The 243,635-nt window shown below is 41.4% G+C and overlaps 6 protein-coding genes across 11 annotated transcripts; 3 read left to right on the top strand and 3 right to left on the bottom strand.

Moving 5' to 3' along the window:
• Positions 1–1,314: 1,314 nt before the first annotated feature.
• Positions 1,315–39,916, top strand: UBE4B (ubiquitination factor E4B). Of its 3 annotated transcripts, XM_054394791.1 has the most exons (29): positions 1,315–1,338; positions 8,478–8,658; positions 12,503–12,638; positions 13,401–13,488; positions 14,958–15,102; positions 15,884–16,112; positions 16,569–16,979; positions 17,812–17,922; positions 21,097–21,238; positions 21,720–21,820; positions 23,082–23,196; positions 25,720–25,803; positions 27,375–27,431; positions 27,658–27,781; positions 27,922–28,013; positions 28,501–28,614; positions 29,588–29,786; positions 30,022–30,160; positions 30,582–30,681; positions 31,294–31,421; positions 31,796–31,894; positions 32,689–32,924; positions 33,619–33,745; positions 34,040–34,184; positions 35,265–35,399; positions 35,771–35,962; positions 38,220–38,394; positions 38,863–39,009; positions 39,421–39,916. In XM_054394791.1, exons 1-29 carry the CDS (start codon positions 1,315–1,317, stop codon positions 39,480–39,482), a joined length of 4,038 nt encoding a protein of 1,345 aa, XP_054250766.1. In that variant the 3' UTR covers positions 39,483–39,916. The 3 variants fall into 3 exon arrangements, with proteins under 3 accessions (XP_054250766.1, XP_054250768.1, XP_054250769.1); XM_054394793.1 differs by lacking the exon at positions 17,812–17,922; XM_054394794.1 differs by lacking the exons at positions 16,569–16,979; positions 17,812–17,922.
• A 9,831-nt stretch (positions 39,917–49,747) lies between these two features.
• Positions 49,748–130,415, top strand: KIF1B (kinesin family member 1B). Of its 3 annotated transcripts, XM_054395121.1 has the most exons (48): positions 49,748–49,917; positions 65,055–65,131; positions 66,557–66,736; positions 68,720–68,785; positions 70,212–70,390; positions 71,128–71,239; positions 72,326–72,403; positions 72,650–72,715; positions 73,454–73,471; positions 73,790–73,865; positions 74,153–74,231; positions 74,772–74,914; positions 76,031–76,072; positions 78,453–78,664; positions 79,747–79,826; positions 80,484–80,559; positions 83,522–83,601; positions 84,965–85,071; positions 85,555–85,638; positions 86,575–86,755; positions 87,156–87,228; positions 99,645–99,738; positions 100,485–100,633; positions 101,226–101,404; positions 101,832–101,969; positions 102,686–102,934; positions 108,180–108,298; positions 110,194–110,279; positions 110,399–110,528; positions 110,860–111,019; positions 111,601–111,691; positions 112,260–112,378; positions 113,365–113,420; positions 116,155–116,263; positions 116,882–116,948; positions 118,322–118,406; positions 118,655–118,760; positions 122,877–122,991; positions 123,531–123,664; positions 124,187–124,248; positions 124,942–125,087; positions 125,449–125,688; positions 126,099–126,170; positions 126,833–126,954; positions 127,706–127,855; positions 128,348–128,540; positions 129,217–129,335; positions 130,045–130,415. In XM_054395121.1, the coding sequence occupies exons 1-48, from the start codon at positions 49,812–49,814 to the stop codon at positions 130,085–130,087; spliced, it is 5,448 nt and encodes a 1,815-aa protein (XP_054251096.1). In that variant the 5' UTR covers positions 49,748–49,811; the 3' UTR covers positions 130,088–130,415. The 3 variants fall into 3 exon arrangements, with proteins under 3 accessions (XP_054251096.1, XP_054251097.1, XP_054251098.1); XM_054395122.1 differs by lacking the exons at positions 73,454–73,471; positions 76,031–76,072 and having other exon boundaries at positions 78,531–78,664; XM_054395123.1 differs by lacking the exons at positions 73,454–73,471; positions 76,031–76,072; positions 99,645–99,738; ... (24 more) ...; positions 129,217–129,335; positions 130,045–130,415 and adding an exon at positions 91,333–93,469 and having other exon boundaries at positions 78,531–78,664.
• Positions 130,416–137,068: 6,653 nt separating this feature from the next.
• On the bottom strand, positions 137,069–139,632 carry CENPS (centromere protein S). The gene is made up of 5 exons (XM_054394939.1): positions 139,591–139,632; positions 139,181–139,304; positions 138,829–138,862; positions 138,165–138,231; positions 137,069–137,224 (listed from the first exon to the last, which is right to left on the bottom strand). Exons 1-5 carry the CDS (start codon positions 139,630–139,632, stop codon positions 137,069–137,071), a joined length of 423 nt encoding a protein of 140 aa, XP_054250914.1.
• Positions 139,633–140,830: 1,198 nt separating this feature from the next.
• On the bottom strand, positions 140,831–150,818 carry PGD (phosphogluconate dehydrogenase). Of its 2 annotated transcripts, XM_054394937.1 has the most exons (12): positions 150,744–150,818; positions 150,134–150,313; positions 149,929–149,994; positions 148,756–148,874; positions 147,348–147,417; positions 146,847–146,981; positions 146,314–146,503; positions 143,727–143,857; positions 143,088–143,221; positions 142,656–142,755; positions 141,429–141,551; positions 140,831–141,103 (listed from the first exon to the last, which is right to left on the bottom strand). In XM_054394937.1, exons 1-12 carry the CDS (start codon positions 150,786–150,788, stop codon positions 140,984–140,986), a joined length of 1,413 nt encoding a protein of 470 aa, XP_054250912.1. In that variant the 5' UTR covers positions 150,789–150,818; the 3' UTR covers positions 140,831–140,983. The 2 variants fall into 2 exon arrangements, with proteins under 2 accessions (XP_054250912.1, XP_054250913.1); XM_054394938.1 differs by lacking the exon at positions 149,929–149,994.
• A 2,705-nt stretch (positions 150,819–153,523) lies between these two features.
• On the bottom strand, positions 153,524–156,847 carry DFFA (DNA fragmentation factor subunit alpha). Its single transcript, XM_054395079.1, has 6 exons — positions 156,748–156,847; positions 156,143–156,304; positions 155,908–156,038; positions 155,019–155,208; positions 154,444–154,598; positions 153,524–153,727 (listed from the first exon to the last, which is right to left on the bottom strand). Exons 1-6 carry the CDS (start codon positions 156,845–156,847, stop codon positions 153,524–153,526), a joined length of 942 nt encoding a protein of 313 aa, XP_054251054.1.
• Positions 156,848–157,016: 169 nt separating this feature from the next.
• Positions 157,017–229,292, top strand: PEX14 (peroxisomal biogenesis factor 14). The gene is made up of 11 exons (XM_054394842.1): positions 157,017–157,079; positions 157,456–157,593; positions 157,810–157,923; positions 161,573–161,620; positions 189,912–189,996; positions 211,767–211,889; positions 221,186–221,271; positions 221,883–221,985; positions 223,237–223,334; positions 226,500–226,591; positions 228,770–229,292. The coding sequence occupies exons 1-11, from the start codon at positions 157,017–157,019 to the stop codon at positions 229,233–229,235; spliced, it is 1,416 nt and encodes a 471-aa protein (XP_054250817.1). The 3' UTR covers positions 229,236–229,292.
• The last annotated feature ends 14,343 nt before the right edge of the window (positions 229,293–243,635 follow it).

A 243,635-nucleotide genomic window follows, 5' to 3' on the forward strand; every position in this document is an offset into this window, starting at 1 on the left:
GGAAAATACCTCTAAGATCATTGAGTCAAACTGTCAACACCACCAAGGCCACAAACCCATGTCCTGAAGTGCCATGTCCACACATTCTTGAACACTTCCAAGGACAGTGACTCCACCATCTCCCTGGGCAGCCTGTTCCAATGCCTGACCACATTTTTAGCAGAGAAAATTTACTTAATATCCAACTTAAACCTCCCCTGGAATGCATCCAGGTGGGGTTTGAATGTCTTCACCTCTCTGGGCAGCCTATTCCAGTGCTCTCTACCCTCTTTTTTCCTCCTTATCTTTACGTGGAACCTCCTGTGTTCGTTTGTTTCCATTGCCCCTTGTCCTGTCACTAGACACGGCTGAGAAGAGTCTGGCTCCCTTCTCCTGACACTCACCCTTTAGGTATTGATCAGCATTAACGAGATCCCTCCTCAGTCTTCTCTTCTTCAGGTTAAACAACCTGTGTCTGACTTTTCCCTCGGTATGTTACACAGACTGTAATAATTAGACAACAGCCATGTGCTGCCTCAACGGCTCGTCACTGAGAAGTGGGCTAACACTTCGGAGAAGCAAGGTATGCACGGACCCGTTCAAATGGGAAGGCTTCAACGACCTACTTCAGCTCGGCCCGTATCTGAGGGACTGCTCCCGTCTCCGGGGAAGCGGCGAAGTGCCTGCCACCGAGCACCTCCCCACTTCTCTCACCTCACCTCACCTCCCCTCCCCGTGCCTCGCGCCTCCCGCCTCCCCGCGCCACCTCCCCTCAGCACCGGCCCCGCCCCTGTTGCCATGGCGCGCGCGGACCGTCCCCCTCCCGCCCCGCCACGACGAGGCGCCGGGCCCCGCCCCTCCCGCCAGGCCCCGCTCTCCTCGCCGGGCCCCGCCTCCCGGCGCTGCCATTGGTCTGCGCGACGCGGGGCCCGGCATGCCCGGCTCTGTGCGCGGCGCCGGGCGGGGTCACGTGATCCTGCCCCAAGATGGCCGCTGCCGCCCTCTTGTTTTGATGAATAATCTCTGCGCGGGGCTGGGGCCGCGGTGCGGGTGGGGGCTGAGGCCGAAGGACTCGGGCAAGTTGGGGCAGCCGGGCAGCGGCTCCCTCTTGGCTGCAGCGAGGCTCTGCGGTAGTTGAGGCGCGGGCGAGCTGCGGGTAGGGGGTCGGGGGCGGCGGCGGTGGGGCCAGTTGCCGGCGGGCGAGGCGCGGCGCGGCCGCCCCGGAGATGCCCTTGTGAGGCGCCCCGTGAGGCAGAGGAGAGCGCTTCCTCGGAGCTGGCCCTCAGCGGGGCAGAGGAAAGCGCCCTCTCTCCGTTCACCATTAAGAGGAAGGCGATGGAGGAGCTGAGCACGGATGAGGTGAGTCTGTGGGGCCCGGGGCCCCAGGGGGTGAGTGGGAAGCTCCGTCAGGGGACTCCGGGCCCAGCGGGGAGAGGACACCGGGATGTACCTGGGCCCTTTTCCGGACCCCAAGGTGAAACCCCTGCGTTGGAAGGAGCGTTCTGGAGAGCTCTGCCTTCGCCCGGTGTCTGTACTCGATGTTCTTCGTGTGCCTCCTTTATCCACTCTGCCCCTGACCTGCGACCCCCTGGCAGGTCGATGGGGTTGAATTGTTTCTCTTCTGGTTAAGTGTTTGTTCTCTGTTTCCATCTGTCAGGTAGTCTTTGTCTGGAGGATGTCTTCTTTCAGTGTTCAACGTTAGGCGTGATCAGTAGTGCGTGTTTAAAAAAAACACCTTACTTTTTAACAGTGAAACACTGAAGATTTGACTTCCATGCAAGATGTGTGTGTGGTTTGATATTTAATATAATTTATTCTCGAAACAGTTTGGAACAGGCTCACTCATTTTCTTGATTCTTTGATTTAATTTTCTTTTTATTCAACCTCTTATTCTACAGAGTTAAATGTGTTATGTTGTGGTAGATAAACATCTGTGATGGAAGAATGTGAACAGTTTCTTGTTTTCTTCTCTTGAAAAACGATGTTTTGCTTTTTTTAAAATACAAGCTAAGTTCTTATGTTTTGCTGGTGTATTAGGGGAGTCTGAAATGGATTCTGTCATGGTATTGGTCAAGGTATAGGGAGTTTCCCACTATTCCACTGTAATAGCCAAATTATGTACAGCTCTGTATCTCCCTTCGTACCTTCAAAATAACATTTTCATGTTGTAGTGTGCTGCATATACATGAAGTGTATTGTATTGGACCAGCTGCATTGCTGTACTTCTACTCCAGGGACTCTACTCCCTGTACTTATGCTCTAGGAAGGATCAAGAGAAGTAATTTTTGTTCTGTACTGTATCTTATGATGGGACTGTAGAGCAAGGTCCCTGTTGTCACTCAGGTTTATATCCCAAAATATTAGATGCTTTTGATATTTTGTTGTATATCGTGATTTAGCAATCCCACTATGTTGCAACAGGAACTGCAAGGAGATAGTTCATGCTGTTAACTTGATGACAGTCTGTGGAAGCATTGAGAAAATTATTACAATTCCTGTGTTGAGAAGAATGGGATAGGATGCTGGTGATGTAATTTCTGCTGTGAAAAGGGATCTTTCATTTTATAGGTGTTTTTCATCAGTACTTTGTTTACATACAATTATTCTGATTGTTAAACTGCATCTGCTCATGAGGTGTTTTATGATTAATTTCAGAATTATTTAACCTATGTAAGCTTGTTTGTGTCACTGCTTTAGCAAATTCCTGACATCATCAAAAACACTGCATCATGGAACTGAGGCTGCAGAAAATGAGTTCTCCAGTAGGGACTCATCTACCTTTGCTGGCAAAGTGTTTGTCTCAAGTGACTCAAGTTTTTCCATGCCTTTCTAACATGGTTCAGCTAGGGTCAAAGCTGAATGGTCTTTAGGTGATCGATTGAGACAACCTTATATCAATTTAGGAGAGTCACTCTGTCACCTTTCATTGTTAATGTGCCCCTCGTTGGAAAATCAGAACAAGTCTATTTTAATTTTCCTCCACCGCTCCACTTTTCTCCTATTTGGTGCAGCGGACTCTAGATCAGAGGTGAACCAGCAAAAGATAGCACACAATGAGAATAGAGACTACTTAGAAAAAGAGAATCAAGGCAAATGTGGGATAATGTGGGAAAGAATGACATGAACTTAGCATCTTTAAACATTTACATGATTCCTGAGTAGTTGAGTGGTTTCTGAGCATAGCATGTGACCAGTATCACCAGAAAATGGAGCATTTCTTAATTAAACATGCTCTAATGAATACAAGGAAAATAAAACTATCCATCCAAATTTCCAAATCTGTACAAGAAAAGGTAGTCTTCTACGATTGTGGTAGAATAAAATACTTCCTCTAGAGTCTCACTAAGCAGTTGTCACTAAAGCAGATGTTGATAGAGAATTTCTTTTTAACTGGGAGTGTGTGAGCCTGAGGGACCAGTCTTCCTCCTTATATCTTTATTGGTCTGCTGAAAAATTAAATTATCAATTAACTGTCTCTAATAGGGTGATATTTCTGCTTTGTAGTATGTCCAGCTATCAGCTTTTAAGAAGTCCAGTGAGATGAAAAATGTTTTTCTGAAAGCTACTATTCACATAGTCCAGATGTGTCCAGCAAAACCTGTACTAATTAAAAATCAGTGTGCTATTTCTATTCAAGCAATTAGATTTTTTTTTTTTTAAATCAACCTTTTCAGCTGTATGTTATGGGGTTGGGCTCTGCAGGGAAGATGAGCATTGTTTGTGCCATAACCTGAGTAATGCTTAGTACCAAATAGCTTGTCACTGTTAGGTAATAGAATGATGTGTAACAGCTTTGTCATATGTCACTGCTGCCAATACTTGGTGCTAGAATGAAGGGCTGGGTATTACTGAGGTACCCTAAGCTTTCCTAAGAAAATACCCTGAAGAATCTGGGGGTTTTAGAGTAATTGGGAGAGTCATTCAATGAGAATGGAGAGTCTGCAATGAGAATAGGTCACACTGAACTCCCACAAATCTCAATATATTTGTGTTAGGTGAGGCAAGAGATTGGGGCCTCATTTGTGTCTAGTGCTGTGCAAACCAGCTGCATCTTTTGAGTCCCCATGTTGTGCCGTAAGCACAATGCCTGCCTGCCTTCCCTTGTCTTGATGCTGTTTAGTCTTAAGGCACAAAGGAATTAACTGGGTAGAATGAGAGAACCAGTTTTATTCTGTGTTCTGAAGCTTATATTTCAGCTTCCATCTTTGCCTTTCTGCATAGAATCTTTCTGCCCTCTGTTCCCCTACTCTTACTTAAATCTAATTTTCAAATGAAATTTCAGATTTCTGTGATAATTTAATGTAAACCTAGAGGAAAATCACAACTCAGGTTAGTTAAGAATCAAGTCTACTCCTTGAATTGCTGAACATACCATCAGTTATGAAAGCTGTCTCTTTCAGTGGAAAAAATACTCAGAGCTTATTTATATTTTAATGTTAATTTGTTCAGCAGAAATGAAGATAAGTATAGTTTGCCTATCATTCTTAAACAGGCAGGGAAGAATCTCCTGTTAATGTCCATCTTGTGTAAATCACATTTATCTTATCTAAAAGCAGCTCAGTGTCTGTGCAGATGGATTTGGTCCATGCCCTTTCCAGAATTATTTGCAGAGCAGGTTACCTTCTAGGAGGTTGGTCCATAAGAAAGTTGGATGAAGAGTGACAAATCCAAAAGGCAGAAAGTTTGTCTTGGTGTGCTCCTGTTTCAACAGTGATGATTTCAGATGGTTCTGCTGTAACTTTGGCAGGGATCTAGCCCGGCACTGTACATGAGGAATGCTGAGTGGTACAAATGATCTCATGTATCTGCTTGAAACTGGGAGATGAAGAGAAGTTTTGTGTAAATCATACCTTGTGAGGGCTATGACCTTACTTGACTAACCAACATTTCACTATATATAGGAATAAAATAAATAAATGAAACTCTATATTTTGTGTATATCATAGGTATAATATATATATTATCATCCAGGCTTTTTTCTCCTCAAATATTTCCACCTCAACATCAGATTTGGAGCTAGCTAGCAAGAGTGAATATGTAACAGTTGTGCAACTTTTACACATCACATTGATTTTCCTTCCTTTTCACATAATTAATCTTTGTCCCTCAGCCACTTCTGCATGTATGGGCTGTTTGTGTGCATTTCTGTTTGTTTTTCCCTTCGTTCTTCCCTGTCGTTCCTGGCATTCCCATCTGAAAGCCATGGTTGTAGATTAGTCAAATGGTAAAGGAAACGTCTTTTAAAGCCTTAATTTAAATGCCCAGTTCAAAGCTATTTCAATTCAGCTAGCTTGCTTTACTGATAATGTTTTTGTACAGCTTTGTTAGCTATGAATACTTCACTGGGATTCAGCAATAGGGACCATGGATATGGGGACACAAAGCTGAGATTTGCTCAGGAATGCCTCTGGGGGCTGAGGTAGTTCTCTAGGTTTTTCTTTTCAAACTAACAGCTGGAAAAACTAAGATGTAAGAAAGAAGTGAAAAAAAAAATTACATATTGAACTCAGGCTTTTGAGACCCTATTCTACTTACGGCAAAGCTGAACAATTTATGCAGTAAGCTCCCTGTTTCACTTGGTGAAGAGGAGAGATGAAGACATTATAATCACAGCCTTAGACTTTAGCTAGAATTTATTTTCTAGCTGCCTTCCATGTTCATGTGGTGACACCTGTCATGGAGGGAGATGTAGTTCCAGACACTGTTTTCCCACAGTTTTTGAAGTCTGATTTAATTTGATCTGTTCTTGTTGGAGTAGGTTTCACAGGCCATTAAGGGACTGCAGTAATGTAGGATAGACATTGACTTGACACAAATCTTTTGTTCACTCTTTCACTTGCTTGGCAGTTCTTTAGGATTATGAGCAGAAATGAAAACTCAGATTGTATACAGTGCCTGAGTGTCACAGTACAAAAGAAGGAATAACATGAATTGCTTGTTTTTGCAGGGAATGGACACCCTCAAATGTTGGGTTTTTTGGTGTTTTTTTTTTTTCTGCTGGGCCTGTTTTGAGCTGAAGATGCAAACTTTAGGAACATATCCTCTGAGGCAGCCTGTGATAATAACTATTTTCTTTCCTGTTTTTCATTTATGCTTCAAGTTTCCCTTGAAACCCTTATAAATATTGAGGTTTGTTTTGTCTATTTCTCATGTATAATATTAGTGTTACACAGTCCACTGATTTTACTAAATAGGTTCATAACAGTTTTCTGAAGTCAGATTTTGAAGGCAGATGCTTCTCTGTCTTATTAGTAACTGCAATAACTGTTATTTAAATTCTGTGGGGTGAAATGTCTCTCAGTGATAAGAGGATGTAATTTACTGTCTGTCTTCCAAAGATGCTTCTGCCCAGCAGATGAATTGTGTATTTTTAGTGTGTTTTAGATGAACTTGGTTAACAGTGGTTGCCTTTAATAACATTAAGCACTGGTGTTTTTATTAGTATCATGGTGTGAAATTAAGGCAAAGGTCATGTTTGTATTGTCCCTTTTATCAGATTAATGCAGTTTGTTTCATCAAGTGCCAAAATAAATGGGGAGGAGTGTTGCAGGTTTTGAAATCGCTGAGCAGTAAATGTTAAACGTGTCTTACACAACCCTTGTTGTTCAAGGATCACCTTCTCTGTGTCCAGGAGCAAAGTATACTGACAAAGAGGAAGGCATGCTGGGAGACCTGCCTGGATGAGCAAGAGGCTCCTGGACACACTGTCACAGAAAAAGAAACTCTATGAGGAGTGGAAAAAATGACATCTAGACTGGGGGGGTATATAAGGAAGCTGCCCAAGCAGCAAGAGACCTGGATAGGAAAGCTAAAGCTCTGTTAGAATTAAATCTAGCCAGGGAGATCAAGTGGAACAGCAAAAATTTTTATAGGTATATTCATGATAAAAAGACGACTAGGGAGGGTGTGGGCACCCTCAGAAAGGAAACAGGTGGACTGGTGACAAATGATATGGAGAAGGTTGAGGTTCTCAATGACTTCTTTACCGCAGTTTTCACTGGCAAGGGCTCCAGCCACACTCTTGGAGTCATGGAAGATAATGGCAGGGGCTGGAAGAAGGAACTGCCCATGGTGAGTGAAGATCAGGTTCACGACCATCTGAAAAAACTGAAAGAGTTCAAGTCCATGGGACCCGATTGGATACGCTCATGGGTACTGAGGGAACTGGTGGATGAGGTTGCTAAACAGCCCTCTATTATATTCCAAAAGTCATGGCAGTCTGGGTAAGTCCCCACTGACTGGAAAAGGGGAAACATAACTCCCATTTTCAACAAGAATCAGAGAACTATAGGCCAGTCAGTCTCACCTCTGTGCCTGGTAAGATCGTGGAGCAGATCCTCCTGGAGAGATTACTGAGACAGAAGAATAACAAAGAGGTGATTTGGTACAATTGATGTGGCTTCACCAAGGGCAAATCCTGCCTGACAAACCTGGTGGCCTTCTATGAAAAGGTCACAACATCAATAGATTAGGAATGAGCAACTGACATCATTTACCTGGACCTGAGCAAAGCCTTTGACACTGTCCCGTACCACATCCTGGTCTCCAAGATGGTAATAGGGGTTCAATGGATGGACAACTCAGTGGATAAAGAACTGGCTTGACAGCCACACCCCAAGAGTGGCTGTCAGTGGGCCCATGTCCAAGTGGAGTCCCTCAAGGATCAGTACTGGGACCAACTTTAACATCTTTGTCCGTGACATGGACAGTGGCATTGAGACATCCTCAGCACCAAGCTGTGTGGTGCAGATGATGCTCTGGAGGGGAGGGGTCCGTCCAGAGGGACCATGACAGGCTGGAGAGATGGGCCTAAGCCAACCTCAACAAGACCAAGTGCAAGGTCATGCATCTGGGTCGGGGCAATCCCAAGCATCGATACAGGCTGGGCCGTGACTGGCTTGAGAGCAGCCCTGAAGAAAAGGACCTGGGGATATTGGTGGATGAGAAGCTCAGCATGAGCCACCAATGTGCACTTGCAGCCCAAATACCCAACCAGATCCTGGGCTGCATCAAGAGAAGTGTAGCCAGCAAGTCGAGGGAGGTTGAACAGGTTGCACAGGGAGGTGGTGGAGGCCCCATCCCTGGAGATTATTAAGGCCAGGCTAGATGGGGCTCTGAGCAACCTGATCTAGTGTGAGGTGTTCCTGCCCGTGGCAGGGAGAGTGGAACTGAATGATCTTTGAGGTCCCTTCCAACCCCGACAATTCTGCGATTCAAGGGACAAACACATCATTCTCCTGTGAAAATGGTTTTCCAAGGCAGCAAGTACATAGTTAAAATCTAGAGGTGAGGAGGATTTTGGTTTTTTTTCACATGGAACAGAGAAGTGGCAGCTCCATTGAGCAAGTTACCAACTAAAGCTTCTCTGTTTCCAGTTTCACAGGGGTGAGTGCCCTTGCCCTGTAGGAGGGCCCCAAGGGTGGCCATGAGGGGTGTGTGTGGTTGTTTATGTGCAAACAAACTTCTTCATTTGCTGTTGTTGTGTTCCCTTTGTGCAGATCCGTCGAAGGCGCCTTGCTCGGCTGGCAGGTGGGCCGTCCTCCCAGCCTAGTACTCCTCTGACATCACCGCAGAGAGAGACCCCACCGGGACCGGTGGCACCAGCCCCGGGGCCATCCCATAGCCTAGGCCTAAACGTCCATAGCATGACCCCAGCTACCTCTCCAATTGGTGCATCAGGTAGGTTAGTATGTTAGTGACAAAAACTACCGTGTGCCTGCTGAAAGTTCTGCAAGTCCTCATCCTTAGAACGTGAGCAGCGCTTCAGGTGCTGTTTCTGCTGTTGCTAAAAGTTTTCAGAAAGAAACGTAAAATGGTGAATGAAGGTACTTTTCATTTTCTAGATGGTAAACAGTTGTAGCAATATAATAAGTAACACATATAATTAATTCAGACTAATATAATAAATAATGCACCTCTCATCATTCCTTCATCTACAGTGCCAAAATAGATCCCTGCCAAAATTACAGCCAAATCAGCTGAAATCATCATACATAACATTTAATATAAGAATATATTAAAAAATCTGAAATATATTAATAGTAATACAAATAGTAATGTAAATAACACAATAAACTGGTTTCCAGGTATCAGTAAATTAACAACATTGAAAAGATGAGTTGCTAAACCTTGAAGTTTGTAATACGGTTTAAGGTGACAGAACATCAAAGAAAAGAAAGCAAGTTTGTCGAGGTGACAGGGAAAAACCCCTTTTCAGTCTTGCAGCACAGTTTTTATTGATTGGTTTCTAGGTACATATTAGCAATTGGTCCCAAGTTAATTTTTGATCTTTAATTACTAGCATTTGGCACAATTAAAAATAGTAGGCTGTGGATCGAGCACTGTCAATGTGAAAATGAAGCATTTGCTTTCTCCTTTATTATTTTGCCCATTTCACTATTTACTGGAGTGAATACAAGTAGGATATTTACAAATAGTATTTCTTTCAAAAGATCTATTAAAATCAAAGCGTGGCGAGTTAGAAGGGTTGCTTTGTAGGGAGGTGAAGACAATATTCTTATATATAATACAATTTTGAATTACAACAAACAATTCTAATTTGAAGTTGGATGCCTTGGAAATCAAAACAATTTAGTACATTTTCCAGTACTGTGGTATTTATCTGAAAACTGAAAATGTTTTGCGTGTTGTTTTACTAAGCTAAGAGGTTCACAAAACCAGGCTCAAAATAAGTATCAAGATTGTTTTAAGTAAGTTTTTAATATCACAGAATCATTTAGATTGGAAGAGAGCCTCAAGATTGAGTTCAGCCATTTGATGTTTTTATACTGAGGTGCCCAAAACTGCACGCTGTACTAGAAGCAATTTCTAATAATGTAGAAATATTTTTTGCAGTGCTCTTTGCTAAGCATGCAAAATTCTTTCTCTCTTTACATATTTGTTGTCTGAAATGTCATTCCTTTCCTGTTGTCAAGTACAGTAATTTACAAGCTTAAAGCTGGTAATTTAATGACAGTGTTGTTCTGAGGTACCTAGCAGTGACTCCTTCTTGCTTATTTCATAGCATTGTACCCAAAGCAGGACAGAGAAAAGCTATCAAAAGCACTTCCTGAGAAAAGCTCTTTGCAGATGGAATTCAACACTGTGCATTGTCCTCATGATTATAGACAGCAACCCAGACAGCAAAGGTGACTTGTTTTTTAAGAGCAGTGCAGAGGTCACTTACTATTCACCAGGCCTGTGGTTACATGACTATTTTAACTCATCTTAGGTCTGACTCTTGCTGAAAGAAGTGTTTTTCCCCACCTCTCCCTCTGCTGTCCTTAGCAACCGTGTAGAGAGATGGTTTATGGCCTTAATCCAGGTGAAAACTAATCCAGAAAAAAAAAAGGTCAGTTTTTAAACACACAAGGTCCTGATCCAACTGTTTAAGTGATAATGTCAACAGAGCAGGAGATGTGGAAGCAGGTACCTGAAGATAGAAATGTTTGTGTATTGGCAGATGAGTTTATCATGGTTTGAAATGGTCAGGAAGCTAAGACCTAAGAGACTTATGTTTTAAGAATTTATCTTTTGGTAGCTATTTCTACAGAGTAAATTGACCAGAAACAGCAGTTACCTAGGGCCAGTCCAGCGTTTGCTTCCTACAAGCCATTCATTGCAGCCATTTAGCAATGCATGTTTCTTGCACACCAGGGTAAGGTCTGTGGTTAAACTGGGGAATAGATCAGGAAAAAAACCTTCCCAACTCATTGTCTGCTGTATTTGTTTAGCATAAATGAAGACTCCGCTTCAGTGTGGTTTGCAAGAGCTCCTTTGAGCAGCAGACTAAAATGATTGCAGAGAATTTTAATTCATTTGGACATACAGAGAGCAGCCGCAGCAGAGAGTGTCCTTGTAAGCATACAGTTTTCTGAGAAGTTTTATGTCATGGTGAGGTCAGAGTTGCACATCAATTGAATGGAAACTATGATCATTATTTTATCTGTTTTAAAAATATTTTGGAGAGCCTAAACTCAGCCTATCAGTGACAGTTACCCATAATGAGAGTGTGCTCTTCATAACGCTGTTGTGTTTCCTTTTATGTCACTTACTTATTTTTTATAAAGGAAAACTGGAAGTTTTGTGTGTCAAGTGTATTTTTTATTGTATACCCCATCCAGCAAAGTAGAGAAGGAAGTAAATTCTGGAGGATTTGTTGTGAAAAGGTGAAAGGTAGGACAGTTTGCTTGAGGAGTCCTGGTAGTGAGAGCTGCAGTCTAACTGTTGAAATAGAGCATAACTGCTTCTAAATGAGGTTTTTCTGCCTTCTGCAGTTCTGTACCTGTTGTAAGGAATTGTTTCAATTCTTGAAAAGGTATGGAAAGGGTGCTCATAAACAAACTTCCTGTGTTGAGGAGCATAATACTGATCTGTTTTGCTGCCCCCACTGTTAACTTCAGAATGTGTTGCTACCCCAAACATGGGACAAGCTTGCACTTTCCAATAGCAGCATGAAATACAGCCGGTGCTGTAATTTAAAAATAGGTTGTCAGTCTGGTTTTACACTTTTAAATTGAAACCTAGTACCCTTTGGGGAATGTCTTGTAAACTGCAGGCAAAAGAACCCAGAGTGCAATTCACTGCTGCTTTCTTTTTAAACAGCTGGAGGAATAATGGCTTTTGTCCTACTCCTTCAAGGACTCTCTTTACTGGCATGCAAATACCTGATATTGATACAGCTACACTTACAGCTTACAATTATTGCTACTTTTCAAGTCATGGCTTCAAAAAGTGCCACAAGGGATAGACTACACTTAAGAGCCCTCATGTAGATGTTTGTAGAACTCATTCAGTTGTATTGCTGTTGAATTAAAGGATTTTTCTGGATTATTTGGAATTAGGCATATAACTTTCCTCCTACCATGCTAGTATCCGACACTTTCCTGAAGAAGTCTTTATTGCAAAGTGAAGCTCTCTGTTCATATCCTGCACATTCATATCATACCAGCCATGCTCCAAAGCCATTCTATTGCTCTCCATTTGCTGGTGGTACGCTTAGTGTGTGTTGTATGGACTGCTTGGATGCTTATTTTATTCCTGTGCTGAAGGAAAACTGCTGATCATTCTTCCAGTAAATTGTGGGAGGTTTTGTGGGAATACTAGCAGAACTCAAATGAATCTTGTCCATTGTAATGACCCAGTGTGAAGTCCTGTTCTAGTAGGACAGACTTGAGAATGTCTTTGACATTCTTAAGACAGTATACAGAGTATACTGCTTTATATATCTTACAAGGTGCCAGTTTGCTGGTGGTGTATGTTTGGTTTTTTTTGTGGGAGTGAATCTGAGCACTTCATGGATGCAAATTCAGGTATGCATTCTTGTATGACTGCTGCAAGGGGAGGTAGAAAATGTGATTTTTCTGTGCTCAAATGTGAATATTATTAACATTTATTTCCTAGTGCATTGCTAAGTGCTGAAGAGCAGAATTGGAAAACAGTGTTTCCACTCTTTTTGCATCCAATAACTGTACAGTGCTTTCTCATCTCTGTAGTAGTAATTTTGGGGGTACCTTTTCCTTAGGAGTAGCCCACCGAAGCCAGAGCAGCGAAGGAGTGAGTTCGCTCAGCAGTTCTCCATCTAACAGCCTTGAAACTCAATCTCAGTCTCTCTCTCGGTCTCAGAGCATGGATATTGATAGTGTCTCCTGTGAGAAAAGGTAAAAAATGCAGCTCATGTAAGCTAGCAAATACTGCTCAATGCTAATCATCAAACCCACTTACACAGGCAAATGTCCTGCCATCTCTCACTTCCAGCTGTGTTAATGCAGTAGGGTTTGATGCTTAGAACTGACATGCTGTTCAGACCACTGTAATGCTTTCTCTAGTCTGGCTTTAATGGAGATTACTGACCTAAAGTGATAAAAAGACAAAGCATTATCTTAGACATTGTGATGAATGTCTGGTGGGGATAATTCAGCTACTCTGTTTAAAAAAGAAAGTGATGGGATGTGACAGCTGTGCAGTTTGTATTGCCTGCTGAAGAAATTTAGAATTGTTTCTGGTATTCAAAATAACTGTAATGTGAGAAGAATTTATCAGCTAGTGATTTTAACTGCTCTTTGTACACAGCTAATGGATGTTCCCGTTGCATTTTTTTTTTTCACTACTGCTTCTAATTATGGTGAGACTCCTTCAGTCAGCATCTGGACACTAGGAGGAGAAGTTCTTTGATTTGGGGGTGGTGGAACACTAGAACAGGTTGCCCAGGGAGGAGGTGGAGGCCCCATCCTGAAGACATTCAAGGTCAGGTTTGATGGGGTTCTGAGCAACCTCATCTAGTTGGGGATGTCCCTGCTTACTGCATTAGTTTGGTCTAGATGACCTCTAGAGGTCCCTTCCAACCCAGTGCATTCTATGATCTTACAGAGGACTCTGTGGCTTTCTATAAGTTAATGAGCTTCCCTTATATCCCTTTACAGTATGTCCCAGGTAGATGTCGATTCAGGAATTGAAAATATGGAGGTGGATGAGAATGATCGCAGAGAGAAAAGGAGTCTGACTGATAAGGTTAGTCTGGTTTATGTTGGATCAGGAGTGGTACAGAGCTCTGGCTTTTGAACCAGCCCTCAGATGTCAGCTGTGAACAAGTTCTTCACTGCTTTTCCGCATTAAAATTTGTGGGAAGGGGGGAAAAAAAGTCCCAATATCAAAGCTGCATTTTGATTTGTTTCAAACTGGTTTATTAATAACATTTGAAAACTCTGAAGAAAATGTTTTTGTTGTATATCCTGCAATGAAATGACCTGATAATGCCCAGCTCTTTTTTTAATATGCAGTAGGCCTGAATAAATATTTCTGAAGACACTTCTGAAGATTGTTGCAGCTAATTGATGTAGCATTTAGAGGTCTACTAACAAAGTACTGCTTTAAATGTTATGGTTGCTAAAGTAAAGCTAAGTGATAAGTTTTTCTTGATGATGTTAAAAGAAAGAATAGCTAACAAGGTTTGAGTAGATGATAGAACCTTTTAAAGTGGAACAAAGCAAGCAAGTACAAAAGTTGAATTCACTCCTAAAATTGTCATCTTTGCTATATGATTTTAAGGCCCATGTGAAATAAAGCCATAAAGAAATGGGACATCAGTGTAATGTAGAGAAGTATCTACAAAAACTCTTGCAGTGCTCATGAGGTGTCTTTCTTTGTTCCTGCACTGTCAGTAATAAGGTTGGTTGGTAAAAGCCTGGCTGAAAGCCATGGAGCAATAACCCTGCCGCAGAAGCCTTCCCAGTCAATTCTCATCTGAGAATCAGGCAGCTGGACAGTTTGCATTGTGCTGCTGTGAAATAAGTAGCTTGGAATCAAGGACAACTTGAAGAAGTGGGGTGGGGAGTAGTGAAAGGAAAGCTTTGCAATCTTGGTTCAATTCCTCTTACTCATTTGGAGATACCATTGAGTGAAGTGGATAGGAGACAGCATAGTCCTTATTTATGAGGAAAAAATGATCTTGCTTGGCTATCTGCATTGGAAATGATGTCAATAATAAAGCTTTCTTTGCAGAGATAGGAAAGAAAATAGAAGGATTTGAAAGCAGGAAAGACTTGGGGAAACTCACTCTCTGTGCTTTCATTTTCACAAGAAACTCTTAAAACACTTGTGCACAAAAAAAATGTGAATCCTTAATTAATTTCTTAAAACAGCCATCAGAGGTATCTTGGGTAAATTTCCCTTCCTAGTATATACATTTTGAATGTGTTTTGGGAATTTACTTCCTGCTGGATTTGTAGGGTTTTGCTACATCTTGTCTGCGTCTTTTTTTGTTTCTTCAGGTTTTTTTCCTAAATAAATTTTGACCAATGTATCAATATTGCTTTTGAAGTGTACCAAGTCTGCCACTGAGAGTTAGTCTGAAGCCATTTAAAGATGATCTGCAGCTGATTGTCACTTGATTAATACAACTTTAAAGAAGTTGACTCCTTGCTTGTTGTGTTGTTTTTTTTTGTTTGTTTGTTTTTTTTTTTAAACCCCGTTCAACCAAGGAACCGCTGGCTGGGTCTGAAGTGTCTGAGGAGCAAGCTTTACAGCTGGTCTGTAAGATTTTCAGAGTCTCTTGGAAGGACCGAGATAGAGATGTTATCTTCCTGAATTCACTCTCTGCCCAGTTCAAGCAGAACCCAAAGGAAGGTAAGTACCAGAACTGTTACTGTCAGGGATTGTATCAGCTGAGTGCCGTGTTCCCTACTCAAAATGAAGAGCTTTTTCTCTTTCCTACCATGCCAGAGCCACCTACTTGTGGTCTTTGCTCAATTTCATGTAGCAGGAAATGGAATCCCCAGAAAGGATCATAGGACCAACTGGTCATAGCTGCAGTTTAGTCACTTGCTGTGCTGATGTTGGTTATGTTTTCTGTTGTCGAAGTACTGGGCTGATCTTGCAGTTTTGCTGGAATTACTTTTTCTCAGGAGTCTTTTACTGAATTCATGAGCTGGCTTGAATCACAATAGACATTTAGGAGTTAATTTGGTAAGAATTCCTGATTATTTAATAACAAATTCTATTTTCTATGTCAGCTGTAAGATATGACCAAAATAAAAGTTGTTATTTGATGGGGGGATGTGCATGGTGTATTTCCTTTCTTTATGACACAACTTACACAGCTCAACAGCAGGGTGTGGAAAACGAGAGGGATGAGCAAGAAAACTTTAATATACTAATCAACAACAACATTACATCATCTGTAATCTTTTGTACTTTCCATAAAAATTGTGGTTTGTGTAGCTGTAATTGCAGAGCGTAGTGAAGAGGGCTAGTTATAAATAGAAATGTCAGTCTATTGTTTTTGCCAAAAGAAGCGCTTAAGTCACAGTAGTAACTTCCTGTCCTCTGATAATGTTTACATCTCTGACCAGCGTGTAGATGAAGGCAGCAGGTGAGGATACTAACTCTCTTCTTTTTTTCTGAACAGTGTTTTCAGATTTTAAGGACTTGATCGGGCAGATTTTGATGGAAGTGCTGATGATGTCCACCCAGTCAAGGGATGAAAACCCTTTTGCTAGCCTGACAGCTACATCACAACCCATTGCTGCAGCTGCCCGATCTCCTGACAGAAGCCTGATGTTAAACATGGGCTCTAACCCAGGAAGCAGCCCTATGTTCTGTAATGCGGGCTCCTTTGGCTCCAGTTCATTATCCAGGTGACTTCTGATTATAACTGAGTACTGATTTCACTTGAATATTGACTGGTAGACTAGAAGAGAGAGAGGCATAGAAATGTCCCAAGAACAATGAATAGATTTTCAATTCTTCACTGTTTTTCATGTGACTGTGTCTGCAGTTCACCATTTTTCAGCACATTGTCATGGCTAGAAGTGTATTTGATAGGTCGAAGCCATGTAGCTGTTTCCTTCTGAGAAGTACCCTGAATTTGCATCAGTCAAGGCTATGACTCATAACTTACAAGTGTGCAGATTGTGACATAGTTTTTTTCAACATTAGTAAAAGGAGTAGTGTCTGTAAGCTGCAGAATTATTGCTGAAGAGTCGTCAGAAGGGCAAGGATTTCGCTTGCTCGTTTTATCTTTGTCACCCTGTTTCTGCATATCCTAAATTATTGCTTTGTTTTGTTTTCTTTTTCCCCCATAACTGGTTTAGTCTCTATGGGACTAGTCCAGCTCCTACTACCAATTTCACAAGCTATGTACCAATGACTGGTTCATCTCTTACCCCACCAGCCAGTTCAGTTGCCACTACATCTGTGCCTTCCAATACTGTCAGCTCTCACCTCACAGCAACAAGCCCTTCATGGACACAACCTTCCTCTCCGAGGTACCGGCCATACACTGTTGCCCATTCTGGAGGCTTTTCAGCTTCTTCCATCCCACGTTCCTTGAATATTTTCGTCCCATCTAGTTCACCAAGTCCTCCAGCTGTGGCTGCAAGCCCTCCAGCCACGCCAGTCATCACATCCAGACAGAGACCCACAACAATGGGTCCACCTCTGTTTACTGCTTCACCCAGCGCCTTGCGCAGGCGTCCTTCTTTACTGAACAGGATTCCTTCTAGGTATTGCACAAGTGTTTCATGTGTGCTGTGCAGGGTGTGGCATAATCGTGCAACTTGGAGCAACTTCTGCTTGTGCTGAGCTCACCCTACTTACCCTGAGTTGATTTTTGCATTTTTGGTTTGTGCTAATGTGTTGACTTCCTAACAAGCTGTCTTTGCCAGAGTGTTAAACCTGCTTCTGTGAGCATTTGAAGTACAATGTAATTGCCTTAAAGGTAGCAATATTGTTTTAATTCTCTCCCATCCATTCCAGTGTAACTGTAGCTTTCTGCTCAGTTGCTACTGCTGGATAGTAAACTAAACAGACCTCCTGCTTTGAAATTAGTTTTCTCAGTAAGGATTTAGTTGATGTGTGAAAGTTGTTACTTGCTGTACCCTGTTAGCTTTGATTCCCTAGTGCATGGATTTAAATTACAGATTAGCCTATTCCAGTATGCCAGGCCAAGTACTCTTGCATTTCCTGTGTTGGCTGCTCCTGCAATCTCTAACCCTTTCTGGAGGGAGAAATGAGCACGAAAGGATTTGAGACCATTTCTTTCAAGTTCAGTAGCTTAGAAATGTAATCCTTATTATTTGATTATATCCAAACTTCCCCACTTCAGCTGTAATTTTTATCAGGTCTTAAAGTCTTTTAAAATGTTTGGTTTGTGAAGGTGTGATGTTTTGTGTGAATAACTCATAGAGCATGTTAGTGTAGCTTTGGTTTACTAACATGGAGTTATCTGTTGTCTGCATGTTTAGAGAAGATGATTTTTGGCAGACTTGCAAAGCAAACCTACCATTTACTTTTGGCTTAAACCATCTGATGAGCTTTTTCATTCTGTTGTGGTAGTATATACGACAACCCTTTCTCCCTCCTCCTTGCCGTTTCTGATGTGTCTGAGGACAGTAGTGATGAAGAAAATGAAGATGATGATTTTTCTTGTGTCCAGTTTGGGTCCAGGTATTGGAGAAAGAGAATGTAACCTGCATGTTTGGGTGTTTAGGAACTAACAGTCTCTCTAGTGCCAAGTGTTCTTCAAAGTAATTTGGGAAGTGACTAAAGCCAAGGAGATGACCTGGCTGGGTATTAAGATAGTGTGTAAACAAATGTAATGAGTGCTGGTTAGTCAGCTCTTTTTGGGAGAGATGACTAAGATAAAGTAAATGTTAATTATACTGCCTTTTAGGTTTAATGAGCATGGTTTCTGAAATTATGTTTGAGTGGAACTCCTCTTTGTCTGTATGAGTAGAAGGAATATTATTCACCCATGGTTGTAATTCTTAAACCAGAGGTATAGCATGTGCATGTTTTCATATAAAAAACTGGGAAATGAGGGCAAAGGTTAACATAATAGAAAAAGATACAGTGCCAAGCAGCCCACTGATGCAAGCAACATGACTTTCCTGAAGATTCATTGCTGCTTGACAGGATGGCTCCTCAAGCCTGTAAAGAGAGTAATCCTCAAGGTTTTATCTGCTCCTTTGACATGGTAAATAGTAGAGGCTGATGTAGTTTGAACATCCATGAATGGAGATGGAATAGTAGAGTATTTTACTGTAGAACAGACTCAGGAGTTGTATAGCAAAGTTCTGTTCATTTGTGTGACTTCAAACTATGTGAAAATAAAGTACTGGTTTTAGTGAGTTCTGTTTGGAAGCTAGCCAGATAGCTGTGCAAAAAGTCCTGCAGAGCCCTGGGAAAAAAGCTTTTGGAAAGGTAAACACTGGGTAAGATCTCAAGTTTTACATTCCCTTGCAGAGTGGTGCTACAATGTCTTGGCTGATACAGTATTAACCTAAACTGGAGGCAGGAATAAATATTTTGTATAAGCCTCATACATTTTAGGGAGACTATTCTGAAAAATGCTACATCTGTAGTCTCATTAGTATTCTGAACATTCCCTCTCAGCATTAAGATGCTTGATTTAATTGATAGTAAATCTGAGGTGGTTCATAGCTGGTCATGGAGCCTAACAGGGCCAGATACAATTTGCAGATGTATAAGGGAAGTTTTAAGGACTTTATGAGATTTTTAAAGACTACGTGAATGTTGTGCAACTGGAAGGAAAAGTTTCTCCAAGACTTTCAGTCCTCTTTGAAGTATTTTAGTTATAGCAAAAGTCAGGGGAAATCTAATTGCTTGAAACGAAGCCAGGTCAAGCCTTTAGGAAGTGTCTTGAGGTATCAGGAGTTGCTCAAAAAGATGTGGAATGAGATGAGCATTTTACCTTCAGTAGCTTTTCTATCTGGGATTGTTCCTGTGGTACGTTGGGACACAACTGCTAAAGTCAGATGGTTAACTGGAAGACCTTCCAATGGTATCTCCTCTTCTCCAGTCTAATTTCAGGAGAGTAAACTTGATAACACAAGCTTAGGGGGTTTTGTGTACGTGGAATTTAGGATTATTTTTCCTCAGTGTTTTATTTAATCCAAGTGCTGGATGGAGTAGCAAAGCCTTTGGTAAGGATTTCTGAGGCTGCTATGCTTCTGGAGCTTTAATTTGCCTATCATGTCCTGGCATTCTGCAGACAGCAGTAAGATGTTAGTTAAATTATAAACACAGTGACTGTACAATTATGCAACAACTTGCATTCTGAAAATACCAAGGGATCCAGTATGTGCATGAAGGATGTCTGAGTTTTGCATTAGAGTAATTTCAGTTACTGCTGCCGTGAAATCATTAACAGAATGACTAACTATAGAAGCAGTAGGATCTTTAATATAAATTCATGTTCTTCAAAGGGTACTTTTTAAGCTGAATGTAAGAAGTCAAGAGCTTTAAAAAGAATCCACAGAAAAGAAAATGTGTGTGTGATTTCATGGTTGCTGAGTACTCGTTTAATAGAGCTACATTTTACATGGAGTAGTTTTAACTGAATAACTGAAAACAAATTTTCTTTCTAAAAAGAGATGCCAGATGCTTAGCAGTAATAATCTTTCCCTGCTTTGTTGGTTGGACAATAGATGTGTACAGCTCAATTATTAAAATGTAAATGATTTTACAGTCTAATTTTAAAGATGTCTTTGAAAAGGTGCGTGTAAGGTAACAAATACTCTTATTTTCCAGTTTAAGATCTGAGGCTTATAAAATGGGTCTTTATTTAAATCCACCCTGACCATACACAGTTCTCTTTGAGGAATAGCAGCAGACCATCCACGATTTAATTGCTGGAGTTTTTTTAAAAATCCATTTACATGAAGTGAACACATCTTGTCCTAATTCCCTTCAGTAAGATGAGGATTCTGCTTTTAATTAGTTTTGCCAAGCTGTTATGTAGAGAAGAAATCTGTTGAGATAACAAGTCTGAGATTGAGAGTTGTGGGATCTGCTCTCACTATTTGTATTTCATTTCTCTCTTGTCTCAAGCTTGGTTTTGGTTTTGTGGGTTTAGTTTGTGTATTTACAGTAGCACTGATTTTCTTTTTCCCACCCTGAGGCCGTGCTGGTTAATGAAATGGTATTTTTTACTGTAAGGGAATTGAAATGAACTGAGTTGAAATGAATTGATCTTTAATGTGGAAATTTTAAAAGGAACAATTGCTTTGATGCTGCCTCCTGTTTTGTTTATTCTCCTTCCTTAGAGTATATGAAGTGATTGTCTGTAGCCCTATCTATCAGTTAAGGTCTCTTCCCTGCAGTGGAAGGACCTTGCCTTCCCTGGGCTGCCTGGTGTTCACAGAGTTGGGCACATTCTCTACCATTTTGAATGATTCGTAGAGACTGTGCAAAAGTTCCATCCATGACATGGAAGTGTCTTGACCTTTCAATCATTTTTATGTCTGGTAGAGCTTAAAGACTATTCATTTTCAGTGTTGCCCTGTAAGAACAAGAGTTAGTGATTCCCACCAAAGTCATGCACCTTATTGCTGTTGTTCAGATAACTTTTTCATTTAATAAGGTAATTGATTCTTCATTCATGTCACAGTACAGCTGAACTTCCAGAGTGGGACAAGCTGTTAAGTGGAGAGCTTTTCACAGACCACAGAAATTATCTTAATTATTGATCCATGTGTATGATGGGATGGAGTCTTCAGAAAACTGACAGAGGAAGTCAAGAGCTCATGAATTACTTGATTGTACACAAGTGAAGAACTGTAACTAATGCTTTGTTTTTTCTTTTTGTGTGTTTTGAAGTATGGGAGGCTCTGGCAGCTCAAGTGTTTCTGATTCCTGCAGTGACCACTTCACCATTGAGAACTGTAAGGAGACAGAGATGCTGAACTACCTCATTGAGTGTTTTGACAGAGTTGGAATAGAGGAGAGAAAAGCACCAAAGGTATGTTTCAGATGAGTGAAGTCACAGACAGTCCTCTTACTGTTTAGCGGGGGAGGTTGGTGGAAATTGACAGTACCTTTTTGGTGGCTTTGTTGTAGAAATAGATTTTTAGAATTTATAAGGTCCCTTTTCATCATACTTGAATTGTTTATACATTTTACATCTCTAAAATAAGCACTGTGTTAGAAACTGTCCTTCCCCTTTTGATCTACTGCATTTTATCCAAATTTATTATCTATGTAAAACATTCTTATGTGAGACCAGCTCCCTGTCGGCGTTCTCTGTTCTGCTTTAAGCTTTTGCTTCTGAGATAAAAAACAAACAAAGACTTTTTATATATAGTATGAAAAGAATTTAGCTGGAGTAGCGCTAATCTTAGTTTGCATAGTACATTCATACAGTAAAGATATTTATCATGTTTCCTGTCTATTTTGTCTCTGAATACTTCCAGTTTGCATTAAAATAAAGTTGTCTTTATCAGATGTGTAGCCAGCCAACAGTTAGCCAGTTACTGAGCAACATCCGATCCCAGTGCATTTCACATGCTGCTTTGGTGCTACAGGGATCCTTAACACAACCAAGGTAAATACAGCTAATGGTAACCATCAAAGTTAGACTCTTCTGGGATTTCATTTTTATTTTGTTATTTTTCCTTCTAAGGATTAGATAAGAACTAAGTTATTGGAGCAGGATAGATTTATGTGCCAGAGGAACGGTTCATTGTAGTCCTGTAGTAAGAGGTGTCTGCCCATGGCTGTGGGTTTGGAAGTAGATGACCTTTAAGGTCCCTTCCAGTCCAAACCATTCTAGGATTGCTTTACCTTTGATGACTGTTGCTCCCAAAGATAAGTTGGTGGAGAGCAGTTTAAGAGTTCTCTGATCGTGTTTGGGTAAAATCAACCAGGTTTTGAACATTTTAAGTGAGAGGTCTGACTGAAGCCATTTTTTGCCTTTGCCTTCGTGCATAAACTGTTTTACTTGCAGATTGTTGGGGCACTACTCCTGTGAAAGTCAGTAACCAATAGAGCTGCATCTGAGAAACAATCTTACCAAAATGTGTAGCAAAAACTGTTAAGGTGGCGTAGTACTTGTTTACTTTAGAGAGTTTTACCACAACAGATTTGGTGATGTAAATCTGTGTGTAGATGTTCTACACTCAGTCATGGCTGAGATTTCAAGTGCAGTTGTTTCAACAGCAGTTGCTTCACTAGCAGCCTTTTAGTTGGAATAGTAAAAAAGTTCTTTAAAATAGGAGATGTGACTTTTACTAGAATCTGCCTAATTTTGTATTTGTGTTTCCAAACAATACTTCAGTAATCTTTAGAGCTGCACCAATTACCCTTTGTGCTTTGAGATTAGTTTTGTCTCTACATGAACCAATGCTGACATTAGAATAACTGTCATGTGTAATAAGAAAAAAAAAAAAGGTACTTTTTCAGAAATCCTAAGGAGCAGTTAAAAATCATGACTGTATGAATTCAGAAAAGACTAATGTCTGTTCTTAGTCTGGAGAAACAAACATCAGAAAATGCTTCTTCACTAGTTGAGCTTAAAAAGAATTTTTTTCATTAGAGAGTAGGGAGAAGCAGTTACTACACAGAAGCTGTTACTTTCTTCCAGCCTCATTAAACTAATGTGTGATATTGGCAGCAGCATCTGTTTCAGAATAACAGTTCCACAAGTAACTTGAGAAGACAAGGTTAGTTACTGCTGAGAGGAGTAGGTGTGTCTACATGTTGATAATCTGCTTCCTGGCACATCCTTACATGTGATTACTCTGACACTTTTGCAAATACTACTGCAAATAATCAGTAGTTTTGGCTATTTTTTTATACAAATGAAGGTCACTGCAGCAGCAGTCTTTGCTGGTACCATATATGCTGTGTAGGAATCTCCCATTTGGCTTCATCCAAGAACTGGTGAGAACAACTTATCAGGATGAAGAGGTGTTCAAACAGGTAAGGCATGGGTTAAAAATAAATAAAAACATCACATGAATCTGTTGTTTGCAATATTCAGGAAATTTGCAATATTCTGGATTTCCAGAGGTTTAGTCTGCATCTCACAGTCCTCTATCTGTTCCTTCAGGGGCTAACATGCTGTTGAACAAAGCCAAACTTGCTTATTTTTAACTCAGCATTTTGTGAAAATGACTGACACGTTATTTGTTGGCTCTAATTCTTACCAGAGCCTTATTTTAACATCTGTGTACTGTTGAGGTCCTACATATGGGTCAGATGGATCCCAGGCAAAAATACAGGCTGGGTGCAGAGTGGTCCAAGAATAGCTCTGAAGAAAAAGACTTGGGGGTGCTGATTGAGAAGCTTACCATGAGCTGGCAGTGCCCTCATGCAACCCAGAAGGCAAATCATGTCCTGGGCTGCGTCGAGGGGAGCGTGGCCTGCTGGGCAAGAGAGGGGATTCTGCCCCTTTGCTCTGGTGAGACCCTACCTTGGATACAGCATCCAGTTCTGGTGTCCCAGCATAAGAAGGACACAGAGCTATTGGGATGAGGCCACAAAGGTGATCTAAGGGCTGAAGCACCTCTGCTATGAGGATAGGCTGAGGGAACTAGGATTGTTCAGCCTGGAGAAGACTCCAGGGGACCTTAGAGCTGCCTTCCAACACCTGAAGGGATCACAGAGGAAGGCTGGAGAGGGATTTTTCATAAGGATGACCGGAGGCAGGACAAGGGGGAATGGTTTGAAGCTGAGGGAGAGCAGGCTTAGACTGGATCTTAGGGAGAAGTTCTTCAATACAAGGATGGTGAGGTTCTGGAATAGGTTGTCCAGGGAGGTTGTGGATGCCTCCTCCCTGAGGGTGTTCAATGCCAGGTTGGATGAGGCCTTGAGCAGCTGAGTCTACTTGAGAGGTGTCCCTGCCCATAACAGGAGGTTGGAGTATATCTCTATAAAGTCCCTTCCAATGTAAGCCATTCTATGAGGGGAACTACTCAGAATATGCAGACATGTATTAAAGGATAGATCTTGCATTTCATCTTTTTATTCTTCTGTAGAAAGACGACAATCTTCTGTAATTGTGCTCAGATGTGTTGTGGGGTGTTTTTGTTGTTTGTTTTTCTTTTTCTCCCCCTCTATCTTCAAATCTTAATCCTTGGCAAATTTAATAGTTTGCATCTAAGGTGTTCAGAGCATTTTACAAATCTTAGTCCATTAAGCCTTCGTATTTTACAAAGGAGATGACTGTGAAAAACTTTAGATGCTTTGTGAATGAGAGTAGTTCAATGAGATGATTAAAATCTAGGGACTGGTGGGTCTAGTAATTAAGACACAAAACTATCAAACTGCTTCTGGCCATGTAAAGTTTAAGCAGCTCAGTAAGGCTGTAATTCTCTCTAATTAGTGCTCCTTTAGTATTATGTGATAGCTGCAAAAGAGCCTTCAGGATGGCATTTGATCTTTCCAATTCTGAAAAAATAAAATGACAACAGCTAATTTTTGTGTCTAGTGCCTTTTAATAATTTATATCTGACTGGATACCTTATATTAGAGATTCAAAGCAGTTTTAAGTACGTTCAAAAATGGTTATAGCAAGTATTAATGGTCACCTACCCTGGGGAAGAGAACCATTCTTCCAGCTGAAGCAGCCAAGCACCTCTTCATAGTTCTTTTCTGTAAAATGACTTAGTATTTTTTGTCTCTTCATAGAGGCAACACAATATAGTTTAAATGTACAATTCAGTGGGACCTCTTGGTAGTTATTGCAAAATTACTGTAAGAGTTTATTTTGTGAGGGTGTAGTTCTCAGAGCTGTGTGATTGAGACTTACTAATTTGGTATAATTGCTGTTAATTAATAAGTTCCTGTCTTGTCACTTCCTCTTTCATAATAATCCTTGACTGCTGTTTATTACATTTATTCTTACCTCAGTTAAAACTTACCAGCACAAACCCAATTTGCTTACATGACATGTAAAATTAAAGCTCTATCGTTACCCCAATTGCACAGGCAAATAAATTACTCATTTGGGCAATCAAGTTGTTCTCTACAGTACTTGTGCTCTCATTTGTGTCTGTAATATCCCTGTTTACACACGCACTACAGTGATCCTGTATGAAGTGTGTGTGCTTTCCCACACAGAACTTGATGGAACAGCGCCTGATGTTTGGCATTGTGCTCACATCACTATTTGTCAGCTTCAGCTTTTATCTGTTAGCTTGGGGTCCAAATCTATGTGCACATATCTCAGGTTTTTTTTGGTTTGCAAAGTAAATGTTTGGAAACAAGTTAGAATGTGATCAGGAAAAATATATACAACTTTCAAACCATCACAGTCAAGCAAGTTGGGTTTTAGCTTAGAATAATCTTTTAACCTTAACTGATAGAAATTTAGAGAAAAAGTCTCATTTTTCTATTGTGTAACTTAAAGCATTTGAAGAATGAGCAGGCATTTCATGCTGTCTACAGCCATAGTGTCATTTACTTCCTAGTGAATACAGTAATCTACTTCTGTCTTCACAGATCTTTATTCCCATCTTACAAGGCCTGGCTGTAGCTTCCAAAGAGTGCTCCCTTGATAGTGACAATTTTAAATACCCCCTTATGGTAAGAACTGGTTGTTTCTAGAAGTAATTTCATTATCGTTGTTGATAACTTACACGGATTCTATACAAGACATGCTTTGATATTTTGGGGATTTTTGTGGTTAGTGGGTTACTGTTAAACTGTGTTGGAAGCTTAATGTGGTATGAGATGTGAAAAGGACTATGAAAAATCTAGTGGAGTATGAGACTAAGAATATCTCAAGCTTATTGTACAGTATTTTAGTGGGCTGTTCAAACACTTGTATGTTTTGTTTTGTATAAGATTAACCGAACGTGTGGATTTCCTCAACATGCTGGTTATGATGTTGTAGATGGTTATAAAATCTTGCTAAGCATCTTCTAGTTTAAGTCTGGAAAATAAGACCCAGTATCCATACTGATGTTTGTTGGGCTCACTTTTGTCTGTGAGAAGCTAAAATCTATTGCATTAAACCCATAATTATTTGAATTGGTGACTCTGTACTGGAGCAAAACATCATAATAGTCCCTGGCTGCAAAGCTGGGTTTATTTTTAGACTAAGTGCATACTTCAGTTGTAGACCTGTTTCTCGTACTGCTTTTGTTGATAAAAAAGACTTTAAAAGAAAAACATGCTTGGCCTCAAAATAGCAAGCTGAATTCTTTACTTGTCAGCCAAGAATTAGCATTGTCAGCTAATACCTTCATATTTTATGATCTTCAGCATATGCTCAAAAAGGCTGTTCCATCTCAGGCTGAATTTGTACTTCAGGAAGTTAGCTGGACTGAGGTGCTGCACATTAAAACAAATAAGCAGCTCTGGTGCTTCTGCAAAAACAGCTGTCTTTGCTGGTTCTGTGTTTTCTTGCTCTTCTGTTATTCCACCCCCTCCAATTATAATGTGAGCTGTCGCAGATTTGGCTGTTGGCTACAACTAAGGGCTACTTGAAAATCATACTCCATTCTGATCACCTGTAGCTGGCACACTGTGCAACAAAAGGATGCAGTAGCAGGTACTAGCTATAGTGTAAGTGAAGCATGAGAGCATCCAGTACAGGAGAAGCAGGACATGTGAAAGCCTACAGTGTTTGCAGAATTGTCTGTTATAACTGCTTTCTTTTATCTGTGCTGCAGTTGGAAGTGAGTTAGAGATCTTGGATAGGATTCTTTGTTTCTGTCCTCTGTGTACATCTGACATTTTTCCACTCTGATTCAAAAGACAAAAGCCTTGGTGTACGTATAGAACAATTGCTCTATTTATTATTGTTACTGACTTTTTGTGTGGCAGCTCAGGAGTCCAGCAAAGGAATTGTTATGTTCTGAACAAACAATTTGTACAGCTAAATTTTGAAATAAGTGCAATAATTTATCCTGTGAGGCACATGAGCTTTTCTTGAGACAACTTGGAATAGATGTAAAAGCTAAAATGAGAGCCGGGTGTGCTCTAGCACTTTTTGGACCTCTTCATCCTTGTAGGAATAGGAAGTTTTTCCACTAATTAAGTGAAAAAGATTTGGCTCTTTCAACACTTTATACCATATTAAGGCTGTTATTTGCAGACAGGTTACATAGGAATTGCACACACAAGTAATTTTTCTTGGGATTTATTTATAGGCACTATGTGAACTTTGTGAAATCAAGTTTGGGAAAACACACCCTATGTGCAGTTTGGTAAGTGCACCCAGTTTGAGTCCTTTTCCCTGCAAATTGACAAAAACTAGGACAAACAAGACTTATGTGGATTGCTGAAATGAGGAGATGTATCCATTTAGCGATCAGCATGAGTGCATGTTGGAAATGGAGGACATGTGGCAAGCACTGAAAGGTGACAGTGCAGATAAAGTGGTATGGCTGACGCAGCAGCTTTGATTCACTTGCAACTTCTCCTGTTTTCTAGGTTGTCTCTTTGCCTTTGTGGTTGCCTAAATCTTTAAGCCCAGGGGCAGGAAGAGAGCTGCAAAGACTTTCTTATCTTGGAGCCTTCTTCAGTCTCTCTGTCTTTGCTGAAGATGATGTAAGTGGTACAGAAGGATATTGATAGTTGCATGGCAGGGTTGGTTTGTTTGTGGTTTGTTGTGGTTCTTTTGGGGGTTGTTTTTGTTTTCCTTTGCTCAATCTGTTCAATACATTTGATAATATTCATTCTACTTGCAGAACAAAGTAGTTGAAAAATACTTCTCAGGGCCTGCCATCACTCTTGAGAACACCAGGGTTGTTAGCCAGTCTTTGCAACATTACCTGGAATTAGCAAGGGTAAGTGTGCTAAGATTTAAGAGAAAAAAAAAAAAAAAAGGAACAGGGAGAGGGGGAGCAAAATATTGTGGAGTTGTTTGATCCTGACATAGATGAAGAACATAACCTGAAAAAAATGAACTTCTGTGATAAATAACACATCTGTTAGGATATGGCTGAAAGGCATTAGGAAAGAAAAATTGGAGCGCTAAAAATACCTCTTTAAGGCTGTAAGCCAATGCAGAAAATATCAGCAGAGTTAGTCATGGGTTATAGTTCATGCTCAAGGAAGAGGGAAAACATACATGCTGTTTTAGTAGTGTGTGCAGTGTACTACTTTTCTCCATGTAACTTTCCTGTAACTAATGTATGCATAACAAGTTAACAACGAGAGTATAACAGAAGTTGTAGTGATTTTTGTGGAATTTGTAGAACTTAAAAATATGGGGAAATCTGGAAAATGTTGAGAAGGTGTGCAGCCTGACAGAATGTTTACTTGATATTCCAGCAAGAGCTGTTCAAGATTCTACACAGTATTTTACTGAACGGTGAAACTCGAGAAGCAGCTCTCAATTACATGGCAGCTATTGTCAATGCTAACATGAAGAAGGCACAAATGCAGGTAAATATTGGGGAATGCTCTTCTTGTGGTTCATAGCCCTAGTCAAAGTACAGATAGCACTGGATGGCTCATGCTGTGGTGGCTCTTGAGGACAAAAGAATTTTGTGTGCCCGCTACAACAGGCAAGAAGCTTCATCATCACTCCTAATCTCTTTTTAAATATATTTCCCATTTCTGAAATTATTCTTCTTTCCCCTGTTTGATGGGTTTATGTCATTTCCTCTCTTAGGTCTCACATCACTTCATTAATAGGGATTCTATTTTAGATGTTTGAAGCTTTGTGCTTCTTTCCCACCCCACTTACGGGGGCTTCATTCAGTTGGCTATGATAAAAAGCCTCATCTCCCAGCTGGTGAGATGCTAGGCTTTGTTTGTATCATTTCTGTAGAAGGAGTAATGGAGATCTGAACTGTTGTGGTTCCAGTGAAACAGCAGGGATGTTATTTTGCCATTGTTTAATGAATGCATTGCACTAATTTCCTGTGATAAAAATCTATGCATGATCCTAAACAAATGAAGTCTGCATCAATGCTATCTTCAAGTCTCCTTTTCAAAAGCAGACGTTGGAAACCTTCACTAGGAATATCTCTGTGAAATTATAGCCACAAAGTAATAGAAGCTTCACACTTGAGATTAAACTTAAGAATTGAAGCTCAGCAACTATTGGAGCCTTCTGTGTTGCTGTCTAAACCATTCCTGAGAGAGACCCTTCAAGCCCTTTTAATTTCTTGGGTTATTTTCTATTTCTTCTTATGTTTAAAGTTCTTGAGAATGACTTGAGCCATAGAGGTAGCTCATGTGTTAGTAAGTGGCCTTCCCATTATCACAAAGGTCTCCTTACAGATTCACGTTCTTCATCCTTTCTCTCTTTTCTTGAACTTGCAGAATTCATATATGTTTGATATGGCTAAAGCAGCAGAAAATACCCTTGTACTTCTAAGCTTATGTCTTTATTTACTTTCTTACCCCACAGACAGATGATCGTTTGGTATCTACAGATGGCTTTATGCTCAACTTCTTATGGGTACTACAGCAACTAAGTACAAAGATAAAGCTGGAAACGGTTGATCCCATGTACATATTTCATCCCAGGTGTCGTATTGACCTCCCAACAGATGAGACAAGAGTGAAAGCAACAATGGAGGATGTTGCAGCCTGGATTGCTGAACTTTGTGAGTACTCTTATTGAGGGGTTAGGCATTTGCTGTGCCATCTGGTTTTGATACTGGAGGTACATGAAGCACTTGAATCCAGCAAATCCCTGCCCTATTCCTTAAAAGCTTTTCCTTGGTGCTGTCTGCTCTTACTTGTTTTAAAGAAAGTTAAGTTGAAGGTCTTGCCCCAAGATAAGGCAGTTGAGTGTTTGTTTATTCACCTGTACTGCTTGCTTGCTTGTTTGTTCTCTAGACAGGGACCCGTCTCCGTTTTCTGAGCCGAAATTCCCAACAGAGTGTTTCTTCCTAACCCTGCATGCCCATCACCTCTCCATCCTGCCAAGCTGCCGTCGGTACATACGGAGACTGCGGGCCATCAGGGAGCTCAACAGGTTAGAAGCTGTTAATTACCTCATGCATCTGAGAGCCCTAGCATGCATCGCAGGCACGTCCTTCCCACCATGATGGAAACTTATGTGAACTTAATGGAAATTAGAATGACAATTTGGGTAAAAACTGCTGGGTGCAGGTCATCTTGATCATTTTAACTACTTGGTCATCTGCTGCTTTTGGCCCTTATGGGTTTTTGCTGATATTCATGGACTGTGGCTTGAATTAGGAATTGATACATTAGTGGGCTAGTGGATACTGATTACACAAGGCAGCTCAAATGGGTGAGAAACCCATTCTATTTAAAAGATAATTCATCTCAGTGTTTTCTTGCTATTTAGCAGCTAAGTGGGTTCAACACCTTGTAGATGGCAGTACATATCCACTCTGCCACAATAACCAGTTCTCGCATGTGGCTTTCAGAACTGTTGAAGATTTGAAAAACAATGAAAGTCAATGGAAAGATTCTCCTCTGGCCACCAGGCATCGAGAGATGCTGAAACGTTGCAAGACACAACTTAAGGTTTGTAAGTGATTCAGTTCTCAACTAAACACCTTTGTGAGTCTGTTTGCTTTGTGTCTGGATGTTTAAATGCAACTTCCCACTGATGTTTCTGGAAAATGATGGGTTTAAATTTATAATCATGTGAATACTACACTAGATGGGGTCGTGATACAATATAACATTAATGGTGAATTTAGCATTCAAGGTAACTGCAAGATTGACTTGGGCAGTGTTCCTCAGAAAGAAGAAAATACTATTTCTATGGGAGAGAGAACAAGCAAAGGGACTGTGATTGTTCAGTGGTAGTTGTGTGTGCATAGTGCATGCCCGAGATGGAGATGGAGCTCTTGAGTCTCTTATCTCATGTAGAATTCTTGCAAAGATAAGTGTGCTGGGGTCTTCTCTATTGAAGGTTTGTCCTGCTTAGGTCTTCCTTGACTGTCTCTGCAACTCTGAATTATGTGTTTTGATCTTTGGGACTTAAGTGCCTTGTTTTCTTCAAATGAGAGCATATTTTAAGAGGCCATTGTATAATTGTCATAATTCGGATATATTGATTAGCTTGGACAGGCTTGACTTTCCTTTTATACCATCTTGCCCTGGATCAATTTTTATATGCATATTCTACAGAAACTGGTGAGGTGCAAGGCTTGTGCAGATGCTGGTTTGCTGGATGAAAGCTTTCTCAGGAGATGTTTGAATTTCTATGGCATGGTGATTCAGCTGATGCTTCGCATTCTTGACCCTGCCTATCCCAAGTGAGTGTCAAAATTCTGTGTGAAAGTGGTATCAAAGATATTTCAGATCATGTTAGGTTGTCTACTGAATTTAGCAGTGCTCAAATTTTAATCATGTTTTACAGTGTCTGCATTCTTACATGGCTGTTACTTTGTGTCAGTGACAGATATCCTTGCATGGAATCTGGGTTTTATTTGTAATGTAAGGTTCAGTTATGGAGGGGAGCAACCCTGGGGTGCTTAGTACGCTTGAAGTACTGACAGTGGTTTTTTAAAGTCAGTTTCAGAACTCTTGTAAACTATTCCCACAGGAGGATTCCCTAAGAGAGCTCATGACACTTTCTGCTTAACCCTGCTGTTTTACTGGCCTGTTTGTTGTCTCTCTTATTCTACAGCATAAAATTGCCTTTAACTCCTGAAGTTCCAAAGGTATTTGCAGCATTGCCGGAGTTTTACGTGGAAGATGTTGCTGAATTTTTATTTTTTATTGTACAGTAAGTAAAGTTCTATGTAAAGGAAGTTTGTTGTACTATTTACCACTGCAACAGATGGTGTACACAGAAGTGCAGGGTGTGAAGGTAGTTTCCTAGCTATTTTGTAGTTAATGTTCTGGTTTTAATAACAGCCATAAATTTATGGCACTCATCGACATTGATGCAGATCTAATACTTAGGCGAGTTCCAAAGTCCTTTCTAATCTGATTTTTTTTTTTTCTTGGAAGAAAGTTGTGCTGTTTTTTTCGTTCCTTCCCCCCAAGAATGTTCTTTATGGTTTGGAGTGAGGCCTTTTGATCTCATCATATACTAAATCATCACTAGAATAAATTGATTTTTAAGAAATCAGAGGTTAATAAGCAGAAAATCCTCCCCATTTATAGAGCAGCTGGGACAAAATGCATTTGTGTAGTTACAGCAGTTTAGGTGGGCATAAATAGTGTTCAGATGTAGTCCTGGGATTCTGAAGCTGGTCATTTAGTTCCTGAAAATGTGCCTTCAAATTCAGACTTGCTGTGTTTTGAAATTAGGAGATGGTTTCTTCTGCCTTCCTGAGGTGCTGTTATTGTGGTACTTCACAGCAAATGTGGCAGTATGTGCCACATATTTCATGCTCAAATTCAGCTTCCAGTCATAAGCTAACAAGACCTTTAGGAATCAGAAATCATGATACAATAACTGAATTTTGCTGGTCGCTAGTGAGTCTTCTGAATTTACTTGATGTATGTGATAAATTTGTAGATAACACAGGGCTGGGGGTTGTAAATTTTTTTTCCTTATCTCCCTCTCTTCAGATATGCTCCTCAGGTGCTTTATGAGCCCTGTACTCAGGACATAGTCATGTTCCTTGTTGTGATGCTGTGCAACCAGAACTACATCCGCAATCCTTACTTAGTAGCCAAGCTGGTGGAGGTGATGTTCATGACAAATCCAGCTGTTCAGCCTCGGACACAGAAGTTCTTTGAAATGATTGAGAATCATCCTCTCTCCACTAAATTGTTAGTCCCCTCCTTGATGAAGTTTTACACAGGTAAGTGCTTTGTCTGTAGCTCTCTGAGCATACAGTAAGAAATGAGTTTTACAAGGCAAAAGGCTGTGTTAGTTGTTGTAACCTTTTAAAACCAACACCACCACCCCCCCACCAGGGAGATCTTGGCTCTTGTAAAAATGAAATTTCATCTCTCAGGCATCAGGGGAAATGGCATTAGGTGGAACGTTGAGAATTTTATTCCTTCCACAAGCTGCTGTGCAGTGACAACTCAAGCACTATAGTTTGATGTGACAGTTGGTTTTGTGGTGTTTAGATTCTAAACATGAAGATTTTTGTTTGCTTTCTAAGCGAGTATTGGCATTTTAAAACTTTTTGACATGAGTTTTGTAAGGCCTGTAGATTGGGATGCTTCAGAAGGGGTTTTACACCTATAGAGGCAACCATTTTTGCAGTGTTCCCAGAGTTTAGTTATCAGTGACATTTTAGATGGTGGAACAAAGAGCAGAGTGGGGTTGAATAGAAGAAAGTTTTGTGAGGTTAGATGTAGGTGAGAAAATGGGCAGTGCTGCTGCTTTTAATGGGGATTAAGACAGAGACTTCTGATTGGGAACTGAATTTCATCTCTTAAAGGTTAGTGCTTGAAGCTCATTGTGTTGGAGACAGGAGGGGAGAGATGTAGTGAGCCCCAGTGGGAAAAGGTTTAGATTTCAGTTCTGGGATCTTGCTTTTTCAGATGTTGAACATACTGGAGCCACTAGTGAGTTCTATGACAAGTTTACAATCCGCTACCACATCAGCACCATTTTCAAAAGCCTCTGGCAGAATATAGCTCACCATGGTACATTTATGGAAGAGTTCAAGTGAGTAAGACATGTGGCATGCTGCTTACTGTCACGCAAGCTGTTCAGGCAATGTCCTGAGGAGGTCATTTCCATTGGGAATGGGCAATGCTGCTTTCCATTGTATTTTAAATGGCAACCCCCTCCAGTAGAACTGGAGTGTTCCTAAGCTGAGCCTGCACACCGCAATCAACTTGGCTTGGGGAATGGGATCGTTATTCAAAAACTAGAGTGCAGAAGGAGTGTTGCTGGGGTTGCAGTCTGCTCTGCACACCCACCTGCTCTGCCATGGTAACTGTGTTTCAATGTTTTCAGCTCTGGGAAGCAGTTTGTTCGCTACATCAACATGCTGATAAATGACACAACTTTCTTGCTGGATGAGAGTCTGGAGTCCCTAAAACGTATCCATGAAGTGCAAGAGGAGATGAAGAATAAAGAACAATGGGACCTGCTGCCCAGGGTGAACAGAGCTGTTTTTCAAAGTGCCCTTTACTTATTTTATTTTTTTTTTTAATACAAGACCATTAAAAAACCTTTTTAACAAGGGGCAGCACTGAAGAGCTGCTGCTGCTGAGAAGCAGTTCTTGATGGTTTTTTTTTTTTTTGTGCTGCCAGTATGGCTGTGGTCACTCTGGATGACATTCTGCAAAACCCATCATTCTGCATAGTTATGTTGTGGCTGGCAAAGAGTGGTGCAAAGTGGAAATTGTATAAAGTTGTAAATTGCTGTACACTTAATTCTAAGTGGAGAAACTGAGACTTTAACCTTCTTGAAGGAGGTTCTGGAAGATGCTTGCCAGTTGAATTTATTTCCAGGAATAGAAGCTTTTATTTTGTTGATGCATTGATCCTGGGTAGATTCGATGCAGACAATTAGAGTCGTTTAGCTCAGACTGTAGCCTGATTAAACAATAATTGTGTTGACCCACCAGTGTCAGGTATTTCTATTTTAAGGTTATTGATTATTAAAAAAAAAAAAAAATGAAAAAAGAGTTTGAGAAGCTCTAAGGTCTTGTTTGTTAATACATACTCTGGTTTGCTCTTCCTGTTTGTGCATGCTAGCAAGGTAAAGCCTGTAGTGACATCACTACATCACATCATCCACAGATGGTTCCAGTGGGGAGTGTTTGTTAGTTTTGATGGTGCATAAATCAGAGAACCTCATTTGATTCTCACATCCCAAGCTGGTTTTGAAATATTGGTATTTGGAGGGAAAGGAAGCATAACACAGTTCTGCAGCTGTGAGAAGCAGTTACAGGGTGTAAACAGACTCCACTAACTGTGGAGTCTTCTGATGCCATTTGCGTTCATCTTTAGTGTTGCAGAATTCTGGTAAATGGGTGCAGACTTTAGTACTGGGTAGTAAAATGAGCTGTGCCTTCAACCGTGTATGCCATCTGGATTTGAATTGCTGCCTGCTCTTGTATCTGTCTAGGTCATGTTAGTATTGATGGGTTATTCCAGTTACTGATGGCTGTTATTGAGGTGTGATGATGGAGGAGATCTGTGGACTTGTAACACCTGAATGTTTGTTTTCCAGGACCAGCAACAGGCCCGTCAGTCGCAGCTAGCTCAGGATGAGCGTGTGTCTCGTTCATATCTTGCCCTGGCAACAGAAACTGTTGATATGTTCCATATCCTAACCAAGCAGGTTCAAAAGCCTTTTCTCAGACCGGTAAGTCCTGCTCAGATTTAACTTGGCTTCAAGCTTCTCTAACATACCTGCTGCTGATAATAACCTGGAGATGTTTGGTAGCCCTTAGTCTCCATTCTCCTCTTCTTCCTCAGCTCTTTGAATTCTAATTGCTGTTGAAGTTACTTGATGTTAAGAGCATTATCTGAGCCATGGAGATGGTTTGATCCTTCTAGACAGAAGCTGTTTGCTTTCTATTTTTGTTGATGGAAAGCACACAAAGACACTTCTTGCAAGCCTACACGATAATTTTACTAGTTAATAATTCCTGATCTTGCTGTGTGCAAATTAATGCTAATCTTGCTTTATCGCTGCCCTCGTGCTGTGATCTGTGTTTTACTTTGGTCCTACAGGAACTTGGACCACGACTGGCTGCCATGTTGAACTTTAACTTACAGCAACTGTGTGGCCCCAAGTGCCGTGACCTAAAAGTTGAAAACCCTGAGAAGTATGGGTTCGAACCAAAGAAGCTGTTGGACCAACTCACAGACATTTATCTGCAGCTAGACTGTGCTCGCTTTGCTAAAGCAATTGCTGATGATCAGGTGAGCTCCAGAAAGATGAGGGGCAAGGGCAAAAGCAGTGTGGGCCAATAGGACTTTGCAAAATGTTCAGGAAGAGTTTCATCTTACTTGTCTGCTGCCACTCAGTTTCTGTCATGTATTTGCAATTTGTTTTCCTTCTGTGTTCCTGTTCTGTCTGCTCTCTGTAGGTGGGTGTGTTTTCCAAGTGTTTTGCAAATCTTGAAGACACACAAACACCTATAGCACTTCACACACACAGGACATTTCCTGAGCACCAGTTGCTTATGAGCTACAGGCTTACTGTAAATTATCCAAAGTACTTTGTCCTGATTTTGCAGGTGGGAAAACTGAAGCATGCAAAGAGCATTGACTCTCTGCTTCCTCAACAGCACTACATGAAACAGGCAGAGTTGGGGCTGAGAATAAGAGCCTCATTTAACAGTCCGAAGCTTTTTCTCTCTGGACGACCTCCTTCTAAATTTGTATTCCTTTTTATATCACTTTATTAAATGGCTGTGTAATAAACTGATGAAATGCAGCACACACAAGACCTCTTTGGAGCAGCGCAAGTAGTGAGGTAGCCTTCAGAGCACCATGGCAGTTCTCTGGGTTGATAAGCTATTGCTCACCTCTCTGATTCTGTGAAGTTGTCACACTACTGAATTGCATCTCTCTGCCTGTGTCTTACAAAATAAACTTGTCAAAATCTAGAAGAAAAAAATGTTCTCAGTAGCTTCTTGTAATTCTAGGAGAAGCTGGTTTGCATTACAACGAAGCTGGATTTGCATGTCTAGTGAGGCAGAGATATCAGAGTACCTCATGATCTGTCTTCTGTAGTTTGTCCTGGTAATTACAGACAGTATCAGTACCACTTCTGAAACAGACCTTGTGTGTTTGCAGGTCTATCAGGAGCATGCCGAGCATTGTTTTTATGCTGTTCAGTATATATGGAAGTGAAAATGTTACCCATCATTCATTTATCGATGCTAGCCTCAGCAAAATGCACATCAGCGACATAAGGATTAAAAAGAAAGAAGCCTGCTGGTGTGGAAACTGGAATAAAGCTTAATTAACAAAGTAGCCCTTCATAAAAAGGTGTGGGGGGAGTGACTAATATCTTGGAAACTGTTGGGACAGGAAAGGAACACCAAGGAAATGCCCAGTACGGTAATGGCTGAAAAAAAGCCACAAAACAAACAATAAATTGCTTGATCATGGCAGAGCCTAAAGTGCTCTGATCCATCTCCCGTTTGGAAATCCTAGCACGTATTAGGAGAAATCTAAAAACATTTCTAAAGCCCTGGGCATGCTGCCATAGTTCTGGAAAGGAGTTTGGGTGGGCACTGTGTATCCTGAGTAGTAAGTGGTATTGCTCAGTGCAGTGTAGAGGAAAGAAGTAGGGCTGTGCTGGACACTTTAAACTCCCCAAGGAAAACAGAAATCCGTGAGAGTTTCTGTTTTGCTTTGTCATTTAATTCAACCTTGCACTGCAGAGTAAATAGCAGTTTTTATTAAAAGGCTTATGTTGAAATGTGGCATTGTGAGCTTCAAAGAAAACAGTGTCTTTAGAACATAAGCAGCTTTCCAAAGTCCTTGCCTTTTATTTTTTCAAATGAAAGTAATGCTTGCTTCGGTTGGAAACTATGGGATGTACAGTTGGCCCCTCCAAATGTTGTGCTGTGTTGCTGTGCAGCTCTTCCTGGGCTGGCTGGCATGTATCCAGCAAGTATCAGCTCCCTCTGAGCCTCTGTACTATTTTTGCAACATCACAGGGTGTTTTTTTTGTTTGGTTTTGTTTTGCTTAGGAGAAATAATCACTTCTTTCCCAGTACTGCCTTCCACATAATCAGAAAAGTTAAGAAATTAAATAAAACCAAAACCCAACATTTTATGCTAGATGTTCAGCCGAGGCTTGTGACAAGAGCAGTACAGACAGGAGTGGCAAGACATTTTGTGTGAGGAACAAATGTAATAATTAGAGTCAGCCTCTCAAAGTGTCTTATTAATTTTGATTAGTTGATATTGCCTTAATTTTTATGGTCCTGAACACTTCTACAGTGGTGATGTGCTATGAAAAACCATTAAGTCCACCCCACAGTTGACATTTTGGTGCTAGATGAAATGTGACCTGCAGGGTGCTCTGCTTTCTGATGTAAAGCTGAAGTTTCAGTGATTCCCTCTTCAAGTTTAAAAAATGCATTAAATGATCTTTAGAACTTTGATGGAATGTTAGTGTAGTAAAACTCAGCAAGGTTGCCTTTTTGTGCTCTGCTTGTAGAGGTCGTACAGTAAAGAACTCTTTGAGGAGGTTATCTCAAAGATGAGAAAAGCTGGAATTAAGTCAACCATAGCAATAGAGAAATTCAAACTGCTGGCAGAGAAAGTGGAGGAAATCGTTGCCAAGAATGCCCGAGCAGAAATTGATTACAGCGATGCTCCAGATGAGTTCAGAGGCAAGTTGACTTTTCTTATATACTGACTTGTTAGAAGAGGGTTTTGTTTTGTTACTTGGATTCTAAATGTAAATATATATTAATAGAAACTATGTATTTTTTCTGAAGCCTTGCATCCTGCTGTGTTTCAATTAAATAGTTAAGTAAATGTAGAAAGCTAAGAGTTAATCTTTCTTTGCTTTTCCCTGGGGCTGTACTGTACAGTCCTATGTTTTGCTTACATGTACTAAAAGAGTTAAATAAAACCCCAATTCTGAAAATGGGGTGAAAATAGCTAATGCTTAGTATCAACTCAGAAAGGGGAAAGCAAGATAAAGGCTGAAGTCTGCTGCTCATTTTAACCACTGTCTTATACCTCAGCAGTATACCTGACTGGGGACTCAGAATATCAGTTCCATGCTGTGATTTTGTGAGCAGATAAAATTGGGAGCTGTTGTCTTCAGTTTAGTGAGACACTTGTGCCCTCAGATCCACTTATGGACACTCTGATGACTGATCCTGTGAGGCTGCCATCTGGAACTATTATGGACAGGTCAATCATCCTGAGGCATCTGCTGAACTCTTCCACTGATCCTTTCAATCGTCAGACACTGACAGAAAATATGCTGGAACCAGGTAACCATTTAACAGTTAGCAATGGAGCTGTGGATGAGGGGAAGTAATTTGTGTGCACTTTGCTCTATGTATTTCCAGAAGATAGTGTAGAGGCCTAAGAGGTGACACTTCTTTCATCTCTACTTGCACAAGAAAGTTCATTCCTTCTGCTTTCCCTTTTTCTGGGACAAAAGCCCCACACCCTTGTCTTCTAACTACTGGGCTAATGGATGGTATTGCAGTAGGTAGATGAGTAACTCATTTATTCCAAGCTGTGCAGAAAATACGTTGATGGAGCAGGAAGTACTAGATATTCCTGCTCAAGTTTCTAGAAAAGAAATTGCTGTTGGTCACAAGGAGCTTTCTTATAATGGTATTACTAATTAAACTGCTAAATTAGTAATTTTTTTCTTCTTTTTTCCCCGCTATTAGTGCCGGAACTTAAAGAGCAAATCCAAGCCTGGATGAGAGACAAGCAGAATGCTGACCATTAAAAATTGCCTTGCAGTGCACGCCACCACCAATAGGAAGAACAGGGCGTGGGCTGTTGTGGTAATAGTGGAGCAGATACTCTTTGCAAGCTGTTGATGGGATTAGCACGCCCACTGGCACTGACTTGCTCTAGTGACCAGAAGCATGTGGACGAGGAGAAAAGCGGCTTAATTCTTGTACATATATTTAAGTGATAATGATGGTCAATAACATGGAGGACAAGCTAGGAAGTTGCTTGTGTTACAAAACTGTCCTTCAACATGTCACATTTTGGAGATTTTACAGCTGAATTATTTTAGCAAAGATGAATGGATCAGGGCAGCATCCCTTCAACCTTATTTTTTACACGCAGACATCCGTTAATTTGATTTGTGGTTAGAACCTTGGACATTTTGCTGCTAAAGTAACTTGCTCCTCTTTCCCCCTCCCTTCTTCCTCTTCCACCCATCAAACCTGCACTGCTTTTTTTTTTTTCCCCTTTCTTTTGTATTGCAAAAAAAAAAAAAAAGAAAAAATCCCTGTGAAAATCAAGATCATTCCCCTGCCCTCAAAAGAACATATTCTGTGTGATAACTGTGCCTGCAACAAAGCGTTAACCTTGGAATCGTATTTTTATATTATACATACTTGGGTTTTAATTGGTGTTAGACACAAGGATTATTTCCAAAACAAAGATTTCCCACATGGATTTTAATTTCCATTCTTTGCAGTCTCCCTTTTCTTTATGCTGATTTAGATGCTCTGGCGTTTTTCAAAAAGCCTTGAGACAGAAATATGTTGAAACAGCTCCCAACGAGTGAGATGCTTGGGAATACCAGGATTTCAGTGACTTTTAAAACAATCAAATCCATTTTTTTAATGCTGCAGATACAATATATGTTAACTGACAGTTCTGAGACATTAGAGCTTGTCAGCAGAGAGCAGAGTCTTTTATTCCTGGAGGCTGCAGTTTGGGGCAGGGGTCTCTCTTTTTTTTTTTTTTTTTTTTTTTGGTTTTTTTTTTATGTTGCATACCAATTTGTATCCATGGCTTGGCCTTACCAAAGCAGAAAGGGTGCAGGAAATGTAGAATTACATTTTTTTTAAAAAAAAAGATAAAAAAAATTCACAAACATTTTTGTATTACTGCCCCCTGCATATAATACTTGAATTTCCTTTTTAAAAAGGATTTGAAACCACAGTGTTTTAAAATTGTCTGAAAAAAAAAAGTTGTTTTTCTTTGTTTTTGGCTGTGTCTTCTGTTCAATTCCTGACTCTCTTGAACTACAATAAATGATACACACTCGCACAAAAGGTTTCTGTAATTCCTTTAAGTGTGCCAGTGTAAAAAATACAAAGGACTGGGTGGCTTTGTTCAGGTTTGCTGTAGTGAGTAGGATCTGGAGGTAACTTTAGGAAATTATATGAAAAATGTCACATATCAGTAATACTTCAAGGTAAGGAATGTTCCCAAGGGTGACTCTTGGCCCTATTCATAGCCACAGGACAGTTAGTACCGGGCTTCAGGGGAACTTTGGTTAGTTCGTATATGATCCAGTGCTGACCTTTGGGATGCAACATTGAGAGGAGGAAATACATCTTCTCTCAAAGGTAAATATTTCTGTTAATCAAGACAATGCACTTCACCATCTGAATCTCTATGTATTCTGCCACCGTATCAGATTTTGACCCAACCAATATAAATAGCAAAGTGCATGACTGAACTGTTTTCTAATTATGGCATACACTTATCTGGAAATGTGTCCACACTGTACAAAAGAAACTAAAGGCTAATGTTAAGTGGCTAAACTAATTTTAGCTGGAGAATTGGCATCAAGTGTTTCAAAGGTGTGAATTCAGACACTCTCCCAAACTCAACACTCATGGGCAGAGTACTGAAAGGTATTTTTATGTGAGCAGCTGAAAATGCCTCTCTATTGCTATCCTTCTGGGTACAAAAGTGAATCAATGCCCTGCCTTTGAGTGGACAGCAGTCATGGGAGTAACTGCAGAGGAAAGATGAACTTAATACTCTGTTAAAAATGAATCTACCACAGAAGTGTATCAACTATATAACAATATTTAGTTTAATTCATTTAATAGTACCTGCAGTTTTGTGGGTTTTTTCTTATGTCATTTTCCCTTTGCCAATCTAACTGAAACCTTTATATTAGGGAGCACAGAAATCGATTGATCAAATTACTTCTGACATTTACATGTATCTACAGCTGTGACCTGCTCATCCCAGGATTGGCTTACTTACATAGAAGTTGTAAAATGTGCTTTTCTTGGAAAATGGGAACTTAAAAGATTCTACTGCTGGTGTGTGCTTGCCCTCTAGCTCTGTGACTAGAGAAACTCCAAGGGCAAGTTCAAATGCTATAGCAATACAGTTCAGTACAATTGATTCTATTATATCACAATTTATACTTATGTAATGGCACAATTTGCATCTCTGTCAACTGTTCCCTGTTGGCACCAAGGACAGCCTAATGCTGTTAGTAGCAGGATGACAATGCTGCTTTAGCCAGCAACAGCTTGATTCCAGCAATCTGCAAGAGCACTGCACTGCAATATAGCTGTTTCCCTTCTCACTCAGCTTCATCCTCTACCCTCTGGCCTGTATTTTAGCCCAGTTTTAGGTAGCACATCTCATTGAATGGAGTGACTGACTAAATTTGTACTAATAAAGGCAAGAAAGGCTCTAATTTTTTCTAACATAATGCTTCATTATGATTATTTTACTGAAAATGAATGTTTCAGACACACATACTTGCAGGGAACTGGATCTGTTTCTACTGGTTTGCAGCGTGCTTTGCATTGATAGTGGTTAGAACACCTCAAAAGGGTAGAAATAGTCCCTCTTTTCCATAAGGGAATGAATGCTAATTTTTAAAGCAGGGTTCAAAAGTAGAACATTGCAGTAGCATTCCAGTTCAGTACATCTGAAAAAGTTAATTCTAAATTATCCAAGAAGACCTGACTTTCCAAGATGGTACTGAGATGGCTAGCCTAATTAAATAGGGATAAAAAGCCCAGGTTCAATAATTATAAAGGCATCACCACCATCCAGATGAGAACTGCCTTCATTGCTGACCACCTTTCAACTCCATACTTGGATATTTAAAGAGGAATTTTTTTATCTCCCTTTGTGGTGAGTGATCTCCCACGTGCTGAATAGCATGTCCTATGACCTTCACCATTTTCTTTCTCAGCATGGAACTAGAGTATCTCTGAACATTTCTGGCAGATTTTTGAACACTCTAGAAGCAAGTGTCTGAATTAACATACTGGAGCTATTCTCTGGGAGTACTCTCCAACCCTCGATTTCCGGACAGTGCTGTAGCATCTACTATTCCAAAGAGATACTACACAACCTTTGCTGGAGTAAAATTAATCACATTGTCTAATGCCAGGGAGGATTACAGCCCACACCTAGTATCCTGTCAGGTTGCAGAGGATTCCAAAACAGGACATACAGCCAGTTATTTTTGTTTTGATGGTTCTATAGCAGCACTTCCTTACAAACCACCGCCTAGCTCTATGTTGTTAGGCTGTTGCATTCAGAGGTATGACTGCACAGGATGAGACTGGCGAGGGGGAAACAGAAAATAACAACAGAAAATAACAACTCTTCCCCCAAAACCTGAAACTGATGGGGAACAGAAGACACACACTGAAGAGTAATGTAGTTAACAACCATGGGCCTTGACCAAAATACACCTTCATCTGAAAATAGAAGTGTTGAGTCCCAAGTGTTCTCAACATCTTAAATCCAATTTGTATGGAAAATACATAATGTCTTTTTTTATTTTTTAATGCTTCTGAGCTTAAATATAAGCCTGTTTCTAGCAGTAGAGGAGGAACTTCACTGCGTTATTGCCACATGAACACGTTATACTATTGGAATGTGTGAAAGTATTGACAAGAGCTAATCCAACATCACTGGCTAAATAAAATCACTGACCTAAGAATGACATGCAGAAACAAAAACACCGCAAAAAAATCTTAGGCTTCTTAGATAACGTTTTGAAGGGGGTGAAAGGGAAAATGAATCCCTTTTCTCTGACCTGCCATGTTTAGGCCTCGACATTCTCCTGCAGCCCACTGAGGCTGGCGGGAGTTGGCGGAGTAGCTGCTTCACTCGCCGTTTTTCGGCAGGCAGACGCGCCTACCCGCTCCCGGGCCCCTCGCCTCGGGAGCGCACACCAGCCGCATACGTTAAAAGGCTTTTTTTAGCCACAAGCGCTCACTTTTAGCTCACGTCTGTGGTAACGACGCCCGCCGCTGTCGAACGCGCAGACAAGGCCACGCTGGTTGCCGCCTCACGGGGGCGCGCACGCACACAGCGCGGCGGAGCAGTGGTGCGTCAGGCATGTCCCGTCCCGAGCTCTGATTGGCTGGGGATGGAGAAGAACTGATTCCCCGTGGCGCCGGGGCTTGGCGGAGGGATTGACTCCGAGGGAGAAGAAGCAATTGTCATTGCAGCCGGGCATTCCCGAGCTGTGATTGGTGCGCGGCTGTGTCAGCCTGCGATTGGCACGGCGAGAGACGTGCCCACCGCCTATTCTGCGCCTGGGGGTTGGTGGGCTGCAGGGAGGAGGGAGCAATGACGCTCAGCTATTGGCTGGACGGGTGTTCCTCGCCGTGCGAAGGCGGGCTCGGGCACGGAGCCCCGCGATCCTGTCAGTGTGGGAGCGGCGCTGTGGGGAGCGCGTTGCTGCGCTGCTTCTTCCCGGAGCGGCCTTTCTGTTTCCTCCCTCCCCCTTTCTCTCCTCCCTCCTTCCCTCTTTCGTCCTTCCCGCTTCCTTCCTGCTCGCTTCCTGGCGGCGGGGTGTGGGGGGTGTCTCCCACCCTCGGTGGAGGCGGCGAAGCGTGATGGGGATGGCCGGGCTCCTCTTTCTCCTCCGCCCCGCGCTGCGCTGTCTCACCGGCCCCGCCGCCTTCCCTAGCTGCTGACAGCACCGGCGGCCCCGCTCTGCCCGCGTCCTGCGGATCCCCCTGTCCCCCAGGTGAGGGCCGGCTTTGCTAACCCGACAGCCGCCGGCGGCGGTTGGTAGGGGAGCGGCGGGAGGCGAGCCGGGGAACGGCTCGGAGCGGGGGTGGGGTGGATGCCGTAATGCGGAGGGGGAGGCGGGGGTGCTGGTTACGCAGCTGTTCGGTGGGGAGGGGAGCGTGGCGGGGGCGCCGCGGGTGGGATGGCGCCTAGGCACTGGAGCGGGGGGAATGGGGAGTGTTGGCAGGACGCGGTTGCCCGGAGCTGTCAGGACAGCGGCATTAAGGGCTTGGCCTTTCCTCGCCCGCATCTACCCGATGCATATACTTGTCCCTTGGGACGCTTCCTTCCCCTTTCGCCCAGGCTCTCCAAGCCATGGCGGTGAGGCCGCTTCCCCGTTTTTTTGCTCGTCTGTATCCCCCCCGCTGTGTGGGTCGCATATATCGCCGCGTTTCGCCGTCCTTTTTCTCCTTTCTAGCTCAGATGAGGTGGAGGGAATAATGGCTTGTTGAGGAGGGAGGAGGCGCAGTCCCGCAACCAGCTGGAAGATGCAAGAATGTAAAAGGATTGTGGTTTCCAGGGTGTTTTTTGTGGACCTGGAGGGAGTGGATCCGTCCCTGGATTCAGTACAGCACAATTACTGAGGCAGCCATATTGGGATGATGATCTGACAATCCTCGGTGAGCTAAGTCAGGAGGCAGGCGTCAGAAGGCAGGATGACAGGCCTGGTAGTTTTGGGGTCATTGGCAAAATATGGGCATTACGCTAAGATTGAGGAACTGGAATTTGCCAGAAGCCAAAAGTGAATTTGTTTCTGTTCTTTCTGTAAAATACGTTCATACCAAACTTCAAGGTATATTTCTATTCCCTTCCAGCTTCTTCTTAGCTCAGTTCTTTTTGTTATTGCACAATCCAGTGCACTGGTGTGCTGATAAACACCCATATGTTTATATGCTGAGATTTTGGGTGTGCTGCCAAGTTCTGCACTGCTGTTTTATCTGGCATCTTCACTTAGTGCAAAGATAGCAGTTGGTAGTGACTGAGCTCAGCTGATATGTCAGACTGTCATCACTACCTGATCCTTACTGCAGGACCTAAAATTGGATTCACCCTGGCCCTCGTGTTCACAAACCCCTGCTGCTTTGAACAGCTGTTTTGCTAACTTTCCATATACTAATCTCTATCCCTGTTCATTTTCTTTCTTTAGAGCTGTTGTGCTGATTAAGTTACCAGCAGTTTTTCTGTTTAAAAGCACATTTGCTGGTAGATGGACCTGTGCAAATATGACACAATAGCTGGCTGTGGTAATAGAAGTGATGATTCTTCATTTGTGATGTGTGGTAGGGTTTTATGTTTGACTGTAGAGATAAAGGTTTCTGACTATTGTTCATGTAACCAGTGTGAACTTGTTGCAGTCTTATCTGTATATATAAATTATATATATATATTTGACTCTAAATCCCTATTCTGTTTATTGTAACTTTATTAAAAATCCCCACCAAACCAAAACAGTCTTTTCTGTGTTTCATCATGACATGAAAATTGATTTGCCAGAACCTTCAAGTACATCCAAGGATCCACAGTCCAAATCTAGATTGGAGTGCTTTGAGACCACAAAGGGTGATTGTCCAACATCAGTATGTTTGTCATCTTGAATAACAGAAACCAGACAGATATTTTAGATGATTTTTTAAATGACACACAGTATTGAAACCTCACCGTGTGAATCAGTGGGTGGTTGGTGGATATGTTTTAATAATAGTTGAAAATAGGTGTGAAATTAATATGTAGGATTTGCGTCTGTACTGATGGAGCTCACTAAACAACTCAAATACCACCTGTTTTGGAGTCAGTGGTATATCATGTCAAAGACTTGAGCATGCAGTTCGCTTCTTTATGTGGCTCCTGCTTGCCTTCAGACAGGTGGAACATTAAAAGATACACAACTAGCAGAGTTTTTTCCAAGGCATTAAGGGAATGAGTCATTCTAGCATGGATGGCAGTTGTATAAGCCTATAAAGAACACTAAACAAACAAACAAAAAAGCAAGCTGTCTTTATTATAAAGGCTGTTCTTCTAAATCTTCACCACAGACTGTATCACATCTGTTTTGCTCTGTTGCAAGTTACACTTGCTATTACTTACCACTCTGTGGACAGAGTTTTGTACTAGTAAGTGATAGAACTGGGAAATGTGAACCCTGAAGAAACAGTTGTGGTGCTGTGCAACTTGGTCTCGTTGTGCTTCATTTTGTCATTCTGTATGATGAGGGCAATAGTGCCTTTATAAAATGTATAGCCAGTTGCTGATAAATGGGAAAATGTCTCAAACCCCCAACGACTTAAATATATTTTTCCAAGTTTCCCAGAAATTTGTTTTGGTCAATTTTCTTATTAATGAAAATTAAGTCTTGCTTACCAAGATGGTTTTCAGAACTTCTAAAATCTCTGTGCAACTGCAAGTAGGTATTTGGTTACTTCAGATATGAAAAACAGCAGAGCTGAGAATGAATGATGTTTAAAATTACACGACATTTAACTTTCTATGAGCCTACAAGTTAGGGTTGGGGAAAGTTGGTAATTGCAGAAGTTTAGAAGATAAAATTTTATGCTGTTGCAGGTGATTTTGTGACCTGTTCTGTAGGAGTTTTTTCACAGCTGTATTTCAAACAAGGCTCATTTAGTTAGTGCACAGTCTCTGGTGGTGTGCTTTCCTACTGTGAATATGATGTTCAGAGGTACTTGTGTTACTTTTTTCTTAAAGTAGAAGATTCTTTCACTCCATCTTGTGTTTGCCAATTTGCTAGATACACTAGTTATCTGCAGAAATTAATGCAGGATCCTGAGAAATTCTGTTTGTCAGAAATTACTTTAATGAGTATTCTATGGAAACATCAGAAAAAGAATCTTTGTAACTGGGACTCCTGTAAGAGGGGGAAATAAGCTCTCCACATTTCATAAATAATATTATAAGAACACATTGGTTAAGCTTTTGTTTTCTTAAGAAAATGAGAAATCCTCTCTGTGAGTGGTCTAGTGTTTATTCATTGGTCCTTGTGGGAAGCTGAAAAAAAATACGGTTTTCACATTAATATGGATAGATGGGAGGGGAAAGAAAGATGAGAACCACAAATCATTGTCAGGTGGAGTTTCTGTGGTGTGCCACACCCTTTAAAAATTCCAACTCATCTTTTTGTGCATCTGACAGAGTAAACTATGTCACTATGAACCTGATGATGATAGAGATTTTGCACTTGATAGATTTTTTTTAATTGGAGTTCAGAAACAGACATAGCATGTACGTCATCACTCCTCTTTTCTAGCAGCAATATTCAGGGTCAGTTGAATAATACTACTGGGATGCACCAAGATTAGTCTTGTCACTCAACCTTTCGTATGGGGGCACAGGTACTTATGCAAGGGTCATGTTAAGAAGGGAGACCAAAAATTCTACAGAGCAGATCCTCAGGAAGAGGGTTTATAATGAAGCTTCATGTTTGATCCTTTGTTGTACGCAAAAGTAAGCTCCTCTGAGCAAGAGTGAATAAAGCAGATCTCTAAAATAACCCAGAATCTCCATTAAACTGCAAAGACCATGTGAATACACTCCCATTACTTACTTACTCTAAGTTTTGGGTGAAAATTCTTAAAATTCTCAATAACTTGAAGCTGATTGTGTGGCTGTCTCCTGAATCATTATTCAACCAGTTTGCTATACCACTGACATTGAAATTCAGTTGGCTTGTTCCTAAAGACATTCCTATTCTTCTTGTCTGGTGAGATACCTCAGCTACTAGCTAAAATAAGGAATGCTTTAAATTACTTTTTCTGCCCTGTGGAGTAATTTAATTTCTGCCTTCGCCATGTGATGGCATTAATGAAGTAAGGCAGTTTTATTAAAAACTTCTTAACCTGTGTGAAGATGTGTTCTAACTTGAATTAAGCGTCTATAAGTATTTTTACCAACTCTGGAACTTACTTTAGAGGTGAAATCCATCTGCTTTACAACTGCTAGTAGGTCTTCTATATTTCTGGCCTGTGATTGCAATCCTGAAATGAGCGGTATGTGGTGTATAGATAACCAGAAAAGATGATACCAGGATTTCTGGACCATGCATGATGATCTGTGCAGGGTAGAGCTGTGTCCATGTTAACTCAGGTTCAAGGTAGAAATGATTGCATTGAGTCAGACTGAAGGTTCACCTAGCCCTGAATCCTGATTTCACAGCAGTGGCTGTAGCAGGTTTAGAATGTAAGGATTCATGCATGTATTCATGTTTTTTCACTATAGTCTTCCTGGTTCTGAGCGTCTGTGCTGCAGAGGCTTTCCTAGCCAGGGGGTGGTAGCTTTTTACTAGCCCTTGATAACTTTTTCTTTGATTCTTGTCAGGTCTGCTTTTCAAGTCTGCTTAACTTCAATACTGACAGTATCCTGTGGCCATGAGTTAAACTGCCCAATTGTCTCAGAGACACCTTGAAGTTTGGGTAGTGGGTATCAGGAGTAGTTTCCTGCCAACTAAGTGCTCCATCATTTGATTGCAGTAAGATTTGAACAAGTATTTTGATAAGGTGATTTTACTGGTGAACATTTGCTGGAGATAGATAGTGATATCTACCCTAAAGGCTACAATTTTTGATTCCTCTTTTTCCTTAGTGTGCCCTTTAATCAGTAGACAGGTAGTTACTAAGTTTTTATTTTCTTTGAGAAGAGGACTTTCCCAGGACTGCAAAATGTTCTTGAAGTTGTTGGGTGGACCCTTTTCTCTGGAATGGAGTGTAGCGAAAGTCGATGTGATATGGCCCATCACACCACACACAGTTTTAATGTTACTGTGAATGTGTTGTGGCAGCAAGGGTTGACATCCAGAGAGCCCAGCTCTGTAGTATGTGGTAGCTAGCTCTTGCTGAAATCTAAGTAGCTGTATCGTTACTGCTAAAATTATCTTTGCTAGGTTAAGCCTAACACATGTTGCAACCAGATCTTCATTTTGGTATTGGCATTCCTTCTTTCTGGGAAGAAAACCAAGGAATGAAAACAAATATGTTTGTACACTTCAAAGAACTGCTTCAGGTGACAGAAGCTTTTGACTAGCGAGACAGGGTACAGGTGCTGTTAAGTATATGACAGCTTTCACAGAAGGAGGGCAATTGCAGAGCAGAAATTGAAGTTATGAAATAGCTTTGAACTCCCTTAATTTTATCAGTCTTGAACACAATGGCTGTGAATAACAAAGTGTAAAGCATTAGTAAATAACTAAATTCTATGTTTCTGTCTAGAAAACCCCAACAAGAGGATAACTTGAAGCGTTCTTGGCCCTTTAACTTTCGATTTGTTGACTGCACTACAAGCAAGCAGAATGTCGGGGGCTTCAGTGAAGGTGGCTGTGCGGGTCCGGCCCTTCAATTCCCGAGAAACTAGCAAAGAATCCAAATGTATCATCCAGATGCAAGGCAACTCTACCAGTAAGTTTATTTTGATCTCCTGAGGGAGTCTTTATTGCTTCTCTCCCTTCCTGCTTAATTCTCAGTTTTTTTTTTTTCTTCAGTTGGTCTAAACTGAGTGCTGTGTACATTACATCATCTAGAATTCCCTTTTTTGGGGATATTCTGAGGCTGTCATTACAAACTAGGTTATCTCTGAATTTGACTGGAAAGTCTAAATCACAGGCATTTTGATTTCAATGCAGTTGTTTATGGTGTTTGCTTGTGGTGAGAAAGATTGGAATGCCAAAGTGAAATCCCTTTTGTTAACTTCAGTGTGTGGTAGTATCACCTGACTGACAGATATGGGGATGGGTTGCAGACCACCACATGTGAATTATGGTGTAACTCCTTCCTGGGTCTGCTGCTGTAGTTCTTAGTGTTCTTATTTTGTAGTCTGTGCCTTTGCTCAGGAGCATTATTTGCTATTCCCCTCAGAGAAAGGGGAAAATAATCTCAAGTTTTATTCTTTCCATATTAGATATCCAAACAATGGCAAAATAGCAGACTGCATGAAATCATTTTGTCTGCTTACTAATTTGGAGAAGACTCTTAGGTTTCATTTGGAGGAGGAGACTTTTCTATGGGAAACTAGATAGGGATGTACCATTTCTTGGTTGGTTTTTATGTGCTTTTTAAGGCTAAGGTGGTATTGGTACCATTTGCTTCAGTGTCCTTGGTCATGTGTGGATTAATAGCTATACTTTTCTTATGGTAGCTTTTCATTGTTGGGTAATCAAGCAGAGTCATCTTGTTTGTAGCTGTAGGAGGTAACACTCAGAGTACTGAGTTACTTTGGTGGCTGATTAGTTGAGTATTTACTCAGTGTTGTTAATACAAAGGAAACTCCTCCCCTTTTTTTTTAGCCAAGGTTGTTGAGTCTGTTGCAATGGAATTTAATGCTTTTGTTCACTTAAAATCTATTCATTTTTTTTTGTTTTATTGGAAGTGTCATGCAGAAGAGAGCTTACTTTTCAGTGTAATAAATTCTTGTCTTCAGATGTTTTTGGAGTTGGATTTCAAATTTTCCATTTAAAATAGTGGGAGTGGGATTGTTTAGCAATCATCTCATGTAGAAACAGGTGCTTGTATCTAACGTTGTCTGCCAACTTTCAAGACCAAACCAGTATAGAATGGAAGAAGTCTAGACTCCCTTAGGTGGTATTTGTTACAGAGGTGCCACCAAGCTCTGAACTACAGCAGCATTGCTGTAGTAGGTTTTCTTGCTGCTGCCATTATATGGCATCAATAATTTCAGACGTTTAAGATTTTTGAACACCAGGATTCTGTAAAAACATCTTTTTTTGTGGTGCAACAACAAGGCCATTCAATCTCTGGCAATCTGTCTGAGATCTGTAGACAAAAGACACTGGTTCCATTTCTGAATGATGGAGCTGCACTATAAAGATGCTTAATGTTTTCAAGAAACTGCATTGGCTTTCAAAAGGAAAAAAGTATCTCCTGATTGATGCAGTTGGGAATTTCTTTACAGCTTTTGCTATATTTTGTGTTCTGGAAGTGTTGTAATCTGTAGTTTTCTGTTGGAGTCCTATGGCTCTGATAGAAGATGGGTGATATGACAGATGGTCAGGTTTAAGTCATCATGGGCCATTACAGACTGTGGGAAAGGAATCATAGTTGCAGTAGTTAACACATTCTTACAATCTGTGGGTTATTTTTTTCTTAATAATTCCCCCTTAGAACAGAAATAGAGAAAAAACCAATAGACAGAGAAGTAATTTTACTCTTTGAACAGAAGGGGATCACAAAACACATCCTATCAATAAGGCATTGTTTGTTGGGGAAAAAACCTGATCAGAAGTCTTTTCTCCGAAGAATCTTCCTAACAAAGTTGTCTGACATAAAACTTCAAGCTGAAATTCTTCTGGTATACTTTTAGTCTACATGTTAGGCTTGAGGGCATAACTACTGTTACTGTTTCTGCCAAGAAGTCTTATTTTTTATGATCCCTCAGTCTTTGCAGTCTCACAGTTGCATTGTTGGACTAGTTATTAATATCTGAACTTGTTGGCTAAAAGCTGACTACAGAAAGTGACATCAATGTGTCTGACTCTCATATCTGATGCAGCAATTTCAAAATAAAGGGACTTGAGTGGTAATTCTAGCCTTTGGAGTTCTTGCTTCATACTTTCAAATGTGCTGGTGAAATGATCAAGGCTTAGCTATCATATCTCTGAGAAGGTTATTTTTTTCATTTGTGCACCAATCAAGTTGATGGGAGGCAAATCTGAGAAGCTGGTGATATGTAGGGTAGTAACTATTTTAAGGCTCTGAGACAGTTGAAGTTCTCTTATCTTGGAATTAAAGCCTAATGAACTATTGTGATGAAGAGGATTGCTGAGGCAGTTTGAAGTCTGAAAGCTAAGAAGGGATTTTGACTGTTCCTTGAACTTTAATTCTTCATGTATTGATTTGCCAAGCTATTCTACAAATTCTTTGTGGGTCCTGAGTTTAAACTTTGTCCAAGTCTGAGTTTTCCAAGTGTATTGGCTGATCTAGGGAGAGACTACGTTATAGTGAAACTGAGGCAAAGTTTGCCTGGGATTATTTTAAGGAAAACGCTATAGAGATACAGATAATAAAGTGTGTAACAAGTGTACTCCCTGTAATTTTTTTTTAATGAATATATCAAAAAAGGAGGTTTTTTTGACATCCATAATAAACATATTCTTGAGGTCAGAATGCCACCAGAGTTGTTGCCTGACACAACATTTTTGTTTATCTTTTTTTTTTTTTGTGAATTTGACTATTCATAGCTTTTGAGATTGCTGGTCATTCACAGTGGGTTTGCCAGAAAAATAAAACATCCTTCTGGATTAGAAAGCTTATTCCCAATTTTGTTACTCAGTTTAACTTTACCTTAGAAGCAAAACAAGTGTAATTTTGTTGTGGTCTTGAGGTCTCATGTAGAATGAACTTGTTATCCTATCTGGTTTTTATGTAATTTCCTCATAGAAAATCAAGGCTTTTAATTACAAGACACAGAAGATCTTAATAATTCCTCCATGTTTAAAAAACTGACAGTGTAGTTGAATACAGTTCTATGTATGTTTTAATCTCAGAGTTCTTATGAAGGTGTTTAACTCACATTGTTAAGAGAAGTGTCTGTGAATGATGTGGACTTCTTTATCCTTCCAAGAGAAGAACAGAATTGTCAGTCTTTATGCTTTCAAAATATATCTTGCAAAATTGAAGTTCTGCAGTCCAGCCGAAGTCCCATTTACTGGCTGCACTAAGGGGCTGGTATCTTGGCAGGCAGCCTGTGCTGCTCAGATTGTGTCTAATTGCAGATGGTGTCCATTGGAATGATACTGCTAAAAGTTCTTCAGTGGAAATGGGAGAAGTAGGGAGAAAGGCAATAGAGGAATTTTTAAAGACAGGAGAGGTTGAAAGCTGCAAAATCCTTCTACTTAGGTTATTTTGGAAATGCAAAACACTTTCCCAAAGTAATGGCACCATGTAATTACTAATTCAAAAACCCCTGCTGAAGCAGTAACTGAGTGGGGTTAATGTAAGAAAAGACCATTGTTGGGTTTTATTATTATTACTTAGGATATTAAGAAATATAAGATTTATTTTCAAAAGTACCTGCTGTACAAGTGGATTTAATTTACCTTTGATTTCTTTTGGAGTTGTGCTCTGAACAATCTGTAGTGTCCATCGTACGGAAGTCAGTAGGAGATTGGAACCTTTACCTCTAAGTCTCACGCACGATGTGCTCACTCAGGGCTAGGCACAGTGTAGCTGTGTGTGCAGCATTGCCCTTAGGGTAGTCACCTATATTGGGATTCCAGGGGATAGGAGAGCAAAGTTAGTGGGCTAGGAGGGCTTAATGTTGTTGATTAATTCCTTGAAAAGACCCCTGTCTTAGCAGTCCTTACTATCAGTTAACTTGACACTTCCTAATGCATTATTTGTTTAATATTCTGCTTATTACAGAATGTTTTAAAGTGAAATTTGGCAGCAGTAGACTTTGGAGCTGCTTCTTGTGGTGGTGGTTTATTGATAAAATCCCACCTAATACTGAAACAGATTGAAATTTCTGAAATATCTCTTTTTTTGAATGATTTACACCAATGCATCTCACCCACAATGTGTTAATTGCTTATTGCCTGTCTGCTTCATTAGTTAATGTTTCTGTGGTGAGTGGGGAAAAAACTTCTGCTGTGTAGTACATAGGATGAAAGGTGAGCTATAGATCCAAGAGCGTTTTGTGTGTCAGTAGTTCTTGTCCTCATTCTTGTATGGGGTTATGAAACGTAACAAATATAAACAAGGTTGGCAGTTGCTGCCTTGGATTATTGAAATGAGAAACTAAACTGTTCTGTGCCTGAGGACTTCCCTGCTGTTGTGTGTTTTCTGCATTTTTTCTTTTTAGTTAGTTTTTGCATGGTAGTGATTTAGTAATCCTGTCTGTATACATAAATAAAACCAAATGAAGCAGAGATTCACAAGACATATAGAATTCATCACTAGCAAAGAGTCTAGCCAGCTTGGTTTTTTAAGAGCCAAATATATATGTAGAAAACTAAACTAATGAAGCAGGGGAACAAGGAAGTAACCTACTTGGAATATGTCTTCTGCAATTAATGACACATTAATTGTGCAATAGATGAATGACAATATGTTTTAGCCTCTTGTGGGTGGCAGGTACAGAGTGAAACAAAGTTCTCCAACTGGTTCATCTAAGATTATTGTATGTTCTGGTTTGCCATAAACCACAGTGATGTAGAAAATCCACCTGCATGGTCTAGATTATCTTGAAAGATAAAAACACAGCTGGATCCTCAGGACTGAAAATTACCTGTTTGGATTTTATCTTGATAGCAGCCTCTATGGCTCAATAATATGGAAGGTTCTTTTGTGGACTGCCTAAGGTATGGGATGTTTCATGGCAATAGGCAGAGTGGAGTGATCCCATCTGCCAGTAACAATAGTCACAGCTGCTGCTGTACACATATGGCAGTTAGGGTCTCAAGCAGGCATCCTTGGCATCAGAAAAACTTCGTCAGGCATTCCTGGAGTTTGTGGAGCTTGAGGAAAAAATGTTTTTCTTCAAATGTTTGTTTGCTTGCTTGTTTTCTCTCTAAAGGTTTCTGAACCTCTAGTCTAGACCAGAATAAGTAAATTTTAAAAAGTTAATAGAGAAGCATCTAATTTGAGTTCTTTTCCTATCTGGATTTTTTCTTTAATTTCTTTTTTGTTTCTCTTTTAAGATGTGTCCTGCTTTATGCATTTGTTCTGAAGCAAAATAAAAATGGGTGGGAAAGCAGGACTTCACTGGAAAGGCTTCTAATTGATGGCATGTGTCTACAGCAGTGATACTTGAACTATACTAAAATTGCTGATACTTGAAAAACCTCTTTCAAAGAAGCTTAATCCTAGAGGGGAAAAAAAGTTTGACTTGCTGACCATTTTCTTTCTAATCTAATTTTTAACTGTTTACTTAATGAAAAGACACACTGAAGGGAAAAGTAAGCCTATTGTGAGTGTATGCCTTCAGGAGAAGGGTTTTTTGCTGCAGTAGGATTCTGTAAGCGTACTTTGGATAGTTTCACAAAGGAATTTGCATAATGGAAGTAATATTTGGTCTAAATTACTGATGGGAAAAGTCTCTATGAGAAACTGTCGTTATTTAATGTAGCACATAGCATGCATGTAGGTAGTAATGGGAATTACGCAGTGTATGCTACATAGGTGAAAAAGGCAAACCAAACAGTTCATTATAGCTTTTACCAAATAACTACTTTTTTGTTTTGTTTTGAAATTCTATTTAAAGAGTTATTTGAGAAGTGGAATTTGGGGAGTAATTCTTTAGGTTTTATTGGTGGTACTGAGTCAATCTAAGAACAGGAGCCATAAAATGGTAATAGGCAATGCTGAATGCAGACAACAAGCAGACTTCACTTATGAACATTAGAGCTCTTCGTGTATTGCAGGAAGAAGGATTTCTGTTTTTTATCTGTAAGCCTGTCTCACTGTCTGAGTGCCCTACAATACTGCCAGTTCATATGTTTTTTTACAACTCTTGAATATTTTTTTCTGAGAAGAAAAAACCCTGTAATTTTTTAGATGCTTGGTTTTCCTTTTAAAGCCTTTCTCGTGATTGCATAAAAGTTGAGAAGTGTTAATTTGCACACTGTTGAAAAAAGTTATCCGTTTTGGAAGATGACTTCGGGGAGGTGGGAGAAGATGAAAGCTTAATGATTTCTGAATACCAGAGGTATAAATAATGGGCCTGGAGCTAGACTGTGGGATGATTAGGATGTTCCCAAACTACATTTAAAAAGCTTATGGAGTCAGTATAGAACTATAATAGAGAAGCATCATATTACAAATGAACCCAGAAAGTTTTCTGTCCATGGTGAGTAAATTGTATGAAATCTCTCAGAATTAGTGCCCAGTGGCACTGCTGTCAAATGCTTAAGTAATGAACTGCCTTTCCATGTGCCAGTAAAAGTAAAGAAATTGCTTGATGGGAAACTAGTCAATGGGAGCTACTCTAAGAGTTGGATATTTTCACTACACGAATCCTTTAAGATACCAAGATTGGCAGAATTGATTCCTTAGGATTCCAGTGCTATGTGATGTCCTCTTAATGCAGTGCTGGCATGTGTCTGAAGGTCACAGTGGCCTTTGGAGAAGGCCATAGGCTCTTGGACATGTAGTCAAGTGAAAACTGGGGGTGAAAGGAGATACTGTTTTACCTGCTTTGAAGCAGAAAATGTGAGGAAAGAATTGAGCTTGATTCCAAGTGCTTAGCTGACTGTATACATAGACCTGATACACATCCTCTGCAATAGGACGTTTTCAGGTGATCAGCTGACAGTGGAAGTTTTGGAATGGCTTTGGCTCAGCATTTCGGATAGGTAGAACAGTATGGTTTGACTAGCTCCTGCTTGGTGCAAAGCCTGCTGGCATGCTGTTCTCCAAGAACACCAGCTGTAGAGATGGTATTTATAGCACTTGGATCTGAAAGAGCAGCTGAGGATGAGAGCAGCTTTCTAGCAGCTTCTGAGAGCAAGGCTGGTGCTATTGAGCCGAACTCCCTCCCCCATCCAACCTTTCTCCCAGTACAGGGCTGAAATTCCTCAGTGGGGAGAGAATCCGGTTGAATTCCAAATGAGCTGTTCTTAGCTTCTACTTGGTTTCCTTCCCTTTTAATGATTTGAAAAATGCAAACAATGCTTTGAAAAGCAAGCACTGCTTCACAAGCTGGAAGTGTCCATTTCCCTTCATTTATCTCTTATAATAACAACCCTGAAAGTCAGTCTTATAAAAACAGTGTAGCCATAGATGTGATGGCAGTTTATGCCTCGGAAAGAAGCCCATGTTAAACGTGGCTTTGGGAACGCGTTTCACGTTCCTGCAAAGAAAGAATGCCTGCTCCACCCTGCTCTGGGTAACGAACATGTTCTCATTGTTGTCATTCCAGTCTACAGATGGTGCAGATATATTTTCCAGACCCCTGTGTTTTAAAAGACTGTATTTAATATTAATTTGGGTTTGGGGAGTCAATTCTGAAAGGCCCAGATCTTCTGTGACAGTTAAATTGATGATTCAGACATCATAAAATGAAACTGCTGCTTATATTGATTTAAAGAGTTTGTCGAAGGCACAGAAATGCATTATTTGTGTTTGTTTCCCCAAATGTTCCTCCTTCCAAAATTCTGTCTAGATGACTACCATGTTTTTAGGCAGAAATTTTCAAATCCTTTACCAATGATTAATGAGAAGTGAAAACTAGCTTTTTAGCTAGCTGTTATCTCACAATGTGTTGGCATTTGGTTGGAATGTGTATGCTGTGTAGGTTACTGCTGCCACAAGGAGAAATACAGAGGCTGGTGTGAAATCTCTTTTGTGAGATGAAACCTAATTTAATTTCATATGGAGAAATAAAAGAGGCTTTGTGCCTTCAGCAGTGACAGATGCGGTAGCAATATGGGGATGGAAAGACAAAGGAGGCCGTGTTGCACAAAGGATGGAAGTTCAGTTTCAGTTCCATACTTGACTTTCACCATTATTGGGTCTTATTTTTAACTGGCAACTGATGAATTTGGGTTTTTTTTTGTGTTTGTTTTGTTTCTTTTTTTTTTTTTTAATATTAATCTATCAGTCTGCCTCCCTCCCCTCAGCACAGACTGTATAGCAGCTAATCCCAGGATTTAGCCCAGGTTAATTCTGTCTACTGGTGTTTATCTGAAGAGCAAACTGCAGTTAGCCAGTTCTTCACTGGAGCACCCTGCAGTGACTAATATGTGGCATGTCTGATGGCAGAGTGCCCTGTCATATGACTCTGACTGCCAACAGAGGTGGAGCTGTTCAATCCACTGACTTGACTTGAAATGCAATGAGGGATAAGGGAGTAATTTCAGTTCTTAACCCTTGTGTGCTTTGTGCTCTGTCTCTGTTCCAAGAGTTTGAGAAGGAGCTGCTTGTATCCCCAGATATTGAACTGCAGATAATTTCTATGCTGCAGAATTTGTGGCATGCTGAGGACCAGTGCTGACTGGGATGAAGACAGATTAGTCTTGGACTGCAAATTCAGTGTCATAATCTGACAGGAGGTTTAAGTGGTTAAGAAGTAGTTTTGGTCATTCTTTGTGCTTGCAAAAATATTTATGTGGCTGAGTAGATGGGAATGGAATGAGAGGTTGATCTTGGCAAAGTTGGCTTGCCTTTTTTTTTTTTTATGATTACTTTTATTTTTTTCCTCCTCTTCATAGGTTTCCCACTGTGTATTTACATGGTTAGTTTTAATGGCAAATAGAAATGTAAGTCCAGAAATGAAGGCTGGAAGTGGTAATGTGTTTGTGTGTATGTTTAGAAAGGAATGAGAAATTAGAGAATACAGTTTCTACCTGAGAGTATCCTGGGAAGACTATAGCTTTATGTCAGCTTTCTGCTGTGCTCCATACTCTAAGTGCTAAATAAAGTGATTATTTGAGGTGTGTGCTTTTTGAATTTCAGTTTCAACTAATCAAGGTTGGATTGTAAAAGAAAAAAAAATTGATATGTCCAAAATGACAGTAGGAATGCAAAATATTCCATATTCCAAAATACATGGGTACTGTTTCCATAGCGAAGTGATCTTTCCAAGTTTGCTATCAGGTTTTGCTAAAATGAAAAACTAGCAAGGAATTTGATCTTATAGATTTGAAAGGTTGAAAAATGTATGTTATTTTTGTGGTAGCTGATAAACCAGATGGTGGATGGTACAAAAAATGTTAATTAAGGAACGAGTAGGATAGACTGTGGAAGTGCCTTATGCCAAGAAATGAAGTTGCCTGTTTAAGTAAGGGCATGTTAAAATCCAAATGTTTTCTGGAGATTGATTGGTTACTGTTGATGCAGCACATCCAAAATTCCCTCACTGATTGTGCTCCTGCTTTCTCCTTGTGTTTTATTAGGCGGTACTGCCCTTATTGTATAGTTCTGCTGTACAAGGACTAATAGTTGAAGTACATGGGTATTATGCAGTGATACAAAATGTTAGATGATTCAGTGTAAAGAAATTTCTTTTTTAAAACCGTTGGTTTCCTTGCCTTTTGGTCAGTGATAGAACGTGTTTGTAGTTAAAGGCATAAAAAAACTCTTCACCAAATTCAAACAGCATAAAGAATTGTTCGTATGATTTGACCTTCAGAGAATATATGGATTGCTGCTGCTTAGAAACACCTCAGGTGGCTTGACACAGCTCTGTACGGCTTTGCTATTTCACTGTAAGGAGAAACAACCTTCTGAAATGCAAGCTGTGTTTCTAGGTTGGGCCAGCAAACTGCTTCAAATGAAACGGTGATGCTGCATAGCTGTTCTCACAGTGCTCTTTTATTGGAATTTTGTATCAATTTCTGACATATAATTGCTTCTACTTATTCTATTTGTTTACCAAGGTAGAAGACTGTTGTAGATGTTAAAAGGTGAAGCACATTATTATCAACATCTGGAAATTCATAATTCAAATAAAGTAATGTAATATGGATGTTTCTCTCTCTCAGCAAAATCAGCAATTTCTGGAGCATATTTTTAAAACTTGAATATTCCCATGACTTTAGCCCAGCCTTTCATTCCAAAGAGAAATGATGGGCGTTAATCCAAACTGTGGTTGCTGCGTTGATCACAGAAGAGTTTGTAGACCCTGGAGCAGGAACATAACATCTTCAACTTGTTTCATCCTTTCTGTGTTTGAGTTATGCATGTAACCTTTATACTGAAAACACAATGTATTGGGATATGGTAGTTTTGGAAAACATCCTTTCCAGCTTCTGTTCAATGCAGAAACCTTAACTTGTGGAAAGCTGGAATATTCCCCATGACCTAAGAAGTTGGCTCTTGGTGAAGCAAGGGGCCTGAAAAAGGGATTGAGTTTCTCAGAAAGTGGCTGCTTAGGCAAACTCCAACATTCAGAGTTGCTGCAGTGCCATGCTGGTGGCAACTAATTATAGTTGTGGCACAAAGTGTTAGTGTCAGTTTGCAAACAGAAGAGTTAATTGCCACATTGGACCTTGGAAATAGCAGATAAACAAATTTATTCTGTAAGATAAAAAGACCATTAATGTGTTCCTGCTGTGATAGTCTGCCATATTGCCTTTCTTATTTCCCGAGGCTCTGTAATTAAGGCATTAGCTTAACTACCATGCCCTGAGTGTGCTGTGGTGAGAGGAGATAGATGATGACCTGTTTCATGATTCACTAATACCATTCATCTTGGCCTTGCATGGTTTAAAAAAAAAAACCAAAACCAAACAAGCTTTTAACATTTTTGTGGGTATTGGTGACACTGGAAATACTCTTCTTAATTCTGTTTGTTTCCTTCTTGAGCTGTAAACACAGCTTGCTGAATAACATAGTACAAAAAATCAGTGTTGCCCACTCAGTCTCATTTCTGCATGATCATTCCTTTTTTTGTCTTTCCCAATTTGAAGTATGAAGTTTTAGGTAAAGCTTACCTGTTCTGTAAGAAGTTTTCATTTCTTCAGAAACATCCATTAGCTTCATTTAAAGGCAGCTAGATTTCATGGACTTGCTTGACCCTCCAAAGAAGATTCTTGGTGCAGTAGAAACGTTCAAGTTAGATCAGTAACTTTTCTGTTTGAATTCCTGGTTTATTAGCTGCTTCACCATCTTCTTTTAGGTTTCTTATCTCACACTATTGCTTACCTGGTCACTGGGTTAAATTCAGACCACATCAGATGTGGCTGATGCTAGTAGCCTCCGAGTTGGTGCTTGGTATTCAAAAAAAAGAAAGTCCGATTGAAATCTATTGAGGTTGTAATCATATATTTTTGCAGTCTGCTCTGATGGATTCATTTGTAGATAGACTGAGAATTCTGTTAAACCAGTGATTCTGAAAATGGAGGATGTAGACTGTCTTAGAAACAGGAATAGGATAAATAGACTTCAGACTTGGGTTGGAAGCTGAATCAAAAGGCTGTGACAGTAGTGAGGGACAGCATGCAGAGTTCCTGGCAGCCAGGAGGTTTTCTCTGACCCGTTCCTGCTGCAGTGGAAGGTTTTGGCCAACCAGCTGCATTCCCAACCTCTGACAGAGCTGCCTTTCTTGCACATTCGTCTCCCATTCCAGATATGTTTCTCCACATAGGCTTTGCAAAAACATGCATGCTAAAAAGTTTTCAAAACAGTGAGCTGGACATGGAACTTTGTGTGAAGGAGCTGAGAAAAGGTTGTCTAAGAACACAGTTAAAAATTTGCTTTAAAACAAAAAGGACAGAGCGGAGCCACTTGCATAAATCACGGAGCCTGAACTTCACTTTTCGTAAATGTGTTGGATCAAATTTAAGCTAAAAGCAAGTAGGGTGAAGTCGTAAGGGCAAGCTTATAGTGCCTTTCCAGATGCTGAGCCTGTTGCATAGCCAGAAATCTTGTCATTCACAGATGGTCAGTGTGCCTTTATGCACAGTGAGCCCAGTGGAAAAAATAGCTATTGTTCTGATTAAACTTTTGGCTTCTCTGCTTTCTTTTTGGAAGTGGTGGACTTTTCCTAGAGATTTTTAGCTTAAAAAAACCCCCAAACCCAAAAAACAATTAATGGGAAGTATTTTCAGATCAAACTTGGTTTTGAATAATACTGAATTTTGTGCTACTTGTTCTGTTTTCTGTTTCTGACACAACAGAATCTTAGAAGGTAATTTAACTTGTTTCCTTGGAGAGACCAAGTGCAGCTTAGCCTTGGCCAAGAGAAATGTCCTTTTTGTTTATAAGCAGCAATATAAAAATGGCAAAAAAACCCTTGATGAATACTTACCATTTCACTGTTGATTCTAAGAGCAAAGCTCTCTTGTATTATTGCATTAGTGCCTTAAAGTAAAGGTGCACTGATGAGACATTTGAGTAACCAATGAGCATTTTTAGATTGTGGTTAAGAATGTGTTAGCCAGGAAAGATGCAGCTAAGCTTCTGCTTGTCTTGATCAGCTTCACAGTTTGCTGGGCTATGAGTTGCCCATTTCCAGGACAAGGTTGCAAATGCAGTGTATGAATAAAGGTACTTGCTCCTCCCTTTCCCTGGCCATGACTCCGCCTCTCACAAGAACTCTATCAGGAGTTTGAGTTGTAGCGATTTGCTCTTAAGATCAAGCAACAGTATGTGTATTGCTTGGGGTGATACTGGCCGTAATACATCTTTTCATCTATCTGCTTAGAATTGTGTTGCACAGTAGATAGGAACAGATTGTAGTACATGGGAATGGGTTCTCTTTATTGCTGCCTTTTTCTGCTTTAAATGGTTAAATTACTTTCTGTTGAACTTGTAGCCCAAAATAATGAAGAAAATAATGTTCACTCCTACAGGTTGTCACATTGAACTAAAGTGGAAATTGGGTTTTGTTTGTACTGCTTTTTGGGTAGGAACTTGTGGATATAAGGTATTACTTCCTTACCTTTCAGACCTTCAGTGTTAACTGAATTGGAAATGAGAAGTAGTTGAACTGTAGTGGTCTGGAGTACACTGACAGGAGGGAACTGTTTTAAGTTTAGGTCAGGGGAGCTGTGTTCTGGGATTTGGTATTTTTTCACTTTACCGTTTAGAACTTGTTTAATAAGTGTGTGCTGTAGATGTGCTCCTGTTTGGTCAAACTAGTAAGGGGAAACTAAAGCCATGTGAGATTGCTTAGGTTACCAGTTTGTTATGTGTTGATGCCCATGTTGCTAATCAAAGCCCCAAGCATTTTTGTCATTTGATACTGGTGCAAGGCATATTATTGATTTGCCTTGCATGTCTGTCGGCATTTGTAAGGCAAGAATGTCAGCACAAGGTACATCCAAGTGAAATCGAGTTGACCACAAGAAACTGAGTAGCAACTGTTGCTATTTGCAATCCAGACAGTGATCTTTTCCACACACTGTGATTTTGGACAACAGCCCTGCTCAGGAACACAACATCCTGTAGAGGAGTGATGGGGATTCTGTAACCACATTTTCAGAGATTTTGGTGCCATGGGATGCTAAGTTTATGTCTGAAATGGTAAAAGATGTTGGTGTTAATCTGTATTTATCATAAAAATAAAGGCAGAAGCCCCCATCTCCAAAGCATAGCCTAACTGGTGTAAGTCATCCTCAGGAAGACTGTCACCACCTTCGGATAGCTTCTTTCTGTGTAGATTTTGTTTGCACTTACTGTAATTAGTGTGTCACTCCCAAAGGTGGATTGCTGTTTTAGGTGCAGATGGGAATACGTAAATCTAAGGTGCTTTATCTAATTTTGATACCCTCAAGAGTATGCCTTTTTACAGTCCTTACTTACACAGATGGTGTTGAAAGCACCTGCTGGAAATAATAATTTCAGTATTTCCAACACTGTAGGGCTGAAAAGAAGAAAGCAACAGAGTGTCACTTCTGCAGCAAGAGCTGTTCTTGTAAATTATCCTCCTTGGAATACAGAATCTACAGGAGTTCTGTATGCCATTAAAATGACAGCTGAATCCACTCTGCATTATTCCCCCTACCAGGCAAATGTTACAGGAAACTGTTCTGAGAAAGGGGGAAAAAACCCCAAACCACAATAAAAACAATAGCTCTGAAGGTATCTGGAAGAGCTTTAAGTGTTGAGAAAGCACATGTTTGGTCAAATATTGAGAGAATTAGAGGAGCTAAGTAAAGGAGCATAAATTGTGCAGAGGTACTAAAATAAACAGAAACCAGATTGTTTTGCAAGATACATTTATTCTGGTACTTGTAAAGTGTTCCATGGCTTCACTCACCTGAAATTTCTTAGATTCTTGCATATGAATACCTTGGAAAGAAAATTAAGTCAAGGACTACAAGAGCTGAAAAGGTAACAGGAGGTCAGCGTTTTGGATGGGACTTAAAAAGGCTGTAACGTAGGGTCAATAGACAGGTATTTTTTCATGCTGGCTTTTTGTGTGTGTGTGAACTTCTTCACAGGGACATCATAAATCAGAGAAAAAGCACACAGTTTGGTTGGGGGTCACTGTGGGATTCAGTGGATGTGTATAGAAAGAACTTTTTGCGGTGATTGTTTGGTTCAGTTAATGTCAGTCCTGTTAAAAATGTGTCTGTAGGCTTTGTGCAAGTGAAAGAACATTGAAGTGCACTGTGCAGATAATCCCTGAAGTGTCTTTGGATCCAGCTTTTTTCATGTCTCCTTCCATGCCCTGAAAATACTGAGCTCTTAAATAAAATCCTTCTACAATGAGCTCCTCTGCTAACATGTATTTCAAAATAGCCTTCTTGTGCTGCTGTGAAATCACCAGAGATTACTCAGCTCTTTGTGTTTCAGATTTTCCTTCTTGCTAATACTCCTCAACTCCTGAAAGTCTGTCCCATTCTAAAAGCCAAGGGACCAGCAGGATCTGCTTCTGGCTTTCTGTCCAACAGAAGAATTTCATTTAGCAGCACCATTCCTTCTAGGAACCTTTTTCTTTTGAGTTATTTACTATAAGACTTACAGCAATACCGTGTTAGGAAGCTGTGAGTCTGTTACTTTAGTCTTATTAATCTTGTGCAGTGCAGCAGCTCTGCAAGGGCTCAGATTCACAGGTTAAGTGAAGGGTCAGCAAGCTCATTAATTATGCACTTAAATGTCAAGCTAGCTAAGAATTTGAATTTTATTTCTTGTAGGTATTATCAACCCAAAGAATCCTAAGGAAGCACCAAAGTCCTTCAGCTTTGACTACTCCTATTGGTCCCACACATCGGTAAGTTCTTTCACAAGAAAATGATTTTGTTTTCAGGGTTATTTGTTGTTGTTGTCTGGCTTGCTTTAACTATATTCTTTTCTGGTCATGCCATCCCTGTCAAATGTTTCTGCTCTGTCTCTAACACTCATCAGGTTAAAAGTTTGTCATTGTATGTTGTCTTTTCCTGTTTGGGGCAGAGCAGAAAGCTAAGCTCCTGCGGTGTGGTGACAAGTTGTAAACATTTGAACGATTCCGGAAAATATTCTCCAGTGGTGTTCTGTTCTAAATATTTTAAGAATGCCTGTAAGCCACAGTTAATTTAGTTTTGCTCTTAGACAAGTGAAAACTACTCAAGTTCTTACAGCTCAGGAAGAGATGTGCTTTGGGTTCTGGTGTCATATCTGGAAAAGTGAGCAGTGATACATGTTTCCAGGAGCTGCAAAAGCAATAAACTCTTATTTAGCGCCTCTGCCCCACCCACCTGTGAATTGGCGCTAAGGTCTTGCTGACTTCCTGTAATTGTTCTGTGGCAGAACTGTGGTGTTCTGCCATCTGCCCCTCCCCTGCCTTATTTTCTCAAAAGATATAGAAAGAAGGAATAATGGGTTTTCTAAGATTAGCTTTAGTAACTTGGATGATGCAAATAAGACTTAATATTTCTGAGCAAATCTGTGGCCAACAGGATTGTTTCTGTGATGGAAAACTTGGATTTGTGCATCTCTTTCACTGAATCCTCCAGAGCATCTGTGCAAGTGGTCTGCAGGATCAGTCAGAGGAGCATTCTGAACATAATTCCGGAAAATTTAGCGGATAAGCAGCATCAAGGAAAAAAGTGGTGTGATAACAGAATGTTAGGACAGAAAAATTTGCCCAGCTTTCAGGAACAACATTGCAGGAAGAGAGAGAATGCTAGATCAAGAGCAAGATAGTCACTTGCGATGTGACACCCACAAAATCAAGTTTCAGTGGTATGTTATCCTGTTATCTGTGCAATCTCTTCTTGTTTGTGCAACATAAAACATCTGCACAGATAATCATGATAATTTTTTCAAGTATATTTACCAAGGACTTTCCTCAGTGATCAAGAGAAAAAAATTGACTCTCTCAACACAACTTTTAATTTTCTTCCCTCACCTCCCTTCTCCCAAACACCTGAACCTCATTTGTTGGTGATCTTGCACAAAACTTTTCCAGCAGTGTCAACATTGTCCACAGAACAGAACTGGTTGGTTTCTTTGTGCAGTTTGTTTCCTCAGCATTGATAAAGCAATCCTGAAAGGGGTGTCATTGTCATACTCCAGCTTGTAAGGCCTTGAGAAAAAGTTCTGTGTAAAAATGTGCTACATTTGTTTCTTTCTGACCCATAAGTTAGAAGAGGAAAAAGCCCCAGTTATTTGAATGATAGACTAAGACTGTGTTTATGCTGTTCTCATGTCTTTTCAGCCTGAAGATCCCTGCTTTGCATCTCAGAGCCGTGTCTACAATGATATTGGGAAGGAAATGTTGCAGCATGCCTTTGAGGGCTACAATGTTTGCATTTTTGCTTATGGACAAACTGGAGCTGGGAAATCCTACACTATGATGGGCAAGCAGGAAGAGAGCCAAGCAGGCATCATCCCCCAGGTAGAACAGAACCCAGAAAGGGCATTTGATTTGATAGCGTGTTCAGCTTACTTCTGATGTGGAAGAAATCTGCTGGGGCAAAAGAGCTTTATAAGCAATTTTCCATCTGTTATGTTGCTTTCATTGGTGCTAGACACCCTTTCATTTTTTTCTACATCTGATTTCTCCACTTCCCCAAGAAACTAGTAAATCAAGATGTCTTATTCACTGGGTTTCTTATCTCCTCCTTTCACTTTAGCTAGGACAGCAGTTGAGCACTTTGTGTTCAGCATTAATTCACAAGGTGATATTACTGACAAACATGCCAGAAACAATTTTTTCCCAAAGCTTAAAAGCTGAATAGTGGATCTTGGCAAGAAAGTAAGTTTATCAGAATATTGGGAAAAAATATTATGGGCAACTTAGCACAGCTCTGTGTTACTTGCCCCCTATGAAATTTGTTTTTGACATTTGACATGAAATTTGAAGAAGCTGAGATACCCTCACAAGACATTTTGGCTGGCAACAATTTATGCTGTCATCATGGATTTAGCATTCTATAGCCATTGGTTGTGTGGCATTTGTTCTAAGTGCAGGCCCTCCTCAGTCCGTAGTTCTCCAAGTCTGCTGAAAGACAGCATGTTCCTCCATTCCCAAAATAGAAACCTGAGGTTGGGTTTCAGTTTTAATAAACAAATACTCTGAACAGCTTGAGTCCTCATTCTGTTGCATGTTTGCAGTAGACATTGGCTCTGTGCCACAGGTGTGAGTAGAGGACACAGAGTGTTGTTCTCTGTTAATAGCGTGGGCATATGTACTAAAATAGTTACAAACGTTCTGGTGATTAGCTGAAAATAATGTTGAAAGCTGATGTGCTGAAGGACAGTGCTGTTCTTCTGTCTAAGCGTTCTGGATTTATTACAGTAATATAACAGTGTAACAGGTGAAATGAGCTGAAAATCTGTGGCAGGAGCTTTGTGCTATGTTTTTTTTTTTTTTTGTTGTAGTCTTGATATTCCCATTTGTTTTTCCAAAACCCTAAATACATGCAAATTAAACAGTCTCCTAACCCCCCTCAAAATAATAATGCTCCTCTAGATTTAATAATGCTTCTGTTATCTGCTACAGTTTTAACATAAGATAATTCCTCTCCAGTTTCACTGGGAGGCCTTCTCATAAAGGTACAAAATAAACTGTCTGTTCAGGGAGACCTTGTTGAACCTGTTCTTCTTCTTGTCACATAGACAGAAGGTACAACACAGTCCTGTTCCAAGTAATATAGATTGTCGACATTAAATTCTTATGTGTTGGCAAAATTCCCTGTCTGGCAGTCCCTAGTGTGAAACTTCATGATGCTTTAACCATGTGTTGACTGAATACTTCAGAGTGCATCCTTTCAAAATTGCTTGTGTTCTTCATAATCCGTTTATTTTTTATACAGTGACTTGTAGGTATCTGTTGCAGAAGCTTCTTTCTATTCTTATTCCTCTCTGCTTTTTCATCTCCAAATATGTATCCATGGCCTGCCCACTCTTCAGTTCTTCTGCATGTATTATCTTAATTTTAGGTTTCTCATTTCAGTTACTGGTAGACAAGCACTGTTGAGGTAGTAGGCTGCTACTGAGTATCCTTGATGTGAAATTGTTTCTGCCTATTGATTTCAATCCTGGAACTTCAGCACATTAAACAGACTGTTTTTTATGAGACTAGGAGATGATTAAGGACTTTAACTGTTCCTTTACTTCCAATTTCAATTATTACAGGCTTTTTCTAATTTTACAGTACAGAACAACAATATTTGTGAAACCTAGAACAGTAGTTGAGGTACTGTATAAAATAAGGTTGAATGCTAGTCATCTGGAATTGAGATTAAATATCTTCTCAGTGAGGCTGTATGTGGGTGATACAGCCCTTCTCCAAAGCCAATTTAATGACATGTCATAGAAGTTACTTTTTAGTACTCAGTAAAGACTAATCTTTAACTGGGATTTAATCTCTTTCTAGCTATGTGAGGAACTGTTCGAGAAAATCAATGACAACAGCAATGAAGAAATGTCATATTCTGTAGAGGTGAGTATGATGAAGGATCAAAGAATATGTCTGTGCTGGACATCAAACTGAGCTGGGGTGCTGTTTTATTGCTCTTGCATTAACATGCTGATTTTTTTTTTTAAATTTTTTTTAAGCTTTGTGTCTTTTCTTTTCCATGATTGAGGCAAATGTAAATAAAACCTTTCTGAGACTTCTTTTTTTTTTAACCCCACCAGAAAATTAATGTGTAGCAATTGCAAAAGAAATGATGGACTGAAAAACCTAAGGATTAATTTATAGATTTATGTATTTTTTTATTTGACTGCTGAATCGAAGACTTAATGTTTCTTATCGGTTAATAGTCAGAATTGATGTCCTGTTTCACTATGGGACTTGCCTAGAAAAGCTTAGTCCTGCAATCTTACCTTAAATGGTACTAATGTTGGTTTGGATTAAAAATTAAACTGTGCATACAAAAGAAATTTGTTTTAACTACTTGGTACTTGGTTTTGGTTTGATTATTTCTCCAAGCATAGATTTTTGTGTGTGAGAGAGAAACAGAGTATTTCTTACAATGGAAATAAAAAAACATCTGACAAGCAGAGGAGGGAGACAGCTAGACAGAAATAGTGATGGAAATGTATAAATGGTATATTCTGATCTCTTGGGGTATAGAATTCATTTTTTCTGAGTTGCTCTTAAACAGAAAGAGATCTTCAATCTCTTAAGTTTCTAAAACTGCTGACATCTGTAATCTCTTCCCAGAATGCAAGTGAATAACTTACTGTCTCTTTTAATATTTAGTATCTTGACTGCTGCATCTGCTGAGTACCTGTTGGACTAGGATAAGCCTAACATCATGAGAAACAGAAGCTAAAGAATGCATTGAAAAACAGTCTTAGCTTTATAATTTATTTCAAAGGGTGCAGATTTAAGGTGATGACGATTTGAGTAATTGTACTGATGACTCAGGAATGCAGCAGGATGTAGGTACATCTTAAAATCAAAATTTGCTTCTGCACATGAGGAAATGAATCTTTCCCCCTCCTTAAGTTTGCTTTGGATGTTCACAAGAGCAGTTCCTTTAAGTAGACTGCTTCTACCATTTGTCTTGTTTGCCTTTTTAGAAAGGCAGCTTGGCTCCTGTGTTATATTAAAGCTGTTAAGGTGATTGTGAGCTCAAGCGTATGGTTTTTAATTAAACACTCGTGTTTTTTGACATAGTTGAGGGATCTATACATGGATGTGTTGCTTGCAGCTTATGTTGGAGATCTAGCGCATGAGACTAGTGACTCTTGCCTTCTGCCATTGTCTCAAGCTGTTAAATAAACTGAGTCACCTGCTTCCAGCTTTCCTGCAGTGGACTGGGGTAATTTTTGCCACTGGCACTCTGAAATGCTGCAGAGCTGCTTGCAGAGGAAGCCTTAAGAAACACTAATTTTTCCATGCAAATTCCTGTTTTCAGGTGAGTTACATGGAGATTTATTGTGAGAGAGTCAGGGACTTGCTGAACCCGAAGAACAAAGGGAACTTGCGGGTGCGAGAGCATCCTTTGCTTGGACCATATGTGGAAGATCTGTCCAAGCTAGCAGTCACGTCTTACACAGACATTGCAGACCTCATGGATGCTGGGAACAAAGCCAGGTTAGTGATGGCAGCATGTTTCATGTTTTTATCTCAGTTACGGGAATCTGTGGCACATAGCAACAGATGTAAAATATCTTCCTTGATGCATTGACTTATTTAGTAAAACCTGTGTCACATAAGGAGTGTTGTTGAAATATGCACTGTTCAGTCCTATGAAAAGGCTGAAACTGATTTGTGTGGTGAAATAGTGCTGCACCTTGCTATATAGTATTTAAAGCCTGTAATTGAGCTTGGGATGAAGTATGTAAATAATCATAGTGGCTCTTCTGCCTTCATTGTGTACTGTATCACTGTATTGGTATACATAAATACTTGAACAGCCTCTACTCATTCAAGTGCTCAGGACTAAAGCTGGCATTCTAGCTTAGGTTCTGGTTCATTACTAGTTGTTTTCATGTCAACTGTAGGCTCTATTTAATGATATGTGGGGAAGACTGACGTAAATGCTGCTCGTTTTCTTAGGTGTCTGAGTGTAATGCAGATTATTGATTACATGGATTGAGGAAGCTCTGTTTAAACTGTGATGAAGATGGGAGTAACTCAGGAGTGAAAAATCAAAGGGTTAGTTAATGTTTTTCAGTGTGGCTTGGTCTTAGTTACAGGACAGAACAGCAACTGTACAACCTCTTGGTCTCATTCCTCTGCAATGAACTGCATTCAGCCCCGCAGGTCATTGTAGTTGCAGCATAGAGGCTACGGTTTTCAAAACATATCTATATCTGTTCATATTCTAGGACAGTGGCAGCTACCAACATGAATGAAACCAGCAGCCGCTCCCATGCTGTGTTTACAATTGTCTTTACTCAGAAGAAACATGACACAGAGACTGATCTTTCCACAGAGAAGGTGTGTCCCAGATATGTTCTCACAGATCTTCTCTGCAGTGACTTATTCTTGCTGGCAGTATGATGATAAGATGAGAATTAAATTAGATTTTTGTGTCTTTTGTTTTGTTTTGAGTTTTCTTGTGTTTTAAGTATGAACTTGCTATGTACCTTGACTGAGCCCTTTTATTTCTTACAGAGTTTTCTTTGATTGCAGTTCTAAACTCTAAATGGGGAATATGTGCAGGAAGACAATATATAGATGTGGGAAAAATACAGCCGTAAGGACTGCATACTGTGGGGAGGGATATATGAAGTAAAAGAAGTTAATCTTCCCCAGTCTTGTTCCCAGAACTTTCTGTAGTTTTGCTTGTCAGTGCAAAATATTTGCTTTGTTAGTTCTTTTCTTTGGGCACAGGAACTGGGATGAGTGAGACTTAGGCACTTTTTGGAATGTGCATGTTAAAAGGAGGTGCACTCTTGAGAGTGGAACGGTTTTTTGGCTTTTGTTATTTGAAAATAGAGGCTTTGCAATGCAAAAGTAGCTAAAATACAGGTAATGTTCATGTTTCTGAACTGATGTCTGTGGACTGATCTGAAAAAAATGATGTATTGAAGACCTCCCCTCCCCAAATGATAATACCCTGTAAAATTATCATTAACTGACATGCAGTCTGTAGCTTTATTGTTGGTGTAACTAGAATCAGGATGAAACATGAAGTTTCTCTTCCTTTGAGATACTTGGGTTGTCTGTAGCAGTACAACTTAATTTCTTTTGGCTTCTTCTGTTCTGCTTTGTTCGTGTGAGACCTCATTCTCCCTTTTTAGGTAGAGAACTGTGATACTTAAACCCAGAACATAATCCCAGACACTTCTTTTATTAGATAAGTGTCTTTGATGCTTGTTAGCTCAGATAACAGCATCAAGCTAATTGCTTGTGAAAACTTTGAGTGTAGTTTTACATACACAAGGGTGATTTTTGTGGTGATTTTTTTTTTTTTTTTTTAGACAGTAGAATTCTTCTCATACCATGGAATCCTTTTGAAGCTTTGTTCTAACTCTGGTTTACCAAGAACTGACTCTCATTGTTAATGTGCTCTCTCTTCAGGTCAGCAAGATTAGCCTCGTGGATCTCGCTGGGAGTGAGCGAGCTGATTCAACTGGTGCCAAAGGAACCCGATTAAAGGTATTGATGGATACAGGGGGAAAGAAAGAAAGGGAAGCAGGTGCAAGCATCATGGTGAAGTCTTTTACTTGACAAATAATAAGTAAAGAAAGCACTGCTATTTTAAGTTTGGAAGAGAGACTTGCAAAACTAAAGGCTTTTTTCTTTTTCCCTCCCTGATGATAGATGTGACATTTGACTTTAGTCTTTGGAGGTTAATGGTCAAAAAGTTTTAACTACTATATAATGCTGGATTCTGATTTTCAGGAAGGAGCAAATATAAACAAGTCTCTCACAACCCTGGGCAAAGTTATTTCAGCTTTGGCTGAAGTGGTAAGTACAGCATTGACTTACCTGCAACAACTTTTCTGGAGCTAGCAAAACAGAGACATGATGGAGTTAAACAGTGAAATGATAGAGTGCAGCAAAATGATTCTTGACCTAGCATTCTAAGCCAAACTAGCTGTGTGTAGTTTGATAGATGAGCAGGGTTGATAATATTCTAAGAATATCATGCAGGGTGGTAGAAACTTTGTTTGTTGATAGATTGAGGCATTGGTTTATTTAGCTGCAAAGAATCTCTGCAAAAAAGAAGCCTGCCTTTGTGTAGAAGGCAAGTTCATGTAGAAAGCTTTTAGTTCTGCAGAGCAGTAATTTTATTTGTATTTGAAAAATCGTTTTATAATTGCAGCTTCATTGTTAAAAGTTTAAGCGATATCAGTGCAATAGATGCAGTGGCAGGACTTCATACTGTGTGGAGCTGAGTGAGCGTTTGTTGATCCAACCATAAACTTGCAGGCTTAGAAAAATTACTTTGCCTTTTAGTTTTAAAAAAAAGACTAGCAAGTAAATTATTGCTGTTCCTTTTATTCAATTCTCAACAGGTTGAACAGGTTGAATATGCTTGAGTGCTTTTTAGATTTATGGGGGGGGGGAGGCATTAATGAAAGCTGTTCTCTTTTGGCTTCTCAAGAAAAGAAAATGTGATCCAAGCTAATAGAAAAATTCCCTATAGACTCTGTTAAGCTCATCTTGTATCTTCTTCCTCTTTCTCTAATGCTTTCAACTTAGGATAACTGCACCAACAAGGTACGATGGTCTGAGTAGTAATGGATGTTGTCTTTTTTGCCTGAGTGTAAGGTTGTATTCAATTTGGAATCAAACAGTAGGGATCTTTTATGTCAGATCTTTGAGAAATTCCTCTGACTGTAAATTATAGTCAAGGTACTAAAATTTAAAAGCATTCTAAGGTTGGGGATAAATTTTGAGGATGGGCCACCCCTCTGTTTAGATAGTATATGTGTAGGTTGACATGGTTCTTTTAATACCTAGACTGTGACTTTTGTGTCTTCAATGTTAATTTTTCATCTGGTGTCTGTTTTTCAGTAGTGTGTTCTTTCTTTGTAGACTAAAAAGAAGAAGAAGACAGACTTCATACCATACCGAGATTCTGTACTAACATGGCTTCTTCGAGAAAATCTGGGTATGGCTGATTCTCCTGTGCTAGTATGGGAAGAAATTCTCACTACACTTTGACTGCTTTTCTGACTCACTTAAATTTATATCAAGTATGACAATAAATGTATTTAGTAGTCAAACCGAGTCACAGAGTTCTACCCTTTGTTGCAGTTACAACTCTCCTGTGATTTTTGTATCTAATCTAGAATACAATTGAATTTTATAGTTTATTGAAAATACTGCTATTTAGTAGGTAATTAGTGCCTAGATTGTGCACTGTGATTTCATCTAAATCTTTCCTTTTCATTACAGGTGGTAACTCCAGAACTGCAATGGTTGCCGCTTTGAGTCCAGCAGATATAAACTATGATGAAACATTGAGCACTTTAAGGTACTTTCTTTTTATCTCAGATTGATATGAGTAGCTGTTGGCTCTAATGGCCACATTCTATCCTTTGAACCTTCAGGTTGTTAAGCTTTGAGAATTGGTGGCGAGGAAGACTCTATATTGGCAAGAGTTCAATTACCTTGAAAGAAGAAAACCAATCTATTTTATGTGAATGGGGATCTAGGGATTTATTGCTCACTCTTAGAAAATGAAACTCATCTTCTTGTGTTCATATGGTCTTTTCCAATGCAGTCCCTGAAATTGAGCAAATGAGTCAAGCTGAGGCTTGAAAGCACTGAATAAATCAAAAATAGCATATTGTCTGTTTTATATGTTATTAATCCATCTAGAATAGGACTTGTCTCTTTTTTGTAGCAATACCTTGTATTAACCAGGAATTCAAATATGTGATTGAATGTAATCCAGGATTCTCCTCTGCTATACAGCTGCAAGCTGAATGTCTTCTGTATGGCTGCATTCCTGTGTTGCATATAAGCAGCTATATGTGCATTGTAAGGTTTCCTTCTTTGGGTCTGGTTCCAGATATGCTGATCGTGCAAAACAGATTAAATGCAATGCTGTCATCAATGAAGATCCCAATGCCAAGCTGGTGCGTGAGCTGAAGGAGGAGGTGACAAGGCTTAAGGACCTCTTGCGTGCCCAAGGGCTGGGAGATATTATTGACAGTAAGTGAATTAAACAGACCATACCATCTTGAAGTTGGTCTTTCTTACAGAGGAGGGAGAGCTGAGCCTGTGAGAGAAAGGGGTTTAAAACATGGAAGTTAAATATAATATTCCATGTAAAACCATGTTTGGACATGGTTTTAGAAATGGTGGCCTCTTCTGTCCTTAAATAACCCATCCTAGGATTGTCTGGAGAGTTGGCAGGCCACCTTCAAACTCTCAAGGGAAAACATGGAGACAGAGTAGAGAAATTATTTTGTATAATAAAATGTTCAGGAGTTGCTCTGGTGAGTTATGGAGGGCTTTTTATCTGGCTGCCAATAAATGGAGGATAGTTGAGATACAGAAACTTGATTTCACATGGAAAAAGAAAACATCTTTTCCCCCTTACTAGAGGGCTAATGGGACTAGTTGATACCTGGCTTCAATACTATCCTTGCTCAGAAAATAAAATGATGGCCAATTCCTGCTAGACAGTGTCCTGAGTGACAAACCATTTGTCATCTCAAAATAGCTGGGAAACAGCTGCTTGTGAATAAATAATGAATTCTGTTGGGCTGAGATTTTGAACTAGGTTGGCAGAGCAGTATTGTGCTGATTTACTTTGCCAGCAGCCTCTTAAAGCACCAGAACACACTTGTGCCTGGGTTCTTTCCTTGTCCTCATTCCAAACAAGGCAAATTAAAATTTTAGCTGCTACATTCTTCTAAAATACGAACAGTGATTTAATTCCTAGTGAAGGAGATGCCCATAAAAACGCAGAATGTTTTCCAGTGGATTAAAATTCTTTGACTTAAAAATAATCAAGTCAGTGTTGCACCAGTTTCTGATTTGTCAGAGCTTATTTGCCTGTGATGCAGAAGTTCTAAATTAGCCATAGACTGCTTAAAGATGTAACATGTATTTACCTATTTGTTTGCTCGTTTTCAAGAAACTGTCCAGAAGACAATGAAAATCGTGTGTTGTCGTGCAGTCTAAATCAAAACTGAAAAAACAATGTGTTACTGAAAACTGTTTTGTTTCTTTAAACATCAAGTAGTGTTCTCTTCCCTTCCTTCGTGCTAGTGAACCTTCGATTTTGATCCTTCTTGTATTTTCCCTCCTGCTTCCTTTCAGTTGATCCATTGGGAGATGAATACTCTGGAAGTGGAGGCAAATGTGTGTATTGTGTGGTTCTCTTTTTACCCTGCTTTCTCTGGGTCAGCTTTAACTGAGCTTTGCATGCCAGCATTTCTCACAGGGAAATCCCAGACAGAACACTTGCTGTGGAATGCAATGCAGTTCATGGAAACTAGCTTAGCCAGCATTTCTTAGATTGAGTGGAAAGTCAGAAAAAAGTGCAAAGTTTAAAACATAGCATATGTTCATTGCTTGCTTTCTGGCAGAATATAGAAAAGAGAGTGGTAATTCTTTAGTCTGTTTTCATGACAGCAAATAGTTCAGGCTTAGAAGCAGAAAATCTTTTACTCGAATGTATCTCAAGTTACTCAGTCAAAACAGCTTCTACTCATGTGGCTTCCTGGCCTTTTAACATCTCTTTTCCACCTATAAATATTTGCTTTAAATGTGCCAGTTGATTAACTCAGGATGAAATGTTACTAGTTCTTCCTGGAGATGGAGGTTTATTTTGTATAGTTGCTTTAAAAATAAAAAAAATAAAAAAAAGTTGGACATCTTGTGCTGATGAAGATCTCTTATGTGAGCTGAAATATTTAGTTGCAGGTGATTAACTTAATAGGGTTAAAAACAGTCAGCAAGTAGCAGTTTAGTCTTGTTCTACTGTTCACTCCTGAGAAAGGGAAATACTTGTAGTCCTTTGCAAGAGAACTGCATTCTGTGCACATTTTGGGTTAGTAAACTTTTTAAACTCTTCGAGTAGTCTTTGTCACCCTCGCTCACTCAATAGCAACTGGAGATCTGTCTGAAATTTCCTAAAATTAAAGCTACTGGTGGTGTAAAGACTCATCCTGGCCTTGTCTTACGTTCTGATGCTGCTTCCAGCGTGTGCATATTCATCCGTGTGAAAGTCACAGCCTCCAGGAGAAGTGTGCATGATTCTGAGGGGTTTGGTTCTCTCTGGACACAGCAGCTGTGAAAGCTATTGCAAGTGCCACTTCTTTTATCTCAGGAGTGCATGTGACTACTGGCCTTTCCAGATTTCATCTTCCCTGCCCTGTCATGCCTGCTTTCTGCATCCTGATGGCATTCCCTTTCCTTAACCTGCTTTTCTCCTGTTAAAACTCCCACCCCTGCTTCCTGGATTTGCAGATGGTGGTTTTCAAACTGGTTCGATGCAATCATCAGTTTCATGAGACTGAAACAGCAGGTTGAATGTGGAGTGAACTAGGGCATAAGGCTGACAATAGCAGAATTGTTCAGGCTAAGAGTAGAGGAGATGTAGGAAGACATGGAAATTTATGCAATGTCTGGGTGAGCATCTCATTTTGGGGAGTGTGAAGCCCTCCTTCATAGCTTGCAGGATCTGATTTGACCTATTTCTTTGCTAAGGATGCTTACTTTAAAGGATTTGGTTTATTAAATAGGATTTAAAGCTATCCAAATTATTAAAACTGAGCTGTTGAGGGTTTTGGAATTTCCATGTTAGAGGATTTATTTTTTTTATTGGTGTGTGATTATTCTGAGGATATGGTTTACCAACATATCTGAGAAGCTAAGGTAGATAAAAACAAATTGCCTTTGGATATTAATTCTTAAATCATTTAGGTACCTTTTCCTGTCTTTCCAGACTTCTTTCAGGTTTTCAGGCTACAAAAGCTGCCTTATTGATTTTTGGGGTTTTTGAAGGCCTTCCTCATCTAGACTAAGACCAAAAAGCTGTAAAGCACCTTCTAAAATATGAGACCCTTACGAGATGTTTCACCAGTCAAGTATGTTGGATGTCCATTTCTCAGATAAGGAGAGTCAAGGAGTAACATGATTTTACTGTGAACTTGTGTTCTCCTCCTCACAGACTGAGAGGTGATCTACAGACTGTCCTGTGAAGTTTAAAAAGGAGAGGTTCTTTGTTCTTGCAGTCTGGGTGGCTCAGCAGCAGAACCACTGCTGTGATAAAGATTCAATTAATCATCATTTTAGATTACAGGAGTCTGGAAGAGAGTATTTTGGTAGAATCTATTCAGACTTCAGCCCAAGATGTTTGCTAATATCATGAGAAATTGAATATAATCCTGGTCTGAGCTCCATGGTGCTCAATTTAGTATTCAGTTAGGAACAGGATGGTTTGGGTTTTGGCAAGTGTGTGAATTTATTTTTTCCAATCTCTTCTGATTGAAATGGTTTATGATGCAGTCTTTACTAATAATCTTCAGGGTCAAAGATGAGTTAGCCATTACAGATGCTAATATTAAAAGTAATAAAACTGCCATCTAAAAATTACAAAACTTGTCTTGTTGCTGCTTAAATGCTTTCCTCTTACACTGGTCTTTCCTTCCTTTCCTTTCTCCTCTTCCTTCCCTCCTCCTGTTTTCCTTTTTCCCTATCTTTCTGCCTTCCCTCTGTCTGTGTGTCTCTCTCCCAGATTTGAAAGATTTTCAGAACAATAAACATAGATACTTGCTAGCCTCCGAGAATCAACGTCCTGGCAATTTTTCCACAGCCTCCATGGGGTCCCTCACTGCCTCTCCATCCTCCTGCTCTCTCAGTAGTCAGGTGGGCATGACATCTGTGTCCAGTATACAGGAAAGAATCATGTCAACACCTGGAGGAGAAGAGGCGATTGAACGGTTGAAGGTAGGTATTGCTGTAGCCTAAGGGCTTGGGTCTTTCCCAAGGCTAAATAGCAGTGAACCTGTGAGAACTTCCCTTCATAAATATTTCCAGTGTGCTGCTGTTACTGGAGGAAGTTGTCTGAAACCCACCTGCACCTGTAAAAGGGCATTTAACTGTGGTGGACCAGAGACTGGGTTCAGGCACAGCCTTTGCTGTTAGGATTACTTAGGTTTAACTGTGTTCTGGAGATACCACTGAAGTATAAATTAAAATCTTGAGTCTTGCCACTGCATCCCAGGATCTATAAACAATTATGGAAAATTTGATTCTAAGTACAGACTTCAGGAGACCTGGTCAGCAATAGTATGGACAAAGTCTGACTAGCAAATGCCCTCAGCTTTCAAAAAAACAAATTACCCCACAACTGAATAAAAGGAGGAAGAATAATCCTGCCACTGTTATGTTTGCCCAGCCCCCACAGATTAAAATGTGAAGCACACAGAATAGCATGCTTCATCCAGACAATAGCTGCCTTGTCTCAGTTCTGCATAGAGCTGAACCGCATCAAAAGTGCATTACAGAGAAGTATTTCTTAATTTTTACGAAAGCCCCCAATCGCCATGGGTGGATGAGTGGGCAGTGCTGGCTGTGTTGAATCCTTGCTTCATTCTGATGTCTATGAGACACTGCCACAGGGATTGGAATGGGCTGGAACACACATTGCATATCCCTTTCCTATTGGAAACACACTGTTGCCATGGAAATAGCAGTGTGGTCTCTGCAGTTCCTTGGCATCCAGTTACTGAATGATGTCTGTAAATCAGATCAAAAAACCCAAGCCAAAAAAAAAAAAGGCAGAAAGAATGAAGCAGTTCAAGTTGTGGTTAGATATGAAGTTGTCTTTTCTTCTCAGTTTGCCCTCAAGGCTATTTACCCTTTTAAAAATTAAGTAAGACAATGTGGAATTTTGATAATGCTGAGAGTGCTTTTTATATCCAAAATTAATTTGAGGTCTAAAACTGAGCAAAAATTTTACTTGCTTTGTGTATTATGTGAAGATCTTTGAGGAGAATTGTAAAACAACTTCTGGGATTTTCACACAGGAATCTGAGAAAATTATTGCAGAGCTGAATGAAACCTGGGAAGAGAAGCTGAGGAAAACTGAAGCCATTAGGATGGAAAGGTCAGGAATTGAAAGTGCTGTAGATGTGGATGGTCTCTAGAAAATGGAGAAGTGTGGAAACGGAGAGCATTACTCTGTTCAAAAGCAGTGGAACAGCAGAATGGTGCTTAGTGATAAATCTGCTGATCTTTGTGTTAGATATAAACAGTAAGGGCAGTGTTGAGAGAAAGCTGACTTCTTTCCTGTGTTCCTTATGGTTCAAGTGTTTACCCTTTTGATTCAGGTAACATCTAAAGCTGCTACATTGGCTTCTGCTGTGAAGCAACATGGAGTTCTGGTCTCTTTCTTCCCCCTACCACAATTTTCTTACAGTCCAAAAAGTCTGGGCCTGAAGTTAAGCAGAAAAGATCAAGTTTTTAGTACTGGAGTTATCTGAAGTTACGAAATAGTTCCAGCTTTAGTTTGAATTGTGTCTTGGAGTAACAATTAGAGTGATACATTACTGCACTCAACTGCTATTGAATCTCTGTAATACAAATTTTTGCCGTTCTGCAGGCCTAAAGTTTAGAATCTGTTGTGTTACGGGGTGGTGACAGTCCTGGCTGTCTGGTCAGTGGATAGGCTGCTTGAATGTCTAATGTATTTAATTACATGGCTTTCATTAGACTCTACTGCTAAAAAGCCTAAACCATGGAAAACATTTTGCTTTCCTCTCAGGGAGGCATTGTTGGCAGAAATGGGAGTTGCCATTCGGGAAGATGGAGGAACACTTGGAGTCTTTTCACCTAAAAAGGTATGGAAAATTGATAACTATTGCATCATGTGTCCAAAAGTCTGGTCATCCTGAGAGGAAGAGGTGATGGGGAGCTCCTGTTCATACAGGGGCTTGTGTTCGTGTAAGATGCACAAGAACATGAGTGAGATTTGGACTCTTAGTAGTAATTTCTTTTTACAGTATCTTTTTTTTGGAAATAACTTCAGTGTTAGAATCTGTCAAGATGCCTAACATCTAAGGATTCTTTTGCTCATGATAATGAAGTTGGACACTTCCTCATGCACCTGTTGCAGCCTGGTATGCAATGCTGCAGAAAGAACTGCCTGTGGTACCTTCTATTGGTTGTTAAAGCAGGGATGTGTATTTGAGCCTAATACAGTGATGAAATAGCAACAGCATGAAAAGTTCTTTGACTTCTGATATCAAAAAATGGTTGATCTTCTTTGTACCTTTCTTTAGAAGAATCTGTGCTGCAAGGAGAAATGTTTGCAGCAACTCAAATGCTGCCTTGGTTTTGCCATTTTCTGTAGTAGCTGTCTATGACCTTCAGGTACTCTCCCTATTCTTTGAGGTACTCAGAAAAGTTTGATGTCTTGTTTAGGTGCTCTTTCTTGAATTGGTTTGTTAATCCTTTTTGTCCTCAGAAAAAGGGATTATAATCTAATAAACCACTCAACATAAGGGACGCAGGGGAATATTTCTTTCAGCACATGTCAGTAGTTCTGTTTTCTTCAATTTGGAAGTAGCAGAACTGTGTAGGAAAAGCCATAAATCAGTGCTATAAATATAAAATGATCAACTTAGTAAAAGAGCAGTCTGTGCAATTTGAGCAGAATTACTGAAGTACAAGGAGAAGAATATACTTTCTTGTATCAAAAATTTGTGTACAAGGAGCTCAGAGGGAAACTTTAGCCTGGAACTTGAATGCACAAGTGTGTAGCAAGCTTGATCTGAGATTCAAAAGGGAGCTGTCTAGAGACATTGTACAGAAATGCAGGTCAGGGAATCAGTTGTAACATTTAAGCCTTTTCTTAAGTAGTACAGGTTTATTAGGCCTGGAGTAGGTAGAACTCTGGTTTGCTTTTTGATATCTGCAATAGGAACTTCTGGAATAAAGATGCTAATTCATTGAATGTTCTCTATATTTCTTTCTCTTATGTTATGGATCCTCATCTCCTTTTAGATTTTCCCTCAAAGGCCCTCAGATTTTTTTGATGACTCTTTTGGTGCATTTTCAGCTGATCAGGTTTGTGTATAAATGCCATCTGAGCTGCATAGTTCCTTTGGTAATAGACAGATTAGATTTTTTTTTTTTTACCCATATAGGATTTATTAGGAAAAGTAGAACCCCTGACCTAGTCCTGTGTGCTTCTGTTCATTGCCATTCTTGCACTTCAGTTTCATTATTTCTCCTCCAAGTAGCTGTGGCTGCTCTTGTGAAAATTTAGAAGATGTAGATAGCAAATATGAAAGGCTTTTTATAAAGGCTTCACACTTCTGAGGTACCAGTATACATCTAATTAATGCTAACAGGACAACACTGTGTTTTTACCAGCTGAGCTCTAAACTGAACTCTGCAAGGCAGATTTTGCCCACTTTGCAGATTAGAAGGTAGCAAATTGTGCAGTCGTTGCTGCATCTATCAATTTTGCCTTTGATGGCAGGAAACTTCTTGAAATGGATTGTGGTAATTTAATTGCTTGTGCTGTCATCAAAGATGGGAGCAGGGATAATCCTTCAGCTCATGCTTGAGGAATGCTGTAAGGAGAAAGTTGATGCCATAGCAGTCTGTGGATGAATAGTAGATCTCAGAATAAGTGAATTGCATCATTTTACAAGTTGTTGAGCTTTACTTTTTATAAAGCTCTCTTGCCCATTCAGACTTTGATTTAGTGCAGTAAATGAACTCAGATACTAGAATGTGTATGTTTAGGGTACAGCATGATTTTCAGAGTGTCCAAGTGCTACAAGTCATAGTGGTGTATAGCAGCTGTGTCTGGGACTTGCTTTATCTCCTAGTGTTGATTTGAATGCAGTGAATAGTGATGATGACATTGGACATCTTCAGCTGTGTTTTGGATGGCCTTTGTTTTTTAGGGGTGAAAAAGTTGGCTTTTTCTTTATAGTTAAGTCTTCCATTGGGCTGACAATCAAACTTCTTAAAGACAAATTTCACTGTGAACATCTTGTCATTTTTGAGCTTCTCTGAGTGCTGTTGATGTCTCTTAAGTAAACATTTTGCAGCTAGAGTAAGCTGATGGAAGTAATGTTCCCGAGGAATCCTAGCCATATTTATTTCCTTTTGCTAGACCTATTCTCTTTGAGAATAACTAAGGGGCATGTGGTTTTATTTCTTTTATCACCTTTCTCGTTCTGTTTAACCATTTTTACCTTTTCTTTTGTGCTTGTGCCTACTGCTACCTCACTGGCTAGATTTACACACCAAGGCCTTGTGACTTGTTTGCTGATTCCAGTGGGGTTTTTTCACCAAAGAAGGTTGGTTTAGTAACTGTAGTGGATTTAAATTTAGAAGAATTTTAGATGAAAAGCTTCTTAGCTGTTTGTATCAGAAAATGTTAGTAGTTTTAGATTTCTTCTGCTGTTAACAGTTTGCCAAACAAGCACCTGGCTTACATTGCCCAAGAAAAGCCAAAGCTGATGCCACATCAGTTTCAATGTTTTCCTCAAGCAATATTATCTGCTGCTGGACTTCCCTTACCAAAGTTTACAGAGACTTTACATGGAGTCTTCTTTCTCCAGCTGGAGCCTTTATGCCCTCTATTGATGGATATTTCAGATAAAGCAATCTGAGCTGTTTCTCTGCTGTTACTTTGTGATACTCTTCAGTACTGCAGAAGTTTGGAACAGCCTGGATATGCGCAACACAACTGCTGGATCCCTGTACATCCTCCGCTGCTGTGGGAAGGAGCCTGAAAGTAGGTCTTCTGTTCTTAATTACCTTTTCTTTTTGTTCTTTCAGACTCCTCATCTTGTAAACCTTAATGAAGATCCACTCATGTCTGAATGTCTGCTGTACTACATCAAAGATGGTATTACTAGGTGAGTATTGCAGCTTGCTCTGAAATCTGCTTCTTTCCTTGCTTACATTCCCTTGCGGGAGACACTGTGAGTTTAAATAACGATTGTGCCTTAAGCTATTCAACTTGCAGGTACAAATGAAGCTTGAGATTTGCTGTAGGTGATTAAAAAATACAGAAATGCATTTTACTTTAAGCTGATTTTGTGCTTTAAAAGTCATGTGTTGAGTCACTCAGCTTCATAAGGTGTTCATTACTACAGCTGGGTAGTAGAAGGCATGGTATCCCTTCTAAGATACAGGAAGGCTGAAGTAAGAAAAACTGCTGAAAATGCCTTTGAGATTTTGATGGCTGGAGGATTGAAGACCATGGTACTTGGTAAAAGCAGCTGGAATATGGATGATTATTCACTTTATTTAAATAATCTGATATCCATGCCTCTGCACAGTTAATATATTTTGCATTCACATGCACGAGATTAAATTTAATTGCCAGATTTGGAATTTAAAACAGATATTATTCCAAACCTTGTTGTCAAGACATCTGGAGGAAGAGGGATGATTTTTTTTTGTTCTCTTTGGAGCACTAAGCCACATTTGGTTGTTTAGTTTGTATATTCCTGGGGAACAAGTGGAGAAGATACCACAAACAGGTGCTGTAATGTGCATTGGACCTACTGGAAAGAATATCAGACTGGTAGAGAATTCAGCACAGAATGATGAATAGAACAGCTCAGGGCTTAAGAAATCAGTTAAAGCCTTAAATCTAGCTAGCTGACATCAGAAATATGTAGAGTAATAAACAGAGCAAGCAGTTCATAAACATTAAGACTGAAAATTAAGTTATCTGTATCTAGAATTGCTCAAATACTTGAATTTGGAATGGATATATCTGCATGCTTCAGGGATACAGTCAGCCTACGTGTCTGGAAGCTGGATGAAACTGCTTGTGGCATCGAATTATTCAGAAAGAGTCTCCTGAGCCTTTTTCCTTTTTTGTTTCTTTGTTGAAGTGCAGGTGGTGATGATGGGAAGGGATGATCACTGTGTGCCAGCTGAAATGCATCACTGGAAGTTCCTGTCGCTTTTATTTTTTCCTTCTGTGCTCCTTTGCTAAAGGGAGTGCACAAAAGAGGGAAATACATTAAATCCAGAGGTGTTTAATATTTCAATTCCCTCTAAATGACATGTTTTAAAAGAGAGGAAATCTTCTCTTCAGTCAAGCTGTTATCCTCCAATTCATGGTAACACAGAGTTAGCACTAATTCAAACCTTTAAACTCAAAGGATGTTGTTAATAGTTTAGGCCTTTTTTCTGGGTATTTATCCTTCACACAGTTGTAGAAAGTGTCTGATTTCCTCTTGAAATACCTTCTTTTGGACCCAGGGTTGGCCAAGCTGACGCTGAACGAAGGCAAGACATTGTACTGAGTGGGGCTCATATCAAAGAAGAACATTGTATCTTCCGAAGTGAGAGGAACAACAATGGTGATGGTAAAAAAAATTACTTCTCCTATTAAAGTATTGCTGAATCTTTCACTCCTCACTTGGTAGTTGGCCAGAGAATGCTGGTATTTGAAAGTTTCTCTTACCTCAAGAAAACCGTCAGATTTGACTCTCTTTTCTTGAGTCTTGAGGGGAAAAGTCCCACAGGAAACAAACAATTTTCTTGAATTTTAGGGGAAGAAAATAAAATTTAAGTGACCATAGCTTCAAATTGCAGGCTGCAGTCAGTGTAAGAGTTAAGTTCTGGTCTTGGTTAATGATAAACATAAAAATTCAATTAGGAAAAGCAATAATATTTGCCATTGCAATATGTGGTGATGTCAGCAGTACTGATTTTCTCATAGGGCTTTATTTCTTCTTAAACCAGCCTGGCATCAAGGAGTGATTCACTGGTCTTGTTTTGCTGTGAGTAGGTCTCTAGGGTTTGCTCACTTCTCTAAAGTCTCATTGTCAATGTTGTTTTCTTCCTAGTTATTGTTACTTTGGAGCCTTGTGAACGATCAGAAACTTATGTGAACGGCAAGAGGGTTGTGCAGCCTGTGCAGCTGCGCTCAGGTAAGAAATGTTAGAATGGATTTGTTTTTTTCTGTAGACTCTCCCATCTAAGAATTGTCCATATCTGGCATTTGTGTCATGTAGAGGAGGCTTTGTGCTGCCAAAGGACAGCAGTCTTAACTTTTTGGGGTGTAGCTTTTAAACAGAAGTTGGTACTGTTCTTCTTTTCGCAGCAGTTTTTCTTTTGTTCTTTGCTGCACTAGCTGTTAGTGTGCTTAAATATTCACTGCCACACAGCATCCTGCTTGTCCTTCTGCTTACCCTGATATTATTCAAATGCATTCTTGCCCAAGCCTATTGCCCTTGGCAATCTCAGTGAGACAGAGCAGACAGACTGCCAGTTGCTGATGGAAAATTCCCAGTTTCCTGGCAAAGCTAAAATATGACCCTCTGCAGAAGTACAACAGCTCCTCTTTGCTCTCATTACATTTCCCACTCAGTCCACTACATTCCTTTAGAAAGGCATGTGGGGGAAGAATTTAGAGAGGAGGGAGTGACTTCCCTAAATCATGAGGGTTTAATATCTCTTTCAAGCTATGATACTTTCCATGTCCCTTCCTCATTTTTCTACTGGTGGAAAAAAAACAACCAAACACCAAAAATAAAGCAAAACTCCCACCTCTGGATTATTTGCACCAACGTAATATTTTTTTTTTCCCCCTCCTCATGAACCAAGGGTACTGACTGGACCCCCATTTCTTATCAGCTGTGGCTTGTTCTCTACAAACCTGGCGTTCTTTTTTTTTTCCTTTTTTTTTTTTTTTTAATTTTTTTGTCACCACCTAGTGAACTTGAGTGCATACAGAAAAATCCTTATAGGGCAGTCTTTCCTTCTGCTGTCACCCAGCAGGATAAATGGGATGAATCATGCAGTGATGTTTTTTAATGGTTTTGGAATCCTAACCTGTAGCAGCTAACTTCTGTTCCTGTTTGTAGGAAATCGTATCATCATGGGTAAAAATCATGTCTTCAGATTTAACCATCCAGAGCAAGCGCGAGCAGAAAGAGAGAAAACACCATCAGCTGAAACTCCCTCTGAGCCTGTTGACTGGACATTTGCTCAGAGGGAGCTTCTGGAGAAGCAGGGCATTGACATGAAGCAGGAGATGGAGAAAAGGTAACAAAATAACTCATATTTTCTACCTGAAATAAGGAGGAGTTAGATGTAGGCTATTTGGGTGCTGTTTGCAAAACATAAACCCAGAATCTGACATATCTGCTACATATTGTGAAAGTTCAGAAAGCTTCCTCTTTATTTTGATTTACTGTTTCAGTGTTACTTTAAAAATCACGCACAACCACCTGCTGCTAACCCTGTAGACCTTTTGGTGAAGGACTGAACTGCAACTTCTATGGATTTTCACTTCCATAGTATTATGATAGACAAAGAACATTTCCTTGTAACTGGAATGACTTTTACTCTTGTAACTTATTCAGTGGGCTGTGTGTGTGTAGAGTAACAGCACTGTGAGAATAGTTACCTCTCTGACTACTTTTGTTCTTTTGTTCATTTTCAGATTACAAGAAATGGAGATTTTGTATAAGAAAGAGAAGGAGGAAGCTGATCTCTTGTTGGAGCAGCAAAGACTGGTATGTGTCCTTACTTCAGATTAACTATACCTTTGGCAAACAGTAATTCCTGTCCTTGCTTATCTGAAAGTTTAGGAAACCTGCTTGGGTTGTCTGCACAATGCAGTTCTCCCTTTGCTTCAAATACTTTTCAAATACAGTGAATTACTATCAGTGTGAGTGAGCTCCTTCATATTAATTTGGAGATTCTAATTGACAGTGAAGAGACTTTAATCAGTTCTTGTTGGGAAGGGTCATATTTCTTGCCACTTACCCTGAAATCAGAGCATTTCTATGCTCATTTTTTTGAAGTTCCTTTCAGTAGTCTAAAAAATTACTTCTTGGGATGTTTACCTTTGTTTTTGTCTTGGATCACCAGAACATACTAATTTGCGCTGGCAAAGAGATTCCTTGAACATTGATATGCTGGGTCTATTTTTTTGAATGATGTCTGAAAATGTTGCTGCATTGTGCATGTTTTAACCCTTCTCCCTTCCCCTGCATGGAGTTCCTTGTGAGGGTCTTACTGGTACACTTGCTGACGGTGGGGTATGACTAAGGAGCAGTGTGCAAAGGGAATGTCAGCTCCTCCAGAACAATGGGAATTCCACCATTCCACCTCTTTCTTCAATAGGAAGTCTGATAAATTAAGTCTGATACAGAAATATTTCTGTCTTCTCACCATAAATACCTTCTGAAGGGAATTACAAATAGAAACGCATGCAGTCTTCAAGTGCTCTGTGAGTTTTACAAACAAGACCAAGCCAAGGAATGAAATCTAGATTTCCTTAGGAAGCCTGAGTTGCCTGATTCTGCTTTAACTACTTTGGGTTGTCTTTAGCCAATGTGCAAATGCAGTTGTACCTGAATTTGAACGAAAATTTCAAAATCATGATTTATTTGTTTGTAGTATTAGTGTGAGACCGCGGAAACCTGTGGGTTAAATGCATGCTGGGTTTTCAACTGTAAAGCTCTTCTCCTCCTCCCAAAACCAGGAAAACACTGTGGCTTCCATAGGCAGAAGCTACATCTTTTTATTATTATTTATATTATACACTTAAAGACTTCTACATGTCTAATAATTTATCACAAAGGACTAATTTTTTGTATGGAAAGGAGTGGCTGAAGACTTTGAACCAAAGCAATGCTTAGTTCGAAAAGGAGGTGAAGATGTGACTGATGTCATGTTTCATCTCTGCAGCTGTACAGTTAACATTTGTGTTGCTGAGTGTAGGAAGGCAAAAATCAGTTCAGTGTGAAAATAAAAATATGAGTATAGAGTAAGCTTTGGCTGTGTGTCAAAGGAGATGCAAGTAATGGAATTCCCTCCCTGAAATTTTAGCTGACAGGCATAAGCTAAGCTATTGTATGAATTAAAGATGTGAGAACTGACTGTCTGGGGAGCAGCTTCAAATAGGGCTGTGTTTATAGAAGTCTTGTGAAGGGAATTTGTTTACTCACATAGTTGAGGTTAAGGGAAGGTTCTTTAGTGTGTTGTTCAATACTGCTAAGCAGTTGCTGATTTCTTCAGGCTTGTTTTGGTTTTGCTGATTTCAATTAGTGAATAAAGGTGGAACACTGTCCTACATGCATTGCCAATGTAACTCCTAAAGGACACCTTTCCTTCAAGGGATCATCTTGGATTAGAGATCATTGGTCTGTTAAGCAGTATTCTGCTTAATGTGATGCTTAATAAGAATATTTCAGATGACAGCAAAATTACCTGACACTTTTCATCATTTCTGTGTCACTGTATGCAGAGTCTGGAATGCACAGGATTAATGCATTCATATAACAGTAGCTGAATAATGATCAGGAAGTCTGGGAGCTTTTTGAGCTTGTGTACCTTAAAAGCATTTTCTGTGCTGCAATATCAGGTTCTCTAACTTACTGCTATGTAAGACTGATATTGAAATGTAAATATTATTCTTGCTCTAAATGGGAGTGTCATTTTGGATTTAAGAAGCTGGCTAATACTGTTTATCAGACTCATTTGGGTTTGTGCTGAAATTGCAAACAATCTGGGTATTTATTTGTTAGATGTTCTGTATCAAAAAAAAATGAATAATAGCTCTTGCCCCCCCAAATTTATCAGTAATCTATGTTAGCCTTGCTAGTATTACTAGGGAATATAAATGATCACTCTCCATTTCACAAAGTAAATGTGAAAATGTGTTTAATAGAGCTAAAATTTCCTTCCTGGTTTTCCTGGTCATGATGCCTTTGCAGTGACTACTTGACACTTGAATGTGGGTATCTAGCTGTGCTAGTTGGGCTGGTTAACCTCTGACCACAAGACATGCTTTATCCAGAAATGGTAATATGGTAATTGTGTAATTTATCAGAATAATCCTGTGGAATTTGTGATTTAATGTTTGAGTAGTTCATGTTTTGCCTTTCTGGACATAACCTCAGATGTATAGACTGTAGAGTGTCTTCCTGCAGGGCGCCTTTTGTTCCCACTGCAATATGCAGTTTGTTAGATGCTGTTTCCTGAGGCCACAGATTTTGTGGGCTCTAAACTCACAATGAGTTTATGTTCGGTTTCTAGACCAGTGTTTTGCTTTTATGTCTTGACCTGAGCTAGGAGAATTTCATTCTCTAGTGCTATTTTTAAATACTAAAAGTACATAAGGTTACAAGAAGCTCAAACAATGTGAATCTTATGCTGTAGAGCTTGCTGACCATAGGGTACCAGTATTTCTTTTAGTCCCTTTCATCATTCCCCAACCAAATTATAATGTATTCCCCATTCTTCGTAGTCTTCTACCCAAAGTCTTAAGCCTAGGAACCTGTGTTTTTGAGTCAGTAACCTGGCTTTAGAGCAACTGGCTGTTCTTGTTCCAGATCTCTCGTGTCTGATAATTCTCAATGTGAAAAATAGGGGTGTTAGAAGTTCCTTAGAGGCTGGCTGTGTTCTATGGAAGATGTTTGGATCATGATAATACACAGGACTTTTTGTTTGTTAAAGAGATGTTTTCTCTTAATAATCCTTTAAAGAAAAGTAGTCTGACTCTAATTCCTGGTTGCAGTAAGCAATGTAACTTCTGGTGGCAGTATACCTGAACAAACCTTCCTAGCGTGTGGAAACCTGAAGCACTGCTCAGTAAAAATCATTTAGCAGAAGGTGGAAAACTTGTAATGAAGAAGCAAAACATGCATAACTCTTAGTAATTGTGTGGAAGCTCTAGGGTTTGAGAAGAGGACAAATCCAGGATATCAAATAGAGAATTCATTTAAAAGCAATTTAAAAGGCATTACTGCTACATTCTGCTGAATCTCATTCTTCGAACAGACAAGACTGTTAATGGTTGTTTCTTTAAACTAAGCAACAAAATGACAAATGGGGAAAAAAAACCCAAACAAACCACAACCCACCTCTGAAACTCTGATTCTGGATATCCTTTTAGCTTGTAGCGGGTCTTGGAGTATGAACCACTGTCTTCACCTGTCATAGTGGCACTTACAGTCCTTTTAACATTGAACCTCTCGGCTGCTTCTGTTTCATTTTTCTTATCGTCTAACACTTCTCTGGCTGCTATTGTAGTGAAGTGGATTCTAAACTTGAGCATCCCTGCAACCACGTGCAACGTTACTAACCAGTGTTAACCTGACTTACTCTGGCTGCTCATGACAACTTCTCTGATGGCTGTTGTGTTCACCTACCTGGGAAGGATTTGCTGAAAGAAGCAACAGCAGTTCACCAAGGAAATGTGTGTGGTGGGGATTCGCATGTCTTTGTAGCATGTGTGAAGTGCAGTTTACACTTGGATTGTAATTTTTTTTTTTAAATCAGGAACTTGGTGTTAGCTGATCTATTTAAAGCTTTTTGAAGGGATTGGGAGGGAAGAATTTAGATTATCTGATGTTTTGAGATGACCAAACTTTTAAATATAATGTTAGTCTTAATTTAATGAAGAGCTCCAATTTTGACAGTCCATGACTCTTGAAGATATATTTTAATGCCCTAACACTCAGTCTTCAGGGACTTCCTTATCCCTTGTTCTGTTTTGATTTTTGATTTAGTTTTCTTTGCCTGCTACTTCTTGTTTAGCTTTCCCATTTTCTTTACAATTTTAATTTTGGTTATTTTGGGGCCACTTCTTGATTTTTGTTTTTCCAAAGGATGCAGACTCTGATAGTGGGGATGATTCGGACAAGAGATCGTGTGAGGAGAGTTGGAGACTGATCACTTCCCTGAGAGAGAAGCTGCCCCCCAGCAAGCTCCAAACCATTGTAAAAAAGTGTGGCCTCCCCAGCAGTGGGAAGAAACGAGAACCTATTAAAATGTACCAGATACCCCAACGTCGACGCCTTAGCAAGGACTCCAAATGGGTTACCATCTCAGACCTAAAGATTCAGGCTGTGAAGGAGATATGCTATGAGGTAGCACTCAATGACTTCAGGCACACTAGGCAGGAGATCGAGGCTCTGGCCATTGTTAAAATGAAAGAGCTTTGTGCCATGTATGGGAAAAAAGATCCAAATGAGCGTGAATCATGGCGAGCTGTGGCTCGTGATGTCTGGGATACCGTAGGAGTCGGAGATGAGAAAATTGAAGATGTTATGGGCAATGGTAAAGGAATAACTGATGTGGATGACCTCAAGGTGCATATAGACAAACTGGAAGACATTTTGCAAGAAGTGAAGAAGCAGAACAACATGAAGGATGAAGAGATAAAAGTTCTTAGAAATAAGATGCTAAAAATGGAGAAGGTTTTGCCTCTGATAGGGTCTCCAGAGAAAGCTCAGTCAACCACAGCTAATGCTAAGTCTCCAAACTCTGCCAGTCTGGTGGATGTGGATAAGAAGCCCACAGATGACTTAAAAAGAAGTGAGAATGATGATCTGGCTAAAGAGGAGCGTGTTTCTCAGCTCATGGCAGGTGACCCAGCTTTCAGACGTGGGCGATTACGTTGGATGAGGCAAGAACAGATTCGATTCAAAAACCTGCAGCAGCAGGAAATAGCAAAACAACTTCGGCGGCAAAACATGCCTCACCGCTTTATTCCGCCTGAAAATCGCAAGCCCCGCTTTCCTTTCAAAAGCAATCCCAAACATAGGAACTCATGGAGTCCAGGCACCCATATAATTATCACAGAGGATGAAGTTATTGAGGTTAGAATTCCAAAAGAAGATGATAAGAACAAAGATGAAAACAAAGAAAAAGAAAGTAGAGCTGCTCCTAAAGACCCTCAGCAGCTATGGAACCTGTATGGGCCCGAGAGAAACCAAGATAATATCCAAATTAACAGGCAGCAGCTAAACACACAGCCACAGCCCAGCAGCCAACAGCAGCCACCATCACCTCAGCTGCGCTGGAGAAGCAATTCTCTCAATAATGGCTCTCAAAAAAGCTTGCGGCGTCAGACCTCGGGCTCCTCTGAGTCGCTGCACTCCTACAGCGGGCAGCAGAATCCAGACCTACAGACTTTCCAGCAGAAACGCCACATCCACCAGCACCGCCAGCCTTACTGCAACCCCAGCAATGGAGCAGAAGGCAGCGCAGCCAACTCCCACCCCAAACAGACTGACCGGCTTAACCACTGTAACCAGTTTGTGACGCCCCCACGGATGAGGCGCCAGTTCTCAGCACCTAACCTCAAATCGGGCAGAGAAACAACAGTATGATTAGTTGGCCAAGAGTAGTCTGGGGGAGGAGGGAAGCTGGGGCAATTCTGGCCTCTCGTTGAGAAACAGCCAGGATTGGCTTTGCTAATGTCTTGGATTTTGTTTGGCCAGGTAGAACGTGAGAGATTGGAGATGCAAACACAAGGTACTGGCCCTTCAGCCTGCTCAGTTTTGCATGTGACTTTCGTTGCAGTTTTAACAACATGGATTGGAAGAACATTCTGAAACATTTTAAAAACTTTTTTCATAGAATAGAAGACTTTTGGAAGGAGGGATGTGGAGGGAAGAACTTCTCTGCTATTAGCTCATTTACCAGGTGTCTTGGAGTATTTTTCTAATGCTGAAAATATTGTCTGGAACTTACAAAGTGCTGCCTTCCTCCTGTGTTTTATGTAGACAATCAAAAGAGGAATTTAGTTTATAGCATTGAATGTTTCTTGTGACCTTTTTCTTAGCAATAAGAAAACTGACCACCTGGTTTTAAATGGATCTGGCTCTTCAGAGCAATATTATCAACTTTTAACTCAAATTCTTAATAGTAATAATAATCTATAAACCAAAAGGTGTTGACTGACAAGAAATGTGGTTTTTTTTATAGAGAAATTCAGAAGAGCTAGTGGGTCACAACAGTCCTACTTCCTGAGTAGGAGGTGTCTTTTCTTCTTTTCTTCTGCTTAGGTTCATAATTATTGGTATGAAATTGCTGTGACAGTTAAACTTGCCTGAATGGAATTTTATGTCAGAACATATATATATATTGCTGAAGCAATGCTTTGGAAATAAGCTTTTTCTAATTCCCACTGTATCTCTAAATAGAATAGTTTGTAATTATTATCCAGAGATTGTGGAAAGGAACTAGGATTTCCCACCCTCCTCTCCACCCCCTATCCCCAGCACTCCAGTGCAGGAAGAAGCCTTGAAAAGCTAATTCTGTTTAGTTGATGTTTTCAGCTTTCTTGGGCATGAGTCTGGGAGATGCTCTTGAAATAATTTTTCTTATGAAGATTTCTAGATCACTACTTTGAATTGGCTGAATTCTCCTCAAAGACAGGAGAACTGAACTGTTTCATCTTAATGTGATACCTCACGTTAGTGCCTCTGGTCTTGAACTAAACCCGTCTCAAGACTTGTTTAAATAAAGGAGAAGGTCACCTTGAAGAGAAAGAGATCGGTTTTCCTTCTCTCCACACTCAAAATACAAGTTAAAATTTTTACTATCTGTTTTGATCTGAAGAGGTCTGTAGTTGCAGGAGGTGATTTGCCCTAAAACAAATACTTGCAATCCCTGCTTCATATTGTTTTAAACTAGTTACAGAACAACTGTTGATTAAGGAATAGACTTTGAGCTTGGGGTTTTCTTGGAGTGTCCCAATTTTAATTGCACACTTTCTTCTCTGTCTTTAAGTTCACAACAAAATTGTGCTTACTTCTGAAAACCTGTGGCCTTAAGCGTAAGCCAGTCTGGAGCTTTGAGGACTTATTTTGCTTTTCAATTTAACTTGAACACGGTTTTCTAAACAACATTGGCTACTATACCACATTTGCTAAGAGAGGTCCACTTTGCAGTGGATCTGTGTGGTTAAATTTGTGCTGCTTTGCACGAATAGCCTTACGTTACTTGAGGATGCTTCTTTTTGATTAAATGTAAACCCTACTGGTAATTGTTATTTTTTGCATGTTTCAGCCTAGCTGAGGGTGAGTAGGAAGTGCCTCCAGCTTGCTTTTCATCTTGATTTGGTTTCCTGCCCTACATTTTTGCCCCCAACTGTGCCTGGTGTAGGTGCTGGTTGCAACATTTGCTACATGGCAGGCACACACCATTTACACAAGGCTTAGTCAGGGTGTCGACTCTTAAGTCTCTGCACTCATGTTACAGATAGGATACTGGGCCTATGATGCAGAAGATAAAAAGTCAGTTTTCTTGCTGTCCTAAAAGAATGAGCTGCTCCCATCACTTGGGACTTTTTTTTTTCTTTAATGACAGGTTTAATTTTGTGTCCAAATATGGCTTTGTAACTTGCATTTGTCTCATGCTTTGGCCTACTTGAATGAAGGAAATAAAATCATGTCCAAAAATGTCTCGATTCTTAAAGATTAGAAGGCTTGTAGGTGAGCAAGACTTTCTTTGAGCTCAAATCAGAATTGCAAAATTACTTTTGGGCTGCAAATAGTATTTTGCTGGTGCCTTTATTTTAGAGTCTTGTTTTTGTAGTGCATTGCACTTTGTTTTTGTGCGTGTCAAGAGTCATAAGTTCTTTCATGTTCCCAAAAAGGCTTGGACTATTAAAAGTGCATGCCTGGGAAAATCCTCTCAGTTTTGTAGGAATACATGAGCCAAACAGAGTTGGTCTGCATGGGATAGGTCTTGAAAAGACCAAACCACGTTTATTTTTGTGCCCTATTTTTGCTGAGGGTTGTGGCTGCCTAGATGGAAACCACCATGTGATGGAGCATGGAGTTATTTTGAAGTCCATGCAACTACGTGTACTGACATTAAGAACTCCTGTTACTTGATATTTTAACACTGGACACTAAAACGTTGTTGCCAGCTTACTTCAGCTTAAAAATCTGAGAAGAAATATCTGTAAATGCCTGAGTGGTGGGGAGATTGGAGTAGATGATCTCTGAGGTCCCTTCCAACCTAAGTTCTATGATGATGGTCAACAGTAGATTGCCATCAGTCTGTCCCACCTCATTCTTTTTGAGCAGCACTAGGAGAACAACCCAGCTTCTTCTGTTGTATGATTTGACAGAAAAATACCAAAAATTACAATAGGTAGTCAATGTCAAAATGGAGTCTGGTATGCTCAGAGGAAGCAGCTTTTTTGTTTGTTTGTTTGTTTGTTTTCCTGGCTTCTTAGGAGGATATCACAGAAATGAAACTTGAAAGAAAAAAACAAAAAGTCCTATAAAACTGTCAACTAAGAACTGAATGTTATTTACAGTGCACTGCCTCGTCTGATAAGGGAAGCAATTTGGGAACTTGTGGATCTCCTTGCACTATTCAGAAATGCACACACCTCTCACTCTCAATTCTGTATGAATGGAGCTAATGAGCAGTAATGCAGCTGCTTCCATAGGAGACTGTGTGAGAAGGCTTTCAGGTTAATGGTAACACGGCATCCGTGAGGAGAGAGCTGTTTCAGTAAGCTTAATTGCCATTGCTCAGTGCTGATGTGCTGTATGCTTTGACAGCTGCCTTGTATCCACCTGTGCCTTAGTGATGATTTCTTAAATATCCATTAGGACTCACTGGGGACATGTGGATTTTGGGGGGGGGAGGGGTTGGGGAAAATGCATGCCACTAACGCTCCTCTGATTGACTTCATCCTTTCTCAAGCAATCTGAATTTAGGGATCTGTCAAATTGGAGGATGCTATTTTTATCAGTACATTCAGCTTAGTTTCAATATCTCCCTCACTGTTTGTCCTATATCCTTTATATGTTGAAATCTATTCATTATCTTTTATATGTTGAAATCTGACTTGGATACTTCCCATTGAATGACTTCAGGAGCTGCCACATGAGAAATCTATGCTGTGTACCTGTTTGTACTATAGAGCAAGCAGTGAGCTGCCTTGAAATAAATGGATTTTTTGATCTGTCTATTGTTTAAGAAAACAAGTTTTGGACTGTCTTAAGAGCAAGCATCTGCTTTGTGAAGAGCAGAACTGGTTTGTATTGTAACAAGTGCTCTTTCAATAAACTATGAAATACTCTTGTAAGTGTCAGACTTGTCTCAGTGAAATGGAAATGAAACTTGATTGCAGGCTTGTCCTGATTTTTTTTTTTTTTTTGTCTTGGGGTTGGCATTGTTCTGGCAGAGTTAAAAAGGTTTCTTTAATTGTTCCTCAATATGATTCTTCTATGTCCATCCACCTTGATTTGTCTGCTGTGATGTTAAAAACAGCCTATGCAGACTAGTGTCGATTGGCACATAGCTTATTTAAAAGTAAACCCCAAATACATTAAAAAGCTTTTTATAGTGCAGGGATACAAGCCATACTCCACTTCTGGGCTGTCCCATTGTACTGTATTGTGTGCTGGTTTATCTACAATCTGGAAGAAAATCCAGAGCTGGCTGATCTCTGTTTATTTGCTCACTGAAGACAAAAGATTCTGACTATTTTTATACCTCAAATACCAGAGGGAGTGACCCACACACACCACAGAACCTTTGCCAACATCACGTAGATCCAAGGAATCTCAGTTGTTATGGTGCAGTGTTCTGCTTGAAAAGCTGGGCCAACCTGCTCTTAAAAAGCTTGGCTTAGTCTGAGTGTACGATTTATTTATTTTTTCCCTTGTTTTCATATAATCTGTTATTGTTGTGGCTTTAGATATTTCCATGCCCCTGGGCAAAATACACACTGCGTTCCTTTCACATTCATGGAGCTAATGAAATCAACCAGTTTGAAGCTGTGCAACAAATGCATCTGGTTCCAGGAAGTCTAAGGCATGGACCTTCAGGGCAGCTTCTAGATGCAGGGTTGTTATTTGTTGGATTTCTTTCCTATCAGTTAAGGCACTTCTCCATGAGCACTGACAGTTAGGTGTATGTGTTATCACTAGTTGGATCTGGAAATGTCTACCCAGAGAGCTGACCAATATCTCAGGAGAGCAAACCGAACAAACTCCTTTTACAGTGCAGTCAGTGCACCTTCCGGGTGAATCAACCTGAAATTCATCCTTCATCTCTTGCTCAGTGCCAATTATTTTTAAATGCTACCATAGCATGAAGCTCCTGGAGGCAGTTTTAGTCCTGCCTTTCTGCTTAGGGAAAAGATACCTGGTTCTGATTTTCATTATGGGAAAACAAGGTTCAGTTCAGTTTTAAAAGTAATGTTTATTAGTGTGGGGTCAATAAAAAGTATCTGCTTATATTAAGCATTTATTTCTCTAGGTGTTTAAATGTACAGAAGATACACTTGCTTGGCTCAAAGGTCTGAAAAGAGAGAAGACAAGAAGCAGGCCTTTGTCTCTGAATTTAACATGCCTGGGGTTTTCATGCTGGAAGTAGAGTTTTTCACAGTGGAATACTCCTGATTTTTGATGATTCCCTCTGCAGTTTTTCAGATTCTCCAAAAGAATCTGCTCAAAGATTCCACTTAAACACTACCCGAAGAGCTTTTAATTTCTACAATTAAAAGCCACTCAAAATAACATCCTCAGATTATCTGCTTCAGACAGCAGAAAAAGAAATTATTTTGCCCTTTCTTGCAAGTAAGAGAAGCTTGTTTCTGTTGCTTCAAATCTGGCCTGTTTTATCTTGGTTTCAAGTGTAATCATATCTGCATGAATGGGGGAAAAGGGATCAGAGAGTGCCTTTATGTTAATAAGTTTTTAAGAGTACACTGGGTATGTGAGGACTATAGATGAGTCTGAAACTCCTTATAGAGTCTTGAATAGTTTGTTGGTGAATCATTAAGGATTTCAGAAGGAATATCTAAAGAAAGGATTTATGTTTGTCTTGTCTGCAGTACATTTGCTGCTGGGCTGAGGTTTGCTGTGATATAAGTGTGCATCAATCTTAGAGTGAATAGAGCAGACCAAATGAAGAAGACAAAGCATTTTAGCCAAATAAAATATCAAGAGGAAATTAGAAACTAAAAGCACGGCCCTCAGACAAAGGCCAGATATCTGGAATAGTTCAGTTTTCTCTGCCTAAAGGTCAAGGGTATTGAATTCATGGTATTTACAATTTTGCACTCTCTAGAAGCACAGCTACTATTTTTTAATGCCAGGAAATATTACAGATCAGATTAAAGGAATTACTTCACGTTTATGTCCTTTCCAAATACTGGCCAAAGGTCTTTCTGACTGAACTTGTGTTAAATTTGATGCAATCACTTTGTGGCAGTGTCAAGTACTGTACTTGCTGCAAAAAAGCCAAGTAATGTAGCTTGGGGTAAAGGGGTGCTTCAGCAGGCTGGGGGAAAGTGTAAAGCTTCCCTTCTGTAGCTAATAGATTTAAGAATGCATTGGTGCAAATGATGCATTGGAGAAGAATTTTAGGATTTGGAACTGTAGAAGAGAGAAGACTTCAAGAATTCTTCTCAAGAACTGTGTAACACTTAGTTGATTTTTATTACAACTTTCCTGTCAAAAATCTTGAGAAGCCAATTTAATTTATGTAAAATTATCTTACAAAACCCAAGAAGGCTCTGAGACCAGGAGTACAGAGACTGTGTCTGTTCTAAACAGCTTGAATTTGTATTTGTTTTACCAGCAAATAGTAAAAGAGTCGTTAGTAGCATTTTTTTCAAGGCATGTTTATGCTGAACAGGAAGAAAATGCTCTTACACCAGAAGGTATTGTTGAAGTGCTCCTTGTGGGGAAACCTCTGCGCAGACTTCTCAGCCCACTTGCCAGGGCAGTGGCATTGTTTTTCATCTTCTACTATATTAAATGCACATGAGAGAGATACTTACATCCCAAGAGGAAAATCTAATTGAAAACAAAATGTCTTTTATCTTCTAAAATCTGAACTGGATTTTTGGTGTCAAAAAGCAAACGAGCAGTGCTGTTAATCGTTCTGTTTGAGAAACCAAAGGTGAATAATCCTCCCCTTTTAAATTTATTTCTGTACTTTTCTCTATTTCTGCCTCTTTCCTACCTCCCTGAAAGCAGCAAGCAGGTTCTCCAGTCTTTAGCAGAAAAAAAAATCCTCAACCTTTCCCTCTAATGGAGACATCTTTAGGTATTTGTTCTCTGTGTCTGTCATTCCTTCTGAGGTGTCAGTCTCTCTGAACTGTTCTCCTTGCTTTTGTCTGTCCTCCTACACGGTATCTCCTCTCTCCCCACAGGACTATGAGAGTAAGCTGCAGGCCTTACAGAAGCAGGTAGAGACACGATCCTTGGCAGCTGAAACAACAGAGGAGGAGGAGGAAGAAGAAGAAGGTGAGTTTGAAGCTAAAAATGGTTTGGATATAGCCAAGCCTAAAGGGACAGTTGCTGTAGTATTTCTTGCAATAGATAGAAAACTTGCTTTCGAAAGCTATGAAATGCTTCAAAAAGTCTTGATCTATAATATCCACAGCAGAAAGATCTAAAATACCTGTTCATGGAGTAGCTTCCACATAAATGATAGATACACATCCTGAAATTAATTTGATGCACCAGCTAGATTAGCTTTAATTACAAGCTTTGATTTGATGATCTTGAATTTGAAGGAACCTATCTCATCTTAGCACCAACAGAGGTCAGATGTCTTAAACCAGAATAATATTATTGCCTCTATTTCCTTGTTTTCATTTTGAAGTTTCTTTTTTTCCTCCTTGCTAGGAATTCTTAGGATTCATGCTGTGATATGTCTGTGTAACTGCACTTTTGGACAGAAGATAGAATTTATTGTTCCCATAACACTTGCTTTCATTCCACTGTTTCTGCATTTGGCTTTAATTATTAACTTATTTAAAAATCACAGAAGTAGAATTTGTTTTGTTTCCTCTGTTCTAAATCTTGTTACTTGATCACTCTATCTCAACTGCTAGCGCTGAGGAAGTTTGAATGATAAAAATGCAGGGTTTTGGTTTCCGTCCTTCCTGAAAAGGTGTTGAGAACTTGATGACAGCAGCAGTATTAGATACTGCATGTGATGGTGTAGAGATCCCAGAGTGTTTTATTTCTCTGTTTGTTCTTCCTAGTACCCTGGACACGGCATGAATATGAACTTGCACAGTGGGCTTTCAGGAAATGGAAATTTCACCAGTTTACTTCACTGAGGGACCAACTCTGGGGGAATGCAGTGTATCTGAAAGAAGCCAATGCAATCAGTGTAGAGTTAAAGAAAAAGGTAGGGATGTGCAGAGTAGCTTTTTGACTTTTCTGATGCATCAATTTTGGCTGCCGAATACTGCTTCAGACTCTGAGTTACTTGTAATCTTCTATGTCTTTTGCTTACTAGTTTGGGCTTTAAAAGAATTCAGAAAATCACAAGTCTCTGATTCACACTTCTGGCTGAGTGCATATCCCATGCAAATCTGGTTGATACATTCTCCTCTTTTTCATTTCCCTTATGCTTTTCCTGTCCATATCATAAACACATGTACGTGTCCATCTCCCCAGAGGCCTTGCTTTTCCTTTTGCTTTTAACTTTGTGTGAGCATTCATCTTTCCAAGAGAAGTGGGTGCTGCAGGATGTGCCAGGTCTATAGTTTTTCAGACCTCTGCTAGCTGTGACAATAAAGGCAAGATATGTGCACTCAGCTGAAAAACATGTTTTGTGCTATTTCAAGACCAAAAAAACCCATAGTGACACAAAAAACCTGAACCTGTTCACAGAGGTGAAAGTCAAACTGGCTTCATGCATGGCCTTGTGTTAGGTTTCTGTCCCCTTTGTGATACTGACTTCTGAGAACTGAAGTAATTTTTCTTTCTCCATTCAGGTGCAGTTTCAATTTGTCTTGCTGACTGACACCCTCTACTCACCACTGCCACCAGAGCTTTTGCCCACTGAGCTGGAGAAGACCCGGGATAATCGGCCTTTCCCCCGCACTGTGGTAGCTGTGGAAGTCCAGGATCTGAAGAATGGAGCAACACATTACTGGTCCTTGGAAAAACTCAAGTATGTAAATATTACTGGCAAACAAACTTCATTCTATCCAAGGAATGAAAATGCCAACTTTTCTGGAGTGGGAGGCAAAAAACTGCCTAAATTACTCACCAAAATTATCTGATGTAAACAAACAAACAAACAAAACCCAGCAAAAAGTATGCTGGAGTTAGATGTGAAAGAATATTTAGAAGTTTGAATGAAATCCAAGATTTATGTAAGCTTCTGCAGTGACCTTGCCTTGTGCTTACTGGGCTTAGACTGCAAAATCTTTCCCAGAATCTTTAATGTGTCAGAGAATGATAGAGTACCAAGCTCAGTGATACAGACTTCTGTGTTCTCTCTTTCCTATGTGTAATTTGGCAGAGGTGTACCCCACTTTGTGTACTCTGCTTTTATTATTCATTCTCAGGTTTTTTTAATGCTTCCTTCTCTGCAGGCAGAGGTTGGATCTGATGCGTGAGATGTATGACAGAGCTGGGGAAATGGCATCCAATACACAGGATGAGAGTGAAAGCACAATGACAGGCAGTGACCCCTTCTATGATCGCTTTCACTGGTTCAAGCTTGTGGGAAGGTATGTGACAATGGTCTCAGCTGCTGGGACACTAACTCTTGTCAGTTTTGGGTGAACTTTGACATTGTGGTTCTAAACTGTGTGACCACTAGTGTTGTCTTCAGGGGGTTCTGATAGGCTTAAAATATAGTGAGAGGCAGAAAATGCTCTTTAGAAAGTTGCCAGTTGTGGTGTAACCTTGTAGAATCTGAATTGGCTGAACTCTTAGCAAGTAAGAAGCTTATTTTTAAAAAACTTAGATAGCTAAGTTTTTCTAAAGTCACTGGAGCAGAGCTTTGAGAATATGAAGAATGTGGGAAACTGAGGGAAGAAATGGCCCAGGGCTTTTCTTATATATATGGTTCAAATAGTTTGGTCATACCCTATGGAAATACCTAATATCTGATGGGATTTCTTAATATTTCCTGTTGTCAGCTGCAGCTTTGTAGTATTTTTATTTTCAAAAGTACTTCATGTTGGAGCTAAGAGTTGTAGCTCTGTTAAATGGATGTGCTCTCACATTCAGCCGTGTTTATATCCATTTTTCATTTTCTTTCTGCTCAGTTGGAGGACTCTGTTTTTCCTGCCTTGGTTCCCTTCCCTTTCATTGCAGTCCAGCTGGTTTGAAGCCCTTGCTTGTTGTTCAGGTGGTCTCTGTGCTGCTGGCAGCAGAGGGCTGTTGAAGCGTTGCTCTCTCCCTCCCTCTGTTAACTGGTGTTCCGTTAACCGATATCTAGCTCCCCCATATTCCATGGCTGCGTCAATGAGCGCCTTGCCGATCGCACGCCCTCCCCCACTTTCTCCACGGCTGACTCCGACATCACTGAACTGGCTGATGAGCAGCAGGATGAGATGGAGGACTTTGATGATGAGGCCTTTGTGGATGATACTGGCTCCGACGTGGGAACTGAGGAGGGATCAGACCTCTTCAATGATGGGCGCGACCCGTTTTACGACCGATCCCCTTGGTTCATTTTAGTGGGAAGGTTGGTGAGGTTACTGTGAGAATGGCCAAAAGGGACCAGCTCTTGCTGTAGACTGCAATGGCTTTGCCTTGTGCTGCACAGAATATCCGTCAAGCCAACCAAAACAGCTGTATACCTCAATTGGAATTGCCAGCTAATGAGTGTTAGTTTAACATTACCCATGTCAGAGGCCATGAAACCCTAAGTAATGGAGAAAATAACCTTTAGATGTGACAGTGTGAGTAAGCCTGATTCTGTTTCTAGATAACTGTCATGACATAGAATGAATGTGATTTTTGCTTGTGTACAGTATTTGTTGTTTATTGAAGTGCTCTCTTTAGCCATTGCAAGATCATCGAGTATTGTGGAATGTCATTTTCTTCTGTAGAAGAGAATCTTGGTGTATGCTGCAAAGCCTTCAATTCAGTCATTTTTTGAAAACTCATCGAACATCTTTTGTTTCTGACAAGAAAAGATGGCATGAGGAGAAAGAAGAATGGCCCTTTCTGGATGAGGAAAAGAGTATTCTCTGAGATGATTTGGCTTCACAGATTATGCATGACTCTAGGTAGCAGTATTACACAGGGAAAGGTCCTCGTCATTAAAATCCACTGGCTGGAGGTATTCATCAGCACTTCCCCCAGGCACTGTTCTTGAGTTTCTGAAACAAGTTTACTTAATGATATCATTAAGGCATTATCAGACATCAGTCTGTGGTGTAGACCCTAAGGATAGCAAGTAGCATTAAAAATGCAGCACTTAGCACTGTTCCTTCACAGATAGTTTTGCTCAAAGATGAAACCTGTGACAGAAGGATTCCGTTTAGTGACTTTGTTCCCATTTTCTATTCACATTTCCCCAGTTAGGCTTGTTCAAACAGTAAGGGAGGTGGTTGCCACATGTGTTGTACAAAAGAAGAGGGTAAGACTCCATGGCTAGTGGAAGGGAGGAACAAAGAAAGAGGGGACCAGAGCTTGATGTTATCCTTTGCTGTGACTAAGCAAGGAAGAATTCATGGTCAGGAAGATGAGATCTTTTTGCACTTCCCACAGATACAGGAAACTCGACTGCATTACTTGTAAAAATGAGGGAGCGAGTTTGTCAGTCTCTCATTAAGCTTTTAGCTCAGTTTAGCTGTAGTGTCTAACATCATTCTTTGTCTTCAGTTAAGCTATTTACAAGCTATCATTAAAACTTGGAACCTCTTGGTCTAGTCCTTGAAACAATTAGAGTGACTGAAGTTACAGGAAACTGCATTAGTGCTCTTTGATTTCTGTGAATTTGTGCCCTTCTCTGCAATGTCTGGTAATGTGTTTTATAAAATGCAATCCTCTCAGATTAATCTGATCCATGAGAGTCCATTTGGGAAAGCCATCTTAATTGGCTTGGAAGTGATGTCAGCTAGTTAAAGCATACGTATGCTGTTTGGGATGGCTGGCACTGCTTTCTTGGAGCAGTGCTGGCATACCCTGCATATTCTCCTGTTGTGCCTGCTCTTTCAGAGCAGGACCTTCAGTGCTTGGGAAAAAGTTGAGCTATTCATCTTCATTTCACAAACTCTTCAGGAAGCACAACACAAGCTGAGCAAATAGTGTCTAATGAAAACAGTCGTGCTTCCTGGCACTTGCACAAATGGCTTTCCTGTTGAAAAGAACACTGGGCTCTGTCTCTATAGACAGACATACAAATCTGCAGCAGTTCAGAGTTCTAGCCTGAGCCTTGGAAGCTCCACACCTTAAGGAGCTCTGCCTGAGTTGTAAACTGTATTGAGGAGTGAAACTTTATATTATCTCTGAGTAGGCAGCTGAATGTCTGTTTCCCAGTCGTTAGTTTCTATAGTTTCTATTCAACTCTGTTTCTATTCCTGTTCTGTTCTTCTATTGTGCTGATTCTGTCAGCAGAAAGCTGTTAGGCTGTTTAGTACTACTGAGTAGAACCTATTTTGATTCCACATTGTCTTCCAGCATGAGAATTCTCCTTTGAACAGTGTGACTTACAAGTATCAGAGAGTTTGGCCAGCTATCTAGATACTGTATTGAGCAACTGAGTTTAGAACAAATGGCAAAGCTCCTTAGCACTTTGCACCACATACTGGTTTATGTGTTCTGGACTGGGAAGAACTAAACTAAAGTCATTCTAAATATTTCTGGGAGGGATTGTCGGCAATAATGAGTCCAGGTCAGGAAGAGGAGGAATTAACTGCAGTTATCCAACTCCTTGGGCATGGCAGTATTTTTCCCTCTCTCAGACTGTTGTTTGTTTGTACTATATTAAAGAAAAGGAATAAAGAGCTGGTCCCTTTAGCCATCTCTTATGGCATGCTGGGCTGTCTTTAAGGCTGAGTCTATTTCATGGTATGAATATCAAGCATTTGCTATGTTTTTAAGGGGGGTGGGAGAGGACTATGGGCTGTTTTGTATAAATCTTGAATTGATGTGTTTACTTCAAAAATACCCGTCATCATTCTGAGTTCTGTTGGTTTTGTTTTGATTTTTTCAAAACAATTGTGTTTGTTAAATTTCATTTCCAGTTTTGTTGTGAGTATGCCATTTTACCTCACCAATCTTTCTGCTAATACAGCTCCCTCTCTTTCAGTCTGCTGGGCTAAGGTGTAGGGGACACTGGCATATAGGGTGTTTCAGGAGTGGGAATCCTCCTAGATGTGGGAAGAGAGGAAGAGGATAACCTTAAGATTTCCTCTTCTCCTAACTTGGTTTTGCCTTTGTAATGAAGCAGATGGAATGGCACTAGAAGGCAGTACTGCTGCATAAACCAGCTCTTTTCCCTGTACAGCAAATGTGCTATTACTGCTCTCCATTCTGCAGAAGAGATCCATCATTTTCGTCACCAAAGAGGAAGCTAAAAACTTTTTGCATTGTGCGCTTTTCTTTCTCTAAGTTAAAACAATTCGAGTGAGCTCTGAGCTAGGTGGCTGGATGGAAGGAAGTTAAGATGAGAAATACTTCTTTTTTTTTTTTCCTTTGGGATGGTCACTTTACTGAGGTGTAAAAAGTTGTACTTGCTAGTAAAGCGGAATGCTTTGGCTGTCATATGTTGAGCAACAGCTTCAGAACTTTAACCATGCAAATAGAAATACATTTTTATTTTGCCAGGCAGTTAATGCTTTCACTTTCCACTAGTCTGGCTTTGAAGTAGGAAGCCCTCTGTAATGACTGTCTCTCTGGATTAGTGAAGCTGTCTCTCCCTGTATACATCTCAATGCAAGTCTATTTAGATTCCTTTCTGTTGGGGAAAAATGTCCGTTCTCCCTGGCTTGAAATGTGGTTTTCAAACTGTGTGCTTTTCATCTTGAGCATATAACTACATATCTTCCTGAGCTCCATCCCTGGTCCAGTCCAAGCAAACAATTCTAGTTCGTCAGTGTGAGGGACTGTTTTCTTAGATGAGCACCACCTGGAATATCAAAGCTAAAAATGAAAATGTTTTCTTAGGGAAAAAAAAAATTAAACCTCTCATTTTATTACTTTACATTTGGTCTCTTCTCCCTTCCCCTGCTTTATCAGTGCTTACCTCACTTTGGAGCAGACTGAAAAGGAATTAGATCCTAATCTTAGTCAAGTGTTCTGTTGCAGTTGTTTTGGTTTTCTTTTTGTTGTTGTATGGTTTCCTTCATTTTTTGTTTTTCTATGTGTGTGGCCTTATTAATCATTCTCTTCTGTATTGCATTTTGTCACCACTTTGGTTTTTAATAGCATTATTTTTGTCTTTTTGGTTCACAACTGACACCTGTTTGACTACCTTGTCATTTCAAGATAGTTCATTCATTCTGGGAACGGGCATGTGAACCCAAGGAAGAACACTTACCTTTTCTAGCTATGGTCCTTAGCTCTGTGTCACAAGGAGTTGAGTTTGCATCAGTCTTGTTGTGTTCACAGAACAAATTCTAGACCTGATGTCCCCAGGCAGAGGCAGTAAACATCTTCATTTCTCTCTCAGTCCTCTCATCATGCAGGACTTTCCCTATGAATATTAAACACTAACAGTTACAAATTTGAGGAATAAACTATACTTAATAATAAAGACTAATAAAAAGGACTGCAAGAAAGGAATCCAATGAAACAAATGACTGGTGCTTACTATGTATATTATAGAAGATATCCTTTAATATGCATAAAATAATTAAAATTGCCTACATAATTTGTTAGTCACTTTAATGACTGGTAAGACTATTAGTTAAACTTCTCGGCATCTCAGTACTCTCCTGAACTCTGAAACAGTTCGTTAATAAATAAAGCCTTCCCTTTTTCCCCCTTGTTGAGAGCCTCTCTTTACCTGACCTGTTAGGCAGCTCAACATTTGAAGTTTTGCTCAAGCTAATCACCCTGAAGTGTGGTGTTTTAACAACTTGTACAATTCACTGCAAAAATATAAAATAACTTGGTAGCATTAGTCTCAACTTTGAATTAAAAAACTGTACAATAAAACTAACTTACTGTTCCAAAATAGACCCTATTTGTATAGAACTTTAATAAGATCTTCCTAAATGCTGCTTTTCCTGTTGTAAACTGTAATTTCTAAATGATTGCTCAAGAGTACTGTTGTGTTCTGTGGTTTGGTTTGTATTTTTAGAAATAAGTAAACATAACACTCCTGAAGATATTTAGCTGGGAAGGCTGTCAGTCTTCCACTACCCATACACTCAGTGAATCTTCCAAGAAACCTAAGAGATGACTTATGGTTTACTGGGGATTTCTGATTATTCTGTGTACAGTGATGTCAGATACACAGAGAGGAGAAAAAACATTCAGTCAGTCTGTGCTGAAGAGTTCATATGCTCAGTAAAATATTTGAGGCTGTGTGAACAGAGTAGATGAATTCCCTTTTAATCTATCACTTCAAACTATACTCATGGGATGGAAAACTCAAAAAATCGTTGGTAATCAGTAGCTCCTTAGTAGACTTCTGCCATCTTGCTAACAGCTCCATTTATAACTGTAGTGCATCTAAAATTACCTTCTTTAAAGCCATCATCTTAAATTGTCTCCTTCATATGTTTTGTAACTCGCTAATACTAGCCCTGTCTCACCAGTATTACTCTGTTTTAGAGCATTTTATGGCTTCACTTAGCTTTGACACTGCTGCAGAACCCTGTGTGGATAATGTGGATTCATGACCACAGCACAGGTCTCCTAGATGGACTAAAGCAGACTGAAGATTTGAATGTGCCATTAGCCAACCAAATGCTGCAGTCTGGTTTTGCAGATGATTGCCTAATACCATTTGTGTTCTCTTTCCTTCCTTCCAGGGCATTTGTATACCTGAGCAATCTGCTGTACCCAGTACCTCTTATCCACAGAGTAGCTGTTGTTAGTGAGAAAGGAGAAGTACGAGGATTTTTGCGAGTAGCAGTACAAGCTATAGCAGGTGAGATACTCTGAGAGCTTTACACTGCAACTCTGATACACTGTGAGTAGCTATAGCTTCAAAAACCAGGCAAACAAATCAAACCATTCTCTCATCCTCAAACCTGAATGATTTTAGTGTTGCAGAGAACACTTGTCCTTTGTTGTTAACTTGCTTTTGACATTTTTTTTTTCATTGGTGTGATTCATATGGACCAAGCACAAATAAATCTTGAAATAAGCATTTTTAAATGATGGTGTTGACTGCTGAGGGTTATACCTGGCAACTTTTAAGACAGTGGAAGCAGTGGAAGGGCTGACTAGTGTCAGTAAGTCTAAAGCTAAAACTAAAGCAAAGATTTTTTTTTTTCTGGCATCCAGTGCAAACAGTGGACAAGGGTATGTGCAAGTTTGATAGGTGTGTTGACTTGCAGAAAAGTTAAATACACCAAGTGTTTGCTCTTCTCAAACTGTCCTTTTAAATAATGCAAAGAAATCTGCTCCTCGGTTCACTAACTGAATAACAAGAAGAAATTCCTGAGCAGACTGTTTCCAGCATAGTATAAACAGAAGTCAGCAGCAATTTTCCGTTTCGTTGCCTCGCTAAAATGTGTTGAGGCTGCTTTACCATGCTGTTTAATCACCAAAAATTATCAGCCTTTCAGAAGAGAAGGGTAAGCATCTGGGAATGGTAACTTCTTCACTCTCACACAGTGACAGTTCGATCCTGTGTCAGAGCTTAACTGCGGTCTGCTGGTCAGCTGCTAATCTTTTATACTTCCCCAGTGTGAGATGAGACACAGAGGTGTGGTGCTGAGGGACATGGTTTAGCACCAGACTAGAGTTAGAGAATGGCTGGACTTGTCCAACCAAAATGATTCTGTGATCTTAAAGGTTTTTTCCAACCAGAGCAATCTTATGATTCTATGGGAGCTGGTACTTAGCCATGTCCTGTCCATGCTGGTCAGAGCAGATACTTCCTGCTGTCCTTTCTAGCAGTAGCTAACTGCCAGCATTTCTCTATTGTTTAGGTATGGTAGCCCTGGAAGTTTCACTGTCCATGGGAATGTATAATGAAAACTCAGACTCTGAAGATATTGAAGAATCACTCTAGCAGGGAGTAAACCAGCAAGTGAAATCAGATCTATTTTGATTTGTACAAAAGCCTCATTTCTAGTTTGGTCTCCTGAGCATTAACCAAATATTTCCATATAAATATTCTATTCATCCATACAAATAAACAGAATGCACCACAGCTGATAGAAATTGAACTGGGGACATCTCTTGAAACAGGGCCAGGGCACTATTTGGTCCCTGAATGAAGCTTTGAAACACTTTCTGAATCTTGGGATCTCCCCTGCAAGCGTGCATTTACTGTGAAAAAGCTATCTGGCCTTGAACCAGGTCTCTTTGTTGTTTCTCCCAACAAAGAGGAGGAGGCTCAATGGACAGACTGTAGGGACAGAGCTGCCTTTCAGAATTACAGCATGTGCTTGTGAGGCTTTGCTGGTGTTACTGCTTAGCTGATGGCTACAGAATTTTAGGTGGCAGTTTAAATCAGTGGAACTTTACATTCCCATACGGGGTTGTTGTATTATGGTATGTTCATTTGCCTCAGGTTTAATGATCTGAAGTAAATAAATAATCAAAGTGAGTATAAAGTTGTTTTACTTCCAGAATTCTCTGGAGTTATATATATTCCTGATGAACACAGCTTGCCTTACTGTTTGCCCACACTGGAGTTCATGAAGGACAGATTTCTGCTAGGGTGTTTTCCAGCACCTGTTCTAATCTGACTGGAATCAAGCCTTTCCTGCTTTATGGACTGGTTTCCATTATAATCAGAATTTTCGTTTAGGTATCTCTGGTGGGGCTTTCCTTCTCCTCATTTTTTTTTTCTTTACCTATTTTTTTTAGCTGATGAAGAAGCCCCAGATTATGGATCTGGTATCCGACAGTCCGGCACAGCTAAAATTTCATTTGACAATGAATATTTTGATAAGGTAAGTAGAACTGTTAACATTGAGTTAGGTTTTATTGAGTAAGCATTAAAGGGAAGAAAGGAATGACAAAACCAGAAGCTGCAGGAGTCTGTTACATGCCGCTTCATTTAATTTTTCAGAGTGATTTTTCTTCAGTTGCAATGACTCGCTCTGGGCTGTCACTGGAGGAATTAAGAATTGTGGAAGGGCAAGGACAGAACTCTGATGTTACCACTTCTCCAGAGGAGATCAACAGAATGAATGATCTAGGTAAGGAAGAAATAGTATTGGAGAACTTCAGGAATATCTAGGACACTTTCAGTCAGTGATAGGAAGGGGTTGAGTGTCCTTCCAGAATATGACAGGTAGGGAGAGGTGCAACTGATGGGTTGTGTGTAAGGGATACTGGACTTAGTAGTTTGAAGAACTGTGTAGAAAAAATGTTCCCAGCTGTTTGCATCTTTGGATTATCAGCAAATAATTTGTGTTCAAACCAAAACCAAAGTGTGATGGGAATAAACTGTTGTCTGAAGGAGTCTTTTAAGAAAAGAAAAGAGAAAAAAAAAAGTGATTTGATATGTGATGTTTGTGTCTCCCTAAGACTTGAAGTCAGCCACTTTGGATGGAAAGATGACTATGGAAGGATTCACTGAGGAAATTGGTGATCACTTGAAACTGGGTAGTGTGTTCACCTTCCGTGTGACAGTGCTGCAAGCCAGCGGCATCCTTCCTGAATACGCAGATATTTTCTGCCAGTTCAAGTAAGAATTTGTCCTTATTTGCATTAGGCAGTTAATGGCTTGATGAAGAGATTGAGAGCTTTTCAAATTGGTGGCAGTGTGGTATAGCAGAGAAAAATACCTTGTCAGTCACTGGAATTCCTATTATAAGCCGGTACCTGCTTTGTGTTGCTGTGGTGTTAAGGAAGAAGCTCTTGCAGAATGGAGTTAAGAATCAGAGTGTACTCTTAAATTACTAATTATACATATCTTAAGTTTTTGCTTGATAATGGCTTTCGATGTGAAAAACTCTATATTAGATTGTACATAAACTCAATGGGAATGAAAGCTGTATGACCCTTGAGTAAATGAGTAGCTCTCAAGTGAAAGTGTGCTTTGGCTTAGTTTCTTAAGAAAGGGAATGAAAAGTGGGAGTAATAAAGGTACAGAATAAGTACAGGAATTGTAATCCCAAAGATTTGGGCATTCACTGAACTCCTTCTAAAATTCTAGCACAATAAATTGTTGGGTTTCTTTCAGTACTGGGTTCACAGCACAGCAATCCTCACTAAACTGTTCTGTGGTGATTTATTTTTATTATTTTTATTCTTTCTTCTTGAAAGCTTTTTACATCGTCATGATGAGGCTTTCTCAACAGAACCTCTGAAAAACAATGGTCGTGGGACTCCCCTTGGGTTTTACCATGTGCAGAATGTAAGTAAAACTTGAAATGAATAGTAAGTGCCTGTTTTAGCACTGGGAGTTGTTTGTGTCCTCCTTGTGAAACTCAAGAGGTGTGTGGGAAGGGTGGGGCAAGGGGAATTTTTAGTAGGAGGAGTAATCAGGTGAATGATGTAATTCCCAAGGGAGAACAAAATGCAGAATGATTGTGTGGCAACTTTAACTCTTCAGTTTCATCTCTGCTTCCTGCCTTCCCTGTTTCCTTTCTGGATGTGCAATGACAGCAGTGCAGAATTCAGGAAATAAAATATTTGTGAATAGCTGTGCTGATGCTCTAAGTAGGACTGTGTATATCTATTTTTATGCATTGTGTAATGCTTTGGCTACATGGAGCCCCCTCTTCTCCTACTTTAAAATGCCTGATACTGAAGCTTTCATTTTCTCCAGTATCAAGAGCAGAATGAATGCCTAAATCAAAAAAGGAATACAATAGCTTTTGCTGGGAGTGGTGCTAATCCATACGAAAAATAAACTCCTAAAATTCACACATAAAAGGTTTCCTTCTTGTATGTCTCATTTGTTTCCATACTTTGCCTAACAGATTGCTGTGGAAGTGACGGAATCATTTGTGGAGTACATCAAAACAAAGCCTATTGTGTTTGAAGTCTTTGGACATTATCAGCAGCATCCTCTCCACCTGCAAGGACAGGATCTCAACAGGTATTGTTCACTACTCTGGCATGAAAGCTGTTTGTGATGGTGCTCAGGATAGCTCTGCAGTTCAGGCTGTACTTTCTTATACTCCTGAATTATGTAGCCACACCCTCACCAGCAGGATTCCTGTATGGGGCTGGGGTAAGGTTGCTGGCAGCGACCTATTTACCCAGTGTAGTCTCGTTACTGAGTAATGGAATTGTTCTCAAACATGGAAATCTCTTTTGCCAATACAGCTGCATCCACCTCACCAAATCTGTTGTGGTAGAATATTAAACTCAGAACTTCAGTAGTGATCTCAGTGTGTTTGGGGTAAACATTTTAAGTGCTCCAAGACGTGGCATTCCCTCAGGGCAGGTGACCTGATGCATAAAGGTAGGATGACAAAAGACAAGAGAAATTTAGAGAGAAAACAAAATGCTCTCAACCTTTTGACATGCTTGTGCCAAAGCTCCTGAGCATTTAAAGTTTTGGGATCAGGGAAAGGACCTTTAGTGTCATCATATTCCCAGCCTAAGGGAAGAGGCTGTTGTCTGGACTCTTTGGCCTGGTTAGCCCTCCTGCTGCAGGCAGCAGCTGCAGAGGAAGCATGTGCTGGTTTTAGGAAGAAATGCCAGCTGAGGCTTGTTCCTTTCCCTTAAGTTATTTTGGGAAATGCCTGTTACCTACATAAATTTTTAGTGCAGAGTTAGGCGTGGAGCAGTTGGAAATGGTAAGGTTGCTTTGTTTTGGTTTTTTTTTTTTTTACTGCCAGCAAGAGTTAATTAGATTAGAAAAAGGACTTTGGTAGTCTGAGAAGCGTGCTGAGTCTACATGTTTTCCTGACAGGTGATATTTGCCTGTCTTCAAGGGATTGTGAGGGTATTTCTAGAGACAAAAACAGGTGGAAGAACTGTATTCTGTGTGTCTGTATGTACATATACTTGCGTGGGTTTGGATATTTCTTATGTTTAGCTGCCTCCGTTTGGCTAACTCTTTGCTTTTCTCTGTAGCCCTCCACAGCCTTCCCGAAGATTCTTCCCTCCCCCTATGCCACTCTCAAAGCCAGGTGAGAACAGTTCTCTAGTTCTGTACATTAGGTGTCTCCAACTGCAAGTGAAGGTTGCAGTAGGATAATGTTTTCTGAAGCTGTTCAGGACACCAAGAAATGTGATGGAGTGAAGGTTGCAAAGGGCACTAGTTCTGGTTTTGCTGGTTACCTTCCTTTTTCTGTGTTCTTTTCAACCTCCTTTTGCAGAAGTGCTTGTTGGTTCATTAAAGGGTAGAATTTCATTCCTGAGGTGTTGACCATATTCCATGAGACCTGGCTCTATGTGCTTACTGAGCACTTGACTGGAAATGTGCTTATTCATTAACAGTTTCATCTTTTTGCTCTCTAACATTCTTGTTTAGTGAGTCGCTCTTGTTGACATGATCCTTGGCTTTCTTTGCTTAATTGTAATAATTAATGCATGCTGAGCTCTTTGGTGGGTTTTTTCCATTTCACCTTTTAATTTCTCCCTTCTCCAACTTTCTCTCACTTGCATTTTTCTACCATCCTTTTTTTTTTTTTGTTTTGTGTGTGTGTTCCATTCCCTTTGCAGACCATGAAAGAAAAATTTTGTTGATTAGGTATCTTATGTCTGGCTATGTAAACGTGCATGTGCTGAACACACTGTCCGAGCATGCCAACGTGCTTGCCTCCTCTGCTGTGGCTGCTTTCCAGGATGGAACTGACCAGCTGCCACCTTTTCTCTTTCTGCCTGTTCCCAGTTGTCAGAGTGAGCGGGCTCCTAAACGAGATGGTTAGTAGCCGAACTTGATCTGTAGTAGATGTAGAAGTAGTTTGAAAACATCCTTCAGAATTCCTTCTTCCTTTATCATGGAGTATTCTTGGGACAGAAACTCCCATGGTCATGATCATGAAAGGAAGATGCTGTGCTTAAGTTTCGGTCTAGAGAGAACCATATATAGTCTATAAGCTCCAGTGTGCTAGGCATCACACATTTTTCTGTGTCACTGGATCTATTTCTGGCCCTCTGATTGTTTTTCTGGGTATGTGTTCTGTACATAGTTTTGTGATACTGGGATGAGAGATGCTGCATATAAAACCGAGCCAGCTGTAGAGGAAACATCCTGTTGTGTTCTATATAGGTTTCCTTTTCTGCTCATCTTTTTTTTTTTTTTTTTTTCTGCTACTAACAGTGCATGTTCCTCACTTACATGTGTGTTCTGTTTTACTAAAAAAACCCACAGGACAACACACTGGTTATAAATTGTGCCAGAGCAAGCCCATGAGAACTTCTACATCCACCCTTCATGTTTAGTTAAATCTTTCTGGGTTTTGGGTTTGTTTTTTTTTTTTTTCCTCTCTTTTGGGCTTCTGAGTTCTGTGCTCAGCAATAAACTTGAGTGACTTCTGTGTTTGATGCTTTTCTTGCTACCAACAGCACTGAGTCCAGCTGTGATGAGTTCATGTGCATCTACCTGGTGTGATGGGTGTAAAACAATGACTACCCTGAGTAATGAGTGAGGAGAGTAAATGATGACATTGAAGCTCTTGACCCCGCACGAGAGAGTTGTAGTGCTCTTGGCCACGTTTTACAAGAACTGGTTCTCTGAGGGGGATGCTCTTTTACCCAGAAAAAGAAACAGAATTCACTTTTTGCTCTTTAAAAAGAGACTACACAAGCACACCTGTAAGGACATTTTTAACTAGGGACTGTTACGCCCTTCCAGTGTATGGGAAATTAAATCATGGTAGAAGCTGAAGGATAAATAGAGGTGTGAAGATAGGAGAATCTTAAGAAGTCTTGAGCAAGGGAAGAATGTGGCTTAGAAAGGCTGGAAGGGAGAATAGTTATTTGGCTTAATAAAAGCAATGAATTTAATACGTGAAAGGAGAAAAAATGGAAAAGCTATTCCAGAGTTACAAAAATACCTCTTAGAGTACACAGGAGCTAAGCTTTTAGAATGTTCCCATTTGCAAACCTGAAATGAATGAACAGATAAGAGAAGTCATGTAATGACAGCTAAAGGATGTCAAGTGAATGTGTGTGGAGGAATATCAGGTTATTGCTGGAATTTCAGCTGTCCCATTATTTTCATAACATGGTTTATCCCTGCATTTGTGTGGAAGGAATTGGAGAGGATCTGGCCAGTAGCAATGACTAATACCAAAGCATAAGGAGCTCAGAAACTTTGCTTTTTGTGGCCCTGGAGTAAGTCCTGTTCAGCCTTTTCACACATATGTTATCTTGCCTAATCTGATACAGGAGACTAGCAGTTGGTAATATGAAGATAAGTGAAGACTGAAATTATAAGTTGTTGGTTTATTTATTTTTTTCTTACATGAGGAAAGGGAAATGTACTTTATGGGTAACACTGCAGGTGAACAGACCAAAGCAATTGTAAATCACAAACTGTTTTTTGTAAATCACAGACTGATTTATAATCACAAATTGTAAACCACAGACTGATAAACTATGAAGTAACTGATGCATATTTCAGGAAACTCTCTTTCTGTGGATCCAGACAGACTGCATGTTTTTACAAGCTTTTTGAGTGAACTTTGGTTTTGTTAATTTTTAAATAAAATCTTTAATAAAATCTTGTGACTTAGATTTAAAAGACAACACTTTTGAGAAATAAGTGACATGGAAAAAGATGTGGTCTGCAAATGTACACAGAATGCATAGGAACACTGAAAGGACAGGTTTTTGTCAGCCCCAGGGTGAGCTTTATTTGTTCAGTCTTTGTAAACCATTCTTTTTTTTCTTCTTCCTTTTTTTAATTTCTTCAAGTGCCAGCTACAAAGCTAAATACTATGAGCAAACCCAGCTTGGGCCAGAGCGTGAGCAAATATGACCTCCTGGTCTGGTTTGAGATCAGCGAGTTGGAGCCAACAGGAGAGTAAGTCCAGTGTTAATCTTTTCTGGTTTAAGAAGGGTGGTTTATGAGAGTTTGATCTTTTATCCTGTGCTCTGTTCAGACCAGGCTGATGTTTATCGATCATTATTGGGGAGTGGTTTGGCTGGTTTGTAGTGACTGAGTGCAGTTCTGCTGGTGCTGCTATCCCATTAAAAGGGCTGAAGAGATAGAATGACATTCTTTCCCACTTGAAGTAATCTTTCCACTTTGAAAGCCCAGGAACACCAGCTGAACAGGTGCTGGAAAAACTTCCGTGTGCGCCATGAGTTTTTAAATTCTTTGGGTCACTAGAGACTTTATGCTCCAGAAGTCATCTAGCAGGCCCTATTTTATGTTCACCTCTGCTACAGAGAAAGTTTTCCCCTGACAGATCTTTAGGGATTATGTGCCACAGAGTTTTCCAGAAGTACTGGAAGTGCAGTATATGATACTTCTACATTGCACTGAGGCTGTGGTGTAATAAAAGGTCTAGTCTGAAAGTCAGTAGAAACACTCTTATTTCTTCAGATAGTGATTGGAGAGGTAGCTGTTGGCAGTAGAACACAGTGAAGTTCCTGAGCTAGTTTCTTTCCTTCCTGTTGATGTGACTGTCTCACACAGGTATATTCCTGCTATTGTGGACCACACTGGAGGCCTGCCCTGTCAGGGGACGTTCCTGCTTCACCAGGTACTAATGAAGGCTGTAGAATAGCAAGGCTCATCTCTGTGGGGTGGGTTAGAATGCTAATAACTGGATTTTGCATCTTCCATGTCTTCTCCTTTCCCACACAGCTGTCTAATGATAGCTATAGGGTCAGTCATCTTTCAGTCTGTACTTAGTCTGTTAGCTCTGGGCTATGAGGAGAATGTTTGGCCTGTAGTATATTGCTGTTTGCTTATCAGTGTGCATCCCACTCATCAAAGAGGAAAGCCTTTAAAAAAGCAGGAACCTTTGGACCAGATTTGTGCCTTCAGTACTCTCCAGCATCTCTACCAAGGGCAAGGGCACAGAAGGATCATATGAACTTAACTTTCCTTGGTTCTTTCTCACTGATGTGGCTATGAGACAGATCCACAAAATGAGCATGTCTCAGTGCATTTTAAATGCCTGTAATAATCCTTAATAATAATTTGTCTTCAGCTAGATTCTAAAGATAATCCTAGTTAAATATTGTTTATATAATTTTTCTCTACTCTCAAATTCAGTTCCTTTTCATAGAGCCTACCTGTGACTTGCATTTCCTGACTTTCTTAAAATGATAGGAACAGGTCTTCTAGCTGAGGAATAATGGTGGTATTCTAGCCATTTCCCTAAAGACATCAGTACAAGTGTTCTGGTTTTACTGGTGTTCTTGTCACTTACTTCCCATTCAAACCAGAATAATTCTAGCTTCTGTAATTCCCTTGCCAAATCCACGGTACAGGCAAAGGCTTTTCAGCTTCTTTTGAAACAGTTGCACACAAAGCACCTTCTCTCTGGAGGCTGCCTTCTGTGTTTGGAGGAGTGAAATCCCTTGCAGGCAACACCTGGGGGAATTCTTTTTCTGATGTGGTGTTCGTTTCTATTCTAGAATTTTACCTTCTTCCGAGTTATGACAGAGTTTTATTGTATTTTGACTTGTAACACATACATGTGACAAAGGAAAGTAGCTCCATGAGTAGCTGCTGTTTTCTAGTAACTTCTTTTGGTGTATACGCTTTTTGTTTTGCTGCATAGACTTTAATATAACATAAAGGTATATAAGCACACGTTACCCAAGTATATGCTTGATTTTTTTGGTCACCTCTGATATATCCCTGGAACCATACGTATCTTCTTTGACACATGGCATCAATTCCAGGAGTATTTTAGATTAAAAAACCTCTGCATGAACTGAGAAGTATATAGTGTTCCTTTTAAGTTAACTTGAGGGCCTTGAAATACGTAGATGCCTGTACACAGTTACAGACTAATTTAAATTATTTGCTTCATTTTTGCAGTGTAAGTGCAAAGTAGACCATGTTTGTGTGCGTTTGTGTGTGTGAATACTTCACCAGTGTTTTGGTTTTGAACTCTACCAGGGAATCCAGCGCAGAATCACAGTCACCATTATCCATGAGAAGGGCAGTGAGCTGCACTGGAAAGATGTGCGAGAGCTGGTTGTTGGTGAGTCTCTTGTTTTGCATCTTGCTATGTAAGGAAGGAAAAGTACAAATAATAATTTCTCCTTGGAGTAGATTCTATCATCTTTGTGGAGGTGGATTTTGAAAAAGATACAGAGGAAAAACTTCAGTTTTGCAACTTGCAGTTGCAGCTGCTAGTTAATCACATAGTCTGAACTGATATTGGGGAAAACAAATTCCTTCTGTGTTTCAGATTTAGTTTTAACTGATTCCCTCTCCTACCCTTTTCAGGGCGTATAAGAAATAAAGCAGAGGTAGATGAAGCTGCTGTGGATGCTATTCTGTCTTTGAATATTATCTCTGCAAAATACCTGAAGTCCTCTCACAGCTCCAATAGGTAAGTGACAAAAGTGGGCACTCTAGCAGTAACCTAACATTTCTTTGACCTCTGAGGTATTGACAGAAAGCTGGGAATGTTGCCAATTACTAAATGTAGAATTCCTGAGGTGCAGGGCATACAGATAGAGAATGAACATTACCATAAATCCTTGCTGAAGCTGAAGTCCACCCTCTACATAGAAGGTTTCTTGATAATTCATATGAATTAGTTTCCATGTGTAAGCACCATAAAGGGAAGATAGAAATGAACAGTTTGAGGGAGTCTCAGAATGTAACCCAGAACATATAAATTGACATCCAGGTGTGTTGATAGAATGTAGCACTGAATTCCAAGAGCTATATTGGATATATTTATGGATGTGTACGAACTTGTATTGTTTCTGGAACAAGCATCTGACAATTTAAGCAAGAGCCATGCTTTGTAAATTAAACTTCATAATTTGTGGATTTATACAGATGTTTCACAAATTGACTCTGGTTCTAATAAGGGGGTGTCTGTTCCACGTAACTGCAGTCATTTTGGCGACAGCAGGGCCTCTGTCTGAGAGCTTCTGGCTCATTAGGGAGCGTTGCTGTAAAGATCAGTCAGACTCCACATTGTTTCGCTTCAGTGTCTGCAACAAAGGGCAGTGAAGCCGAATGCTGCGCAGCCTCTCCCTGCTCTGACATCAGCCGAGTCACTTGACCACTCCCTGGCTCTGCTTAGCTGGTGCAAAGCAGGAATATCTCTGAAATTTAACTCTGAAGAGCATTTCTGGAGGGGAGGGGGTTGTTCTGGAGCCCATCTCTGCTGCAGCTGCTGAATGCTGGAGGCGGTGCCCTGCAAGCACTGAAATGGCTCCTTCCTTCTCCATTAGAGGCTTGGACTTTGAAATACCACTGTGATATTAAGGTGGATTCTGGACACTGCTCTTCCCAACTGAATGTCTTCCTGCCACCTAGTGTCAGTAAATGCACCAGTGACAGGGCTTCAGCAGTTCTCTGCCTCTCTCTGACAAGTGAATTAATGGATCAGTATAACTGGAATGTACGGAGACTGCTGCTGGTTTCCAGTCTGATGCTATTGGATTTGCAGTTGGGAAGCCCTTTACTTCCTGTTCTCTAGCAATTTCAAGAGATTCCTCCATAGCTCAGTAGTTTTCCTTTAAATAGGCTGCTTGGGTAAGGGATGAGCTTGAAATGAAGCTGCTCACCATCTCTTAACAAAATGCCAAGGTTTAAGCTGTGGCATGAGTGCAGGGCAGGGTAGTGGAGTGAGATTGAAGCCTGGTAAGGGACATGTCTTAGGTTTGCTCATTGTCTGCAGATTTTTCTGATTGGTGTGGTGTTTGCTTTTTTATTTTTTTAAGTCCACTTGTTGTGTTCCTCTCAGCTGTTGCTTTTCTGTTCTGCTTTTGGCTGCACTAACTGAAGCTCTTTCTATGTTTTTACAGGCTCTTTCTTGATAAGGATATGCCTAGGTATTTTCTGTTTGCTTCCTTTGTGCATAAAGATTCTTGAAAAGAGAATGCTTTATGTCCCATTTGTATTGCTGCCACTTCCCTTTTAGCTTTTACTGAGTTCTGTTAGCAGGACTCTTAGCTCTTCCAGACCTAGTATACCTCCTTCTCCCCCTCCTTTGTGTCAGGGATTTATTCAGGTACAGCTCAGTGGGAGACTTGTGAAGGTAAATCTTCCTTCACACATAACAGGTAGCTTCTTTCCTTCAGTCTTCCTGATTCTCAAAATGTGCCAGCAAAATACAGTCCCTGTTTGTAGTCCTTGTTATTTTCTTCCTTTGTTCTTCATCAAAGAACTCAATTTGGAATTTTTCACTGACCCTGACTCTGCAGTGCTTGCCATGTTTGAAGTACCAAGTCAAGGACTGAATGATTCAGTTACTTGAAATTCCAGCTCAGAGTTGCACAGAACAAAAAAGCAGTGACTGCCCAGTGACTGGCATTCAACCTCTGTTGTTAGGTTGGATTTGCATCTGAAATTTAACCATGTGGTTGCTAGTTCTTAGTGTACCAGTTGGCAGAGAAGTGAGACGTGTAGTAGCTGCTGAGACTGGATTCCTCTCTCACCTTCCATACTGGATCACAGCCCAGCATGATGGCTGCACAATCTGAGACAGTTTGCACTCTGCTTGCTGTGTTCTGCCTCTTGGAAAAAAGAGAAGATGTTAAGCCTTCAGTGCTCCCAGTTCACCAGCTTTCACTAATACTGAATCCACATACAAATCAGTTCTAACTACATGTTGGTGCCTGTTTCTCCTGTTTTCCATGCTTTGCTTGTTCTGTGCTCCATTCCCCTCCTTGTGCTATTAGCTATGTCAAAAGATGTTTGCTTGCTTCTGCTTTTTTTCTCCCACTATGACTATTCTAGCAAGTTCTGCTTTGGACAGGCAAGACTTTGTATATTTAAAAAACCCGGTGGAGTAACTGTCTCGAAGCTGTGCTTGACTTCAGCTTGGTGTTCATGCTAAAATCATGTACTAAATGAGTGACCTTTAATGCTGCACTGAGGAACATTCACACCTGTGTTCTCTGGCAAATAGTGCAGAGCTGGGTCAGGGGCTAGCTGCATGGGCTTTTTCCCATCATTGGAGAACCAGGTTTTGATACCCAAAGAGTAGATCTGGAGCTTGCTAAAGGCTTAAAAAAATTACTCATGATTAAAGATTAAAACATAGGGACTCCACACAGATTTGTAAAGGGTTAGAGAACAACCTGTGCTGTTTGCCTGATCTAACTCAGGTAAGGATTATTACACTGCAGTGCTTTAGAAGTTGCCAATTCTAGAATGTGTTGCTCTGTAGCATTTTTAGTAGAAGGAAAACATTTAGAATTTCTACATGCACTCCTTCAAGTGCAGACAGTATTTGGCAGCATTCTCAAGCTGCATTACTTGACTGCACTTAATGGTCTCTCAATGTATCATCTGCAATTGGTATCAGAAGGGGATTTTGGGGAACTCTATTTGAGATCAGAACTTTTTTGCCTATGGTAAGTCTGCTCTCAAGCTGTTTCATGTTTCTCTTTGCTTTGTTTTGGGTTTTATTTCTTTGTTCCACCTCCACCCTGCTTTTTGTCACTTGTCTTTAGTTTAAATTTCTCCTTTTCTGAATTGGCCTTGGGCATTAGTACAGAAGCTCTTTAGAAACACACCTTGTTTTAAAAAAATAATGCCACATGCCTTTAGCACCACGTCACTGGATTCAAAATGGGACAGAAAACCTCAGCAATGAGAGGATTTGGGAGGGAAATTATGTTGAGGTAATGAAGAATTAATATCTTCTTTTTTCTGTTACCAGTGTAGGAAAGCATGCTGTATTCCTCAATGAGGCTCTAGGACTTCTTTCCAGAGGAAAAGGAGAAAGCTCATTTCCCTAAGCCTCTGTTAGAGTATCTGATGATGTAGCTGTTCTGTGTATGATGCTGTCTCTCACTTTTTTACTTGAACAGATGAACTGTGGGAGTCTTCAGCTCCTCTTTCCATACATCAAACTGAAGAAACTTCTAAGAAAAAGTTTGTGTTAGATCTGCAAGTCATTACTTGAAGCTAGTAGGGACCTAGAAAGAAATCTCTTACCACTTGTCTATAGGGCTTATCCCTTCCTATCATTCTTATTTACTGCTGGAAGCTACTGGTTTTTTAAGACTAAATATTAGAAGGATCTCCTCTGTTGCTATATGTTAGTCCTAAAATATGGGGTAGAATGTGTGTTGCTTATAAAACAGAATGTGTTGCTTGTAAAACAGAATCTTCCCCTGCACTTTGGTCCAGCTGGGCTGAACTGCACCTGAAACAATAGAGAGGAATTCTCTTTGTTTAGAAACGCTGTTCTTCAGTGCTGACTTCCTGTGGTGTCGTGACAGCTTTTGTTCTCCTCTGTATTCCATCCTTGCTGTTTTAGATTAGTCTTTTCTAACAGGCAGTGGTTTCTCAGACCTCACTATTTGAGGCAAAAGTAAGTAATCTTGGGAAAGAAAAGAAGGTCTTTCCTCAAGTATTTATCTAAGCCACCTAGAGTCATAAGGGATAATGGCAAGAGGGGATGGCTTTACAGTGACCCAGGAGAGGGATACAGAGGAACTCTTCCTATTGAGCATTTACTGTGCTTTTTTTCCAGAACTTTCTATCGGTTTGAAGCAGTCTGGGACAGCTCCTTGCACAACTCTCTTCTCCTCAATCGAGTGACACCATATGGAGAGAAGATCTATATGACCCTTTCTGCTTACCTGGAGGTAAAAGACCTTTTTACTTGTGACCCAGGTATAACTGAGGCAGCAGAAAGTGTGTACCCACTGGACTAAGTGACTTGGAGTCCTGAAGCCAGTGAAAGCCTTTATTCATTTTCTGAGAACAGAGTGGAATAATTTATTCACAGTTAACATCTTGATGTTGAGATATTATTGCCCTGCAACAAATGTGAAATGAAAGTGCTGATCTCCTTACCTTTCTGTGTCTCATTTATCTACCTTTGCATCTGAAAATCCACTGAAATCAGGGGGCATTGCTTTGTAAGTACTACAGGTGTTGCAAACACTGGCCTAGCTCTTGGCTTTGTGCGCAAGACACTGTTGTTTTGTGTAGTACAAATAATTTCACCTACAAGATGTATCAAGAAATGTGGCAGTTCTCTTTCACAGAAACACAAGTGAAAGCCCTTCACCAAAGACCCAAACAAGGACAAACTTCAAAAAGCTGTACCACTGACAAAGGGCAGCTCACTAACTTGGCATGGCTTTCTGCAGCCACTCACTCACTCCTGTTTTCCTCTTAGCTTGACCACTGCATCCAGCCTGCTGTTATAACAAAGGATGTTTGTATGGTCTTCTACTCACGAGATGCCAAGATCTCCCCACCGCGATCACTGCGCAATCTCTTTGGCAGTGGCTACTCCAAATCTCCAGATTCGTAAGTTCAGTTACCAGGTTTGGTATCAATGGTTTATGTCAGCATCTGCTTGTCCTCTTGGAGGGCATGGGGAGAATGGAACATAGTTTTCTTTCTTTCTTCCTCGAAAGTCTGCATTGTTACAGTTCTCCAGTCTGGTTTGAACATTGTTTCATGCATGTATTTCAGTGAAATTCTGATGGTTTCTCTCTTTACTGACCCTTTTTCCAGCTTTCTGACTCCACAGCTGGGAAGAGAGATCCATTTCTCAAGCTTGCACATAGATGATCCTGGCCTGGAATTTACTGCAGCAGCTGCTCTCTGAGGCTAATGGGGGGTGGGGGGAAACATGGAGAAAGTGCCCTTTTTAGGGATCTTGCAGTCTGTCCTGGCTATTCTGATTCAAGATGAGAATTCAGATGTAGTTCTAATTAACAACTCTACTTAAGCTTCTAATTTGGGGACCACTAAAGTAAAGCTAGTTCACTTTATTTCTGAAAGTAATACTTGGGTTTTCTTCCCCCTCTGGTTTCTTGTGAACAGCAATCGAGTAACTGGCATCTATGAACTGAGTTTATGCAAAATGGCAGACACAGGAAGTCCAGGTGAGCAGTGGCTGGATGTGCAGGTGACAAAAATGCTGTGAATGAAATATTGCAGAAAATTTCTTAGGCAGAATGGAGTGAACATTTTTGTCTGGATGAGAAACAGTTCCTGTGTTTCACAGGAGCAATGGAATATTGCTGTTGCATAAAACGCTTACACAGGCTCTTACTTTCCACTTGGGTCTGCATTTGCCATCAGTGAACCTAGGATTCACTGAAAACTTTGCGTTTTCTGACACAGGTATAGCAGGGAACTGGGCATGTACCTGAATCAGAGACTTGGCAGGGATAACACATGGCTCAGAACTAACACATCTGAGATTTGGTTTTGCAGCAACAGAGTTTTCTCTTGGTCTTTTGAAGATATTGCTGATAGCTGATGCAAGGTTGATAACTTGGAAGGAATGAAGGTCATGTAGTATCAGTATACTTTCCCTCTCAGACCTAGCATTTGGAGTTCTTGCATTGAATGAGACTGAACAGGAGTTTGCATTGTATCGTGGTCGACAGTAAATGTCTGAATGAAGTCATAAAGCAGGATTAAATCAAATCTAGTTTAGATGTGATTGCTGTCAATGAAATCATTGCTTTGTGTATTGCCAGCCAGCAGAAGGGTTATTTTTCACCAGACTGGTTAATTATTTCTTAGTGGCTATTTTTTTAACATGCCTTATGTTGGGTTTTACTACTCAGGAATGCAGAGGAGGAGGAGGAAAGTCCTAGATACATCTGTGGCATATGTGCGAGGAGAAGAGAATCTGGCAGGTTGGAGGCCCAGGGGTGACAGCCTCATTTTAGAGCATCAGTGGGAACTGGAGAAACTGGAACTGCTGCATGAGGTGAGTAAAGACTTTGAGGGAAGTTGAAGAAAAAGCACAACTGTACCTGTGAACCTGCCTTTAGTCTACCCACTGTGAGACCTTCTGAGCTGAATGGGTTCCCAAATGGGAGTTTGTTCTCTAAGTCAAGACTGAAATAAATTCTCAAAAACAGAGAAGACAGAAAGTGTGTGTCTGGCTGCAGAGCAGAATCTTCAGCTCAGAATCTCAGTGTTAGTCAACTTGTGGTGCCACTGTAAACTCCCCTCCCTGGGGAAAACATTTGCTGGTACAAATCTTAAAAGAACACATAAGAATTCCTTAAATGGAACCAAACAGGCAACATTCTGGAGCATTTGATTCTGATTTCTTTTCTTACTAGGTGGAAAAAACCCGACATTTTCTTCTGCTCCGTGAAAAGCTTGGTGACAGCATCCCCAAGTCCCTGAGTGACTCATTGTCTCCCAGTCTGAGCAGTGGAACCCTCAGTACCTCTACCAGCATTTCCTCACAGATGTCAACTACAACATTTGAGAGTGCTGTGACACCCAGTGAGAGCAGTGGCTATGACTCTGCAGATATAGAGAGCCTGGTGGATCGGGAGAAAGAGCTGGCCACCAAGGTATGGAGGGGGAAAAGCATCATGGCTCTAAATTGAGGTGCCAAAGATGATTATAAATCAGTGATGAGCTTCTCAGATAGCATGATCCATGTCCAGTATTGTGTGAGTTTCATTTTGATATGCTCTCTAGTGAATGATCCATTCTCACTAGCCAGTCCTGGTGGCTAGGTTTGTGCTATGGCTGCACCTCATTCCCATCCCTTAGTAGCTCTGTAAAGGTAACTTGCCAGTTTAACAAAGAAATTGATTATTCCCCTCTGGGATTTTTCACAGCAGTTTAGTGTTTGGTTATTGCTCTCACATGAGCTGCCAAGTGTGTCTTGGCAAATTTCCTCCTGTGTTCATATTGCCCTGAAAATCTCAATGTAAAATTCTTTGTGTTGTTTAATGTTTTTTCCCCCCAACCTTAGTGTCTGCAGCTTCTTACTCACACCTTCAACCGGGAATTTAATCAGGTGTACAACAGCATCAGTGACTGTAAGGTGAGTATTTGATGCCATACAACACACTCCTCAGTAGTACTTACCTGTAGTACCTGTGTAGTACAGTTGGGCTCTATGATCTTAGAGGTCTCCAACTGAAACAGTTCTGCAATTCTGTAATGTCCTGCTGATGTTATGAAAAGACAAGACTTTTCATATTAGTTTATTTTCAGTCTGTTGGAATCATCTGGCTGTTCAGCAGCAGGTTCCAAAGACTATTCCAGGAGGTAGTGGTGTGAACTTGAACTGTAGGATAGTTTCTAGCTTATTAGCAGACTGGAAGTGCTCTGCTGCCTTTCCCTACATACACTTTTCTCCATGTAAAAGCAGAAATTGGGTATTTTAAAAACTCTGGACTGTAGGCACAGTGGACACCAAGTTGCAAACTGGATAGTTCAGTATTCTTTTGGGCATATCAGGGTGTGAACAACCAGAAGTGTAGGACAATAATAAGGAGCTGTGCCTACAGCAGTACCATTGTGTTTTCACCCCCAGATAGGTTTGTGATGGTCATGTCAAAAGCTTGACAGCTGAGCAGGGCACTAGCTGATAGAAACAGCTTTGTGTTACCTGAGCCCCTTCATGCTGACTGCCATCTTATGGCCAGGGCTGAGCAGCAGCTACAGAACCTTCTCTAACGTTTTGCCTGCATTGTCTGGCAGCTGTCAGATATTTCTCCCATCGGGCGGGACCCGTCAGTGTCGAGTTTCAGCAGCGCTACCCTCACACCTTCATCTACCTGCCCTTCCCTGGTGGATTCAAGGTGCAATTCAATTGATCAGAAGTAAGTAGAGAGTATCACTGTTAAAACAAGGCTTCTCAGGGCTTCACAAATCTCTTTGCTATGTTTTCTGACTTCTTTTTCCCCTCCCTCTTTCTTCCTTTTGCCTGCTTTCAAATATGTCTCTGCACAATCCCCTTGTCTGAGCTTGTCCAATCACTCTGCACAATCATGTTTCCCTGTTTTCTTATTTTGAAGGTTTGTTTTTTTCCCTCTGTACTGAAAGAACAGACACTTGTCATTCCAGTGACCAGTGTCTCTTCAACGTGTCAGTCCACAAGTGTTTTTCAGAGGTCTGTTAAAAAAACCTACTAACAACAACACAGAACAGACCAGTTTGGCCAGAAATATGTGTTTACCTTTCTCAGCTGTATCTGTAGAAGATAACTTCTCACAAAACAAGGAATAACTACTCAGTGAAAGGCACTTAATTTGTGCCTTCTCACCTCAGCATCTTTGAGAGTCCATTGTACATCACACCATAGTAAGACAGATGTCCGTGTTGTGAGTGTTGGGCAAAAGAAACAAGGGAGAACTAGTGGGAAAACAACTTACTTGCAGTTATTACAAGTTCTGTTCCAAGGGAAGTGCTATTTGATATTGTACAGAGATCCCAAAGAGATGTCATACAAAAAATGTGGACTGGAGGATGAAGCTTGTAAGACAGCCTAGGTTGTGGATGCACTAAACTTCCATTGCCTCAATTGTTTGGCTTTTTTGTGATTTACTTTTCCTTCTCTGCCTTTTTTTAAAGGACACCAGAAGCAAATTCTCGTGCCTCCAGTCCCTGCCATGAAGTTGAACAATTCCAGATAATTCCTGCAGTGGAATCTTCCTATCTTGCCAGAGCTGGAAAGAATGAATTCCTAAATCTTGTTCCTGATATTGAGGAAATCAGACCAGGGTAAGTTCTCTGTTGTGTGATTGTGGATTCCTGAGCTGTCATAAAGACTTTCTGGGATTTATAGTTTCTTTGCCTCATTTGAGGAAGGTAAATTAGACAGATGACAGCAAAACTGGAGAGTCCTGTATGATGGAGGCAAGATTAGTGAAGGTTGTGTTGATAATTCATCTCTGTGGCACTCATTCCCTGCATCTGCTTAATGAACAGGATTTGTGTGTCTTAAAATATAATGTCTGTTAGCATCCAAAACGTGGCTGAAGCTCACTGAAGTAGACAGCATTGTAGGTTCTCTTTCTGTCAGACTTTCGCATAGTTCTTGAAGACACATTTCGACTCTAAGGGGACTTCTTCGTAATCCTGGTGCAGACAAAATGTATTCAGGACCAAATGTCTTACACAGTGTTTTGAAGTTAATAGGGATGCTCATTGGGTGCCTTGTTTAGGGCAAAATGTATTGCTGTTAACTTGTGGGTTTGGTTTGTCTGTTTCCAGCTCTGTGGTCTCAAAGAAAGGATACCTCCACTTCAAGGAGCCACTTTCCAGCTCCTGGGCCAAGCACTTTGTGGTGGTTCGCCGTCCCTATGTTTTTATTTACAACAGCGACAAAGATCCTGTGGAGAGAGGAATCATAAACTTATCCACAGCTCAGGTGGAGTACAGTGAGGATCAGCAGGCAATGGTAAAGGTCAGTCTGAGAGCTGTTTATTTACCCATAGAGCAGGAGCATTACAGGTAGTTATTTATATATATATATAGATATAGATATAGATATATACATACATATATATATTACAGGTAGTTATTTTTATATGTATATATATATTACAATCCATACTCTGTGTGTCATCTCTGATCTGAGGAGAGTACGTCTGTGTCTTGGAGAATGTTTGGCATCTGATGATTCTACCCACAAAGTATCCAGTTTGTCCAAAACATCAGAAACCCTGAACACAGCTGTACAACAGACTGACTGCTGTTAGCACTGTGTTTGTTTTTATGGGCACATGGTAGTACCATCAATCTGTGTGCTTCAGGTTTGGAGTTTCATTTGGGTGGTATTGGGGGGGGGTGTTTTGTTTTGTTTGTTTAAAAAACCAAATCTAATCAACATACACAAACATCCTGCAGGGAATCAAATTAACTTTACTGGTCCAGATCAGCAGCTCTTGAAGTCCACACTCATGAGTTAAAATGTATTTTGTAGGAGATGTCCCTGTAGTAAAATCCTGGAAATGACCAGTGAAATGTAAATGAAAGACCTCAGGTCTTGTGGAGTTTAGGAATGTGACTTGGAGGAGAAACAATCATCAGCTTCTGTGCTTGTAGGCTTCAGTATTTTGAATTGTCCTTAACTGTTCCAGACACCCAACACATTTGGTGTGTGCACAAAGCATCGTGGGGTCCTGCTGCAGGCCATCAATGACAAGGACATGAATGATTGGTTATATGCCTTCAACCCACTCCTTGCTGGCACAATACGGTAAGAGGCAGCTCGTGGGCAGGCAGTGCTGCAACGCAGGAAGGTGGTGAGAGAGGCAAGGAGGCAGAAAGTCACAGAATGTAGTCTTGTTCTGAAGAACTTGACAAGATGAGTGAACTGAAGGAGGGAAGGGAAGTAGGCAGCAATAGAAACAGGATCAACCGAGCCCTGTATTTCAGTGGCTGTTGCTTTGGCTTGTGGCATTTTTAGCAGGTGTATCCAGTTTGAACATGTGTGCTGTGCTTCATGTTATGCTTCATGGCCTTTGGAGCCCACAGGAAGCTTTCCTTGGGTTGCCTCTGCACAGGCAGTTCTGGGCTGCCCTTTCATTTTCTGGATTGTGAGCTAAAGAAGAAATTCTCATTTCCTTCCCTTTTTTGAACTTCTCTAGAAGCTTTACCTTAAACAGATCACAGACATTCCCTGCTTGCTGGAGAGATCTTATTATGCTCCAGTAGCTCTTCCTTTCAGTTAAAAAAAGTAATTAAAAACCAGTAACAGTGCAGTCCATAAGAGATCTTGTCCTCCTTTAAAGGAGCACAGCAGAAGTGAGAAGTCTTTCTCATGACAGCCCTTGATTTGTTTTACTTTCTAAACATGTGGAGTAAACTGGGATCGTGCCAAAGGAATTTTGAAAAGACAAACTGGGGAGGGCACTAAAATAAACTTCCAGAATTCAACAATTTCTTTTTGTTTGTTTCTTGTGCAGGTCAAAACTGGCTCGAAGACGCACGGGCCAGCTGAAGTACTGAGTCCATGTGATGTTCTCATCTGTTCTCCCTAACTCACTTCTAGTAGATAAAGTGTTACCTCTCGTTTTCTCTTTGTGATTCTTGACAGTTTCTCTTGTATGTAATCCTGTGGCTTAACATCCCCTACCTTCCCAGCTCCTTCAGCACATTTTCTGGGTATTCTAACCCTGCTTAGTTTCTTTTCACTTGTACTGAGAATCATACTAGTAGCATGTGGCCAAACAAAAAGAGAAAAACAAAAAAAAAGAAAAAAAAAGTGATTATGCACGACTCTGAAAAGGAAAAAAAAAAAGTTATTTATTTTTTATTATAACAATTGTATTCCCATTCCAACTGACCTTTTGGTATCTGTCCCACTGTCCATTGTTGTCTGTCTGGACTGCTGCAAGTTTTTAATTCAGTTTGTGACTTGGCAGTAGTCATTGGTTCCCTCAGGGCAAAGTTCTAGTGCCAGGGAAAGATAAATTCTTCTACATAGGCATTACCCAGCCAGGAACTGCAATAGCTCCTCAGGCTTTCTGGATCCAACCTCCCATTTAAACTCTGTTGAAAGCTGATATTGGACATATCTGTCTGGGCAGACTGGATTTTGGACTTGGTGCAAGGTTTTGATTTTTTCAGGGTCAAACAGGCTAATCTATGAGCTGGAAAAAGATAGGGAACAAACCAAGAAGGCCTGGCTAGAACAATCTTCCTTCAGACTCTTGCTGTGTGGTTGCAGGTGAACAGTGGTTGGCTTTAACTCTTTCCCAGAACATTAGCACTCACTGCTCTGCCTCTGAACTGAGCCGAGGAGGCAGAACCTGTGCTGAGGAAAAATAAGCCACATCGCTGAAATCCTAGGTATAATCCCTAAAGTTTTAGATGCCCAGCTTCATATTTGACAGATGGGAAGGTGTTGATATGAGACAGGACAGAGTGGTTGGTTTCCTGGAGCGCTTTCAGGAGACCACCACAAGAGGGCAGCGTCTCCTCGTGCTGCTTTCAGTCCTGACCTCGAGTTCTCTCTTGGAAGAGGTTTAGAGTTGTCTCTGGTAGCTGAAGACAGGCTGCTCTACGGCATCGCTCTGGAAGGCCTGATTTGTGCGTGCACCCCTTATCTGTGATCCTGAGATCCCATCTGTTCAAGGGAAGGCATCCTCTGGATACAATACACTTCCTAGACCTGGCACTTGCAGTGTCCTCCAGGGAACAGCAGGACACTGTCACATCCTTTTGGAATAACTGTTGAATGTCTTCTAATTTCCCTGCTACAATTTTCAGCAGCCAGAACCCCCTAGTTAGTTATAACTTAAGAATTAATCCTTCCTGGAGGACAGATCAAGTCCTGGTCAGTGAAGTGTAATGATTGGAGATCACCTGGGTAGTAGTTCTTGACCTACAAGGGCCAGAGTTTTGGTCCTTGCCCCAAAAAAGGGAAAGAAGAAAATAATTTCCTTTCTGAGAAGTGAACTCACCGTTCTTAGTTAGGTTTTCATGGAGGTTGGGGGCTTGGTTTGTTTTCTTTTACTATGTTTCAGCCTGCTGTGCTATTCTTGACTAACCTTGGGCACTGCTAGGGCTTGCTGTGATCCCAGGGAACGTACAGGAATTTCATCCTGAGGTTCTGACCTCTCAAAGGGGAGAGGTAAAAGGGTTTGGTCCAGTAGGCACATCTAGGTACACTCCAGGTCAAGAAGGTCATTTTGATTCAGCTCCCCCATCGGCAGGTCATGCCATCCACTGGGAATTCTGTGACCGGAAGTGGACATGGGACTGGCATAAGCTTTGTGGGGTTTTCATTCTTCAGTGAAGTGCAATGCATAGGGAGACCTCCTGAAAGCATGGTTGGCAGAGGAGTGGGGAGGTGGAGTCTGACCCTTGCTAGGAGGTATTTTTACATGTTCTGAGCTAGTGCTCAAGCTACATCATGTGCTTGTGCTGTCTGCTGTGGTCCTCAGATGTATTTCAGAACTGGAAACCAGAGGGAGGGAGCATCCTGGGGACCCAGGAGTGTAATAGGAATGTTTTTTTGTTCTTATTTTTCTCTTGTTTTGTCTTGTTTAATTGTATATGTCTCTTAATACAGTGATGCTGTTTCTTTGTTATGCAATGGATGATAATGCCCTTCCAGTGTGCTGGTGCTGCAGAGAGCTCCCCAAGCTGAGCTAAGCCCATCTTAAGAATTAGGTTAATTGTAAGCACTAAGTTGTTGCTGCCATCACCACTGTTTAGAAAGATGGAATCAGTTTGGGGAGCAACTTAGGTGGTGGTATTTTGGGACACACTGTGAGAGCATTTTAATTTTTTTTTTTTCCAAATAGAAGAAAACTAGTTTGCTAAGTCTTTGCTTTGGACAAGCCATAAAATGAGCTAAGAAGGTGTCTTGCATAGAGACATGGCTAAGGGATCTTCCTTCAAAAGCAGGAAGAGACAGATGCTTGTTTTATGCAGAGCTGCAAATGTTACAGCTGTGTTGCATATATGTAACTCTTCAGTCTAAAGACTTCCGGTGACTAGATGTCTGTGTAGCTAACAGATCATCAGAAGAGCAAAATGCTGTTTTTAAGCATCAGTATCTGTGACAAAATAGGTTCTTGTTGTGTGGAGTTCGATTGGGCATTGCTGGTTTTAGGCTGTCATCAATTATTTAAGCCTACTTTGAGACATCAGTTTTCCTACTTAAAACTGGGGACTGAAATCAGCTCAAGTTTTCTTTAAAAGGATAACAACAACAAAAATAAATTAAAAACAAACTGAAACCCCAACAAACAAAACTCCCAAACTAGATTCCATTCACTTTAAAGCTTTTTTGTGCTAGCCCAACATGCTACAAAGAACAAGAAGGGGAAAATGTGCTAAGCTGCCTTCCCTGGACATTTAAACCCTGTTGGTTACCTGCTGCCTGGAGGTGAAGTCCTGGAGTCAGCCAGCTCCTGGGACTCAGCTGTTGCAGACCAGGAATCCTGCTGTGGGCCAGCCAGCCCACTAAGCACAGCAAACCTCACAGGCATTTCTTTGAGGGAGTGGTGTGAAATTGCTGTGGTTTGGGGGTTTTATGTTCCCTGCTAAACGGAAGGAGAAAATGATCAGGTTTTTTTGTCCACTGAAGCCAAGTTGTTGGTGTTGGAGCTTTGTCGATATTTTGAAATTAAACCAAACCTCCTCTACTGTATTTTGGAGCTGCACTTTAAGTACCTTTTTAAAGATTCCTATATTCTGGATGCAAAAGGGAAGGGGAATATTACTTCCAAACCATTGAGAAAAGGTTTGGGTTTGTTGGTCAGTGTCTAATAGTCCTTACTACTGATAAGCAAAGTATTTCAAAGCAAAGACTTCACTTTTTGCTGCTTGTTATCTAATTTACAGGGATTTAATTTCATGTAATGTATATTTATACATCTGTAATTAATTGAATATTAGCTAAGAAAGGATTAGCTTTGGAGTAACACCCACTGGTACTATACAATCAGCTAACCCTGCCTCTGCATACGCATCTGTCTGGTACCTTGCACAGCCTTAGTTTGTGTTTGTTTAGACGTGGGGGGGGGTGTTTCTGTTGAAGATGCAGCTCTTAATCTGCAGTTTAGAGGAAGGAAGCTGATGCTGCTCTGGAACGGTTTGCTGAACGTACTTCAACAAGGGGCTCCAACATGTGCGTTGCATCTCTCCATTGTGGTCAATAACCCCAACATGTGGTCTGAACTGTACTGTATCTAGCAGGAATGTATTAATTTTGTGCTTCCTTGTTTAAAAACATCAGCTCTTCAAGAGCAGGATTGACTCTCTTTTGTTCAGAAGGCCATTTATGCACTCTTAAGTATTCAAAATCAAAACCAGTCCTACACTAACCAGATGGTTGTGTCCAATGCTACTGGAACAGGTTTTAAATTCACAGGCTTAGCTGTGTTTTCAGAAAACTGAGGGTATGGAGGTCCTAAGTCTTCAGTTCTTGGTGTTGCTAAATTAGTGGCCCGATCCTGAGCAGCACTGAACTACCTCTTGCTTGCCTTGAACCATGGGGCTAGAAGCAGAGGGGGTCTTGAATGATCAGCACTTCCCAGAATCAATTGTTAATTTTCCACTCTGTTTGTTCATTCTTCATGTGCAGTTGATGAAGGCCCTTTGGTTTGGCCAGCAGACCTGCTGCTGCACTGAAACGCATGCTTTGGGTTTTCATTTTGGTCTCCATTTCCCTGTGGAATCTCTGTACACAAGGTATATGCTGTATAAGTGGCCTTCTTGAACAAATCTCTTTGCAAACTGATTTCATCCCGGCGAAGGAGTGTATCAGCAACACTGTACATTAATTTCAGGTTTCATTTTCTTATTTTATTTTGTAAATATATCTGATATTTGGAGCTTGAGTATACAAAATGTAAATATAGTTCATGTATTTGTACTAATTCTGATCCATTTGCTGTATAGCCTTAGGTGTGCAATGCAGATATCTGTGTATGGTAACCTTGCACCACTGAACTGTTAGTGACCGAGGTGAAACAATAAAGGTACAACCAATGCATTAGCAGACAGGATGCCTGCTCCTTCCCTTGGGCTTTCATTACCTGCATTGATTACTTGGTTTCAAAATGTGTCCCTAACAAGCTTATGCTTTTGTGAAAGGAAATTTGTCTTGGCTGTTCTTGAGGAAGATGAGACCAGAAGTGTTCAATATATTCATCAGCAGCCTGGATGAGGGCAGAGGGCACTGTCAGCAAGTTTGCTGATGACTCCAAACTGGGCAGAGTGGCTGATGCAGCACACTGCTGCCATTCAGCCTGACCTGGGCAGGCTGAAGAGCTGGGTTGGGAGAAATGGAATGAAATCCAGTAAGGGCAAAGGCAGAGTCTTGCATCTGGGAAAGAACAAACCCATGAACTGGTACAGGCTGGGGACTGACCTGTTGGAGAGCAGCATAGGGGAAAGGGACCTAGAGGTCCTGGTGGACAACAGGATGACCGGGAGCCAGCAGTATGCCCCCGTGGTCAAGAAGGCCGATGGCATACTGGGATGGATTAGAAGGGCTGTGGTTAGTAGGTCAAGAGAGGTTCTCCTTCCCCTCTACTCTGCCCTGGGGAAACCACATCTGGAATACTGTGTCTGGCTCTGGCAGGCGCACTGGACTCGAGATTGGAGGTCCCTTCCAAGTCCTCACATTCTGTGATACTGTGGAGCAGCCTCTTGGGCTGTGCATGAGCAGGTTTTGAAGCATGCTCTATTGCACTCCAAGCTAATTACACTGGGTGCCAAGTGAAACAGCAAGCATTGAGCAGAGGAGCTGTCAGCAAGGCATAAGCCTCAGCTTGTCATCACCACTCTCTCCATTAGAAACCAGTTTTTCAGTGCTGCTCAAAGCTGCCATGCTTTCGCTTTTTTTAAGCTCAGCTTGCTCAGCTTGGCAATGGAAATTCTCCTCAAGCTGTACAAGAGGCAAAACCCTTCCTATGGCTTTTCCACATCTACTTGACAATCCGGTGTTAGGCATAACTAATGCCCTGACTCCCAGGCCAATGCTGAGATGGAGTCAGAGAGACCATGCTGATCATTCTTGTAGGAAGGCAACAATGGTCCTTAGAGCACCAGGAAAAAGCTGCTCCATCTCCCAGGGGGCCACTAAAGTAAATAAAGGCTCCTGAACCTCAAGAAAGCAGGTAATGTATGGTGGTATAAAAAAAACCCAAACAAAAAGCTAAACACTGGTATGCCAAGAAGACATTTTCTGTTTGTTGCCTGTATTAATCAGTAGAAGACTTCTAAAAGAGACCTCATCCCTGGAAGTAGAACAGTTTAGGACAGGGGAAAGGGAGGATTTAAGGGCCATCAAGGGCACTCTCCTGAATAGACCAGAGACACTTGTGCCATTTCTGTTTTATTCTGCACTGCAGCACTTGATTTTACTTGATCAATATGGGATAGTTACAGCCTAAAAAAGGCATTTTTTCCCTATGCACTACTGCTTGATAGCTCAGATAAAGAGCAAGAATAAAATAGAGCACATATAAGGAGTCCAGAGCATTACTCTTACTTTACTGTGTCATGTTTAGCTGAGTGATTAGCCCAGGAAGTGCACTCTCAAGAAAAGGGTTTTAAAAAAAGAAGCAAGGCTACACCCAGAAGTTCTCAAGGGCAATCAAAACTACTCTGTCATCTGGTACCTTCTTTATCTTTGGGTAGTATTTAAGGTATGAACCTTACTAAAATGAGAACTCAATGATTCTAAACTCAGGCTTGGGAAACTGCCCCAAGCTATATTCTTCAAGAAAGAAAACAAAGGCTTCAAGAAAGAGGTTGTCTCATGAATCAGGGGCTGAGCAAAAACCAGTGTTCAAGTCTTCCCTCTCTTCCTGTATATTTGAGACTGTCTTTGGCAAGCAGGTTCTTGCTTGACAGTCTGCCCACACAGGAGCTTCAGCAGCCTTCTCATGTCACTTGGCTAAGACCTCAAGTCTTTACACTGACTTTTGGTGACCCAGCAGAGGGCAATGGTGACATTTCTGACCACGGTGTTACTACAGTAAAATCAGAAACTGAATGAAAGATTGTACACCAGCAGTGTCACAGGTGAAAGATGATACAAAACATGTTTTAATTGTCAAAAGTCACAGCTATGGCTATTAAAACTAAAATATTCTAAATACCCAAGCAAAAATAGAAGCAAGGAGGAAATCAAATTATTGAAGAAACTCAGTGGCAGCATGGAGGGAGTTGCACATGCTGAGGTATTATGATTAGAGAGCCATTTCTAGTTCCTGTTCTGCTTTAAACAATTTATTTAAAGTATTTTCTTTTTAACAAGAGACCTTTTGTAAGCAATTAAGGCATTTTGGCTTGACTGGATTCTGACAGACCTTTCATTTTTATACCAAAACAATCCACCTAGCCATATTCACCTGAAAACCTAAAGACCATAACTGTTGCTAACCTGTAAGAAGAATCTCCCAAGGGAGCTTTGGTCGCTCTAGGATAGTAGCAGAAAACAGCCAGAGACATTTGAAAGGTGAATCATGCCATGTTGGAATCTTCACTTTCAGTCACAGCTGCTGCTTGTTCCTCAGAGGTTCTCCTTCCTTTACCTGCACTGGACTTCTTTCTCTTCTTTTCCTTTTGTTCCATGGTACTTGCTGCAAGCTCTTCACTCTTCTGGGTGATATACTTTAGCTGAGAACAATAAACTAATCAGGAACTTCATTTAGTCACAAGAAATTAAAGAGAAACATTTAGAAGAAATTAACAGAGCGAATTCTTATTGCCAAAAAAGCAACAGATGGCAAAAAAAGGCTGAAAAACATCAAGTAGATTTAATTCTTGCATGAAGCCCTCAGTCTAAGATGGACATTCTCAAATACTGAAATGCCCTGACAAGAGCAGGCTCTATAAATGTGTTACCTCCAGCAGCATTAGCACTTACCTGGAGTTGTAGTCTGCTAAGATACAAACTAAGCACAGAAACATTGCAAGGTTCCTCTCACCCCTTTGAGGAAGGAACACAACATTCAGCTCCAACATTTATTGTGCCTTCTTTAGGCAAGTTCATATTTCATATCAAATCACAGAGAGAAGGAAAAAAATCCCTCACTTTAGTATTGAAAGCGTTATTCTCCAAGGAAGCATCTCCAGTTATGTTGTAACAGATGAGTGAATTTCAGTCTACTGAACATGCTACAGATGAGCACAAGAGAATACATGGGCAATCATCCCTGTATTAATGTTAGGACAGTCAGCACTGTGAGCTAGACTGAAGCTATTCCTGACCTTAGGCTAAAAGAAAGGAAATTATTTACTTCCAGGACTGACAATGCTGTAATGCACGTTTGCTGCTCTTTTGTACTTGGAACCTCAGCAGCCCTGTTGCAAACAGAACATTGCTGCTGCAGTTGCAATCTGATCTGTATTCCCATAGTGAGGCAGAGAAAAAGTAAGAAAAAAACATTAAAAATCACTGCTTTGTGCCCATCCATCATGAAGTCAGGGAAACTGCTTAAGCAATGGTTGCTTAAGCAATGGTTGCTTCAGCATCTGTAGCCCTTATTCAAATGCTCTTAGGAATGAACCAATTGGTCCAAGAGTGTTGCAAAGCAGAAAATGCAGTCAAGCTCACCAGAGAGTTGCTCCGTCTAGCCAAAAGCTTCACGTCCTCTGTAGTGACTGTGCTCCGTTTTGCATGCCTGCATAACAGTGAAAAAGATCCCTCAAGGGGTTTGCCAGCACTGGTTTAAGAAGCCATATAGTTCAGAACACTGTAACTAAATGCACTTTATAGTGACCCAGTGAACTAAATTATAATACACAAAAAGTTACTTTACATGTTCATTTGTGTATTTAAAATTCCCACACCTCCTGTGTAAAAACAATTAGAATTTAGCAACCAGAAGTACCTCTGCTTCGTTCCCTCTTACTTGCCAATAGGGCACTGTACTAAGTTTTGACTTCTTAAAATATTCCCTTACCTGCTAGGAGCAAGCAGATGAAACACAGGCATGCTCCTAAGCACCTGTCACTCCCACACCATCCACTACTGCTGTGCATCAATGTATTCAGTAATTGCATACAGTCATTAATCTAAGCAATCACTTGCACCACATAAATGAACTTCCAAGATCAGGTGAGTATCTATTTCATAAATTCACCGTTATTATTTAATCAGCCAATAAAACTCTTTTAAATCTTGAGTTACAAGACGTATTTCAAAGATTATCTACATACTGGAGCTGAATTTATAAAACCCCAAAGCCTTTGTAACAATTGAGTATTCTGGTACCTACCTTGCAAACATTTCAAGGTCTTTTGCAAAGGTCTCTGGAGAAAACACAAAGATGCTAAGTTTGGTTAGGGAGAAATACACAACAGTTCTAGCTGGTACAAGGTGAAACTGCAAATGTTAGAAGTGGCTATAACTAACTCGTTACTACGTGCCACTCTAGTCTACAGACAGGTGGCCCACACGGTATTTCCACATAATTTAAATGCTTTTTTTTCTAGGTCTGAAAAACGGAATCACTATTTCTTGTACTTTTAAAGATGTAACGCAAGACACAGCACTGACACGTAGCTCCAGTGGTATTTTTTTAAAGCAGTTGCTCCTGAGTAACTGGATAATATTGCAAACTTCTGTACCACACTGCCTGAAGGTGATCTCTGAAATGGTTGCGATGGTTTGCTTGCTGAACTGTATGGCTTTGTCTTCTGCCACATCCTGACACAGGCAGCCGACCGTGTAGTGCACCGCAGCCTTCAGCCTCTGCAAGGATCCAAGGCAGAGATAGGTCAGTCCTCTGCACACTGACATCAATCACTCGTAAATTATCAACAGTTTAAAAGAAAGCAACAGAATGGAGCGCTTAAGGACCCCAACGCCCCCCCCTGCAGCACCGCTTCTGAGCTCCACACCCCCCGCCCCGGCCACGGCTCCATCTTGTCCCGGACGGGTCCTTCCCCGCAGGCGCTAGGGGCCAGCCAGTACACGGTAGGAGCGGGGCCGGGGCTGTGGGCCTGGACATGAGGCTGGGGAGCCAGCCCCGCCGTACCTGTGTGAGCAGGAACCGCTCCTCGCCGTCCGCCGCCTCCATGGCGAGCCCCGCCGCGGCCCGGCCCTCAGGCAGGTTTCCCGCCCAGCGCACGAGGCGGGGCTGAGCCTCCGCCATGTCGGAGCCCCCGCCCCGCCCGGCTTGAGGAAAGCGCCGCGGCCAGGGCCCTGCGCTGCCGCCTGGTGCTAGATATGGGGTGTTTGAAGATGCTCTTCTACCGGCGAGGCAAACAACTGTCCCGCACTGGGATGGTGTGCAGGCAGCGGTGTGCGGTATCCTGTGAGGCCGCTACCTTGGGCACAGTCCGGGTTTAGGCATAGAATCACAACGGTTGGAAAAGACCCAACCGCCGACCCCACAGCACCACTGCTCCTAAACCATGGCCTGAAGGGCCCTGTCCATACGTTTTGTGAATGCCTTCAGGGATGGTGACTCCACTACCTCCCTGGGCAGCCTCTTCCAATGCCTGACCACTCAGTAAATCAATTTTTCCCACTATCCAATCTATATCTCCCCCCCAGCCACTAGTAAGTTGGTAACTATGCAGAAATGGAGCAAAATGTAATTTAAAAATCAGTGCACAGCACAACCTTCAAGACGAGAGGTTTTGAGAAAAGCAAGAGGGTTGGGCAGGCAGATGAGATTACAGAAGTCCTGAAGGTGAATGGCAGTGACATTGCAGTAAGAGGATCTCAAATAGGGTCAATTTTGTGTGCTGCTGCAGGTGTTTTTTATTGTCCCATGGGAAGAGGAGATTCGGGGAAGAGAATGCAAAACAGCTAAACCAACAGTTTACATCAGAGCTTAAAACTGGGAACAGCCGAAGGGAGAAGGGCTGAGTGACAACACTCTCAGTCTTGACACCCTTGATCTGCATTCTGATCTCTCCCATTCTTCACCTTTTCATAGCAAACACAGAGCTCACAGTATGAAAGACTGCATGTAGGGGAACAGCCAGGATCTCATCTTTAAGAACGTGCCTGTTATGGCTAAAAAATGGCAACCAAAAGAAGGCCTTTACCTCCCTCGAATTTTCTCTCCACTTCAGCAGTTACTGAAATGCAGTCATCTCTATCTTGCTCCCTATGAGTTTATGCACTATAATACAATAAAAATAGTACCATTATAAAGTGTATTCCATTAAATACTGCACAAAGACATTTTTGCCAGTTTTTGCCAGCAGCAGTGGGAAGAAAACACCTCAATACAGTTATAAGTAAATTTATTTAACTTCCTTACATAATATATATAAATGCTGAGACATACGAAACATACCCACAAGTTATTACAAAAGTATCCACACACAAGTTCTAGCACAGTACAGTAAAAAGTGATGTTTTAGGAGGAAAATCTAAGATCTAGAGTGTCTTAGCTTCAAGAAGAACCATTTCTATTAGACATTGTAGGCAGAGGAGGACACATTTCCCCCATGGCCTGTCCAGTTGGTATGGATAAATACACCTGGCTTTGACAGCAGTTCGTATGTGTGTGCACCAAAGTAATCACGCTGAGCCTAGAGCAGGAACAGACACAACAGACATGAATATCACAGTCAGATGGGTAGTAATGTTGCACCTACTGATACTTAACAAACAGAAATACTAGAATCACAAAATTGCAGAATGTTATGGGTTGGAAGGGACCTCCAGAGATCATCTAGTCCAACCCCCCTGCCAAAGCAGGATCACCTAGGACAGATCACGTAGGAACACAGCCAGGCAGATTTGGAAAGTCTCCAGAGAAGGAGACTCCACAACCTTCCTGGGCAGCCTGCTCCAGGGCTCTGTCACCCTCACCATAAGGAAGTATCTGCTTGCTGCACTCTCTCAGACACCTACCTGAATCAGGTTAGCTGGCAATATTTCATGCCTGTACCCATCGTAAAAAGAAAGTGCTGTAGTGAAGCAGGGCATAGGGATGCCAATCTGTACTCCAGTACTGATCACACGTCGCCATGAGTCCTGAGAGAGGGGAAAAAGGAGCAGAGGAGAAGAAACAAATCAGTGCTTGCTCAAGAGGTATGTGCAGACATATGAACTACTGCAGTACAAGAGCATGTGCTGTTTCACCTCATACAAAATCCAGTGACCAAGTCAGAGCAAAAGCAGCAGGAGACTCCTGATTTTATATGAACAAGGCTGATCCAAAATAATGGCAAGTAAGACAGAGTTAACAGGACAGTAAACGCAGACACATACTTCACAAGCAATCAAACCACAGCCTCAAGCAAGGATGCTGTTCTTTCACAGCAACATAACCAGTGCATCCCCAAAGCATGAACATGGTGGGGAACATCCTAAGCAAACACTGAGGCACTTTCAAGACTTCTAATCAAGCCCAGCACAAAGCCCACCCAAGGGCATAAGAGGTCAGCACCATACTTCAAACAGACACATGGATAATCCTCACCTCAACTGTACATCTGAATTAGTAACCTGCATGGAATGGCTTCAGTTAAAAGAATTATTAATGATAACAGAAGACTTCTTTGTTGGTCAGATCATCTGGTTTTAGTTCTGCCTGTCAACTCCATCCAAATCAGGGCACTGTTTGGACAGACCCAGGTCTAATGAAGGGCAGGTCTGGGACACTGTCATTTTGGGGCTGCTACAAACAATAGCAATAGCACAGAGCTGTGTATTCTGCACAGCTGAAACCCCAGTGCACAGTGGGCACAAGATACAGGGCAGTGTTGGGAGTGCTCACACAGGCTAGACATTTTTTCCATGATGTTGTGTTGCTTCTGAACTGCTAGATTTGTGCCTAGGGCTCTTTTGTAATAGTAAAATGGAAACCTTAATTTTCTAATAGTAGCTTGGCTAGACGATGAATTCCTACACCCATACATTATGTGTGTCCAGACATACAAGCACTGTCCCAAAGAGCTTAAGGATTGTTTACAGATCTTTGGGATTAAGGATGCTGTAAAGTAGGTTTCAAGGATGTTCTCTACCTTTTCATTTTTCAGTCTAAAGACACTTCTGAAGGCAACAACCAGGAAAGAAGCTGAAAAAGTCCAGACTGCAAACTACTGCTTTTATGCTCTTCCTTCCTTGGAAACTCACCTGACAGTCTTCAATGGCTGTCTTGAAGAAATCATTCAACAGCAAGTTCTGGAGCTCAGGGTTTTGATCAAAAGCATCTTTGATTTTCCCCAGGAACACACTAGACAGAACACATGTAAATCAGGAATGAAATTTCACAGCTTTCAAAGGCCCAGAATCCAAACTTACAATGCCAAAATCTGACTCATCCAAACTCAGATTCCAAACTCTGAGAAAGACGCAAACAAAACAAAGACCAAAGAAAACCTGGAGTGGCTACACTACTAGAAAACTGGCTTCATCTGGTAACCTTTGGTGCCTCTCAGTATCTCATCAGCAGCTCAACTCCATGAATTTTCCAAGAATCTTTGGACTTGTCAGTCTAGCACAGCATAAACCAAATTGCCTGCTCCTCTCCCCTCAGCACCTAAATTACCTCTTCACCTTAATTACCTTCTGATGATGCAGCCTCCCCTCCACATCAGTGCAATGCCACCATAATTCAGTGTCCAGCCAAATTCTTTTGCAGCTTGTCTCAGCAGCATGAAGCCTTGAGTGTATGAGATGATTTTGGAAGCATATAGAGCCTAAAAAAAAAAAAAAATGTAATAAATTCACAGTCCAGATGAAGTCCCACAAAGCTGAATGAGAAACTTCACAGTCTACATGTTGTTTAGTTCACATCACACCAGGGCTGAGTACAGCAGCCACATTCCAGCCACATTTTGAGAAGCAAAATATCCTAATTGGTCTCAACAGAGAGAGATCAAGAGCTATTACCCCATTATAAACACAGCAGTGTGGAAGGGTGAAAAAGTAAGCTCCTATGCATGAATTATAATCTCTGCACCCCAGTCAAGTGTCACTGATCATTGTGGCTTAGACTTGAATTCCTTCAGGATCATTCTTTGGCCAGGTAATGAATGGGTCACACTGTGCTCTGTGGACACCACTACACAAAGAGTTAGCTGAAAGCAAGAACCAATAGTCAGGAAGTGTAAACCCACAAACTCCTCAGCACAGTTTACGACATCCAGAACCTGCTTTGATATACAGCTCTCCTACAGCCCTCTGGCAAGCACAATGACTCACCTTGCGGATGTCCTCCAGGAAGGCCTTCTTGTTCCCACTGAACTGAGTCATTTTGGGCCCATCCAGCAGCTTACTGGCCTGTACTCTCTCATCCTTGAGGGAAGACAGGCAGCGTGCAAACACAGCTTCACCTTGAAGTATGGGTAGGAAAGGGCGGATAGTTAGGAAGTTCAGCATGACAGTTAGGGCTGAGATACTTGTGGCAATGAGCCACCAACAGTGCAAAGGTCAGTTGGGAGGAGAGGTGTACAAATTAATTACATCAGAAACAGCACTGAGGAACCAAACTCAGCACTGGGCAAATAGTGACTGGTCCAGCTTTCAAATGATTAAGAAAGAAAAAGCCACAAGTCATCTGCATGAAAATTTATCCTCAGGAACCTCCATCAGCTCCCAAAGATTGACTTTAAAATCTTTTTCTGTCTATGAAAGACAGAAAGTGTTGCACTGCGGTCTAGGGCCAGGCAAGGCTGAAGATATCACTGATAATTTTATCATGCTCTGAAGATAAACTGCTGTTGCATAAATGCCAACTCACATTAACTAGGTGTGCTTTAAAACACATGCATGTAAAATAAGAGCAGTTAGAATCAAGAGTCAATAAGCAAGTTAGAGGAAATCAGTTATACAAACCTGGTAGGCCCCTAGCACTGGTATTCAGAAACCCACAAGAAAGTTTTATAACATCACTGAGCAGGTTACTAAATGTCATTCAGCAGGGATAAGGAGTTAGCCAAGCTCCTAAAGAGAAAGCCTGGATGCCAATCTCTTGAACTGACTCAGTTAATTCCTAATTATGCTGGTTTAAGTTGTACTTATTTGCAACTGAAGACAGTATTCTTAAATGGGTCTGACAGAAGGAGAGCAATCAAGTTTATTGTAGTCTTCACACTGCTCTTCTTCCACCTTTAAAGTGAGTCATGAGTTACCGAGTAATAATAGCAGCAATAACAACCAACAAAACCCACAAACAATCAAATGAAAAAAGTCAAAATCAAGACCCCAACCCAAACAAAAAAAAAAGAATGAGTAATGTTTTCAGAAGATTGTGGATCCTCCCTGCTGCAGGATTAACAGAGCGTATCAAAATCAGAACTGGCTCCTTTCCGTTTCTGTACAAACTTCCTTCTGCCATGGGGAGAAGTTCAGGGGGAAACCAGGAAAAGGCAGGAGCAACATGACTCTGCTTTTACAAGTCTGCAAGTCATGCTCATGCAGCAAAACTACATGCACAGCTACCGCCCTGAGAACAGCCACGTTTGCACAAGGCCTATTGCACAGTTCCCTATCAACTCATTGTTACCTAACAATGCTCCCTAGCACTGCTCAGGACTAATCAGGGATTGTCTCCTCTACCCCTGGTCTTTGCAAGGACCCCAAACAGGAGCATATTAACAGCACAAGAGAGAGACACTGTTTCAAGCCTGGAACTGAAAGACTATAGCTGCAGTAGAACACTAAAGTCATTAACAAAACATGGTTTGTAAAAATCTCTTTGGAATGCAGCCCAGTGTCTCCAGCAGCTAGAACTGCACTCTCCTCTAGTGATAGTTTTCCTTACCTTCTAATACAACAGGGCTTGACCAGCCAAGGCAGAGGAGAAAGAGGTAGACAAAGTATGAAGATTAAAGTCCATCTGAGAGCAAACAATCTGTTGAGTCATCTTACTTACTCAATGGAAAATCTACACTAGACCTATGATGAGAGAGCAGTCTCAGTGTGTTGCAGGTGTATTACAGCCCGTGTCCTAAGTCCATTCAGAAGCCAGGGTAGGGTAGGTAACAAGACTGTTAGGTGAGTAGGTAAATTAGGGATAAATTAGGTAAATTAGGGACATAATTTGAAGCAATTACTAAATACATTTCCATCATCTTAGTTTGGCTTTGGATCAGCAGCTTTGTTAGCCACAAAACACAAACCAGCAGCAGCCCAAAGTGTATAACGAAACATCACAATCAGCTGTTGTGGTGGAAAAACAGCAGCCACCATCACAGGGCAGCAGCCTGCCACTGCCCTCAAAAACGTGTCTGTGCTCCTCAACCCAGAACACAGACTCTTTAGTTACTCTGATGCTGAGTTAGCTGAGTTATGCTGAAAACACAGAAACAGAAGACTTGGGTAAGCATCTGAAAAATAATTCTCCGGCCTTCAAAAGGCTATGTACTTAATGGAGCAGTGGTCAAGCAGCAAGGTTTTGAGGGTGTCCTGCCCCCATCTTCTTTTCTTTTTTAAACATTTTTAAGGCTGTGATGGGATTTAGAGTAGCAGATAAGGTGGATGATTACTGAAAGGAATGTTGCATCAATCCAGTGTGACATGTCTAGCATAGCACGTACATTCTTCTGTCACCAAATCCAGCACTGTGAGGATACTCCAGAAAAAGGCATGGTAACAGGATTAACCACATTGAGAAACAAGGTGAAAACAAGCTCTCAAGGACAGAAAGACTGCATCAGTTGCACCTAGAAGAGGCTCTTTGGTGAGCCAAGCCCCAGTGTGGGCTCATTCCTGAGATTACCTATTAGCATCTCATCACTATGACATGGGACACACAGGAAAGACAAAGCCAGGTCAAAGGACCAGTTACCTATGAGTGTGACAGGGACTCCATATTCCAGGGCAGAAATGGCTGTCCACTTTCCTGTGCCTTTTTGTCCTGCACTGTCCTTAATCTTTGGGAGAAGGTACTTGCCATCACTGTCTTTGAACTTGAGAATGTTGGCTGTGATTTCAATCAGGAAAGAGTCCAGCTCAGTCTTATTCCATTCCTGAAACACCTGCAAGAGGATAAAAAAGTGTATACACACCTATGTATTATTACACACACCCAGATTTACTACCTATCTACTACATAGATATACACATACTGATTGGCTGATACATGTATACAGATACACAGCTGTATACACACAGAAAGGGGTCATGCTATCTCACAGGAAAGCTAGTTCACATCTCTGCACAAGAAGGGTCTTCCTGGGAGAAATCAGCTGTAGAATGGGAGAGTTTGGACAGCTTCTACATTCAGGTGCATGTGAGTGCTGCTCCCTACCTCGCTAGAAACTCAGGAATATCAGGCACTGCCCTTGGCTCAAGAAACCAAGACATGAAACTAGAGATCACCTTTGACATCTCATCATGCTGCATGCCCAGCACATCTTTCATCAGGTGATAGGCCTCACAGATCAGCTGCATGTCTCCATATTCAATCCCATTGTGTACCATCTTCACAAAGTGTCCAGCACCCTCATCTCCCACCTGTCAGGGAACATCAAAAAATGCCATCAGCCACAGTGCTGTCACCATTTCCAGTGTTGAGTTACCTCCCTGTGACTTCCTTCTGCTTGAGGAAAGGAAGGAAGCCCAGTGCTAACTGAAAACACTGTGAGTCACAGATCCAGTTAGTACCCCCAGCACACAACTCAGTCATATAATTTTGTCTTCTCATTCTGTGAAGTGAGTTGGCAGAGATGGCAGATTTGAGTTAAAAGCATTCAGCCAGAAAAATCAACCCACCAACACCACCGGTTTTATTAAGGACAAAACAGGCATGAGCTTCAGCAACCAAACTACCTAAGCATGAATTTAACCACAAGTAAAGCTCAGTATCAAATAAATACTTACCCAGTCACAACAAGGTTCCCCACATCCCACTTTAGCAGCAATGCTTTGAAATATGGTCTTAATGTGGGGCCTGTGGGGAGAAATAACATGCCTCAGAAGATTGGCAGAGGACACAAACACCACAAATAAAGAATAAAAATCCATTGGTATGGTGCATCCTTCTCTAACCTACTAAAAGGCATCCTGGGATGAGGGCATGCTGCGGGCTGATAGCCCCACCACACAGCAATGGCAAACAAAAGGGCTGTTTCGCCCAGAACTAGAAATGGGGACAAAACATGTCAGCACTGTGCAGACAAATTTAATGTACTAAAGGAGCCCAAATGTTACCTTCTCCATTTTAGAAATGGGGAAATAGAGGCAGGTTAGCATAGAAGCTCACATTCAGAGAGGACCAGTGGCAGAGCTGAAATAAAATGTCGTTCTGATTTATAGCCACAAGAAGAATCCAGCATGATCTGGAGGAGAGGGAAGGAGGGAAGAAACTCCATGAATGCAAGTCAGGATATAATTATCTGCATTATTGTGGTAATTAGGAGCTTCTGTCATTGCCAGACTGCCCAAGTGTAGTAAATTGCTTTGCCAACAGGATAGCTTTACAGACTGCCAAGTTTGGAGCAACATAAAGCAACCACTGGGAAAGGAGCATGGGTGGCCCATGGGCTAGAGATGCTGTGAAAGAAGGTGGGGGACGAAGTTCAGGTAAAGGATGGCACATAGAAGCTGTCTTTACTGAGCTGTGTATAGCAAAACCATGATCAGACAGCAGGTTACTGCTGTATTGTTTCTGGCTTTGTGCCACCAAATCTGAACAGGCTGATACTGGTATGAAATGCTAACACAAAGGGACAGGAATTTAAAAGATCCTAAAGCTCAGATAAAGCCCAGACACACCTTTTCTTTTGTACAGGAGTACAAAACAGCATGACAGCACTGTCAGAAACTTGCAAAAAAATAATGTATTCAGTACAAAGAAGTACTGAAACTTCCTTTTGGGATCTGTGTCCTTGCAGGGATGTTTGCTGCTGCCTGTGTCACGGTTAACAGCTTACCAAGTGTGTATGGACCCTAAAGAAAAAGTCATAATCAAGAAATAGTATTTTTTCAAAACGTAAGCAAAAACCCTTTCTCTCTTGGCACACATTTCTCCCTTCAGATTTCTGTAGGTACAACTTTTGGCAGTGAATTTCCTAAAGAAAAACCTGCCTTTGTTTTGCCTGCCATGGAAACTCATCACTGCTCCAGGACCCCACTAAGTTGAGAAATCTTGAGCCTTGAGGAAGTGAGATGGCAACATATTTTGTTCTCTCCACACCCACGCTCTCCCTCCTTCCCCCTCTCAGCTCTCATTGTGAATAGAAGATTGTTGTAGAGCATTCTGAAAAAGAATAGACTAACTCATGCTTACCAGGCTTCTTTGGCTCCTCCTGGCATGAGTGAGGGACCGTATCTGGCACCCTCCTCTCCCCCGCTAACACCACTTCCGACAAACAAGATGCCCTTTTCCTGCAGTTCCTTACAACGCCTCTGGAACAAAGAGCAGAGCAGCATTACTGAATTTCTTTTAATGCCAGAACCTTACAAACGGGTTAGCAATTCAGACCCGAAATCAGCTTTTCAATTGTACTTTGGATATGACTCAGAGAAACCTTCTTCATACACCAAAGTGAATGTTAGGAAACTTCCTGTTGCTTTGACATGGATCCTTGCAAAAGAGATGTGCTGAGAAAACAAAGCCTTTATAAGCACTGGAGAGAAAAGAGTGGCACTGAGGCTGGAAAAGGCTCAGCATTAAGTGTCAGGTGATGCATGCTGTGTGCAAAGATGTGGGGGAGGCAGATTAGACCCAAGGTGGAGTTGCTGGGTTCATTGCAGAGTGAAGGTGCAAGCATGGACAACTATAAGCGAAACTAATGCTGAGTGGGAGAGCAGAACAGACTGAGATCCCTAAGGGATCTTGAGTATCAATCCTCATCTAGTACCTGTTTTTCACTATGGCATAGCCACTTCACTTACCCAAGATCAGGATGCTGAAGCAGACAGACTAATACCAGTACCCCTTCTAAGATTCAGAAGTACTAATTTGAATGCAGTATTTTCATGCAAGCATCCCAGATATGCTAACAGTTACAGCCTGCTCAGAAGCAGGCTTTCTTTTTTTCTTTTTTCCAAACCAAACAAGTACTCCACTGTTTCCACTACCGAAACAGCCAAACCAGCAGTTCTGTCTTATTTTCCTGTGGTCATGTAGGATTGGGAGATAATCAATCTATACGTGTTCTCAGATAGTCAAATCTCCCTGAAAACTCTTTTAAGATTGTAACAGATGTTTTTCTAAAGGCATTCAGTCTTCAGAAGTTGCCAATAAAAATATTCTTTCATTGTCTGGGCAACTTTTTCAAATACGTATTTACAAAACAATCCTTAACTACTGTAAAAATTGCTTTTTGATAGGCTGCATGATTTAGGTTTGCAGACATAACTCAGCTTAGCCTTCCCTGAGCAGAGGGGAGATGGATGATGAGAAGGGAAGGAATCTTGTGTATTTAATTCATCCACTCAAGGTAGAAATGAGGCTTACTGTGGTATCTCTGTACTCAGAATTCCCACCATCAATTATGATGTCTCCAGTCTCCAACAACGGCACCTATAAAAAAAGAAAAAAATCAGTGTTTTTTTTACTTCATGCACTCAAAACCTTACTAACAACAAATGATTGAGATCATCCAGAGGAAACTTCTGCAAATACAGCAGGAAGTCACAGGCAGAAAGAATGTTTGCCTCACCAATTTATTGATGAAATCATCCACTGCACTTCCAGCCTTCACCAGCAAGATAATGCGTCGGGGCTTCTTTAACTTAGAGACCATCTCTTCCAGGCTGTGAGCACCTATCACTTTGGTTCCCTTGGCCTCATTGGCCAGAAAGTCATCCACTTTGGAAACTGTCCTGTTAAAAGCACAAACCTGGGCAGAAGGAGCATGAAAGCGTGTTAATAAAAGCTGCCAACAGGACAGTTAGTTTAGCTCAAACTACAAATTACATAAGCAAGGTTCAACATCACATGCTCTGCCACTTCCACCTTCCCTAAAGACACAGTGCAGCATGTCTTTGCAAGTGCCTTCAGAACCTGTGCTTAATGGCCAAGCCAAAGCAAACTTCAGGGAAAAATGGTGCGTAACTAACACATCAGGTGGCTAGCTGAGTACAGGCATGCACTGCACTTCTCTGGCAACAGGACAAAGGGCAGCCTAGATTATAACTAAAAGGAGAAAACAGCACTCATTAGACCATCAGAAGGAAACAAAGAAACCAAGACAACACCCAGAAAACGATCAGCTCCCATCCCAAGTGCTACTGAGTCAACCATTTTGAACAATATTTTCCTTCACTTACCACAAAGCCATGGTCATTCATATTCAAAATAAGGTTTTGCCCCATCACAGCCAGTCCAATCAAAGCAATGTCGGCTCTGGAATGTGGAAGAGCAAAAATGCCAGGTAAGTTGCTTAGCAGTGAACTTGCACTAGCACCATGCCCTCTGTCAGGCAGTTCTGACCCAGCCAGCTGCTAGGCTAGCCCACCCTTTTTGACGAAACACTGCTGCACACAGTCTGGATTGATTCTGTAGGACACTACAGCAAGAGATCTTTGTGGCTCCCATTCAGTCCAGCTGACAAGAGTGGAGACCAACATACAGCATGTTTTGAGTCACACAGACTTTCTCCCAACTACACAAGTAAATGGTAAGAAAAGTAAGCTAGGCAACACACTGCTCCAGGAAGCAAGGGGGGAAGAGTGGCTCTGATCTGTCACTGATGAATCCAGCTCCATCACAGCTCCATATTTACAGATGCTGTACCACATCTGAACACCACAGCGTGGTTTTTTTTTTTTTTTTGCTTCTGCAACACAAACCGCCTCAGATTGGGGGTGAGCAAAGGAAAAGAGGAAAGCAAGATGCTCTGCTCGGGGCTGCCTAATTCGGCTTGTGAGGGGCGTGCACGCAAAAATCCAACCTGACTACCTCTGTTCCTCGGGCCAAAACCAAGCTTCCTGCTTCATAGCCATGACTCCGAAGCTGATTACTCCTGGATTTTGACAATAAACTTCTGAGCCAAATTCTCCTCATTGGTCCCTCAGCCACCGCACAACCTCCAATGGCGATAAATCAACTCGAGGGCCTCATACCCTCTCCTTCCTTCCCCCTCCTGTCACAACGCGGAACCGGACATAGAGGAAAGCGGGGACCACACGGCATCACCCGCTTCCCCAACACCAGCCTCCGCAGACAGCAGCGGCCGCAGGCTCCCGCTTCCTACTCGTCCGCCGGGACCCGCTCCTCGCTCTCCCCACTCCCTGCTGGGGAGCCTCCCCACTCCCCGCTAACGAACCGTAAGGCCCTTCCCGTGAGCTGGGGGCATCCCCAGCTCTCACATCACCATGGGCCGGTCTCGGCACTGCCCGCCACCCCCAAAGGCTATGCTGAGGCTCCCAGTCGCTGAGGGACACCCGTACTCACTCAGCCATGGCGGCGACGCTGAAGGAGCTACGGGGCGCTGACGGCAGCGACCGCGACTCTCGGGACTCGGCCTAAGGCGCGCGTCCGGCCGGCCCTCAGCAACGTGGGCGGGGCGGGAAAAGGCGGGGGCGGTCCCATTGGCTCTTCCGGCCAGCCCCGCCCCCCACCCATGGGCCGATGCTTCTGGGGCCACGCTCCCTTAAAGCGTCCACGCCAGGCGAGCAGCACTTTGGAAACTGATAGCAAATCCCTGCGCTCCTGAGGCTTTTAAAGAGCCAGCGGAGGCCGCGGTTCTGCTCGGGTCTCGCCTGCCTCTCTCGGACCGGCTGGGTGAGGGGGTTGCTCAGCTCACCACAGGTATTTTGGCTTCAGGAAAAAAAAAAGACCCCGTCCACTGAGCGCTGCCACAGGGACAGCTGCTCAGAAAGTCATGAACGCAAAAAGCCTGAAATAAGTAACTATTCAAAGCAGTAGGACACCTTTTTACCTGCCATGGCCTACAATATTACAAACCAGAAGTGTGTATTTTAAGAAGTAATTACTTGCCCTAGCGAAACAGACTGACCAGAATGTTGCCTACAAGCCTCACCCCTCCCCATCCTGTCACTTGCCATTTGGGTAGCTTCATCTGAGGTTACCCTGAGTATTTCTGTTTACTTGCTCAGAGGCACTAAACTGTTTAGAACATTAATTTCACAGGTAGGTTTTTTCATGAACGTCCTCTGTTCTCACAAGAGAACAGACTGTGCCAGGTGCAGTGTCACCAGAATGAACAGGAGCTCTACCTAAATACTTTGGACAGGGTAACTACAGAGTGTTCCTGTATTTAATTTCTTTTTCCTCCACCCTGAAGGTAATACTGTGCTTTTCAGCATATTCTTTAATTATAGCAGCTCTTGGGAATATCAGAACTAGTCAAACAGGACAGTAAAAGGGTTTTAATGATACTAGGAAAAAATAAAGAATTTGACAAATCTAAAGGTGAGCTAGCTAGTACAAAAGTGCTGTGATTCCACACTAGTGAACAGGAGAGTAAAGCAGAAAGGAAACACAAGTCTTCTGCTTCACAGCATTGCACAGAAATTATCTCCACCCTTGCTGTGTTTTACAAGTTAGTGCTTACACCACACTTAAGACAGCAGCAGTTCCACAGATAAAAAGCACTGAGGGTAAAGGACTCTGAATTCACTTTAACTGGCAAAATTAGCATGAGAATCGCAGCCTGGAGCTTAAGGCCAGACAGAATCTGGCAAACCCCTCTGCCCTATTCATTAACTGTGCCTCAAAGTGTGTTCCAGAAGACTTCCATCCCCCATGCTGAAAATGGTAGGAGGACAAAGTAAGCAAGCTGCCTGGGGTTTCAGAAGCCATATCCACTATTGTCAGATGGAAGTTTCTGGCTCCCACCCAGGTATTCAAAGCTGAACTCTTACATGCTTTGTTTAGCAATATCATTGTTCTATCATTCTGCAAAAAGTCAGAATCCCTTTGGTTACACATCACTGGAATCATCATAAGAGTTTAAGCCTCAGGACAATGTCCAGATTTTAGCTGTCTCTAGCCAGACTGCAGTATGACCAGCAAACTGTGGCTCCCAGGATGGATCTTTCTTGTATTGATTCTAGTGCAACCCCTCCTAGACAGTGAGCAGCACTTATTTTTTGCGTTTTGAACTAGGCCAGTCCCCCCAGGGTAGCGTTTTCTTGACCTTTGAGGTGCTCCTTAGGGAATGTAAAGTCTGCACTTGTTGTAGACGCTTGGAGAGTTCCTGATCACAGGCTTGCTGCAGAGCTTCAGCTTTGTGCTTGTCCCACCTGAGAGCCAAGGCCAGGGCTTCTGTATCTTCTTTCAAGACCAACTGTAGCAAGATAGATTTATTCTGAGTGTCTTTTCTACTGCTCCTCTACCATTCACTCCCCTGCCCACAGTAAGAGCAGCAGTAACAAGACATCTACTCAGTACTGGCAATTTGGGACTGGAGATGTTCCCAGCTTTCACCATCTACATCTAGTGGGCTACCAGATTTTCAATATTTTACCAACACTTAAGAGCTGGAAGCTATATTCAGGTGTTCAAAGGAACACAACACAGTTTCTAGAGCAAGGAACAGCAAAAGCAGCAAGTTCACAGTTAGAAACAACATACTTTCTAACGGTTAAAGTTCAAGCAGACTTTCCTTTCTGAGCCTTGTGTTTATTTACAGTGTTATCCAACATAAGGAAGTTTTTATTTTGATTTAGGATGCATAGAAGAAATATAGTTAGATACATCTCCGTACAGAAAGGCCCTAATTTGCTGGTAAGACAGATAAAGCACTGGTTGACTACAATTTGGCAGAGACCAAAACCAAAATTATTTTGTGGCTTTTCAGAGACTACAGTACTTGGAATTGTGTCAACTGGCTACTACAGGAGCTTTGAGCAGGGGTTAGTGTTACTGAGAAGATTCTATCTCACCACTTTAAGACTGAGATATTGACATTAGAGCATCCAGGAGTAGTGACAGCTTCCCTTATAACCTCTTTCTCCAGAAGAAGAGGTTTGCCAGGATAACGTTACATCATTTCTCACTCACCTCTAGATCTTGACTGTCCAAGCAGAGCTCTGGAGCAGGTTTCTCTTTCAGAGCAGCAAGGATCTGGTCACTGAGTGCTGTTTTGGCAGAAGTGCCTGCATGGCTGGCACATGTGTCAACCTCATCCATCTCCTTCCTCGGTACAGTCTCAGATTCTGAAAATTAGCAGAGTTGTTATGGCCTGTGACAAACACAGGACATGAAAAGTGGCCTGGACTACTCTGATGGTTTAGAGAGTAAAAAAAAAAAAAAAAAAAAAAAAAAAAAAAAAAAAAAAAAAATCCATTCTGTCTAGGTGTGTCCTCTAACTGGAAAAATCATGTTAAGGATTACAACATGGTTTAGGCTCTTCTCCCAGTATTCTATTCTTGGGCATTCTAAGAAATGTGATGCAGCAGTGGAGAGCCTCCTCGTATCACCCAGAGAATTCTTACACTACTCCAGCTATAACACCAACTACGTTAAGAACTGCCACCCAAGGGACTCACTCCAGTCCTTCACTTTGCCTTATTTATTCCACTTAGTTTTTCAGAGGTGCCTAAGGTAGTTTTCTCTGGCATCCTAGTGCTCCCTACCTGCTACTTTGCTTAAGATACTGTCTTCATTTTTCAAGGCCTCCAGGTAGAGTTCCAGGAGCTGTCTTGACTGACGTTCTTCTTCCCGTCTGTCCAGCACTTGCTGCAGGGTGTCCTGCAATACTTGGATTTTGGTTTGACTTTGGGCAAGTTCTTCTGCCAGGTCTGAATATGGTACATCAATAAGCACCTTAAAGCAATGAGAGTGCTCCTGTTAAATGGACAGCCTGAGTAACTCACTCCATTGTGGAGAGGACAGTAGAAACAGGAAAACTCCTGAGTGACAAGAGCCTCCACCTTCATGAAACCCAGTGTGTTTCACAAGGTTTCTCATCACAGCAAGTTAGCCTCATTACGAGAGGCTGTAGTGGCACTCCAACAGTCTGTATTCCTTGCCCAAAGCCAAAAGGCATCCAGGGAAATGTGGAAGCACCCTCACTTGGGAAGTTGCAGGAGAAGAAGAGGCAATTATCACCATGCCTCACCACATACAAAGTGGTAAGCAGGCAAATATTCAACCAACTGTGAAAACTGACAGCAGGTCTTGAGACTCTGGAGCAGATAAATCTGGCCTGCTGCTCAGCTTTGCCTCTGGACACATTATACAGCTGTCTGATTTAAGGAAGTTACCATTTGGCCACATCTTGACTTTTTACCCTCCCACTGCCAGAACTGGAAAGACACACTGTGAGGGGCAGCCACTGATGAAGAACATCCTCCTCAAACACTTGTGTTTCCCGTCAAGGAGAATTTGACTCTAGCACCACAGCCAAACAGCAGCTGAACTAACCTTGGGATCTTGTTTAGTTATTCTGTTCTCTGCCATCTCCTGAGATAAGTGGATGAGGGGCAGAGACAAGAAGAGGGATTGGAGGTTTCCCCATTGTACCTGGAGGTCTTCTTCAGACATCAAGATGATATTAGACAGGTCATCCTTCAGTTGCCTGGCCAGCTGCTTCCACTTCTCTACACCACAGTCCACTTCATCTGTAGCCGCCGAGAGCTGGGCTGTTCCACTGTCTGACACAAAAGTCATCAGTTTCAGGGGTCACTGCTGACCCACCTGAGTCAGCCTCATTTCACCAGGTGTGTTCCAAACACCCCGCCCCTCATCCACAGAATACCTAAGCTTTTGCTGGACCATTTCTCATTCTTGGCCAGGGCCACAAATTTGGTATTAGGAGGCAAACACAAAAAGTAATCTTCATCATCCACAATGGTGCCATCTTCTGCCAGTACTAAGGTGATGGGCTCCCCAGTCTTGTCAATAGATAGAATGCCACAAGCTGCAGAAGAGAGAAAGTACTTGATGAAATAATAAATGAAGTAATAGAAGTGACATACACACTGCCCTTTTGCTACACCCATCGCAAGATACGAGCGGCCCTTAGTAATTCACGACCTGTCTCCACACAGCTCTGCACATCAGCTCGTTTTTAGCACATACTCAGTGCTTTCCCCCCGTAAATGAACATTTTTAATTCAAACTCCGACATATCGCATTTCAGTGAAACCGCTGCTTCACGCCTTCCTTCCCTTCCCGTGTTACGAAGCGTCACCCAGAGACCTCTCTGAGTCTGTTCCGCGGCACAGACCCGCCACCTGCTAGAAAGAAAGGGCCGGCTGGAACCGGCGGCACTCAGGAGCCCACCGGGGACCAGCAACAGCCCGGTGGGAGCCGCTGGCTTCCCCACTCCGAGACCGGAGCGCCCGGGCTGCCGCCCCTCACCCTTGTCGCGCAGCTCCCGCAGGCAGGAGGCGGCGAGGCCGTAGTGCTGTCGCTCGTCCCGCCGCCGCACAAGACATAGCTTCAACTCCGTCGCCGCCATCGCCACCACCCACCCGTCTGCGACGCTCCGAGGCGAGCGCAGAAGCCGCCGGAACAGGTCGCGGTGCTCGCCGGGACGGGCCGCGGGGCGCGCTGGGACACGGAGTCCTGCGAGTCCTGCCCTGGGGCGGCCAGGCATGAATCCAGCTCCCGTGGCGTAAGGGTGGGATATGAGAATCGCCGACGATACGGTGCACGTCGGTAACAGTTTCAACTTGCCCCCCGCGGGGCCGGTGCGTGCACAGCCCTGCCGCCATTTCTTGTCGGGTTAGCTTGCTGAGAATGCTTTATCGCAAAGCTAAGCTGAACGACAGAACCTGGATGTTCAAGAAATACTCTATGTAAAACAAGTCTATGAAAACGTCTGTTTTAGCCTTGGCGGCAATTTAATTACTTGAAACATAACGAGTGTGACTACGTTCCTCTACGGACAAGTGCGCCGGTTGTGAAATCATCCTGTAAACTCAAAAACCAGGCAGGTGGTAAGTCTGCCCTGGCACGCATTGGAGCAGCTCCCATCAGGGTGGAAAGCCCTGGGGCTGCCAAAGCGAAGGGCGTTCCTCGTGGGATCTCCTGCAAAAACCTGTCCTTATTATTTGTGCCTCTTAGCAGCCTTCTGAGAGCCGTAACAGTAAAGCAGCAGTGACGGATATCCATAGTTACACCCATAAGTGGCAGCGCACGATGGCCCGGCCGCACCCGACAGACCAGTATGGGTTTTATCAACGGCTCAACTGGCTTTTCCATGTAGGGAAAACTTCTCTGCCAAGCTAGCCAGGCCTGGTTGCTCCTGCAGCCCACAGAGCCTCGCAGGGTCCGCAGCTCTGCCCCAAGCCAGCCTAACCGCTAGCTCCCGGCCCATCCCGACAGGAGGCCGTAAGCTCATAGCATGAGTGGATCGCCCCGCGGGCCGCTTCGGTGCCCCGGCGTTCGATTCGTTTTGCCTGCAGCGAGAGCCAGTAGGGGGCCGCGCGGGGCGCGGGAACGATAGTGAGGGCGTTCCATCGGTTGGGCGGGGATGGATTAGCCGGGCCTGGGAAGATGGCCTCCTCGGAGCAAGCGGAGCAGCCCAGCCAGGTAGACGGGGTCGACGCTCTGCCCGCTCAGCTCGGGCAAGGGGTGGTAGGGGACGGGTTAGGCGGGGTGGGGCGAGGGCTCCGGTGCCACCTCCGGGGGATAGTGGGCGAGGAGAGAGCTCCGCAACTCCACACCCCACGCCCTGGGTACCCGTGTGTGTGTCCCCCTTCCCCCCGCTTCGCCTCCGCCTCCTCCCGCCGCGGCCGGCTGGGGGAAGCGCGCGCCGGCCCCCTCCCCTCCGCTGCGCCCCCAGCCTCGGGTGTGCGGCCTCGTGCCGCCAACCTCCACCCTCGTGCCGCCAACCGCCGCCCGCGCGCTGCCTCCGCACCTGTCGTAACGGTCACTCGCGAGGGGTCGCCTCACGGCAGGGCCTGTCGCTGTCGGGACCCCGACGACAGCGCTGGCTCCCAGAGGGACGGCGGAGGCCGGCGACAGCGGCTCCCAGATGTGCGCGTTGCGCTCCCCCCGGTCCCTGTCTGCCCCTGGGCAGTCTGGTGCGGGAGTAGCGGCGAGGGGCTGCTGCCCGGATGGAGCTACGGTGCCTCGTCACGGCCGCGGTGGGAAGGGCCAGGACGCTCTGCTCAGCGGCTCGGTGCGTCTACGCAGTCTTTCACCCCCTCTGTCCCGTGGCACCAATGCTTCGCGTCCCCAGGGAGTGGGTTTTGTAGCGTGGCGTCCTGCCTTGTGTGGTGGCATGAGCTGGCGCGGGCCAGCTGCATCAAGCAGCCAGATGTAGTGTTGAGGGGAAGAGGTGTTCAGGCCCGGCCCTTGCACTAGGCATGTTTTCATCTCAAGATCTGCATGTGAGACTCAATAAAACACTTGAACAGGAAAAAAAAACAATCAAGCAAAATCACAGCCAGAGAGAAGGGAAGCAGTTTATATGTCAGCTGGGTTTTGAAATGGAGTACTAGTTAAACAAAACCTTTCTGCAACTGCAAGTCTTAGTGCAAGGGAGGAAGGTCCTTGAACCAATAGCATCAAAGGGCAAAGCAGTGATATATGTGGTACAAAAACTGAATGGGGAGAGTAAAAGGGAAATGTAAGTTTGCTGGCTTGAGTGCATACTTAAGAAACATACTAAAAGCCTGAGATACTTCTAAACTGGGACTTGAAATGAATGGAGGAGCCAGAGGGAAACATGGAATTACTGTGATTGTATACAGTGTAGGCTTCCAGTCAGTTGCACTGGCTTGCATGTGAGCCAAGGTAACCTGTACTTCATTGCAAACTCTACCTACCACGAATTGAGTGACTGCCTGGCAGCTCTCTTATCTCTCCAGTAGCTTAGACTCCTGAGTAAGTAATACCAATGGGATTTTGTAAAAACCTTTAGGTGGCTGCAGAGGGCCCTCCTGCAGCCAGCAGATGAAAGGTCTGTCTGTTTCAGCAACACGGAAGAAAACAGAGCAAAGTCCACCACCAACACACTTTTATGCAATCATTCAAATCCATCCAGATTTGACTAAGTCACAGTGAACCTCTTTATTCTGGACTGAGGAGGCTGAGTTTGTAGGGAACTGCACTGGACTAAACTGAGATAAAAATAACTTACAGAAAATTCATACTCTTGACTAACCAGCACAAATCTAGATTGTGAAAGGTCAAGTTACCAAACACAATAGGCTTAGGTTTTGTGTCAGCCATGTGCTTTCATCAGTTGTAGTTTGAGGCACGTGCCCAGTATTTCGTGTACTAACCATGACAGGATACCTGTGTTAGTCCTGGGGCTTCACTGAAGAAACAAAGCAGAGGATACACAGCAAATAAGTTTATCCACAACCTAAACAGGTGCAGTTAACTTATCCACAAATCATGCAAACCATAATCTGGTGTTGATTTTCATATGCTTGCCTATTTTTGGAGAAGAGAATGGATCTTGAGACTGTTCATTACTTTTCTTTCATCCAGCTATAATAAATTTGGAAGCAGATATACTGTGCACATAGAAATGGGAAGCCAATGATAACGAGAAAAGTGCCCTTCTCTTGGTACCACGTAGCATTGTCTCCACCACAGAGAGACCTGGTGGTGGACTTCCGGTGTGGTGTTGAAGCTGATACTTGCAGTGGTTATGTAAAGTAAGTCTTAGTGGCTGAAATTTTTGCAGATAGAGGGTGGAGTAGCAAAAATTATGATGACTGCCCATGAAGAGCATCTCTAGAGAATCGCTGCCTAGCTGAGATCCGGCTGGGCTCTGGTGATGCTCATGTCTGGAAGCAGCTGAGCTGCAGTATATTTGAGTTTTTGGTGCCCTCTTGTGGTAAATGCTTGCATTTATTGAGATTTTTTTTTCCTTGTTTATAGCTGAGGAAAATAAAAGTCTTCAGATACTTTGGAGGTGTGGTAAATTGTGTAAAAGTGCTGAATACAGTTGGAGGACAAAAAGTCACTTTAAGGACCTTTGTGCTGTCACTTGAAAGCTTCGTGTTTTTGTATGTTCAATGAATAGGATCCCTTTCTTCTGAGTCTTCATTACTGATAAACCTTCAATTTTTTTATTATTGATATATCAAATGTGTGCCACCTCTCCTAAGATTAAAAACCCACTAGATGGTTGACCAAGATAGGTCTGTTTTATGGCAAAACTTAGGTATGTCTCCCTCAGGAGAGCTGAAATATGCTAATTATAACTGAGATGAAACTGCCTTTTTTTTTTCTTTGCATGTCAAGAAAAGTCCAGGGATGAAAACATGAGATTATGCTAAAATGTTACGTTTGTTCTTGATGGGTAGGTGAATACAAGCAAAACTGCAGGTGAGCCTGGAGGGTGAAAGGTCCTGAATTTTAAGTCTAGTCCAATTTTTGGCTTTCTGTCTTTCTTCAGTCAAATAATTTCAGTTTCCTCCTATGTACCACTCTTGCCCTGTGTGCAAGATAAGGTTGTTCAGCATGTGCCCTAAAATTATATCTCTTAATGATGTGTGGGAAGTGAGGATGACATTGGCATTGCTAACATCTTGTGAGGTTAGTTAAGTCATAGTGGTTTGGAAATATTTAGAAGAATAGTGTGGGGAAAAAAGGGTGTGTTAGTGGATCATGAAAATGGGAGAAGCTCAGTGTCAGGTTTAGTCCTTCTGGAGAGGAGAAAGGTACTTTTGCATCCACTTCAATACCAGCACTTGGGGCTTCTGCAGCTTTGCTTTCTTTTAGTATTGCAGAGTTCTTTGGGGGTGTCAAGTGCTTATCAGAAACCTTTGAGACAGGCAAGTTGCTATCCTCACTTCATGTATGATGAAAATGCCCTGTTGCACCATGCAGTGTGACAAGCGTTGCAACTGAGAGTTTAGCAGAGGGAGTCCCAGTTTCATGCTGTGTTTGTTCACTGTGCCATGTATTTCAGAATTTAGGGTGAACGTTTCTTTCATGTCATCTCAGTAGTCTCGCTGGCTGTTGACTACTGGCTCCTTAAAGCAAGCTCTGCAGATTCTGTGAATTAATTAGTTCTACTGTTTGAAATGGGGACTGCTGGAACAATTTTTTTCTGTATGATTCTGACCTTTTTGTCTTCAGGCCGTCACAGACCTAGTGCTAGGAACGAGTACTTGCCTGCCTGAATGCTGCTCATAGTAGTGGCCTTAACGGGCAAATATTTCTGCCTGTGTCCATGAGGTGGCAGTGTAACCTCACTCTTCTTTCTTCTTTACAGGCTGGCTCCAGCCCTGCACCTGAAAATGCAGCGTCTCGAGAGCCACTGGTAAGTTCTTTAAGAAGCAACGTACAATTTCTTGCTGATAATGTAGTCTGTGTGAGTTGTTGTCTTTGCTGCATCATTTTGCATCTCTTGTTTTGCTTTTCCAAGGAGCTGGTTCTTTGTGAAGGAGGTGTTAGCTGCCTTATGTTGCCTTGCTGTTGACCTCAGAATTCTGACCTGTAACCTTATCCTCTGTCTTTCTGGGGTTAGACATGGGTCAGCTCGACCACTGAGCTCTCCTTGAGCATGGACCGCCTGTCTTATGTGTGTGCAATGTATGGTCTTGATCACTGCTTATTTAGTAAAGAGAAGAATGACCTGTGCACCATAATTTAAACTGATATTCCTAGTGCTATTGTCTAATAAAAAATGCTCTGCTGCCTCTCAAAGACCTCATTCAAGATGTCTTTATATTCAGATGCACTCAGGGTGAGCTTAGATGTGTCTGGCAGCTAGCAGTGGGTGTGATCCAATTCACTCTAGAATCATTTTGGAAAGAGCTCTGGGATATTTTGTGCATGAGGATAACTAAGGGAACCCTGGTTTGTTTCTTTTTTTATGGAAAAGAAAAGACTGGGAAGTGAGCCACCACTCTTTGGAGCTGCAGTATTTTTTTTTACAGCCTTCTTTTTCTTTCTTTCCTTCCTCTTCAGCCTTCTGTAACTCAGTCAAAACCTTGCCAAAATTCTTAGCTCATGGTGTTGTCCTAAACATATAAATCTCTGAGTTTCTTCTCTGGCTTTCATTTAGTGATCATAGTGAACACAAGTTGCTTGCAGTGAGAAGATTGAAGTACTGTCCTTAATAGTGGGGCACTGGTCACATCAAAATATTTTTACCTTGTAACTCTTATCAGCAATAATCAGGAGCTGATTTTTAAAGGACAGAGGTTCAGGTAAAGACTTTGAACTGGGAAGGGTCAATAAAATGCACTTAATGAAATGGCTGTCCCTGAATTCTGTTAAGCTCTGCAGTGAAAATCTTTCTAGTCTATTAATACTGTGCCATCCCTTAACTGCACAGACATCTGTATGTGAGATGACCTGAAGTTGTTATTGACATCATGTGCTTTGTGATGGGTTTGGTGGTTTGGGTTTTTGGGGGTTGCTTCCCGGTACTCCTATCTTAGGAAGGTTGTAGCAGGCAGCAAGTCACCACAGCCTCTGCTCGTCAACAGTTCATTCTCTTTCTCAAGGCAGATTCTAACATTACCTTTGATGTAATTAATTTCTCAGTGTGTGTGCCACTGAGGAACTGCTCAGAAGAAGCACACAGCAGTTGTGTATCTTTCCGTATGGGTGTATATTCCTACCACATAAAAATATTTATATATTTGAAGAACTCAAGCTCAAACTTCCACAGTGGTGAGTCTTGCATGTGAGCTAATTAGAACCCTTTGAAAGGTGGAGCTTTTCTCCTTATTTTTTCATTAATTGTTGTTCTAATATTAAACTCTTGAAGTCTTTGTCACGTTTGCTTAGGAGTCATTATTGCTTCCAGCTGACTATCTGTAGAAACCTTATTAAATGAGCAGTTCTGTCAGCCAGATGACCTGACTTCCACCACAGCGCTGTGGCTTCTCTGTAGCCAGGATCGTGCAGGCTGCCTTCTAACGCACGCAGCAGATCCTGGCCCGTGAAGCAGACTTGTAGGCACATGGTGCCATGGCTTGAACATGTTTATGGAAACACCGGAACAAACCATGGCAGGAATCCAGCAAATGGCCCTGTAGTGGGGAGCCATGTGCTCAGGCTTCAGATCTGGTATGAAGCAGTTGAAGAAGACTTACAGAATCCAAAGGAGGGAGAAAAGGCTCTCATGACCAAATTCTGCTCTGTACCCCATCACCTTTTTTCACTTAGTTGATGACTTCATAGGACTGAGATCTGTTTGGAACATGTCAGTGGTTTTATGCACAAGTATGAGAAAGCAATAGAATTAAAGCGTTTTGCCTTGCATGAGCAGATGTCATTATAGCTTTGTATTCTATGCATGATTGTAATGGGCACTGTATCCTGCAAGGTGCTAAATACTTTCTGCTCTGTGGTCAGTAGCACTGCCTTCTGTGTACTCTGTACCTCCCAGCCTGCTACTTTCTTCAGGACCAGGAGAAGCAATGGTTTCTACTTGTTTGCAAGAGAACTTGCAGGATCATGTGGCAGATGCAGTCTGACACATCAGATTGTGTGCTGCATTTTGGGGTTTCAGAGCATACTTTGCTGGGGTTTATTACCTTACTGCAGCCTTCAAAGTGGAGCTCTACAAACTCATGTCACACTTTTAATTGCTCTTTATTCAACCCACTTCTGATGTTTTGAACTACCACACTGGAGTTAAGGGACTTCACCTCCTTGCCATTACTCCCTTGAGTTATCCAGTGTCCTTACAATAAACTGTCCCAACTGAAAATTACTCCCTACTAAGAGGTCACTGTGTTACAGTTCTGACAGTGGAGAATGAGTTGGGGGGATGGGGAGTGCTGTAATTTGTGCAGCAGAGAGCGGACACTCATTTCCCTAGCTGTCGGTCTTGGCCCATTAAAATCTGCCGTGTAGCTCCATAGTGGAAAGCGTAACCTTGTGTTAGCAGAGTGTCAGCATCTCGCTCTGCTGCTGTTTACAGCCACGTTTGTCATCGTCAGTGTGAGATCAGCTTCTCCTTGAGTCCAGCTTACCAGTGAACACTGCTGCATGCCTTTCTGCTTGTATGTGCAGCCACCTCTGATAGTCCTCTGAACACTTGTGGAATTGGAATAGATTTGTCTTTCTGCAGCTGCTCAAAGCAAAGTCCTGGGATGTGTGAAAGCTATAACTGCACAGGACAGAACCTTTCTGTGAGGTTAAAGCATTAGAAAATTCACTTTCTCTTCTTGAATCTTTGATCTTTGGTCTAATTTCTCTCTTTAGTGCAATTATGAAAGGAAGTGAAAAGCTTTTCTTTTTACCTTGTTTTGTCTCTCCTATCAGTGTCTTGTAACTTTTTAACCATTCTGTGATGCTTTTGAAATATTTGAATTTGAATATGTTTGCTCTTGGCCTTTTCTATCTGCCAAGTCTGCTGCAGTCTAAATGGCAGCTATGAAAGTTACACATATGAGAGCTTCGGCATGAGGCTGGGTTGTAGGAAGAACCTAAAGAAACAGGTTTATAAGTGAGGCTTTTTCCACATGCTGCTTGTTTATTGTTTGGGGTTTGTTTGTTTGGTTTTTTCTGCCACAAAACATTCCCTTTCTGGTGCTTGGTGAAAGAAGTACTAGTTGTAAATATATAGGCACTGCTTGTAAATGTCAAACACTCTTGGTTTCTCACTAAGTTACAAAATTCCTGCATCATGGTATGATGAGCAAAGTATTTTCTACTGCAGGATTATTTAACTTCTTTCATTCTGAGCATGTGCTGTTTCTTTATATTTCTTGTTGCAGTGACAGCAGTTAACACTGAAATATGGACATTTTATTCACATTTCTACAGGCTGTTGAAATGTACAAGGTGAAAAGAATTACTGCTGCCTCTATAGAAATTAGATTTTTGGGATGTGCTGGAGCCCTCATGACTCTTCCTCACCCTTTGTTAAACGGATTTACAAATTTTTAAGGGTCCTGATAATGCCTAACCCCTTACACAGACAACAGAATTATTAGATCCTCTCTGTTTTGTTGCCTCTTAAACCTCATCTATTCTCTTGAACTTCTTAAGGAGACTGTGGTTACAAAGAATTTCATTTAATATTACAAAGAGGTTCTCATGGATTGAGAATGGTTGCTTTTTCTGCCCCATCAAACCCTACAGAATACATGGGACAACAGTGAGATTCTTTTTTTTGCCTAAAATTGTTGTTTAAGACAAAACCAGTATTTTCACTGAAAAACTCATACTTTGTTTTCTGGAATGGATTCTTACTCAAGGGATATCATGTACTGCCCTTTCATTTCTTTACAGTTTTAAGGTCCTAGTCTAGATTTGTAGAAAAATATGTAGAAAAATACGATTTTTTTTCAGAAGAACTTTTGTTACCAGAAATGATTTGAGGGACTGGAGTGTATGGGAGGGACACCCCCATCATGCTTTTTCTTTCCGTTTTCCCACTCCTTATTGCTTAAGAAAGCATTTATACTTGTTTACTGTACAAATTTTCTGTCTGCCACAAAGGGTTTGTTTGGAGTGTTGGCCTACATTGAATGATTCTTTAAAAGTAAATCTATCCAGAGGGGATTTCCAGACAGCCAGAGTCAGTAGGCAACTAACTTATAGCCCCCAGCGAAACATTAGTCAGGATAATTTACCACTGTCAGCAGGAGGGAAAGAGACTATCAGCTTTGTGACCTCCAGTCCAGGCAGTAACCCTAGTGGTGTGATAATGCTTCAGCTCGTGTGGGGAGGTCCTGAATGTATTGCTGTGGATTCCCAGTGCCCACCAGGCTGTGGAGGACAATTGCTGTGCAGATGTCAGTTTTATTGGGCAAACAACAGAGAGTCAGAGGTGTGTGACTGCCTTACACGGTATCCTTTGGTGTGCTGCAGAGAGAATCCTGTCTTATGTTTGACCTTCTGATGAGTTTGAGATTATTGGGGGTTTGGCTGATTTTGTCTCTTCTGCTGTTCATGCAAAATTAACTCAATCTGCCAGTTCCTTTTACTGGGTTGATTCAGACAAATATTTTAGTATGTGCAAAGCATACATGCAAATTTGTTTACTGAGCACAGTGAAAGGAACACTGTCATGTCAAGTTAAATTGCCCACCTGGGGTCATTGGGAAAGTTCTCTTGGAATTCCTTTAAAACCCAATTTTAAAAGAGGATGGGCTGTAGCAGTTTGAGATCTAACTTCTGGTGTAGCGTTATGCTAATGTATGAAAGCTAGAAACTTGCAGTAGTTACAGACCAAAGCAGGTTAAGACCCTGTCAGACTGTTCAGAAGGTAATGATGGCTTTGCCTGTCCCTAGGAGCTTACAGGTTAAACAACACTTTAGAGCTCATGGGTGAGGCAGCATAACAACTAGGAGAGGTGCAGTCATTTTCTGGTACTGACACTGTGGTGAGTTAGCATCTTATAATCTGGTCTGTAGAGCTCTGAAACAATTCCTGTTTGCTTTTCAGACAAACCCACACTAGTGGTCAGAAGACTTTTAAGATGGTTTTAAAATAATTGTAATACTTTAAGTTGCTCTTTACAAAACCTGCAAGGAAATTAAAGTACTAGGAGCTGGAACAGAATCTCTTTTAACATTAGGCATGATTTGACTTCCCAAGATCCCAGATCTCTCACCAAAGGGTAAAATGGAAGCTAAAGTGCTTTGTGACACTGGAAAAAAACACTGGCATGCACTTTGGAAATTTTAGACATTATGATATTTCCCCCTTGAGAGAAATGAATTTAATATTTTTGTTTATGTTCATGTGATGTTTTGAAGGTCCAAACATGCTGCCCCTACAAGCAGTATTTTACAGCTCATGGCCTGCTTTGCTGTCAGCTGGCTGCTGTGTGTGGGCTGGCAGCCCAGCTCTGCCTGCTCAGAACAATCAGGAGCACTTTGTTTCGTGCAGCCCAGCTGCTGCAGAGGGTACCTAGTAATTTGAAACAGGTGATGGCAAAGTCTGCACTTCGGTAATGATGGGTTGTGGGATCAAGGTGAGATAATAGTATCATTGCAGCTACATGTGTGTGGAAAATATGCTATGTGCAGATCAACTTGTAGAGGGCAGCAATGGCCCATTGTTCTTTCTGCTTACAGAGAGGAGGGACCAGCTTAAGAACTTCGCAGGAGTAGAGCCTTTCTAGCTTCTTGAAATAACATTCTACTTGTTCTTTGGAGTGCCTCTTGACTTCACATTACTAAATTCCTGATGTGGAAGGTGTTGCCAGACAATCTTAATTCCTCTCCTACCTCTGATACTAGTTGGACTGTTTTTGCCCATACCCTGACACTGTATATGTCATTGCTGCTGTAATCAAAGAGTCTAGTGACAGACAGTGATTATTACAACACTGTAACTGCCTACATGTGATAACTTTCTTCACTTGGCTTCCTTCTACTTTTACCTGGGAGATCATGCCTTAAGAAAAAGATTGCAATATCTATGCCATTTTTGTTGTGCTTCAGAGCAAAGGATATGTTGAATCTCTATCATTCTAAAACATAAGATGGAGCACAAAAGGCAGAATGGCTTATTCATGAACTTGAAAGATCTTTCCCCAACAGGAATACTTTCTTCAAATACTTCTGATGCCAGCACCTTCTGAACCATGGTTTGCCAAACTAGGAAGTTGCAAGTTGGGGTAATTCTTGGATTTGCAGTTCTTAACCAACTTAGTGGACAAGAGACTTTCCCTGCTTTTCATATGTCTTGTATTTCTCATTTACATTGCAAACATCCTTCCAAACATCCTAATAGTTTGGGGCACGTTCTTTGGTTTGGCTTTGTCTGTATTTTTTCAAAGCTCTTCTTGTTATAATTGTGCAGACCATGTTGTCTTCCAAGTTGTCATCCCATAACACACCACTGCTGCTTTGACAATTGTCTTTCTGGAAGAGTGACAAGGAAGATACGCCTAGGATTTTAGTAAAACAATTTTTCAGCTGGAAAGATGCAAGACCTATCTATCATCAGCCACACTCCCAGTATGCCCCACTTTTTAAATTATTTGTTACAACTTTTGGTCAGAGCTTCAGGTCAACTTTCTAGTGTTTTGCCAAGTGTCTAAATGGCCTGAATGATGGTGTTCCTTGGGATACAATCCTACAGTATCTTGCTGGAATGGAGTTTCTCTGCTGTATAGTGAGAATTTCTTGTGTCTTCCTTTCAGCTTGCTCCTCCTGATTTTTTTGTGTGCCACCCTAAGTGATTCCTTTCCTCCTTAAGTATCTGTACCCTTCAGATGTTTGCAGACAGTTATCACATCATTTCTTCTTTCCCCCACCCCCATCCTGGTCTCTAAGCCAAGCTCTACATATTTAGCTCATTTAATCTTTCCTCATAAGTCAAGGCCATAATTGACAGCTCTGACACAAAGAGTCACATTGGTTACATATGCTGCCAACAGGATATAAATACTTTCTGTGCAGTGATTGAGAATTACAGTTGAGACTGAGATGAGCTTGCTCCCCCCAACATTATGTTTTTGACAACCCTTTCTCAACAGCAGGTTTCCACAATCCAGTAAAGACAGGTTTAGTTCTCACTGTCATAGTCAGCTACCAAGCACTCAGTATGCTTCAAGCAGTGCTCCCAGGTCACTTGGGCAATCCAGTACTAGAGCCCCATGGGATTCCAGTCTGACCCTCAGTTCCCTCTCCTCTTGCTGGGCATGCAGGTGCCTCAGGCTGCTGGTGGTCATTCCTTCTGGGAGGGCAGAGCTGAGCTCCATGCAGCTTAGTGTGTAACCTGAAGGGAACAGGTCTTGCTATGCACATGCAAAATGAAAGAGGTGTCACAGCCAGGTGCCCTGTGCATGTTTATGCCTTGCCATCAGGAGACACAACTCTGGTGCTGGCAGGGATCTGTTGTGCAGATAGTCTTGGCACTGATGTTCTCACTGTCTCTGCCAAGAGGAAGCTCAGGATGCAATCGATCCAATTGGCATAGCTGTGAATGAGTTTGGGGTTCTTGCTCCTACATGTAGGATCTGGGAAGAGGCTTTTTAGTCTTACCCAGAAAGGTGTTGCATTGCAGGAAGAAGTAACTCTGTACTGCATGCCCATGTGTTGGTACAAACAGATCGGTTTCCAGCCAAACATATTTGGAGGTTGCTTTAGATTACTTGTCTCCTCATGTTTGTTGCTTTCTCTTGAAGAAGATAGGTGCAGCTAACAGAAGTTGAGGAACTAGTAAATGAATTATCTAGCTTCTAATGTTGTGTTCTGTGAAGCCTCATATGATGCAGTTTCCCCAGCGGGGCTAGTTCACAAACATTACATGTATTATTGCAAAGCATGCAACATAAAGAGAGCATTTATGAAAGGGAATATCAGAGGAAACATTATAGCAGAGACCTTTATAGCCTTTCCATTATTATGGTTTAAATCTTGACATAGTCTTTATTTGCAGTGACACTGGGACCAGTAAAGAAGTGCTTTTCTCTTCCCCTCCCCTCCCCTTTCTCCCATCTCCTTTTCATTCTTTTTTTCCACATCCTGTTCTGAAGCTGTGGTGCAGAGATACAAATCATTAAGCATGCAAGTAGTCAGAGAGCCAGGTTTCAGTTTGTGTGGAATCAGCCCCTTTTGACTCAGAAGTTGGAAACCAGATGACTCACTGTGATGCATGTTTGTTGTTTTTAATAACTGTCATTTTGCAAAATATGGTCAAAGCTTCAAACTATGGCTTCTGGAGTAGGGGTGGTGTGTATTTATTTTTAATTTGGGAGGCTGTAAGCTGGAATGTGTTTGTAGCTGCAGTCTTCTCTTAAAAACTGAGATAAAACAAATTAAAGCATTGACAATATGAAGGATTTCAGAGATAATTTTTTCCTGCTACCTGAAAAAAATATTTATTTTCTTGATCAATTATTTGAAAAGGCTCCATGTGCTAAACATCTGGTGGGATTGTAGGTCCCTGGTTTATGTTTATGTTTTTTTAATATATACCCAAAGGGACAAGTTTCTTTAAAAGGAAGCAGGCAGATATTTTTCATTTGTGGAGTTTTTAAAAATAAATGACATTCCTGGTTTACCATTCCAACTTCTAAGGAAGTTGTCATCTTTCTCAAGAAGATAGCAAATGTACTGTTTTAGTGGCAGAATTCCTTCTCCATAAAATCACTTAGCAGTGTGGAAAGTACGAGAATATCCACACATTTCATTATGTAGAGACTTATTATTCTTGTACAACAGTTTGTAAACTATAAGCTCAGTATTAAGTGCTTTATGAGGGTTTTTTTTTTGTTTTACTTTCTAATTTGCCTCAAGAAGCATTCCTTTAATTTGTCCAGGTTCTACAGGTTTGTTTTGCAAGTCAGTTAATTCACAATGTGAATCTACAGCCACTTCATCACAGAAGACTGGAGGTGTACCAGTATAAAATCTGTATGTGAGGATAGAATTTGACCCTAAATACAAAAACTGGCTGTAGTGGCCCTGTGACAGAATTTGTTGTGCTTGTGGATTTTCCTCCAGTTTGATTTTTCAGATTTGGAGGCTTTGTAACCATTTCTATCATGATTTATATTACGGTCTTTCACAATTGCTATTGCAAAATGAAGTGCTGTGGTATAGTCCAAGGGAGGTAGACTCATAGCCTACCTCAGCCTGTTGCTTCTTGTTAGACAATAAAAAAACAGCTACTGATTTAAAGCAGAGGGTTCAAATTCGGGTTCTGCTTTTACACTGAACTAGGGCATCTCTCTAATGGTAAAAGTGCTAGAAAAAGCATCTTGCCTTTACTCTGAAGACTCTGGATGTATGTGCTTGCTGCTGTGGACAGCTGTGGTCTACCTGAGTTGTTATGCTGATCAGGAAAGAAAGAGGTTTTGGTCTTTATTTTTTAAAAACTGAAGTAACTGCTTCAGAAGGGTAGTGCAAGTGATGGCTTTGGGGGCTCACATCATCTTCTCCCAAAACTTGAACTGCAAGCTGTGATAGCAGCATTGCAGGATTCCTCACCAGCATGATATGGAAGGGACCCCCCTCATTCCCCAAGGGATGAAAGAAGAATTCAGTCTCTGGCTCATTTGATGCCTGACTTCCCTCTGAAGCTGCCAAGAAGGATGCCAATTTTTCCATTTAGCTGACTATTGTATAGACCTTAAAAGGGAAGGTTTTAATGCAGTTGGCTGCGATATAGACTGTTAAAGGGAAGTTATTTATTTTAACTGGCTGCTGTATGGATTATTACAAGGGCATTCCTTAGTTGCAGCTGCTATATTGACTAGTGAATGTGCTGGGCTGTATTGCTAGTAGCTGTCATATTGACTGTTACAGAAAAGATCTGTATTTAAGCCATAACACTGCACTGGGATCTCCCAGGCAGGATATTAATGCTAATTCATCTGCTCACCCCCTGCTGTGAGTGTTATTTGTTTAAATCTGTAGAATCCCACAGCGCATTTATATCCTCGCTAGAGTGAGCTCCGCTCCCTGTAATTATTTAACATTATATGCTGATATAAATTGTAACAGTTAAAGAATGGTAATGAGTAGCAAAAAAACACAAACTTAACCTTAGAAATGGCAGAGTCAGCTCTTAAAACAACAGCCAGCAACTTTCCCTGTTCTCTGTCTTTTCCCAAGTCCATATGCACAATATTGTGCATACATTATGTGTGTGCGTGTGTGTTCATGCTCGCACTGGCAACTGTGCCAGGCAGGGCTGTAATTATGCAGAATGTACTGTGAAACTTATGCACACACTCATAATTACATACAGTGCCTACGTACAGCAAGTTTTATCTCTCTGCAGTTCAGCTTCTTGATGAATTGCTCTGATAGGTGATTTGAGCTGGGGCTGCCATCCCAGCAGAGGAAACAGAGCCCCTGGGTTCTTCTGGCAGGGAATGTGTCCGAAGGTTAAGCTGAAAGCCATCGGGTGTCACTGTTGCTCTGTGTAAACTCAGCTGGCAGTGGATTTGTCTGGCACTAAAAACTGGACTTTGAAAGTAGTATTTTTGGCTATAAACATCTAGGGCATTTACAGATAATTTATATATAAAGTGCATGTCCATACAGCACCACTGATGTGTGGGTGGAGCAAGCAGAGATAGCTACCTGCATTTTTTTGTAGTTTCTGTTGCCTGTTACAGCATTCTTGTCCCCAGCTGGCATGCAGGATGGCCAGCTACTGCTGAACAGCAGCTGCATTCTGCTCTAGAAGTGGCTGTGGTTCAGCAGTGGAGGTGACCTGATTCCTGTCTATAATTTGCATGTGGACATTAAGCTATGGGCAAATTTTGGGGTTTATGATGTGCGCAGTTATGGTGTAGAAAGAACAAAATAATATTTAGTTTAGATTTTTGAAGAGCTTTGGAGCTACTGGACTTGAAAGCTACTGTAGAAATTTTTAAACTGTAGTATGTGTGTCAGAACTCATTGGAAACGCAGGTTTGCATTAAACCAGTTCATTCATAGCATAAGAAAACTCCAACTGTCTCAAAATGGAAATGACAAAGAAAAGCCATGTAAATAGCAATAAAAATGTATTTAAAAATACTTCTTTGTAGTCTCTGTCCCTTCTGATTCCAGGTAGGGAGAAAAAGCTGGCGTAAGAGGAGCTAAGCTTGTACTTGATTTGCAGAGTAGCATGATGGTCTGTTGGGCTGCGTTGGCAGCATGGACCTGTGCCAGACTTCACCACAATTCATACTGTGTCAGTTTAATAAATGCACTACTTAAATTATGAAATTACAAAAGAAAAAAGAGAATGCACTTATTCAGACTCTTAATACATTAAAAATAAGGCATTAAAACACTGGCTTTTTTTTTTCCCTTCCAGAATCAATAATGAACAGGAAGGGTTGTAGACATTAACAGTCATGGACATTCAAACTCTTATACATAAATTATCTTAGAAAAATGCACATAAGACTTGAATAATGTAAATACATTAATGCATTTAATAATTTAAACATTAAAGCGCATTCAGGAATTCGTGGCAGAAGCTGTTCTGAGATAAGGAACAGTCCTGGAAGTTGTGTCCCAAGATCGATTGCTGGTTTCTCCTTGAGAAAACTCTCTGGGGAAGTCAAGCTGTGCAACTAGAGTGGCCGCCTGTCCTATGAAATCCCAGGACATTAGCCAGCTCTTTTGCTTTTCACATCCCATTCTTTCTCTGACACATGCATGAACACACACATACAGAGTATCTCATGGTCCAGGAAAGGCCAGGGTGCATTTAGCCTTTTTTTTTTTTTGTCCTACAATTTGTCTAGAAGTTAGGTGACAGCTTCAGAGAATGAAAGTGTCTTGGCTAAAGGTAAAATACCAATAAATACTAAAGAAGCTACCTTCAAGAGGTTCTGCAGCATTATGCAGGATGGAGAGAAGAAATTTTGGATAGTATCTGGAATCTGATCCTTGGCAACAGGAAGATGGAGTCTTAAGTACAAACAATGAAGTGGGAATCTTCCTCTTCTAGGGCACTGCATGAACCTGCAGTTGAGTTTCCATGCTAGGTGTTGGTAAGACAGTGTCAGTTGGAGAGTGTGAGTCTTGGTGAAATAGTGCTGTTCAGGAATGCTTGGCTCTTTCTTGGCCCTGAAAATCACAAGGTTGACTGTGGTGTAATGACAGGTAAGAGGTTTATTCTGTTTTTGCCTCTCTGCCCTTCGGATTGAAGCACTTCCAGCAGTGCAGCAGCACCTAACTGGCACACCAAGGCTCCCCTCATGCAAGGCATTCTCCTGAGGACTTTGAGCTGTGTCATTTTTGCTGATGTAGTTAATTTTGCAGAGTGGTGTATCAACCCTGCATGCCATTTCTCTGTGGTTCACAGCCTCACTTCTTCTGCCTCTTCTGCAGGCAGGTGCTTTGGAGGTCATTTGCACCCTACAGCCCCACTCACAAAGTGGTATAAGGTATCCTGCTTAGGCCTAGATACTGATGGAACTAATGATGGAACTAATAAAAAAGAGCTTAGTCTGATCCCAAAGGGAGTAGAGTTGGGCTGGTTAATTAAAGGAGCCTGGCACAGGGCACCTAGTAATTATAGGTGCAAGAAGTCTGAATTTGAAGAGGACTGTGCAGCTGGAGAAGGATAGGGAGGCACCCAGAACTCTGCAGGCTGTGGGCAAGAATGCAGCAAAACCAGATCTGGAAATCAGACTCTGGCAGAATTCCTTGGTGAATTCTTATTTATTTCATTTTTTAATGAGGACCCGAATCTTTCCTTATGCATTATGTTTTTGCATGCACATGTGTATGTACAATTCCAGTTACACCCTATGGCTGGGAGGGTGATTTTATTAAAGACGAGAAGATTGAGAGATGTTTTAGGAGACACAGGCCTTGCCTTATACTTGTTTGGAATAATTAATGCTGACTGCTGCACTGGTGGTATTACCGATATTACTGGGTCTTTATCTCAAGTATCATCTCAACACCCATGAGTCTGTATCACTGTAGGGCAGAGCTTTTGAAGGCAAAGGGGCTGAGGCCACCAGGACCTGCTGGGAAATTGCTTCTAAACTATTATGTAGGTGTGGGGTGGGGAGCATGCTATGTCATCACATTGTCATCACCAATGCTTATGTCTCTTTATAGTTAAGTTCCTTAAAGCAGTGTTTCTCAAACTTAGGTTATAACCCCCACAGGGATGCAAAAGCCTTCAAAGTCACTAGCTTGTAAACAGCTTTCTGAGTGTAATTGCTCTTAGTTCTGTTCCTCCTAGTTTGAAGAGTTAGCTCTTCAAACTCTCATTTTCCTGAAGGAACTTGCTGCCATCTCAGCTGAGGAATGTGGGATGAGCCACCACAGATGAGTGCAAAAGGGAGCCAGAGTTTGAGAAGTGGTGCTTTAGCAAATTTCATTTTCCAGGGACAAGCTCTGCAAATGTTGCCAAGTTTACCTGATGAAAAGTAGTTATGTTGTCTCCAGCGGATTTCTCAGCAGGTCCCATCTGGGGAAGGTAGAACTGCCTGTGCAAAAAATGTTTTAGTGCTCAACTCTAAATAATAAGGCAAAGAAACTGGAGCTCTTATTCTGCCCTTCTTCTTGATATGCCCTATACTGGTAGGTGGATCACACTAGAAAATGAAATACTAGTTCAAAGGGATTCTAGCTCAAAAGATAACAGCACCAATTTTGTCAACCTATAAGAGAATATTTGTGTGCTGTCTCTGTCTGTGCTCCATGGCTGTCCTAAGTGTAAAATAAACAGCTGACTTCAGACACCTTTTTTATTCATGTTGCAGTGGGCTGAAGGAATGCTTATTGTAACTTTTCCCAGTTTGGGTGACTTTATAGCTTCTGATCACCTGAACAAAGCTAGAGCTGAATGCTCTCAATTTTCCCATCTCAAGCAGGCAGTACCCCTGTGTACATGGAATACATTTTGAGCCTCCCACACCTGAAAGGGAGAAGCGTCGCTGGTGGTAGGAAAGGGGTGTGTCTGGTGCATGTGGGAAGCTCCTGCAGGGGATTTTACATAATCCAGGGCCTGTTGAGGAGAGGACTTGAGTGATGCTCTGGACAATGGCCTGCAGGGGAAACAGAGGAGTGGGTGGGGATCTCCCTAGGCTGTCATTGGCTTAACGGCCACATTTAGCTGGCTTTAAGAGACATAAGCATTTATAGCAAATTCTACTGCTATATCACAGCCTGCTTTCTGCTTTTCTGGCTTTGTCTTCCATGCTTTATCCCATTTCACAGCCTGAACTTTTCCCCCTCTTAGAGGATTACATGGGGCAGAACTGTAAGAAGAAAAGGAATCTTGCCACTACTCTTACCTCTTTAGAACTCCATGTATGTCTGTCTGCTCTCACAGGACCAAGCTTTCTAACTTCCAAAACTTTGCTCTGAAATTGCTGATTCAAGCAGGTAGCAACTTTAGGACTCCTTGCAGAATAAATGCTTCCTATGTGCTCTCCTGACACAGGAATTTCCTCTCTGATTTATCATGCTCAGGTCTGCTAATGTCCCTTGCCTAAACTGGGCATGGTGTGATGGTGTGAAGGTCATTTTATATATGCCATATACATTTCTGAAGGCATGGTGGGAGGCTAGGACATCTGAAGCAGCATAACCTGCTGGGAAAAGGAGGAAGAAAAGGATACTCTGGCTTTTCACAGCCTCTTGTGGTGGGATGAAGGTTTTGACAGCCTAATTCAGCATTTAGAGAAAGAACCAAGCGGAAAGATTCCCCCTCACCCACTCCTTGCAGCCCAGCTGTGACAAACTGACAGATAATTAACAAATCAAGACCTCCTATTAGCCTTGTCCCTGATGCATTAAAGCAGCTCCTCTGTTGCAAGTGTCCTTTAGCTAACGCCTGTACTTTATGGCTGTAGAGTGAGGCAGGTAGATCACTTTGGAAAGGCAAAGATGTTAATACACAAATATTTCCAGGAATGGAAGAAGTTGTCTCTAAAAGAAAATGGTGGACAGTAGATGGGAGAACTGTACCATGATTGAATGGGAACTTCTCTGTTGGTACAGTGTGTGTATGGAGTATCCTTTGGGAACATAAGACTGAAAGGCATGTATAGAATTCTGATTGAGTCCCCCTTCTTTTACAGAAATTGACATCAGTTGAAGCAGCAGGTTTTTTTTGATTGGGACTAACCAAGCCTATAAAATTGCCTGCCAGGAAATACGGTTTGTGGTAGAAACTGATATAATGTCAAGACCTTAATATTCTGTGCTGGGCAGTGTATTGGTGCCCTTTCCTTTCTGTCCTCAAATTGGTGAAACTGCATGAGTAAGCCCCAAATGAGCCACTTTCACTTTAGCTCCACTCATATGGAGAAGGATGAGGAAGAGGGTCGATATCCTCTGGTTCAAGATGTTACATAGGCACAACCCGTTGGTTCAGCCTAACACATGTTAAAGGAGAGAGAGATATCTAATTGCATCCAAGCCACTCTTAAGTTCATGTATGTGGAGCCCATCAAGCTGAAAGCATCCAGACAGCATCTGCTGTTATCAAATCACTCTTGAGTCGAGCTAATTAAAATAGAGCTTCATTTTTCTGAGCCATTGTTTGGCAGGAATTTGAAACAGGTCTAACCCAATTTCTGTGTGTTTATGAGCCTTTATTGTATCAAAAGTACTTTTCTGTAAATGTACAGGGCACTGTTAAATGAATTGATCCACACTGTATCACTGGAGATGCACTATGGACTTCCTAATGATTTCTCTTTAGCTTTTTCCAGGTATACCCCAAAAAGCTTGCTTTGTGCCTTACCGTGTCATCTTCTTTCTCTCTTTTCCTTTCTATCTCACTCTCAAGAAAGTAAATATCCTTGTATTTCTTTCTTTCATATCCTCCCCCTCCACTCTGTTGGGATTTTTGTATTATTAAAGCATTTACACATTTGCTGCCACATGCAAATGCAGAATAATAAACCAGGACTCTTTATACTCCAGACAGGAACAGGAGGTCTCTCACCACTGATTCTTACCCAGAACTCATCCCCATTGATTAAAGGGGATGGAGAGGAGGAGAATCTGAGTGTTGCTGTGTTGAATCTTTTTGATACAGGGGTTTCGTCCTTTATTTTTTGTTTTAAACATTTTACATTTCAGTGTGCAGATTCTAGGTATCACATTCCTCTTTGTAATTTGCTACATAGCCAGCACAAAAGTTAAAGAGATGTAGAAATTGCTCCCTGAAGATGAGTTGTACTCTTTGGCATCTGAAGCTAATTCATGAATATTCTTTGTAGAAAGAGAATACCACACATAGGGCCAGTCAGTTCAGAACACATGATGGTGAGTAGCAACCCGGTCAAACAGGAAAACCACAAAATAACTATTTTTCTGGTACTCAGTACAATCCAAGCCATTTAAGTCTTTAAATTTATTTCTGAACAGTGGATTCATATTACAAAGGAAGAAAAAGAGAGTTAAGGATTAGCATTAGGTAAAAATCCTGACAGCGATCTGTCACGAAATCTTCTCCCTAGAAAGGTAGTAAAGACTGCTAGACTTTTAAAAATAGATGGACAAAATGCAAAATAGAAAATTCTTTCTGAAATATAAATGCACTCTCTGTATAGTTAAAGGAAGTTTGCTTCTTTTTAACTCAGTTAATTCACCTTGGAATGGAATTGAAGTGCATTTTCTTTTCCATTTAATGCAGTCTGTTCTGCATGTGTATATTCAACTCCTCTGCGTAAAGAGCAGCATGCATAAATTGGTAGTAGAAGCAAGTGCAGCATTTTGCTCTGAACAAACCAATGGCTTCTGTCAGATGTTCCCAAACTTAGGAAGTATTATTGTCCCCTCTTCTGTGGTCTTAGACAGCTGAAGAAAATTTTTACTTGGAAGTTTGGTCTTCTCTTCATTGACATTGAGCCTCTCCTGATTCTTTTTTTAATAAGTTTGAGTGAATTTAATGCTGACAAAAAGCAGCAGAGTGACAGTGTTCGGGAAGATAGAGCACAGACATTATACTGTGTGCTTTTTCTGCAAGTCTTGTAAGGTGTAATTTGAGGGCCCTACTGCTCGGGGCTTGACTAATCTCATTATTTATTCAGTTCCTACCTTCTTTTCTGAGACTGTCAAGGTGTACATTGGGTACTTGTCTTTCTAGCAACTGTCTCATCAATACGGTCACTTTCCCAGCCGGGGGATATGATGTGATGGTTTTGAGAGGAGAACCTCTGGTTGAGCGCAACAGTAGAGGTAAATCAAGATACTCTTCTGTGCAAAAGTAAATCAAAGAACATTTCTGCTCATTCATGGTGACTACAGAATGAATGTGTGAGATCTAAGATTATCTTTGCAGGCTTTGCAGTGTTTCCTGCATATGCAATTGCTGTAGTAGCTACTACAGACAGAAGTTTACCATTCAAGCAAGAAACACTCTTCCTTTTTTCATTTTACAACAACAACAAAGTCAAGCATTTGGTCTAAGGATCCAAAAGGCCAGGAAATACATCTCTAGGGCTCCTCGTCAATTTGGGACCTAATGAAATATAGAAAATACTCAATAAAAGCACCTTTATTACTTTAAATGTTTAAATGTGGAGTTTTTAGCCATCAGGTTAATGTTTTTGTATCATTTTTTGATTTGATTGTGAGCACTTTTCCAGGTATCTCTGCCACTTGAGCACTAATTGGATTTCCACAGATAAACGGTGCTAGCTGCAGCCCTTACATCACTGTGTTTTTACTTCATCATTATTTTATTTGTTTTTACTGTAAAGGTTAATAAATCTTGGTATGTTTAGAGTATGCAACAAGGCAGGCAGGCTAAGAACTGCAACATGAAGGGGTGAAGTTTTATATGCTGCTTTCTCAATTCTGAGGAGTGGAAGGAGAAACATCATGCCCTTTGTGGTATTTCTAATGGGCTGCTGGGTATGTTAGTCAGCCAAGTGGCGATCCATAATCCTTAAGATAAAAAGCGTTGATCTCTCCACTAGTTCTCAGACAGAGCTGCAAGGCATTTGAATTGGGTTACCATTGATTTAAGTTGGGGAGAGGACTGTGTAGCATGGATCTGCTTAAAAACGGATATGTGGGATTTATTTAACTTTATTTTTTTAAAGAAGTTGGAAGCCTTTCAGTGCAAGTGCCCCTGAATTCCCTCTGGATTCTCAAGAAAGTTAATATAGAACTTGCCAGTATTTTGTGGAAGAACTAATTGAATGGCAGATTTTAGGCAAGATTTAGGCTGCAAATAAATTGCAGTAAGAATTTATCAAGGTCCCAGACATTTGCTATCTCACCTATTTTTTTCAGAAAAGTGTGTACTGTTCACCATTCTCATGAGGAAAGCTGAGCTTGACTTCCTACCACTGCAGAAGTACTCCTCAGTTCCCATGCAGGAAAGCAGCCCTTTTTAGCCTAGCAGGGTTAAAATTAGTGCATTTGAAACACTTACCCCAGTTTTGGACTTTGTAGCTTAATAGAAATTGATCGAAGAGGCTGTGTATGTGGGCCAAAGCAGCATTAGAGACTGGATCCACTTTCTTCTTTCACAAAGACAGAAAAATGCTTTATAGCCCTCATGGATCAGGAGCAGAGTCTTGAGAACATTGCAAGGTTTCAGACTCAAGCTTCCGGTTGTGCCAGTTCTCTGTAGCAGCAACTGCTATTCCTGCATTGGTGTTTGTCCCTTAGTGTGGTATGGACCCAGACTTCAGAGAGATTGTTGATGCTTTCTGCAGCATTTGTCAAGGAAATGGCTGCTTTCTTTTTTTCCTGGAGTGAGTAATTGTTTATTAATTTTTCAGCACATAAAGAGCATAATTGTAATAGTCCTTGACATCTGCTGCCTGCGCCAAGGTTTAAGGAAAGTAAAAAGCAGTACAAGTGCCATTTTGAACTTTCTCTGGTTTTGCTGGCCTTCCTGATTTGGACCCAAATTTCTATGTAGAAACTAGGCAGGAGCAGTCTGGCTTTTGTATGATTCTCTGTAGAACTAATTCTCTTGGACATGTTAACTCAATTTAGGACAGTGGGATCTTACTCAAGTGTTTCAAGAGAGAGGAGTTTGGTAATCAGTACATGTGATTTTTTTTCTTTTTCGGTACATGCAGTGCCGTGGTGGTTAGGCACCATCTGGAACTGGTTCTGACTCCTATATGCTTTGGTTTTTCAGTAGTGAATATAACATCCATGAAAATGCGAAACTGACCCCAGGGGAAAATGAAGTGGACCCATTGTTTGCAGAATATTTATGGTATGGGCAGATACAGTGGAAATGTTCCTCATGTTTGCCCCCATAATGTTCCACTCCTATTGTGGAGGAAGCATCCTAAGAGTTGATAGGGAAGCTCAGTTGCTTTTGGAGCTGCCCATGCAAGTTCCTACGTATGAAGGACAAATTCAGTCATGTAGCTTCTGTTGAGAACTGGACAAAGACATGAGACACAGCTGCTTTTGGATCTATAAAATTATTCCACTTGCAGTCCCTGCAGACTAGGCAGCTCTGGCCAATCAGATTTCTTGCCCCTTACTTAATTTTTCCCTTAATGGGGCAATTAACAGCAGGAACAAAGTGCATGGTCTGCTCAGGCTTTATTATTATTTGTGTTGTAATAAATGTCTAGGAGGCCAGTTGCAGACCAGCACTAGGCACTGTGCAAATACATAGTAAAGGGTCAATTTTTGTCCCAAAGAGCTCCAAGTAAAATGCTGAGTTTACATAAAGGTTTTCTAGTGTTTAAAGTCCTTTTGCTATGACTTCCCAGCTACTGTGGTTCGCATGATTTATTGTGCACGTGTCATAATTTCCAGCTTCTTGAATGTATCCAACATGAAACCTTTTGTTTATTAGGTTCTGGTGAGCCATTCTGTAATTCAGATCTTCCACATCATAATGCCATCAGAATCCCCTGACTTCACCTCTAATTGTTTGGGGTTTCATTGCTGCTGGAAAACACTCATTTTCTAATGTGCTTTCCCCACGGATTAAGAATTCTATTAAATGGGGTTCTTGAAATAGCAGGTTCAAGGAATATGGCTTGCTGATATTTCCTGTCCATTTGGGTCATTTCAGTCTAAAACATCTTTATAGCATCTTACACACATGCGTTCTACTTTCGATCCTCTTGCACTAAATCTAAGCCATTTTATTACTGGTATTTTCTAGTCCCTTGACTGTGGAATTAGGAGGGTCTGAGTAATTCTGAACAATGATCCTGTTCTGGTGCATCTCTTTGATTGATTTAGCCTTCTAGAGTCTACCACTCAATAGTGATTTTAAGTACTCAGGCGTAATTGTTAGATCTGACACGGACTTCCTATCCTTACATCATCATGTATCTTGTAGCTCCCTAGCATGTGAATGAACCTCCAGCAGTCCTTGTCTGCCCTGCAGTTAAAAGAATGAAAATGTAACAAATTACAACTTTATTGTTTTTTATGTTTTGCACGTGAAGATAATAGGGTAAAAGACACTTCTGTCAAAACTTCTTGCATTTATACTCTCTAGTAATGGCAATATAGAAAGAGGAGTGAAAAGTGTTGGCAGGCTCCCCTGGTAGCTGTATCATGCATTTGTTTTAGTTGTGGAGCCACAGAATGATCTGAGTTCTGCTGCTGGGAGCATCCTGGACATTGAGTCATTACATTCCTTTAGAGTGATGATTCAGTTCAGCAGCTTGACACTTGCATTAATTTAACAGCAGAAAACCTCAGTGATCCCTAAGCTTCCTGCTGTGAGATGGGAGAAGCAAGATGTATAAATTGGGTACTGTTGTGAAAAATTAAAAATACCAGATTCTCTTTAGTAGGTTTTGACCTTTCACCTTCTCATTGGTGTCTTTCTTGGGTCCTGTTGAATCAGTTTGTTAACCTTATCATGGCACACTGGCTTCACCCACGCTTGGGAGCTGGATACCTCCTTGCATGTGATACTGACCTTTGAGTCCATGTACTCTCCACGAGGATCCAGTACATTCAGCACTGAGGTTATTGCTGGTTTTATGTAAACACAACTTCAAATAATTTGCTGGCAGTTGGATTGCAAGCATTATTTTCCCCCACACCCCCCACCTTGTTCATCTTGCTGCAATACTTTCTTTGGTGGTAGTGGTGATTATAAGGAAGCTTGCAACTTCAGCTTAGGCAGAAGTACAAAAAGGGGAGGTTTAGAGTTTATTTTTCCTCTGAAAGGGTCTTTTCAATAGAAAGTTCACGTTTGAACTCCAGAAAAAAGGTTCATGCTACTCATTGGTTAAAATTTGTTGTAGCTGCATTATGCATTATCAATTTAACATATTTAGTTTGCTTTCTCCTCTGTTTCTTCTGTTTTTTCCAGCATTTATCCCTTCTCTGTAACAGTTCGTGTTAAACTTGATGTTACAAAGTCTCATTCGGAGGTGTATTTCTTTTTAAATGAAAAAAATACAGAGATGACACATTTTCTCTCTGTATAAAAATAGTTCTTACACATTTCTTTTAAAGCATGTGTAAAAGTTTCTTCTTGTTTTTAGTTTTATGCCTGTATTACTGGAATATTACTCCTCTTAAAAAGGGGAATTCTGTCAAGATGTCTGCTATGTTTTAAATCGAATCAGAAAAAAATGAAGATGGCAGAGATATTTCACTTTGAAAGGTGACTACTACACAGACGAAGTTGCTACTTTTCATAAGGGCTTTTACTCCATATATCAATGTGTTTTAAGAGAGGCTTGGGTCAATAATACCATGCTTTAGAATTCCCTAAATACATATTTACACAATAGACCTTAAAATATATTAGTCTATCATGTCAGCTCTTGTACACTTCTATCGGGGATGTTTTATGTCCTTAACGTATGATACAATAAAACTTTATTTTATATAGCATTTTTCATACAAATTGTCCTAGAATACATTGTGGGGTTAAATAAGACTTTCACAAGGTTTAAATTAAAGAAAGCTGAAGGACACAGAAAAATTAAGGACTTTGCATAGGAAATATTTATTTAACTGAAGAATGGGAATCTGAGTGGAGAGGCCACCGACTTAAGAGAGCCAGAAAGCCTGACTGGAGCTGCCGATCAGGATCCCTGGAAATGGTGAGGTTATGTGAGGAAAGACTGGTTCTGTGTGAGTAAAGAGGGTGGAAAGGTCACACCTTTATGAACAGCTGGAGGAAGTGTGAAGTGGCGCCTGGAACAAAGAAGCTGAGAACAGGGACTGTATGGAATCGTGTCTTTGTAGTGAGAGTAGTAGGAGAGATGAGGGGAAAGTATATTGAAAGGCAAGAAAGCCTCTGAAAGCAGCTGAACTGGTGCTTGGATGGCTGGGAGCAGGACAGCAGTGCAGACAGGAGCTTTGTCAGCTCCTCTGTTTCTGCTCCTTCCCTCACACACAGGTAGTGGCGGGGTCCTGGCTTCGTGGAGGCTGGCACTGGGACTGGGTAGGCACAACAAGATGACATGAAGACAGCTAGCTCCACTGGGATTTTTTGGTGGCTTTTATCAATTTTTTTTTTTTTTGGTCACCCTATTAATGTAAATTAAGGAAGGCTTTTTTGTATGTGATAATTATAGATAAATGTATTTAAAGTAGATCTGGATTTTGTAGTCCTCAGGAAAAAGAGGAAGAGTAATTTTTTCCCCCCGTCCCTGTCATGTGTTCATTTTAATGAGCAATTTTAAAAAATTGAAAATAAAAGAGGAAAATGAATAGGTGTTGAACCAGCCTGTGATATGTAAATGCCAACTAGTAATTACCTAAAACCTCAATTTTCTTTCTGTTTCATCTTGCAAAACATTTCATTTCCACTGAGTGAAAACACTTAATTTGGGCTCCGACGGCTGGGGCCGCGGCGAGGGGGGAGGAGAGGGGGCTGCCGCCGCGCGCCGCTAGGGGGCGCCGTGACTCCGCGCTCTCGGCCGGATCCTGCCTGCCGGGCTGCGCTCGGTGCCCGGCTGCAGTCCCAGGGCCATGCGGGGAACGCTGCGGGGAACGCTGCGAGGAGGCTTCTGCCCCAGAACGCGGCCCGAGAGCCTTCGGGAGCCCTGCTCCATCAGCCAGCACCGCGGAACAGACCGCGGCCGGGATCTATGTGCTCACCTCCCCTCCATTTGTGCGGTGCTGATGTTTGGTTTCATTCACAGAACTCTCAGTGGTCTGAGTTTCTGGGCGCTTGGGATTTCTCCTGGGTTTACCGGGTTTTGATTACTGCTCTGTATTCTTTTAATTCTGGGTGGCTCATCTTAGATACGGTCTGAACCTCGTTTCTTCCTTACCTTTGTTCTTTTCTCTTTCTGACTTGTGTGAATCTTGCTCTAAAATGTATTTTTTCCCCCTTTGCTCTATTTTACATAAGGGTTTTGGGTTTTTTAAAATTATTGTATTCTGCATTTTTAAACTTTTCTCGATATGACTTGGAGATCTGCTAAACTTTGTCAGTTACTGATTCTCTCACCATAGAAATAATTTCTGGAAGTTTATACGGTTTCATTAAAATGTCAATGAACTCATAGGAGCTTTAAAGCGTTTCCTTTCTCCTGACCAAGCTGCAGGTAATTCCTTTAGCAGTAACAAGCAGTTTCTATGGAATACGAATTTCACAGGAATTCTGTAGCCCAGAACACTGAATTAGGAAAATATTTGTCCTGGGAGAAGGAAGCTTGTGTTGTGGAACATTGTGTATGTAGTGTCCCAGGACCCTGGCTCTGAGAGAGCTCTGCCTGGAATCTCAAGCAACAGTGCCTCTTTAGTGAGATATATGGCTTCATAATTAGCCCTTTGCATTTTTTCCTGAGTGCTAGCATCAGCGTTCTATGATGTGTTTCCCTGATTAACAGCTGCTTTGCAACTGTTTCCATGTGCCACCGATAACCATATTTGTCAAGGTAGTCCTGGCAGAGCACTGGTTTCTCACTAAAATGCAGCATTTCCGTTCGAAGGGGTTTTCTTGTTCACTGCAGTGCCAGGCTTTTAAGTCAGCCCTTGTTAAAACGTAAGTTGGCTTTAGCCTGATGCTTGTTAACAGGATTCTGGGTATCTCCTTTAGAGTAGGAGTACAGAAACCTTTCACAGACAATTTAATCTTCTGAGCCTTGCGAACATACAGACGTACACTGAGGGGGTGTTGCTGTAGGCTAATATATTGATCAGTTCCATTTGCCCTATAGCTGTGGCCTTCTGCTCTGGCTGAAATAGGTTGAGTGTTTGTTGATACTGCCATATTATTATTTTTTAATACACTGGAAAAAAATTAATTCCAACTTCTTTTACATACGTCATGTATATTGCCCGTGTTGATTGCTTCCGCACATGTAATGTAAACTGTCTGTGCATAGTTCATGGCCTGTGCCGCCTCTGCTTAATGAAAAGAAGTGTTGCATTTAAACAGATACAGATCCACTCAGAAAGACAAAATACCATCCCTTGCAACGTATAATTCAGACCCAACCTTTACATCACAGGTCATCTCAAAGTCTCAGTCTATCAACAGATGCTGTTTAGTATTGACCTACAGAGGGTTCCCAGTATTAGGAAATCTATTAGAGCTCTTACAGGCTGTGCTCCTGGTGGCTTTTGATGCTGTTTTTCACATGAGATTCTGTTACCAAATCCTTTGGAACTTTTATCAATGGTGATTTTCTTTTACATTTTCGATAATTGATTAGTGTTACTTTTTAAATGGTAGAAAGTAGGTACTTGCCGCTTGCATGCTTTATTTTTCTTCTGATTTGATGCTTTGTTTTTCTAATACTACTAACTGATAAAGTAGTTTAGATTGCTTTACTGGAAACCGTGCAGCTTTGAGCATGGTAAAAAATAAGGCTGGCTTTACCTTCCCCATTAACACAAGAAAGAAGTAAATTGGGAATGAGGGACCTTGGCTATAATGTTAAAGTGCTGTGCTCTGGTCCAGAATTTCGGCAGCTTGCTGCACTCCCAGGATATCTGCAGTAAAATTCCTGTCTTCATTTTATATCTTTGACATTGAAGCAGATTATTTGGCCTGAATTTATGTAATTTGGCCAGACACAAATATAATCCATGAATAGTAACATTCACCTTCTAATTAGAAAATCAAACCGTAGGACAAGATCTGCTGCAGGATTCCACCCACCACCCCCCAGTCAGAAATATGTCTTTGTGTATCATATCACTGCAGAAGTGGTGGTACAACAGCAAGTGTATGGAACAGACCTGCTTTTAAACACCAAATACGCTGCCTTTCAGGTAGAGAAATAGGTATCTGATCCACCAGATAAAGCTAGTTTGCTGGTCAGTGTGCGCTGTCAATCTAAGAATCCAAGTAGTGATATAATACATGTTATTTGGCAGTGTCCTAATACTATAAAAATTTGGAGAAATGTCACAAATGACACAGAAAGAGCATGGGACAATGTTGCCAGCTGAGTCAGAGTGCTATTTGCTGCATGAGTTTTTTTGGCTATACACAGGACTGCAAAGTCTTCTCATCTTCCTCCTCCTTTCTCTGTTGTTTAAATTATGGACTGCAGTTGCCCTTGTTTGTGCAAAGAAAATGATCCATAGAAGGTAGGAAAGTTCTTGTGTGTGTTTGTAGAAAATATTGGCTTTTTGACATGGCCAAAATTGCTTCTTAAGTTGCTCATGTATAGAAGATGAATTATATAAATGAGGAGGCTTCAGCTTAGCCTGTAGGAGGAATGTTCAGAGATAAATGCAGGCACAAACATGAGAAACATGGAATTACTGGGAGGAGGAATACATGACCAGGGTTCTTTTTTTTTTTTTTTTATGAAGTTTGTTGTTGCCTGTAATTTTATTTTGTTTTAAGATTAAAACTGCTGTGAGTAATGGAGGAAGTGATGCAGGGAAGAGATAAAATAGCAGTTTACTTTGGAGTGAAATTTACTACTGAAATATTTACATTTTTACCAGGCAAAAATAAGTTTTAATAAAAGTTAGAATCAATAAAATGTTACATGGTTGTGATTGAAATAGCACAAATGAAAAATACTGCTTATTTCTTACGGGCTTTTTTAATGCTTAATACCTGATAATTAAATCTGAGAGCCTGCAGAATTTTAGATATGCAGGCTGTGTGTGCATGTCTCTAGCTTGCTAAATGTGGGAGGGAATGTTGAGGAGTTTCTGAAGAAACAAACAAGTAATTATTGTTAGAAGGAAAGTGGTTTTGATATGTTCACATATCTGTTGGTCTGCTCATTTGGGCATCTTTCTTATTCAGCATATTATCTTAAGGTTATTAATTTGGGAGCTTTATATTTCTGCATCTGGTGTAGCAATATCAGCAGAGTTTAAATCTGTGATTTGCCTGTCACCTGTGTTTCAGCTGAAGACAGATCAAGTGCACATAAATGAAACTGAAGTGTACTTTATGTGGGGCATTTTGCTCTAGTATTTTATGACTCAAAATTACTGAATGTAAACTTCAGGAAAGAAATGAAGGAAAATAAGAAAAGGCAAAGAATTAAAAATACCCCATTCATTTTATCCTCCCAACTTGGAAATGTGCTGGGACTTTGTCAAATTCCCGTTAAAATAAATATGTCAATTTCATCTCTCTCCCAAATTCATTTATCATGCTTCTTTAAAAGGTGTTTTCTGCTTTACCTGATGTTTAAATTGGATTCGCTCGTTTATGCTGTTCTTTGCTGTATCTCCCATGTTTTTCTTAAATGAATTAGTAATGACAGCGTACTCCATCATACCCTCTCTACAGCCACTTTAAGGGAAGCCTGGTGATCTAAACCTTTTAACCTATTAAAGATGATTTTCCCCAATTGAATCAGACCCACCACAGGTGTAATAACTAATCATTTAAACTACACCTGCTATTATGTATTTTTAAGCCATTATGTGTGTTGGATAGATGATAATTCATGTTTATTGCATTGTCCAATGGATCCGTTTTGCCTACACTAGCCTGATTAATGTATTTAAAGAAATAAGAGATGCAATTTAAAAGCAAAAAAAACATTGATGGAATGCACCTAGGAGTACATTGAAAGTGCCATTAAACCCATCAGAACTTTGCTCTCTGACCAGAAATGCATATTCGAAGGCTTTGATTCAAACACAAAGTGAAACTTACTGATTTCAGTAGTGATGCTATTTTTTTTTTTAAACCCCTTCTTTTTCTGCTGTGAAAAGTTTTGAAAACCTTTTCAGAACTGAATTTCAGAAGCTGTATTTTAAGATAAACTCTTCAGGACCTGCCTAATCTAAGTCTAGCATATACCACCATTTTAGGAGAAGGTTTATGCCATTCTTTGGGGAGAAGAACCTCATCCATGCACCTGCATGGTAATTTTTAGCTCCAGAGGAAGGAAGTAATCTCATCCACTAGTTCACATGGCCGTGTCCATCTCCTGAGTGCTGTTAACTTCAGGCACATTGTTCCCTCGATGCCACAATCAGATGTCTGTATAAAAGCAAAGTGGATCACCAGTGCAGGAGCGTGTAATAATGTTACAGTACTAGAGAGTATGTCAAAAGTGGACCTACCATATGAAGAAAAAAGTCAAATACCTTTCATTGGCATTAAATGGAAATGTAAAATGCTAGAGCCATTGTCTACCCCACTAAGTATTATCCCATGCTTTACCTTCTCTTTAAGTGGTTTGCAGTTCTCTGTCACCTTAAAGAAGGATGTAGAAGTCAGTCTTTAGACAAAGGTAATCTGTGATTTCTGCCAGTGTGGGATGTAAATTTAACTATTCACCCATTTGTGGAATGAAAAATGGCTTTTTGGATATTTTTGTTATGTAATCCAAAACATGTGAAGTTGCTTCTTTCCCAGTCATGACAAGCTGAAGTTTATTGTTTTCAGTCAATAAGAATGATGGCAGAAAACATCTTAATCTCTTAGAATTTGCAGGCAGCTTTAAGTCAGATAGATAGGAAGCGATTTTACTAGGTAAGCCTGAATGGCATGCGTTTTCTCAAGGTTGACCTCGACCTGAGGAGCCAACTTAGGTAAGAAGATCACAATATAAATGACAGAAACCTCTAAGAATATTAATGTGCAGGTTGAAGTGCTCCAAGAATAATTTAGTGGGAAACTTCCAGGTTAAAATACCATAACTGTGCTGTCTGATTAGAGTTGAGCCACAAACTCTGATGCTCATTAAACCATTTCTGAAAGTTGGATCAGTCGGCTCTAGACCATCTCCATGTGTTGGATGCAATGCCTTATTTTGAAATACAGAATTTATAATGTAAAATAGGAATTTGACCATTCCTAACTTAGATCTTTTCTCTCTCCTGTTTCTTGAATCCTCCCACATCAGATTGTGACAGCAGTGAAGTTTTTACAGAACCCACGAGTCCGCCAAAGTCCTCTTGCATCCAGAAGAGCATTTCTGAAGAAGAAAGGTATGGACTCTTAAGTTTGTGGTCTCAGTGATAATAAGGGAGCTTGAGCAAATGTGAAGCCAAAATGTATTGCTATGGAAAATGAGATGTTAAGAACAAAGCAAGCAGTCTGTCTCAAAAAAGAGATGTAAAGCATATAAGAAATATCAGTCTCTTTTCTTCCAAGCTAATTAGAGCAATATTGGCACCAGATGTGGAATTGCAGAATACGAGACATATTGGGAGTTTGGGGATTAGCTATTGTCAAGTCTTTTCTGCAATGAGGACAGTCTAGAGTTGTGGACTGGTTGGTCAGTTCCATCCTTAGTGACATTGGCTTTAGAATGACCAGCTTCTAGGTGAAAAGGTCAAATGTATCTGGAGAGAGGAATGAAGGGCAAAGGAGTTGGTGAAAGTAAACAAGGTCAGGTTAAGGTTAAGCTTGGGGTCAACCTGACTTTCAGGCTGAAATGGTAAACTACTGACTGAGTTTAGCCCTTTTCTGTAGCAGGGATAGAACAGATCCTGACAAATCCTATATTGTCTTAGACAGGTGGAACATGCTTTGGCTATTGCCTACTGAGAATTTATTTTATTTTCTGACTCATAGCAAAACTATCTTTTGTTCTTTCATTTTCTCTCTGAAGTTTTTAGCCCATAACTTAAAGTGCATTTCAGGTGAAATTCACTCCATATTACGCTACCCTCCTGGGACCATATTGCTTAGATCCTTACCACAGGATGTAAATAATAAGGACAGTCTTATGTTGGTGTTGATTACCTACATTATGGAGCACTTCAAGCACTTTGATAGTGAAAAAGCAAACTCCAAACTTCAGAGAGGAGTGACCCACTTACACTCTGAAGTCATAACTACTTTGGGGTGCATCAGATTCTATAGCTGATGTTTTTGAGTTTTGAAAAAGTCGGGAAGCCTGTGAAATGTGTATTATTTGCTTTGGGGTTGCAAACTGTTTATTGAGACGCCTGAGACCTGGTGTCATGAGATGGAGAGTTCAAGTATATGTACCACTTTGTTCATCTTGAATACCAAAGGACCTAGAAGGGAATGGCAGTCTTGTGTTTTCACAATGATGTCATGACAAGCAGTTAATGGGTACATCATTCTGAGGGTGATCCTCTCACTGCTTGTCCTATTGCCAGTTAGAGAACATTCCAGTCACATAGGTATGTTGCTTGCCCTGCCCTGTCATCAGGATGGCATTAAAATTTGGAACCTCTTGGCTGTTGTGCTCCATGAGTTTTTCCTTGAGATATGTGGACCTACGGGGAGTAATTAATCATAAAAGCTTGGGGATTTCAACTCTATCACTGAAGCAATGAAGCAAGGGAAAGCTGAGCCTAAAAGCTGTGCTGATTACCCAGGGTAACCTGATACAAAATCTATTGTTGCTGAGAGATCCTTAGCCCCCAGTATATCGTGCAATATTATAACTGCCTGATCTTCTTCTGTGCTGACAATGACCAGTTATTCCTCATTTTCTCTCTCAACACAGCTGGGTTAGAATTTCATTTGCAGAAGGTATTTAGAGCAATTTAGAGACAAATGTCTCTGGTGTTTGCTCTGCACTTCCCCACCGCAGGCTTTGCTGAACAGTTTTTAGTATCAGGAGCTCCATCTAATCTGTTTAATTTTAATAAATCCCTGACTGGGAGAAGAGGAAGGATGGGGAGATGGAGGCACAGAGAAACTGTGGCCCGACTAATACTTCTCATGAATTACTTGGCTAATAATTACTAAAGAGCAGGAATGGTTTGGTAGAGCTGTTTGTTTGTTCCTATTTGTTAATTATCCCTCTTTCCCTTTGTGCTAATTGTTTGTTTGAAAACTTAACAGTAGGAGATAGGAAGGAGTAGAGTCCAGTAGTGCCTGTGCTCAGCAGTCACTGGAAATACATCCATATGGAATCTGACCACTGAGCTTACAAGATGACCTCTGTTCAGTGCTTGAGAGCAGAAGGTATATACTGTCATGGTACCTACATGCTCTGGTAGATGGAGGTAATTCCTGAACTGTGGATGTTGTGGCTAGTTTAGTCCTGAGTAAATGAGGAATTGCAGGGTTTGGTAGAGCTGTTTCCCTGTTCTCTGATACACAGTCATTGCCATCCCACCAGTAATGTTTACTCCTGTTTTGCAGGTAGGTAGGTTGTCTGGTAGAGAAGTCCTCACTGCCAGTCAAACCCAGTTTTGGTGTGTTTTTTGTTTTGTTTTGGTTTGGTTTTTTTAATAGTAGAAACCATTTCAGCTACAAGAGTCTCTACTAAAATTATTTTATTAGGAAATGACGCAGAGGTACCCTTGTATTTTTTCACAGTTACTTTGATCCAAGTTTCTTCAAGCAGAAACTGCAGTGGTTCTTTTTCTGGATCCCAGAAGTTTGTTGGAGGAGGATTTTCATATCTATAGACAGCTTTACACTGTGTTCATACTTGTCTTTTGCAATGGAGAGGATAGTGCTGGATCACCTTGTGTGTGAATGTGGAGGGAAAAGAGAAGGTGCCCTACCCCTACAGGGTTGCTGCCCTTCCACTGCCCCAGCTACAGCAGGGATAGGATTTGGAATGTTAGTTGTGAGTGAACTTTCAGGCCCTACAATCCTGATCTAAGAAATTTAATTTCTGAGACTTGCAGAAATAGTTCCACCTTGAATTATATTTTTTTCTTCTTTTTAAAAAGTTTCTCATCCTAAAAAATTCCCAATAAAGTGTAATTTCCTTTTAATATTCTTTAATATTTATTATAAGAACTGGATTTTGTTCACGTTTCTGTGCAGTGAGAAAGGAAGGTTTCTGCAGGATCATCAGCTGGACTGGGTTTGTTTCTTGTGAAACAGTCATTGCAGGGGCTGAAAGTAGGTTTTCCTGTTTACTTATAGGTCAGGGGTTTTCTGAACTGCTCTCACTGTAATGTGAGATGATAGTGTTTAAGATGAGAAAGTGAGAGTGTCCCAGATTTGTAAAAGGCCTTTCAAAAGTGGGATGAGATTTCTCTGTTGTCTTAAGCACTTTTAAACTCCCAAATACAGAGGCATTAATGAGAAACATGAAGTTATTAGAATCATTTATCATTTTCTTTGAAGCTTACGCTGCCATTTCATGTAATTTATGACATTTCCTCCTTTTTATCATGAACTTCTTCAGATGAAGAGAGAAACAGCTGTTTCCCCTCAGAGTATCTGAAAGAAAAGAAAAGAAAAAAAGATGCTGTTTGTTTTTTGTCCAACTCGCTGATTTTGCTGATGACATGCCACAGAATCAGCGGCGCCTTGGGAGTAATTAGACAGCATGTGGGGTTTAAACCCTTGTGGAAATGTGTCTGACATCTTACTCTTTTGCCTCAGATGTCCTGTACTGCTCAGTTACCCATCCGGTAACTCATGTGGCTTGTTAGTTTTCTGTACTCTGAATCTGTAAGTTCTGGCAAGATAGAGCAAAATGGTGGAAATGCACTAGAAATGTGGAGCTCTGTTTTTCAGGGTGCTAGCCTTTTGGGGCAAGATAAGGAAAAATTACTAGGTTACAATCTTGTTATGTAATCTTGGATGAAGAACTTCTTTCTTATTTGCTTGTTCTCTTAGTCTGTAAAATTAGTACAGTAATGCCCTTTCCAGAGTGGGATTGGGAGAACAGACAGAAGCATAAGGAGCTCAAATTATAGTGGTGGGAGAACAGAAGTGCATTAGGGTAGGTAAATGTGTAATTGTTGAGTTATATTGGGAAAACATCCACGCAGAGGGTTGGGCAGTCTTCAGACGAAGCCTGGCTTGGTCTTCTGTATCTATATGTAACATAATGGGCTACGTGCTTCCAAAAGCAGTGGTTGTCTTGCTTGGTGAGAAGAGTTGGAGGTTGTTGGAAGTGTTGTCCTTTTGGGTGTGTACTACCGTGTTGTTTTTTACATTGGCTGGTAGGAAATGAGTTACTACACAAAATTTCCTATGGGTATTGCACAGTTTTTGCAGTGCATCAGAGTTCCAGAATGTTTTGCCAATGTCCAGATTCCAGGCTATGGTGATTTCTGAAGAGACAAAGAAATTATTAACGGTACATGCCCTTTTCCAGTCAGAACGCGAAGATACCTGATTCCCTGGCAACAAATGCTGTCAACCCCAGAATTCTCCTGTAAAAAATTGGCTTACTTCTGTTCCTCTTTCTGTAGTTAGCATTCTTGGAAGTTGAACGCCTGTCTTTTCTCCTTTGACAAAGAAATCCAAGTGGGGACCTGAGAGAAGGGGGCACAGCCCACTGCTGGAGGGCTTTAAAGAAAGTAAATTCTAGCAGATTTCAATTTAGCTCTCTTTTATTACTTTTTATAATTTAAGTCCATTTCATGAGGCAGTTTGCATGCCCTTGAATGGAATCTCGTTACCATGAAAGCTTTTTTAGCATTGATTTCATAACAGTCTTAATTTAATAGCACCGTCATTACTGAGAAGCCCTGAGAGTGAGGCCCTAGCTTTCCAGGTCACTGACCTTTTAATTACAAACCTTGTTCTGATGGCCAGGTTATCGACTGGACAGCTCCCAACTCCTACCCCAGCACGAAGATGAAAATAACTGCCTTTCCTCCCCCACTTCCAGAAAAGGGAGGAAAAGAAAAGTAACCTCTTGTGTTTCCAAAATTAATTTTCTCCTTCAGCTTTACTTGATAATTAATTCTTTAACATGTCTCAGTAAAGCTCAAACAATTTTTACAAAGCTTTTTCTTCAGAAGAAAAACGATACAAGCCAAAGAGAGTCCAGTGACAGCTCATACAAAAACCATAGTTAGCAGCCTGTGCTGCTAAAATTCCTGTTCAGGCCAAACTGATAGGTCTCACTTAGGCCTCTGTTCATCATTTCAAAAGATAGCTAATGTTCCTTACAATATTCTGTTTAGGTTAAAGAAAACTGTCCTACTCTTGTTCGTGCGACCACTTTGTTCTTCAGGTGCCTCCCATCCAAGCTTTGGGTCAATACAACCCTGCTTAAATGGGGAAAGCTGATTGTCTCCTAAGCAACCTATTAAGGATCCAAAGAATGAAGAGTGAGAACATGAATGCTTTCCTCGCTAACAAATTCACAACAGTTCCTCTCTGAATCAGCTGATAATGTTCAGCATACAGAGATTTCCACTGCTGGAGCCTTGTAATCCAGAAGAATTGATACGTTCATGATCCAGAAAGTAGTTCCACAGTTCTGTATTTTGTATTAGCTGTCTTTTTTTTGTATGGTTGGTTGGGTTTGGGTTTTGGTGGTTTTGTTTGTTTGGTTGTTTGGTTTGGCTTGGTTTGGTTTCCTTCTTGAAAATGATTGAGAATCTGTATCTGTTTGCTGGGAAGGAGATGTCTCCCTGCCCTGCCAGTCTCCTGTCTGCATATCTGTCACTTGCCGTTTGGTACCAGCCTATTCATCACACTGACTCCTTTCCCTCATCAATTTTGCTGCTGTTTGTGATATCTGAACTTGTCATGAGCTTTACAAGGGGTTTTTTTGCTTCTTTGGCAAGAGAAACAGTCCTGCAGCAGTAGTGCTAGCAAAGTGTGATAAACTGATCAACCTTAGGGCATCCTGGGGAATCAGAAATGGCTGTTTTTGGGGGTTTGGAAGAAAATCTTCATAGCTGATAGAAAGCTTTCACTATCATTCCTTGATTTGGGAGGAAGGTTGGAAAAAAAATCTCTTTAGTCACTACTCACATGGAGAAATCTGCTCATATTTCATCTTTTAATTTTTGTCCCAGTCACTAGTAGCTAAAGAGAGGGCAGAAAACTACCTAACGTTAGTTTAGGCATAACTAGCCATGAGATGCAGTGTATAAAGGCAGGCAAGCCTTTCTTTCTCCTATCTTTTAAAGTTTATAATAGCCAGATGACTAAGAAAAATCTGTGTATGTTTGAGAGAAACTATAGATGTCTACAAGTGAGTTTAGAAGAACATTGTACTTCGGGTACATTTCATTGTTTTATAACAGTTGGGTTTTATAGCTCTATGGTATCTAGAAACTAGCTTGAATTCTGAGGTTTTGAAATTTGTTTTTACATTAAATAGGAATTAACATTTAAAAGCACAGACTTTTTTTTATAAAATGAAATAATATAGACTTGTCAGATCACTCTGGGTTGATTAGACAAGAGACTGTAATACTGGAACTGATAATAAAAGAGATTGATTGATAGAAAAGTATAGCATTGTACTGAAAATATTTGGAAAAGTAGATTTTGAATTGTTATGAAATCATGACTTCCCTCGACAATTTTGGGGCTTTTGAGTAAACACCTTCTGTATGAAAAAATTAGATCCTAGAAGTTTGTTGATGAGCTTTATTTGGAACTAAAGAATTCTGTCATAGAAGTGCTTTTCACTAGCAGGAAAATATGTCATTGCTGTTACTGGATAGCTTGTCATTTTGTGCTCTTTTGTACTGGTTCTGAACTCTGTGTTGCTGGACATGAGGCAAAAAACCATGAAAATCTCAGTGATATTTTTGTTTAGTTTGTGGGAAGTATTGAGAAGGTGCATCACAAAATACACCCCTGTGATGTTTAACGATGTGAAGAAGACACTGAGGACTTGGCTCAAATTTTCAATCCTCTGAATGTCTATTTATTTGTTCTGTAACAGAGGATACAAGTCATGTTAGTGGTAATGTTCTTCCTTTCTCACTTCAGGTTCAACCTATGTTGATCTTGAACCATTTAGAGCTGTACTCCACAGAACAAGAGAGGTGATTCATTTAGAGTGTATTGCATAAACAGTCTGCTACATCTGTTCCCACTGGGTCACAGAATTTCCTCATGATTTCAGTGAGGAGTCCAGGTTCACCTTTGCCATGTTTTTGTAGCTTAAAAATTATTGATAAATTTGAACAGACCAATTTGATGCCCAGGAAGTTGTGCATGCTATGAAATATTGGTTGTAAGCTTAATTTTAACAAATAATTGGAATGTCATGGGTCTAATGATGTCTCTTCGTTTGGCTATCTGACAGTAACTATGTAATGTAAAAGAGCCGTTAAAAATGGCTTTGCAAAATTAACTCTTATTGCTCACTGAATGTGTTTTGAGCCATATCTGCCTTGTTTACTGTCAAAGTAATATTTCCATTCCTGTTAGGATTAAAAAACGAATACAATCACAGCAGAGCGAGTTGAAATCCATACCAAAAGACAATGCTAAAAGAATCACTTATATTCTGTGTCCTGAAATTGTTAAACTTAGTGATGGGCAAAAAAAACCCAGACCCTGAGTCTGACTTGTAAATTTAAGAATTTGTCATGTTTTCAAATGAAAGTAAATGCAGAATGCCAAAAGAAAGTCACTTTTGTAGTTACAATCTAAGAGCAGACATTGGAGATCTGACTGCTTGCTTGGCTTTGGGCAAGTTTTCTCAGCTTGCCCATCTGTAAAATGGGGCTAATTACTACATTTACCTTATTGCCTTAGTGAGGTTTATGTTAGCTGTGTTTATCAACTGCTTTGATACGCTTGTTTGGGAGTTCTTGGTACAGCAGTGTGTGATTTGCCGCAGTAAAAGCCGCACTTGCTGGGAGGTTGTGAGAATTTACTTCCATCAGCTGCGCATGGGAGGGGAGAGTTGCAAACTCTAGAATGTCAGAATGTCAAGGCTCAGGCAGATTGCGTGCAATCCTAATCCAGCTCTGCAGTTTTGACCTTTGTAGCAAGCTTCACCTTGAGACAGTTGAAGAAATCTATGTATGTTTGTATAAAAATGTTTTTGTGATACAAGGAATTTGCTCTTCATGGTCATCCAGCCCAGGCTTTCCTTCCCATTAAAGGAATTCAGTTCCTCTTCTGATCTGAGAATGAACCTGGTGGTCTAAGTCTAAAGAGACAGCCTTCTTCTTGGGGCTAAAGCTGGGAGTGTAATTCGGATAATCTGTGTTACTCTTCTGCTGAAATCCATCTCAGACCTAATGATGCTTTCCTGCTAGGAAAAGTAAAATATAAGTTCCTGAATGAGGTAATTCTCTAGATTCTCTTAGACAACATTTTTACTCTGTCTTGTGTGCCTGAGAACATGACATCCTCCTATTGCTTTTGTGCCACACACTGTTCCCTCTTAATTTTATTCTGGAATGCAGTCATTCTTTCCTTAGCTAAAAGGAGAATTTCAGTTTTAATTCATTATTTCATATTCTTTCTGATGGAACCTAGTCCAGGCCAGACTCTGCTCCCCTAAGAAAAGAGCAGAGATTCATTCTCGGTGAAATCTGAGGCTCTCTGAAGTTAAAGCTGTTGACTTTGTCACACCGTATAAATGTGCATTGCTTTTAGCAAGACAATAAAGGGTAAATGGGGTGATCTCTGCTCCTGTGGAGAGGTCGGGTGGTTACATTACACAATCTTCTCCAGCATCTTGCAGCAAATACATGGGTTATATTAAAAGTTGCAATCATATCATTTTTTAAAAGTAAATTGCTGACCTTATGCAGTGGAATCAGCTTTATTGAATTTCGCCAAAAATGCGTTTATAATCCCCCCGCCCCCGCATACACATGATATTCATGTCCTTGCTGCCCATGTGGAAATGTCCCTTTTTATGTGATAAAATTAAATTTGTCTTTGTCTCTGCCTTGCCTCACCTTTTAAGATTCCATTCTTAAGAGACACCAGTGGATATCTGTCCCAGAGAACGGAGATGGGCAATATCCATGCATGGGTGGCTGGCTGATTGTGAGTCAACTGCCACAGAACAAATAAACAAGCTTTTCACATTTAGAGGACAAATAAAGCTGAGGACAGGTGTAATATGGGTATTTCTCTAGCAGTGTTATGGCCTTAGCATAGGTAAGAATTTATTTTGACTTGGGAATACTTATGTTTTGTTTCTGGATTATTTTCTAATTGCTACCCGATATGAACTGTAAAATCCACAAATAATTATTGTGCTGCTCATGTAATACTGTGTTACATGTCCTCTTCAGTAATAACTAACTGTAAACCCCTCAAGTCTTTGGCCACATACAGCCCCTTTCCTGAATTCACTTGAGAAATAAAGTGGTTGCAGCTTGCTCAAGAATTTAACAAACATATATCCCAAATTTCTGTATTGCTTTGTATAGCCAAAGTATTCTAGAAATATTAACTGACTAAGCTTGTAACACCTTTTGTGGAATGGCAAGATTATAAAATTAATTTAATGTACTTTTGATTTTATTTTCTCTTCTTTGTTAGACGTTTATGTTCTCCAGACAGTTTGCAAACTCCACATTTCAGTGGGAAGCAGAGGAAATGCCAGCCCCATTTTAGATCTGGAAACTGAGTCAAATACATTAAGAACTGCGAGGTCTGATATAATTCTGACTCCTGATCATATATATGTGAGTGTGTGTGTGTATATATTTAAAAAAAAACAAAACCATACACTGTCAGGGCGATGTAGTGCTGTTTATAGCATTTTCAGTAAAATTTTCAAAGCATTTTCATGTTTATCCTCTCCGGGCCCCAGCTGCTTTGAGGGGTAGGAGAGGTTAAGTTAGTTTTATTCAATAAAATCAGTGAAAACTGTCTAAGTAAATGAAGGGGCAGATTGGCCTCTGCAATGTTCACACGTGTCCCTTCTTACAGCATCTCCCCCAACCTCTCTTCATTTATATGTACTATTTCAAAGGCTAGGTGCTCAGAGGTACATAGAAAATATCATTGCTTCTGCTCTTCAAGTAACCAGCAGAATGCAGCTGTGAAACTCAGAAATCTAAAACACATGTTTAAAAGATGACTCTGTATGTGTTTAAAAAAGAGAGCGAGAGAGGATTCAAGGGAACCAAAAAATAGCAGGTTCCATTACTGTAATTAAATGGCAGCATTTAACCTATCAGGCCGTTGCGTGTATGTGAGAGACGAGCAGGGAGCTGCATTTGAAATGATCACTGTCTTCCTTGGGGGATAGAGTAGTTAAATAATTTGTTTGTGAGGTGTGAGTTCAGTGTCGGGTAAAGCAAGTGCTTGTGCGTGTGTGTATCTTAGAAGCTAGGGCTGGCTGGCTGTTTACTGAGAATACCCTGGAGGTTGCTGTTTACCAGCATGTGCACTGGCAATAGGAATACAAACTGCCCCTGCCACTTGGTAGCTTATCTGCAGAGTCAGGCCCTCACCTGGGCCAAGAGCTTGCCTCAGAAAAGGAGAACTTTTTTTCATGCTAAGGCCATCTGAGACACAACTAGCAGAAAAATAAAATCAGGGAGGAATTAGGGGAAGACAAGAATCAAGCTTATTCTAGTGAGCTTCATCTACTCTGGTGGCTCTGAAGGGTAAGTTCTTCTCTCTGGTTGTTAGACTTGGTACTCAAGAGTGTGGGGCTGTCATCCCTGTGAAGCTGTTGCTCAGAGGCTGCCCCTTAGAACATCAAACTGTTGCTTCCCCTGCAACACTGTTCTTACTTGGGCCCGGCACGATTCCAGTGCCACAAGACTGTAGTGTACAAAATTGTGCGGAGAGAGAGAGAGATCTTTGAAGGGCATCCTTGGCCCCTTCATCATTGACCTCAACTCTGAGAACAGCTCTTTGGGCACACCTGTATAGTGGTATGGATTTTGGCCGCCCCAGAAAGGAGACATGCTCTTATGTAGTGCCCAGAAGGGAGTATCTTCCCATTTTTATTCACTTCTTTTTTATTTATGAGGTGATCCCTTTGTTTAGGAGCTATTTCCTGGTCCTGAAATTCCAAAAGCTGTCCTCAGACAGTGTAAGCAGATATTAGTAGCAAGTTTTTCAGCTGTTTCACCTACTGATCTGACTTGTGTTATGTTGCAGGAACATGCCCATAAATGTTTCTTAATCTTCACTCTGGTTTCTGTGTGAGTTCTGCATAGCCACTCCCATTTTAACTTTTGTGAAACTCAGTGTTAAACAAAAATATATTTCAGTATTTCCATTTTGAACAGTTAACCCTGGCGACTGAATTTGGAGTGCAACGCTTGGCTAAAAGGAGACCAGAGAGAAGACATGTACTTCATCACCCAGCCAAAGCAAAACATGAATTTGAGTCCTTGTGTAGGTTGGAGTGAGTTAGAAATCTGGAAGTATTTCCAAAGATATTTTACAAGCACAAGAAAATTTGTTACTTGAACAAATGATTTGCTGCAAATGCCTTACCTAGCTCAAACACATATAATGTGTGTATGGATTCTCTAGTCTGTCAGTTTCTGTATGATAACTGAGTCAGTCCCAAACCTTTTGCAAGGGATATTGTAAAATATTATTCCTGGTTTTGCAGATGTAGAAACTGAGGCAGATGGAGGTTGAATGACCTACACAAGGTCAATAGCAAGGCTGGGAATAGAACCCAAATGTGTGGAGGCTTTTTATGATACTAATAAGGAAACTCTGGAGGTGTGTTTGGCATGGTAATCGGAACCCTGGAGAACTAGGAGCAGTTAGTATGTTCTGTGCATGTCCTGAGGGAACAATGATGAAACTTCTTTTCTACTTTACCACTCCAGTTCTCCATGTGTGGTCACCATAGTTTTTCCACCACTTAACCTCGTTATTTTTAATATTGTTAGCATTAGTCGTCCTTTGGGCATTTAATCCAGACTCCTCTAATTTTCTCCAGAACTCTGAAGAGCTGGTGAAGGCACACGGGGAGAGAAAAAAAACCTCCAAACAATAAACAAACCAAAAGATGAAAAATGATCTTTTGTAACTTCAGCTATTTTGTTGACTTGTCCCCTCATGGCTTTTGTCTTTGCTCTTCTTTTATCACGAAGGACCCTGTTTGAATGTGTAATCTTGATTTCTTAAAAGTTCATTTGCTATTGTTTCTTTCTTCTCCACCCAAGATTAACATCCTGTGTGATGACATAGATGGTTGTTGTCTAAATGGACGCGATGTAACCAATAAAATTGTGAAGGGTGGGTGGGGAAATATTTATACAGTTGTGTTAAAAATTACAGAGTAGGTTTGCCTTTTAAACAGAAGGTATTTCAACACTGTTATTGGCAGCATCAGCCTTTAATTTTACAGGTGGCTAGCTTTGTAGTAGTATTCAGCAAACAATATTTTAATAGCATGTAAAAAAATTTCTTTAAAACAAAAGAAAGAAGAATGAGGGCGATTTATAACCTGCAATGGATACCTGCTGACATGTCAGTTTATAATAGTGTATTAGCGTCTCAGTCTTACTTGGGGAAGTTCAGACCAGATTTACCTGAAACGTTTGTACCATAATCATCAAATAGGTGGTGTTTAGAGGTATTTTTCTTAATTCAGCTTATCTGCTCCATGCAATGGGACCTGACTCCTAGGTGTCTAACACTGATTCTGCTTTATAGAAACTAGATTAGAGGAGCAAAGACTATAAGACTGTGAGAAAATACCTGTCAGAAAATATCTTAGACGCCTGTGTTCATGCCTTCTCAGGCAGTGTTGGTTTCTTTTCATTTCCATACATTTTTCCATACACACTTCCATGTATTTTTCATATTTGCTTAGAACACTCAGCTGTAGCTGCTCCTCTCCATGCTCCATATAGTGACTTCCTGACGGAGCACAGGACACGCTGGTGTACAGCATAGTCAGTGTTCTGTTCTGTCTGTTCTTCAAACACTAGAACTTCATTTAATATATACTTTATATGATTTTCCTTGTGATAAGGCTGGACTAATGGGTTTGTTTTGTTCCTTTCTAAAGTTAAAGTTTTGAAACGAAAAGAGGAAATAAATAACATTGAGGCAAGTTGCAGTTAATCTTGGTCTGCTGAGGCTACTCCCCAGTGAAGACTGTCTAATGTAGAAACTATCCAGATGCTCTTGTTAGTGTGTTTGGGGCAATCAGTAATTCTGCCGTAAGAGAAGGAACAGAGAATGGTACATCAGGACAGATTTTGCCATTCTTTTATGTATAACTAAGTCATTCTTATCCTGTTATTCCACATTAGGGCCAGGCTGCTAGGTCAGATCTATTATGGACCATATTCAGGCCTGATTATTGTTTCCTGTAGTAACAAAAGAGATGCTGAGTTACAGATGTTGATTGTAGATCCTACAGCACTTCAGTGCCAAAATTCTTGTGATGTGCTGGTTCAAGCTGTTGAAAATACAGTTCAAATTTGGAGTAAATCAACCCAAAGTAAGTGGATCTGAAGCATAAATGTTTTCTGGCACTGCTGGTTTTAAAATGTGTGGTAAGTTTGTGTAATAAAGTTTAGTTTCTAGGTTTTTGAAGTGCTGTATACCAAACTGTTCTACTTTTGGAAATAAACTTGTAGAAGAAATCAATATCCTTTCACCTTTATAGACTATTTTTTGTTGTAGTTCCCAATTAAATAGAAGAGAAATTTCTTAGAGCTAGTGTTTGCTCTGGGTAAATGACTTCATTTTTGTGTGCAGAAGTTTTCTTCCCAACCTGTCTTTCCTTCACATAGAGAGTTGAACACTTTGGGTCTGACTGCCTTCTGCTCCATTTCTGCACAGTACCTGGCACAGTATCTGCATGGTGAATGCCTTTTGGGGTCTCTAAGGACTATTATAATACAAGTAAAGATCATCAAGAACCATCACCATGAGACTTGTTTCTCTGAAGGAATAAAAGCAAGCATTTGCAAATCACAGGTTGGGTATGTTTGGAAACATAGCCATTTAGTGTATTTAATACTTGTTTTCTCCGAATGCAAAGTCTTATTTCTAGGAGATTGTCAGCTGTGGTTACAGCTTATGACAATACTATGGTTACTACAGTAATGTCTCTTCCATTATCTGGATTTTCTGCCCTATATGGGCTTCTTTTGAACAAATGTCAGAGCCTTGGTTATGTTCTGTTCCTGATAAACTACCTTGGAACTGGCATCCTGGCATAGAGTCTTCAAAGTCTTTAGGACCCAAAGGAGATATTAATTTGAAATAATTTCACATATGCAGAGGATTTTGTTCTCTAAATAGTATTCTCACTACTGGCTGAATTGGATGTCCTGTGTTCTTGTGTTCCAACACTGGCATCCAGCTTAGTTACATCCATTGTCTCTTCACCACCAGTGGTGCAGCGGACAGGTGGACTTTACCAATGTCCACTCAAAGGTAACTTTCTATCAGGTACTTTTCTGCTTATATGGTAATAGAAAGAAAAAGCTGAAGGCAAGTGATGTAAAAACAAACCCCACAGATATAAAAAACCAAGTTTGCCTTCGTTTTTAGAAGAGATTTTTGTTTATGTCTGTTATGTCTTTTTTACTGATCATGGTATTCTTAAAGTGATTCTCTAATAGATGGGTCTTTGAAAGAAAGTACCCAAGACCAGTGTTTCCCTGTACTTTTGCATATGCTTGTGTAGGAATGTAACTGAACTTTGCAATAAAACTTCTGGTTCTGTAATTCAGGTTACTGAGGGCTTCTGGACATGTCTTGTTTGATTTAGAGTCACGTTGCTCTCTCTGCCTTTTTTATAACTTGAACTTTCTGTGAAGCAAAATTTGTGCCTGTTAAATTATGCTGCGTGCTACCTGAAGATTTGTTGTAGATTAATTCAACACTGAGGCATCCAAATGCAGTTATGGCTTTGCTAGCACTGCATCTAATAGGACTGTAGCATTTCAGAACCCTGAGCCACTTTACCCTGCGTGCTCTTCCTCGTTCTCTCCTCTTAGTGCTTTGGCCCCTGAAATACATAGCTTAGCGCTGGGAGCTCTTACTTAAGGTATTCCCTTTCTTTTTGTCTATGTGGAATATAGATAACATACTTCATGAAAGCGAGGCACTTACTTTACATTGGAAGAGGAAGACCTGACCTCTCTTACTACAAGTGAAACTGTATTTTCCCTGCCTTGAATCGACCAGTGAAATACACTTTGCACTGACTTACAATGCTGTGATTTATGCTGTGATATGCTTTGTGATATTACAATGTCCTTTTGCCTTTGTGTTAGATTTTTTTCCCCCTCCAATAAATTGTAGTGGGCACATTGTCAGTAGACAGGGGTATTTGCCCAAAATGCCCAGAGGAGAATGAGGCATTCTCCCTGCTGCCTCTGAGAAGGAATCCCATGCATTTTTTTTCTTCTGTCCATTAATCTTACTGTAATTTTTTTCTCTGTCTTTCCTCCCTGTTTTGAAATAGTATTAGCAAGGGAGATATTTTTAAATAAACTACGAGAAGGAAACATATTTCTCTTTCTTGTGTGCACACATATATGTGTTACACAGATATGACTCAGTGGCCAGAGGGAACTTTTTCCTTTTATGTGTTGAACTTCTCATATATAGAAAACTATAGAGAAAAGTTGCAGGACTCATTCCTCTTTTTTTCATTCCAGGACATGCTAAGCAAGTCACTTTGCCCTTTCTTATTCAGAATGAAAATACTTTGATCCAGTTTTTTGAAGACAATACTCATTTCATAAGAATATTTAATCAGGAAATAGGGAGGATTTAGTTTGTTTGTTTAGTATTTAACCAAGTGAATAAGGCAGATTAGGGGAAGGGGGGGAAACTGGACCCATAAACAAGGTGATATATAATATTTTTTTTCGTTCTCCTTTTAAATAAATACCGATCAGCTTTATGTTCAGAGACAATAGGAGCCGTTGGCTTAAATTTGCAGTTTACTGTATTTATGGCTGTAATATCAAGGTGCTGCCGTCGTAATTTCATGCCCCAATGAGAAGAGCAAGGTCGAAGCAAATGCTTCCATCGGCATCTGCTAACACACTAACTCATAAACAAGGCCCGGCTGGATCAGGTGGCACGGAATAATACAGGCTAATGAAATACAGCACAGCTTTCCATTACTGTTAGTTTTTACAGTGTCGTCATTACGTGTAATTTATGTTTAAAAAATTCAATTTTATACAAGGCTCTGGGAAATAGGGGTCTGCAGGTCACCCGACGACTTTTAACGGCTCTCAGAGTCCTTATTGCACTCTCCTGTTCCAACAAAATGTTAATAATAAATAAAAAAAAAATCCTCTTTTACTTTTTCTCTGGTTTGCATATCTTGCTCTGTCTTTTTAATTACAAGTGGTTAAGGAGAGTTCGGGGCTCTGGGTGATGTCAGTAGTTATCCCCTTTGCTGATGCCACCAGAAGGGGGTCACTATCTGCTTGCTTTTCTTTTGTCTGTCTATCAATCACCTGGGGTCCTGTAAATGGAGTAAACACAGCTGAGGAGAGGGAGATACTTAACAACCTCTCTCCCAAACCCTCACCCTCTGACATTGCCCTCCTTTCCTCCATTACACTCCATTTTATTATAGACTCCGAAAAGCTTGGCCAGGAAGAGAAACTGCTGCCAGCTTTATTTATTTATTTATATTTCTTATGCCAAAATACTTTTTATTTTAACCTTTTCCTTGCTGGTTGGCTCACTGCAATTCTTGGCATTGTACTGTCAGTCGGGTTTTCCTTCCTTAGTTTAGTGCTGTCACTGAGGTTAGAGCACCTCTGTCAGTTTTGATTGCTGCTTCGTCACCCTGATGGGTTAAAGTATATAATGATTCTTAAAGATTGCAGTGGCATAATTAACAGTCTCGTAGAGGAATAAAGCCGTAAGAATTCAAAACCCTTTCAATAACTTGCCGAATTACTTTTTATTTTTGCATTTTTTAGCCTGGTAGTTGAGACCAGTCATTTTCCCTTTGATGTTTGTGTTCCTTTACACAAAGTTTGAGCTGAAAGTGCAGCAGCAGGATGTTTACATTAAAATACAGCGGTGTAATGTAAATGAAGGGTAAAAAAAATCAGAGTGATGATTCTGAGACCTTAGATTTTGTTACAGTGCTGGGTTGGGCTGAGCTGCATGAACCAAGATGTATGCTGGAAAAGTTATCAGGAGATTTTGCCTTTTTGACCTTTTTGAAATGTGTTCAGCTAAGCCCAGAGTAGGATATAGGAGAAACATTTGATAAAGGAATCACCCAGCACTGCATGTTACTGACTGAACAGGTGGAATCATTACTCTGGATCAGATCCCAGAAGGTTTTTATGATGATTCTTTTAAAATGTGGCCATGTTCTTTCTGAGCAGAGTTGACTCAGTGGCTTCCAGGAACAGGAGTGTAATGTCATTCCAGGGTCTCCAGCAGCACATCTTCCTTTTAATCATATGATACCATGCAATAACTTTGGGTAGCCATTCAGTTTGTTGTAGCTGGACGAGTTGTCCAGTTCTATTTTGTTTTCTTCTTAATAAAAAGTGCATGCATATGTGAGGGAAACAGCAACAGATACCACCCCTGCCCCTCAGCCGTCCCCTGCCTTTTGTCCCAGCAGAAGGCTATATGTGATGATTGCTCCAGGGTGGTCTGTCAGAGTGGTAATAAAGCTGGCTTTGGAAACCCACAAAAGGAACTTAATTCTTACAACCACCTTTCCTTATCATGGTGGAATTCTTTATTTCTTCCTAAACAGAAATTTTCTTACTAAAACTAATGTTGCCTTCAGGTTGTGAAAGTTGTGTATGAATTATTAGATCGGGCAAGGCACGAAGGAACGTAATGAAGAAAAAGATATGCTCAGTGGATGGAATGAGGAAAAAGGTTGTCACTGAAATATTGGAGCCTGTGTCAGAGAAGGAGAAGAGAAAACTTAGTGGCTCACCTAGTTAAGCTCATGCAAGGGCTTTGCACCACAGTTATTGCTGCTGTGTTTCATCCAGAAAATACAGAAGAATGAATTTATGGTGAAACAATGGATTGGGACTTGCATCTCTTGGGCTTTATTTTCTGACTGTCAGAGATTCAGTTCTGACCTTGCAACATTTCTCGTATCTGTACAACTCACTTCTTTTTCATCTGTAAAATATGGCACTCCTAGGTACTTCTCTACTTCAGACTGGTCATAAGAGGAAGAGTATTTTTGTGTACATGAGGTCTTTATATTAAATAGCAGTAGATGGTAGAAAAAAAAGCCTAAACAGTCAGATCCTAAAACTTCTTGGGCAAAGGAGCTTTTTAGACAATACCTGAGGTGGAGGGACCAAGAGATGTTCCTAACAACCCATTTTATTCTCTGACTTGCTCAGCTTCTGTGTTTCACTACAATTTACAGAGGCTGAGTGATCCCTGAAAACTGAGCAGCATCAGTGACAATCACAGAAGAGGGTCAGCAAGGACCTTTGAGTGCAAAACAATCGTGGGTGCTGGATTAGTCAAATCAACACCCTGAAGCCTGAAAAGGGAATTTTAAAGCTTTGTGAAAATTATGACTAATTCTTTGTGATGACTGTGGTGCTGTAGAGGAATGAAACGGTTGGGGGAAGGGAAGAGGTTTGCATTCTGTAGGGCTGTGAAGACAGTTTCTTTGCATCCTTCTCCTCAGCTCAGTCCTTGCCCAGTACCCTCTGCGGTTAGATTATTCCTTGCAGATAGCAATCAACTGGAAGGAAGTGTGTGTCTAATTTGCATGAGATTATTTAAAACAAAAAAAAACGTCTGCATTAGTCAGGGTGATGGTAAACAACGCAAAGAGATGCCTTTTATAATATAGCCATGGCTCAGCTTTCAAAGCCAAATATAATTCACTTACAATTGGCAGTTTCCTTTATTGTTCCTTTTAACCTTTTGCATTCTGCATGGTGTTATCTCACGGCAACTCCAGAAGAAATAAAATGTTTGTTTTCCAAAGTGTTGAGAAAGTGGATTTAGAGCAATGCTTCCGTTAGACTGAGGTGATTTTCTTGACATACCTATTTAAGAGTTATGTTAGACACAAAGCTCCAGTTTTTGTGGCACTGTCTCTGCATCCAGGGGAAGTGGTATTATTTTTGGGTTATGAACTTTCTGCTACAATAGACAATGAGCAGACCATGGATACTTTTATATAATGCAGTAACAGAAGGAATGTAGTAAAATAATGCAAGGTGGGATACTGGTACAGATAACACTTTGATCTGCTTTAGAAATTCCCACTTTTCTTGTAATTAATATATCGAGGGCGAGTAGTTTGTGTGCATAAGTGGTGAATCTGAAAAACTTCGGTCCAAAGGGAATTTTGATGAGTTACTTCTAATTGCCTGAGGACAGTCTTAGAATATCTTGTACATTTTTGTTTGTGTGAGAAATGACAATCATGAAGACAGGTATATTTCTGATTCCACTGATGACTAGTTGCAGTGCAGACGTACTCCTTATATACACTTAAGGAATCAGCTCTGGGAAATTATTCCCTTGATGCTTGGGGGCCAAGGTGACAGGGCTTTAAAAACATCTTGTTCAGATGAATAAAATGGAGGTGTTCCAAGGTGGTTGTACTCCCAGTCTTCTCTGATAATTAAGAATGGATGTAGTTGTGATGTTCTTTTGTATAATGTCATGCTAATACCATGAACAAGACCACTTCGCAAGGCAGCAGAATAGTCCAGGAAAGTAATTACAATTTTCACTTGCACTGGATTCAAACCAGGAACTCAAATGGGAAAGGTTTCCTATTGTTCTACCATTCACATCAGCTTTTTCTGCACAGTGCAGCAGGATTTTAATGGAAACCGTGATACTTGAGTGTCCCTAGAATAATCCTAGAACAGCATTTTGTCTGCAGAGGATTTCAGGGGATTTTGTCTCAAACAGGATGAGAATAGAAGGGACAGTTTGGTTAGGAAACAGTAGGCATTGTTTCCTGCTCTTCTTGTAAATGAGGTAAGGATCCTCCATGACTTCCGTACATTTGTAGTGTTAACTATTATCAGCTCTGCTATATTTGCATGGAACAAAATACTTTGTGCTGGTGGGAGCCACGTTTGCAGCCAACAGCTAATGTTGTCTCTGTCTTGAAGAAATTCCATAGTTGCTAGTGATTTGCAATGTTTGCTTCTGTTTATGCCTTCTACATTGGATAATTAGGAGTTGGTTAAATCAGTTTCTTTTTGATCAGGCCATCACTTTTGGACACGGATTAGGCACCATAAATACTGCTTCTGTGACTAGAACTGTAGGCTGAGTTGTGTTCATGTGCCTTTTATTACTTTCTCTGCAAGTCTTCTTCCATACCATTATGTGTGGGTTTGGCTCCTTACTCTTTGAGTCATGCATCAAATACAAGTAAATGGAGAGGATTTTGTCAGCTTGCAGGACCAGAGATCAGGAACTTCATATTTCTTCACTTTTCTGACACTGACAATATTCTGTTATGTTAGAGAAATCGCATCACTTCACTGGGCATCAGCAGCTACACTGTACAAAGAGTACAGAGTAGGGAAAAGATCTCTTAATAGTTCTAAAGCCATCTGAATACCAGAAGCACTGTTTCAGTACTTTAAGATATTAAATAATAGTTCTGAGGTAGACTTGTGTATTTGTTTCTGGCAATATTGTTTGTGCTACAGATTGTTCTGTCTAGACCCCCAGTATGCAGTGACATTTAAGATCCAGAAAAAAAATCACAAAACTTGGGTAGTATGCCCAAAAGCCTGTCTATTTTCTCTATTGTGTGTCCCTGCAATGTTAAGAAGTGTTTTAAAGGATTCAGTTCAAGATTTTTTTCTATCAGCAGTACTCCATAGATCTCAAGTGGAAGTGATGGAGAGAAAGTATTCCCTGATTTTTCTCCCACTGCTGTCATATTCATACCATTTTCCTTACTGTGATCAGTCCCTGCAACAGCTGTGTGAGAATCAAGTGGTCTGTATCTTCTAATTGTTTCCTTAAATCTATATTCTCCCTTCCAACCTTTCTAAATCATAGAATTGTTTCAGTTGGAAAAGACCTCTAAGATCATCAAGTCCAACTGTCAACCCAACACCACTGTGGCCATCAAACATTGTCCCAAATGTTTGTGCATACACACTGCATGTATAGTAAAAGGTCCTGAGTCACTTCATGTGTTCCTCATAGCAGGGACACTTTCCCTCTGCTTCTGTGCAGGAGAATAACACAGCTGTCCAGGCCCCACATCATGGTTGCCATCTGAATACTACATTCCTTTTTTCCAGAGGATGTTTTCTCCTGTTGAAAAAATTAATCCGGCTGTGTTTTCTTCTTCACAGATGCTGGTCATCGGGAATCCTTTAGCTGCTTTGCTTTTCCCCCTTGTTGGCCAAATCCTTTCCATATGTTGTAGCCAATTACAGATGGTCATCCTGGCATTTCCTGATGGCAGGAGTGACTGCACCAACATGTACCATGTGTGCAGTGTTACCACAGCTCTGCAAGAAATAAAAAACAGGCTGCCCTAGGGCAATCTAACCAGGCAGCAGTAGGCCAGGGCAATGCTAAGCTGAAAGTTTGGGCTTGGCCTTGTTTTGATCTGTTTTGTTATAGTTTTATTTCCTCCTTACATTCTGTGTCCCATTCATACTAATCACAGTCAGTCCTGATTTTTTCTTTTTATTTCTGCATTTGTCATAAAATAAAGCAAATTATTCCCGTCTTTGGAAACGATCTAGACTAATTAGTCGTCTAACCCAATAATTAGTTTTTTGTTTCCCTGTCTGTTTTCATGCATTATTGTTAGTTTTTTCCCCTCTTTTTTTTTTTTACACCATTACAGATTAAAATGAGGCACATTTGCAGTTGATGGTATCTTTTTTTCGGGGGAAGAATGGAGAATTGCAATAGAAAGCTACTTCAAAGGCAGCAATAAACTGAAGGATAAATTAAGGAAATTGAATGAGCCACATTTGGAAGCAGCATTGAGGCTAATATTCTGTCGCTTAAGGTTAAATTGCAACAGAGAAAGAGAGAAGGAGACATTCTAGTGAATCCAAAACTGGGGAGGCATTACTGCTCAAGTCAGTGCCAAAATTCTTTGCAGCTTGAAAGGGTTCTGCCTGACTTGAGAATTTAATTATGCGTGCATCAAGTGGGTAAAGGTGCTAAACTGATTTCATTTCCTCTGCTCCCCCAGGCCTGACAGATGAAGAAATTGACCTGGCTTTCCAGCAGTCGGGCACGAGCACAGATGAGCCACAGTCCCCAGGTCCTTCTGCACAGCTGGTACCACCTCAACTCTCTCACCCTGTGGTGCCTAGTAAGTCACACTTTAAAAAACATTTGGTCTTGTTGCTTTCTGTAGTGATTTCTGCAGCAATTTCACAGATTTCTGTGCCAGATCCTGGATTCCAATTCAACTAATGCCACACATCTTGTCTCAGTCATACACCAAGTGTTACATGAATGCACTTCACAGTTGTCAGTCCCTGTGACAAGATCATATTACACAAGGAAAATGAGATACAAATGATCATCGTCTGCAAACAAACATCATACATACCAGCCTATGACACCTCTTGACCTGAAGGTGTATAGTCAATACAAATCAGATTCTGACCCACTATAAGGACTTGAAAAAAGAGTTTAGTCAGTGTAGTGCTTAGTCTTCTCTTCTAAAACTTAACGTCTGTCATGCTTCCCTTCGTTAGTAGGGTTTTACAATATTTAGATCATTAATGCACGATAGAGCTGAGAGGTTTTGGGATAGAAGGTGCTGTAAAAGTGCAGCCCTGTTATTTCAGCAGTGGACTCTGTCTGATAAATTGTTGGACATCATCACAAAGTTTTGTATTTTAGTTAGAGGACTTACTCGTCAGGGAAGCAATCAGTTCATAGAATCATGGAATATCTCGAGTTGGAAGGGACCCATAAGAATTATGGAGTCCAACTCCTTGTTCCTCACAGGACTAGCTAAAGTTAAACCATATGAGTAAGAGCATCATCCAGATGCTCCTTGAACTCGTGACAGTTAATGTCTTGAACAGTTACTTGTAAGAGTATATTTTCATCATGAACAGCAAGCTAGAATGTGAGATCTGTGGGATTTACTCTGTGATTTCCTGTGTGTGAGTTTAAGGTCTAGCACAACAGATCCCCAGTATGAATGAGTTTTAAGAGTGCTGTCAGGTTACAACTAATAGCAAACGGTTACTATGGATCCTTAATTTTAACAAGCTTTCTCTCTTCAATCTTGACTAATCTGAAATTCTGTGTGGACTGTGTGGATGTGGATTGTGTGTTTTTGTGTATAAAATATACTCTCAAAGAATTGTTCAGTCCCGCCATAATCTGTGTAGACTCCACATTTACATACAGATTTGCATTTTAAAACAAACCTCGCAAAAAAGTATCTAAGCTCCAAACAATAAAAACCAAAGTGCACACCATTAAAAATCCATCAAAAGAAGCTGTTCAGCTCACGTGTGTCTGGCAGTTTGGCAGTTTGAAAGTCACTTTGCTTACCTGACAAGTATTAAGAATAGGATTTTGATACCGCTCCTAAACAGCTCTGTCCAGGTCAGATATTAACTGATGTACCAGTCCACTTAGGGCTGTGTATAATTGTTTGTGGCATAGTTTTGCTATTGCTTTCTGAGGTTTTTGAATACTCTGGTTTGGCACTGTTAGGGAAGAAAAACATTTGTGATGGAATTGAGCTCAGAACAGGAATATTTATGACTTGTATTGGGTGTGCTGGTGAACTCCAGAACTGAATTCTGCCTGCTGGGCTAATACCTGTCTGCTGTAGTTCACAGAAAATGCCAGAAGAGCAAAATCTGAAGAAACAGTGCCAGATCCCTCTTAGTGCTATCCGTTGCTTATTCAGCTTTTACCACAACCCTATATTGGATGAGTTAATCTTCCCTTATTTTATAGTGTCCTACTAATATGAGTACGATAGAAAAGAAGTATGCAATTCAAACTGGAAAACACTGTCATCATTGTTAACCCTTGCAGCTTGGTTTTGGTGTTTTTCTTTTTCCTTTTACTATTTTGACTTTCCTCAAAGCACCAGCTCCTAATTTCTCCTTACTAGGTAGGAATCTTACCTAATATGTAAACATCAAAATGTTCCCAGTAGTAACTCAAGGTCAGGTCCCTTTATTCTGGTCTTGTGAGACCTCACCTCAAATACTGTGTCCAGTTCTGGTGTCCCCATCATAAGAAGGACACAGAGCTGTTGGAAGGAGTTCAGAGGAGGGCCACAATGACGATCCAAAGGCTGGAGCACCTCTGCTCTTAGGATAGGCTGAGGGAGCTGGGGTTGTTCAGCCTGGAGAAGAGAATATGCTGAGGGGACCTTTTAGCTGCCTTCCAATACCTGAAGGGATCCTACAAGAAGGCTTGAGAGAGACTTTTCATGAGGGTGTCTATAGAGACAGGACAAGGGGGAATGGTTTGAAGCTGAGGGAGAGCAGTGTTAGACTGGATCTTAAGGAAAAGTCCTTCAGGTATCAGAACTGCAAAGAGACTATGTGGATTTCTCCAGAGCTGATGGATGAGACTGTGCAAGTGGCTCAGAGCTCTTTCAAGATGTGTTGTTTGCTGTAGTTATTTCATCAGTTGGGTGCTGATCAATTTATGTTTCACAGATTTGTCAGGGGTTGTCAGGTACAGAGAAGGATAGATAGTGGGTTTTTTGTCTATCTGTTATGCTTATCTTCTTACAGAGCGTTTATGACACTAGAGTTAGAATGCTTCAAGGTTTGAAGTTCAAAAGCATATCTGAAGGACTAATGGGATAGGTAGACTGCTAAATCTGTAAGTGGACTTGTTGATGGGAACAACTCATATTGGAAGAGTTTATTTCAGAAAAGATTATGAGCTGTATTTGCTTTTCCCAAAGAAAACATCTGAGTTTCATGTGAAGCAGCAGCTGGAGGTTAGGTCTACCGCTTTGAACCACTGCGAACCACTTTATGTTTGATATTTTTGGTTCTTTAAATTTATTTTTTTGGTAGTTTTAACATCTCCACACAAAATCACAAAACCAGCAAGAAAGAATAACACCCCACAGAGCAAAAAGGAGAAACAGTTGAGGAGCGTACTTAAAAAACAAATAATTTCTCTGTGGCCCTCCCCACAAGGTGTTGCTGCTTCATGTTTAAAAATCACATTAGAGCTGTGGGTTACGAGTACAGAAGTTCAGAATGGCTTCAGAACCAACTCAAGAGTTTATGTGTCAGGAATGGAGCAAACAAATGAGTTGGTGATCTTACTAGCAACTCCAGCAGAAGATGTCCTCTCTTGGAGTCAGAGCAGTAAGTCTTGTGCACACCTTTTGATTTAACTTACTTCATCTCCTGCTCCTGTCGGCTCAGTCAGTTCTGATTTTTAAGGTTGCAGGAAATAATCTGTGCCATTTAAATATTTCCTTTTGTACAGACTGAACTGCTAGTGTAGGTACTACTGAACGTTATGGTGGTTTATTTGAAATAGCAGTTACCTATGTAAGTACTTTCTTATACTTGAAAATGTAACAAGAATGAAGCCTATTTGTAACCTTCAGAGTAGCATAGTTCTTACATGGAACTCCTCCTGGGTTTGCTTTGAGAGAAACAGCAATAACTTTTGGGAGGAAGAGACAAGAATTAAGCTAGGTTTCTAGACACTGTATTTTAGCTCATCACCGTCTTTACTATTTCTTCCTCTTGTTCTGGGGGAGTAATTCCTTCCCTCCAGTTTGTACTTTTGCCAGGAGGTGTCAAAACTGCCTAAAAAAAAAAAAAAGCTTAAAAAAAGCTTGAATTTGATTAATATAGAGAAACAAGACTTTGCCTGACTGATAATAAAACTGATAAATGACATTTGAATTACTTGTAGCAGTAATTTATTACATAAAATATCTTTTATTTGACATGCGATTAGTTGCTGGAAGCATCACTCAATCTGACTAGTTTAAACATGCTCTAAAATGAACCCCCAGTAAAAAACCAGGGCTGTCTGCTGTTGCCATTATGAAATACACTAATCCAGCAGTGAGGACAAAAATCTGACTTTAAATGATTAATTGGGTTTGTATTTATTTTTTTTTTTTACCTTTCTAACCTCTGTAATTACAAGCAAACTCATGGGATTTTCTGAGCAAGGTATGCACCTAGGTATTGTCTCTGTTCTTCCCCATGGTATTTATGGTCTCCATTTATGGGAGTTTGTGCAAAAATCATCTCCAGTGACTCTTTTTCTTGCCATGTGGATCTTCTTCTTCCACCCCTGTGTCTTCATCATGTGCGAGGCTGTAGAATCCAGACTCTTTTCTCTTACAATTAAAAATGGTGTCGAGAATCCAAATTCTTTTTTTCTTCCCCAACTCATTTCCATGGGTTGACTGTTGGCTCTTGGAAAATCACTGCTTCCAGCCTTGATTTCTTCAGTTTTAAATGTGGATAGTAAGTGAGGTTGACCTTACTTGGATGCAGAAGGCCTAATTAATTCATGTCAAGAAAAGTTAATTCTGAGATGAATAGAGATCTTCAATAGTGTTTAAGCTGGAAATGCACTTTACAGTTGCTGCTGTGAAAATTAAATATACTTACAGAAAACACAGCCCTACAGCAAGAGAAAGTGGCTGTGTCCCTTCCATTTGCCTTTTCAGAGTCCCTTCCACAGAATGGTTTGTTACTACCCCAGTGACTAAACTGAAGAGTAACTGGGCTGTTAGTGCTTTTTCACCTTCTCTGAATTTTATTCCGGTTTTACAAGTGGGGAAACTGAAGATATGAAAAGAAGTCAGGTGAGCACTGAGGTTACAACTGAGAAGCCTCTAACCCTCTCTTCACTCCACATTTTGGATTATTGCAGAGAACGAGGAAGGTTGAATGTGGATTCTAGGCAGAGCTGTGACATTCTTCCCAACGCTGTAAAGTTGATGTGGTCAATGCACAGCCTTTACTGCATCCCTCACTCACTCGCTGTTCCTCTCCACCCCCCTCACTTTTTTTTTTTTGCCACAAGATAGAATTATTTCACACATCTCTAAAACGAGTAAAATGGCATTTCAGCTTCTTGTCTTTATAGACTCTCTGAACTTTAGGAAAGATCATTCTGGTCCCTTTTCATTAATAATGAAAACCAGGGGGCAATAAAATGTTCTTAGCTCAAGCATTACAGGAATGGGGGAGAGATGAGTGAGGTGAAGGGGCAAAGTGGACAGAGTCCTACAGGTGTGTCTGCTTTCTTCTCAGAGGTGACTGCAGCTGGGAGATAGTTAAGGACAACCAGGACCCACAGACCCTCTGAGATTAATTAACCCTTTACAGCAGGCAGTTCAGCCTGGAAGGAGTCCCATAAAATACCCATAAAAGGGTATTTTTAGTCAGAAGTTCAGATCAGGGAACTGGACAACCAAGAGACTTCAGATACCAGGAATGACAGTGGGAACAGAGTAAGGGGAGGAAGGTAGGATGGATGACTGGGGTTTGCAGCAAGATTAGCCAGAGATCATTTTAAATCCTGACATGTACACAGCCAGTTACTGCAGCTTAGCTGACGTGTGTTAACTCATTAAGTTAAAAAGTTATGATAATTTGATCATGTGCCTAAGCTCCAAAACTGCAACTGCAGCAACCCAAAATACTGCTGGTGACACTATTCACCAGCTCTGACAGAGCTGTTTTAATTTGTTCAGATTTTTAGCCAGTGAATAATTTGAGGAGCTGTGTCCTAAAACATAGTAAGAAGCTATGAGTGTCAGTATTGAAGAGTCAGTACCTGTCTGTAGAACCTAAGGGCTGGGATTAGGAATAACTTGCAATGAATTGCCCACAGAAGATTCAGCAACAGAAGCAGCAGTAGCTGAGCCAAGCAGAAAGGAGACAATTGCAGCCATTTCAGCCAGCCAAGCCTCCCTTTGAAAGCCTGAATTGAAACTTTGGAGAATAGAATGCATTGCCAAGATGTTGTAGGTCACATCTAGGTTTGGATCTATCTGTTTGGAGACTGTACACCGGCCTCCACCTCATCAGTTCTGCCCACATCCTGCCACTGAACTTAGGGAAAAATCACTTTGCATGCTCTGTATTGTTAAAGAAAACTGGGGGCAGTACAAGATTCATTAAGGGAACTGCGAGGGAGGTGAAAGGATAAAGCTGGTGGAAAACTACAGGTATCTTCTGATTCTGCTTGAAGGAACTTTGCTCTGTGGGGTCTTTAAGCTTCAATGCAAAATTATGTGTTAAATATCTCAAGCTTTTTATCTACTTTTTCCTCTGTAGATATTTAATTGCATATTTTCTCTCTGCTGTTTGCATGCTTTGGTCCCTACTCATAATTCAGGCTTGAAAGACACTGGTCCTTCCTTACTGAAATGGTTGGTAACTGCTGACACAGTGTTCATAAACCCCTGATAGATTTCTTTCTCAAAACGCTTCCTCTGTTCTTGTTTTTTCGGCACTCTTCTGGGTCTCTGGCTCTGTGCCCACTTTCAAAAATTATAGTAGTGGAGAACAATTGGTATTCAGGTAATCATAGAATCATAGAATCAGTCAGGGTTGGAAAGGACCACAAGGATCATCTAGTTTCAGTCCCCCTGCCATGGGCAGGGACACCTCACACTAGAGCAGGCTGGCCAGAGCCTCATCCAGCCTGGCCTTAAACACCTCCAGGGATGGAGCCTCAACCACCTCCCTGGACAACCCATTCCAGGGTTTCACCACTCTCATGGTGAAGAACTTCTTCCTCACGTCCAGCCTGAATCTTCCCACTTCCAGCTTTATTCCATTTCCCCTAGTCCTATCACTACCTGATATCCTAGAAAGTCCCTCCCCAGCTTTCTTGTAGGCCCCCTTCAGATACTGGAAGGCCACAAGAAGGTCACCTCGGAGCCTTCTTTTCTCCAGACTGAACAGCCCCAACTCTTTCAGTCTCTCCTCATAGCAGAGCAGCTCCAGCCCTCTGCTCATCCTCATGGCCCTTCTCTGGACACCTTCCAGCATGTCCATAGCCCCCTTTTAACAGGGGCTCCAGAACTGGATGCAGTACTCCAGGTGGGGTCTCACCAGAGCTGAGTAGAGGGGGAGAATCACCTCCCTTGACCTGCTGGCCACACTTCTCTTGATGCAGCCCAGGATCTGGTTGGCTTTCTGGGCTGCAAGTGCTCACTGACAGCTCATGTTGAGCTTCTCGTCCACCAGCACCCCCAAGTCCCTCTCCTCAGGGCTGCTCTCCAGCCAGTCCCTGCCCAGCCTGGATTTGTGCTTGGGATTGCCTCGACCCAGCTGCAGGACCCTGCCCTTGGTCTTGTTGAACCTCCTGAGGTTGGCTTGTGCTCACTTCTCCAGCCTGTCAAGGTCCCTCTGGATGGATCCCTTCCCTCCAGCCTGTCTGCTGCACCACACAGCTTGGTGTCATCAGCAAACTTGCTGAGGGTGCACTCAATGCCTCTGTCCATATCACCAACAAAGATATTGAACAAGACTGGTCCCAGGACTGATCCCTGAGGGACTCCGTTTGTCCCTGGCCTCCACTGAGACATGGAGCCATTGACAGCCACTCTTTGGGTGTGGCCATCAAGCCAGTTCTTTATCCATCTGGTGGTCCACCCATCAAACCCATGTGTCAGCAGTTTGGAGACCAGGATGTGGTGTGGGACAGTGTGGAAGCTTTGCTCAGGTCCAGGTAAATGACATCAGTTGCTCTACCCTCGTCTATTAATGTTGTCACCTGTTCATAGAAGGCCACCAGGTTTGTCAGGCAGGATTTGCCCTTGGTAAACTCATGCTGATTGCACCCAATCACTATTCTTCTGTCTCAGTAGTGCCTCCAGGAGAATCTGCTCCATGATCTTACCAGGCACAGAGGTGAGACTGACTGGCCTGTAGTTCCCTGGTTCTTCCTTCTTCTCCTTTTTGAAAATGGGAGTAATGTTTCCCCTTTTCCAGCCAGTGGGGACTTCCCCAGACTGCCAGGACTTTTGGAATATAAATAGAGAGGGGTTTAGCAACCTCATCTACCAGTTCTTTCAGTACCTATGGGTGTATCCCGTCGGGTCCCATGGACTTGAACACTTTCAGGTCCTTCAGGTGATCATGAACCTGATCTTCACTTATGATGGACAGTTCTTCCTCCTGGTCCTTGCCAATTAGCTTTCATGACTATTCCAGAAGTGTGGCTGGAGACCCTTGCAGTGAAGACTGAGGTAAAGAAGTCCTTGAGAACCTCAGCCTTTTCCAGGTCCCTTGTGACCATTTCACCTGTTTCCTTTCTGAGGGGCCAACACCTTCCCTAGGCTTCTTTTTACCGTTAATATACCTGTAGAAATTCTTAGTGTTCCCTTTGACCTCCCTGGCTAGATTCAATTCAAACTGTGCTTTGGCTTTCCTAAGCAGGTCTCTTGCTGCTCAGGCAGCTTCCTTATATACCTCCCATTCTAGCTGTCCATTCCTCCACTCCTTGTAGAGTCTCCTTTTAAGTGATAGTGTGTGCAGCAGCTCCTTGCTCATCCAGGCAGGCCTCCTAGCATTCTTCCCTGCTTTTCTCTTTGTTGGTATGCATTGTTCCTGGGCACAGAGGGAGGTGGTCCTTGAATACTGACCAGCTGTCCTGGGCCCCTTTTCCCTCTAGGGCTTTGTCCCACCACACTTTGGCCAGCAGATCCCTGAAGCCATCAAAGTCTGCATGCCTAAAGTCCAGGGTCGTAAGCTTAGAATATGTCCTTCTGGTTGCCCTGAGGATCTTAAATTCAGCTGCTTCATGGTCACTTCATGGCAGCCAAGGCTGTCTCTGAGCCTCACATTGGTTACCTGCCCTTCCCTGTTGGTGAGAACAAGGTCCAGCATAGCACCTTTTCTTGGTGGTTCCTCTACCATTTGGAGGAGGAGGTCGTCGTCTATGCAATCCAGGAACATCCTGGATTGCTGGTCCTTGCTGTGTCGTCCCTCCAGCAGCTGTCAGGGTGGTTGAAATCACCCATGAGGCCAGGGCTTGTGACCTGGAAGCTGCTTCTATTTGCCTGTGGAGGGCCTCATCTGCTTGGCTCTGCTGGTCAGGTAGCCTGTAGCAGACCCCTACAGTAACATCTCCTTCCCGTCTTGCCTTTAATTTTAACACATACACTCTCAACCAGCTCATCATCCTTCCCTAGGTGGAGCTCCACTGATTCCAGCTGGTCACTGACATAGAGGGCAACACCTCCTCCTCTCCTTCCCTGCCTATCCTTCCTAAAGAGCTTCTACCTTAGCTGGTTCCAACACTACAGACAGCTATCTGGGGAAAGTGCAATAGAGTTCAGAGTGCCTTCTGCAGGGGAAGAGCAGACCAAAACAGTTCGAAGGAACTTTTTTAACTGCTGCTGTGATCTGTCTCGCTTTCACACTTTGTCCAAGGCTGGTGTCAGTGCTAGAAGCCTGGACAGAGGCTTCGATGTTCTAGGGCCAGAAGCCTGCACACTGGATGTGAGGGACTACCAGGATCTTAATGCTTCCTGCCCAGTAAATCTATTCCTACTAAGAAACATGAGAACTGGCATTATTCACTGCTCTTTTCTCTGATGAAATGGGTGCCTGAAAATGTCACCTGCAGTTCTGACCATAATTATTTCTTGATTTTGCCTCTTAGGTCCACCTGGCTCTAGATGGCGAGATTATGGGGCTTTGGCTATCATAATGACAGGAATTGCCTTTGGATTCCACCAGCTCTACAAGGTAATATCTCTATGTCTATTCTTGCACTGTACTCTGAGAGAATGATGCTGCTTGTGTCCAAATGCTCACATTCGTTCCAAGTTGGTGAAGCATCTCTGCTTTTCCCTCCAGGACTTGGAACCTTCCCTTGCCAAGGTTTAAAAGATTTTATAATAGCTTTCATTCCCTGACTTGTGCTTCCTCTGACCTTTTCTGGGCCCTTCTACTCTTCTTCCAACTTCTGCATTTCTTGCCTTGTGGATGTAGCCCAGATGTTGCAACATATCAGTGTGTTCACATCCAAGAGCCTAAGGTCTGAAATTGTACTCTGTATGTCGTGAATGTTTCTCTGGAACTGAAAGATGTCCCAGGAAACCTTAAATGGAGTTAGGAACCGTTTTCTGCACCCCCAAAAATGTAACCACAGAACTTGTATCTACTCTTCTGCAGCTTCATCTAATACCTACTATAGAGAGAATTTCTTTTCTCAGCCAGGTGTGTGGATAAACAATCACTGGCTCTGTGGTAAAGGCTGAGGTTTGGGTGGTGGGCTTTGTATAGATGCTTCAGGTATATTAGAAAGACCACTATTCATATCCATATTTCCTAAAAAGTTTCTGTATTCCATGCAGAAATACTTGCTTCCTCTCATCATGGGAGGCAAAGAAGATAGGAAACAACTTCAGAGGATTGAGTCAAACATTGCTGAGATGAGTGGCAGTGTGACACAGACAGGTAAAGATTAATGACTCCATCAATTCATCCCTCAAAGCCTTTCTCCCTGTATCCTCCATTCTGCCAAGACTCCCACCCTTTTCTTTCCCTCCATCTCCACTTTATGTGGTGACTTCATTTATCTGCTCTGAGAATCTGTTCACATTTGCAAATGAAGCCGCCGTCATTTCGGTTTAATTTGAAATTGCTTGTTTACTGTCGGCGCGGCCTCAATTAATTATGTTTTTACGGAAAGGCTCCCAACCTCAGAATATTAATAAGGGGAATAAAATGACAGCCTTTCGGAGGGCTGTAAAGTTCATTTTTAATTTCTGCTTCTCTGATGTTTTCAGGGGCTTTTTTTGGTATTTCCCCCCAGCTTCTATCTGAAAATCCGGGGAAGGGTCAGGAGAGTCTGTAATTACTGTGCCTCCCTGACCTTAGCCACCTTTGCTGTTATTGACTCTATAGGGTGTCTGTTCATTACCCAATGCCCTAATGATGGTCTGGATTAGCTGGTACCTGTCACCCCAATAGAGATTTTAATTTTATTTTATCAGCTTGTTTACTGCCTGGAAGCTTTGGGTAAAGTACCAAAGCAAAAAAAGTTCTCCTACAGCTGGAGTCCAGCAGAAGTTCTCCAGTGTTTGCTGGGGTATAGGAGGGGAATACGGGGTGTTTCCTTGAAACAAAAGGGGAAAAGTATATGTAGTTGGTGGGATGCAAAAAAAAGTCTGGTTTTCAGATATAAGCTTTTAAAGGTGTTGAGGTTGAAGGAGCTGATGGGCTGGGAGTAGGAGGATGCTAATTACACTTTTTGGTGAAGGGTGAGAAGAAAAGCATCTTTCATTCCTCATGATATCCTAAGGTCAATCCTGAGCCCAGCCTCTTCCAACACTGGAGCTAGCCCCAGTGTTTGCCTGTGTGAGACCCAAGGTAGATAAATGATACAAACATTGTGTAAGTTCAGGGAGATGTACAAATCATAAACCAATATAATTAGAAGGGAGAGGTTTTGGACGGATATACTGTGGGCTACAGACATCTATACAATGGAAAGATAAACTAGAAATACTGGAGGTTAGATGCAGTGCAGGTAGATTACCCGTAGTGCAGATAAATCATATGGATTAAAGTGAGCAGGCGGGTGTAGATAAATTAAATATAGTAGGAATAGAGGCATCTTTGTAGCTAGACAGCAGGAAGGACATGTTTGAGTGTGTATATGTGCATGTATCTCAGTTTAACACTCTCTTGCTTTTTCCTTTACAGTGACTCAGTTACAGACAACTTTAGCAGCTGTCCAGGACCTGCTAACCCAGCAAAAACAGAAAATCCAGGAGCTCACCCAAGAACTGGCTGCTTCTAAGGTATCTACTTCCAACTCTTCACCTAGAGTACATCATCATTTTCTTGGGGACATGCATGGCTTCTTCTGTGGGCACTAGGATTCTTAGGTACACAGTCCTGCCTTCAGCTCTGTCGTATTCCCAGACAGTTTCATTGCATCTGACTTCTCCATAGGTGCTGTGGAAAGCACTGAATGTTAACTGAGTACTCAGTGAAGTACATCCAACTTCTGAGAGGGCTTTGCTACACAGCTGTGTATGCATCCTGCCTTAGACCTGTTCTTAGCTCAGGGTCGTCTTCTGCACTGCACAGCACAATAATTGTGCCATTAGTCCACTGACGAAAAGAGGTAAAGTTGTCAGAGATTTATTTGTGTGTAATATGTCATTTTACACATTGAAATTTCTCTTGTACGCTTGTACCTTGTCAGAACAGTGACTTAATCCTGTTCACCCAAGTGCACATTTGAAGTACTGCATTTAAGTCTCTTGTTCAGATCCAGGCCAGTATGAACATTCTTGCTATTTGGTTTCTTGTTTCAGTGACTTTGGTCATCTCATAATAGGTGGCCCCATCACAACTACATTAGTGACTCCCAGTGGCCCATTCCCCTGACTCCTGACATGTGCATGGCAATAAAACCTTCAGTTCTGACTCGTTTGTTACATGTGAAACTACAAGTAACCACTTTCTTTCTGGCCATGAGAATTATTGCTGCTCTTTTCCAAAATACATTGCAGCCACAGACCTAAGCATTCTGTGAGCCAGTTAAGTGTTGGTTACATGTGAAGATGGGATGGATTTTGGACCAGTCACATGAAGCTGAAGTCTTCCTTTCACTCACAAACTTGTGGTTATTCAGGGTCCAGTGGTCCTATGATCATTCAGGGCCAAGTCATCTTGCAATGTTCTCCATGCAGGGAGAGATTTTTCTTTTTCCTGTGAAGTCCCTTAGACAATGCTTGCAGTCTATTACCTAGAGCATGACAGTTGTCTTCTCCCCTTGCCTTTACTTTAATCTCCTAAAACCCTTTGATGGTGTGTAACTTGTGGGCCACAGCTGACTATGTGGTGTGCACACTGTACAGTAGGAATCCCTCAGTGGCACAGCTGTAAACCCAACCATGAAAGCCAGTTTATGGTCACAACACTCTGTTTCAATTTTCCTTGGGAACTGTGGCCTGTCAGTGGCCTGGAGCCAGTCCGGAAATTGGAAAACTGTTTTCAGGTCTTAAGTGCTAAGATTAAGACCACATGTTGAGCTTTAAGAAGGAAAAAGGGCATAGGAGTTTTGGTGGTTTAGAGAGTCTTGAAGAGGTTTTTCCTCCCCCCCTCTCTACCCCCTGCACTGAAATGGTAGCACACATTGTTATGATATCTAAACCTCATGTGTACAAAGAAAAACTTGGGCAACCCCACAAACCAAAGAATAAAAGCTGTGTTTTCTCAGCTGTAATGTAAGTTTTTATATCTGCTTTTCAAACTCCTACTGGCATGCTGTAAAAAATTAAAAAGAGGGACTTTAAGTAATTAAAAAACATACATAAAAATTCAAGGCTTGAATTTTCTACAACTGTTTTTTAAAGAGACTGCCTAAAAAGCCCCAGATGTCAGATTTTATTTCTAAATCCTAGGCATCTGGCACCATATGTGTTTTGGAAATTTGAGTCCTTTGCAGGCCAGTGAGTGGAAATCGCTCCCTTCTTAATGTGCTGCTGTAGCTTTCAAGGTCTTGGAAAGCCAGAACAGTGGCTCCTGGATTCTTGCTGTCTGAGGGCTGGGAGTGTGAAGCCCAGGGGAACACATCTGTGTATATCACAGCTACTGCAGCCTGAGCCTCTCCCAGCTCACTGGATTCACAGCCCAGAAGTCACTGTGAGGGTTGCTGGCTGTGAAGGTGTTCAGGGTTACTCAGCATTAGCTGAAGTATGTTTAAAGAAAAAGTAGGAACAACCAGTTCTGGCTGCATCTTTTAAGAACTGCCGAGGAGGAGCTTTGTGTTATTCCAGTCCTGGTTTCCTTTGTCAGGGTATTTATTGGGAGTATCTCTGGAATGATGCTCACAAATGGGTTCATTCCTAATGGCTTTTAGCAGAAATTACTATGGGAAGTGCTAGGCATGAGAGTTTTTTGGTCCCACACTCAGCACTACAGGAGATGCTAGAGTGATAGGATGGGGTTGTCACAGGCTGTGATCTGCTTTTCAAAATGTTTCTCCTGGTTGTCAAGTTACAAAAGGATTAAAACAAAGATGGCCAAAAGTACTATGTTCTCCTCAGTTGTTACCTTACTCTAACTTTTGGCTGATAACCCATAGCAATTCTGATGTAGTGCCAGGCTTCCACAGGTTACATACCATTTTTCCCCACCAAACTGCCTTCATTGCCTTGAAATATCCAAGACGAAGTGCCTGGTCCAGCTGCTGCTTGGAGATACAATCTGGTAACTCAAGCACAGCTCTAATTCTTCAGATCTAGTAGGGAAAATTCTTGCAGTTATCAAGAATTGATTTATCAGCCCACCTCTGAACACTACAGATTGCAGATAATGAACTCTTTATTTCATGATTTAGGAGAAATGAACAAGTGGTTTTCAAAAACCTGTGAATAGAGAATATTTGAATCTGTTACTTCAGCTGAGTGCAGTCACAGGAAAGTGCGAAGGACCTGATCCAGTGTAATTCCCATTGCCTTTCAGGATCCCAGTTCTAGCTGATCTCTAGAATTCATTCCTTAGGTCAGTGCCAAATGATTTAGTTTACCTTGCTGGGTATTGTTCTCTGTCTGATATGCTGGTGGAAAACCTCCCATGCAGACCTAGCTTTGGCTGAATTTTCACAAATGGTGGTCTCCTCCTAATCAAAAAAGGAATGGTCCCCTTGGGATGCTTCAGCAGTGGTTGTGCATGGTATGCTGGAGACAAGATTAATTAGTCCCCCAAACAGAAATCAAATGTTTGAATAGTCTTAGCACCTTGAGACAATTATTATTTCTGATGATCATTGGAATCTGCTGAGGTCCTTCTTTACTGTGGAAGTTCTTTTGCTCAGATCTGAGAGATTTTAAATTATGTTATCCCCAGGGTTTGAGATTACCAGGTGGGAGGAGAACATAGAAAACAGTGACATTTGTGAACTATCACCCAGCTCATACTTTGATCTTTATGTCTTCTTTTTCGTGTTCTAGGCCACAACTTCTACCAACTGGATTCTGGAGTCACAGAATATTAATGAATTGAAATCTGAGATCTACTCATTAAAAGGGCTTCTCCTGAACCGGTACGGATGGAATCCGTGAGCTGATTGTTGTGTGGGGAAAGGGCTGCTTTCTGGGATTCTCTCAGGCATTTCCAACAGAAACTGGCTTTATATCCTGTTACTGCTATTTTAATAACACCACTTTGCACTCCGCTATCACTTTCTATTTGCAGGTCTCAAAGTGCTTTTCAGACTTGCTGTAGATCACAGAGTGCTTTGGGTAATTACCAAGATTTTTCCTTTTTGTTTGCAATAGAGGGTTTCTCTGCCATTCACTATAGCCAAGGTGCCTCTCACCTAATCTGAAGTATTGACTGCATCTGCACCTGCATTCTGTTGCAGAGAGAGTCACATCTGGATGCAGTTCAGCTGAGAAGTTCATGGTTAGGGCATAACCAGGCTGAAAAGAATCTTACTTCAGCAGAGCCTGTTCCTCCCAGTTAGCTAGCTCAGGTATAGACATCTCCCAGTGCAGTCTGCAGTGAGGTGACATAAATCCCGGCCTGGGGGACAATCGTAAGAACAGTCACCAGATCTCAGTCATTGAGGAAATTATGTGTTTTCAAGTACATTAATTAAGAGTTTACTATTTACTATTGATCCTTTCACTCCTTCTACATGTAACTAAGTCATCTCAAGCCATCTGTTTTCTAAGAGATGGACTGCAAAGATGAGTCTAAGACTGGACTAGACATGTTCTGGATCTCGACAAGTGGGCTTTTCAGAAGTCTGAAAAGTGTTACTGTCTTTATCATCCTTTAAAATTCTCAGTATACCTCCTGTTCCTCCCAGGAGTCACAGTAGCAAGCTTTGGAGGACTTGAGGACACATTTTAAGTTACTGTAAGGTGGGTCCTACAAGCATCACTGCTGGGGAGGGAGCATTACTTAATGACACCTTTTCAGCATTGGGGAAGTTACAGCTGGGAGTCGACTAAGTGTTTTTTGGAGAAAAGAAAACTTTGGGGTTTCTTTATTTTTTCAACAAAGAGGCAAATGTTTCTGCACTGAGGAAGCAACAGCAATACTGGAGCCAAGAAAGTCTCAAGATTTAGTTTGTTGATTACATTTATGATACTAGTTGAATAATGCAGACATAAGCTTTATTGCCCTCACAGGAGATGGAGGTTAGAACAGCAGAGTTCTTAAACGGCTGGTAGCAGCAGAAAGAGGGAGGTGAGAGCAACTACTGTTCTTAGTTCAGTCTAAGAAAATGTAATCTGCCATGTTTGACTGCTCAGTGTAGGAGAGCTGCCAGTTTTTTCTGCTCTGGTCTTGTCTGTGGCACTAGCCAGCTCACCTGAGAGGCAGGAGGACTCCTTGGCCACACAGCATCCTTTTCAGAGCTAGAGTCTTCATACTCCCACCTTTCATATACACAAGCAAGGATGCATGGAGAGCACTAGATCTAACATGCTTTTTTTCTTTGCCATCCATGATGGATGACTTTCTGAGGACACCAGTACTTCCCACTGCACTTCTATTTTCCTGTTTGGTACTTGGATTTCTCCTATTAGGCTGGACATTAGCCTACCACTATCAAATCATTAAAGCTTACCTGGAAAGTGCTGGAGGAGAGCGCAGCCAGCTATCTGAGCTGGTGCAAGCTAGTATGGCTCCATGCAAGTCAGAGAAACTGAATGAGTCTGCAGCAGCCAGGACCTGGCCCAAACATGTAAAGTGCTTGCTGGGACTAAGAGATGGGCTCTGAATGGTGCTGAGCCAGGGTGCAATAGCTGTGTATCACAGTGGAGGTGAGAGCCAGGTGCTGAAATTCCTTGGCTCACTTGGACCTCGTGTGCCTGTCTCCTTGCTCCAGTGGGAACCTTCTTTACGAATTAATTAGTGATTGTTTGATAAAGGGACACATATGTCTTTCCACAGGCAGCATTCCTGAGTGGTAGCTTAATCTGAAATTTGCCAAACCAGATAATTTCAGTACTTCAGACTGCCCTGCTGGGATGTGTCTCCTGTATGCAAGCTTGGTTCCTGGGTGCTTGTAAAGCGCTTTGAGATTCTGGCTGAAGAAGTGAAGTGGCCTTGATTTTGTTCATTTATGGCAAAGGAGACTTGCAGTTTCAGTCCTGCTTTGCATGACTTTTCCAGTGCAAATACCATTCTCTCTAATGATAACCCCTCAGTGCTTTTAATAAAAGCCCCTTTCTTTCTCCTTTTCTTCCCCTCTTCCTCTCCCCACAAGGAGGCAGTTCCCTCCTTCCCCTTCGGCTCCTAAGATTCCATCATGGCAGATCCCAGTGAAGCCAAGCTCACCCTCCAACCCTGTTGTTACCACCCACAACAGCAGCAGTGACATCTCACCTGTCAGCAATGAGTCCGCCACCTCATCCCCAGTCAAAGAGAACCACAGCCCTGAAGGTTCGAAGGTCAGCTGCCATCTGCTGAGCACAGAGGAGGGCAACAAGGCAGTGATTGACGTCAAGAGCCAAGTGCGGATGGAGGTGCAGGGTGAGGAGGAGAAAAGGGAAACCAAAAGGAATGAAGAGGAGGAAGAGGACGATGAGGATGATGATGTTAGCCATGTGGATGAGGAGGAATGTCTGGGTGTCCAGACTGAGGACCGGCGAGGAGGGGATGGTCAGATTAATGAGCAAGTGGAAAAGCTACGAAGACCTGAGGGGGCCAGCAACGAGAATGAGATTGACTAAGGCACCCTGGCTGCTGCTGTACATCTTCCCTAGCCTCCTGCACTGTCCCTGGTGCCTCTCCCATTTTGTGGAGAGAAGTGCCACCATCCTGTCCAGTGTTCTCCCATGATTGACCTTGAGCAGGGTCATGATTTCTCAGTGAACAAGGTTGGCCCTGTTTCACCACAGGGCTTTGCAGTGTTGCAGTGGCTTCTTCTCTCCTCCCAGACCCACCTTCTCTCCATGAGCTGGGATTACTGCCTAGGCTGGAAGACCAAGCGCCTTACCATGCACCACAGCTACACAATAAGTCCTCATACAAAACCACCATCTCCTAGAGTCCTTCTATCCAATTCCAGAAACCAGTCTGCTCTGAGCTCTTTGGTTTCAAAAGCCTTTAATCCCCACATAAGGCCCAAACCAGTTCTCTGTTTCCCAAAATAACCCTCTGGTTTATTTCCCAAAGTACTTGATATTGTGTTGCCAAAAAAAAGAATATTTTAACCCTAAATTTCTCACCAGATCTCAGTCTTGGCTCTTCCAAGCCTTATGTCAAGCCTCAAATTCTTGAAACTACCTAGCATTTGAAAACACTAAATTTCTGTGGGGTCCAAAGAACACTGTTTTCACCCCACATGCTTACACTTACTGAAGTGGCCTCTTGCTAGGGACCAGGTCTAGGTTTCATGGCCACAGTGGAGTCCATGAGAAGAGGTGGCTTTGCTGCTGATTGCTGAGTAAAAGAAGGCTTTCAAAGAAGTTGACTCCACTCATCCCAATTATTGCCCTTTGTCTTCCAAAGACAAAGAGCTCAAATCAGTTCTTGACATCTTGCATTTTGTTTATAGCTACTCTGAATGAATGAATGAATGAGGTGATATCAGATACTGAAATAATTGGTTAATCCTGAATCTTTGCAATGGTTTTTAGCCTGTTTTTCTCCGTAATTGAGGAGAAAACTCTAATCTTAAATGATCAACTGAGACCTACCCACTGACATGCACCTGCTTGGCAAACAATCTTTAGAGAAGAGAAAGAGAACAGTTCCAGCTCTGAGGTTAATCACTGGCCCTTCTTGTCCAGTTCAGCCTTTTTTTTTCTTTTGCCCTGCTGGGGCTATACACAAATAAAACCAGTGAATTTTGAAACCTCTCATTTGCAGTATTGTGTTCTCAGCTGGTAAAATGGTGGCATCCAATTATATTATTCACTGCATCAGAGCCTCTTAGCAGAGCAATTCTTGTAACAACTGAGTCTCACTATCCTCACCAAGCAAGTGTGCTTGTCTGTGTGATGATGTATAGATTTCAACTATAAAATATGATTGTATATAATTGTAATAAATATGAGTTACCGCTATTTAACACCAGGCTCTCACTAGCTTACTCTGCCTCTTCTTTGGGGGAGAAATCTGCCTGCAGGGTGGGAAAGGGAGGGAAAAGGGACTGTTACAGAAGTTCAGGCCTTGTAAAATGTTTTCTGAAGGCCATTCATTTTCTGGCTGCTCCAACATGAGGCATTGTGGAAAACAGGGTAAGTACAATGTAAGGTCCAATGTAAGTAGCTCCAACACCACTATAATGCAACTGCCTCCACTGTTGCAGAGGATGGGATGGATTTAGCACCCAGGAAAATGCAGCTTTTGGCTTTGTTTCTTCCCAGCAGGAGGCTCTGCAGGGTGCAGAATGCAGCATCCCACTCCTTTCCACCCCTAGCAGCAGGAGGTGCTGAAGGGAGCATGTGAGATAGCCCGTGGCCCCTCAGTCTTATCTGCAGGAGGGAATGCCGTGCCATATCCCATGACTGGTCCAACCTCCCCATGTCAGCACAGCAGCCATTGACAGACATGGCATACTGCAAGTAATTTGTGGCTACTGCAGTCCCATCTTGGCTCAGCAGAAATATTTGGCTCCCATAGTAAAAATGAGGGATTTACTTGGTTCCTGAGTATTTGGGTGTCTGGTACACAGTGACATTTTCCTGCTCAGGGGGAGCGAAAGGGACCTTCATATTACTGTATTTAGACCTGCTGCTGAATGTGATGATTTCTCATTCCTTAAATGGATGAATATCTTCCCCAGGAGTGAGTGAGTGTGTGTGTGTGTCTGTCTCTCCCTCTCAGTCTCTCTCTCTCCACTGTTTAACGTTCACAAAGAACGTCACGTTTAGCTAAAACAGAGCAAATTTGAAAGTGTTTAAAAGGAAAGACTTTTCTTCAGAGATGGCACTTTTCATTTCTCCAAGCCAAGAATCCTTGGGAAAAGAAAACACGACCGAACACAGGGATATGATGAAAAAGTATTGTCCTGCCTGTGTACATTTCATATACATAGAAGGTTTTGAAAATAGAAAGTGCCTGGACAACAGCAGTTGGTGAAATGTGGAAAATATGTTGCTGAGGTATGTGTCTTGCAGAGTGACTTACGAGGTTTACAGCACACCCCTACGGGTCCAGTTTGCCCCCCTCTTCCTCCATGTTGCCGATGTTCAATTCATTTACCTTGAGATTCCTGGTGCAGAGTTCAAAAGGCAGTTTTCTTCAATGGCCCTTTTCTCTCCCTTCATTCCTGCTTCCTACAACCTTTGCCAATTCAATAAGTCACAGTTTTTCCTTTTTGCCAGCCTGATGAATCCCAGAAAACTCCATCATAGCCATTGTTGCTCAAAAAAAAATCTGTGGGCCTCTGGCTGCTGTTTGGTAGGGTGTCTGTGTACTTTGTTGAAGAGATCCAATCCACCAGCAGAGAGCTTGGAAGAAGCCAGGCCTTCTTACCAGCAGATGTTGTCCTGAATCACGTTTATTCCTCTGTCTCATGTTCCTTGTCTTTCCAGCATAGCAACCTTTGGAGGGCCAGTGTTTGTCCTTATGACCATGTAGTCTGACAGCTAACTTGTATTTTTTTTTTCCCCTAGAAACAAACTTCTTTGATCAGATGTCCTGGGAAATGTTTAGCCAACTGGCCAGTAGGCACTGAGAACAGCATCATATTAGTTGAACGATGACCAGGTAGTGAACCTTCTTTTCTGCAGAGCAGGACAGACAGCAGCAGTTACCTACTGCCTGGCTTATTCAAGCTCTGTGTTTTACTGTGTAATCAGCCTTTGTTTTGACACAGGATGAGGAATAACACCACCCTGTTGATGGGTTTAGTCAGTTCATAACATGGTTTCTATAGGTCCTTGATAGCATGTAGGAAGCAGGTGGAAGGAGCTTCGTCTGAGCACTGTCATTTGAGTGTGTTTCAGTGAAAGCCTGGGAGCCTGGGTTCTCTCCTAGAGGAAACAGTAGCAGGCTGGTGTTTGCCAGTAATTCGAGGACATGAAAGCTCGCATTTCAGAGGCTACAGGAGGTAGGTGGGGAACTCAGAACACATGGCAAAGTGGGAAATGGTTGAAGTGATTCCTGATCATCTTTGTCCAGTCTTCCAACAATTAAGTCCTATGTGCAACTTTGTCAGAAGCAAGATTTAATTTTTTAATTTTAATTGTGTTTGGGATGTAAGCTAACATGTTTGGGGTCAAAAGGAGGAGGATAGACTTGTAGGATCCCTCCTGATCTTGCTGCTTTGCAAAGTATTTTTCTAATGAATGTGCCTCAATTTCCACATGTGATCGTAGAAAATACTGGCTGGTAAATGCAGAGGTGTAACAGAGATGAATTGCAGATAAGAGGCAACTTTGGGAACCAGGTTTGGTGCTAGGTTCTACAGCTGGCACAAAATTTCCAATCCCCAAGAGCTGGAGCAAGAGTCCAGCCCCCAGTGTAGCTGTGGGTGGGAGCAGGGCCAGGCTGCAGCCCCTGACCCAGGTGCAAGCGCTATACCTTGATAGCTGGGGCTGTGCAGCTGGGGTGAGGAGCTGCCCTGCCCTTCCTCCTACCTTTACCCTTGCCCTGCAGCCAGCTCACCCTGCCTGGAGACAGACATTTTAGATCTGGCCTTTACTTACTGCAGCTCAGGTTCTTCTGGCAAGTAAGTGCTTTTTAATAACTATGTACTCGCTTGATTTTGTTTCCAGCAGTGGGGCAGATGGATGCCTGGGGTTTAGGAGGGTTGGTGGCCTGGCCTGGCGTGTACTGGCGGAAGGACACATGGTATATGCTGAGCTGCTGAGCTGCCTGGGGCAGGGAGGGGGCTGCAGAACCCCCCAGTCTGTGTGTACTTCATTGCCTTCATTTGCAGTGCCTGCTGCTGAAATGGAGGCTGCCTTTGCATTTCCTTTGGTGGGGCAGTAAGATGCTTGGGGAAAACAAAGGCTAGAGAGCAGGGCCAGAGCATCTTTTTGTTGCAAACCTGTTGGGTTAAAGTCAAGGTCTCCATGCTTGACTAGACCCTCCATATCCAGCAGGTTTTGGAGCACCTGTGTTTCCCAAGGGCTTTGACAGAAGGAAGCTTTGGAAGGTCCCTTCTGTATGAGGTGCTTTATGTTAAGCCCGTGGTGGTGACCCTCCACAGCAAAATCTGATGTTAAGCTTGAGCTGAAATTCTTCCAGCTTGGACTTGACCTCTCATACCATTGGGTGGAATGCAAGTGCAAAGCAAGAGTGGGGCTTGGCCTCCAGGGATTGAAGACATAAATAAAGGGATGCTGGGAAGTGAAACATAGGAAATTATTTACCTAAGGGTACAGGAGAGAGCTTCCAGCTTTGTTTTACCTTTTATCATTTTATCCCCAGACTGCTGCTTTCTCAGGAGTCAGCCTCTGCAGGCATCTATTACACTGATGAAAGGCTGGCTCTTACCACTGTGTACAATCTCAAAAAATGAAATAAAATCATGGAAATCGACCCAAGGTGCATTTTGGAGTATCAGGGAAGATGGTGGGCAGGGCCCAACTCTACCACTTGCTGCGCAGTAGAAGCTCTGAACTGTGCATTTGTAGATTGAGGGGCTGGCATGGTCTCTCCCAGCTGAGGGGAAAAAAACAATCCCATCCCCAAAAGGGAGCAAGCACTAACCTAATAAAGGCACCAGCTGGACGAAGAGAAAACCAGCTCTTTGGAAAAAAAAATCAAAAAAACCCAAAACAAACAACCTCCTTTCATTAGAAAAATAATATATTTCATCCAAATAAGGTAAAAATATTTGAAATGGGGCCGAAGTGAGCACTAGGCAGCATCTGTCAGGCCTTTCTGAAAAGGGGAAGATTATTAAACTCAATTACAATTTATTTTTGTAAAGTGTCTTTCAGGCTAAAAATCTCCCCAAATGCTTTGCAAGCACTGCTCAGGGGTTACTTACAGCATATGGAGCATCTTACAAGGACACCCCCATTTTCCCACCAAACCCTTCTTTGCTGCCTCTCCTGAAGGATTTAACCCTTCAGGACTTTATTAGTCTGTATTTGCACAGTAACGAGGTGTTCGTTGATGCTGGCTGTGAGAACGTGCCCAAAGAGGGGCATGGGGGGGATCTGACAGTATTTTTTTCTGATGTAGGCAAAATGATCACTTTTCTTGAGGACTGTGCCTCCTGGTGAGAAGGTGATTGGCTGGGTAGGACTGGTTCAGATGATCTAGAAGTGCAGCTGGTTATTAGTTGCTTATTATTTCCTTGCTGTGGCTGTCACTTTGCCAGCCTGCTTTCTGTCTCTCAATCACTTTGCTTGGCCTGTCTGTTTTGTACAGCATCCCTCTTGGTTTTCAGGCTTCCATTGTGCCTGCCCAGCTCCTCATGCGTAATGCTTTTTCCTTTTTATTTCTCACACTTCCCAAACAGACTGCTCCCAACTTTATCCCTTCCACAGAGGTTTTATCTGTGTGAAGCTAGAGTAACACCTCTAAAATTAATTTCTTTAACTGATTTAATTAAACCAGAGCAAATTCTTGGGTGGACAGTTTTCCATCTCTTTGAACAGATTTGCTTTACTTAAGTAATTTCAGCTGGTACATGCATGCACAGAGGACTGCTAAATAGCTGCAGCTTTCCCAGGTAGAGAACTGGTCTTTGCTTCCTGCCCTGTTGGAGAACCAACAGCAGATCTCATCTCTGCGTGCCTGTTTTCCTGCTTACCTGTATGGTTTGTGTCTCTGCATTGCTGTGCTCTAACATCAATGCTTCCACTGTAGCAGCCAGCAAGTTTTGGGTGTGAGATGGATGTTGGGACTTCCTCTTGCTTCATGGTCTCTTCTGTTCCCCAGAAGGAGCAAGGTGCAGCTGCATGTTTTGACCAAAACTAGAACATCACATTATTGCTCTGTTTCCTACCTTTTTCGCCCAACAATAATGACCACAGGCAGAGTCTGCTCATTTGTGTGAAGCAGAGCAGTGCAGTGAGTGCCCCTGGCAGTGGGTGTCCCCTCCCCAGATCTGCAGAGGGACTGCATCAGAACCACCTCTGCACTGGGGTGCAGAGCACAGGCAGATGGAGGCAGTGCTGCTCCCAGCCACAGCCCAGAACCGCTTCCATTCCACCTTGTGGGCACAACTGGCTCTGGCTGAGACATGACTTGCAGGTTAGTGCCTGGTAACTGAAGGAAGGAGCTTGTGCCCTCTGAGGGGCTGCTTACCTTGCTCTGCCCACAGAACAAATAGCTTTGCATTATCCTTTTTAATGGCTGTAGAGCACCAGTGTTTAGGCAGAGCTTGGCTGTGGCCTGCTATCACAGGATGACTCTAGGGGCTGCTAGTGACAGGAGGGGCTTGGGACAAATGCTGTTGATAACCGGCTTCACAGCAAGAGCACAAGGCAGCACCCTGCCCTGTGGGAAGGGAAGGGGGCAGGGCAAGACGCCGTCTGCCTGTCAGATAAATCTCGGTCTGTTTACTTAAATCCTCAGTGTTTCTTCATTTGTTTGTTTAAGAGTTTCCCTGCCAAAAAAGAGCAAAAGGAAAGAGGGAAGCTGCCTCTGATGGCCACCCCTCTTCAGCCAGGATGGGTCTGGGGCACTTCAGGGGCAAGTGCAGGACTGGGGCTGAGAGCGCCCTGCCTCCCCTGGGTAGGGTAAGGGCTCTGCCTCTGGAGGGACCATGTTCCTGTTTTCTGAGCTTGGCCCTTGCAAGGGAACTGTGTTGGGGGCTCCAGTGAGCTCCCATCTTGCCCTGAGGCTGCTATGAAGAACATGTCATCTCTTCTAACACCTACTGTACCTACAAATACTGCTCAGGGACTTTGTCCCCTCTTGGCCCTCACCCCTTTGGTTGAGCTTTTTACCTTCAGGTAACCTTGTCAGCTTTCAGGTACTGGTGGGGTTTGTTCAGGACAGTAGATGAGACGCAAAAGTAGAAGCTTCTTACCTGAGTGTTGGATTTCCACATAACAGTGTCTGCAACACTGGAACTCAAAAGCATCTTGCCTAGCCTTACCTTTTTATAGCTACCCATAAAATATGCCAGGTGTGGTAAATCTCACACCTGCGATTCCTTCACATGCTAGTGCGTGCTCTCACCGAAACTGGAGCACGTTCCTTGTCCCCACAGCAGTGTTGGGCAAACCTGTGCACTGTGCATGTGCAAGCCTTGTCTACAGATACAGTCATGCATGCTCTGTCTCTCTCCAAGTTTGGTCATATTCAACTAAGTCCTGCCTTGATTTGTAGAGAAAGGCAGAAATGATTTATTTGTTCGTGTGTGTGCGTGTATGGAAGACTCCAAAAACATTCCCAACAATCTACATGCTTTTTGGTTGGAATAGGTACAAGCTGCTCACTGACTTTCAGAGAATTCTTTAAAGTTCATGTTCCCCATGAAGATGATGTGAGATTTTATTGTCCTGTTTGAAAGCTTCAGTCTTCTGTGCAGATTGCATGCAGATTGAGGGGGGAGGAGGAGATGTTTGGTTATTTCTCCTCTCCTTCCTTTTCCCCAAGAGCTGCTTCTTTAAAAGGGCTTCCAATGGTCTCCAAAAAGCAGCTTCAGGTTTGTGAACAGTTTTGTGCCTGTGTGTGACAGCCTAGAAGCGCAAATGCAAAACTCAGCTGTGACACGAGTCTGTATGTACCATGTGGCAGGAATCTTGGTTCAGAACCTTACTATGTGGAAAGGGCTTGTGCACAACTGTGTAGGACGTTTTAGAGGTCAAATGAAGGTCTTAGCTTTAAACACTTGGACTACACTGCTCTTCACTTTGGTGTCATAATATTCCTCTCTTGTTCTGTATTCTTACACCAAATGAAAAGAGTTTGTCCAGGAAGTCTCAAGGTATTTATTTATTCTCTGTTAGCTAGTTGCTGTCTGTCAGTGGCTGATTTCTGTTTTAGCTCCCACACCTGAGCAACACAACGTGCACAGTACCAGAACCACCTCTGTTTTTACACCATGGTGTGAGTGTTTTTTTTTTTCCTTTTTGTGTCTGTGAAAATTACTACTTCTGGCCTTTTGTCTTGCTACAGGCAGAAGGATGTGTTAGAATAACTCCTGGTAGTCTTCTAAGTTTTGCCCCTCCACCAGAGGCGGGCCCTCTTTTCTCAACAGGATGTTTCTCTAGAGCTGCATGGAGTTCCCTTTTCCTGTCCTATGGATTCCTGTGGAACTGGACTCCGTTGGGCATCTTGACCATGCTTACACTCAGGGACTTGACCACTGTTCTTCTGTGCTGAGGTCTTGCTCAGTTCCCAATGTGAATCTCTGATCCAGAGGTGTAAAGATGGGCTTATTTAACAGCCCTATTTCCCTAACAAGTCTCCAAGATGGCAGCAGAAGAGCCACACAGGAGGGGTTTTCTTTGCTTTCTTTGGGTCAAAGAAGAACTTTGACATTTCTCTTTCCCCCACCCCCAACAGCACTTTGGCAGGACAGGCATCAGACCCAGTCTCGTGCCTACGAGCACTTCAGTGAGTGAGGATGGATACGCAGCACCCAATACCTGCCACTGGGGCAGAACCAGTTGCATTTCCAGGCTCTGAAGCCCAGACTATAAGGAAGGCAGGAGTATATGTGCTGGGCAGTGAGCAGTCCTTGTGCCTCACCAGTGGGTGGGGTGTAGTGTGTGAGGGTCAGCACAGAGGCAGCACCTCTGTGCAGTTAGGTCCTGCTTTGCGCAAGGACCATGAGGCCCTGTGTGTGCAATGGTCCTCCATTGAGGGGTGAGTACCTGGAGACATGTTGGTACCTGGGAGATACCATGAGGGCAATTGCTTTAGAGCACATGAAGTGCTGTGAGCACACTTCTTGTTTGGTGGTTTTTGTTTGGTGCTTACTTCCTCGTAAAATGGCATCCACTGCCTGTCTCCATCTGCCTCATTCAGAGAAGAGAAGCTGGTGATGAAAGCCTACTCTAGCCCCACCTCTGGTGTGGAAGTGCCCAGACCTAGGTTGAGTTTTGGCTGGAGAATGGTGGGGACAGGCTCTTTTCTGTGTGAAGTGGCTTTCTCTAATCTACTTTTCCTTTCCAGGCAGCACTCAGGACTGCAGGAACTGTTGTACTGAGGCAGTGTTGGGTCACACCAGGGCTGGCAGGACACCCTCTTGCCCCAAAGGATTCCTCATCCCAGATGGCAGCTGCTGTGTTTTGTACACCCACGGTGCATACAAGGTTCTACAGCAGGAAAAAGCTGTGTGGTGGCCAGGTAAGGAATGCTTGCTTTCACACCTTTCATGTGTGGCACACAGCTCTGTATGTCCTTGCTGAGTTGTGTCAAAGTGTCTGGCTTCAACACTGCATTGTAATGGAGATGAGTAGATTTATTAGCCTCTCCTTCTCTGCAGGCAGGCTGTTTCCCTCCTCACCTCTCTTGTGTTAGGGTGAGTCAAACATTTGTTGACTTAGTGAGCTTTGGTTGTCACAGCAAGGACAGTTCCACCATGAGTCCCAGTGCACCAGCCTGAGTTTGCAGGGCATGGTAGGAAGGGAAAAAGCAAAATGGGAGCAGTCAGAGCTCTAGATCCTAGAGCCTGTAAGCACTTCTGTCAGGCGCTTTAATGAGCGCCTCAAATCAATCTACACAGCTGCTTAAAAGGCTTGAGGTCAGAGTCCATCTACAGGAGAACTCTGTTCCTACTGCACTTACCACCTTAGTACTGGTGTGAAACCAGTGGCTGTCAGAGCACGTGCAGGGCCATTACTGGGACCACAGTGCTCTAGAAGACCCAAACTGCCCCATGACTTGTCAGGTCTTAAAGAGAATAACCCCCTCCTCAATCAAGAAGACAACTTTGTTGTTTTTTTTTTTTTTCCAGTTTTTATTGAGTGAAAATGTCAAACCTTGCATCAGTCATGCAAAAAAAAAAAAATCAAATAAATAAAACACATATATTAAATTTCTAATAGCACTAAATTCAAGTGGAAAAATATTCAGTTCTTAATAACGCAGGTGCTGAAGAGACCAGATTCAAGTAAATCAGAGCACACCATCCTGGTTAGGGTGTTGGTTTTTTTTTTTTTTCACTTTCTGCATTTTTTTTTTGTCTCAAAACCTATATATATATCTATATATCTATATATATGTATATACATATAGATATATACACACACACATATATATGTGCATACATATTATTTTAATATTTATATATATACACATACATATTTATAAAACATTAAAAAGAGCATTGGTGGTTCAAGCATTTATTTTGCCCCCCCCGCCCCCCCCCTCCCCCACGGAAAAAGAAAAGAAAAAAATAAAAACCAACAACAAAACAAAAAAATTACACATTTAAAATTCAAAATGAGCTAGCAATGGCTTATAGTCCTAGTGTGCAATATGGAGATTACAAAAGGCTAGAATCCTCCCTCTTTGTATTTTTTCATTTTTATTTTTTAAAGTTTTTGTGTGAGTTTTTTTTCTCTTTTTTTTTTTTTTTTTGCTACATTGGAAAAAATTTTTTAACTCTTTTTTTTTTTTTTTTTTCTTTACAAAATTCCTTCCACGCAGACTTTAATCCAGTTGAGTTTATGTCTAGAATGAACAATCTAGTCAATAGTTTTTATTTCACTTCCTGGGTTTTTGTGTTGTGTTGTAGCAGAATCAGGAGGGTCCATCTCCAGGTTTGTTTTGTTTGGTTTTTATCTTGTTTTGGACAGAACAGTTCCATTTCCTCTCTCCCTCTCCTCACACAGATGAATCTCCCTCTCCTTCTCTGGTCATTCTTTGAAGCACACATTTCAACAGCATTGTGTGAACAGGCCTAGTGATATGAGCGCTGGATGTGCAAACCACCTCTTTGTGCTGTTGAGGCCTCTTTCAGAAAAGCACTAAAGCCTGGGCTGAAACCCCTGCCCAGGCAGAAAGCTTCTCCTTAAGGGTTCTGCTGAATTAAAGCCTTAACATGGCAGAATCAAAAGATGGGGTTTGTGACTTGCTGCTATTTTTGCAGATACAGACACAGTAAGAGACTGACAGGAGCAGGGCCTGGAGAAGGTTGAGTAAGAGGTGCTGTGGGGGTGCCAGCCTGGTGAGTGGCCCTGGCTGTAGCAGGAGGGTGGCCACTGTCTTGTGAGGTGCTCTGACCTTCGGTGGGGGTCAGCCCTGCTCAGATGGTGCAATTAGCAGTAGCCTGTTGGGAAAGAGATCTCCTTCCCTGTGCAAGGTCCTGGAGAGAGGTGATAGAAGTTTGGGAGAAAGGCTGAGATGTTAGGAAGAAGAGGGTGGCTAAGGGGGAGGAAATGGTGTGCATAGATAAACACAGGCCCTTCTGGCACACTCAGCCATGCAGGATGTGTGACACAGGGCCCTATGCCAGTGTGGATCCTGCTGCAGCGGCTGCACCTGCCCAGGATGGTGGCTTACACCAGCACCAACCCCAGCGGGCTGGCCTTGCTACTGGTGAATCTTTTACCCCTTTTCTCCTTACACTTCAGCTTTCTCCCACTGCTGTGCAGTGATTCAGTCAGGGGAGTTGGTGAGATATGGAAGGGGAGAGGCAAAATCCCTATGTCATGGTGCAGGTTCCCAGATCCTAATAGCAGGGAATGGGCCTGTCTATCCTGAAGGGAAATCACTGGCCTGGCCACTGGAACCAGACCCCACTCGCCCTCAGCACAACCAACCTCACAGGCAGGTCCTTGCTGGAAGCAGTAGGCTCAGTCATGCTCCCCCTGAAGTTACTGATACGGATTGTGTTGATTTCAGTGGTACAAAATAAACACATCTGTTCTGCAAGACGTGGCTTGTGTTACATCCAAGGATTCCTCTTGGAGCCCATCACCATCCTATCTAAGTAGCTGAATATGGGAAAAAAAATGTACAAGTACAGAACCTGCAGCAAATGCTGTTAACAGTAAAAGCATTTTGTCCCATCCCATTTCTAGAAATCCCAGGGCCTCATCCCCTTGCTCTGCCCCAGGAACGTGAGCTTCATTACAGTCAAGAATTGGGTTGTGCTAGAAAACACAGGGTTGAGGGCAGGGGATATATACCAAACAAACCAAAAACGAACAAACAAACAAAATCCTATAAAAATAAAAGCCACACAAATAGCTGATAGAGAAAAGAACTCCAAAGAATTAAATTAACTACAAGCTAATATTTCATTTGTTTTGTTTTCATTTGTTTCATCTCTACAAAATTCAAGTTAGAATTCAGAATCGTGCAGCTCCAGTCAGTGCTAGGAGTGTGAAGTCAGCCTCAAACTGTAGCATCAAGGCACCCCCTCCCCCCACCCCTTCCCCTGCCACCCCCTACAAACACTACATTGAAAGAAAGAAAATTTAAAAGGGGAGGGGGGGGAAGAGAGAAAAACCAAAATTGCACACAATTAACTATATCTAAGGGCTATCCAGAAGGCAGGTGACCCCCCCCCTTGTCCCCCTGGCATTGGTGGCTTCTCTTTTGTTCTATATATAGGAACAACCTTTACAGGAGAATACTGTACAATTTGCCTTCTTTTTTTTTGTTGCCTTTCCTTTTGAAACATCATCCAAACATTCTGTCCCCACATTTACACAGCTGAGCTGCTTGTTTATAAATCAGACCTGATCTGCACCAGTTCCTTAGGGAAATAATTAAAAAAAAAAAAAAAAAAAAAAAAGAGGGTGGGGGTGGGAAAAGCAACCTAAACTTCTCAAGGCCTTTATCTGCTCAGGGAGAAAATAAACAACAGAGTTCCCTTAGAGCTGAGTGCTCATGGAGGGGGGAGGGGATGCCTGCAGGATGTTAGAGAAAAATAATTAGGGTTTTTTTTGGAAAAAAATAAAAGAAAAAAGGGACACAGTTGAGACACAAGGAACCTTTTGCTAGGTTGGTACACTTACAGACTGGCACTGGAAAAACTACTATCAGAATGAATTCTTACAGCTAGTCCTCTGGAGCCCAGAGTCCTTCTTGAGTCAGGCCAGGGTGTGGGGTCAAACAGCGACTGGCTCACCTGTATAGTCTGGGACAGTGTCCTGTAGTGTGTGTTCCCAGACAGGGGCAGGGAAGAGCTTGTAAGCAGGGAAAGCCCAAGCTTCTGGAGGTGGCAGGTCTCAACACAGTGTAGTTGCATTTGCTTGTGCAGTGCCCAAGCTGTTAGCCCTACTTGTCAAAGTTTATCAGCATGGACCCAGAAGTGCTTTTATTCTTGGCTGGACTACATTCTGGCCTCAGCTGGCATCTCCCCACCTTTGAGTTCTCTGTGCTGCACAGGTTGCAGCAGCCTTGTGTTTTGTAGCTGCAAAAGCTATGACTGGGCTAGCAGTACACAGGTGCTGCACAACAGTGTTGTCACCCTCTCCCCACCCCAGTCTGAGCAGGACATCCCACAGTGGGGTCCTGAGTGTTTGCCTGCCTTTGCCCGCCTCTTCAGTGCTGCCTTCACCCTCCCCCAGAAGTCACCAGCGATCCATATCAGTCCGTGCAGAAGGGCAGACTTGCCCCTGCCCAGTGAGAGGCTGGGGACAAGGGCTTGGGGCCTGAGGACATACCTGTCATTGCAGGACTGCTTGGGTCAGAGCACAAGGAGTGTTTTTTCAAGGCTGCTTTAGTGGCTGGGATGCTCTTCTGTGAGCACGGTGCTCCCTATGCTGCACTGTGGGACAGAGGGTCAGCTCACAACCTCCTGAGATGGGAATACTGAAGCACCACAAAAACACCTCACCCTCAACAGAGGGGAAGCACTGGGGGGATTGGGATGAGATGGAACTGGATGGGAGATTAACCCCAGTCCTCCAGTGTCACAGACCCTTAACTGCCCGCAGTATTCTTCCCAAGGTACTGCAGCTACATCCCTACAGGCAGAAGAGCAGGGATGGAGAGAGGTGTCCTACAGAGAAAGTGTAGACTGAGAAAGTTTAACAATATAAATAGCATTCAAAATTATTACCATTAAAAGTAAAAAGGATCTGGAAGAACAGAGGAGTGTCCCATTCCCACCCCTGCTCATTCATTAATGCGTCCTCATTTATGTGACAATAAATACCCGCTCCCACCCGTGCTGTCTGATGCCATCATTTAATGCTGGAGAAAGAAGGGGGGGAGGGGTGGAAAGAGAGAGAGAGAGAGCACCTCTCTCTCCCCCCTCCTTCCCATGGCAAAAGCTGAGCTGGTTGTCTTTGTGACACCAATTC

Source organism: Indicator indicator, chromosome 32, assembly GCF_027791375.1.
Source record: "Indicator indicator isolate 239-I01 chromosome 32, UM_Iind_1.1, whole genome shotgun sequence".
NCBI lineage: Eukaryota > Metazoa > Chordata > Aves > Piciformes > Indicatoridae > Indicator > Indicator indicator.

Excerpts from the sequence above, each read along its gene's own strand:
- DFFA (XM_054395079.1), bottom strand. The coding sequence starts at position 156,847 with ATGGCGGCGACGGAGTTGAAGCTATGTCTTGTGCGGCGGCGGGACGAG. Across the intron at positions 156,305-156,747 it reads GCGGGAGCTGCGCGACAAGG|CTTGTGGCATTCTATCTATT; the intron begins GTGAGGGGCGGC and ends TCTCTTCTGCAG. Across the intron at positions 155,209-155,907 it reads TGTCTGAAGAAGACCTCCAG|GTGCTTATTGATGTACCATA; the intron begins GTACAATGGGGA and ends CATTGCTTTAAG.
- PEX14 (XM_054394842.1), top strand. The coding sequence starts at position 157,017 with ATGAGAATCGCCGACGATACGGTGCACGTCGGTAACAGTTTCAACTTG. Across the intron at positions 211,890-221,185 it reads CTCTCACCCTGTGGTGCCTA|GTCCACCTGGCTCTAGATGG; the intron begins GTAAGTCACACT and ends TTTGCCTCTTAG. Across the intron at positions 221,986-223,236 it reads TGGCAGTGTGACACAGACAG|TGACTCAGTTACAGACAACT; the intron begins GTAAAGATTAAT and ends TTTCCTTTACAG.
- UBE4B (XM_054394791.1), top strand. The coding sequence starts at position 1,315 with ATGGAGGAGCTGAGCACGGATGAG. Across the intron at positions 28,615-29,587 it reads TGAAGAAGGCACAAATGCAG|ACAGATGATCGTTTGGTATC; the intron begins GTAAATATTGGG and ends CTTACCCCACAG. Across the intron at positions 35,963-38,219 it reads AAGCAATTGCTGATGATCAG|AGGTCGTACAGTAAAGAACT; the intron begins GTGAGCTCCAGA and ends CTCTGCTTGTAG.
- CENPS (XM_054394939.1), bottom strand. The coding sequence starts at position 139,632 with ATGGAGGCGGCGGACGGCGAGGAGCGGTTCCTGCTCACACAG. Across the intron at positions 139,305-139,590 it reads AGCGGTTCCTGCTCACACAG|AGGCTGAAGGCTGCGGTGCA; the intron begins GTACGGCGGGGC and ends GGATCCTTGCAG. Across the intron at positions 138,232-138,828 it reads GACCTTGAAATGTTTGCAAG|GCATGCAAAACGGAGCACAG; the intron begins GTAGGTACCAGA and ends ACTGTTATGCAG.
- PGD (XM_054394937.1), bottom strand. The coding sequence starts at position 150,788 with ATGGGGCAAAACCTTATTTTGAATATGAATGACCATGGCTTTGTG. Across the intron at positions 148,875-149,928 it reads CTGAGTACAGAGATACCACA|AGGCGTTGTAAGGAACTGCA; the intron begins GTAAGCCTCATT and ends TCTTTGTTCCAG. Across the intron at positions 143,858-146,313 it reads AGTCCCTGTCACACTCATAG|GTGAAGCTGTGTTTGCACGC; the intron begins GTAACTGGTCCT and ends CCATACTTCAAG.
- KIF1B (XM_054395121.1), top strand. The coding sequence starts at position 49,812 with ATGTCGGGGGCTTCAGTGAAGGTGGCTGTGCGGGTCCGGCCCTTCAAT. Across the intron at positions 124,249-124,941 it reads GGCAGACACAGGAAGTCCAG|GAATGCAGAGGAGGAGGAGG; the intron begins GTGAGCAGTGGC and ends TTTACTACTCAG. Across the intron at positions 126,171-126,832 it reads ACAGCATCAGTGACTGTAAG|CTGTCAGATATTTCTCCCAT; the intron begins GTGAGTATTTGA and ends ATTGTCTGGCAG.